The 288,358-nt window shown below is 46.2% G+C and overlaps 2 protein-coding genes, 1 long non-coding RNA gene and 1 pseudogene across 10 annotated transcripts; 2 read left to right on the forward strand and 2 right to left on the reverse strand.

The window, feature by feature from the left end:
• Window positions 1-90,833: 90,833 nt before the first annotated feature.
• On the reverse strand, window positions 90,834-209,776 carry LOC135901827 (uncharacterized). 7 transcript variants are annotated; one of them, XR_011512026.1, is made up of 6 exons: window positions 138,631-139,914; window positions 138,404-138,529; window positions 137,718-137,837; window positions 119,004-119,126; window positions 116,996-117,051; window positions 94,097-97,544 (listed from the first exon to the last, which is right to left on the reverse strand). XR_011512026.1 is itself a non-coding variant. In XM_070533601.1 (5 exons), exons 2-5 carry the CDS (start codon window positions 133,844-133,846, stop codon window positions 97,389-97,391), a joined length of 363 nt encoding a protein of 120 aa, XP_070389702.1. In that variant the 5' UTR covers window positions 133,847-133,916; window positions 209,245-209,770; the 3' UTR covers window positions 94,097-97,388. The 7 variants fall into 7 exon arrangements, 2 of the variants coding, with proteins under 2 accessions (XP_070389701.1, XP_070389702.1); XM_070533601.1 differs by lacking the exons at window positions 137,718-137,837; window positions 138,404-138,529; window positions 138,631-139,914 and adding exons at window positions 133,819-133,916; window positions 209,245-209,770; XR_011512025.1 differs by lacking the exon at window positions 94,097-97,544 and having other exon boundaries at window positions 116,686-117,051.
• Window positions 97,540-101,036, reverse strand: LOC135901826 (uncharacterized; annotated as a pseudogene).
• Window positions 209,777-211,072: 1,296 nt separating the features above from the next.
• On the forward strand, window positions 211,073-214,397 carry LOC135901828 (uncharacterized). Of its 2 annotated transcripts, XR_010564280.2 has the most exons (4): window positions 211,073-211,404; window positions 212,466-212,613; window positions 212,716-212,931; window positions 213,443-214,397. It is a non-coding gene; the product is annotated as an uncharacterized lncRNA (long non-coding RNA). The 2 variants fall into 2 exon arrangements; XR_010564279.2 differs by having other exon boundaries at window positions 211,075-211,404; window positions 212,716-214,397.
• Window positions 214,398-248,686: 34,289 nt separating this feature from the next.
• On the forward strand, window positions 248,687-278,289 carry LOC135901869 (uncharacterized). The gene is made up of 4 exons (XM_065431699.2): window positions 248,687-248,714; window positions 256,505-256,800; window positions 256,936-256,998; window positions 276,510-278,289. Exons 3-4 carry the CDS (start codon window positions 256,955-256,957, stop codon window positions 278,089-278,091), a joined length of 1,626 nt encoding a protein of 541 aa, XP_065287771.1. The 5' UTR covers window positions 248,687-248,714; window positions 256,505-256,800; window positions 256,936-256,954; the 3' UTR covers window positions 278,092-278,289.
• Window positions 278,290-288,358: the final 10,069 nt, after the last annotated feature.

The raw sequence follows: 288,358 nt of genomic DNA on the forward strand, positions 1-288,358 counted from the left end.
GCTCGAGGAGTGGGACATGCATTTGATCGCTAAGCTGCTTCACACGCAGCGAGAAAGGCTGTCTTATGGAGGGACGATTGCTGAAAAGTGTAGCGCACGTCATATCGGTAACAGTATCAAAACATGGATGTTCAGGATTAGAGCGTATTTTAAGGAAATAAGTAAAGCTGATGTATGAACTCTGTAGGTGGAGAGACCATTCATTTGATTCTACATATAGACTTTCTATGGGACTCGTTCTGAATGCGCCAGTGGCCAGTCGGATTCCTAGATGGTGAACTGGGTCTAGCATCTTTAGCGCGCTCGGGGCGGCAGAGTTATACACAACGGCACCATAATCCAATCGAGACCGAATTAGGCTCTTGTATAGGTTCATTAAACACTTCCTGTCACTACCCCATGTAGTCTGGGATAGAAGTTTCATTAAATTCATTGTTTTCAGACACTTTTCTTTAAGATGTTTAATGTGTGGGACGAAAGTGAGTTTATTGTCGAGTATAACACCTAGAAATTTGTGCTCTTTGTTTACAGGTATCTGATGTCCACACATTTCCAAGCAAGGATCCGTGACCAGGCCTCTCTTTCTTGTAAACAGGACACAAGAACTCTTTTGAGGATTGATTTGAAAACCATTTTTCTCTGCCCACCCTGACACCTTGTTCAAACCATGCTGTACCTGTCTCTCGCATACTGCGAGGTTACAGGATTTGAAGCCTATTTGAATGTCATCCACATAGACGGAATACAAAATGGCCGGGGGCAAGGAACCACGAAGCGTTGTCATCTTAACAATAAAAAGCGTGCAACTGAGCACGCCTCCCTGGGGTACACCAGTTTCTTGTGTAAAAGGACGTGACAGCACATTGCCGACTTTCACCCGGAAGGTACGATTGGACAAGTAGCTTTTTATTACGCTGAGCATATTATCATGAATGCCCATTTCGGATAAGTCTCGCAAGATGCCGTATCGCCACGTTGTGTCATACGCCTTTTCCATATCGAGAAATATCGAGAGGAAGAACTGTTTATGTATGAATGCGTCCCGGATATTTCTTTCTATACGTACAAGATGGTCGGTTGTGGAGCGCCCTTCTCGGAAGCCACACTGATAGGGATCAAGCATTTTGTTCTTTTCAAGGAAATGGATCAGACGCCGATTTATCATTTTTTCAAATACCTTACACATGCAACTTGTGAGGGCTATCGGGCGGTAGCTTGCCACTGATGAAGGATCTTTGCCTTGTTTTAGTACAGGGATAACAATGGCTTCTTTCCATGCGGTCGGAAGGTACCCTGCGTCCCAGATAGTGTTGAAAAGTGTGAGTAGTGTCACTTGCGTGTCATTGTGTAGGTTTTTCAGCATTTCGTACATGATCCTATCAGATCCTGGTGCGGAACTCTTGCATGCGCTCAAGGCAGCTCTCATTTCGGCAATACTGAAAGGACGGTTGTAAGGCTCGATCTCTCGACTTTTTCTTGTTAAAGGCTTACGTTCTTCTATTTCTTTATATATGAGAAAAGATTGCGAATAGTTGTTTGAACTTGACACGCTCTGAAAGTGTTCCGCAAGTGAGTCTGCCTGATGTTGCAGCGTATCACCCTGTGTGTTTACCAGAGGGAGTGAATATGTTTGTCTGCCTCTAATTCTATTTACGCGGTTCCAGACTTTCGCCTCCTCTGTAAACGAGTTGATGTTCGATAAAAACTTTTGCCAACTCTCTCTTCTGGCCTGTCGGCGGGTTCGCCTGCCTTGGGATTTTACTTTTTTAAAATTGATAAGATTCTCCGCAGTGGGGGAGGCACGTAGCAACCCCCACGCTTTATTTTGTTTCTTACGAGCGATCCTACAATCATCGTTCCACCAGGGGACACGCCGTTTGCCTGCCAATCCATTTACTTGTGATATACATTTAGTTGCGGCATCTATGATGAAGGCTGTAAAGTACTCCACAGCTGCATCGATTTCTAAAGAAGACATATCAGCCAGCGAGATGTTAGTAAGTGTTCGGAATTTCTCCCAGTCGGCTGTATGTATCTTCCACCTAGGAGCTTGTGGAGGAAATTCATTTTCTTTAGGTGTTCTTAGCAGTACAGGGAAGTGATCGCTCCCGTAAGGATTGCTCGTAACTTCCCATTCGAGTTCGGGCAGTATAGACGCGGAAACTATACTAAGATCTATTGACGAAAATGTTCTGTTTGCAAGAGAGTAATATGTGGGTTCTTTCTTATTGAGAAGGCACGCTCCAGAAGAAAAAAGAAACTGCTCAACGAGACGACCTCGCGCATCAATACGAGAGTCTCCCCACAAGCTGCTGTGTGCATTGAAATCGCCAAGAACAAGATAAGGTTCTGGCAATTGATCTATCAAGGACTGAAATTCATGTTTGTTTAGTTGGTAATGCGGGGGTACGTAAATCGAACAAATAGTGATGAGTTTGTTCAGCAGGACAACTCGAACCGCCACTGCTTCGAGGGCCGTTCGTAGCTGTAAACATTGACACCCTATGCTTTTTTGAATTACAATGGCAACACCGCCAGATGATGCCATAGCATCATCGCGATCTTTGCGGAAAGTAATGTGCTGTCGAAGAAAATTAGTGTGTTTTGGTTTTAAGTGTGTTTCCTGTAGACACAGCACTTTTGGATTGTGTTTTTGAATGAGCTCTTGCACGTCATCAAGGTTTCTTAGAAGACCTCTGACGTTCCATTGAATTATTTGTGTATCCATATTGGGTGATAATATGTGCTGTGTGTACAGAAACAGAAGTAGTGTTTATGGAAATTACTGTGATTAAATTACAGAGCCCTTTCGAGGCCCTGTAACGGGAGTTTTGCCCTTTCTGGAGCGCTCGAGTGAACCTCGCCGCTCCTTAGGCGCTTGGCGCCCCTGGAGGACAGGTGTAGTGTCCATTGCCTCTTGTGAGGCGCCGGACACCTGCTCTTGCGAGCGAGAAGTCACCAGGGAGAGTCTCGCCTTGGAGGGCAAGACCCCTGCGCCCACCAGCCCGGAGGTCGCTGGGGTTCCCTGGGGGATTTGGCTGCGCCGGCCATTGCCAGCGCTGGAAGGGACCTGGGAGGTTGAGGCAGCCTCAGCTGCGCCCACCTTCGGGGTCGATGGCCCCTTTTCCTCGGTTGGCGGAGCAGCGCTAGCTGCAACCACCGTGGGGGCAGATGGCGTAACTGCCGACTCACTGCGTGTGGGTCGGACAGTCGCCGGAGGCCGTTGTGACGCTGCCTCCTGACGCGCCACATCGGCAAAGGTTTTCTTGGGCAGGTATGATACCCGCCTCCGTGCCTCCTTGAAAGTTATGTTTTCCTTTACCTTGATTGTAACGATTTCCTTTTCTTTTTTCCAAGAAGGGCACGACCGCGAGTACGCGGCGTGCTCACCATCACAATTAACACAATGTGGAGTGTTCTGGCACGTTTCAGAGGAATGTTCTTTGTCACTGCACTTGGCACAAGTCAGCCGGCCTCGACAGTTCTGTGAACTGTGGCCGAAACGTTGGCACTTAAAGCATCTGAGAGGGTTGGGAACGTATGGTCGAACCCGAAGTTTGATATAACCGGCCTCGATGGACTCGGGAAGGACACTTGAGCCGAACGTGAGTATCAGGTGTTTCGTGTTGATCTCTTTTCCATCTCGCCTTATCTTAATTCGTTTAACATTTACAACATTCTGGTCATTGAAGCCCTCCAAGAGTTCAGCCTCAGTGAGCTCCATCAAGTCATCATCAGAGACAACACCACGGGTGGTGTTCATGGTGCGGTGCGGGGTTATAATTATTTGGGTTTCCCCAAATGACACTAATGTTGACAATTTTTCATATTGTTTTTGATCGCGGAGCTCCAAGAGGAGATCACCGCTTGCCATCCTCGACGCCTTATATCCAGGACCAAAGACTTCAGTCAATGACTTAGAAACAAGGAAGGGTGAGATAGTTCTTACTGGTTTATCTGGTTTTGCGGAATGGATAACATGGAAACGCGGGAACGATTCTTTTTGGCGGCCGAAAAATTGAAAGACTTCATCGGTGCGCCCTCTTTTCTGAGGGCGATCAAGTAGTGGAGGGAAGGAAGTAGCCATGTGTGGACGTGTAGTTTTCGGCAGCAACGCCAACCACCCACCATGGAGTCCAACAAGGGGACGCTGCAGGGTCTGAAAAACAGGGCCTGCTAACGCCAGCTGTACGTTGCCGCTATAACCCAATATGATATAACCGAGGTTGGCTACTCACACAAGGTTAACCCTTGCTGCCAGGAAGGTCGGAAGTAATAAAGAAATGAGAAGGAGACAGGAAAGGCGGAAAGTAAGGAAAAGACGAAGGTTGTAGGGAGAGAGAGACAGGAAAAGGGAACTACCGATTTCCCCCGGGTGGGTCAGTCCGGGGGTGCCGTCTATGTGAAGCAGAGGCCAAAGGGGTGTGTTGCCTCCGCCGGGGGGCCATAAAGGTCCAATCACCCAGCATCAGCTCAACCCCCAGGATCCCCTTTTCCCCAGACACGGCTAAGCCGCGCACGGCTACACGCGGGAGGGTCCAACCCTCGTGTGCTCGGGTACGTGGTGTCGCAACACACCAAACGCCTGCTGACGCAGGCGCCCCTGCGGGGGTCTCGCCTGAAAACCACATAATGTTGTAAAGGTAAAGGAGGGTTTTTTGTGTTTCGGGGGGGTAGTTGTTTCAACATATATATTATACGGTCTGAACCTGGGGCGTATTTATTACAACAGTTCAGTGCTGCCTGCAGTTCTGCTATGGAGAATGGTTCGTTGTACGCCGCACTTTTAGCACATTTTCTTTGTAACTTTTGCTGTTCTATTCGCGTTTTGTTCTTTAGGAATGTTTCGGTGTAGTGTGAGGAGCTGGATATGTGTTCAAAGTGTGTGCCAAGGAAGTTGGCTTGATCTTCCAGGCTTTCTCCGTGACTATTTACTAAAGGCAGGGAATACGTTTGTTGTCCATTAACCTTTTTCACTCTATTCCATACTTTTGTCTCTTCTGTGTACGAGTTGATGCTTGATATAAACTTCGCCCAACTCTCTCGTCTTGCTTGCCGGCGCGTTCTCCTTGCCTGGGATTTGACGTGTTTAAAGTTTTCCAGGTTTTCAGCTGTAGGAGAATCGCGAAATATCGCCCACGCTTTGTTCTGGTTCCTCCGTGCTTGCCTGCATGCATCGTTCCACCAGGGAACACGCCGCTTGGAACCCACGCCGCTCGTTTGTGTAATACGTTTACAGGCGGCATCCAGTATAAAAGCTGTAAAATATGCAACAGCATCATCTATGGTTATGATGATGTGTGTTGTTTTGTGGCGCAAGGGCCAGGTTTGGCCAAAGAGCGCCATGACTGGTGGTAGTGTTAATGATGTATTATGGAAGATGTGACTTGGCTGTAAAGTGGCCTAAAAATAGTCGCTGTAAATGCGTAAAATCTATGTACTATAAAATTATGGCGATGAATAATGACTAAGACTGTGAAGATTAAAATCCATCGTAAAAGAATGATACATTGTTTAAAATATGCGAGACGTTGAATTTCTTACAGCACTACAGCCTCGCCAGAGCCCTTGAACCACAAGGGCTTAGAGGCATGTGCTTATTCAAAATAATTATCGCAGCAGCATCTTCTGAAGAGAGGAAGTGCTACGAACGTGTGGGGCTAATAACATGAAACACAACATCTTCCAAAAAACCTAAGACGGCGTTGGTGTCAAAGAGTGGTTCTGGACCAAGTAACATAACAGGATGAAGGGGGATGTGGTGCCTGTATGCTAAGAGAAAGTGTTTTTTTCTTTCGGGTTCGGCTTCCCGACACTCCAGTAGGACGTGGAGGACGGTCAGCCTCTCCCCGCATCTACCACAGGTTGGTGGCTCGTTTCCCGTGAGTAAGAAGTTGTGTGTGCCAAAAGTGTGTCCTATTCTTAGACGGCAGAATAGGACATCTGTCCTGCGAGATTTTGTTACAGGAGGCCAGAAACCTAATGGTGGCTTTATTACATGCAGTTTATTATTTATTTCTTTGTCCCACATGCGTTGCCAGTGGTTTCGTAGTTTCCTTCTTAAGAAAGGCTTCAGGTCTGTGACAGGGACCGAAGCAGTAGAGTTAGCTGCATGCGATGAGATTGATGTGGCCATCTGGTCTGCTAGAACGTTTCCCTCCATGCCCCTATGTCCAGGCACCCAGCATATGATCACATGTTGGTTAGATATATATGCTTTGCACAGTGCGGAGTAGAGTTCAACAAATACTGGATTTTTGTGATTACAGAAAGACATCAAGGCCTTCACAACACTGAGGGAGTCCGTATATATAACTGATTTCCGGAGTTGTGATTTGTTTATATGCTTTACGGCCGAGAGCAGTGCGTAGGCCTCAGCCGTAAAGATACTAGTTTCCGGGTGCAGTACGTCGGATTCCGAGAAGGATGGACCGACGGCTGCATAGGACACCCCGTCGTGTGACTTTGATGCGTCGGTGCAGAACTCCGTGCAGGAGTATTTGTGCTGGAGTTCCCGGAAATGCATCTTGATTTCAATCTCTGGAGCATGCTTTGTCACTTCCACGAAAGATATATCACATTGTATGAGCTGCCACTCCCAAGGAGGTAGCAGCTTGGCTGGATGCATTAGGCGAAGCTCAAGGATTGGAACGTGCATTTCTTCACTAAGCTCCCTCACTCGTAGCGAGAAAGGCTTTCTTACAGAGGGGCGATTATGGAAAAGGGTAGTGCAGGTCATATCGTTAACAGTGTTAAAACATGGATGTTGTTGATTGGATTGTATTTTAAGGAAATATGTAAGGTTGATATAAGTTCTCTGTAGATGGAGGGACCATTCATTTGATTCCGCGTATAAGCTTTGAATCGGGCTCGTTCTGAAAGCACCAGTGGCTAACCGGATACCTAGATGGTGAACAGGATCTAGCATCTTTAGCGCGCTCGGGGCGGCAGAGTGATAAATAACGGCGCCATAGTCTAGTCGCGATCGAATGAGGCTTTTATAGAGATTCATTAAGCACTTCCTGTCACTACCCCATGTAGTCTGAGATAGAAGTTTGATTATGTTCATTGATTTCAGACATTTTTCTTTTAGATATTTAATGTGGGGGACGAAAGTGAGTCTGTAGTCAAGTATGACACCTAGGAATTTGTGCTCTTTGCTGATAGGTATTCGTTGTCCACACAGTTCTAAGGAAGGATCCGGAACCAGGCCTCTCTTTCTTGTAAAAAGAACGCAAGAGCTTTTGTTAGGATTGATCTTAAATCCATTCTTGTCTGCCCACACTGAGACTTTATTCAGGCCATGCTGTACCTGTCTCTCGCAGACTGCGAGGTTACAAGATTTGAAAGCTATTTGAATGTCGTCCACGTAGACAGAGTAAAAGATGGCGGGTGGTAATGAAGCACGAAGCGTGTTCATCTTCACTATAAAGAGCGTGCAGCTGAGCACGCCTCCTTGGGGTACACCCGTTTCTTGTGTAAAAGGGCGTGAAAATACATTGCCGACTTTTACTCGGAAGGTACGATTTGACAGATAGCTTTCTATTATATTATGCATATTACCGTGGATGCCCATTTCTGACAAGTCTCTTAAGATTCCGTAACGCCACGTCGTATCGTACGCCTTCTCCATATCGAGGAATATGGATAAGAAGAATTGTTTGTGTACAAATGCGTCCCGGATATTTGCTTCTACACGTACAAGGTGGTCAGTTGTGGAGCGTCCTTCTCGAAAGCCGCACTGATAAGGATCAAGAATTTTGCTCTGGTCAAGGAAAAAGATGAGTCGCCGATTTATCATTTTTTCGAACACCTTACAAATGCAACTTGTGAGGGCTATCGGACGGTAACTTGCCACTGAGGAAGGGTCCTTGCCTTGTTTCAAAACAGGGATCACAATGGCTTCCTTCCATGCAGCTGGAAGGTACCCTGCATCCCAAATGGTGTTGAAAAGTGTGAGTAGTGTAACCTGCGTGTCATTGTGTAAGTGTTTGAGCATTTCATACATGATTCTATCAGATCCTGGTGCGGAGCTGTGGCATGCGCTCAAGGCAGCTCTCAATTCGGCAATACAAAAAGGACGGTTGTAAGGCTCATTCTCTCGACCTTTTCTTGTTAATGGCTTACGTTCTTCTGTTTGATGATGATGATGATGTGTGGTTTTTTGTGGCGCAAGGGCCAGGTTTGGCCAAAGAGCGCCATGACAAGTGTTAATGTTGACGGTGTATTATGAAGATGTGACTTGGCTGTAGAGTGGCCTAAAAATATTCGCTGTAAAGTGCGTAAAATCTACGTACTATAAAATTATGGCGATGACTAATGAATACTATGTACATTAAAATCCATCTTAAAAGAATGATGCAAAATAGAAAATATATAAGATTCTAAAATTCACTAGAGCACCACTGCCTCGTTAGAGCCCTTGAGACACAAGGGCCTAGAGGCATGTGCTACATAAAAGAAATTTTCACAGCGGCATCCTCTGGAAAGGGGAGACGCTATGAGTGTGTGGGGCTTATAACATGTAATACAACATCTTTCAGGAAGCCCAGGACTGCGCTGGAGTCAAACAGCGGTTCTGGGCCTAGTAACATTACTGGATGAAGGGGGATGCGCTGCCGATATGCTAAGGGAAAATGCTTCTTTCTTTCATGTTCGGCTTCCCGACACTCCAGGAGGACGTGGAGGACGGTCAGCCTCTCCCCGCATCTACCACAGGTTGGAGGCTCATTTCCGGTGAGTAAAAAGTTATGTGTGCCAAATGTGTGTCCTATTCTTAGACGACAGAATAGGACATCTGTCCGGCGTGATTTTGTTACTGAAGGCCAGAATCCTAACTGTGGCTTTATCACGTGGAGCTTATTATTTGTTTCCGCGTCCCATAGCCGTTGCCACTGGTTCCGTAGTTTCCTCCGTAAGAAGGGCTTCAGGTCTGTGACAGGAACTGCAGCGGTGGGATTAGCAGAATGCGATGTAACTGACGTGGCCATCTGGTCCGCAAGAACGTTACCTTCGATGCCCCTATGACCTGGCACCCAGCATATGATGACATGCTGATTACCTATATACGCTTTACACAGAGCAGAATAAAGTTCGTTAATTACTGGATTTTTGTGGTTAGAGAAAGCCATCAAGGCCTTCACAACACTAAGGGAATCCGTATATATGACTGCTTTCTGGAGTTTTGATTTCCTTATATGCTTCACAGCCGACAGTAGTGCGTAAGCCTCAGCCGTAAAGATACTAGTTTCCGCATGCAGTACATCGGTTTCCGAGAAGGATGGCCCGACGGCTGCATAGGACACCCCGTCGTGTGACTTCGATGCGTCTGTGTAGAACTCCGTGCAGGAGTGTTTGTGCTGGAGTTCCCGGAAATGCATCTGGATTTCAATCTCTGGAGCGTTTTTTGTAACTTCCATGAAAGATGTATCGCATTGTATCAACTGCCACTCCCAAGGAGGTAGCAGCTTGGCTGGATGCATTAGGCGAAGTTCGAGGATTGGAACATGCATTTCATGACTAAGCTCCCTCACACGCAGCGAGAAAGGCTGTCTTACGGAAGGACGATTACGAAATAGTGTAGCATATGTCATATCATTAATGGTGTTAAAACAGAGATGTTCGGGATTAGAGTGGACTTTCAAAAAATATGTTTGGCTGATGTATGTTCTCTGGATATGAAGTGACCACTCATTCGATTCTGCATATAAACTTTGTACGGGACTCGTTCTGAAAGCTCCTGTGGCTAAACGGATGCCCAGATGGTGAACAGGGTCTAGCATCTTTAGTGCGCTCGGGGCGGCAGAGTGATAAATGACGGCACCGTAGTCTAGTCGTGATCGAATGAGGCTTTTATATAGATTCATTAAACACTTCCTGTCACTACCCCACGTAGTCTGGGAAAGAAGTTTCATTATGTTCATTGTTTTCAGACATTTTTCTTTAAGATGTTTAATGTGGGGGACGAAAGTGAGTCTGTAGTCAAGTATGACACCTAGAAATTTATGTTCTTTGTTTACAGGTATCTGTTGTCCACAGACTTCCAAGCAGGGATCCGGAACTAGGCCTCTCTTCCTTGTGAACAAAACACAAGAACTCTTATGAGGATTGATTTTGAATCCATTTTTCTCTGCCCACCCTGACACCTTGTTCAAACCATGCTGTACCTGTCTCTCGCACACTGCGAGATTACAGGATTTGAAACCGATTTGAATGTCGTCCACATAGACTGAATACAAAATGGCCGGTGGTAAGGAAGCATGAAGTGTTGTCATCTTAACAATAAAGAGTGTGCAACTGAGCACGCCACCCTGGGGTACACCGGTTTCTTGTGCAAAAGGACGTGACAGCACATTGCCTACTTTCACCCGGAAGGTACGATTGGACAAGTAGCTTTTTATTATGTTTAGCATATTACCATGAATGCCCATTTCTGACAAATCTTTCAAGATTCCGTAGCGCCAGGTCGTGTCGTACGCCTTCTCCATATCGAGGAATATCGATAAGAAGAACTGTTTGTGTACAAACGCGTCACGAATATGTCCTTCAATACGTACAAGATGGTCGGTTGTGCAGCGCCCTTCTCGGAAGCCACACTGAAAGGGATCAAGCATTTTGTTTTGTTCAAGGGAATGGATGAGTCGCCGATTTATCATTTTTTCAAATACCTTACACATGCAGCTTGTGAGGGCTATCGGGCGGTAACTTGCCACTGAAGAAGGGTCTTTCCCTTGTTTCAAAACAGGGACCACAACAGCTTCTTTCCATGCTGTTGGAAGGTACCCTGCGTCCCACATAGTGTTGAAAAGTGTAAGTAGTGTTTCTTGCGTGTCATTGTGTAAGTTTTTGAGCATTTCATACATGATTCTATCGGATCCCGGTGAGGAGCTTTTGCATGCGCTCAAGGCAGCTTTCAATTCGGCAATACTAAAAGGGCAATTGTACGGTTGATTCTGTCGGTATTTATTGATGAGGGGCTTGCATTCTTCTATTTGTTTATATTTTAGGAAGGATTGCGAATAATGTTTTGAGCTTGATACACTCTCAAAGTGCTCCCCAAGTGAGTCGGCCTGATCTTTCAGTGTATCGCCCTGTGTATTTACTAGAGGGAGTGAATATGTTTGTCGCCCTCGAATCCTATTAACCCTGTTCCAGGCTTTGGCCTCATCTCTGAACGAGTTAATACTCGATAAAAATTTGTGCCAGCTTTCTCTTCTGGCCTGCCGGCGGGTTCTCCTACCTTGGGATTTTATTTTTTTAAAGTTGATAAGATTCTCAGCGGTGGGAGAAGCTCGCAGCAACCCCCACGCCTTGTTCTGATTCTTACGGGCGGTTCGACACTCGCTGTTCCACCACGGTACACGTGGTTTGCATGCCAAACCACTTACTTCGGGTATGCAATGTGATGCGGCATCTATTATGAATGCTGTAAGATAATCCACAGCAGCATCAATTTCTAAAGAAGATAGGTCAGCCCATGTGATGCTAGAGAGAGTTCGAAATTTCTGCCAGTCGGCTGTGTCTATCTTCCACCTAGGAGCTTGTGGACGATATTCGTTTTCTTTGGATGTTCTTATTAGTATGGGGAAGTGGTCGCTCCCGTAAGGATTTTCCATAACTTCCCATTCGAGTTCAGGCAATATACACGGGGAAACTAGACTGAGGTCAATGGATGAAAATGTTCGGTTGGCGAGAGAATAATATGTGGGTGCCTTCTTATTCAGCAGGCATGTACCAGAAGAGAAGAGGAACTGTGCAACAAGACGACCTCGCGCATCTATACGAGAGTCGCCCCACAGGCTGTTGTGCGCATTGAAATCCCCAAGTACAACGTACGGTTCTGGCAATTCATCTATGAAGGACTGAAATTCATGTTTGCTTAGTTTGTAGTGTGGAGGTATATAAATCGAGCAAATAGTGATAAGTTTGTTTAGCAAAACAATTCGAACCGCCACTGCTTCAAGGGCCGTTCGTAGCTGTAAATGTTGACATGCTATGCTCTTTTGGATTACAATTGCAACACCTCCCGATGATGCGATTGCATCATCGCGATCTTTGCGAAAAGTAACATGCTGTCGGAGAAAGTTTGTGTGTTGTGATTTGAGGTGTGTTTCCTGTAGACACAGCACTTTTGGATTGTGTTTGTGTATAATCTCTTGCACATCATCAAGGTTCCTAAGAAGACCTCTGACGTTCCACTGTATGATTTGTGTATCCATATTTAAAGTAAGTTGGTGCTGTGTGTACGGAAACTGAAAGATGTCTTAGATTACAGAGCTCTTTCGAGGCCCTGTAATCGGGGTTTTGCCCTTTCTGGAGCGTTCGAGGGAGCCTCGCCGCTCCTTAGGCGCTTGGCGCGCCGTGAGGAAAGGTGTAGTGTCCATTGCCTCGTGTGAGGCGCCGGACACGTGCTCTTGCGAGCGAGAAGTTACTAGAGAGGGTCCCGCCTTGGAGGGCAAGACCCCTGCGCCCACCAGCCCGGAGGTCGATGAGGCTCCCTGAGGGATTTGGCTGCGCCGGCTGTTGCCAGCGCAGGAAGGGGCCGGGGAGGCCGGGGCAACCTCGGCTGCGCAAACCTTCGGGGTCGATGATCCCTCATTCAGGGTTGACGGAGCAGCGCTAGCTGCAACCGCCGTGGGGGCAGATGGCGTAGCTGCCGACTCACTGCCTGTGGGTCGGACAGCCGCCGGAGGCCGTTGTGACGCTGCCCCCTGACGCGTCACATCGGCAAAGGCTTTCTTGGGCAGGTACGATACCCGCCTACGTGCCTCTTTGAATGAAATATTCTCTTTGACTTTGATCGTTACGATTTCTTTTTCCTTCTTCCAGGAGGGGCACGACCGCGAGTATGCGGCGTGCTCCCCGTCACAGTTCACACAGTGGAGAGCATTCTCACAAGATTCAGATGTGTGTTCGTGGGCACTACATTTAGCACAAGTTTGGCGGCCTCGGCAGCTCTGCGAGCTGTGGCCAAAGCGCTGGCATTTGAAACAACGGAGTGGGTTGGGCACGTACGGCCTAACACGGAGCTTGATGTACCCGGCCTCAATTGACTCGGGCAGGATACTTGAACCAAAGGTGATTATTAAGTGCTTCGTCTGAATTTCTTTACCATCTCGCCTGATCTTTATTCTTTTAACATTAATAACATTTTGCTCACTGAAGCCCTCCAGGAGTTCCGCTTCAGTCAGCTCAAGCAGATCATCATCGGAAACAACACCGCGGGTGGTGTTCATTGTACGGTGTGGCGTTACTGTTATAGGGGTCTCCCCGAATGACACTAGTTGCGGTAGTTTCTCATATTGTTTTACGTCGCGGAGCTCCAAGAGGAGGTCGCCGCTTGCCATCCTCGACACCTTGTAACCTGGTCCAAAAACATCAGTCAAGGACTTTGAGACAAGGAACGGTGAGATGTTTCGCACTGCTTTGTTTGGCCTTTCAGAGTGAATGACGTGGAACCGGGGAAAATTCTGGATTTGGTGCCCGAAAAACCGAAATACATCTTCGGTGCGCCCTCGTTTCGGAGGGCGATCAGGAAGTTTGGGGAAAGAAGTTTCCATGAGAATATATAAGATTCGGCAACAGCGCCGACCGCCCACCACGGAGCCCAACGAGGGGACGCGGCAGAGCTTGTGTACAAGCCTGCACGACGCCAGCCGTACGCCATCACTATAACCCAATATGGTGTACCCAAGGTAGGATATCCACACAAGGTTAACCCTTGCCGCCGTGGAGAAAGGAAGTAAATAGAAGAGAGAAGAAGACAGGAAAGATGTAAAGTGAGAGATAAAGACAAAGGTTTGAGAAGAGAGAGACAGGAAAAGGCGACTACCGATTTCCCCCGGGTGGGTCAGTCCGGGGGTGCCGTCTACGTGAAGCAGAGGCCAAAGAGGCGTGTTGCCTCCGCCGGGGGGCCTTAAAGGTCCGAGCACCCGGCATCGGCTCAACCCCCAGGATCCCCCTTTCCCCGGACACGGCTAAGCCGCGCACGGCTACACGCGGGAGGGTCCAACCCTCGTGTGCTCGGGTCCGTGGTGTCGCAACACACCAAACGCCTGCTTGCGCAGACGCCCCTGCGGGGGTTCTTCTGTTTGTTTGTATTTGAGGAAGGATTGTGTATAATTTGTTTGACTTGAAACGCTCTCAAAATATTCCCCAAGTGATGATGATGATGTATGTTGTTTTGTGGCGCAAGGGCCAGGTTTGGCCAAAGAGCGCCATGACTGGTGGTAGTGTTAAGGATGTATTATGGAAGATGTGACTTGGCTGTAAAGTGGCCTAAAATAGTCGCAGTAAAGTGCGTAAAATCTATGTACTATAAAATTATGGCGATGACTAATGATGAATACTATGAACATTAAAATCCATCGTAGAAGAATGATGCACAATAAAATATATAGGATGGTAAAATTACTTAAAGCACTGCTGCCTCGCCAGAGCCCTTGAAACACAAGGGCCTAGAGGCATGTGCTATACTAAAGAGCTATCGCGGCGGTATCCTCTGAAGAGAGGACCCGCTACGAACATGTGGGCTAAAAACATGCAAAACAACATCTTTCAGAAAACTTAGGACTGCGTTGGTGTCAAATAAAGGTTCTGGGCCGAGTAACATAACGGGATGAAGGGGGATGCGCTGCTGGTATGCTAAGGGAAAATGTTTCTTTCTTTCGTATTCGGCTTCCCGACACTCCAAGAGGACGTGGAGGACGGTCAGCCTGTCCCCGCATCTACCGCAAGTTGGAGGATCATTTCCAGTGAGTAAAAAGTTATGTGTGCCGAAAGTGTGTCCTATTCTTAGACGGCAGAATAGGACATCTGTCCGGCGGGATTTTGTTACGGGAGGCCAGAAACCTAATTGTGGCTTGATTACATGCAGTTTATTGTTTGTTTCCCTGTCCCACGAGCGTTGCCAGTAGTTCCGCAGTTTTCTGCGCAAGTAGGGCCTCAGATCTGTGACAGGGACTGCTGCGGTAGGATTTACAGAATACGATACAACTGATGTGGCCATCTGGTCCGCCAGAACATTGCCTTCAATGGCCCTATGACCGGGCACCCAGCATATGATGACATGCTGGTTACATATATACGTTTTACATAGGACGGAATAGAGTTCGTTGATGACTGGGTTTTTGTGCTTAGAAAATGACATCAAGGCCTTCACAACACTGAGGGAGTCCGTATATATAACTGATTTCTGGAGTTGTGATTTATTTATATGCTTTACGGCCGACAGCAGTGCGTGTGCCTCAGCCGTAAAGATACTAGTTTCCGGATGCAGTACGTCGGATTCCGAGAAGGATAGACCGACGGCTGCATAGGACACCCCGTCGTGTGACTTCGATGCGTCTGTGTAGAACTCCGTGCAGGAGTATTTGTGCTGGAGTTCCCGGAAATGCATTAGGATTTCAATCTCTGGAGCGTGTTTTGTAACTTGCATGAAAGATATATCACATTGTATGAGCTGCCACTCCCAAGGAGGTAGCAGCTTGGCTGGATGCATTAGGCGAAGCTCGAGGAGTGGAATGTGCATTTCTTCACTAAGCTCCCTCACACGCAGCGAGAAAGGCTGTCTTACGGAGGGACGATTGCGAAAGAGTGTAGCATATGTCATGTCATGAATGGTATTAAAACAGGGATGTTGAGGATTTGCGTGGACTTTCAGAAAATATGTGTGGCTGGTGTATGTTCTCTGGATATGAAGAGACCACTCATTCGATTCTGCATATAAACTTTGTATGGGACTCGTTCTGAATGCGCCAGTGGCCAGACGGATTCCTAGATGGTGGACTGGGTCTAGCATCCTTAGTGCGCTTGGGGCGGCAGAGTGGTAAATCACGGCGCCATAGTCTAGTCGTGATCGAATGAGGCTTTTATAGAGATTCATTAAGCACTTCCTGTCACTACCCCACGTAGTCTGGGATAGAAGTTTGATTATGTTCATTGTTTTTAGACACTTTTCTTTGAGATGTTTAATGTGGGGGACGAAGGTGAGTCTGTAGTCAAGTATGACACCTAGAAATTTGTGTTCTTTGTTTACAGGGATCTGTTGTCCACGCAGTTCTATGCAAGGATCTGGGATAAGTCCTCTCTTTCTTGTAAAAAGAACACAAGAGCTTTTGTTAGGATTGATCTTAAACCCATTCTTGTCTGCCCACATTGACACTTTGTTCAGGCCATGCTGTACCTGTCTCTCGCAGACTGCGAGGTTACAGGATTTGAAAGCTATTTGAATGTCGTCCACGTAGACAGAGTAAAAGATGGCGGGTGGTAGTGAAGCACGAAGCGTATTCATCTTCACGATAAATAGCGTGCAGCTGAGCACGCCTCCTTGGGGTACACCCGTTTCTTGCGTAAAAGGACGTGAGAGTGCATTGCCGACTTTTACCCGGAAGGTACGATTTGACAGATAGCTTTTTATTATATTAAACATATTACCGTGGATGCCCATTTCTGACAAGTCTCTTAAGATTCCGTAACGCCACGTCGTATCGTACGCCTTCTCCATATCAAGGAATATGGATAAGAAGAATTGTTTGTGTACAAATGCGTCCCGGATATTTGCTTCTACACGTACAAGGTGGTCAGTTGTGGAGCGTCCTTCTCGGAAGCCGCACTGATAAGGATCAAGAATTTTGCTCTGTTCAAGGAAAAAGATGAGTCGCCGATTTATCATTTTTTCGAACACCTTACAAAGGCAACTTGTGAGGGCTATCGGGCGGTAACTTGCCACTGAGGAAGGGTCTTTGCCTTGTTTCAAAACAGGGACTACAATGGCTTCCTTCCACGTGGTTGGAAGGTACCCTGCATCCCAGATGGTGTTGAAAAGTGTAAGTAGTGTAAGTTGCGTGTCATTGTGTAAGTTTTTGAGCATTTCATATAAGATTCTATCAGATCCTGGTGCGGAACTCTTGCATGCGCTCAAGGCCGCTTTCAACTCGGCAGCACTAAATGGACAATTATATGGTTCATTCTGTCGGAATTTATTGATGAGTGGCTTGGATTCTTCTATTTCTTTATATTTCAGAAAGGATTGCGAGTAATGGTTGGCACTTGACACGCTCTCAAAGTGCTCCCCAAGTGAGTCCGCCTGATCTTGTAGGGTATCACCTTCTGTGTTTACCAAAGGGAGTGCATGTGCTTGTCGCCCTCTTATCCTATTGACCCTGTTCCAGGCTTTCGCCTCATCTCTGAACGAGTTAATACTTGATAGAAACTTCTGCCAACTTTCTCGTCTGGCCTGTCGGCGGGTTCGCCTGCCTTCGGATTTTACTTTTTTAAAGTTGACTAGATTTTCTGCAGTGGGAGAAGCGCGTAGCAACCCCCACGCCCTGTTCTGTTTTTTACGAGCGATCCTACAATCGTCGTTCCACCATGGGACACGCCGTTTGCAGGCCAAGCCTTTTACTTCTGATATGCATTTATATGCGACATCTATTATGAATGCTGTAAAAAACTCGACTGCAGCGTCAATTTCTAATGAAGACAGGTCAGCCCATGAGATACTAGTTAGAGATCGAAATTTCTCCCAATCAGCTGTCTCAATCTTCCACCTAGGAGCGTATGGTGGATATTCGTTTTCTTTATATGATCTTAGCAGTATAGGGAAGTGATCGCTACCGTAAGGGTTGTCGGTAACTTCCCATTCAAGTTCAGGCAGTACAGACGGGGAGACTATACTGAGATCTATTGACGAAAAGGATCGGTTTGCAAGAGAGTAATATGTGGGCTCTTTTTTATTGAGAAGGCACGCTCCAGAAGAGAAAAGGAACTGTTCAACAAGGCGACCTCGCGCATCTATACGAGAGTCGCCCCACAGAGAGCTGTGCGCATTGAAATCGCCAAGAACAGCATAAGGTTCTGGCAATTGATCGATCAAGGAGTGAAATTCATGTTTGTTCAGTTGGTAATGCGGGGGTATGTAAAGGGAGCAGATGGTGATGAGTTTGTTTAGTAGGACAACTCGAACCGCCACTGCTTCAAGGGGCGTTTGTAGCTGTAAAGGTTGACATGCAATACTTCTATGAGTAAGAATCGCAACACCACCCGATGATGCGACGGCATCATCGCGATCTTTGCGAAACGTCAGATACGTACGGAGAAAGTTTGTGTGTTTAGATTTTAGGTGAGTTTCCTGTAAACACAGCACTTTTGGATTATGTTTGTGGATAAGTTCTTGCAAATCATCAAGGTTTCTAAGGAGACCTCTGATGTTCCATTGGATGATTTGTGTATCCATGTTTAAGGTGAATTGGTGCTGTGTTTACGGAGACGGAGTGGATGCCTTATAGTACAGAGCCCTTTCGAGGCCCTGTAATAGGTGTTTTGTTCTTTCTGAAGCGTTCGAGCGATTCTCGACGCTCCTTAGGCGTTTGGTGCGCCTTGGGGTCAGGTGTAGTGTCCATTGCCTCGTGTGAGGCGCCGGACAAGCGCTCTTGCGAGCGAGAGGTTTTCAGAGGGAGTCCCGCCTTGGAGGGCAAGACCCCTGCGCCCACCAGCCCGGAGGTCGATGGGGTTCCCTGAGGGATTTGGCTGCGCTGGACGTTGCCAGCGCTGGAAGGGGCCTCGGAGGTTGGGGCAGCCTCGGCTGCACCCACCTTTGGGGTGGATGGTCCCTTCTCCTCGGTTGACGGAGCAGCGCTAGCTGCAACCGCCGCGGGGGCAGATGGCGTAACTGCCGACTCACTGCCTGTGGGTCTGACAGCCGCCGGAGGCCGTTGCGACGCTGCCCCCTTACGCGCCACATCGGCAAAGCTGCTCTTAGACAGGTATGACACCCGCCTACGTGCCTCCTTGAAAGATATATTTTCTTTGACTTTGATTGTCACAATCTCTTTTTCTCTTTTCCAGGACGGGCAGGCGCGCGAGTATGCGGCGTGCTCGCCATCACAGTTGACACAATGTGGAGTCTTCTGGCATGTTTCGGAGGAATGTTCAGTGTCACTACACTTGGCACATGTCAGCCGGCCTCGACAGTTCTGTGAACTGTGGCCGAACCTTTGGCACTTAAAACATCTGAGAGGATTTGGCACGTATGGCCTAACACGAAGTTTGATATAACCGGCCTCGATGGACTCGGGGAGGACACTTGAACCGAACGTGAGTATAAGGTGTTTCGTGTTGATCTCTTTACCGTCTCGCCTGATCTTAATTCGCTTAACATTTATTACATTCTGTTCACTGAAGCCCTCCAAGAGTTCAGCTTCAGTGAGCTCTAGCATGTCATCGTCCGAGACAACGCCGCGGGTGGTGTTCATGGTACGGTGCGGAGTTACTGTTATTTGGGTTTCGCCAAACGAGACAAGTTTCGGCAGTTTCTCGTACTGCTTCTTATCGTGGAGCTCCAAGAGAAGATCACCACTTGTCATTCTCGACGCCTTATATCCTGTTCCAAAAACTTCAGTTAAAGACTTCGAAACGAGGAACGGTGAGATGTTACGCACTAGTTTGTCTGGGTTTTCTGAGTGGATCACATGATATTTAGGAAAGTTCTGGACTTGTCGTCCGAAAAACTGAAAGAGATCTTCGGTGCGCCCTCGTTTGTGAGGGCGATCAGGGAGTTTGGGAAAAGCGTTTTCCATAAGTTCAGTAGGGTTTTCGGCCGCGATGCCGACCACCCACCATGGAGCCCAACAGGGGGACGTGACAGGAGTTCCTGCTAGAGAGACCCTGCCAACGCCAGCCGTACATCGCTGCTATAACCAAATACAGCATAACCAAGGCTGGCTAGCTACACAAGGTTAACCCTTGCCGCCGGGAAACTAGGAAGTGAGGAGAAGTAATGAGAAGACAGGAAAGATGAAAAAGACGAGAGAGAAAGACGAAGATTGGAGAGGAGGACAGGAAAAGGCGACTGCCGATTTCCCCCGGGTGGGTCAGTCCGGGGGTGCCGTCTACGTGAAGCCGAGGCCAAAGGGGTGTGTTGCCGCCGCCGAGGGGCCGTAAAGGTCCAAACACCCGGCATTGGCTCAACCCCCAGGATCCCCCTTTCCCCGGACACGGCTAAGCCGCGCACGGCTACACGCGGGAGGGTCCAACCCTCGTGTGCTCGGGTCCGTGGTGTCGCAACACACCAAACGCCTGCTTGCGCAGACGCCCCTGCGGGGTTCCCCAAGTGAGTCTGCCTGGTCTTGCAGTGTATCGCCCTGTGTGTTTACCAGGGGGAGTGAATGTGTTTCCCGCCCTCTAATCCTATTAACTCTGTTCCAGGCTTTGGCCTCATCCCTAAACGAGTTAATACTCGATAGGAACTTGTGCCAGCTTTCTCTTCTGGCCTGTCGGCGGGTTCGCCTGCCTTGGGATTTAGTTTTCTTAAAGTTCATAAGATTCTCTGCAGTGGGAGAAGCGCGTAGCAACCCCCACGCCTTGTTCTGATTCTTACGGGCGATTCTACATTCGCTGTTCCACCACGGTACACGTCGTTTGCATGCCAGACCACTCGCTTCGGATATGCATTTTGATGCGGCATCTATTATGAATAATGTAAGATACTCCACAGCAGCATCAATTTCTAGAGAAGACATGTCGGCCCATGAGATGTTAGTGAGAATTCGAAATTTCTCCCAGTCAGCTGTGTCTATCTTCCACCTAGGAGCTTGCGGAGGATATTCGTTTTCTTTAGATGTTCTTATCAGTATAGGGAAGTGGTCGCTCCCGTAGGGATTGTTCGTGACTTCCCATTCGAGTTCGGGCAGTATGGACGGGGAAACTATGGTAAGATCTATTGAAGAAAAGGTTCTGTTTGCTAGGGAGTAATACGTGGGTTCCTTCTTATTGAGCAAGCAGGCACCTGAAGAAAAAAGGAACTGTTCAACAAGACGACCTCGCGCGTCTGTACGAGAGTCGCCCCACAGGGAGCTGTGCACATTGAAATCGCCAAGAACAACATAGGGTTCTGGCAACTCGTCTATAAATGACTGAAATTCATGTTTGTTTAATTTGTAGTGTGGGGGTACGTAGATCGAGCAAATGGTGACGAGTTTATCCAGAAGAACAGCTCGAACCGCCACTGCTTCAAGGGGCGTTTGTAGCTGTAAACGCTGACAGGAAACACTTTTATGAATCAAAATGGCAACGCCGCCTGATGATACGACAGCATCATCGCGATATTTGCGAAACTTAATATACGGTCGGAGAAAGTTTGTATGTTGTGGTTTTAGGTGTGTTTCCTGTAGACACAGCACTAGTGGATTGTGTTTTTGGATAAGCTCTTGCACATCATCAAGGTTCCTAAGAAGACCTCTGATGTTCCATTGAATTATTTGTGTATCCATATTGGAGGTCAGTAGGTGCTGTGTGTACAGAAGTAGTGATTATCGAGATTACAGAGATTAAATTACAGAGCCCTTTCGAGGCCCTGTAACGGGAGTTTTGCCCTTTCTGGAGCGTTCGAGGGATCCTCGCCGCTCCTTAGGCGCTTGGGGCGCCTTGAGGTTAGGTGTTGTGTCCATTGCCTCTTGTGAGGCGCCGGACACGTGCTCTTGCGAGCGAGAAGTTATCAGGGAGAGTCCCGCCTTGGAGGGCAAGACCGCTGCGCCCACCGGCCCGGAGGTCGATGGGGCTCCCTGGGGAATTTGGCTGCGCCGGCTATTGCCAGCGCTGGAAGGGGCCGGGGTGGTTGGAGCAGCCTCAGCTGCGCCCAACTTCGGGGTAGAAGGTCCCTTCTGCTCGGTTGGCGGAGCAGCGCTAGCTGCAACCACCGTGGGGGCAGATGGCGTAACTGCCGACTCACTGTTTGTGGGTCGGACAGGCGCCGGACGCCGTTGTGACGCTGCCCCCTGACGCGCCACTTCGGCAAAGCTTTTCTTTGGCAGGTATACAACCCGCCTGTGTGCCTCCTTGAATGAGATATTTTCTTTAACTTTGATCGTTACTATTTCTTTTTCTTTCTTCCAGGATGGGCACGACCGTGAGTACGCGGCGTGCTCCCCATCACAGTTTACACACTGGAGAGCGTTCTCACAAGTTTCAGTGGTGTGTTCTGTGGCACTGCATTTAGCACAAGTTTGGCGGCCGCGGCAGCTCTGCGAGCTGTGGCCGAAGCGCTGACATTTGAAACAACGGAGTGGATTGGGCACGTAAGGCCTGACACGGAGCTTTATGTACCCGGCCTCGATTGATTCGGGCAGGACACTTGAATTGAATGTGAGAATTAGGTGTTTGGTCGCAATTTCCTTACCATCGCGCCTCATCTTTATTCTTTTCACATTAACAACATTTTGCTCATTGAAGCCCTCAAAGAGCTCTGCCTCTGTCAACTGAAGCAGGTCATCATCTGAGACAACGCCGCGTGTAGTGTTCATAGTGCGGTGCGGAGTCACTGTCACTTGAAAGTCTCCAAAAGACACTAGATTAGGTAGCTTTTCGTATTGTTTCAGGTCACGGAGCTCCAAAAGGAGATCTCCACTTGCCATCCTTGATGCCTTGTAACCTGGACCAAGAACCTCAGTTAAAGACTTCGAAACTAGAAATGGGGAGATCGTGCGTACTTGTTTATCTGACTTTTCCGAATGAATTACGTGAAATCGTGGGAAGTTGGGTCTTTGTCGTCCAAAAAACTGAAATACGTCTTCGGTGCGCCCTCTTTTCTGAGGGCGATCTGGGAGGGTAGGGAAGGAACTAGCCATAGAATAATTTAATTTTCGGCAATAACGCCAACCACCCACCGTGGAGCCCTACAAGGGGACGTTACAGGGACTGCAAGAACAGGTCCTGCAAACGCCAGTTGTACGTTATCACTATAACCAAATATGAGATAACCTAGGTTGGTTATTCACACAAGGTTAACCCTTGCTGCCTGGAAAATTTGGAAGTAAACGGAAGCTAGGAGAAGACAGGAAAGATAAAAAGTGAGAAAAAGACGAAGACTGGAGGGAGAGAGAGACAGGAAGAGGCAACTACCGATTTCCCCCGGGTAGGTCAGTCCGGGGGTGCCGTCTACGTGAAGCCGAGGCCAAAGGGATGTGTTGCCTCCGCTGAGGCGCCTTAAAGGTCTTGACACTCAGCATCGGCTCAATCCCCAGGATCCCCTTTTCCCCGGACACGGCTAAGCCGCGCACGGCTACACGCGGGAGGGTCCAACCCTCGTGTGTTCGGGTACGTGGTGGCGCAACACACCAAACGCCTGCTTGCGCAGACGCCCCTGCGGGGATCATCTATGGTTATACCAGACATCTCAGTCCACGTCATGTAAGTAAGAGTTCGGTACCATTCCCAATCGGCTGAGTCAATCTTCCACCGAGGGACCAGCGGGGGAAGTTGATCTTGTTTCGGCGTGGTTAGGATTATTGGGAAGTGGTCACTCCCATGCGGGTTGTTAAGCACATTCCATTTAAAATAGGGTAAAAGCATCGGCGATAAAATGCTAAGGTCTATGGCAGAGTATGACTTGTTGGACAGGTTAAAATATGTGGGCTCCTTCGTGTTCAAGAGACATGTTCCAGAGGAAAAAAGCACCTGTTCAATGACGCGACCTCGCGCATCACAGCATGAATCGCCCCACAAAGTACTGTGTGCATTAAAATCACCAAGAATAAAATAGGGGTCCGGGAGCTCATCTATCAATGACTCTAAGTCGCGTCTGTGAAGGTGATGATGTGGTGGTATATACAGAGAACAGATTGTAATGAGTTTATTTAAAAGTATGGCTCGAACGGCCACGGCCTCAAGGGCCGTTTGGAGCTTTAGATGCTGACACGCTACACTTTTGTCAGCAATAATAGCTACACCGCCAGATGCTGCGACAGCATCCTCGCGGTCTTTGCGAAACGTAACGTGCTTTCGGAGAAAGTTTGTGTGTGTAGATTTTAAGTGTGTCTCCTGTAAACACAGCACTTTTGGATTGTGTTTATGGATAAGTTCTTGAACATCATCAAGATTCCTAAGTAGACCTCTGACATTCCATTGAATGATTTGTGTATCCATATTTTCAATTTAATTGGTGCTGTGTTTACGGAAACGGAAGGGATGTCTTAGACTACAGAGCCCTTTCGAGGCCCTGTAACCGGGGTTTTGCTCTTTTTGAAGCGTTCGAGGGAACCTCGCCGCTCCTTAGGCGCCTGGGGCGCCTTGAGGATAGGTGTAGTGTCCATTGCCTCTTGTGAGGCGCCGGACACGTGCTCTTGCGAGCGAGAAGTTACCAGGGAAGGGCCCGCCTTGGAGGGCAAAACCCCTGCGCCCACCAGCCCGGAGGTCGATGGGATTCCCTGGGGGATTTGGCTGCGCCGGCCATTGCCAGCACTGGAAGGGACCTGGGAGGTTGAGGCAGCCTCGGCTGCGCCCACCTTCGGGGTCGATGGCCCCTTTTCCTCGGTTGGCGGAGCAGCACTAACTGCAACCACCGTGGGGGCAGATGGCGTAACTGCCGACTCACTGCGTGTGGGTCGGACAGTCGCCGGAGGCCGTTGTGACGCTGCCCCCTGACGCGCCACTTCGGCAAAGCTTTTCTTTGGCAGGTATGCTACCCGCCTGCGTGCCTCTTTGAACGTTATATTTTCCTTAACTTTAACTGTTACAATTTCATTTTCTATTTTCCAAGAGGGACACGACCGCGAGTACGCGGCGTGATCCCCGTCACAATTTACACAGTGGAGAGCGTTCTCACAAGCTTCAGAGGTGTGTTCTTGATTACTACATTTGGCACAAGTTTGGCGGCCTCGGCAGCTCTGCGAGCTGTGGCCAAAGCGCTGGCATTTGAAATAACGGAGTGGGTTGGGCACGTACGGCCTAACACGGAGCTTGATGTACCCGGCCTCGATTGACTCGGGCAGGACACTTGAACCAAATGTGAATAATAGGTGCTTGGTCTGGATCTCTTTGCCATCTCGCCTTATCTTAATTCTTCTGAAATTGATAGCATTTTGCTCACTGAAGCCCTCCAGGAGTTCCGCTTCAGTCAGTTCAAGCAGATCGTCATCCGACACAACACCGCGGGTGTTGTTCAATGTACGGTGCGGGGTTACTGTTATGTGGGTCTCCCCAAATGACACTAGTTTCGGTAGTTTTTGATATTTTTTCAAATCGCGGAGCTCCAAGAGGAGGTCACCGCTTGCCATCCTGGACACCTTGTAACCTGGACCAAAAACATCAGTCAAGGACTTTGACACAAGGAATGGTGAAATGTTTCGCACTGCTTTGTTTTGCTTTTCGGAGTGAATAACATGGAACCGGAGAAAATTCTGGATTTGGTGTCCAAAAAACTGAAATACATCTTCGGTGCGCCCTCGTTTCTGAGGGCGATCTGGAAGTTTGGGGAAAGAAGTTTCCATGAAAATTTATAAAAATTCGGCAACAGCGCCGACCGCCCACCACGGAGCCCAACGAGGGGACGCGGCAGGGCTTGTGTCCAAGCCTGCACGACGCCAGCCGTACGCCGTCACTATAACCAAATATGGTGTACCCAAGGTAGGATATCCACACAAGGTTAACCCTTGCCGCAGTGGAGAAAGGAAGTAAATGGAAGAGATAAGAAGACAGGAAAGGTAAAAAAGTGAGAAATAAAGACGAAGGTTTGAGGAGAGAGAGATAAGAAGAGGCGACTACCGATTTCCCCCGGGTGGGTCAGTCCGGGGGTGCCGTCTACGTGAAGCAGAAGCCAAAGAGGCGTGTTGCCTCCGCCGGGGGGCCTTAAAGGTCCGAGCACCCGGCATTGGCTCAACCCCCAGGATCCCCCTTTCCCCGGACACGGCTAAGCCGCGCACGGCTACAGGCGGGAGGGTCCAACCCTCGTGTGCTCGGGTCCGTGGTGTCGCCACACACCAAACGCCTGCTGACGCAGACGCCTCTGCGGGGATGGTTACATTGAGGCAGGGTATAACTTTCTGTTACATATACTAGTGCAATGAATGCTTTGCAGAACACTGTTAAGTATACACCTTTATAGCGAGTATGCACACTATGCAAGTTCGTCCTCATTTGCTTAGTATAGTATTTGCAACATTAGAAGGTATACCTGCTGCGCAAACGCACAAGTGTCTACTATTTCACCAGGCAAAACTGCATTAAAGGATCTACTTGTGAGGTGATTCTGTGGCTTAAATGGAAGCTGAAGAGTCTGTCGAATTCAATAAGACGCACATATACGGATGCGGGCATCCTATAAACCATGCAGATGTTGGGTGGGATTTTTCACTTAGGAGTGACGTAATCGCCGGTTAAAACTGCGCTGTCGCTTTCAACCGCCGTCAATTTCCTAATCGCATGTATGTTGTGAAACAGCCTACATGCAGCTACCATAACGCAGTGCAAGTGTAAAGTTCGCATGTGTTTGAAAGACGGCGCACACCAGGACGCTGCGCTCCCCTCACGCACAAAGAGAAACCGGCTGTCTCACGTAGCCGACGGAATTCACCGCCTTTACGGCTCCGGTTACGAGTAGCGTGCAAATGGCACGCTGATGAAGGTCACTGCACGTGCTACAAGAGGCGGAAAACTTCTCCCCCATGTAAACCGTCTGTGTAGATTGCCGACAGCTTTGGGGCAGCGCACAAATGCCGACGATAGCATCCCTGCTTACGTTCCACGAGGAGGCATGCAGGAGCATAACAGTACAGTTGTTTGCCCGGAAACAAACTCACTGGATCGCTGAATACAGCTTTGCAAAAAGTATACTCGCCAAATAACATTTCTAACATGAGGAGATGCTAACACTTCGCTTTCGTTTGCGTCGACAGCACTGCTTGCTACCAGCAACTTTTGCTTCTTGGAGAGGCCGGCTACGTACATGTAGGGAGCAACGCCGAACTCCTCAGCGAAACGCAAGCTCTCGAAATTTACCATTAGCAAACCACAGCGCCAAACCACCTTGCACCGTGCTTCAAGTGTGGCGGCAGCGGTCGGTCCGGACGAACACCATTGGCGACGTCACGAGACGCCCGACCAATCACAGATGGAAACAAGGCACGCGAGCTGCCCCGAGGCTGCTCCTGCATTTTTCGTCGAAAGAAATTCTGTTTGCGCTTTCTTTCGCTCAATCTCAATGCGATATTCGAATTCGGAGGGTTGAAAATCATTACGTTAAATCATTACAGCTCTTCACTCATTTTTTTCTGGATAACTCTGCAGCTTCCATTTAACAAAGCACTGGTTGAAGCAAGTTAGAGCTATATGGTGTTGGGCTCCCAAGCACAAGGTCACGGGATTGAATCTCGGCCATGGCGCCCGCATTTCGATGGGGGTGAAACGCGAAAACACCAGTGTATTTAGATTTAGGTGCACGTTAAAGAACCCTTGGTGGTCCAAATTATTCCAGAGTCCCCCCTCTATGACATGCCACATAATTAAATCATACTCTTGGCACATAAAACCCCATAGTTTTAAGCTAGTTAAAATTTTAACTTCATGGTAGGCTTTCAGTGCATAATCATGCATATATGTTGGCCTGCCTATGTGTCTGTTTTTATTCCTTTGATTTCTGCACTGAATTAGTAGCCATGACCACTATATGTTTCAATAAATTTTGCCATTGGTTGCAGTGGAGGCGACTGCATCAGACAGTGCTGTTTTGCCTAGTGCAGCACACTCAGGGCCACCTCATGCAGATGAGCTGTTTTGTGTTGTCGATGGACAGGCGAGGCCGGATTCTTTCACTTTGTCTGCATAGATGTGCTTTCTAATGAAATTTCAAGTAAAAAAGACATCTTTGTATCAACAATTATGCCACGTGTCGGGAAAGTGACGTTAGTGCACATACATAGTTGAGTGCTAATGTAAACACGCATGAGCCTCAAGAAAAGTCAGCCTTCCTAAACAACCACTGACATGTAGTTTAAATGTCACAACCATACAAAAAATAAAAGGGTGAATATTCTGTAGTGTCATGCCAGGACGACGTGTATGCAAATGTCACGTAGGCCAGTGTCCTGTCCCAGTTGCAGTGATCGGTGGAAAGGTGTATCGACAGCATCTCTACGAGTGTTGGGTTGAGACATTCTGTAAGACCGTTTGTTTGTGGGTGTTAGGTGGTGGACAGCTTGTGCACAAGGCGGAGGAGGTCGTCCACAACTCGAGACAAGAACGAGCGGCCGCGGTCTGTAACTGTCGAGGTGCACCGTGGTGGAGAAAATCAGCGATGTCAGTTGCGCAACTAGTCGGCAACAGCTTTGTTATCGCATAGCATGTCGCATAATGAGTAGCGACGGCCATCCACTTGCTCCCCATTTAGTTGTCATCAGAAAAGGGGCGAGCAGGTCAAGGCCTACGTGAAAGAAGAGGTTCAGAGAGAACTTCAATTGGATGGAGTCGTCCAACAGGTGGCAAGGGAGGTTTCTTCCGGCGCTGACACAATTAGCAAGTTGCGACATAATGACGCACAGAGCGGTGGAGACTCGGCCAGAACCGGCGTCATACGCGGGCGTATGTATGAAAAACTCCAAGGCTTGCAATTTTTGAGGCCACATTGATCGAACTCATTCTTTCACTGTTCTTTGCTTGGCACTGCACCTATTGGAACCAATTTTTGTTGCTTTCTTCGTCGAGTTCTTTATTGCAGGGTTGAACTATAAAATATGACTGCTTGCTCACGCAAGGCGGAAAAATTTTGTTAAGTTAGTAACTTGCATGTATTAGTACCCATTACAGAAAGGTCAATTTCAAAGTGAGATTTGGTTTAACACCATCTTTATAAAACATTTTCGATGTGCAGAACAGAAATTGTTGGGTTTTATCAGAAATGGATGGTTCTCAGCTATGCCATACTGTTTTGCACAAGTGTGCTTTAGTGTTACGAGTACTGGTGAAAAAAATACGTCGTGTCTTGCAGGTACTGGTTGGTGAAAACCTTCATATGCCACAAAATAAGTGGCACTACATCATGAAGTGCCGATCCGATGCAAAATGCGTGCTGGATGTCGCCAGACATCTGTGGACTCCAGCAGAAGCTGGCGAAAGGAGCTTGACTGGTCAAGCTTGCCGGACGATGTCCGAATCATCCGGCAAGCTGGCGGCGACACCAGCGAAAGTGGATGCTGTGAAGAGTATGTGAACAGTCAGCTGATTTAAGAAGCACTGCTGTATATCAAACTTGTACTGTATTTACTCACATAATGATCACACTATTTTGTGAAAAAAATTGACACAAATTCACATGCGCAATCATTACGCGGGTTAAATATCCCATGAAAAGAAACATTTTCTTTTTTTCGTCCCGCATTTACTGCGGGATGAGAATGGGTCAACAAGCAGGCGGCTGCCGCTGTCAGTACAGGACAGGAAAATAAAAATGGTGGCCGGCGGAGCAAGCCGAAAGCGCCGAACATTATTCTTCTTCTCGTGGGTACATTATGCCCATTGAAGCAATTTCTTCCGTATCAGTAATGAATAATATCATTAATATTGGCTAGTTTGCGACAATAATTATAAGGTAGCCGTGTCCACTTTGAGGGGGCAGAAACAGAGATGGGCGCGCTTAGCTGCCAGTGACGTAGAAACACATGGCGGGCATGTTGTGGAAACTGCGACATTTGTCTTCACTGCTATCCTAATGTGGCACGTTTCCACTAAGGGTAGGCGAATATCATAGCTGCGTTACAAGCATCGGCATATAAATAGGGTACACTTCTAACACATCAGTATAAATGTGGCCACTATCTATGTCGCTCACGATTTGTTGCGTGCCCACGAGTGCAGACAAGAAGAATCTAAAGGCGCCCTTATGTTGTTGACCACGACCGTTATGAAGCCTACAAATAATAAAGCTGAGGCAAGTTTGGTTGCAGTTTTCTTTTTTTTCCATGGAAGTGCGGAAATTAATGAAAGGAATGAAATGGGGCATCTGCTTAAGTATGTTGGGCGCGTGCAGACCGCTTGGTATGTCTTCAAGAGTCGTTCACGTAGCATTTTACGGATGGTAAGCGGATCATCATTATCTAGACTCGGCACACGACATTGCTGCGACAAGTTCAGGGTGCAATAATTACACGGCAAAGGCAAAAAAATCGCATTTTGACGAAAAAGTTCAGGGGCGCGATCATTACGTGAGTGCGATCATTATGCGAGTAAATACGGTATGTACGAGTAGTGTTGGTGTACGCACAGCAAAGGGAAATGCCAAAAAAAGGAATGATGCCAGTGTACCTACTGCTTATTATATTACACAAAATTAGATTTCAGCCACCTCATGATCTTTGAAAAAGTGTAATGTAGACTTGTGTGATCATAGCTTTCGATGATGGAGCATTCATTACAGTGTTTTTGAAGAAGTACCTGAAGAATATTAATTGGATTCTGACATAACTTGGCAAATTTTTTCGTCTGAAAAGAAGCTTAAAGGGGTTGAGACACGAAATTTTGAGGCTATAAAAAGCCTGTTGTAGCCTGCTTCTGTATGCGAGGGCACCCACGAGGTATTGGACGTTGCAAATATTTGAAAATAATTTGAATTCAGCTCCAAAATGTCATTAAAAGCTCCCCCTCGTGGTCGAGACCCATCGCTAGCGTGGCTGTTATGCTGTGACAGCGGAGGAACGAAAATATCGATGTCATAGCACACTAGTACAAAAACATGACATATGATGAGTAGCGATGAAATGCCGATAGCCTCCACTATGACTCAGCTAGAGACATATAGAACTCATTTCTCTATGCTACAGGCTTCTAGAACACTAACCGAGCTAACCCTGGCCCCTGGCTAACCGAGACATGCCCAGCGCTGTAGCGGAGGGCTGTTAACGTAGCATCTGAAAGTCGCATAGTTCGGCAGCTCCGAGCGGTCTTGTTCGCTTGGCATTTCTCAACGTGTAAAGGCCCGTCCACATTACCGGCACGGCAAATCGCCGCATGCTGTTTGCTGTTCGCGGGCCGTTTTGCTCGTGTGCGGCGAGATTTCTCTGCCGTAGAGAGGCTGGGACCGGGACCCATTCATGTGGCAGCCATGCGGCGAAGCGGCCAATCAGCGACCGAGTGGTCCCTCTGGCACCGACGGCAGCCTCACCATCGCGGATCATTCGGGGGCGCCGATATCGTCGCTAGGCCTTTTCCGGTTCACATCAAAGCTAACGCTGACGGTGCTTCAGAATGAATCATCGACTCTCACAAGCCGCAATATTTTCTTACCGTTGTTGTCGCTCTAGCAATAATTATAGTAATCGCGGCACGCACTTCGAGTCGCCGGTTGTTTACCTCTGCTGGCAGAGCACGCGTATGCGCGAGCAGACGACGCAGCATAGTTTTACGTCACTATTTTTGGTGACCCACGTGACCAAGCCGTGTTGCGTTTCCTCTCCTACGACGTAATAGCATCACTCGGAGCCCAGAAGCCGAAAAATCGCTCGGTATAGTAATGCTATTATTAAATTATTTATCGGGTATATGTGAATCCCATGGTGTGTATCCTGCTTCCTGAAGCAGTACGCAACGCTTAAATTAAAGAACCCATTTAAACCACTGCCCTTGCTGCTTTCACAGCCTTGGAACTTCTGCAAGATGTGGCCTCTCATCACTTTTGGCTTACTTGCAGTGATCTCATCTTATTTGAGAATAGAAATGAAGGAAGAATTATACACAAAGAAACTCGTACTTAGTGGCATGTACACCATGACATGGATCTTTGAGCTTAATTGTCCTGCCAAATCCACCAAATTTTCATGCCTATTGTCGGTTCCAAAAAAAAAAAAGCAAGGCGCTGGGCATCATGCAGAGTTCCAGCATTTGCTGCCAGCTTGGATTAGAATGGATGACTGTATAGTGTGGCTGTACCTGGCCTTTTTCTTTCTGTACAGCTTCGATTATTTTATGAATTTAAGTGGCGATAGCTCTTCTACTGGTACCAGCAAACAGTCTGCCGCAAAAATATGTTTGTTATGAACAAACCAGCATAACAGATGGCTTTTTTGTTTAAGGTGCTTCCTTAAGCTTCTTTACATTGAAGATGTATTGCAGGTTAGCTGAACTAAAAAGCAAAATATATGGTGTTTAATAGTGGAACACTAAAGTATTAGTTGCTGTCTTTTTTAGCTAAACAGAGCTTGCAAACCAGCCATATGACAGTAGTTATTATGTAACTTTTTTATGCCTTCATGGCTCATGCTAATGCCTTCACTACTGCATCCGCCTTCACTGCCGCACTTAATACAGGGCATGAGCAGCAGGTAACGGTAACAGATTACAGAGTGGACAAACCATGCAGCTCGTCCCTTGCAGCTCTCTTGCATGCATTAGTCAGTGTCGCCGAGTCATGGCTCTCGAAATTCTACAGGAATTCTGGTGGTCGAAGAGCAGACAAATTATATGAAATTGGAAGCCAGAAATCCGCCTCATGAGGCTTCTAGTGCAGCTGCCATGCGACTAAGCTTTGCATTCAAGCCAAGCCAACTCGACGAGAATCCCATATTGCTCAACAAAACAATGTGATGCATGTGTACGTGTTCTCACTGCAACTAAAGCTACTTTGGCATGCACGTGAGGTAGCATGTTCATGCGAAATAAATCGTACTGCATTTTAATATCTGAAACTTTTCGTTGAATCTTGCTTGAAGTGATTGTAGCAGATTTCCTTCATTCACTTATTGCTACAAATTGTAACAAAAATAACTTAGTTCTATATTTATTGCACTCATTTTTTTAGACTGCCTGGAGAAGTATGTTGCTACACATCCATCGGAGCCAGCAGCACCACCTGCGGAACACCGTCTCGCAGCTGTCCGGAAGCACCTGCGCAGCTTTTTCACAAAATCTGGCCGACAAGGAAAAAGAGTTCGGCTACACAAAAAGACCAGAGGCCCTGCCAGGTGCACAATAAAGATATTTATCACATATTATAACAGTATACATATTAATTCCATACGGCATATGAACACGTAGCTGCATATACTTAGTCACATGTAGATACAGGCTGCACACTTCGCAAGATCAAGACTGCATGAATATAGCCCATCAAAAGCTTTTCAAGTGCAATTCCTGCTCATTCAATCCATTGCACACCTTGCTCTTGACCCGCTGTGCCCATCAGTCGCCCAGCACGCCACCCGGCACCCAGCATGCCACCCGTCACCCACCATGCCCAACACCAAGCATACCCAATACCATAATCCACCATTATGATGGATGATGGATTCAGTTATGCCCAGCATCGGGCGAATTTTCAATAGGGTTGAAAAGGGCCTAATATACTGCCCTGAGGAACACCGAGAGAGCTTGATTTATTCGCCGAATCAAAATTATTTATACACACGTATTGTTTCCTCTCGCTGGAATATGAGATATAGAAATGTCTAAGGCGACACCGTGTATACCATATAAATCTAGCTTTCGTAAAAGCAAATGTCTATTCAGAGCGCCGAAAGCTTTACTGAAATCAACGAAGATACCAAGCATTAATTGTTTAGATTCGATGCAACCATTTATTCTTCGCGAACACAGCGTTGCCGCCACCCGCTTTATCATCATGTGTAAAGGTATCTTCATGGTGGCCAGATTTCAAATACCGTTTAGTCATGCAGTTCATGAGGAATGTTAACTTTAGGTAATAAGAAAACGTCAACAAATTCACTAATAATGCCAACGATAGGAAAGCCAGGCCAGCGTTTGTGAATACTTCTAATGTTAACATTGATGGTATCCCATGAGCATTTCTCAAGTGAATAAATTAGACAAAGTACATGTCGTTCATTGCCATGGGAAGCAATGTTGAATCAATCAATTTTATGCGTCCTTTCTTTCTAAGGCGAGAGCCTTAGATATCTACGCTTCAAGGTCCCATTGTGAGGTACTGAAAATATCACGTGACCCAAGGAAGGCCAGAAGCGAACGAGAACATGTCCAGCCATGTATGTATAAGACATAATTAATGATTATCAAATTTATCACTGTGGCACCTGTTTACAACTTCCTGTGAATGATCTCAAAGGTTATTTCAGATGCACCGCTTCATCAGTATCATGATATAGTTTTTTTCTTATGTGAATGCACAACTTGCGGAAAACAGGAATGCAGAATGGACCATTTGTTAAATAATTGGTTTTCTTCAAATGACTATCCATTTATAAGATTTTCATAATAAGCGAAACATTAGACCGAACTCGAAGCCCATGTTGGTGTGCTGCTCATTTATACTAACCTTCTACTGAAACGAAATTTTTTCGCAGAACTCTCTAGAAATGTAGACACGTTGTTTTATAATGGCCCTTGAGAGTGTGCTTTATGCCTGCGAGAGTGAATGTTTCTAGTTTGCATAGGTGCTGAGCGCATAACTGAATCATAGTGCCGGTAATTGCGCGTGTCGATGCTAGTTCTTCATGAGACCTATACCATAAAGAAATTCAACAACAGGGGACACTCAGCGAAAACTGGCAACGGGAAACACGTCACGCCTAGTGTTAACCCCATCCGTTAGTTGACGCGAGTATCGGAAGCAAAAAAGAATGCGAAACGAACTTACAGACGTTTAATTTTTTTAATCTTTCCCGCTAAAACTAAAAAACCTTTTGCGTATAAATGAACTTATACTTTGCGACTTATTTTTCTTACACCACCTAGTAACAAGCTAGCGGCACGCCAGACGTGCCATACCCATGCCTCATCTGCCAGAGATGCCACTGAAGCGAGCGAGGGCGGCTGCGCATGTGAAGCTCGCCTGCTCGGCGACCCGTATCTTTGGGATGTAGCTCGTTTGTTAGGCTCCCGGCGTTTTCTTGCGTTCCTTCTGCATTTCGACACGGCACCACTGCACTACTGGCCTGCAGCAAGGTAAGGACTTTTTTTTTTTTTTACAGTCTGCGACGCATTCCAAGCACGTTTAGGCTTACTGCACATAACCGAACTTATATGGTGACACAGTTAGCGAAGAACAGCTCCGCCGTCCACTCCTTCTTAATTTGAGTTAATTACTCGTACTGGGAGATGTTTGCGACGCTTTCTATGGGCCCCAGGATTATTTTAACTTATGTCGGTCGTTTTTGGGCACGCTCAGAGCACCTGGCTTTGTGACGAAAAGCACCTCGGCCGCGTGACGCAGTTTCGCATGTACTGAATTTTACCGGGACAAGTTCTGGCGCTTTCTCTGACCCCCGACATTATTGTAACTAATTTCGTTACTTCTTGAGGTACTTTTCAAGCACAGTGGCAGCGCCCGGCATTGCGGCGCAGTTAGCGAAAAGCAGCTCGGCCATGTGCCACAGCAAGTTTGGCTCGTACTGAATCTTACCGAGACAAGTTCGCGACGCATTCTCTGACCCACAAAATTGTTTTATTGAATTTTGTTACTTTTCGGGATACTTTCGAAGCACGCTCTCCGCGCCTGGGGTTGTGACGGAGCAAAAAAGTAAGCCAGTCGAGGTGACATTTAGTTTGGCGTGTACTGAATCTTATGCCATCTTCGGCTGGTAGTTTCTGAGCGCTCTGGAGCACTCTCGCGACCGGCGTTGTCTTCGGCTGGTTCTTGATTGCTCTCCTCGAACTTCGAGCGCTCTGAGGCGCTCCAAGCACTGTCGTCGGAGCAGTCGTCGAGATTGAAACGTCATCGCAGCGCTGGGTCGCTGCTGCGATTCCTCCGCCGGCTGCCGAAGTGAACGGACGTGCGTCCGACGAGCTCCGTCGACACAGGGGGACCGAAGCGTACTCGGACCACCGTGTGCGTGAACATCTGGCTGGAATCAAGGAGAAGAAAGGTCCGAACGCGGATTCACCGGAATTAACAAGGTGGGACCGAATTCTCCAGCTTGCTGAGCTCACGAAGCCGCACCGTGCCGCGAGGGCCGCTAGGCCTAACGAGGCCTAGACGCGCTAGGGAGCAGAGATAGAGGCTAGGCCTAACGGCCGTGCCCAGACGACCTCGTGCAACATGGAGGTTGTAGAAGGTACGGAAATTGATCCCGACGAGCTGAAGATTCCGGGACAGTGGTTTTAAGCGAAAAGGAGCGGAAAAATAGCACCAGCGGAGTTGGAAGAAGGCGGCCACGTCGCCGGGAACCGAGGCATACGGGAGCGTGCTGCGGAGCGACGCGAGGGAAGAAGAAAGGCAGAGAAGTCGGTGGAAAGGCAACATACGAGAATTCCGCCCGACTACGAGAAGATAATTATGAGACCTCAAGGGGGACTAGAGAAATTACTCCAACTCGGAGGAGCTTTCGTGGCTGACGCAATCAGCGCGGCGGCCGGGACAAGTGACAGAGGAGTGAACGACATCATCACGTTCAACACGAAGCAACAATCGATCCTCATTGCTACAAAGGACAAAACGACGAGAAATAAGTATGCAGCGATCAGAGAACTGACGATAGGCAAAGAAAAGGTGAACGTGAACGCATACGTGGCGGCGCCAGAGAACAGCGGAAAAGGCGTCATATACGACGTACCTCTATTTTGCACTGAAGGCACAGGCAGGCACAGAGAACTGAACTACAAACACAAAGAACCGAGCTGGTTGCCCTTGCGGAGCGACAGAAAAACTTAGAGGACTCCTTTACCCAAATCCAATATGGCCAGAAACGCAAGAATTAAGTCTATCATTTGGCAATGGAACTGCCGAGGGTTCCAACGCAAGCGAGCGCTACTGCAAAACTACATAGACACACTAGAAGAAAAGCCGCTAGCAATAGCGCTGAAAGAAACCGGGAAATTAGCATCCCTCCCAGGATATCAGGCGTATGGATGGATGGATGTGTGTTGTTTAGTGGCGCAAGGGCCAGGTATGGCCAAAGAGCGCCATGACTGATAATGTTGTGTTAAGCACTGATTTGTGAGTGGCGATGGTGGGATGTAACATGGCTGTAAAGTGGCCTAAAATCGATCAGTGTCATGAAAGCGTAAAATAGTATAAAGCATAAAATTATGGTAGTGATACATGTAGTGGTCTGTGGATATAGTACGCGTGATAAGTGGACATGGAGCTAAAATGCAAGAATATGTAACTAGCACTTATGCCTCCGGTGGGCCTTTGAGCCTAAAGGCTGGGAGGCAGGTGCTTTCTTTATTGCACCTACCGCAGCAGAAACCTCTGTTAGAGGCTGTGCTACGGATTTCCTGGGGCTATAATATGAAAACTATGTACATCTTTTAAAAATCGAAACAGGCATTCATGTTTAAAGAGAGGTTCTATACCTATAATCATTTGAGGATGGAATGGAATTAGCTGCCGATGTGGTAATGGAAAATGCTTTCTCCTATTAGCATCTAATTGAGTGCATTGCAGCAGGATGTGAAGCACGGTTAGTGGCTCACCACATTTATCACACGTGGGTGGATCGCCACCGGACAAGAGGTATGCGTGTGTGCTGTATGTGTGTCCTATCCTGAGTCTGCAAAGTGTTACTTCTGTGTGGCGATTCTTTGATACCGGCGGCCAGTTGCCTAGATACGGCTTGATAACATGTAATTTATTTTCTGTCTCTTTATCCCACAAGCGCTGCCAGAAAGCCCTTAGCATTTTTCTTATTGACGGCTTGAGGTCCATTACAGGGACAGTCGTGCAAGTGTTGGAAGCGTTTGCGTGGATGGATGTGGCTAGCTGGTCAGCCAACACGTTTCCCTCTATCTCTCGGTGCCCCGGCACCCAACATACGACGATATGCTGCTTGGACTCATAGGTTGTGCATAATGCTGTGTAAAGAGATATAATTACAGGGTTTTGATATTTCCTGACAGTTTTCAAAGTATATACGACACTCAAAGAGTCAGTGTATATAACTGCCTTTGGGATATTAAATTCATTAATGTGTTTAACGGCAGCAAATATCGCGTAGGCCTCTGCTGTGAAAATACTTGTGTTAGGGTGCAGAACACCGGCATCTGAAAAGGATGGACCGACCGCTGCGTAGGATACGCCAGAATCACACTTCGATGCGTCTGTAAAGAACTCAGGAGAGGAGTATTTGTGCTGTAACTCGAGGAAGTGCATTCGTATATGCGCGACAGGCGCATGCTTTGTAACAGCTACGAAAGATGTATCACAGTCTATTGGTTGCCACTGCCACGGCGGGGGCCGTATAGCAGGGGACATAAGGTGGTATTCAAGCAGTGGAACCCTTGTTTCTTCAGCCATATCTCTAACACGCATGGAGAAAGGCTGTGCCACTGTGGGTCGGTTGCGGAAAAGTTGACAACTGGACAAATCGTTTATGGTCTAATACGCGGGATGCTGACTGTTTCCGTTCACTCTAAGAAAATACATGAAGGACGAATATGTTCTCTGCAGATGCAGTGACCACTCATCCGATTCAACGTACAGGCTTTCCACTGGGCTTGTTCTAAAGGCGCCTGTGGACAGGCGAATTCCTAAGTGGTGGACAGGGTCTAGCATCTTTAGAGCAGTTGGAGTAGCCGACTGGTAAACTATGGCTCCGTAGTCTAGTCGTGTGCGTATGAGGCTTTTGTATAAGTTCATGAGACATTTTCTATCACTGCCCCAGGTTGTGCGTGAGAGAACCTTTAGGATATTCATTGTTTTCATACATTTGTTTTTAAGATACTTTATGTGCTGTATAAAAGTTAATTTGGCGTCTAAAATTATCCCTAGAAATTTATGTTCCCTGTTTACAGGCAGACGCTCATCATGCAACACAATTTCAGGATCAGGATGTAGGCCTCTTTTTCTAGAGAAAACAACACAGGTGCTTTTTTGTGGGTTCAGTCTGAACCCGTTCTCATCAGCCCATTTGGAGACCTTGTTAAGACCAAGCTGGACCTGTCGCTCACAGATTGCGAGAGAACTTGATTGAAATCCTATCTGGACATCGTCAACATATGTTGAATAAAAGATGTTATGTGGTATGTGTAGACGGAGAGAATTCATTTTTACTATAAAGAGCGTGCAGCTGAGCACCCCGCCCTGCGGCACTCCAGTCTCCTGTACAAATTTCCGTGACAAAACATTGCCAACTCGAACACGGAATGTCCGATTTGACAGATAACTTTCGATAACATTGAACATATTTCCGTGTATACCTAAGTGTGAGAGGTCTCTCAATATCCCGAACCGCCACGTAGTATCATAAGCTTTCTCCATATCAAGGAATACAGATAAGAAAAACTGCTTATGGACAAAAGCTTCACGGATACGTGCCTCTATGCGTATAAGATGGTCACTGGTAGATCGACCCTCCCGAAACCCGCACTGGTATGGATCGAGCGAATTGTTTGATTCGAGGAAGTGTATTAGGCGACAGTTAATCATTTTTTCGAAAACTTTGCAGAGGCAACTTGTTAGTGCTATGGGTCTGTAGCTTGATACAGAGGAAGGATCCTTTCCTTGCTTTAGAATTGGGATTACAATAGCCTCCTTCCAAGCAGAGGGGATCTCGCCGGAAAACCATATAATGTTGTAAAGGCAAAGGAGGGTTTTTTGTGTTTCGGGCGGTAGTTGTTTCAACATCTCATATATTATGCGGTCTGAACCTGGGGCGGATGTATTACAACAGTTCAGTGCTGCCTGCAGTTCTGCTATGGAGAATGGTTCGTTGTACGCCACACCTTTAGCACATTTCCTTTGTAACTTTTTCTGTTCTATTCGCGTTTTGTTCTTTAGGAAGGTTTCGGAGTAGTGCGAGGAGCTCGATATGTATTCAAAATGTGCACCAATGATGATGTGTGGTTTTTTGTGGCGCAAGGGCCAGGTTTGGCCAAAGAGCGCCATGACAAGTTGTAATGTTGACGATGTATTATGGAAGATGTGACTTGGCTGTAAAGTGGCCTAAAAATATTCGCTGTAGAGTGCGTAAAATTAACTTGTTATAAAATTATGGCGATGACAGATGATGATGATGATGATGTGTGGTTTTTTGTGGCGCAAGGGCCAGATTTGGCCAAAGAGCGCCATGACAAGTGGTAGTGTTAACGATGTATTATGGGAGATGTGACTTGGCTGTAAAGTGGCCTAAAAATAGTCGCTGTAAAGTGCTTAAAATCTGAGTGCTATAAAATTATGGTGATGACTAATGACGGATACTATGTACATTAAAATCCATCGTAAAAGAATGATGCAAAATAGAAAATATATAAGATTCTAAAATTCACTAGAGCACCACTGCCTCGTTAGAGCCCTTGAGACACAAGGGCCTAGAGGCATGTGCTACATAAAAGAAATTATCACAGCGGCATCCTCTGGAAAGAGGAGACGCTATGAGTGTGTGGGGCTTATAACATGTAATACAACATCTTTCAGGAAGCCCAGGACTGCGCTGGAGTCAAACAGCGGTTCTGGGCCTAGTAACATTACTGGATGAAGGGGGATGCGCTGCCGATATGCTAAGGGAAAATGCTTCTTTCTTTCATGTTCGGCTTCCCGACACTCCAGGAGGACGTGGAGGACGGTCAGCCTCTCCCCGCATCTACCACAGGTTGGAGGCTCATTTCCGGTGAGTAAAAAGTTATGTGTGCCAAATGTGTGTCCTATTCTTAGACGACAGAATAGGACATCTGTCCGGCGTGATTTTGTTACTGAAGGCCAGAATCCTAACTGTGGCTTTATCACGTGGAGCTTATTATTTGTTTCCGCGTCCCATAGCCGTTGCCACTGGTTCCGTAGTTTCCTCCGTAAGAAGGGCTTCAGGTCTGTGACAGGAACTGCAGCGGTGGGATTAGCAGAATGCGATGTAACTGACGTGGCCATCTGGTCCGCAAGAACGTTACCTTCGATGCCCCTATGACCTGGCACCCAGCATATGATGACATGCTGATTACCTATATACGCTTTACACAGAGCAGAATAAAGTTCGTTAATTACTGGATTTTTGTGGTTAGAGAAAGCCATCAAGGCCTTCACAACACTAAGGGAATCCGTATATATGACTGCTTTCTGGAGTTTTGATTTCCTTATATGCTTCACAGCCGACAGTAGTGCGTAAGCCTCAGCCGTAAAGATACTAGTTTCCGCATGCAGTACATCGGTTTCCGAGAAGGATGGCCCGACGGCTGCATAGGACACCCCGTCGTGTGACTTCGATGCGTCTGTGTAGAACTCCGTGCAGGAGTGTTTGTGCTGGAGTTCCCGGAAATGCATCTGGATTTCAATCTCTGGAGCGTTTTTTGTAACTTCCATGAAAGATGTATCGCATTGTATCAACTGCCACTCCCAAGGAGGTAGCAGCTTGGCTGGATGCATTAGGCGAAGTTCGAGGATTGGAACATGCATTTCATGACTAAGCTCCCTCACACGCAGCGAGAAAGGCTGTCTTACGGAAGGACGATGACGAAATAGTGTAGCATATGTCATATCATTAATTGTGTTAAAACAGAGATGTTCGGGATTAGAGTGGACTTTCAAAAAATATGTTTGGCTGATGTATGTTCTCTGGATATGAAGTGACCACTCATTCGATTCTGCATATAAACTTTGTACGGGACTCGTTCTGAAAGCTCCTGTGGCTAACCGGATGCCCAGATGGTGAACAGGGTCTAGCATCTTTAGTGCGCTCGGGGCGGCAGAGTGATAAATGACGGCACCGTAGTCGAGTCGTGATCGAATGAGGCTTTTATATAGATTCATTAAACACTTCCTGTCACTACCCCACGTAGTCTGGGAAAGAAGTTTCATTATGTTCATTGTTTTCAGACATTTTTCTTTAAGATGTTTAATGTGGGGGACGAAAGTGAGTCTGTAGTCAAGTATGACACCTAGAAATTTATGTTCTTTGTTTACAGGTATCTGTTGTCCACAGACTTCCAAGCAGGGATCCGGAACTAGGCCTCTCTTCCTTGTGAACAAAACACAAGAACTCTTATGAGGATTGATTTTGAATCCATTTTTCTCTGCCCACCCTGACACCTTGTTCAAACCATGCTGTACCTGTCTCTCGCACACTGCGAGATTACAGGATTTGAAACCGATTTGAATGTCGTCCACATAGACTGAATACAAAATGGCCGGTGGTAAGGAAGCATGAAGTGTTGTCATCTTAACAATAAAGAGTGTGCAACTGAGCACGCCACCCTGGGGTACACCGGTTTCTTGTGCAAAAGGACGTGACAGCACATTGCCTACTTTCACCCGGAAGGTACGATTGGACAAGTAGCTTTTTATTATGTTTAGCATATTACCATGAATGCCCATTTCTGACAAATCTTTCAAGATTCCGTAGCGCCAGGTCGTATCGTACGCCTTCTCCATATCGAGGAATATCGATAAGAAGAACTGTTTGTGTACAAACGCGTCACGAATATGTCCTTCAATACGTACAAGATGGTCGGTTGTGCAGCGCCCTTCTCGGAAGCCACACTGAAAGGGATCAAGCATTTTGTTTTGTTCAAGGGAATGGATGAGTCGCCGATTTATCATTTTTCAAATACCTTACACATGCAGCTTGTGAGGGCTATCGGGCGGTAACTTGCCACTGAAGAAGGGTCTTTCCCTTGTTTCAAAACAGGGACCACAACAGCTTCTTTCCATGCTGTTGGAAGGTACCCTGCGTCCCACATAGTGTTGAAAAGTGTAAGTAGTGTTTCTTGCGTGTCATTGTGTAAGTTTTTGAGCATTTCATACATGATTCTATCGGATCCCGGTGAGGAGCTTTTGCATGCGCTCAAGGCAGCTTTCAATTCGGCAATACTAAAAGGGCAATTGTACGGTTGATTCTGTCGGTATTTATTGATGAGGGGCTTGCATTCTTCTATTTGTTTATATTTTAGGAAGGATTGCGAATAATGTTTTGAGCTTGATACACTCTCAAAGTGCTCCCCAACTGAGTCGGCCTGATCTTTCAGTGTATCGCCCTGTGTATTTACTAGAGGGAGTGAATATGTTTGTCGCCCTCGAATCCTATTAACCCTGTTCCAGGCTTTGGCCTCATCTCTGAACGAGTTAATACTCGATAAAAATTTGTGCCAGCTTTCTCTTCTGGCCTGCCGGCGGGTTCTCCTACCTTGGGATTTTATTTTTTTAAAGTTGATAAGATTCTCAGCGGTGGGAGAAGCTCGCAGCAACCCCCACGCCCTGTTCTGATTCTTACGGGCGGTTCGACACTCGCTGTTCCACCACGGTACACGTGGTTTGCATGCCAAACCACTTACTTCGGGTATGCAATGTGATGCGGCATCTATTATGAATGCTGTAAGATAATCCACAGCAGCATCAATTTCTAAAGACAGGTCAGCCCATGTGATGCTAGAGAGAGTTCGAAATTTCTGCCAGTCGGCTGTGTCTATCTTCCACCTAGGAGCTTGTGGAGGATATTCGTTTTCTTTGGATGTTCTTATTAGTATGGGGAAGTGGTCGCTCCCGTAAGGATTTTCCATAACTTCCCATTCGAGTTCAGGCAATATACACGGGGAAACTAGACTGAGGTCAATGGATGAAAATGTTCGGTTGGCGAGAGAATAATATGTGGGTGCCTTCTTATTCAGCAGGCATGTACCAGAAGAGAAGAGGAACTGTTCAACAAGACGACCTCGCGCATCTATACGAGAGTCGCCCCAAAGGCTGTTGTGCGCATTGAAATCCCCAAGTACAACGTACGGTTCTGGCAATTCATCTATGAAGGACTGAAATTCATGTTTGCTTAGTTTGTAGTGTGGAGGTATATAAATCGAGCAAATAGTGATAAGTTTGTTTAGCAAAACAATTCGAACCGCCACTGCTTCAAGGGCCGTTCGTAGCTGTAAATGTTGACATGCTATGCTCTTTTGGATTACAATTGCAACACCTCCCGATGATGCGATTGCATCATCGCGATCTTTGCGAAAAGTAACATGCTGTCGGAGAAAGTTTGTGTGTTGTGATTTGAGGTGTGTTTCCTGTAGACACAGCACTTTTGGATTGTGTTTGTGTATAATCTCTTGCACATCATCAAGGTTCCTAAGAAGACCTCTGACGTTCCACTGTATGATTTGTGTATCCATATTTAAAGTAAGTTGGTGCTGTGTGTACGGAAACTGAAAGATGTCTTAGATTACAGAGCTCTTTCGAGGCCCTGTAATCGGGGTTTTGCCCTTTCTGGAGCGTTCGAGGGAGCCTCGCCGCTCCTTAGGCGCTTGGCGCGCCGTGAGGAAAGGTGTAGTGTCCATTGCCTCGTGTGAGGCGCCGGACACGTGCTCTTGCGAGCGAGAAGTTACTAGAGAGGGTCCCGCCTTGGAGGGCAAGACCCCTGCGCCCACCAGCCCGGAGGTCGATGAGGCTCCCTGAGGGATTTGGCTGCGCCGGCTGTTGCCAGCGCAGGAAGGGGCCGGGGAGGCCGGGGCAACCTCGGCTGCGCCAACCTTCGGGGTCGATGATCCCTCATTCAGGGTTGACGGAGCAGCGCTAGCTGCAACCGCCGTGGGGGCAGATGGCGTAGCTGCCGACTCACTGCCTGTGGGTCGGACAGCCGCCGGAGGCCGTTGTGACGCTGCCCCCTGACGCGCCACTTCGGCAAAGCTTTTCTTTGGCAAGTATGCTACCCGCCTGCGTGCCTCTTTGAATGATATGTTTTCCTTTACTTTGATTGTGACTATGTCTTTCTCTTTTTTCCAGGACGGGCACGACCGCGAGTATGCGGCGTGCTCGCCTTCACAGTTTACACAATGGAGAGTGTTCACGCAAGCTTCAGAAGTATGTTCGTGTGCACTGCACTTCGCACAGGTTTGACGGCCTCGGCAGCTCTGCGAACTGTGACCGAAGCGTTGGCATTTGAAACATCTAAGCGGATTTGGCACATATGGCCTAACACGGAGCTTGATGTACCCGGCCTCTACAGACTCGGGCAGAATACTTGAGCCGAAAGTCAATATAAGGTGTTTGGTCTTGATTTCTTTGCTGTCACGCCTGATCTTAATTCTTTTAACATTGATAACGTTCTGGTCACTGAAGCCCTCCAAGAGTTCATCCTCCGTGAGCTCCAGCAAGTCATCGTCCGAGACAACACCGCGGCTTGTGTTCATGGTACGGTGCGGGGTTACTGTTATTTGGGTCTCGCCAAATGCGACAAGTTTCGGCAGCTTTTCATACTGCTTCTGGTTTTGGAGCTCCAAAAGGAGATCGCCACTTGACATTCTCGACACCTTATATCCTGTACCGAAAACTTCGGTCAAAGACTTGGATACAAGGAACGGTGAAATGGATCGCACTAGTTTGTCTGGCTTTTCTGAGTGAATGACGTGAAATCGAGGAAAGTTGTGGACTTGTCGTCCGAAAAATTGAAAGAGCTCTTCGGTGCGCCCTCGTTTCTGAGGGCGATCAGGAAGTTTGGGAAAAGAGGTTTCCATGAAAATGTATAAAAATTCGGCAACAGCGCCGACCACCCACCACGGAGCCCAACGAGGGGACGCGGCAGAGCTTGCACGCAAGTCTGCACGACGCCAGCCGTACGCCGCCACTATAACCAAATATGGTGTACCCAAGGTTGGATAACCACACAGGGTTAACCCTTGCCGCCGAGGAGAATGAAGTAAATGGAAGAGAGGAGAAGACAGGAAAGGTAAAAAAGTAAGAGATAAAGACAAAGATTCGAGAGGAAGAGATAGGAAGAGGCGACTGCCGATTTCCCCCGGGTGGGTCAGTCCGGGGGTGCCGTCTATGTGAAGCAGAGGCCAAAGGGGTGTGTTGCCTCCGCCGGGGGGCCTTAAAGGTCCAAACACCCGGCATCGGCTCAACCCCCAGGATCCCCTTTTCCCCAGACACGGCTAAGCCGCGCACGGCTACACGCGGGAGGGTCCAACCCTCGTGTGCTCGGGTCCGTGGTGTCGCCACACACCAAACGCCTGCTGACGCAGACGCCCCTGCGGGGGGCGATGACAGATGACGAATACTATGAACACTAAAATCCATCGTGAAAGAATGATGCAGAATAGAAAATATATGAGATGGTAAAAATGCCTGGAGCACTGTTGCCTCGCCAGAGCCCTTCAAACACAAGGGCCTAGAGGCACGTGCTACACGAAAGAACTATCGCAGCGCCATCCTCTGAAGAGAGGAGACGCTACGAACATGTTGGGCTAACAACATGCAACACAACATCTTTCAGATAACTTAGGACTGCGTTAGTGTCGAAGAGCGGTTCTGGGCCGAGTAACATTACAGGATGAAGGGGAATATGCTGCCGGTATGCTAACGGAAAATGTTTCTTTCTGTCAGATTCGGCTTTCCGACACTCCAGGAGGACATGGAGGACGGTCAGCCTCTCCCCGCATCTACCGCAAGTTGGAGGATCATTTTCAGTGAGTAAGAAGTTGTGTGTACCAAATGTGTGTCCTATTCTGAGGCGACAGAATAGGACATCTGTTCGCCGTGATTTTGTTACGGAGGGCCAAGAACCTAACTTTGGCTTAATCACGTGCAGTTTGTTATTTACTTCTACGTCCCACTTACGTTGCCAGTGGTTTCGCAGTTTCCTTCTTAAGAAAGGCTTCAGGTCCGTGACAGGGACCGAAGCAGTAGGACTGACTGTATGCAATGAAATTGATGTGGCCATCTGGTCTGCTAGAACGTTACCCTCGATGCCCCTATGTCCAGGCACCCAGCATATAATGACATGCTGGTTAGACATATACGCTCTACAGAGGACGGAATAGAGCTCAATAATTACGGGGTTTCTGTGTTTACAGTGTGACTTCAAGGCTTTTGATGATGTGTGGTTTTTTTGTGGCGCAAGGGCCAGGTTTGGCCAAAGAGCGCCATGACAAGTTGTAATGTTGACGATGTATTATGGAAGATGTGACTTGGCTGTAAAGTGGCCTAAAAATATTCGCTGTAGAGTGCGTAAAATTAACTTGTTATAAAATTATGGCGATGACAGATGACGAATACTATGAACACTAAAATCCATCGTGAAAGAATGATGCAGAATAGAAAATATATGAGATGGTAAAAATGCCTGGAGCACTGTTGCCTCGCCAGAGCCCTTCAAACACAAGGGCCTAGAGGCACGTGCTACACGAAAGAACTATCGCAGCGCCATCCTCTGAAGAGAGGAGACGCTACGAACATGTTGGGCTAACAACATGCAACACAACATCTTTCAGATAACTTAGGACTGCGTTAGTGTCGAAGAGCGGTTCTGGGCCGAGTAACATTACAGGATGAAGGGGAATATGCTGCCGGTATGCTAACGGAAAATGTTTCTTTCTGTCAGATTCGGCTTTCCGACACTCCAGGAGGACATGGAGGACGGTCAGCCTCTCCCCGCATCTACCGCAGGTTGGAGGATCATTTTCAGTGAGTAAGAAGTTGTGTGTACCAAATGTGTGTCCTATTCTGAGGCGACAGAATAGGACATCTGTTCGCCGTGATTTTGTTACGGAGGGCCAAGAACCTAACTGTGGCTTTATCACGTGCAGTTTGTTATTTACTTCTGCGTCCCACTTACGTTGCCAGTGGTTTCGCAGTTTCCTTCTTAAGAAAGGCTTCAGGTCCGTGACAGGGACCGAAGCAGTAGGACTGACTGTATGCAATGAAATTGATGTGGCCATCTGGTCTGCTAGAACGTTACCCTCGATGCCCCTATGTCCAGGCACCCAGCATATAATGACATGCTGGTTAGACATATACGCTCTACAGAGGACGGAATAGAGCTCAATAATTACGGGGTTTCTGTGTTTACAGTGTGACTTCAAGGCTTTTACCACGCTTAAGGAGTCTGTAAATAAAATTGTTTTTTGAATATTTGATTTTCTGATATGTTTCATAGCCGACAGTAGTGCATGGGCCTCAGCCGTAAATATGCTTGTTTCAGGGTGCAGTACACCGGATTCCGAGAAGGATGGGCCAATGGCTGCGTAGGACACCCCGGCATGCGACTTAGAAGCGTCTGTATAAAACTCTGTGCACGAGTATTTGTACTGGAGCTCCAAGAAGTGCATTTTGATATGTGTCTCTGACGCATGTTTAGTGACCTGTACAAAGGATGTGTCACATTCTATCAGCTGCCACTCCCAGGGTGGTACTAGCTTAGCTGGAGGCATTAGGCGTTGGTCGAGAACTGGGACATCCATTTCCGTGCTAAGTTCTCTTGCACGCAGTGAGAAAGGACGTCTCACAGAGGGTCTGTTATGAAAAAGTGTTTCACATGTCAAGTCGTTAACGGTTGTGAAACACGGATGTTCCTTATTAGAGCGCACTTTCAGAAAATAGTTGAAGCTGATGTAAGTTCTCCGAAAATGGAGTGACCACTCATCGGACTCAACATACAAACTTTCAACAGGGCTTGTCCTAAATGCCCCAGTGGCCAGACGGATTCCCAGATGGTGTACGGGGTCTAACATCTTTAGCGCGCTCGGGGCGGCAGAGTGATACACTGCAGCTCCATAGTCTATTCGCGACCGAACTAGGCTCCTGTAAAGATTCAACAGGCACTTCCTGTCGCTACCCCATGATGTGTGGGATAGGATTTTAAGTAGGTTCATTGTTTTTAGACATTTTTCTTTAAGATGTTTTATGTGAGGAATGAAAGTGAGCCTAGAGTCAAGAATAACACCAAGGAATTTGTGTTCTTTGCTGACAGGAATTTGTTGTCCGCCCAGTTCTACACAAGGATCTGGGAGCAGGCCTCTCTTTCTTGTGAAGAGAACACAAGAACTTTTATGGGGGTTGACCTTAAATCCGTTTTCGTCTGCCCACTTGGAAACCTTGTTCAAGCCCTGCTGTACCTGTCTTTCGCATACTGTGAAGTTGCAGGATTTGAAGCCTATTTGTATATCGTCTACGTATACGGAGTAAAAAATGGCAGGTGGTAGTGAAGCACGTAGCGTGTTCATCTTGACGATAAAGAGAGTGCAGCTGAGCACGCCTCCCTGGGGTACACCAGTTTCCTGCGTAAAGGGACGTGAGAGTTCATTGCCGACTTTTACCCGGAAGGTACGGTTTGACAAATAGCTTTCAATTGTGTTCAGCATATTTCCACGGATGCCAATTTCCGACAGGTCTCGCAAGATCCCGTAACGCCATGCCGTGTCATATGCCTTCTCCATATCGAGGAATATTGATAGAAAAAACTGTTTATGTATATAGGCATCACGGATATTTCCTTCCGTGCGCACAAGATGATCGGTTGTGGACCGCCCTTCTCGGAATCCACACTGATAAGGATCGAGTATATTGTTGAGCTCAAGGAAATGTATAAGTCTGCGATTAATCATTTTTTCAAAAAGCTTACACAGACAATTAGTTAGAGCTATCGGACGGTAACTTGCCGCCAAGGAAGGGTCTTTTCCCTGCTTTAGAACAGGAACCACAATCGCTTCTTTCCATGTGGATGGGAGGTATCCCGAAGCCCAAATAGTATTGTATAGTGTAAGAAGTGTAATTTGTGCGTCTGTATGTAGGTGTCTGATCATGTCATACATGACTCTGTCTGGTCCCGGTGCAGTGCTTTTACATGTGTTCAAGGCAGCTCTCAACTCGGCAATACCGAAAGGCCGATTATACGGTTCATTCTGCCTAGACTTTCGTATGATTGGCTTACGCTCCACTATTTCTTTATGTTTAAGAAAGGATTGGGAATAGTGCGTTGAGCTCGACACTCGCTCAAAGTGCTCCCCAAGTGAGTCTGCCTGGTCTTTTAGTGTATCGCCTTGTGTGTTTACTAGAGGTAGTGAATATGTTTGTCGCCCTCTTATCCTAATTACCTTGTTCCAGACTTTGGCCTCATCTGTATAGGAATTTATACTCGATAAAAACTTCTCCCAACTTTCTCTTCTAGCCTGTCGGCGGGTTCTCCTGCCCTGGGACTTTATTTTCTTAAAGTTAATAAGATTCTCCGCAGTGGGAGACGCTCGTAGCAACCCCCACGCTTTGTTCTGTTTTTTACGAGCGATCCTACAATCGTCGTTCCACCACGGGACACGCCGTTTGTATGCCAAGCCATTTATTTCTGATATGCATTTAGATGCAATATCTATAATGATGATGATGATGTGTGTTGTTTTGTGGCGCAAGGGCCAGGTTTGGCCAAAGAGCGCCATGACTGGTGGTAGTGTTAAGGATGTATTCTGGAAGATGTGACTTGGCTGTAAAGTGGCCTAAAATAGTCGCTGTAAAGTGCGTAAAATCTACGTGCTATAAAATTATGGCGATGACTGATGACGAATACTATGAACTTTAAAATCCATCGTAAAAGAATGATGCAAAATAGAAAATATATAAGATTCTAAAATTCACTAGAGCACCACTGCCTCGTTAGAGCCCTTGAGACACAAGGGCTTAGAGGCATGTGCTACATAAAAAAGATTATCACAGCGGCATCCTCTGGAAAGAGGAGACGCTACGAGTGTGTGGGGCTTATAACATGTAATACAACATCTTTCAGGAAGCCCAGGACTGCGCTGGAGTCAAACAGCGGTTCTGGGCCTAGTAACATTACTGGATGAAGGGGGATGCGCTGCCGGTATGCTAAGGGAAAATGCTTCTTTCTTTCATGTTCGGCTTCCCGACACTCCAGGAGGACGTGGAGGACGGTCAGCCTCTCCCCGCATCTACCACAGGTTGGAGGCTCGTTTCCGGTGAGTAAAAAGTTATGTGTGCCAAATGTGTGTCCTATTCTCAGACGACAGAATAGGACATCTGTCCGGCGTGATTTTGTTACGGAAGGCCAGAATCCTAACTGTGGCTTTATCACGTGGAGCTTATTATTTGTTTCTGCGTCCCATAGCCGTTGCCACTGGTTCCGTAGTTTCCTCCGTAAGAAGGGCTTCAGGTCTGTGACAGGAACTGCAGCGGTGGGATTAGCAGAATGCGATGTAACTGACGTGGCCATCTGGTCCGCAAGAATGTTACCTTCGATGCCCCTATGACCTGGCACCCAGCATATGATGACATGCTGATTACCTATATACGCTTTACACAGAGCAGAATAAAGTTCGTTAATTACTGGATTTTTGTGGTTTGAGAAAGCCATCAAGGCCTTCACAACACTAAGGGAATCCGTATATATGACTGCTTTCTGGAGTTTTGATTTCCTTATATGCTTCACAGCCGACAATAGTGCGTAAGCCTCCGCCGTAAAGATACTAGTTTCCGCATGCAGTACATCGGTTTCTGAGAAGGATGGCCCGACGGCTGCATAGGACACCCCGTCGTGTGACTTCGATGCGTCTGTGTAGAACTCCGTGCAGGAGTGTTTGTGCTGGAGTTCCCGGAAATGCATCTGGATTTCAATCTCTGGAGCGTTTTTTGTAACTTCAATGAAAGATGTATCGCATTGTATCGACTGCCACTCCCAAGGAGGTAGCAGCTTGGCTGGATGCATTAGGCGAAGTTCGAGGATTGGAACATGCATTTCATGACTAAGCTCCCTCACACGCAGCGAGAAAGGCTGTCTTACGGAAGGACGATTACGAAATAGTGTAGCATATGTCATATCATTAATGGTGTTAAAACAGAGATGTTCGGGATTAGAGTGGACTTTCAAAAAATATGTTTGGCTGATGTATGTTCTCTGGATATGTAGTGACCACTCATTCGATTCTGCATATAAACTTTGTACGGGACTCGTTCTGAAAGCTCCTGTGGCTAAACGGATACCCAGATGGTGAACAGGGTCTAGCATCTTTAGTGCGCTCGGGGTGGCAGAGTGATAAATGACGGCACCGTAGTCTAGTCGTGATCGAATGAGGCTTTTATATAGATTCATTAAACACTTCCTGTCACTACCCCACGTAGTCTGGGAAAGAAGTTTCATTATGTTCATTGTTTTCAGACATTTTTCTTTAAGATATTTAATGTGGGGGACGAAAGTGAGTCTGTAGTCAAGTATGACACCTAGAAATTTATGTTCTTTGTTTACAGGTATCTGTTGTCCACACACTTCCAAGCAGGGATCCGGAACTAGGCCTCTCTTCCTTGTGAACAAAACACAAGAACTCTTATGAGGATTGATTTTGAATCCATTTTTCTCTGCCCACCCTGACACCTTGTTCAAACCATGCTGTACCTGTCTTTCGCACACTGCGAGGTTACAGGATTTGAAACCTATTTGAATGTCGTCCACGTAGACAGAGTAAAAGATGGCGGGTGGTACGGAAGCACGAAGTGTTGTCATCTTAACAATAAAGAGTGTGCAACTGAGCACGCCACCCTGGGGTACACCGGTTTCTTGTGCAAAAGGACGTGACAGCACATTGCCTACTTTCACCCGGAAGGTACGATTGGACAGGTAGCTTTTTATTACGTTTAGCATATTACCATGAATTCCCATTTCTGACAAATCTCTCAAGATTCCATAGCGCCAGGTCGTATCGTACGCCTTCTCCATATCGAGGAATATCGATAAGAAGGACTGTTTGTGTACAAACGCGTCACGAATATGTGCTTCAATACGTACAAGATGGTCGGTTGTGCAGCGCCCTTCTCGGAAGCCACACTGAAAGAGATCAAGCATTTTGTTTTGTTCAAGGAAATGGATGAGTCGCCGATTTATCATTTTTTCAAATACCTTACACATGCAGCTTGTGAGGGCTATCGGGCGGTAACTTGCCACTGAAGAAGGGTCTTTCCCTTGTTTCAAAACAGGGACCACAATGGCTTCTTTCCATGCCGTTGGAAGGTACCCTGCGTCCCAGATAGTGTTGAAGAGTGTAAGTAGTGTAACTTGTGTGTCATTGTGTAAGTTTTTGAGCATTGCATACATGATTCTATCGGATCCCGGTGCAGAGGTCTTGCATGCGCTCAAGGCAGCTTTCAACTCGGCAGCACTAAAAGGGCAATTGTACGGTTCATTCTGTCGACATTTATTGATGAGTGGCTTGCATTCTTCTATTTGTTTATATTTTAGGAAGGGTTGTGAATAATGATTTGAGCTTGATACACTCTCAAAGTGTTCCCCCAGTGAGTCGGCTTGATCTTTCAGTGTATCGCCCTGTGTATTTACTAGTGGGAGTGAATATGTTTGCCGCCCTCTAATTCTATTTACGCGGTTCCAGACTTTCGCCTCATCTGTAAACGAGTTTATACTTGATAAAAAGTTCTGCCAACTTTCTCTTCTGGCCTGCCTGCGGGTTCTCCTGCCTTGAGATTTTACTTTCTTAAAGTTGATAAGATTCTCTGCAGTGGGGGAAGCGCGTAGCAACCCCCACGCTTTGTTCTGTTTCTTACGAGCAATCCTACATTCCTCGTTCCACCACGGGACACGCCGTCTGCATCCCAAACCGCTTCCTTCAGATATGCATTTAGATGCGGCATCTATTATGAACGCTGTAAAATACTCCACAGCGGCATCGGTTTCTAGAGAAGACATATCAGCCCATGAGAGTCTAGATAGATTTCGAAATTTCTCCCAGTCGGCTGTATCTATCTTCCACCTAGGAACTTGTGGCGGAAATTCATTTTCTTTAGATGTTCTTAGCAGTACGGGGAAGTGATCGCTCCCGTAAGGATTGCTCGTAACTTCCCATTTGAGTTCAGGCAGTATAGACGCGGAGACTATACTAAGGTCTATTGACGAAAAGGATCTGTTTGCAAGAGAGTAATATGTGGGTTCTTTCGTATTTAGAAGGCATGCTCCAGAAGAAAAAAGGAACTGTTCAACGAGACGACCTCGCGCATCGATGCGAGAGTCTCCCCACAAGGTGCTATGCGCATTGAAATCGCCAAGAACAACATAAGGTTCTGGCAATTCATCTACATAGGATTGAAATTCATGTTTCGTTAATTTGTAATGTGGGGGTATGTATGATGATGTGTGGTGTTTTTTGGCGCAAGGGCCAGGTTTGGCCAAAGAGCGCCATGACAAGTGGTAGTGTTGATGATGATGATGATGTGTGGTTTTTTGTGGCGCAAGGGCCAGGTTTGGCCAAAGAGCGCCATGACAAGTGTTAATGTTGACGGTGTATTATGAAGATGTGACATGGCTGTAGAGTGGCCTAAAAATATTCGCTGTAAAGTGCGTAAAATCTACGTACTATAAAATTATGGCGATGACTAATGAATACTATGAACATTAAAATCCATCGTACAGGAATGATGCAAAATATAAAATGTATAAGATGGTAACATTACTTGGAGCACTGCTGCCTCGCCAGAGCCCTTGAAAACAAGGGTCTAGAGGCATGTGCTATACCAAGGAGCTATCACAGCGGCGTCCTCTGAAGAGAGGACCCGCTATGAACATGTAGGGCTAAAAACATGCAAGACAACATCTTTCAGAAAACTCAGGACTGCGTTGGTGTCAAATAATGGTTCTTGGCCGAGTAACATAACAGGATGAAGGGGGATGCGCTGCCGGTAGGCTAAGGGAAAATGTTTCTTTCTTTCATATTCGGCTTCCCGACACTCCAGGAGGACGTGGAGGACGGTCAGCCTCTCCCCGCATCTACCGCAGGTTGGAGGATCATTTTCAGTGAGTAAATAGTTATGCGTGCCAAATGTGTGTCCTATTCTCAGACGACAGAATAGGACATCTGTTCGGCGTGATTTTGTTACAGAGGGCCAGAATCCTAACTGTGGCTTGATCACGTGGAGCTTATTATTTGTTTCCGCGTCCCATAGGCGTTGCCAGTGGTTGCGTAGTTTCCTCCGTAAGAAGGGCTTCAGATCCGTGACAGGAACTGCAGCGGTGGGATTAGCAGAATGCCATGCAACTGACGTGGCCATGTGGTCCGCCAGAACATTACCTTCGATGGCCCTATGACCTGGCACCCAGCATATAATCACATACTGGTTAGATGCATATGCTTCACATAAGACGGAATAGAGTTCAATTATTACAGGATTTTTGTGCTTGCAGAACGATATCAAAGCCTTCACAACACTTAGGGAGTCCGTATATATAACTGATTTTTTGAGTTTTGATTTCCTTATATGCTTCACGGTCGACAATATTGCGTAGGCCTCAGCCGTGAAGATACTAGTTTCCGGATGCAGTGCGTCGGATTCCGAGAAGGATGGCCCGACGGCTGCATAGGACACCCCGTCATGTGACTTCGATGCGTCTGTGTAGAACTCCGTGCAGGAGTGTTTGTGCTGGAGTTCCCGGAAATGCATTTGGATTTCGATATCTGAAGCGTGCTTTGTAACTTGAACGAAAGATGTGTCGCATTGTATCAGCTGCCACTCCCAAGGAGGTAGCAGCTTGGCTGGATGCATTAGGGGGAGCTCGAGGAGTGGGACATGCATTTGATCACTAAGCTCCCTCACACGCAGCGAGAAAGGCTGTCTTACGGAGGGACGATTGCGAAAGAGTGTAGCATATGTCATGTCATTATTGGTATTAAAACAGGGATGTTGTGGATTTGAGTGGACTTTCAGAAAATATGTTTGGCTAATGTATGTTCTCTGCAGATGAAGTGACCACTCATTTGATTCTACATATAAACTTTGTATGGGACTCGTTCTGAAAGCGCCTGTGGCCAGTCGGATTCCTAGATGGTGGACCGGATCTAGCATCTTTAGCGCGCTCGGGGCTGCAGAATGATAGATCACGGCACCATAGTCTAGTCGTGATCGAATGAGGCTCTTATAGATATTCATTAGACACTTCCTGTCACTACCCCACGTAGTCTGGGATAGAAGTTTCATTAGATTCATTGTTTTCAGACATTTTTGTTTAAGATATTTAATGTGGGGGACGAAAGTGAGTTTGTAGTCAAGTATGACACCCAGAAATTTGTGTTCTTTGTTTACAGGTATCTGCTGTCCACGCAGTTCTATGCAAGGATCTGGGATAAGTCCTCTCTTTCTTGTAAAAAGAACACAAGAGCTTTTGTTAGGATTGATCTTAAACCCATTCTTGTCTGCCCACATTGACACTTTGTTCAGGCCATGCTGTACCTGTCTCTCGCAGACTGCGAGGTTACAAGATTTGAAACCTATTTGAATGTCGTCCACATAGACAGAGTAAAAGACGGCGGGTGGTAGTGAAGCACGAAGCGTGTTCATCTTCACGATAAAGAGCGTGCAGCTGAGCACGCCTCCTTGGGGTACACCCGTTTCTTGCGTAAAAGGACGTGAGAGTGCATTGCCGACTTTTACCCGGAAAATACGATTTGAAAGATAGCTTTTTATTATATTAAACATATTACCGTGGATGCCCATTTCTGACAGGTCTCTTAAGATTCCGTAACGCCACGTTGTGTCATACGCCTTTTCCATATCGAGAAATATCGATAGGAAGAACTGTTTATGTATAAATGCGTCCCGGATATTCCCTTCAACACGCACGAGATGATCGGTTGTGGAGCGCCCTTCTCGGAAGCCGCACTGATAAGGATCAAGCATTTTGCTCTCTTCAAGGAAATGAATAAGTCGCCGATTTATCATTTTTTCGAACACCTTACAAATGCAGCTTGTGAGGGCTATCGGGCGGTAACTTGCCACCGAGGAAGGGTCTTTGCCTTGTTTCAAAACAGGGACTACAATGGCTTCCTTCCACGTGGTTGGAAGGTACCCTGCATCCCAGATGGTGTTGAAAAGTGTAAGTAGTGTAAGTTGCGTGTCATTGTGTAAGTTTTTGAGCATTTCATATAAGATTCTATCAGATCCTGGTGCGGAACTCTTGCATGCGCTCAAGGCCGCTTTCAACTCGGCAGCACTAAATGGGCAATTATAGGGTTCATTCTGTCGGCATTTATTGGTGAGTGGCTTGCATTCTTCTATTTCTTTATATTTCAGGAATGTTTGCGAATAATGGTTGGAGCTTGATACACTCTCGAAGTGCTCCCCAAGTGAGTCTGCTTGTTCAAGCAGGGTATCGCCTTGTGGGTTTACCAGGGGGAGTGAATGTGTTTGCCGCCCTCTAATCCTATTTACTCTGTTCCAGGCTTTGGCCTCATCCCTAAACGAGTTAATACTTGATAAAAACTTTTGCCAGCTTTCTCTTCTGGCCTGCCGGCGGGTTCGCCTGCCTTGTGATTTTACTTTTTTAAAGTTAATAAGATTCTCTGCAGTGGGGGAGGCGCGTAGCAACCCCCACGCTTTGTTCTGGTTTTTACGTGCGATCCTACAATCGTCGTTCCACCACGGGACACGCCGTTTGCAGGACAGACCATTTACTTGTGATATACATTTAGATGCGGCATATATTATGAAGGCTGTAAAATATTCGACAGCAGCGTCAATTTCTAGCGAGGACATGTCATCCCACGAAATACAAGATAGAGTTCGAAATTTTTCCCAGTCGGCAGTGTCAACTTTCCACCTAGGAGCCTGTGGTGGATATTCCTTTTCTTCGGGTGTTCTAAGCAGTATTGGGAAGTGGTCGCTTCCGTAAGGATTGTTGTTAACTTGCCATTCGAGTTCAGACAGTAGTGACGGGGAGACTAGGCTAAGATCTATTGAAGAAAATGTTCTGTTTGCAAGAGAATAGTATGTCGCTTCCTTCTTATTCAGTAGACAAGCACCAGAAGAGAAAAGGAACTGTTCAACAAGACGTCCTCGCGCATCTATACGAGGGTCGCCCCAAAGGTAGTTGTGTGCATTGAAGTCGCCTAGAACCAGATAAGGTTCTGGCAATTCATCTATAAAGGACTGAAATTCATGTTTAGTTAATTTGTAATGTGGGGGTATATAAAGCGAGCAAATAGTGATGAGTTTGTTTAGCAGAACAGCTCGCACCGCCACTGCCTCAAGGGGCGTACGTAGCTGTAAAGATTGACATGCTATACTTTTATGAGTGAGAATCGCCACACCACCCGATGATGCGACGGCATCATCGCGATCTTTGCGAAACGTAACATAGGTACGGAGAAAGTTTGTGTTTTTGGATTTTAAGTGTGTTTCCTGTAAACACAGCACTTTTGGATTGTGTTTATGGATAAGTTCTTGAACATCATCTAGATTCCTAAGTAGACCTCTGACATTCCACTGAATGATTTGTGTATCCATATTTTAAATTTAATTGGTGCTGTGTTTACGGAACCGGAAGGGATGTCTTAGATTACAGAGCCCTTTCGAGGCCCTGTAACCGGGGTTTTGCTCTTTTTGAAGCGTTCGAGGGAACCTCGCCGCTCCTTAGGCGCCTGGGGCGCCTTGGGGATAGTTGTGGTGTCCATTGCCTCTTGTGAGGCGCCGGACACGTGCTCTTGCGAGCGAGAAGTTACCAGGGAAGGGCCCGCCTTGGAGGGCAGGACCCCTGCGCCCACCAGCCCGGAGGTCGGTGGGGTTCCCTGGGGGATTTGGCTGCGCCGGCCATTGCCAGCACTGGAAGGGACCTGGGAGGTTGAGGCAGCCTCGGCTGCGCCCACCTTCGGGGTCGATGGCCCCTTTTCCTCGGTTGGCGGAGCAGCGCTAGCTGCAACCACCGTGGGGGCAGATGGCGTAACTGCCGACTCACTGCGTGTGGGTCGGACAGTCGCCGGAGGCCGTTGTGACGCTGCCCCCTGACGCGCCACTTCGGCAAAGCTGGCCTTAGGAAGGTGTGCAACCCGCCTGCGTGCCTCTTTGAAAGTGATATTTTCCTTGACTTTAATTGTTACTATTTCTTTTTCTTTTTTCCAAGACGGGCATGACCGCGAGTATGCGGCATGCTCGCCATCACAATTGACACAGTGGAAAGCATTCTCACAAGCTTCAGAGGAGTGTTCGTGCGCACTGCATTTCGCACAAGTTTGGCGGCCTCGGCAGCTCTGCGAACTGTGGCCAAAACGCTGGCACTTGAAACATCGGAGGGGATTTGGCACGTATGGTCTTACACGGAGCTTGATGTACCCGGCCTCGATTGACTCGGGCAGGACACTTGAATTGAAGGTGAGTATTAGGTGTTTGGTCGCAAGTTCTTTTCCATCTCGCCTTATCTTAATTCTTTTGACACTTGTAACATTCTGTTCGCTGAAGCCCTCCAAGAGCTCAGCCTCAGTGAGCTCCAGCAAATCATCGTCCGAGACAACGCCGCGGGAGGTATTCATCGTGCGGTGCGGGGTTACTACTACTTGGGTCTCCCCAAATGATACCAGCTGTGGCAGCTTCTCAAATTGCTTCTGGTCGCGGAGCTCCAAGAGGAGGTCACCGCTAGCCATCCTTGACACCTTATATCCTGGGCCAAAAACTTCGGTAAGGGACTTAGATACTAGGAACGGGGAGATTGTTCGTACTTGTTTAGCCGGTTTTTCTGCGTGGATTACATGAAAACGGGGAAAATTGTGGACTTGACGTCCGAAAAACTGAAAAACTTCTTCGGTGCGCCCTCGTTTATGAGGGCGATCAGGTAGTTTAGGAAAAGCATCTTCCATAAGTAATGTTGGGTTTTCGGCCGCGATGCCGACCACCCACCATGGAGCCCAACAGGGGGACGTGACAGGAGCTTCTGCTATAGAAACCCTGCCAACGCCAGCCGTACATCGCTGCTATAACCAAATACAGCATAACCAAGGCTGGCTAGCTACACAAGGTTAACCCTTGCCGCCGGGAAACTAGGAAGTGAGGAGAAGTGATGAGAAGACAGGTAAGATGAAAAAGGCGAGAGAGAAAGACGAAGATTGGAGAGGAGGACAGGAAAAGGCGACTGCCGATTTCCCCCGGGTGGGTCAGTCCGGGGGTGCCGTCTACGTGAAGCCGAGGCCAAAGGGGTGTGTTGCCGCCGCCGAGGGGCCGTAAAGGTCCAAACACCCGGCATTGGCTCAACCCCCAGGATCCCCTTTTCCCCGGACACGGCTAAGCCGCGCACGGCTACACGCGGGAGGGTCCAACCCTCGTGTGCTCGGGTCCGTGGTGTCGCAACACACCAAACGCCTGCTTGCGCAGACGCCCCTGCGGGGAAGTGGTAGTGTTAACGATGTATTATGGAGGATGTGCCTTGGCTGTAAAGTGGCCTAAAAATAGTCGCTATAAAGTGCGTAAAATCCATGTACTATAAAATTATGGCGATGACGAATGACTAATACTATGAACATTAAAATCCATCGTAAAAGGATGATGCAAAATAAAAATATATAGGATGGTAAAATTACTTGGAGCACTGCTGCCTCGCCAGAGCCCTTGAAACACAAGGGCCTAGAGGCATGTGCTACACTAAGGAGCTATCGCAGCGGCATCCTCTGACGAGAGGACCCGCTACGAACATGTAGGGCTAAAAACATGCAAGACAACATCTTTCAGAAAACTTAGGACTGCGCTGGTGTCAAATAAAGGTTCTGGGCCGAGTAACATAACAGGATGAAGGGGGATGCGCTGCCGGTATGCTAAGGGAAAATGTTTCTTTCTTTCATATTCGGCTTCCCGACACTCCAGGAGGACGTGGAGGACGGTCAGCCTCTCCCCGCATCTACCGCAGGTTGGAGGATCATTTTCAGTGAGTAAATAGTTATGCGTGCCAAATGTGTGTCCTATTCTGAGACGACAGAATAGGACATCTGTTCGGCGTGATTTTGTTACAGAGGGCCAGAATCCTAACTGTGGCTTTATGACGTGGAGCTTATTATTTGTTTGCGCGTCCCATAGGCGTTGCCAATGGTTCCGTAGTTTTCTCCGCAAGTAGGGCTTCAGATCTGTGACAGGAACTGCAGCGGTGGGATTAGCAGAATGCCATGCAACTGACGTGGCCATCTGATCCGCCAGAACATTACCTTCGATGGCCCTATGACCTGGCACCCAGCATATAATCACATGTTGGTTAGATACATATGCTTTGCATATGACGGAATAGAGTTCATTTATAACAGGATTTGTGTGCTTACAGAACGATATCAAAGCCTTCACTACACTTAGGGAGTCCGTATATATGACTGATTTTTCGAGTTTTGATTTCTTTATATGCTTCACGGTCGACAATATTGCGTAGGCCTCAGCCGTGAAGATACTAGTTTCCGGATGCAGTACGCCGGATTCCGAGAAGGATGGACCGACGGCTGCATAGGACACCCCATCGTGTGACTTCGATGCGTCTGTGTAGAACTCCGTGCAGGAGTGTTTGTGCTGGAGTTCCCGGAAATGCATTTGGATTTCAATGTCTGAAGCGTGTTTTGTGACTTGCATAAAAGATATATCGCATTGTATGAGCTGCCACTCCCAAGGAGGTAGCAGCTTGGCTGGTTGCATTAGGCGGAGCTCGAGGAGTGGGACATGCATTTGATCACTAAGCTCCCTCACACGCAGCGAGAAAGGCTGTCTAATGGAGGGACGTTTATGAAAGAGTGTAGCATATGTCATGTCATTTATGGTATTAAAACACGGATGTTGAGGGTTAGAGTGGACTTTCAGAAAATATGATTGGCTTATGTATGTTCTCTGCAGATGAAGTGACCACTCATTTGATTCTGCATATAAACTTTCAATGGGACTTGTTCTGAAAGCTCCAGTGGCTAGTCGGATTCCTAGATGGTGGACCGGATCTAGCATCTTTAGCGCGCTCGGGGCTGCAGAATGATAGATCACGGCACCGTAGTCCAACCGTGATCGAATGAGGCTCTTGTAAAGATTCATTAAACATTTCCTGTCGCTGCCCCATGTTGTGTGGGATAACACTTTAAGTAAGTTCATTGTTTTTAAGCATTTAACCTTGAGGTACTTTATGTGTGGAATAAACGTTAATTTCGAATCAAGAATGACGCCTAAAAACTTGTGTTCTTTGTTCACAGGAATTCGCTGGCCGTACATTTCGATACTGGGTTCTGCAGTGAGCTCTCTCTTTCTTGTGAAAAGCACACAAGAACTTTTGTTGGGGTTAACTTTAAATCCGTTTTCTTCTGCCCATTTGGACACTTTGTTCAAGCCCTGTTGAACTTGCCTCTCACATACAGTAAGGTTGCAGGATTTGAAACCCATCTGTATGTCGTCCACGTAAACAGAATAAAGAATGGCTGGCGGTAATGAAGCACGAAGGGTATTCATTTTCACGATGAAGAGCGTGCAGCTAAGTACACCTCCTTGAGGTACACCAGTTTCCTGTATGAAAGGTCGCGACAATACATTGCCGACTTTCACGCGGAATGTACGGTTGGACAAATAGCTTTCTATTAGGATGAGCATATTGCCACGGATGCCAATTCCCGACAAGTCTCTCAAGATACCATAGCGCCACGTAGTGTCGTACGCCTTCTCCATATCGAGGAATACGGATAGGAAATATTGTTTATGTAGAAAGGCGTCGCGAATGTTTCCCTCAATGCGCACAAGGTGATCGGTTGTGGACCTCCCTTCTCTGAAGCCACACTGAAAAGGATCGAGGATATTGTTAAGTTCAAGAAAATGGACAAGTCTGCGGTTAACCATTTTTTCAAAAACCTTACAAAGACAATTTGTAAGAGCTATCGGACGGTAGCTTGCCGCCAGGGAAGGGTCTTTACCCTGCTTAAGAACAGGGACCACAATCGCTTCTTTCCATGCGGATGGGAGGCATCCCGTAGCCCAAATAGCGTTGAAAAGCGTGAGTAGTGTAAGTTTGGTGTCAGTGTGTAAATTTCTGATCATTTCGTACATGACTCTATCAGGTCCCGGTGCAGAGCTTTTGCATGTGGTCAAAGCAGCTCTCAACTCTGCAATACTGAACGGCCGGTTATAAGGTTCATTCTGTCTGGATTTTTGTATTATTGGCTTACATTCTTCTATTCGTTTGTATTTCAAAAATGATTGCGAATAGTGGTTTGAACTCGACACGCTCTCAAACTGTTCTCCTAGTGTGTCTGCCTGATCTTTCAGTGTTTCACCTTGTGTGTTCACCAAAGGAAGTGAATATGTTTGTCGCCCTTTTATCCTATTAACCCTGTTCCAGACTTTGGCCTCATCTGTATAGGAGTTGATACCAGATAAAAACTTCTGCCAACTCTCTCTTCTGGCTTGTCGGCGGGTTCGCCTGCCTTGGGATTTAACTTTTTTAAAATTGATAAGATTCTCCGCAGTGGGGGAGGCGCGTAGCATCCCCCACGCTTTGTTTTGTTTCTTACGAGCGGTCCTACAATCGTCGTTCCACCACGGGACACGCCGTTTGCATGCCAATCCATTTACTTGTGATATACATTTAGTTGCGGCATCTATTATGAAAGCTGTAAAATATTCCACGGCAGCATCAATTCCTAACGAGGACATGTCATCCCATGACATACTAGTTAAGTTTCGGAATTTCTCCCAGTCTGCTGTCTCAGTCTTCCACCTAGGACCCTGTGGTGGATATTCGTCTTCTTTAAGTGTTCTTAACAGTACGGGGAAGTGGTCGCTTCCGTAAGGATCGTTCGTAACTTCCCATTCTAGTTCAGGCAGTATGGACGGAGAAACTATGCTCAGATCAATTGAAGAAAAGGTATTGTTTGCAAGACAGTAATATGTGGGTTTCTTCTTATTCAGAAGGCACGCACCAGAAGAGAAAAGGAACTGTTCAACAAGACGACCTCGCGCATCTATACGAGAGTCGCCCCACAGAGAGCTGTGCGCATTGAAATCGCCAAGAACAACGTAAGGTTCTGGCAATTGGTCAATAAAGGATTGGAATTCATGCTTCGTTAATTTGTAATGTGGGGGTATGTAAAGAGAGCTAATGGTGATGAGTTTGTTTAGGAGTACAGCTCGAACCGCCACTGCTTCGAGAGGTGTTTGTAGCTGTAAAAGTTGACATGCAATGCTCTTATGGATAACAATGGCAACACCGCCCGATGATGCGACAGCACCATCGCGATCTTTGCGAAAAGTTATATACTGTCGGAGAAAGTTTGTGTGTTTGGGTTTTAAGTTTGTTTCTTGTAAACACAGCACTTTGGGATTGTGTTTGTGGATTAGTTCTTGAACATCATCAAGGTTTCTAAGGAGACCTCTGACGTTCCACTGAATTATCTGTGTATCCATATTGGAGGTCAATAAGTGCTGTGTGTACAGAAACAGAAGTAGTGATTATAAAAATTACAGAAATTAAATTACAGAGCCCTTTCGAGGCCCTGTAACGGGAGTTTTGTTCTTTCTGGAGCGTTCGAGGGAGCCTCGCCGCTCCTTAGGCGCTTCGTGCGCCTTGAGGATAGGTGTTGTGTCCATTGCCTCTAGTGAGGCTCCGGACACGTGCTCTTGCGAGCGAGAAGTTTTCAGAGGGAGTCCCGCCTTGGAGGGCAAGACCCCTGCGCCCACCACCCCGGAGGTCGGTGGGGCTCCCTGAGGGATTTGGCTGCGCCGGCTGTTGCCAGCGCTGGAAGGGGCCGGGGAGGTTGGGGCAGCCTCGGCTGCGCCCACCTTCGGGGTCGATGGTCCCTTCTGCTCGGTTGGCGGGGCAGCGCTAGCTGCAACCACCATGGGGGCAGATGGCGTAACTGCCGACTCACTGCGTGTGGGTCGGACAGCCGCCGGAGGCCGTTGTGACGCTGCCCCCTGACGCGCCACTTCAGCAAAGCTTTTCTTTGGCAGGTATGCTACCCGCCTGCGTGCCTCTTTGAACGATATATTTTCCTTAACTTTGATTGTAACTATTTCTTTTTCTTTTTTCCATGATGGACAGGACCGCGAGTACGCGGCGTGTTCCCCATCACAGTTCACGCAGTGTGGAGCATTGTCGCAATTTTCAGATAGGTGTTCTTGGGCACTACATTTCGCGCAAGTCTGGCGGCCTCGGCAGTTCTGTGAACTGTGGCCAAATCTTTGACACTTAAAGCATCGGAGAGGATTTGGGATGTACGGTCTGACTCGGATCTTTATGTAGCCAGCCTCAATGGTCTCAGGTAGCATACTTGATGCAAAAGTAAGTATTAAGTGCTTTGTGTCAATCTCCTTGCCATCGCGCCTGATCTTTATTCTCTTGACATTGGTCACATTCTGATCGCTCCAGCCCTCCAGTAGTTCAGCTTCACTCAGTTCCATGAGATCGGCATCGGAAACGACTCCGCGGGTGGTGTTCATTGTGCGGTGCGGTGTGACCGTCACTGGAAGATTCCCAAAGGATACTAGATTAGAGAGTTTCTCGTACTGTGTCTTATCACGCAGTTCTAAGAGGAGGTCACCACTTGCCAATTTAGAGACTTTATAACCTGGGCCAAAAGCTTCACTAAGTGTCTTTGCAACAAGAAAAGGTGAGATCATTCTCGCTGCCTTTTCTTTTTTCTCTGAATGTACTACATGAAATCTTGGAAAATTCTCATTATTTCGGCCAAAAAACTTGAAAACTTCTTCGGTGCGCCCTCGTTTGTGAGGGCGATCAGGAAGTGTTGGAAAAGAACTTGCCATAGATATGTTTGAAAATTCGGCAGCGCCGCCAGCCACCCACCATGGAGCCCAACAAGGGGACGCTGCAGGACCGTGAAAAGACGGCCTGCATGCGCCAGCTGTACGACACTACTATAACCAAATCTGTTATAACCAAGGTTGGCTATCCCACACAAGGTTAACCCTTGCCGCCGAGGAGAATGAAGTAAATGGAAGAGAGGAGAAGACAGGAAAGGTCAAAAAGTAAGAGATAAAGACGAAGATTCCAGAGGAAGAGATAGGAAAAGGCGACTGCCGATTTCCCCCGGGTGGGTCAGTCCGGGGGTGCCGTCTACGTGAAGCCGAAGCCAAAGGGGTGTGTTGCCGCCGCCGAGGGGCCGTAAAGGTCCAAACACCCGGCATTGGCTCAACCCCCAGGATCCCCTTTTCCCCGGACACGGCTAAGCCGCGCACGGCTACACGCGGGAGGGTCCAACCCTCGTGTGCTCGGGTACGTGGTGTCGCAACACACCAAACGCCTGCTGACGCAGACGCCCCTGCGGGGGTGGGGGTATGTAAAGAGAGCTAATGGTGATGAGTTTGTTTAGGAGAACAGCTCGAACCGCCACTGCTTCGAGAGGCGTTTGAAGCTGTAAACGTTGACACGCAATGCTCTTATGGATAACAATGGCGACACCGCCCGATGATGCGACAGCATCATCGCGATCTTTGCGATAAGTTATGTACTCTCGGAGAAACTTTGTATGTTTGGATTTTAGGTGTGTTTCCTGTAAACACAGCACTTTTGGATTGTGTTTTTGAATGAGTTCCTGCACATCATCTAGGTTTCTAAGAAGACCTCGGACGTTCCATTGAATTATTTGTGTATCCATTTTTAAAGTAAGTTGGTGCTGTGTGTACGGAAACTGAAAGATGTCTTAGATTACAGAGCCCTTTCGAGGCCCTGTAATCGGGGTTTTGCCCTTTCTGGAGCGTTCGAGTGAGCCTCGCCGCTCCTTAGGCGCTTGGCGCGCCGTGAGGACATGTGTAGTGTCCATTGCCTCTTGGGAGGCGCTGGACACATGCTCTTGCGAGCGAGTTTTCTGTGAGGGTCCTGCCTCGGAAGGCAAGATCCCTGCGCCCACCAGCCCGGAGGTCGGTGGGGCTCCCTGAGGGATCTGGCTGCGCCGGTTGTTGCCAGCGCTGGACGGGGCCGGGGAGGTTGGGGTAGCCTCGGCTGCGCCCACCTTCGTGGTCGTTGGCCCCGCCTGCTGTGGTGGCGTAGCAGCGTTAGCTGCAGTCGCCGAGGGGGCGGATGGCGTCACTGCCGCCTCACTGGGTGTGGGACGGACAGCCGCCGGAGGCCGTTGTGGCGCTGCCCCCTGACGCGCCACTTCGGCAAAGGTGTGCTTTGGCAGGAAAGATACCCGCCTGCGTGCTTCTTTGAAACTTATGTTTTCTTTAACTTTAATCGTAACTATTTCCTTTTCTTTCTTCCAAGACGGGCACGACCGCGAGTATGCAGCGTGCTCGCCTTCACAGTTTACGCAGTGGAGAGAGTTTTCACACGATTCAGAAGTGTGCTCATTAGCACTGCATTTAGCGCAGGTTTGGCGGCCTCGGCAGCTCTGCGAGCCGTGACCGAAACGCTGGCATTTGAAGCAACGCAGGGGATTAGGGATGTATGGACGAACACGGAGCTTGATATACCCGGCCTCGATGGACTCGGGCAGGACACTTGAGTTAAAGGTGAGTATTAGGTGTTTGGTCGCAAGTTCCTTACCATCTCGCCTCATCTTGATTCTTTTGACATTTATAACATTTTGTTCACTGAAGCCCTCCAAGAGTTCAGCCTCAGAGAGCTGCAGCAAATCATCGTCTGAGACAACGCCGCGGGAGGTATTCATCGTGCGGTGCGGGGTTACTACTATTTGGGTCTCCCCAAATGATACAAGTTTAGGCAGTTTCTCAAATTGTTTGTGATCGCGGAGCTCCAGGAGGAGGTCACCGCTAGCCATCCTCGACGCCTTATATCCTGGACCAAAAACTTCGGTAAGGGACTTCGATACAAGAAATGGAGAAATTGTTCGCACTGGTTTAGCTGGTGTTTCAGAATGGATAACGTGGAAACGAGGGAAAGATTCTTTTTGCCGACCAAAAAATTTGAATACTTCATCGGTGCGCCCTCTTTTCTGAGGGCGATCAGGGAGTGTAGGGAAGGAGGTAGCCATAAACATATGTGAGATTTCGGCAGTAACGCCAGCCACCCACCGTGGAGTCCTACAAGGGGACGCTGCAGGACCTGTGAAACACGGCCTGCAAACGCCAGCTGTACATTACTACTATAACCAAATATGAAATAACCAAGGTTGGCTATCCACACAGGGTTAACCCTTGCCGCCAGGAAAAAAAGAAGTAAAAAGAAGAGAGCAGGAGATAGGAAAGGTGGAAAGTAAGAGAAAGACGAAGGTAATAGGGAGAGAGAGACAGGAAAAGGCAACTACCGATTTCCCCCGGGTGGGTCAGTCCGGGGGTGCCGTCTATGTGAAGCAGAGGCCAAAGAGGTGTGTTGCCTCCGCCGGGGGGCCTTAAAGGTCCAAGCACCCAGCATCGGCTCAACCCCCAGGATCCCCCTTTCCCCAGACACGGCTAAGCCGCGCACGGCTACACGCGGGAGGGTCCAACCCTCGTGTGCTCGGGTACGTGGTGGCGCAACACACCAAACGCCTGCTTACGCAGACGCCCCTGCGGGGACAGCTATGCGAGCAAAACTGGTGTAGCACATGTGATGACATGGAAAAAGGTATGAGTTTAGCTAAAACATGGAACATCCTAAGACACCTGCTAGACCCAACCCAATCAAAGTCGCAGACAAACATAAGGCTAGCCAAAACACGACATAAATACGACGGAACAGACGAGAGCTTCATGGATGAGATCAAACAAACATACATAGGAAACGTGAGTCGCACCAACCTACCAGAATATGGGGGACCCCTAAATGAGGAGCTAGATGCACCCATAACAGAGGCAGAAGTGATACCGGAAATAATCAGACTTAAAACGAAATCGGCCCGAGGTCCAGATGGGATAACAAACAAAATGCTGCGGAACCTAGACGATGGGTCGACCACAGCTATAACCAAATACATTCTACAGGTATGGGAGAAAGGCGAACTCCCGAAACAATGTAAAGAGGCTAGCATCATACTAATCCCCAAACCGGACAAGCCCTCTAAGCTAGAGAATCTCAGGCCGATCTCCCTTACATCATGCGTAGGGAAATTAATGGAACATGTAATCCAGACAAGGTTAATCCGATTCATGGAGGGAAATGAACTATGGCCGAATGAGATGGTTGGATTCCGACCGGGCTTAAGTACCCAGGACGTGATGCTGCGGCTTCAGCACGACATCATGAACTCAAGATCGAGAGATATAAAAGCAATCGTAGCTCTAGACCTCAAGAAAGCCTTTGACAATGTCAAACATGAGGCAATCCTGACAGAAATGCAAGAAATAGGTGTAGGATGCAGAACCTACAACTATATAAAGAACTTCCTGACAAACAGGACGGCAAAGATTAGATACCAGGATTTGGAATCAGAAGAAATAGAACTGGGAAACAGAGGTACCCCGCAAGGACCTGTACTCTCCCCACTCCTCTTCAATCTGGCTATGAGGGGCCTCCCGGCTAAACTCAGGAAAATAGAAAATTTAAACTTCAGCATGTACGCAGACGATATAAAGTTTGGATAAACAAAGGTAACGACGCGGAAATAGAAAACAAACTGCAAACAGCCGCGGACACAGTCATCGAGTATGCAGCAACTAGGGGGCTTACTTGCTCACCAGAAAAATCGGAACTCTTAATGTACAACCCCAAATCATTAAGGCTGAAAAGAGACAGCGATCTCAACATCACGGTTGGGGGCAAACCAGTACCCAAAGTAGATAACATAAGAATATTAGGACTTTTCATCTAAAGCAATGGATACAACGACGAAACCATAAGGAAACTGGAAGGTTATGCAGCACAAGTCACCGGGATATTCAGAAGAATAGCTTTCAAGGGGAGAGGGCTACGAGAAAGAAGCCTAGTTAAGCTAGTACAAGCGTACGTCATCAGCAGACTTAGCTACGCCACACCACACCTTAACATCCGGGCTTCAGAAAGAGACAAATTTGACTCGATAATCAGAAGATGCTATAAACGAGCACTCGGACTACCCATAAGCACCTCCACTGAGAGACTCCTAACAATGGGAATTCACAATACATGGCAAGAAAACAGCCGAAGCAGTTAAAACCGCCCAACAGGAAAGACTCAGCCAAACATATACAGGCAGAGCTATCCTGAACATGGTGGGGCTGCAGACAGACAGAGGCATGCAAAAGAAACGTGACATCTCAAGAGAAATCAGAGAACAGCTAAGGATAGACCCACTTCCCAAAAAATGGCTGTGGCTTAGCTAAGGTTAAGCCCAGGATGCGAAGCATACTAGCCTTTATTTTAGTTGTTGAACCACTGTTTAGCCTGGTGAACTGCTGTTGCTTGGCTATATTTGTTTCGGCTAGACGAAGAAACAACTCATGCGTTACTCTGCTTCGCCTTCAAGAGCGGAACGCGGCAGCGTTCCCGTCGGCCCACCAAGGGGTGTAAGACAATGGGCTACGGCGCAGCGACTACGCGCCCCGCATTGGACGCGGTGAGCGTCGAGCAACGCAGCGTTCGGCGCGGCAACGAAATGTGCGCCTGAGCAAGCGACGCACGCCTGAGCCTTAGAATCAGCTCGTTTCTAAGGCAACACCGCATTCACTAGAGGCGCTTTTCTACCGCTTTGAAGCATCGTACTCGTGGCTCAGTGGCAGCGTCTCCGTCTCACACTCCGGAGACCCTGGCTCGATTCCCACCCAGCCCATCTTGCAAGAGTTGAGCCAAAGCCACCTAGAAACAGTCTCTGTAGCACGCCGCAACCTTCGCTTCTCATTCCAACGAGCAGCTCTATCTCCAGGAGGCATCTCACCTCGTGAGTGTCTAGCAGAGGAAAACGCAGCTGCTTATATACCGCCGCGACGCCGCGAGCGACGGCGCGAGTTGGAGCCCCGTTTCTCCTCTGTCGTGACGTCACGGTGTCACGTGGTCAGCCTTGAAGGCGACGCCGCGAGCGACGGCGCGAGTTGGAGCCCCGTTTCTTCTCTGTCGTGACGTCACGGTGTCACGTGGTATTGAAGGCGACACCGCCGCGCCTGAGGAGCTGGGTTGAGCTCTAGCAATATGCTTCGCATAAAACATGCACCCCACCTTCAACAAAGAAAGGAGGGAAAAGAGAGCCGAAGCACTGGTCAGACGCTTCAGCGAAATAGATAGGGAGATAGTGGCGTACACGGATGCGGCCAGCGGCAAACTGGGTGCGGCAGTAGCCTCGGTGGTAGATGACCAAGGCGAAGCAGTCTCAGCAGCAACAAAAAATTGGAGGACGCTTAAGCTTCGCCTTCAAGAGTGGAACGCGACAGCGTTCCCGTCGACCCGCCAAGGGGTGTAAGACAATGGGCTACAGGGCAGCCATCACTTACGAGGCGCCCCGCATCGGACGCGGTGAGCATCGAGCCATATGGTCGAGCAACGCAGCGTTAGGCGCAGCAACGAAACGTGCGCCTGAGCAAGCGGAACGAACCAAAGAACTCGGTATCTCGGAGGGGGAAATGATGCACGTCAGCCAAACGTCGTGATCGGCACGGGCAGAGAGATAGACAGATAGTGATATCATACCTCATACACAAGTTTAATTGCCTACACCCGACAGGAATTAATTTGGCACGCGGCAACTTAGAATCTTTAAAAGCTGTAACTTAAATCTGAAACTCTCATATCATCAACCAATACACAAAACACATTAGGCCACCAGCCAACTTTAATTCTTAACCTCACCTACTCTTCCATTTCGAGAGAGAAAAAAGAAAAAAAAAATTCCTGCCTACTACTCAATTTAATGTACTCTTTCAGGTTTTTACATCTATACCAACTGTACGATCCCCTTCTTCCATGTACACTTGCCCCCCCCCCCCCCGCTTCTGCACGCGTCACCCTCCTGTTTGTTATACCGATTTCGGCCCCCCTCCTTCCCCCCCTTTTTTTAAATCTTTTTTCTTTTTTTCTTGAAACCCCCTCGACAACACATTCCGAAGTCAATATGCCTTTTTCGGCGCCTCAACCCAGAATATCGCCTTCTGGAGGCCGCCGTAACGACACCTACGTTAAGCGCGTGGGGCAGTGCCCCTTGAAAGACCATGCCGCTGCCTTTCAGTCACCCCATACATTGCATCGCAGACTTCTCGTCGCCACCTTAACTATTTCAAAATTACTCGACCTATTACTACTATGCTACTCAGGTCACTTTCAACTCATGTTTTTTGTGTGTGTGTGTGTGTGTGTGTGTGGTTTTTCTCCTTCTTTCTTGCCTCTTGTGTTACCCGCGCCTGGCGCACAGACCGCTTGACCGGCCGTTCTAATGCCTCAAAAACATGCCGCCAACGACTCCCCCTGAATACCTCCTAACCTTTCGCATCCCCAACACGCTCCCGAGGCCCCGTACTTCTTAAAGATTTCATTTTTCTCTTTCCTTTTCTTTCAATCCCCCCCCCTTTTTTGTCTTGGTGCCGCGCTGGCTCCCCTCCCTTTTTTCCCTTTTTTGCGCTTTTTTCTGTGTCTATTTTTTTTTCTTTTCTCCCCGCGTGCCCGCTCTCACGCTCTTGTCCGCTCGTCTTGAGAATGAGGCTCACAGACGACGGACGACAGCGCCTGTTCCCTCTTGTAATCTCTCTCTTTAAAACCAGCCGCCAGCGACAACACCCGCACGTGACGTCACTGTACTAACCCTTTAAAACTAACACGCCGAGGATGACGAGGCCGTCTTTGACGAAGATGGGTCCTCCTATCGAAACGTTGGCCAGCCTGTCTGAGGCACTCCATCCCTGTTTAGAAACTTTATATCACAGTGTGCCATTCCATCTGTCAGCCCCTTTCTTGTTTTTGGACTAAAGAAAGGAAGGGCGCTTGATTCTGCAGAGGGAGCAAGGCGAAGCGTTGTCAGGGGAGAGAGTCCGCGCCGCGACCCGCCTCGCACAGCTCCAATGCGCGCGTGGCGCGCCATCTGTCGGGGCAGCGCCGTACATGGAGAGGAGGGGGTCTTCTGTGTTTGCCGCAAGATGGCTCTGCGCGTGCGGAAAGCGCAGAAGAAATGCTGCGGAAACGCACTTCGCTACTCGTGTAATTGCGACTTCTGTAAGTTACATGTTCATAATTACCGATATACACCGCAGTATAACTTTCCACGGCTCGTTTCGAAGGCAACACTGCATTCAATAGAGGCGCGTTTGTACCGCTTGGAAGCATCGAACTCGTGGCTGAGTGGTAGCGTCTCCGTCTCACACTCCGGAGACCCTGGTTCGATTCCCACCCAGCCCATCTTGGAAGCTGCTTTTTATTTATGAACTGCCTGCTGCGATTTATCGCTCACGGTGAACGCCGCGGACGCCGACACCGACGACACCGGCTTTTCTGCGACACGAGCTCCTTAACGCTATCGCGTTAATACGCAGCCGCAATCCGGAAGCAGCGGAAGAAGTAGCAATCGCGCTTGCCTGTGTCGGGACGAAGGCGAGCTACATAATAAGCGACAGCAAAACAGCCATCCACAATTACGGAAAAGGCAGAATCGCACCAGAAGCGATACGAATACTAACAGGAAAGAAAATTGACAGAAAAATCGGCCTCGTATGGGCACCAGCTCACACGTCGGTCCCAGGCAACGAGGCGGCACACTTCCTAGCCCGAGATCTCTACTTCTGGGCAGGAACAGAGCCGCCCGCTTGCAAGGAACTAGACGAGCGACTACAGACCTACACAGAAATAATCGCAAACTATAAGCTTCAGCGTAGAACTGTCCCCCCTCCGGACAAGGAGCTCGGAAATAGAGAGGCGAGAGCCTGGCGCAGACTGCAAGCAGGAAACTACATTAATCCAGTATGGGCGTCACACGTACTGAAAGACGAAGATATAGACGATAAATGTAAGAGATGCGGCGAGAGGGGGACCCTCGACCATATAATCTGGCAATGCGTAGACTTCCCAGGTGTCATGGAAGGAATACATAGAAGAGAAGCCTGGGACACCCTTCTGCAAAGCGCGGAGCCCGCCATGCAGAGGAGAGCCATCCATCTGGCGGCAGAGGCCGCGAAGAGCGAACAACTCTTTGCCTGCATCTAGTCGCGGAGACCCCCACCCCTGTCCCTAGGCCTGCGCACCAGGGGCAGGGAGTAGGGGGTCTCCTTCTCTGATGGAAATAAAAGATTTTGGAACGGAACGGAGCGTCGCTGCTGCTGGCGACAGCCCACCGTAACCTAGGCAACCTAGGCCACTCACTGCATGCTGGCGTCTCGACGAACGCTCGTCCCACCGGCGCGTCCGCCGGAGCTTTGGACAGACGAAATATCAGGCGTTGGCAGTAGTCACGTGGTTTCTAATCTGCTATTTACCCCTCCGAGAGCGAGTCGCACGTTCGGTTTGCGCGCTTGTCCTGTATACCTTCGAGCTCGGGGAACGCCGGATCTGCCCGATTCTGCTTCGGGAGATGGAGGCGACCAGTCGAAGATACCATTAGACAAGTCTGTGACTCTTTCTATGGCCCCGCAACATATAGCTTCTTTCGGTGCTCACGCTTGTCGAAGACGCGACGAGCGACTACCAAGAGTGATAACACGGGAGTGTGTTGCTTGCCCCGGCAGAACGCGCAAAAGATAACGCTGAGTAGCTCCAAAATTAAGAACGCGATAATTCTGCGTTCGCAACGACTGAAAACAGGCTTTACACCAACGCATTTTTCTTGATTGCGAGTAGGCCTTTTGCGAGCGTCTAGCATGGTCTGGTTGAGAGGCTGTGTTGTGGCCACCTCTGTGTATGTAGCGTATAATCGCGTCGGCTGAGGTCAAGTTGCTTTGGAAACGCACATTCGCCCGTGCATTTGTGCTCTTAAACTGCAGGAAATAATGCCCGGGAATGGGGAAATGTTTGGGAATAACATGTGTTCCTCATAATTTTTAGCACGGTTTGGAATGAGTCGGGTATTTTCGACGCCATGCACGTAAAAGCGAAGTGCTTTTAACGCGACAGCGTTAAGAAGCTCGTGTCGCAGAAAAGCCGGCGTCGTCGGCGGCGTTGGCCGTGAGCGATAAATCAAAGCAGGCACTTCATGAATAAAAACGGCTGTGGCTTAGCTAAGGTTAAGCCCAGGATGCGAAGCATACTATCTTTTATTTTAACGCGACAGCGTTAAGGAGCTCGTGTCGCAGAAAACCCGGTGTCGTCGGCGTCGGCTCAGGCGTGCGTCGCTTGCTCAGGCGCACATTTCGTTGTCGTGCCGAACGCTGCGTTGCTCGACGCTCACCGCGTCCGATGCGGGGCGCGCAGTCGCTGCGCCGTAGCCCATTGCATTACACCCCTTGGCGGGTCGACGGGAACGCTGTCGCGTTCCACTCTTGAAGGCGAAGCTTAAGCGTCCGCTTTGCAGCTGTTATGACGTCATATGGTAGCTACGCGGCCGCGCGCGGCGCTGCAAGGAAGAGCGTGGTTGTGCGGCTAGTATGCTTCACATAAAAACAACTTGCAAGATGGGCTGGGTGGGAATCGAACCAGGGTCTCCGGAGTGTGAGACGGAGACGCTACCACTCATCCACGAGTTCTTTTTTTTCTTTATTGCCTGATTTTCGGTACATGACTATTTACAAGAGGAAACAATCACCGTAACAAAAACAAAGTACAACATACATTTGCTGTTGTGCACGTATTCAACCAGTATCGTACTGGCTGAGTCTAATCAAAATTCGCGCAAATTAACCAACGGCTCTACTCTTGGGAGCCACTCGGGTGGTTCCTCTGTCGCCTTATGGAAAGCGACAAACCAGTGCATCTGTTCCCTGAAATACATTCGTGCAGGCCGCGCATCTTTATCAACATGGTATCCCGCCATTCTCGCGCGCCAAATACAGTGGAGGCCCAAGAATAATTTGGTCAAAAGGCACCCCGTCCTCGTTATCTATGCTTAAGTAACGAATGCCGTACGCGTCTAGTGGAAATTCTTTCATTAGTGTCCTCTGCAATACATCCCAGAAGAACACGCCTCCCCAACAGTTTAAAAAAACATGATCTATTGTCTCTGGCTGCTTGCAAATTAATCTGTGTTCCCCACGGTAAATACACTCCCTTTGCCTCCAAAAACTTCTTAAATGGTAATGCTCCCGTGTGTAATTTAAAGAAGAAGGTCTTTGTTCCTGGCGGGACCTGCATTTTCTTTACTCTTTTTAAAACATCGCTGCTTGGGCCTCCACCGTACAAGGACCTGTACAGTGGCACTGGGAAAAGGACGTCGCACAAAGCACAATACAGTTTCTTTTTGTTCACAACGGAAAGGTAATCATTCGAGAAGCGCACTGAAAGAAATCGAACACTCGATACAACTTCTTTGTAAAAACCTCGAATCCCTCCCGAAAACTCTGCGGGTGAAACCACATACTCTGGTATTTGTCTACTCAGCCTTATTTGACATACCGTGCGCAAGAAAGGGTCGGTTGAGTCCCTAAAGAACAAGAACCGGTTTACCAGCTGCCGAACAAAGAGGTGGCCCAATCCCAGCCCCCCGTCTTTTACCCTCTGGAACAAGTTGGTCCGGCTACAGCGCTCCCATCCCGACGCTCAGACAAAGACGGCGAAAATCCTGTGTAGCTTCTGAACGTTGGACCGTGAACAGTGCAATACCTGCATTACGTACCAAAGCTTGCTGATAAAAAAAAGTTTACAAACGGTGGCTCTGGCAAAAATAGAAAGGTTAGTGCCTTTCCACTTCTCAGCTCTCTCCCGTGTGTCTTTGACCTGCCCTTTCCAGCACTGCTCGCTATCACGATAGGCATCGAGGGGGACGCCCAAGTACTTGCCTGGGGTCATCACCCAATGCACGTTGGCAAAATGATCTGGCTTCGTTGGCCATGATTCATGCCAGAGCCCGAGGCACTTCGACCAGTTAACTCCACTACCAGTGACATGGCTAAATTTACGGACACGAGTTCAATCGTTCAAAGCGGGACAAAATCGCCTCTAGTGAATGCGGTGTTGCCTTAGAAACGTGCCGTAGAAAGTTATAGTGCGGTGTATATTGGTAATTGTGACCATGTAAATTACAGAAGTCACAGTTTCACGAGTAGCGAAGTACGTTTCCGCTACATTTCTTCTGCGCTACGCACACACGCAGAGCCATCTTGCGGCAAGCACAGAAGACCCCCCCTCCTCGCAATGTACGGCGCTGCCCCGACACGTGGCGCGCCAATCGCCCCGTGGTCGCGTCCGCCTTCATGGCGCGTCGCGGCCCGGCTGTTTGGCTCGCGTAGATCGCGACGTTTGGCTCGCGTAGATCGTTTAAGTAGGCGGTGCAAAGGGGGTGCGATAACGCTATCGCGTTCCACTCTTGAAGGCGAAGCTTAAGCGTCCTCCAATTTTTAGTTAGGGAAGCGGTGGCTCTTTTGACCGGAATCTTCAGGGAACGGAACGGCTTACCCACCCACCGAGCTAAGCAATCGCTTGCCTTCACAGCCGGAAAATGGCGCAGCCCGTCATTTCAGCTGCTCAGCCAGAGTTTTTGATAAATGTACTTCCTGGGAACCCCAGTTTATCGTTAATTACACAACATCCAGGCAAGTGCCGATGGCGAACGACATCTGAAAGAATGTAGACAATAACATACTTCGTGAGCGGTGTTGGCTCTCCAATAAGCCGGTAGTTAGCGCAGATGAATTTTTTGTTGCTTGAAGTCCGGCACCCAATTAAGGTAATCTCTAACAATGAAAAGAGCGGCTCACATATTTCACAGCGAGCTAAAGGGGAAGATGCAATCTCAATAACAATAAAGCACACCCTTTGTGCAAAGTGCGGTTACCTTAAATACCTGAGATGGGGCACTCCGGGTCCTTCTGCTGCAGTTCTTGCACTAGCTGGTGGTACTCGCCGGCGGTTCGCCGTTCTTCAAAAATTTCACGAGCGTAAGTACATGGAGCGCCTGCACTTCCGTCGCAGATGGTGCACTAATAACGCAAGGACAAGTTTCTGTCGCACAGAATACGTCCAAGCCATGTTTCGTTCGACAGGCGCGAAACTGATCAGACTGCGAAGAAAAAGGCGCCAACGTAACTCCGCTGACGGCTTTTGCGGACGACGCGCGACTTTCTGCGCATGCTCCGAAGATATCAGCCGACGGCGAGCGTGCTGAGGTGTAGAGGGGATGGCATCTCGGCTGGCGCAGCGCAACTAACATAGCGTGACTTACGGCGAACGACGCTCGCCCGCGCGCCGATAACGTCGGACTATAAACGCAACTTAAAGGGAAGCTGAAAGGTTTTCCAGAAAAAATGAGTGAACATCTGTACATAATGGTTTTAAACCCTCCGAATTCGAATATCGTATCGAAATTGAGCGAAAGAAAGCGCAAATATATTTTATTTCGACGAAAAGTGCAGCAGCTGTCACGCCCAGCTCGCGCGTCTCCGCCTGTGATTGGTCGGTGCGCCTCGTGACGTCAACTCTAGTAACCGACCGCTGCCGCTACACGTGAAGCGCGGTGCCAGGTAGTTTGGTGCTATTTTTCTGAGACGGTAATGGAAAATTTAGAGACACTGCGTTTTTCTGAGGAGTTCGGCGTTACTCCCTACAAGTACGAGCCGATTGCGAAGAGCCGGCCTCTCGAAGAAAACGATGCTGGTGCGAGCAGTGCTTTCGACGCGAACGAAAGCAAAGTCTTGGGACCTCCTCGTGTTGGAAATGCTCTTTGGCGAGTATGTTTTTTGCAAAGCGATCTAGTGATCTCGCCGATCTTTCGCCGATCCAGTGAGCTCGTTTCCGGTCAAACAACTGTAGTGTTGTGTTCCTGCATGCCTCCTCGTGGAACGTAAGCGGGGATGCGATCGTCGGCATTTGTGCGCTGTCCAAAGCCGTCGGCAATCTACAAAGACGGTTTAAACGCGTGAAAAGCTTCCCGGTTCATGCAGTACGTGTAGTGACCTTCATCTGTTGACTACCACTCACGTTGACTACCACTCACGTTGACTATCACTCACGTTGATTACCACTCACGTTGACTACCACTCTACATACACGCAGACGCACCAACAAAGGAATGCAGGGTCGATCGAAGCAGATTACGATGGCACGCACGCAGAAACAAGCGCGGTCAGGCACGGTCGCGGACGCTGCGAAGGAACCAAACAGAGTTGACGTCACAACACCGCGGTTTCCGGTCTCCGCTCCGCTCGCTCACTCAACGGGGGGCGGAGCTACAGCGCAATTTCAACCAACGATTACGTCGCTCCTAATTGAAAAAAACCGCCTAATTTTACCTACATGCTTTATAAGGTTCCCGCATCCGTATATGAGCGTCTTATTGAAGTCGACAGACTCTTCAGCTTCCCCTTAAGGCCCAACCACACGCAGCACGGGATACGCGTCTGCGAGCGCGTACGCGGGTGACGAAGGGAAGTGCGACCAGCCACACGATACGCGCACACTAAAGTGAACTAGACCGTTGGGTAGTGAGCTGACTCTCCGGTGGCGGCGTGCGCTCCCGCGTCGCCGGAAATGTGAACATTTTTATGTTTTCCCGGGGACCCGCGCGGAGGCGCTGTCGTCGTCGTTAATGTAAACCTCCGCTGCCTCCGCCGCTGCCTTCCTGGCTTTGCGCGCCGCTGCCTCCGCTGTGCTTTCTTTCATGTGTTCCGAAGTTTACATTACCAATTCTAATGTTTATAAGAAATCATCGTAGGGAAGTATATCGTGCGTCGCTATTGCGTGTGAAATGGCACCACGCCGTTTGAACCACTGTTTTGCGCCCGGCTGTAAAACGGGCTATGTACATGTAAAAGGTGCCCCAAAGCCGTCGTTATTCAGCGTGCCCAAGGATGAAGCACTTCGAAGACTGTGGGAAAAAAACCTCCATCGAGCGGACAAGCCTCTCGAAGACAAGTGCCGTGTGCGAACTACATTTTGATTGAGCCGCGCTACGTAATTCGCGACTATGTACACATCATTGGTGGCAAGGAAGTGCGGATCCCACGTGGTAAGCCACTGCTTAGCAGTGATGCTGTGCCAACCATTCTTCCAAACCTACCCGCGTATTTGACGAAAAAAGCTGTGAAAGTGAGGCCTGCTCGTAAAAGGAAGTCAGAGAGTTGCGCGTCTCCGGCGAAGCGTAGACCGTGCTCGAACAGTGACACGACGGTGTCCTACACAAGCGCTGCAACGATTGCTGAGCAAGGCGCGGCCTCCTCGACGGAAGCAGGCGTGGAGCCGGACGCCGATGCAGAATTTTCATGCCCACTGGGTCAGCAGGAACCCATGCTGTTATTTGACAGTCTTCAGGTACCGTCGGAGCAGTGGACCAAGCACAGGTTTCCTGGACACGACGGTGTCGTGTACTGCACGTCTGTGTTGACATCAAGAAATGAGGTGTGCTCAGAAAAAGTGGTAATGTTCTTTCAGTCACAGACGCACAGTTACTACAAAGTGTTTGTGAGAGGAATTCTGCTAAAAGAAAGCACATTGCAAACAAGCGGGGAAGCAGAAGATGTGCTGAGAGCAACTGATTCCATGAGTGTTTGCACTGGAGTAATGCGACTTGAAGATTATGAAGAAAGGTATTTTACGAAGAACCTTAAATCCCACGTAGTGACCCTCGAGCAAATGTACTTCAGCAGCAATTGCCTGGGTCAGGTCGCTGAAAGAGGTAATTATGCTGTCCATTTTGCCTAATTTGCAACTCGTTTTATGTTGCGTTCATTGATTTTTTGGCTCCGTGGGAACTCAATTCAATGCACTTTTCTTGCAGGTACGCAGTGTGTGTCTTGCCGCTACTTGAAACGAGCACTGCAGATCAGACGAGCGAGGGTCAAAAGAACCGATAAAAAGAGCGGCCGATCTGTCGTGCTTAAACTGCGAGCTGCAGCGAGAAGAAACAAGAGGCTAGTTGTTCGCCTAGGAGATGTGAAAAATGAACTTGCTAAAATGAGAGGGAAAAATGCTGCCATTCAAGCAGAAGCATTAGAAGCACAGATCTCAAAACTGCCCCCCAGACAGCAGGAAGCTGTTCGACAGTGCTTCGCAGCTTCAAAAGTGAAACCTAATGGTCTACGCTACACGAAAATGTGGGTCCTGGACTGCATAATAATGAAGATGAAAAGTCCTCGTCTGTATGAGCATCTTCGCCGTAATAGCATTCTTTCCCTACCGTGCAAATCAACTCTCAAGCGCTATGTATCTGCATATCGCACTGTGTTTGGCTTCAGCGACAAAGTTCTGAGGCAGCTAAAAGTGAAGTCAGCTGAGCTTGATGCCTGGAAAAAACATGGTGGATTAGTTATAGACGAGCTAAAGCTGTCGGAACACTTTGCAGTTAAAACGTCTGGGGTTATTGAGGGTTTTGTAGACCTAGGCCCTTTCACAGCAGCCAAAGACAAAGGTGTCCCATGTGACCATGGCATGGTTATACTATTTGTTCCCTTTCAGGGAAAATGGAGCCAGGTAATTGGCTATTTTGCCACACATGGCAACATGAAGGGGGACATTCTTGCCAAAGTTGTTATTGAGGCAACCGTATTGGCCGAAAATAGTGGCCTTTTTGTTGATTTCATTACATGCGACGGCGCAAGCTGGAATAGAAGGATGTGGAGGATACTTGGGATACAAGCATCAGCTGAGTCTACCACCTGCAAAATTCAGCACCCCAGCGATGCATCACGAAACCTCTTTTTTATATCCGACTTCCCTCATCTTATCAAATGTCTACGCAACTCATTGTTGAAATCTGGATTCAACACTCCAGCTGGCCATGTAAGGCTCTTCTTCATCTTATTGAGGATTTTGTTGTGCTATTACTAACTCTTGAAGCTTAACAGGGTCCTCTCCAATTTCTTTTTAGGTGGATATGCAACACGTAAAGGAAGCCTACAAAATGGATTCCTGCAATGTTACCCTCAAGGTTATGCCAGGGATAACACGATGTCATATTGAGCCAAATGCATTTGAAAAGATGAGAGTCAGTTATGCGTTCCAGCTTTTCGGCACTAAAGTGCTCCAAGCTTTTCACCTGTATAAGGACACGTTAGAAGCCACTCTTGGAAGAATGGATGCAACTCAGGAAGTCTTCAGGTGAAATGCCTATTTTCTCTTCTGCTACTTAATTTTAAAAGTAATGAAACCTTTGCATTATGGTTTTGTTAGCTGGAAATGATGTTTAAGTCTAACTTGGTGCAAGCAACATCTGAAGAGCTTTTTTGTGTATTTCAGCAAAATCCACCAGCTGATATCTGTGATGACCTCATGGTTCCCTGCGGAAGCCCTCCGGCCAGATTCTCGAGCAACAGCTGTGCTGCAGGATTTTTTATCCTATCTTAAAGCATGGGAGGAGCATGTAAAAGGGACAGGTGGCTTTGTGAGTGAGTCCACGGCAACAGGTCTGCGTGTAACCATTTCAAGCACATTAGGCTTGCTAGATTACCTTACAAGAAAAGTAGGTTTTAAGTACCTAATGACCTCCAAAACTAGTCAAGACCCTCTTGAAAACCTTTTTGGGATCGTTCGACAGTCTTCTGGCAGTAATGACCACCCAACACCAAGTCAATTTCTAGTTATCATTAACTGCTTGTCATTTTATGGGCTAGTAAAATGTGCCAGTCAAGGTAACTGTCAGCAGGACGAACTGGGCTCCCTCCTGGAAGTTGACAGCCTGCCAGACACTGCGCAGAATGCAGCAGACTTTCATCTGCCAATGAGTGCTGCTAAGAGCATGCACACAGCTCCATCCTCCCAAGACCATAACCAGCACATTGCCAGCAGTGACTCAAGAATAATTTTTCACATCGCTGGCTATGTTGCAAGAAAATGCGTTTTAAAAACCAATTGCCAAGACTGTCTGACCCTTCTCACTATGCCTGCCCCAGATGAAACTTTCCAGCTTGCGAGGCTGACAAAGTTTCGTGACAATGGAGGGCTCCTCTATCCAACTGGTCGCTTATTTGGTTTCATAAAGAAGCTTGAGGACTTGTTCACAGGCTGCTTCTCCCATGGACAGCTGCACTCTGACAGCATTTTAGATGTGCTGACAGTTGTCAAAGCCAGACTTGGCCAAGAGGGTGGTTGTTCCAGTCATGCTTCCACCCTTTCTCCAAAAATAATCAAATTCTATGTCACTACACGACTTCACTTCTTTGTTAAAAGTATAAATACTGACAAGTCGGGGAAGCGCCAAAAGGCAAAGCACTTGAAGTTGAGCCGCTGCTCTTGAAATGTGCATGCTGTCTGCATTGTCTACTTGTTGCATTGTGCTTGTCAAGATAATAAACTTTTGTTAAAGTTGTTCAACCAACATTTTGTTTGCATTTTTTTTCTCTTTTTCTTTCATAAAATATTTCCTTAAAAATAAGTGTGGCTATACCAACATCACTCTCTGGAAAGGCAGATATAGGAAATTATGCAGTATGTTAGTGTCGGGAGAATTAAATGCGTTTTATGTTGGAATAATGTAGAGCAACGACTGATGTATAGGCGCATGTTTTCTGGCACATATGTGACAAGCTACAGCATGGAAGGTGTTTTAAACGGTTTACCTTTTGTTTCAACATTCATGTGCGATTAAAACTTCATATCTATGCTGCTTAACATTTCATTGATATACCTCTATTTTTCTTCCACAATATGCTCAGCCAGAGTCAAATAGGTGGGTATACAGGAAAGGCATCGTTCCAAAGGTGCCTGAATTGCTGTAAGGACTGCAAATAGGGTAACGCCGAAAACGAATTTCTGCACGCGCGCAACTCGATAACACCGCGACATATGGATCACTTACGTTCTAATCAAAGACAGCAGTAAAACTGCTGTCTTTGACAAGAATGTAAGTGATTCATTTGTTATGTCACGCTATTATTGAGTAAATATACCCAAACTTGCTGTCAATGGAGAGGAACCCCACAGCCTTTTACTCGGCGCAAGACGCGAGTTTTCGATACGAGTGCAAGCTCAGCAAAGCCAGCGTTACAAAAATGTTGATTAAAGAAACTTTTCCCTCATGAAAAGAAAGACGAAGTACTACTGACAAACAAGCATACTGTCCAAGCTCTTTATTTATATGAGAAACGAGCATTCAAGAAATTAGACCGTTTCTACAGCGGCGACCACGTACCTTTCGCACGGCCAAAGCGCGGCCGCTTACATTGAACACAGTGGTGGCGCCATCTAGCAGGCGAGACGTAAACCGCGACAGCGGATGGAGCTCAGTCAGCCCACTACCCAATATTCTAGTACACTTTAGCGCACACATGCGCGTCTCACTGCGCGCAGCACAGGGCTGACAGACCAGCTTCGGCGGAAACGTTTGTGTTTGGGTTTGAGAAAACTTTATCCTAAATTTCATTATGACTAACCTTTCTATTTAATTTATCGATGTTAGAGCTACTATATTGTTTTTAAGTTGAGAAATGTACGCCGTTTTATCTACACATCGTACGGTAAGCAAAGCTACATCAATGATCAACATCACCAGTGCCGATCCGCACGCGCGATAGCGCATGAAAGCGTCAGCTGCTCGCCCGCGAATCCGCGACTTCAGTTGACAATCTGCGCGCGACCCCGCACGACGTTGCAGTCGAGATCCGCCTGCTTCGCCAGCTTCAGGGTTCTCTACCCGCGATGTACGAGATGAGACTGAAGCTTTTGCTCCTTGCACGGAAGCTTTTGCTGCTGCTGCTTTCGCAAAGGCGGCTGGAGCGCAGAAAGCGTCTGCAGCGACGTTGGTGGGTCCGGTCCGTATTTCAACGGCGTAAAGAAGAAGGACTTTACTACACGGCTGTGAGTAACCGCTTTCCTTTCGATTATCTACAGTGGTAGAACAAAATGATGATGTGTGTTGTTTTGTGGCGCAAGGGCCAGGTTTGGCCAAAGAGCGCCATGACAAGTTGTAATGTTGACGATGTATTATGGAAGATGTGACTTGGCTGTAAAGTGGCCTAAAAATATTCGCTGTAGAGTGCGTAAAATTAACTTGTTATAAAATTATGGCGATGACAGATGACGAATACTATGAACACTAAAATCCATCGTGAAAGAATGATGCAGAATAGAAAATATATGAGACGGTAAAAATGCTTGGAGCACTGTTGCCTCGCCAGAGCCCTTCAAACACAAGGGCCTAGAGGCACGTGCTACACGAAAGAACTATCGCAGCGCCATCCTCTGAAGAGAGGAGACGCTACGAACATGTTGGGCTAACAACATGCAACACAACATCTTTCAGATAACTTAGGACTGCGTTAGTGTCGAAGAGCGGTTCTGGGCCGAGTAACATTACAGGATGAAGGGGAATATGCTGCCGGTATGCTAATGGAAAATGTTTCTTTCTGTCAGATTCGGCTTTCCGACACTCCAGGAGGACATGGAGGACGGTCAGCCTCTCCCCGCATCTACCGCAAGTTGGAGGATCATTTTCAGTGAGTAAGAAGTTGTGCGTACCAAATGTGTGTCCTATTCTGAGGCGACAGAATAGGACATCTGTTCGCCGTGATTTTGTTACGGAGGGCCAAGAACCTAACTGTGGTTTTATCACGTGCAGTTTGTTATTTACTTCTACGTCCCACTTACGTTGCCAGTGGTTTCGCAGTTTCCTTCTTAAGAAAGGCTTCAGGTCCGTGACAGGGACCGAAGCAGTAGGACTGACTGTATGCAATGAAATTGATGTGGCGATCTGGTCTGCTAGAACGTTACCCTCGATGCCCCTATGTCCAGGCACCCAGCATATAATGACATGCTGGTTAGACATATACGCTCTACAGAGGACGGAATAGAGCTCAATAATTACGGGGTTTCTGTGTTTACAGTGTGACTTCAAGGCTTTTACCACGCTTAAGGAGTCTGTAAATAAAATTGTTTTTTGAACATTTGATTTTCTGATATGTTTCATTGCCGACAGTAGTGCATAGGCCTCAGCCGTAAATATGCTTGTTTCAGGGTGCAGTACACCGGATTCCGAGAAGGATGGGCCAATGGCTGCGTAGGACACCCCGGCATGCGACTTAGAAGCGTCCGTATAAAACTCTGTGCACGAGTACTTGTACTGGAGCTCCAAGAAGTGCATTTTGATATGTGTCTCTGACGCATGTTTAGTGACCTGTACAAAGGATGTGTCACATTCTATCAGCTGCCACTCCCAGGGTGGTACTAGCTTAGCTGGAGGCATTAGGCGTTGGTCGAGAACTGGGACATCCATTTCCGTGCTAAGTTCTCTTGCACGCAGTGAGAAAGGACGTCTCACAGAGGGTCTGTTATGAAAAAGTGTTTCACATGTCAAGTCGTTAACGGTTGTGAAACACGGATGTTCCTTATTAGAGCGCACTTTCAGAAAATAGTTGAAGCTGATGTAAGTTCTCCGAAAATGGAGTGACCACTCATCGGACTCAACATACAAACTTTCAACAGGGCTTGTTCTAAATGCCCCAGTGGCCAGACGGATTCCCAGATGGTGTACGGGGTCTAACATCTTTAGCGCGCTCGGGGCGGCAGAGTGATACACTGCGGCTCCATAGTCTATTCGCGACCGAACTAGGCTCCTGTAAAGATTCAACAGGCACTTCCTGTCACTACCCCATGTTGTGTATGATAGGATTTTAAGTAGGTTCATTGTTTTTAGACATTTTTCTTTAACATGTTTTATGTGAGGAATGAAAGTGAGCCTAGAGTCAAGAATAACACCAAGGAATTTGTGTTCTTTGCTGACAGGAATTTGGTGTCCGCCCAGTTCTACACAAGGATCTAGGACCAGGCCTCTCTTTCTTGTGAAGAGAACACAAGCACTTTTGTGGGGGTTGACCTTAAATCCGTTTTCGTCTGCCCACTTGGAAACCTTGTTCAAGCCCTGCTGTACCTGTCTTTCGCATACTGTAAGGTTGCAGGATTTGAAGCCTATTTGTATATCATCTACGTATACGGAATAAAAAATGGCAGGTGGTAGTGAAGCACGTAGCGTGTTCATCTTTACGATAAAGAGAGTGCAGCTGAGCACGCCTCCCTGGGGTACACCAGTTTCTTGCGTAAAGGGACGTGAGAGTTCATTGCCGACTTTTACTCGGAAGGTACGATTTGACAAATAGCTTTCAATTGTGTTCAGCATATGTCCACGGATGCCAATTGCCGGCAGGTCTCGTAAGATCCCGTAACGCCATGCCGTGTCATATGCCTTCTCCATATCGAGGAATATCGATAGAAAAAACTGTTTATGTATAAAGGCATCGCGGATATTTCCTTCCATGCGCACAAGATGATCGGTTGTGGACCGCCCTTCTCGGAATCCACACTGATAAGGATCGAGTATATTGTTGAGCTCAAGGAAATGTATAAGTCTGCGATTTATCATTTTTTCAAAAAGCTTACACAGACAATTAGTTAGAGCTATCGGACGGTAACTAGCCGCCAAGGAAGGGTCTTTTCCCTGCTTTAGGACAGGAACCACAATCGCTTCTTTCCATGTGGATGGGAGGTACCCCGAAGCCCAAATAGTATTGTATAGTGTAAGAAGTGTAACTTGTGCGTCAGTATGTAGGTGCCTGATCATGTCATACATGACTCTGTCTGGTCCCGGTGCAGTGCTTTTACATGTGTTCAAGGCAGCTCTCAACTCGGCAATACCGAAAGGCCGATTATACTGTTCATTCTGCCTGGATTTCCGTATGATTGGCTGACGTTCTATTATTTCGTTATGCTTAAGAAAGGACTGGGAATAATTGATTGAGCTTGACACACGCTCAAAGTGCTCCCCTAGTGAATCTGCCTGGTCTTGCAGGGTTTCGCCTTGGGTGTTTACTAAAGGGAGGGAGTATGTTTGTCGCCCTCTTATTCTACTAACCCTGTTCCAGACTTTGGCCTCATCTGTATACGAGTTGATACCTGTTAAAAAGTTCTGCCAGCTCTCTCTTCTGGCCTGTCGGCGGGTTCGCCTGCCTTGGGATTTAAGTTTTTTAAAATTGATAAGATTCTCCGCAGTGGGGGAGGCGCGTAGCAACCCCCACGCTTTATTTTGTTTCTTACGAGCGATCCTACAATCATCGTTCCACCAGGGAACACGCCGTTTGCCTGCCAGTCCATTTACTTGTGATATACATTTAGTTGCGGCATCTATGATGAAGGCTGTAAAGTACTCCACAGCTGCATCGATTTCTAAAGAAGACATATCAGCCAGCGAGATGTTAGTAAGTGTTCGAAATTTCTCCCAGTCAGCTGTGTCTATCTTCCACCTAGGAGCTTGCGGAGGATATTCGTTTTCTTTAGATGTTCTTATCAGTATAGGGAAGTGGTCGCTCCCGTAAGGATTGTTCGTGACTTCCCATTCGAGTTCGGGTAGTATGGACGGGGAAACTATGGTAAGATCTATTGAAGAAAAGGTTCTGTTTGCTAGGGAGTAATACGTGGGTTCCTTCTTATTGAGCAAGCAGGCACCTGAAGAAAAAAGGAACTGTTCAACAAGACGACCTCGCGCGTCTGTACGAGAGTCGCCCCACAGGGAGCTGTGCGCATTGAAATCGCCAAGAACAACATAGGGTTCTGGCAACTCGTCTATAAATGACTGAAATTCATGTTTGTTTAATTTGTAGTGTGGGGGTATGTAGATCGAGCTAATGGTGACGAGTTTATCCAGAAGAACAGCTCGAACCGCCACTGCTTCAAGGGGCGTTTGTAGCTGTAAACGCTGACAGGAAACACTTTTATGAATCAAAATGGCAACGCCGCCTGATGATACAACAGCATCATGGCGATCTTTGCGAAACTTAATATACGGTCGGAGAAAGTTTGTATGTTGTGGTTTTAGGTGTGTTTCCTGTAGACACAGCACTAGTGGATTGTGTTTTTGGATAAGCTCTTGCACATCATCAAGGTTCCTAAGAAGACCTCTGATGTTCCATTGAATTATTTGTGTATCCATATTGGAGGTCAGTAGGTGCTGTGTGTACAGAAGTAGTGATTATCGAGATTACAGAGATTAAATTACAGAGCCCTTTCGAGGCCCTGTAACGGGAGTTTTGCCCTTTCTGGAGCGTTCGAGGGATCCTCGCCGCTCCTTAGGCGCTTGGGGCGCCTTGAGGTTAGGTGTTGTGTCCATTGCCTCGTGTGAGGCGCCGGACACGTGCTCTTGCGAGCGAGAAGTTATCAGGGAGAGTCCCGCCTTGGAGGGCAAGACCGCTGCGCCCACCGGCCCGGAGGTCGATGGGGCTCCCTGGGGAATTTGGCTGCGCCGGCTGTTGCCAGCGCTGGAAGGGGCCGGGGTGGTTGGAGCAGCCTCAGCTGCGCCCAACTTCGGGGTAGAAGGTCCCTTCTGCTCGGTTGGCGGAGCAGCGCTAGCTGCAACCACCGTGGGGGCAGACGGCGTAACTGCCAACTCACTGTTTGTGGGTCGGACAGGCGCCGGACGCCGTTGTGACGCTGCCCCCTGACGCGCCACTTCGGCAAAGCTTTTCTTTGGCAGGTATACAACCCGCCTGCGTGCCTCCTTGAATGAGATATTTTCTTTAACTTTGATCGTTACTATTTCTTTTTCTTTCTTCCAGGATGGGCACGACCGTGAGTACGCGGCGTGCTCCCCATCACAGTTTACACACTGGAGAGCGTTCTCACAAGTTTCAGTGGTGTGTTCTGTGGCACTGCATTTAGCACAAGTTTGGCGGCCGCGGCAGCTCTGCGAGCTGTGACCGAAGCGCTGACATTTGAAACAACGGAGTGGATTGGGCACGTAAGGCCTGACACGGAGCTTTATGTAGCCGGCCTCGATGGATTCGGGCAGGACACTTGAATTGAATGTGAGAATTAGGTGTTTGGTCGCAATTTCCTTACCATCCCGCCTCATCTTTATTCTTCTGACGTTGATCACATTTTGTTCGCTGAAGCCCTCCAGGAGTTCCGCTTCAGTCAGCTCTAGTAAATCATCATCTGACACAACACCACGGGTGGTGTTCATTGTACGGTGTGGGGTTACTGTTATGGGGGTCTCGCCAAATGAAACTAGTTGCGGTAGTTTCTCGTATTGTTTTACATCGCGGAGCTCCAAGAGGAGGTCGCCGCTTGCCATCCTCGACACCTTGTAACCTGGACCAAAAGCATCAGTCAGGGATTTTGAAACAAGGAATGGTGAAACGTTTCGGACTACTTTGTTTGGCTTTTCAGAATGAATAACGTGAAAGCGGGGAAAATTCTGGGTTTGACGTCCAAAAAACTTGAAAACATCTTCGGTGCGCCCTCGTTTCTGAGGGCGATCAGCAAGGGAGGGGAAAGAAGTTTCCATGAATAATTGTATATGTTCGGCAACAGCGCCGACCGCCCACCACGGAGCCCAACGAGGGGACGCGGCAGAGCTTGCATACAAGTCTGCACGACGCCAGTCGTACGCCGTCACTATAACCGAATATGGTGTACCCAAGGTTGGATAGCCACACAGGGTTAACCCTTGCCGCCAGGAGAAAGGAAGTAAAAAGAAGAGAGAAGGAGACAGGAAAGGTAAAAAAGTGAGAGATAAAGACGAAGATTTGAGGAGGGAGAGACAGGAAAAGGCGACTGCCGATGTCCTCCAGGTGGGTCAGTCTGGAGGTGCCGTCTATGTGAAGCAGAGGCCAAAGGGGTGTGTTGCCTCCGCCGGGGGGCCTTAAAGGTCCAAGCACCCAGCATCGGCTCAACCCCCAGGATCCCCCTTTCCCCAGACACGGCTAAGCCGCGCACGGCTACACGCGGGAGGGTCCAACCCTCGTGTGCTCGGGTACGTGGTGGCGCAACACACCAAACGCCTGCTTACGCAGACGCCCCTGCGGGGAGTGGTAGAACAAGGAGCCAACGTTAGGACATGGGGTCTTGTCTTCCTCAGGACAGCAGTTACTTTCCTTACCAGTGTTATTTTTCAATGCGCGCATAGGAGACACAAGTGAAAAGTTATGCGGGGATCGCATACAGCGCGCGAACGCCACCATTTTGAGAACGGCCCCGCGTCGTCGGTACAGGGTTCGTCCAGGTTGACAGCGCAGATGGAAGCGATAACGTAACGTATGCGAACAGAGGGAGCGACAAGAGCATGGCGTATTTCGGAAAGCGCGAAAACATGGGTGAAGGTCGGGCTGATTAGCCGCCGGATGCGCGCAGATCGTATAGATACGCGGTGACGCTACTTTACGCCACTTCAACAGTTCCCTAACCCTTGTAGGCGTAGGAAATGGCACATACCTTCACTAATTCTTCACCTTCAGAGGGGGAGAAGCACTTAATTCTATTCAACAGACAGTCTATTAATAAATGTATTTTCCAGACCTCCATATGCTAGAACTAAGGTGTAGCCAGTGCTGGAATCCTAATTTGGAGCTCCCTTCATTAAGAGTAGACCACACTATATAGGGAGCTTGTATAGCGCCCTCCCATCTTGCACAAAATTTGTAAGGATTAAGTTATGTAAGAAATTTTTTGCTATTCGATATTTTATTCGATATCCACCCTCATTTTTTTCTTCATTTGAATGGATATTCAGTTCTAAAGCTACTATTCGGTATTTGCGCATCCCTACAAAAAAGTTAAGGACTGCTAGTAATATTTGTGCCATTAGTATAGCGCATGAATTCAAGAGCACCAGTTGAAACATTACACGTGTTGGTTAAATATTAAACTTGTGGATGAGATATGATTTCTTATATTCCCTGCCTCTCGGAAGTGTGACTGTAGAATATGAAGTGTAATGTAGTTAAATTGTGACCTGGCAGGTTAAAATGCTATGCCACTGCTTTCGGAAGTTTCTTGGCAATGGCCGCACAATTTTTGTTGATTCTAACATTCACTTGTTGTCCTGTTTGCCGACACACTGTTTGTATATGTAAACAATGCAGGGGGTGAAGTTAGTCATGGCTAGTGGCTATCCATGTGTGTCAGTTAAAAGTGTACAGCTCCTGATACTTCCGCGTGTATGTGGGTAGGGCACGGGCCTTCTGTCAGGTAACAATTCACCTTTTTTTACAGATGCAACGGATGCGTCAGGGTGACCATGAATTTTTGTACAAGTTTTTCCGCATGACGCCGCTGCTCTTCGACAAGCTCTTGACCTTTGTAGCAGAGGACCTCACACGGCAGCACCACATACGAGAACACCTGGAGCCTGGAGAACGACTTGCTACAGCATGGAGGTTTGTAGAGGGGGTTGCCCCTGCAAAAATAATATGCGATTGAAGGAATCCAGAATGTGCAGCCTAAAGAGTAAACATTTCTTTGTCATTTAATCTATGATTTATTTATTTACATAATATTGCCAGCTGCCTTTTGGCAGCCAAAGCAGGGACGGGTTGCAAAACGTTGAAGCAAGACAAAATAAAGAACGAAGCAACTGACAATGCGTGTGAAAAAAGAAATACTTAAAATATATATATATATCTTACAGCGATTAAAAGTGCGCACTTAGTGCATCACCAGTGTAGCAGTTGTGAGCTAACTTTGCCATCAAATGGCATCACACAAAAGCTACCTCAGTGCTTTTGACCTTGCACAACTTGTAAAACATGCAGGTGGAAGTTAACCTGCACAAATTAAATTTGATCGTATGTCACTCAAAGAGTGCCCCCATAAACATGAAAGCCATGTCATCCTAATGTGCAAACAACTGAGAAATCGGTACTCATTTCTTTCCAATTTGCATTCCAGCTACTTGGCATCCGGGGAGGACATAAAAGATGTTGCCCTGGCTTACCGTGTGGGGATTGAGACGGCTAGACTGCATTCATGTGGCCTGTCGAGCAATCTGGGCAAGGTTGAAAGACCACTACATGAACGTAATGTCACACAGCTATGAGGGACATTGCTGGCACACATTTTAAGGTACTGCTGTGCATGTGAACTTGGCGCTTATTTCATCCGTCTTCACAAGTTTCTATTTGTTCCGATAACATGAAAAAATGTAATCTTCACTCTTAATTATGCATATTACATGCACAAACTTTTAAAGGTAGGTGAATACTAACTTTGTTGGATGCGAATCGAATATTGATTAGTCAAATGGAGACTCATATATTTACAACAGCAATATTTGTTTTGATATTACTAGGGGCCACTCCTACTGACTAGTGAAAAAAAAAGACGGCTACCAGGGTTAATTAGGTTCAATTTCAAAAACGATTGTCATTAAAAAAACTGCACAAATAGTCTGAAAATTTTGGGGCCTGGTTGGAAATAAGATTTCTAAGAATGAATGCCTGCGGTATGACTGGCTTTGCACAAGTGCCTAAAAAATATCGGAAGTTGTGAAAAAAAGAAGCTGCTGGGGGGCTTGTGTGCTGTAGACATGTGTAATAGGGCCCTTTCCAAAAAACATCGCTTATTGTAGTGTAAAAGATAGAACTGATGCATAACTATGCTGCCAAAAAAGTCTAAATGACAGTCTACAAGCAAAAATCGCAGGTTGCCACGTAGGCTTCAGCTGCGAAACCAAAAACAAAGCCTGCATTAACCAATTTGTTTCTGCATTGCTTCGAAAACTGTTGTTTCAATTTTGATAATTTGCGACACACTTTGTTTCGCAGACGAAAAACAGTAACGATGATTGCGCCGTGTTGGTTCAGGAAGTCCATGCCATGAATGACGTCTCGTGAGCACTGTCTGAGGACAACGAAGGTGGCAGGGTAACTCCGGTCATGAACAGTAATTCTTGCCGCGCAGATACCAGTCGGCTTTAGGAGGTGTCCTCCCGCGGTAATTTTGCAAAATTTTTATTGAGTTTCGATACTTCAAAATACACACTGAACTATCAATTGTCAAATACGTATAGCTACTGCGTAATTTTTATCATATCTGGAACTTCGAATGTTCGCCAACCTCTACAAATTACTCATTATCCAGAGGCAGCCAGTCTTGACACTCCAATGATAGCAATTACTTCATTGTGAATTATATTGCTCTACTTTTTACAAACTTGGAGTAGCTAAAAGAGACAAATCACACACATTGCACAATCACAACTGAATTTCCACTGTTCCTTTTGACCATTTGTATTAAGAAATCACAGGAGCAGTACTTGTTTGGGGTATTTCCAGGCACCAAGCACGTCTGAATGGGCACAGATTGCCGATGGGTTCACCGCATAGTGGCAGTTCCCAAACTGCTTGGGAGCAGTTGATGGAAAGCATGTTGCCATAGTTGCTTCTCGGAATTGTGGCAGCTTGTACTACAACTACAAGGTAAATTTATGCATGTATAAGGTGTGCGAACACCACTGAAATAATTATGCTAGTGTGATTGGATTTACAGTTGCCGCCAACAACCTGATGGAAATTTTAATGCTTTCATTCGTAGTTTTCTTTATTGAAAGCTTGCATTTATCCAAGCAGTAACACACACATTGTGTTGCTGTTTTACATATTTATACAAACAAATGCAGGCACTTTTGTATTTGCCAACTCTACAATTTGGTTTCAGTACACAAAATGCATGTCGCAAGAGCTTGCGAGGCTGCAATACAACTGCTGCCCCTCAAATATCCTCATCGCATGTAACCTTTGTGTGTAAACCAATGTAGTTGAGGCACCTAATAGTTACAGACATACTCTTTCACTTTGCTTATTAGCTACCTGTCACCCTTGCATTATGATAGGCATACTTGTGCCTCTGGTGTAATTCTTGAATGCCAATTTTCAGGGCACCTTTTCAGTTGTACTCATGGCTGTTGTCAACAGCAACTACAAGTACATACTGATAGATGTTGGAGCAGAAGCCTGCCACAGTGATGGCTGTATCTTCCAGAACTCCACCTTTGGAAGAGCCCTCCTACAAGACCGCCTCTCTGTGCCTGCTTGTGCTAGACTTCCAGGAACAACAGGCACGATTGCGCCTTTCACTTTCATTGGGGAAGAGGCATTCCAGCTGCGCACCGATTTTATGCGCCCGTTTCCGGCAAAGCAGCTCAATGATGCACGAAGAGTGTTCAACTATCGGCTGAGCCGAGCACGGTATAAAACTGAGATAGTAAAGGATCTGCACTCAGCGTTGTTCAATTCTAAAATAAAACATAAATGGATAAAAAAATATGTCGAGTTCACCATAAATTAGCCACTTCCATCTGTGAAAATTGGTACTGAAAACCTATAAAAAGTACACATCTCTTATGACAATTGCTCAAGAAGTCTTTATTGAACTTTGTGTCACGAGTTTGCACGATCAGATCATTTCACTATTAAGTGTCTTGCTGTATAACATGCAATGGGTCCACAAATACAGCTGTGTGTCCAGAAAATTGTTCATGGAAGCTGGTGTTGTCTCGGTACACAGCTGTAATGGACAGTGGCGGTATCCCCATAAAAGGAATCCTTAACTAATAATTCATGGCTCATTAATAGCTGGTGCTCAGTGTGACGGCTTGTGAAATAACCATTCGTTGTTAGTTTACCTTTCACACTTCACATCGATTACTTTTTTCGAATGCTTAGGAACAGGGAAAAAGAAAAAAAATTGGAGATGACTACACAGGAACTAGCATTCGCATTGTCTTATCTTTTTTATCCTACCCCAAGGTATTATGCTGTCCCAAGGCATGCACCAGCAAGAGCTTCCAACCCTTCTGCACTTTTTCTTGTTTAAAGGAAGGCATTGCATTGCATCACTCTAAATAAAAATAAATGATTTGCCAAATTTTTTTTCCAGGAGGTGCGTGGAAAATCTTCGTCTTCGGGATCACGGCAGCCCGGTGGCGCATACTCCTCCGAACCATCTCTTTGAAGCCTGAGAATGTCGACTTCGTCATCAAAGCAGCATGCATCCTGCACAACTTCCTGACCATCCAGAATGCTGATGTGCATCATTTCACAGACAGGGAGGACAGTTTTGGGAATGTTGTACCAGGGCACTGGTGGCAAGGCATGCCAAGGGATGGCTCAGAGCAGAGCTACTTTCCACTTCGTACGACACGTGTCAGAAACGAACCTAAGGCTGCAGATGCCAGGAATCTTCTAATGGCATACTTCTGCAGCAGTGCTGGTGAGGTCCCCTAGTAGTGGCACCAACCTGGTGTGTCAAAGGAAGCAGCTGTGAAGCAGCTCCATGACCTACGGCTACTTCCGCTCCAGTGATGTAAGTCATGCAAGCAACAATGGCAAGCATATATACGTTTACTTCTTTCACTACTATACCAGCAGCAGCACTCGTACTTTTCCTATACATATTGTTACTATGTGTTTTAATGCCGAAACATTGCTTCAGTATTTGGTGGAAAACAATAATTTATTTAGCTTATGAAAGACGATTATTCAAACAGGTAAATACAAACAATAAATGCACAATTACAATGTAAAACGGGATAAACTAGGAACAAAATTCAAACAAAAACATCAATTGCAGCATACGTCAAAACTGTACATTAACAAACTGGTACATGATATTATTTAAGTACTCCCACACCCAGTTTCAGCATTGTAAACAGACAAGGGATGGTAAGTCACATGTTTAAGATTGTGTCTTCAAAGTATTAAACTGCTGCACAGCCCAACAGCAGCAGATATTTCTAACATTTTATTTAAGCTTAAAAACTTTTACAGCTCGCATGCTGTTCACGGCTTCTCTCAGGTAGCCCTGCTTCCTGCCAGAGAAGGGTTATACATACAAACGCTTCATTTGTGCACTGCCATCAATGTCACTGATTACTGAAACAACTTTGGCGAAACATCAAGTGCAGAACATAGACATAGAAAACCAACTCTGGAAGTGAGTCATGTAAAAAAAAGAAAAAAAAAGGATGCAGGGCTTGTGGATGCTAGTAGACCAGTTGCATAAATGCCAGCAACACTGTAAAAAGCTCTGGAGTGTTCAAGCAACACTGTGCAGCGCCGCCATTGGGCATGAAAACATTACAAAAAAAAACGCAGTGCACATGCGGATGCGATAGGGATAGGCAAGTTGGTTTTTGTTCTGTGGCCTTATCTTAACGTGAACAATCGTCTGCGCTGCATTTTGTGTTCCCCGTTTGTGCAATCACTTTCAACGATGTCGCACCATTCAGGGAAGGTAATTTTCCCCATCACTGGATGGAAGAACGACCTTGCCGTGTTACCTCCGCTGTCAGATCGGAGCGTACACGAATTTTATGCAGGACGATCGGGAACGAAACGAAGCTACGAACGAAGCTACAACTTTCACGTGGAATCGTACGTCAACGTATGTGCGCTGAAGACCAATGTCACCCAAAACAGGTAAATATTTGTGCAACTCTATCGCATGTAAACGGGCGATAGTCGCAACCGTTGACTCTCAGTGATAAAAGTGCTTTGCTGTTGTGTGAATGTTAAGAAATCCTCATGAGTTTATTTATGCTTAGGTTTAAGAAAACAAATTATAGATCAGTTGGTGCAATAGTTTATTTTCTTGTCTGAAGTCATAGATGGAGGAGCTTAGCACTCTTTATTTATTTCCAGCGCCGGGCTCATCTTCTTGCAGGCACCATGCTACCGAAGCAAAAAGAACGCGTCCCCGTATTCCGTGATGATAGCATTGGACACGACACGCATCATCGATGGAAGCTGCGACTGCCCGGCAGGAAAGCTCGCCTGCATCCACATGATCGCTGTTTTGAGGACTGCCATGCTCCTACAGTCAAAGGGTTTCTCAGAGGCGCCGGACCAGCTCTCGTGCACGGATTTACCTCAGCAATGGAGGATTCCCCGCAGAAGCACGATCAGAGGATGCCCGCTTCAATTCGTGGACTGGCGCAAAGTGAAAGAAGGCGGGACTAGCGCGCCAAAGTTTGCCTTGCCGAAGGAGCGCTGTGTACGCCGTAGAAATCGGCAGGAGCAAGAAGAGGCGAAGCAAAAGTTTGCTCAAGAACTGCTTTCGTTTGACCCAGATAATGACTTCGCGAAAGCGCTCCTGCTGACCGACGAAGGCGACACCGTGCAGTCCAGGTTTGGGCTGGTGTCCTCATTGGCGCCACAGAGCTACCAACAGTCTCTGCTGCCACACGGTTTCACCGTGCTTCTTTCTGGGTTACAACCAGCAAACGAAGAAAATCCTTGTGAAAGCATCCCGACTGTCACTTTCTTCGAAAGCGGCACAGCCTGGAATCCTCCAGCACACCTTGAGTCAAACAGTGTTATGCAGGTCAGAGGCTGGTCAATGTTTCTTGCAAGGAATTATTATGAACCTCTCGATTGTTGTGTGTTGGTGCCAAATCCTTGTGCGAATTAGGTTTAGCCATGGTTTCGATGCTATAGGCACAGTCATCACATTCAATATTTTAATTGCCTTGGACCCGCGTTTGGTAGCAAATAGATGCGCACTTTCATATAGTTTCCGGTCACTAGGTCGTATCAGACAGATGTAATATTTTCTATTTTTAGCAACCCCACAAATATTAAGACGTACATCTCTGTATCCGTTAGACCAATGTGTGCACTGAGCGTGAGAAACATGCAATGTTTTTAATTTTCATATCTGTCTGACATTTATTTCCTGCATCAGGAGATATGTGTGACACCATTGGCATCTGAAGCGCTTGAAAAGGACAGCCGCCAGCAGGCAAAAAGTGCAACATGGCAGCAGGAACGCCGGCTTCGTGTCACATCCTCCAAGTTTGGTGCGGTCCTGAATAGGAAGGAATGGACTGTTAAGGGCCTGCAGAACCTCACAGCTGCAAGAGACCTTTCTAGAGTTACTGCAGTCAAGTTAGTATTTTCTTTTTATCCTTGTAAACACATGAACAAATTATATATGCCACAGAGTGGCATTAGTGTATCCAAAAATTGTGCTATACATTGTAGCTTAACTAACATTGCACTAAGTTTATTTCTGTTACATTTTTCCAGTTACAGCATCAAGATGGAGTCGCTAGCTGCTCAACGCTACGAGGATGCTCTACGCCGTCTGGGCCATGCTCCTACAGTTAGCACCTGTGGATTGCTGGTTAACCCAGCTTTTCCTTGGTTGGGTGCGTCGCCTGACAGGATTGTGTACGACCCCACAGAACAATCCTATGGTGTAGTGGAGATAAAGTGTCCCTACTCTTTACGTGACTACAAGGCGTCTGCCCTTCTAAACACTGATTTCTGTAGCATAATCAGGGATGGTGTACCAGAGCTGAAGAGGGACCACCAGTATTATCATCAACTGCTTGGGCAGATGGGTGTATCGCAGTTGCGCTGGGGTGACTTTGTGGTCTATGGAGGAGATATTATTTTGATCGAAAGAATAAGATTTAATGAAAATGAATGGAAAAGTGCCAGAGAGGTGCTCGACAACTTTTACTTTGACACACTGCTGCCATACCTGTTGAGCACTGTAATCTGATGTGATACAGAAAACAATGCAAAAATGGCATGTCGAAAAGACAAGTAGGGCTGCAAACATTTTATTGCACACAAGAGGAGGGCAGCACCACGAGGCTGTGAGGATTGACATATGACTAGCAAATGAGTGTCTTTAAGGAACACTGTGGATTCTATCAGTTTGTGTCTTCTTTTAGAAGTGATGGCTGGAAGTTTGTAAGGAAGGCACACACGGCTCACATCTGATTCGCTAAAGGTACAACGGAGATTGGAATCGACCGGTCAAAAATGTGATATCCCTTGATTTTCTTGATCTTCCTCTCCACATGTATCCTGATTGCTGCAATTTCCTGAGTCTCCTCCACTTCGGCGGGAGTAAATTGCCCATGCATGAGGAAGGGTGGAATGTTCAGCATAACTTTCTTGCTTTGTAGCAGGTCTTTTATTTTAAATCCCTTGTCAGCCATGACTGAGTCACCTGTGTCAAACTTCAGGTCTAAAAATCCACTCTTCTCCACACACTCTCTGTCAGACGCCCAGTAAATAGTTCGGAAACAAAAGTCAGTACTCCATGAGGGGATATGCCTATGAGTGCTTTGAACGTATGGGTAGACTTGTACGAGGAATAGACTTGTGATTGCGTCACGAAAGATGTTGGCACATCACATCTAATCTCAGTGGCATCCAAGATGACACGTGTTGATGGTTATTTTTCCTTGAAAGCAGATGGCATGGCAGCATCAATAGCTTGTCGTGATATCCATGTTGTCATTTCTGTTACCTGCAAATAGATATAGTCAAGCACTGTGGAAAAAATTCTTGACACTGTGCTGATGGAGACGTTGAACAAGTGGCCGATGTGTCTGTGAAATAAGCCAACTCAAAGTTTAACAAGCACAAGAAAGAGCTGGTTCTCCATACCAATCTTGTGTCGCCGACCACTATACTCAACATTTCGTAGCCCGCTCCTTGTACGCTTGCGTGCAATGTTTTCACCATTTTCCCCAAAATCAAGGAGATGCATGAGAGCCCAGAAGTGCTTGTAGCTGGGCAGTCCAGTGTAAAACTCAATGTCATCATTGTTGTCCTTGAATCTTTGAATTCCAAATGGAGGCAATTCTTCCAGCTTCTCAATATATTTCTGTGCAGTGACAAGCTCTGTGCGAAGCAGCTTTAATTCATTATTTTGTGCCTTTATTTGCAGCTTCAGGCGCTGATTTTCTGCTTCGGTTGCTTTGCTTGCAGCGAGTTTATTTTCTAGGACAGCAATAGTTTTTCTTAAAGAGCTTACTTGCACCTTCAGGTGATGATTTTCAGCTTCTGTATCTGCTCCGCTTGCTTTGCTTGCAGCCAGCTCCTGCTCTAGGGCAGAAATATTTTCTCTGCATGCACAAATACTTCCAGAGGCTGGTTCTGGTGACTGTTGCGGTTTGTCAGGAAGCAAAGTGGAGCCCGTATCTTCAACATTGAAGACGTCAGTGCCTTCACTGAATGTATTTTTGTTGCATCCATCTGCTGAGTTTTCCTTGTCATCTGCTCGGTTATCGATACAGGTGTCTACCTTTTGTCCTGTAGTGAAAAGCCCTTGAACATTACCGTTACACTTCCTTTTTGATAATGCAACTTTCTGAAGTGGTGCCCGTTGAGCTGGTGGTTTCCTCGATGGCTTTGGCTGCTTGAATAAAAATATGGATGGCACAGCAGACTGGTGTAAGTGTCGGTAACCATTAGCAACAAAGTCACTCTTAAGAAAGTGGAGAGAGCAGACCCTGGTGGCCTTCGAAACTGTGAAGAGTGGGCCTTCATCTTGCCTGATGGCTGCAATCCACTTTTTGTATATGTCCTGGTCTCTTGGGAATCTATGGTATGACACCTGTGAATAAAAGTCAATATTCAGAACACTTTCTGTCTTGATTGGGACATATCTCAACAACGCTCTCTTAAAACAAAGAATTGACGATGCTATGCAAGACAAGGTTTCAAACACTCGACAAATCTGCGCAACCAAGGTCTACGCACATGGCTGCACCGTTACAAATTTATCGATTTCAGGTGCTTATATGCGTAGGGCTTCGTGACAACGTACCAGGATCTGTTTTTTTTTTTTTCGATGAAGGCAGATAAAGTAACTTTATAGCGAAATAAAACGCGAAATGATGTTTTGTATCTGCTCCGCTTGCTCGACTAAAAGTGCGTGTGCACAGTAATGCAGCCGTCAGGCGAAATGCACGGCTATGTCTGACATCGTCGGTCCACACACACTTAGTTGTCTTGCTTGACCATATCACATGGCACAAGTACTGCCTGCGAACATCGCAAACCGGATGTGTTTCGCTACCAACATGAACGGCGCAGACGGTGTTTCGACATAAGCATTCGCAGAGCTGTGCCAAACCACAAATGGCCTCCGCCCTTAAAGAATGGCATGCGCGCACAGCACGATCTCAAAACATTCCTTCTACAGCGTAACACAACGATATAGCCCTTTGCTTAGGGAGACAAGTGGTCAAAACCGTGTGACGGCATCCGGTAAACATCGTGCCGCATCCCACAAACCGCAAAAGGTTTCAGGTTTTTCAAGGCATTTACTTAATAATTTCATCGCTAAACCGTATCGAGATCACTTATAGATGAATCAAGCTACATGTCTAGCGATTAAAATAAGTAAAAACATGCTTAATTACATAAACAAGCTACTGCCTGACAAGCAAATGATGGGGGTGCGACGCAGCAAGAAGGGACTTACCTTTTGTCCAGACTTGTCAAAGCCACCAAACTGCGTGCACAGTGGCACACAGCAGTTAACTGGCATGACTCCAGGTCACAGTCGCCCGACAACAGCACGAAAAGGGACGAGTTCGCCACAAGCGTCGATGCAGTATGCCAAGCCGGTATCACGCGCGTACCGAACGGGCGAAACGCACACGACTATTCATGCACAATGGCGGCCGCTGGCTGCTTCCTGTACGCAAGTACTGATGGCGCTGCAACGAATTTTGTTTTGCAACTCGTCTAGTGGCAGAATGGGAGGCTGTCTATGTTGGCAGTGAGCCTCGCTTGGCAATGGAAAAACATTTCACTTTGTGCTATCTCCTCTAACAATAAAAGAAATTGGAAAATGCTTGCGTTGTTAGAATTTCCTCGATAGAACGCTTCACAACTTGCAGCACATAAATTTCCAATTGGGACTGGTTAAAGGTTCATTACATTCTTTTTTCTTTACAGGCTTGTACAGGCACCCCCGTAGATGCATGAACAAACTCAGGCATGCACAGGTGGTGAACTCAAAAGGTTCTTTGCTGCTAGACAGGTTCAATGAGTATGGACACATCAAAGAGATAAACACTTGTCTTGCAACAACAGACCTTTAGTTGCATGCCAGTGCTACCAACTCTATGAAGTTCTTGAATAATTAGCATGAAAATGCAGATACAACACAATATAAAATGAACAAAAAGAACTGAGGAGCTTTGATATGAAACCAACAGACAAGGGAACATAGTAAAGCATAGAGGAAAATAACTTATTTCATTTGTAATGTTGACGTTGCAAGAAGGGAAATGAAAGTCGACAAAAAGATAACTTGCCACTGGTGGAAGCTAAACACAAAACCAATTGAGCTACAGAGGAGGCCATACCTCCATCAATTTCCTGGGGTTTATGTGTACCAGATAAGGCTCTGTGAGTGTTCTTGTACGAGTAGTGCTGGCTAGCACTGCCAGGGCGAGATCTAGTACATGCACATATCTGCTCAAGAAAGCCATTGCAACAGCACCATATGCAGAGCAACGCAAGCATAATGCGAAGGTTGTGGGTTTGTCTCCCACCAATTGGAAGTAATCTCTTCATCCACTTTCATTCCCCTTTTCCTCCTTACTTCTACATCTCAATGTAAAGCAATTGAATTCCTCTATGATTTCCTTTCTTTCATTGTCTCTTGGATTTATTACACAAAAGGCATACATAAAAAAAACTAATTCTTGAATTTCTTTACTAGTTGCATTACTTCAATCGTCATGTCAAGCTGCTTTGGTAGGTTTGAGGTGTGTCTCTTGAACACACAGCAGCTTCGGATTATGTTTGTGTATTATTTCTCCAATGTCATCGAGGTTATGTAGACGTCCTCGTACATTCCACTGTAGTATTTGTGTTTCCATATTGATAAATGTGTTTGGTGCTGTGTGTTTAAGAAACGGATTAGTTCACGGGCGCTTTGAAGGCTCCGTGACGGGAGGTTTATCTCTTTTGGAGCGGTCGAGAGGCCCTGGTGGCGCCGTCTGGCTGGTGGTTGTGTCCAGCGCCTCGCAAGACGCGCTGGACACGCGCTCTTTCGAGCGCTTTGTTTGGCGTGAAGGCCTCGGCACGTTGGACGAGGCCTTCGCGGTCACCTGCCCGGAGGCAGATGGCCCCGTCTGCTGGGTTGGCGTAGCAGCGCTAGCTGCATCCGCTGGGGGGTGAGTGCATGGCGTCACTGCTGCCTCACTGGGTGTGGGTCGGACAGCCGCCGGAGACCGTTGTGGTGCTGCCCCGACGTGCCACTTCGGCGAATGTGTTTTTGGGCAGGTAAGATACCCGCCTGTGTGCTTCCTTGAAAGTTATGTTTTCGTTTACTTTGATCGTGACTATTTCTTTCTCCTTCTTCCAGGATGGGCACGACCACGAGTATGTGGCATGCTTCCCTTCACAGTTTACACAATGGAGAGTGTTCTCGCAAGTTTCAGAAGTATGTTCGTGGGCACTGCATTTTGCACAGGTTTGACGGCCTCGGCAGCTCTGCGAACTGTGGCCAAAACGTTGGCATTTGAAACATCTGAGGGGATTTGGCACATATGGCCTAACACTGAGCTTGATGTACCCGGCCTCTACAGACTCGGGCAGAATACTTGAGCCGAATGTGAGTCTAAGGTGTTTGGTCTTGATTTCTTTGCTGTCACGCCTGATCTTAATTCCTTTACCATTGATAACATTCTGGCCACTGAAGCCCTCCAAGAGTTCATCTTCAGTGAGCTCCAGCAAGTCATCGTCCGAGAGAACACCGCGGCTGGTGTTCATCGTACGGTGTGGGGTTGCAATTACTTGGGTTTCCCCAAATGACACAAGTTTTGTCAATTTCTCATATTGTTTCTAATCGCGGAGCTCCAAGAGGAGATCACCGCTTGGCATCCTCGACGCCTTATAACCTGGACCAAAGACTTCAGTCAATGTCTTAGAAACAAGGAATGGTGAGATAGTTCGCACTGGTTTAGCTGGCCTTTCAGAGTGGATCACGTGAAAACGAGGGAAAGATTTTTTTTTTTGCCGACCAAAAAACTGGAATACTTCATTGGTGTGCCGTCTTTTCTGAGGGCGATCAGGAAGCGGAGGGAACGAGGTTGCCATAAAGGAATTGAATTTTAGGCAATAACGCCAGCCACCCACCGTGGAGTCCTACAAGGGGACGCTACATGGACTGTAAGAACAGGTCCTGTAAACGCCAGCTGTACGTCATCACTATAACCAAATATGAAAGAACCTAGGTTGGCAATTCACACAAGGCTAACCCTTGCTGCCTGGAAAAATTGGAAGGGAAGCCAGGAGAAGACAGGAAAGGTGGAAAGTGAGAGAAAGGCGAAGGCTAGAGGAAGAGAGAGAGACAGGAAAAGGCAACTACTGATTTCCCCCGGCTGGGTCAGTCCGGCTGGGTCAGTCCGGGGTTGCCGTCTATGTTAAGCAGAGGCCAAAGAGGTGTGTTCGCTCCGCCAGGGGGCCTTAAAGGTCCAAACACCCGGCATCAGCTCAACCTCCAGGATCCCCCTTTCCCCAGACACGGCTAAGCCGCGCATGGCTACAGCGGGAGGGTCCAACCCTCGTGTGCTCGGGTACGTGGTGTCGCAACACACCAAACGCCTGCTGACGCAGACGCCCCTGCGGGGAGGGAGTGAGCTAGCACACACAGCGCGGACTTTGAAGACTATGGAGTGGCTACAGAGGACACTGCCTATGGCGCAAGTGATGAAGACACCCGAAGTGATGAAGACACGGCAAGCAACGTGGGGGACTTGCTAAAATTATTTTCTAATGAACATTTGCCAAACTCCGAGTTAAGTGTCGCCGATGCAATGGTCGTGTTGATGCCGCATTCGGCATCAGCTGGCTTGAATTGGAGTGACAATGGAAATTGTTCACGTGATTAACCTTCTACTAGGAGCTGACGTGCCGCCGTCACCGCAGCATTTGCTGCGAAAGGCCTGGAAGAACTGGCAATGACAGGTGGTTAGGCGCCATTACTTTCTGCACATCGTGCAGTACTCCTGCTGCAAATGCGACTCGGCGAGGCTTCGTTTGCATAAACTGTGGCGCCCAGAATTCAGCACATAATTTCTTTGCAGTATTGAACTTAAAAAACAAATTGAAGTTTTGCTTTCAATGAAGGAATTAGCCGTGACACTGCTGGACACTCTTGGCAGGAAAAATCGAGGCGGGAGCTCATCCCAGAGAAGTTCTGGTGATGCAACTGTATTGACGGACATCACTGATGGCGCCTTGTACCAGAAGCACATGGAAGGCTGCCAGAGGATTGATATATCCCTCACTTTCAACAGTGATGGCGCCAAAGTATTCAACTGCAACAAGACAGCCTTGTGCATAATCAGTAAGCTACCTGTAGCATTGCATTGGACAAATGTTTTTTGGAGGTCTGGTTTGGAAAAGGACACCTGGAGATGAGTAAATTTTAAGAAGTTTTTGTGAAGGAGGTGCTTGAGACAGAATCCATAAAGTGACAATGCAATGAACAAAGCTGGAGTCGGGGCTTAAAGTGATTTCCTGCTGTGCGGATGCCCCAGCACGTGCAGCAGTCGTGAACTCGAAGCAGTTCAATGGCTACTTTGGATGCAGCTTTTGTCTACGCAAAGGTGAAAGACACAAATATAAGTCACTATGACGTTTTTCATCTATATAAACGTTGCTTACACTTTATGCCAGGGCAACTAGCAACGTTTTTCTTCTCTATAAAAGCTGCTAACACTGTATGTCAGAGCAACTAGCAGTGGTTCAGTTTCATTATATTGGTCATTTAGTGCAAGCTCAATTATCTGACTTACGCAGCTAACATCAATTCCCGTAGTATTTGTTGTTACTGAGTAGCCTGTTCTTTTTCGTGTGAATTTTATATACAGAAAATAAGTATAGATTCTCTGGCGCCTTATATATAGCACAACCAGGGGGTGGAGGGGCTTGGTTATTTGGACCGCTTCCCCTACCCGACACATGCAAGCCCTCAGTAGCGAGAGTGCAACAAGCCCCCTCTGCCTCTGAAGGCTACTCTGGATCCACCCCTGCCTTAGCTGTGTGCCGTCAATCCTATATACTGCAATGAAACCAATGTTAAGACTTCGTCATGTTGTGCTGTACTCTGATTGGTATGATTACTTTAACATTTCAGGATCCATGAAGTATCCAGTGCTAGGAAGTCAAGTGCCGGCTGTATGCACTACAAGTCAGGTCAAATCGGACATCCGAGTGGCCCTGTCGACTGGTGAACCTTCGCATGGTGTCAAAGCACCCATACCACTTGCACAGCTTCCAAAATTCGACTTAGTGTGGGGAGTATGCCCTGATTACATGCATGCACTCCTTGAAGGGGCTACCAAACACCTTGTGGAAATTTGGTTGACATGTCCAGTCATCAGCATACATTGGGAGCCGACAAAGTGTCAAAGAGTGCACCTAAGGCCACCTCAATTTTTTACACGACTGCCACGTACACTGGATGACCGCAGCATGTGGAAGGCTAGTGAATGGAAGTGGTGGCTTTTTTTCTATGCAGTTCCATGCCTTTACGGTATACTACAAAAAAACAGTACTATGAGCACCTGTGCCTCCTCGTCAATGGCAGTTTTCTTTTACTAAAGGCCAAAATTTCTAAAAATGACCTCAAAGGAACCATGGATAATCTATCCAAATTCGTTTACAAGGTTGAAGAGCTGTATGGAAAGTCGGCTATGATATTTATTGTCTATCAGCTGCTCCATCTTCCGCAGAGCGTACGGCAGCTCGGGCTTCTATGGTATCATTAAACATTCCTGTTTGAATTTGGAAACGGCACATTGTTGAACTTGATTAGTGATACGAACGAAGTGCCACTGCAGGTTCTCGAAAGTTTTGCAATTCGCCTAGAACTTTCGCAGCTGCTGCAATCCATGGCTTTTTCTGAGAAGGCACGGGCATTGTGCAAAAGAATGACTGCTGCCTGTGTTTTAGAGGGCCCGCCAGACAAGCCACTAGGCAAGGGCTTGTTTTTAACAAAAATCTCAAGTGAAGAGACCATTTTGATTGACAAATTGGGCTACTGTCCAAATGATGATGATGTGTGGTGTTTTTTGGCGCAAGGGCCAGGTTTGGCCAAAGAGCGCCATGACAAGTGGTAGTGTTAACGATGTATTATGGAGGATGTGACTTGGCTGTAAAGTGGCCTAAAAATAGTCGCTATAAAGTGCGTAAAATCCATGTACTATAAAATTATGGCGATGACGAATGACTAATACTATGAACATTAAAATCCATCGTAAAAGGATGATGCAAAATAAAAATATATAGGATGGTAAAATTACTTGGAGCACTGCTGCCTCGCCAGAGCCCTTGAAACACAAGGGCCTAGAGGCATGTGCTACACTAAGGAGCTATCGCAGCGGCATCCTCTGACGAGAGGACCCGCTACGAACATGTAGGGCTAAAAACATGCAAGACAACATCTTTCAGAAAACTTAGGACTGCGCTGGTGTCAAATAAAGGTTCTGGGCCGAGTAACATAACAGGATGAAGGGGGATGCGCTGCCGGTATGCTAAGGGAAAATGTTTCTTTCTTTCATATTCGGCTTCCCGACACTCCAGGAGGACGTGGAGGACGGTCAGCCTCTCCCCGCATCTACCGCAGGTTGGAGGATCATTTTCAGTGAGTAAATAGTTATGCGTGCCAAATGTGTGTCCTATTCTGAGACGACAGAATAGGACATCTGTTCGGCGTGATTTTGTTACAGAGGGCCAGAATCCTAACTGTGGCTTTATGACGTGGAGCTTATTATTTGTTTGCGCGTCCCATAGGCGTTGCCAATGGTTCCGTAGTTTTCTCCGCAAGTAGGGCTTCAGATCTGTGACAGGAACTGCAGCGGTGGGATTAGCAGAATGCCATGCAACTGACGTGGCCATCTGATCCGCCAGAACATTACCTTCGATGGCCCTATGACCTGGCACCCAGCATATAATCACATGTTGGTTAGATACATATGCTTTGCATATGACGGAATAGAGTTCATTTATAACAGGATTTGTGTGCTTACAGAACGATATCAAAGCCTTCACTACACTTAGGGAGTCCGTATATATGACTGATTTTTCGAGTTTTGATTTCTTTATATGCTTCACGGTCGACAATATTGCGTAGGCCTCAGCCGTGAAGATACTAGTTTCCGGATGCAGTACGCCGGATTCCGAGAAGGATGGACCGACGGCTGCATAGGACACCCCATCGTGTGACTTCGATGCGTCTGTGTAGAACTCCGTGCAGGAGTGTTTGTGCTGGAGTTCCCGGAAATGCATTTGGATTTCAATGTCTGAAGCGTGTTTTGTGACTTGCATAAAAGATATATCGCATTGTATGAGCTGCCACTCCCAAGGAGGTAGCAGCTTGGCTGGTTGCATTAGGCGGAGCTCGAGGAGTGGGACATGCATTTGATCACTAAGCTCCCTCACACGCAGCGAGAAAGGCTGTCTAATGGAGGGACGTTTATGAAAGAGTGTAGCATATGTCATGTCATTTATGGTATTAAAACACGGATGTTGAGGGTTAGAGTGGACTTTCAGAAAATATGATTGGCTTATGTATGTTCTCTGCAGATGAAGTGACCACTCATTTGATTCTGCATATAAACTTTCAATGGGACTTGTTCTGAAAGCTCCAGTGGCTAGTCGGATTCCTAGATGGTGGACCGGATCTAGCATCTTTAGCGCGCTCGGGGCTGCAGAATGATAGATCACGGCACCGTAGTCCAACCGTGATCGAATGAGGCTCTTGTAAAGATTCATTAAACATTTCCTGTCGCTGCCCCATGTTGTGTGGGATAACACTTTAAGTAAGTTCATTGTTTTTAAGCATTTAACCTTGAGGTACTTTATGTGTGGAATAAACGTTAATTTCGAATCAAGAATGACGCCTAAAAACTTGTGTTCTTTGTTCACAGGAATTCGCTGGCCGTACATTTCGATACTGGGTTCTGCAGTGAGCTCTCTCTTTCTTGTGAAAAGCACACAAGAACTTTTGTTGGGGTTAACTTTAAATCCGTTTTCTTCTGCCCATTTGGACACTTTGTTCAAGCCCTGTTGAACTTGCCTCTCACATACAGTAAGGTTGCAGGATTTGAAACCCATCTGTATGTCGTCCACGTAAACAGAATAAAGAATGGCTGGCGGTAATGAAGCACGAAGGGTATTCATTTTCACGATGAAGAGCGTGCAGCTAAGTACACCTCCTTGAGGTACACCAGTTTCCTGTATGAAAGGTCGCGACAATACATTGCCGACTTTCACGCGGAATGTACGGTTGGACAAATAGCTTTCTATTAGGATGAGCATATTGCCACGGATGCCAATTCCCGACAAGTCTCTCAAGATACCATAGCGCCACGTAGTGTCGTACGCCTTCTCCATATCGAGGAATACGGATAGGAAATATTGTTTATGTAGAAAGGCGTCGCGAATGTTTCCCTCAATGCGCACAAGGTGATCGGTTGTGGACCTCCCTTCTCTGAAGCCACACTGAAAAGGATCGAGGATATTGTTAAGTTCAAGAAAATGGACAAGTCTGCGGTTAACCATTTTTTCAAAAACCTTACAAAGACAATTTGTAAGAGCTATCGGACGGTAGCTTGCCGCCAGGGAAGGGTCTTTACCCTGCTTAAGAACAGGGACCACAATCGCTTCTTTCCATGCGGATGGGAGGCATCCCGTAGCCCAAATAGCGTTGAAAAGCGTGAGTAGTGTAAGTTTGGTGTCAGTGTGTAAATTTCTGATCATTTCGTACATGACTCTATCAGGTCCCGGTGCAGAGCTTTTGCATGTGGTCAAAGCAGCTCTCAACTCTGCAATACTGAACGGCCGGTTATAAGGTTCATTCTGTCTGGATTTTTGTATTATTGGCTTACATTCTTCTATTCGTTTGTATTTCAAAAATGATTGCGAATAGTGGTTTGAACTCGACACGCTCTCAAACTGTTCTCCTAGTGTGTCTGCCTGATCTTTCAGTGTTTCACCTTGTGTGTTCACCAAAGGAAGTGAATATGTTTGTCGCCCTTTTATCCTATTAACCCTGTTCCAGACTTTGGCCTCATCTGTATAGGAGTTGATACCAGATAAAAACTTCTGCCAACTCTCTCTTCTGGCTTGTCGGCGGGTTCGCCTGCCTTGGGATTTAACTTTTTTAAAATTGATAAGATTCTCCGCAGTGGGGGAGGCGCGTAGCATCCCCCACGCTTTGTTTTGTTTCTTACGAGCGGTCCTACAATCGTCGTTCCACCACGGGACACGCCGTTTGCATGCCAATCCATTTACTTGTGATATACATTTAGTTGCGGCATCTATTATGAAAGCTGTAAAATATTCCACGGCAGCATCAATTCCTAACGAGGACATGTCATCCCATGACATACTAGTTAAGTTTCGGAATTTCTCCCAGTCTGCTGTCTCAGTCTTCCACCTAGGACCCTGTGGTGGATATTCGTCTTCTTTAAGTGTTCTTAACAGTACGGGGAAGTGGTCGCTTCCGTAAGGATCGTTCGTAACTTCCCATTCTAGTTCAGGCAGTATGGACGGAGAAACTATGCTCAGATCAATTGAAGAAAAGGTATTGTTTGCAAGACAGTAATATGTGGGTTTCTTCTTATTCAGAAGGCACGCACCAGAAGAGAAAAGGAACTGTTCAACAAGACGACCTCGCGCATCTATACGAGAGTCGCCCCACAGAGAGCTGTGCGCATTGAAATCGCCAAGAACAACGTAAGGTTCTGGCAATTGGTCAATAAAGGATTGGAATTCATGCTTCGTTAATTTGTAATGTGGGGGTATGTAAAGAGAGCTAATGGTGATGAGTTTGTTTAGGAGTACAGCTCGAACCGCCACTGCTTCGAGAGGTGTTTGTAGCTGTAAAAGTTGACATGCAATGCTCTTATGGATAACAATGGCAACACCGCCCGATGATGCGACAGCACCATCGCGATCTTTGCGAAAAGTTATATACTGTCGGAGAAAGTTTGTGTGTTTGGGTTTTAAGTTTGTTTCTTGTAAACACAGCACTTTGGGATTGTGTTTGTGGATTAGTTCTTGAACATCATCAAGGTTTCTAAGGAGACCTCTGACGTTCCACTGAATTATCTGTGTATCCATATTGGAGGTCAATAAGTGCTGTGTGTACAGAAACAGAAGTAGTGATTATAAAAATTACAGAAATTAAATTACAGAGCCCTTTCGAGGCCCTGTAACGGGAGTTTTGTTCTTTCTGGAGCGTTCGAGGGAGCCTCGCCGCTCCTTAGGCGCTTCGTGCGCCTTGAGGATAGGTGTTGTGTCCATTGCCTCTAGTGAGGCTCCGGACACGTGCTCTTGCGAGCGAGAAGTTTTCAGAGGGAGTCCCGCCTTGGAGGGCAAGACCCCTGCGCCCACCACCCCGGAGGTCGGTGGGGCTCCCTGAGGGATTTGGCTGCGCCGGCTGTTGCCAGCGCTGGAAGGGGCCGGGGAGGTTGGGGCAGCCTGGGCTGCGCCCACCTTCGGGGTCGATGGTCCCTTCTGCTCGGTTGGCGGGGCAGCGCTAGCTGCAACCACCATGGGGGCAGATGGCGTAACTGCCGACTCACTGCGTGTGGGTCGGACAGCCGCCGGAGGCCGTTGTGACGCTGCCCCCTGACGCGCCACTTCAGCAAAGCTTTTCTTTGGCAGGTATGCTACCCGCCTGCGTGCCTCTTTGAACGATATATTTTCCTTAACTTTGATTGTAACTATTTCTTTTTCTTTTTTCCATGATGGACAGGACCGCGAGTACGCGGCGTGTTCCCCATCACAGTTCACGCAGTGTGGAGCATTGTCGCAATTTTCAGATAGGTGTTCTTGGGCACTACATTTCGCGCAAGTCTGGCGGCCTCGGCAGTTCTGTGAACTGTGGCCAAATCTTTGACACTTAAAGCATCGGAGAGGATTTGGGATGTACGGTCTGACTCGGATCTTTATGTAGCCAGCCTCAATGGTCTCAGGTAGCATACTTGATGCAAAAGTAAGTATTAAGTGCTTTGTGTCAATCTCCTTGCCATCGCGCCTGATCTTTATTCTCTTGACATTGGTCACATTCTGATCGCTCCAGCCCTCCAGTAGTTCAGCTTCACTCAGTTCCATGAGATCGGCATCGGAAACGACTCCGCGGGTGGTGTTCATTGTGCGGTGCGGTGTGACCGTCACTGGAAGATTCCCAAAGGATACTAGATTAGAGAGTTTCTCGTACTGTGTCTTATCACGCAGTTCTAAGAGGAGGTCACCACTTGCCAATTTAGAGACTTTATAACCTGGGCCAAAAGCTTCACTAAGTGTCTTTGCAACAAGAAAAGGTGAGATCATTCTCGCTGCCTTTTCTTTTTTCTCTGAATGTACTACATGAAATCTTGGAAAATTCTCATTATTTCGGCCAAAAAACTTGAAAACTTCTTCGGTGCGCCCTCGTTTGTGAGGGCGATCAGGAAGTGTTGGAAAAGAACTTGCCATAGATATGTTTGAAAATTCGGCAGCGCCGCCAGCCACCCACCATGGAGCCCAACAAGGGGACGCTGCAGGACCGTGAAAAGACGGCCTGCATGCGCCAGCTGTACGACACTACTATAACCAAATCTGTTATAACCAAGGTTGGCTATCCCACACAAGGTTAACCCTTGCCGCCGAGGAGAATGAAGTAAATGGAAGAGAGGAGAAGACAGGAAAGGTCAAAAAGTAAGAGATAAAGACGAAGATTCGAGAGGAAGAGATAGGAAAAGGCGACTGCCGATTTCCCCCGGGTGGGTCAGTCCGGGGGTGCCGTCTACGTGAAGCCGAGGCCAAAGGGGTGTGTTGCCGCCGCCGAGGGGCCGTAAAGGTCCAAACACCCGGCATTGGCTCAACCCCCAGGATCCCCTTTTCCCCGGACACGGCTAAGCCGCGCACGGCTACACGCGGGAGGGTCCAACCCTCGTGTGCTCGGGTACGTGGTGGCGCAACACACCAAACGCCTGCTGACGCAGACGCCCCTGCGGGGGCTACTGTCCAAAGAATGTTAAATTAAATTATGGGGTTTCACGTGCCAAAACCACTTTCTGAGCATGAGGCACGTCGTAGTGGAGGACTCCGGAAATTCCGACCACCTGGGGTTCTTTAGCGTGCACCTAAATCTAAGTACACGGGTGTTTTTGCATTTCGCCCCCATCGAAAAGCGGCCGCCGTGGCCGGAATTCGATCCCACGACCTTGTGCTCAGCAGCCTAACACCATAGCCACTGAGCAACCACGGCGGGTTCCAAAGAATGTTGTGGAGCACAAAAGGGTACGCCTGAACGGACAAGTTTTCCACATGCATACCTACAAAAGGACGAAAAGAACATGCAATTCGTATTTGAAATCTAAAAATGGTGAGCACCACATACTGAGCAATGTTTTAGTACTGGAAGATGGTATGTGTCCTGCGTCGGAAGCGTATATTTCGGAAACACAAGATGGTGAACCACATGCACATTTGTATTGATGTTGGGGATGAAGTGCTTTTGTATGGCGCCGAAGTGGACCGAGTTTGTGTCGCGATGAAAGTTGGAAAAACACTTTACATTGCTGACATCCCTGAGATGCACGAACGGGATTAGGTGCAACAGTCTCAGAAATAGCAGCATATCTGTTTTTACAGCAGTACTTTTTATGGGCTCACTACCCTAGACATTTTCCCATCTGCCAGCGTTTGCCGCTGCAATTCCAGAAGGCACTGCCAGAATTTTATAAAGATATTATAAAATATGCGGATCCCACGCATAGTACAATAATAAAGATGTTATAGCAAAAATTTGGTTTCTTTTTGAACACCTTGTATTTTTGTGTGCGTACCATGATACAAGTTATGTGCTCCCTGCATGTGTAACATGCTTGCTGCTAAAATGTCTTATTTGAATATATGCAAGGAACTAAAAGTAACTTGTTCACATTTAGTTATTCCGGTGTATAAATGCTGTTTTTCTCTTTTGGTTCTCTTCTTGGTATCTGCAACATATATTGGAAATGATGTGTCCTATCAATCCATAACCGTAACCATTTACTGTGCAAGTGACATTAGCATCTCTCTGAATGTGCATTAGTGCCCATATATTCCAGCTATCTGTGTAGTTTGATTGTCGTACCTGTCATTGCCATCATTTCCTGCCAACCTTCGGGTAGAATGTAGCACTAGCTTGCCTGTGTCTGCATGATGCAGTTGTTTTTGGGATACAGTTTAGACAATATGCACTTGTAACTAGGATGCATCACGTAGTGATGAACAAGAATGTGTCCATTCCAGCCAGTATTGTTGCAACAAGCAGCTACCATCTGCTGGGCCATTTTGAGTTCTTATTTGTCCTATAACAGCTACTACCCTAGCAAAAATTCTGATTGGAGAAACAAATAAAAATCATATTTGTTTCTCTGTATTGCATAATGAAACGATAAGACCTATACACTGATACAGATTCTATTGGTCAATGTATAGGTATACAGGTTGCATTATTGTATAGGTACTATAGCCGACGCCTCACCCAGCTGCCCCGGCACGGAGCCACAAAGCCTGGTTAACCGACGGCGGGAGCTTCCCCCAAGCATTGATTCACCTTTGGCAACCGGGCGCCTGGCGGGGAATCGCTTGTACCCGTTTTACCAGTGGGTGTCCGGCGGTGGGGTTTGAACCCAGCGCCTCCCACAGCTGGGCCGGGCGCCCTAACCATTTGACCACGGCTGTGGCGTCCATCCATTCCTAGAATTTTAAAAAAATCGCAAATACCTATCGTCGGTATCAGACATTTAGCACTTGAATATATGTTGAAAGAAAGCGACTCCTCGGTGTGTGTGTACAGACAGATCGATCTCGTCGTATGCGTCTTTCATAGTGCCTGCGCATCAAATCATTCAACGGTTTCGCCTGTATAATAAGACGACTACAACATCTACAGAACTAGTAACAATCAGAGAGGCCGTTCGACATATTTTGCGACAGCTTCCTTAAATATGGACAGTCTTCAGCGACGCAAAATCGGCTCTACTACTTGGAGTGGTGTTAAAACAAAGCGCTTACAGAGTGTTGGCTCTTCAAACTGCTGAGCTCTACACTTTAGCACAAGAAAACGGCCACCACATTACATTTCAGTGGATTCCCAGTCACTGTGGCATACACGGCAACGAACTGGCCGACGCGAAGAAAGCACTCGAAGAACGACAGTCGCTGCTTTCAATTCCTTTTTTAAGAGCGGGCGCCAACTGTCTCCCATCCAGTGTCATCCAAAAATTGACAGCAAAGCACTGGGACAATCCGGATAATCGCCACAGACGACTCCAGGGATTGAACCCTACCATGAATTTTAGGCTACCACCGAAAATTCAACGCAGCTGTGCCAGTCTTCTGCATAGACTAAGGCTGGGGGTAGCGTTTATGCACAGATACGTGCACCTTATGCGACGCACCGAGTCTCCACACTGTGAGGTGTGCAATGTGACTGAGACTATAGGTCCTGTGCTTTGTGACTGCCCTAAGTACGTGGAAGAGCGTCAAAAGATGGACAACGACCATACGCATCTCGACAGCCGACCATTGTCGGAGGACGTTATTTTAGGCTCTTGGCCAGACGCTTAATCAAATTTCAAGGCCACTCAAGCGTTACTGAACTTTTAAAAAATTACGGGTCTGGATTGTAGGCTTCGAGGATGCCAAACTGCTTGCCATATGTTCTACATCTTCCTTCTATCGTCATCATCACCCTTCATATGCCTCCTTCTTCCCTCTTCCCCTTCCCCAAACGCCGAGTAGCTGGCTAGAGGAATATACTTCAGGCCGACCTCTCTGCATTTCGTACCATTAAACTTCTCTTTTTCTAGGTCCTATATATGGTGCGTGTGTGTGTGTGTGTGTGTGTGTGTGTGTATATATATATACATATATATATATATATATCCCATTATCTGCATATATTAGGCATGCATGTATGGAAAGCACATTCTATATATTGTGAGTGTGTAGTTCTCAGAACGTTAAAAACGCACACAGCTGCGTATTATATGATGATGTATTTAAAAAATTTAACGTAAGCTACATATTTCCAAAGGCAGGATGAAAACTTTGTCAAGATTTTCACAATATCACAGCAATATTTAGCTCACACAGAGCCACAGCTGACACCAAAAAGCAGCACAGCTTGGCGGTAGCCTCATAAGAGGTACAAAAATGTCACAGCACAGATTACACATTTCTGAAAAAGCTCCACGGAATTAAATCAGTCATTTTATACACTGTAGTAATTGTAGCATGATGAAAATTAGACCTTGAAATTGCTCTTCACATATTTACCAATATCAGAGCAAATTTTAGCTGGCACAGAACTGCAGTTAACACCAAACAGTACATTTAGCACAGCTTGGTTTGATGGCTCTAACCAGCTATAAAAATACCACAGAATGAGGAAAATTTTGTTTGAAAAAAATTGCTAATATAACATTTATGAAATAAAAACTAAACCTCAAGGCGCATATCAGACTGAGAAAGATAATGCTTAATGGCTAAGACAGAGGCGGATAAGCAAGAACAGGAGATGCAGCATATGATACAAAAGAACTGAAAGATAACTAAGGCAGTGACCTGAAATTAAGAGTCTGAAATGACCGCAGCCAAATGTATTGAAATTAAGAACCAAAAAAGTAAGAACAAGTAGTCCACATAGACCTACACTGCTTGCTGCAGGGTGATGAAAGGTGGCACGAGATAAGTATGCATAAATAAAAACAAAAGGTAAGGCAATGAGTTGAACAAAGAGTGCTGCCGACCACTTCAAAATTAAAAAAGGTAGACAGTCCAGTTAGAACTACACTTGAGCAATGAGCACACCATATACAGACGAAGCACACAGTGGCAATGTACATGTCTAATGGTGGAAAGGTAAAAGGAAAGAACTGAATGGACTGCTACCCATCAATGTAAATATAAAAACGATGTAAACAATCTAGTAAGAGCCACAACTGAGCAATGAACACCCCTTAGAACGACAGAAAGCTGAGATAGTAAGTATTCATTATGCAAAATAGAAGTGAGGTCTGCAGACAGGACACAAGAGAAGTGGACAACACGAACGTCGGCGTTCGTGTTGGCCACTTCTCTATTCTTGTGTCCTGTCTGCCCGCCTCACTTCCATTTTGCATAATGAATACCTCATTGGTTAAGCAGACAGTGGCAAAAGGCATGAACTGGGAAAAGTTAAGGTAATGCCTAGAAAAGGCATCACAAATAGATGTATCAACCATTTTAAAAATCTAGATAGCATCTGAACATTGTTAACAAAGGATGACATGATGCTAGGCAAACTGGCACAAGCTACATGTATGCAATACAAAATCGGCACAAAAATGTGACTTTCACGAAAGCAAAATGGGTGGAAAAAAAAAACTACTTAGGGGGAGCAACATTGGCCAGTTTTGATGCAAGATGCCGTCCAAACAACTTCACTCTTTCTTTCACCTCAACTTCACTCCTGGCTGCCAGTGCTCCAAACTTGATAAAGTGAAGGAAGAAATCTGAAAAGACGGCCAGAAATGATTGTATTACAATGCGCAAATAAGATGCTTTGTTTCTTTTTCCTAATGGCAAACCTTGACCTTGTGGCATTAAAAACTATGCCCTACCAGCCTTGCACTCCAGTCAGTAACAAGCCGACCCAAGCAGTCCCATGTGGGGAGGTATTTTAACAAGAAATAAACTTAGCCAAAACTGCAACCACCCGAGGCCTAAAACTGAAAAAAAATCATGTTTCTCATAATAATTGAATATAAGCAGTAGTATATGGTGCTGTGCCTTATTCTCTACCAAATCTGCAGCTCCAGTTGTAATTTTTATTCATCACCGTCATCAGCCCGACTACGCCCACTGCAAGGCAAAGTCCTCTACCATGTCTCACGTACCTTTCAAATTTCAAGTTTTTCCTTGTCCAAACCTAGCTTTGGTGGGCCCTTTGTGCTGTTTGATGCCTTTCTTGTCACACTTCTGTTTACAAGACCAGCAGACGAAAAAATGCTAGTTGCTGCCTCCCGGATATCTACAGAATCATTCTGTGTCTTTATAATTGTGTGGAAGTCGCAAGACAAGTGCACCCGCTGACTTACGTATACCTAGAATAAAAAAAAAACCTAAGGGGTGCTCAGATTGGCCTTGTTGTACTTTGCATCTGAGCAGGTTAACTAATTAGAGGAAAAAGTAAAAGCTAAGCAGCAGATATCTGTCCATCATTTTCTTCAAAAAGGGTATGTTGGGGAGACACCTGGCTTGAATCCATTGCTTGATGAGGTTCAGGGCATGCTGCACCAAAAATTTTTTTAAAGGAAGATGATTGGAGCAAGTTATAATCTGCCCAATCATGTGCGCACAGAAATTCTGCGCATAAGATGCTCTCTTAAACAACTATTTGCCTTTACTCCCTCATGAAATCACACACTGGACACCACATTTAACATTTGAATTAGGGTCAGGGTACTTGAAGGCCTGAAAAGCAGAATGAGAGATGCCGTGTATTTATCTGGCATGTGACCAATGCAAGAAACCCTATTTTACACTAGTTTCACACTGCACAAGAGTTTGACATTGCTCAAATTCCCATTAAAAGGTTTCAGTGCAGCACGTACCATTTAATGCACCATAATGTTTTTTTTTTCAGTTATGGAAGGTCACAAATCTGCTTTCCTCCCCTTCTTGCTAGCCTAATAATGAGCCAAATGAAAAAGAGACTGGGCTGGGTCATGATCGATAGGGGCCAGAAAAAGAAGGCAGGCAAGCGCTTCAGTAACCAGTGAGTGGCATGCCTCACTGTTAGTGTAATGTTAGGTCTTGCTTTCTGAAAACAAAAAAGAAGGCGATTGGTCCCATAAGCTAATACCATGCCAACCCAACCCCTTGAAATAATACTTTAGAATTACTGGGCTGCTTGCAATAAATTTGGTGCAATTGTTCACTGGCCTTCATGTATGTAAAAGGAATATTTAATAGACAGCTTGAATGGTTTGAGACGGGTTTATAATGTTTATTGCTTCTTCAATCACCTAAAACTGTCATCATTATGCAGCATGTTTTGCAAGTAGCTTGGAGAAATTGTGTCGTGTTGTCCCCAAGCATTGCAAATGAAGAAACACACTGGAAGGCTAGTAAGCACTTATAAATTGTCTTTTGCTATGACTGAAAAACTATTCACTTATAAGCGTACACAGTGATAAGGGAATAATTACTCATCTGCATTCACCCAAGTGCAGCCATGCAACTACAAAGGAAAGCTACACAGCTTCCAAAGAAACTTCGTATTGAAAGAAAAATTTGTCCTAGACCAGGGTTCAAACCCGGGACCACCGCTACACCGGAGCAGTCACTCTACCAGCTGAGCTAACCAAGACGGCTAGCATATGGTAGGGCGAGAGCGAATTGATCCATAACTCGATGTGGGAACAGCGTTGGTCAGATGTTAGAATTCAATGAGTTATCCTACCTGGCACAGTGCAAGAGGCACCCTCTTCATCCAAAGGTTGCACCACCTGAGGAGGGGAATGCAATTCATGGCATTCTCTGTGCTGCGACGGCTGGGAACGTTGGGCTGACAATGTGTGGCGTTCTGGGAGAAAATGTAAAGATGAATTAGCACAATGAATCAATTAACACTTGATTCACGGTTCTATTTGACTGGAAAGTATTCTTGCAGTGGTTGCCAAGTGGTTGAGAATCCGCATCGCATGTAGGAGGTGCGAGGATCAATCCCCAGTGCTGCCAGGTACCCACCTATATTACAGAGGGTACAATCTTTCCCCTGGCCTGGTGCTCAGCTCACCACGTGTGGAATGCTTGGAAAATCGGTCTTTGACCCTACCTTGACTAGACAAAAACATCTTGTCATGGCGTTATTTCACCAGAGATGGCCTTGCACCATAAAATTTCACCATCATCATCACCAGAAGGTATACTATGGCCCACTTAACTATCCAAATGAGTTCCCAATAAAATCTGAATTTATTGCACTTAAAAGTTTTATGCATATCAATCTGCTCTTTTGTATCCCAATACAAATTACACTTTGCTAGCCCTACAACATGATTACGAATTGTGGCATATTCTGCCTTTACTGCATGTGTGCAAAAGGCACAAATGAAAGTAAGCGATTACTTGGTTCAACGTGTCATAACTTCAACCACAGCTAGAATTGAATTATGGGGTTTTACGTGCCAAAACCACTTTCTGATTATGAGGCACGCCGTAGTGGAGGACTCCGGAAATTTTGACCACCTGGGGTTCTTTAACGTGCACCTAAATCTAAGTACACGGGTGTTTTCGCATTTCGCCCCCATCGAAATGCGGCCGCCGTAGCCGGGATTCGATCCCGCGACCTCGTGCTCAGCAGCCTAACACCATAGCCACTGAGCAACCACGGCGGGTAACCACAGCTAGCACATATATCATATACACATGCAGCTACACCCACTACTGTCCGAGAAGGTTCAAAAGTGCACACACAAGCAAACTTATTTGCTCCTACAAGGTGACTCTCAAAAGAGCAATGCTGAATGGGCTTGGGCACACTCATTATGAGCAGAATCATGCATTAAAGTGAAACACACAAAGAGCACGTCCATAACTATGGCATGCCTATCAATGTCATGCCGTGATTAGAAAGGATAAACTTTTCATATGGTGCATCGAATTCTGTTCTCACACAGCCGTTTCTCATAAGGTTCCCATTTATCTCTTTATTTATTATGAAATCGCCTAAAAGCATTGTTGTTGGGGAATGTTACCGAGGGAAGCAAGCTGCCGGGCCCTGCCTACAGCAGACCGGTAAATTTTTCGGAGCCCGCAATATGCGAAGCACCAAGCAGCGCTATGCAATCGATTAAGGCGGCAGCCGTATGAAGAAATAGTCACAGCACTTTTCGATTCGAGGCTGTGGCGTTCCCTGACTGCGGAGAAGTTTTGTTACTGTTTCAAAGAAAGCTATATCATTCCGAGATACACATGCTTGGAAAAGTTTTGTGGTCAATGTTAATTATACACGATTAAATCAGGATTCTGTTATGCCTCATAGTTGCACGTCCCATTGGATTGTAGCGCAAGTGCGCGGTGCAGCTACGCAGTGTATGTTCGGGTTCGTAGCAGACGACATGCATTGATGTCTCGGCCACGGCTCTTCGTATTTCGTTTTCTAAATACATAAATAGATGGATAGAGAAATTAATTATAGATTGACGGTTAAAAAGAAAAGCTATGCATTTAAGTAGCACCTTGCGATTAAAGTGGTCTAGAGCATTAGAAAAACAATTCTTCAAGAACTCGTTTCGTCTGCTTCAAGCAATCGATGACAAAACATTTGAAACAGACGCGGCCAGCTTCGACGCTTCCTGCTTGTTGGCGGCTGAAATTTAACTTACACTGCGCTTTTATTTTCTTTTTTTTTATTCCAGGCAAGTACACCCGCTGTTAAGATCTTAGATAACGAAAGGTGATGCTTGTCTCTGCTATGCGCATGTCTGACAATCTGAGGAAAAGTTTCTTTTGAAGTGATGTATAAAAAAAACATCACAAGTAACTGAGCACTTGCCCTGTGTTCTCCCCCATCCCTGTCAAATTTTGTGCTCATTATCACCTTCTAGATAACGAAAAAGTTTACACAGCTGAGCAGGCAAATGCCACTGCGCACCGTCTGCTGCGGATAATGTCTCCGCGATGCACAGATAACGAACTACAGAGGCGCTGCGAGCACCACTCGTGTAACGTCAGGGCAGGGACTTGCGCCTGTCTGCTGCATTTGGGCTACAGTGTACTAGAATATAATGGTTCGGCGGTGTCGGGGAGCCTGCTGCAGTGTTTTCGATCGTTCGCTCACGTTCCGTCTGCTTGTATACTTATCGCGGCTGTAAAATATATTTTTGCGACGTTGTCGTTCGCAAAAATTTATTTGAAGAGCTTATTTCTTAGACAACAATGAAGTTCTCAAAGGCAACGCTACAGCGCCAGCGGAAGGAGCGCAGACTAGCCCATCACGGGTTTTTCATGAGCGCGTCGACAACCACAAAAACAGCATATAACAATCCAGTTATGATACCAAACCTGTCGTAGTGCAACAAGTATATCACAAACGCTAGCTATATATGACTTCTACAGCAGTGACCTTGATTTTAATCCGCTAAAACCGGTTCGCTCACAATGAGTAGTTCATGGTATTATATCGAATTTTTGCATTTCTTCACAAAAACGCTCGGCATTAAAAGGACTTAACACTGCAGTTTAGATTCTACTAGCACCACTTGCTTCTTTAACTGCTTCTCAAAACTAGGTCGTTCTTCACGTGTTTAAGTGGCTGTAATTTCAAGTAAACCTAATCGAGGCTTGCAGCTGTTTGCAGAATACGACAAGGAATGTACCAACATATATTCCTTTTTCCGTGCTACACGTTCGACTCACTTGAGCAATTTACTGGTGTTTGTTGCCTGAGGAATATACATTACAAATCTGTCTGACAAACTGACACAGGCTGCTTGGCCCAAATTTTTTAGTGCAATATGCTTTTGGAACTGCATGGCTGCAGCCAGAAAGAGGCCGAAGCGGCGTTTGAAGGAACTGTCGTTCAGGCATGGCGGCAGAAAGAAGCCGACATATGCATCAATAAGTACGGCTCAAGCCCAGTGGCGTAGCTAGGTCGTCTTGCACCCGGGGCCCATAGGTCTTCGGTCACCCCCCCCCCCCTCGGGTGCAGCCGGCGGAAAGAGGGGTGTCTTCAGATGTATATGACACCTCCCCTCCCTACTGGCCCCTTGCACCCGGGGCCCACGGCCCCCCGGCCCCCCCCTGTTGCTACGCCACTGCTCAAGCCACCGATACCCCAAGCATACACGAATGGAACGAGAGCGCGCGAGTGGAGCAACAGCGAGCGGCGTCATGGCCGTGACGCCACTCGCGGGAGGGCGCCACTCCAAGTTCCCGCCACTAATTGGGAAACAAAGGAACGCCACTGTGACTTTAGCCACGGTGCTAAACCTGCAAAATTTCCCAAAGATGAGTAAAAATTGGCACATATATGCATAATAAATTTAGACTATTATTAAAACAAATATTCTACATGCGATGTGTGTGTCTGCCGTGAGAGGGGGTTCCATTGCGAAGGTTGACTGCTCGACGTCATGGTTCCACCTTTTCACTGATGGTATATATGTAGGTGTCGCACAAGGACATCTTCCTGCTTTGCCTGAAGATGGATGCTTTTAGCAACTTTTCAGAGCGACATGTCGATACAGCCGGAGACTTCTCAAATCTCACAAGCTTGGAATAACGATGTCATAGAGGATTTAATTTTGCTCGTTCAGTCGCAGCCTCAATTGTACGACATGATGCATGTTGATTATAAGACCAGCTGAAGCGCACACTCACTTGTAACGCGATTGGAAAACGCCTTGGCTTCACAGGTAAGCATCGAAATCTGACCACTTATTAAGTGCAGTGTTATAACGAAGACATGTGCGTGCCTTTTATCAAGCTCATTTACTACTGCGATTTAACTATGTTAAGCACGCATTCGTGAGGGCATTGCATGCAGCGAGGCCATGTGCACGTGTAATTGTGATGCACGTGCAGCCAGGGTACACGTGTGTGAAGGCCTGACGTTTAGGCCTGACATTACAAAAAACGAAACTCAGATAAATATATAACAGAGGAATGTTTCCATGAATGAATATTAATATACTGGCACTCGGAATGCGCTTGCTTGAAAAGTGGTACGTCGTGCAGAATTTGTTTTCGCAGCGGGCGACGTAACTGTGTGCGGCGTGGATGATTCGGTTGTCGTAATAAGTTTCTCTGACAGCAGGCAATAGTAACAAAGAGGCAGCTTTTAAACGTCACGGGCATGTCCGCGCCTGGCACAAATCTGATACTTCGAAGTTCGCGCTCTTTCTTACGCGTCACTAGCTGTTGTGTATGATCGTAGCGTCACATCCATGCCACACCATCGCGGCCAAAGCTGGAGTACAAAATAACACTTATTTACATATATAAGAACAGAATAACCGGGGACCATGAGCGAAACTGTGTAGAAGGGTGAAATCCTGTATGAAAGTGCACCTACGAGCCCTCCAACCAAGGCGGCCATGCAGTGGCACAGTTCCATACATAATTTGATTGCCACTGGGGCTTCCGTATTAATGGGCAGCCCGAGTGAAATATCACAGCATTGTATGCTGTTGCCATGTGGGCAACTCGAACCGTCATCGACACGCAGAATGTTCATGCACTCGTGTACACGCGTGATTATTGCCATGTGATACAGTGATCGAGGAAACTGCACCCTTTGCATGTGACCGTGCAGCGGCACGTTTATTTTTGGCGTATTTCCTCTCGGGCAGACATTGCACAACACTTACGTCATTTCTACATGACCTGAAACTCTTGTTGCATAGGCTGTGATATGCTCTTATCCTCTGATCATTTCCCACCTTATTTCTCTCCTTGAAGGTGCCGAATGAAAACAAAAAATGGCAGTACTTGAGAGATAAGTTCCACAAGGAACTGAACAAGATGGAAAAGACTAATAGTAGTTCCGCAGTGACGAAGACAAGGCTGTGGCTTTTTTATGACGTATTGCCATTTCTGTGTTGCTATGTGTCGGGTCGCAGGTAAGTCCATCGCCATGTGCATATATGCATTTCATTTTCTGGGCCTTCTGAAATTAAGAACATAAGAGCACGAAAAACGTAACACCAACTGAAACGATTACACAGAAAAGACAGGACTTAGTATAATTGTCTCTGTTTGCACATGAAATACGGCTGTCAAAGCAACCTTTCAGTTGCCGTGACGTCACGAATGTTGAGGGCGTCTGCTAGGACCCATCGTTACTGCTTTATTGTTAAAGATTGACCACACTGTGTTTCTAAGGGGCCAAACACTACATGTGGCAAGTTTCATGATATTTTACTGAGTCAGTGCCAGCCAAATACGATTGCTTCGGAAGCCATGACGTCACAGCAACGGTGTTCGGTTTTCAGCGTGAAATTTTTAAAAGAAAGATTAGGTGACCTCCATTTTCTTTTGGAATAACCGACATACTTTATGAGTGGCTTGTTGGACTCATTGGAAACGTGGTATTGCGCAAATCTATTATTGCGAGATTAACGACAACCCACTTTTTGTAAAATACTTTGTCACTCCTAGCTGATGTGGTGTTTCTCTTTATAGCGTTGCTTCAAGAGTACTTTGAGGTTCATGTAATGTTAATTGTGAGCCACTATGGATGTAGAAATAAGATTGCCAGTTCTTATGGCCTATTCGTTGTCTTAAATATTTTGCTCACTTGGCACATAATTTGGCATCTCCCGCAGGAGGGCTCAATATGACTGCAGGCCTGCTGCTGCTCTCATCTCATGAGCGCCAGAAAAAGACAGCTCAGTGGAGGCCATGGTGGCCCACAAGGGTGCCCCCTCATGTTCATTCTGCCAAGTCATAAGCAAATAACGTGCATTAAACTGACTTGGGCCTGCAAAGTATGTCCATTACATGTTTTTCCGGTGCACTTTCATCTGCCAGTATGCTTACTGCTACCTATCATTCATGGGTGTAGGATGCTGGACGCTATAAGTGGCTATCTCACTGATCTTTATTTTGTGCAGGCCACGGTTCCACTCGTTAATTGAACTCATTTTCAGCTGCACTGCCAGACTATGGAAAGGGGGGTCTCGCCTCTTGTGGGACACGAGGCGCGTGTGGGCGGTGACGAACGCTCTTCACCTCGGCTCCGCCAGTGATCGTCTCTAATTGCGTTCATTCAACCCGGATCTCTCAAATTTTGTACCATCGTCTCCGTGAAGTTCAGTGGCACAAGTGGACACCGCTTTCATCAAGGTGGGCCCATTTTTGACGAATTTCTGAGTGCTCGAAGATTTCGCCGACTGCCGCGCCGCTAGGCCTAACGGCAGTGCGGCGTTCGCCAGCCCAGGCCATAGATTGCCCGGCAATGGCGGCTCCGAAGACTGACTGGCTACAATCCTGCTTCTATGCGAGTCGTATGCATGGATACTGCTCAACTCGAGGACCTTCCACCATTTGAAGAATATTTGAACGACATGGTCCGCATATGGCGACGCAAGCAGAAGCCTCACGTTCCCAGTCACCGGTGCCGCCAAGCAGCAACAGACGCTGGCTCGGCCCGTGCATGCTGCGCATGGGGACGCGGCTAGTGCGACTTTGAAAGACTGAGCCCACAAATGCCGTGCTCTGGGCGCTACGAACGCATTGCGGTGCTCAAGCCATGCACAACATTGGATCTGAAGGTGACCTTCATTCCAGGCCAAGCCGGAGTTGCGGTGCACAACCTAAGAAGTGACTGTGGAGAGGTGGACCTCTCTATAGCCTGTGTGGGATCAAAATGTGTTAGTGTGTGGACTGAACTCAGTGCCCGCCGCCGAGAAGCTCTTCGGGGATGTCATGCTGGTGATCGGGGACTGCCAGCTCCCATTCTGTGGACACGCCAAAGCCTCGGGCGACGTCTGGAAGGGGGTCAGTCATGGCAATGATCGTGATTCGTTGTTGGAGCATACCAGTGAGGGCTGCGCGGATTTAACGACTTCCTCTTCTCAAATGGTAAGCCCGTTTTTACAAATATACGTAATTTACTTATGGTTTCATCCCATATGAATATGTACTTATTCAAGTAATTATCTGCAAACAATTCGCCTACAGGTCAGCACACAACGCTCGCATCTCACGAGCGCCAGAAAAAGACAGCTCAGTGGGGGCCATGGTGCCCCACAAGGGCCCAGCAGGAGACGGCGGCACACGGAACTGCCTGCCAACAAGGCCGACGTCCTGCTGGCAGTGTGCGCAACACAGCTGACCCAGAGGATATCACAGTGCCCTCATAGACATGTCCATCAGCTCTCCAGGAGTGAATCTCAACTCCCCAGTTTCGGTCACCTGTTTGATAACATACCAAGAGAGAGGCACAGTTCCACAATAGCTAAAGTAGCGAACATTTTGGCTAAGCCGGCAGAAATAGAATGACTTGCAGCAGCCCGCAGTTAAAATGTTAGCTCGGCAATGCTGTGTGGCATTTAAGAACTTCAGTGTCATCCCTCGTTATGGTAGCAGCTAAGCGTTAGGATGCAATAGCTGCCACCAGCCATTGCTCGGACTGATTACTCCTCTGATTCTCAATGTTGTCTTTGTTCTGCCGCCTCTCACTGGGTCACTGCCTGTGCCAGCCTCCATGTATCCACAGGCTCATTGCATGTGGATGCATAGGTGTTGGTACAGCCCAGTTACAAACATTTGATTCCCTGGCAATGCTGCTGAGCCACACCACTGCAATGTGAATATGTGTCTCTCTCGGGTGTGTGTTCTGGTTGGGAACTCCAGAGGCATCCCCTATGGTGGCAGCACGGCACTAGGGTGTGATAGCTGCTGTCCCCCATAGCTCGGTTTCCTCGCTCCTCGAATTCCTAACAGTGTCTGTGTTCTGCAGCCTCTCACCGGGCCACTGCCTGCACCAGCATCTGTGTATCCACAGGCGTTGGTACACCCTAGTCGCAAACATTTCAGGCCCCGACAAAGCAGTCGAGCCACACCACTGCTGTGTAAATAGCTCGTCCCACTCAGTGTGTGTTCTGGTCAGGAACTCGAGAGGCTTCCCTCGTTATGGTGGCAGCATGGCACTAGGATGCAATAGCTGCCGTCACCCATAGCTCGGGTTCCTCGCTCCTCGAATTCACAACAGTGTATGCGTGCTGCAGCCTCTCACCGGGCCACTGCCTGCGCCAGTATCCGTGTATCCACAAGCTCATTGCATGCAGTTGCACAGGTGCTAGTACAGCCCAGTCTCAGATATTTTATTTTAGGTCAGGTTGCCGAATCATTTCATGCTGCAAAAGAAAAGTTCCTCCATTGCCTGACCGTTGCACGAATGTTTCATGTGTATTCGTAATTCTTTGTTGTGTGTTTGTTCTTTGCCTGCTTGTTTGTGTTTTGCTTTCTTTATGGTGGACAGTGGTAAAGAGGTATGTCTTGGCGACCTACACAGCTATATTCCGCGACAGATGCACGTGTAGCCAGTATTCTTGCAAGGTGGCTCTAGCACTACAGAAGCCTTGCCGAACACGGGGATTTTGGACGAATCACCTCCGGCCACACTATCACTTTCGCATGACGTAGAAAGCAGCACGTTGGATAACTCGAGAGGTTTCGTTTAACCAGCCAAGGTAGCGCACTGAAAGTAATCGTCCGAGAATATGTCACATGCTGCGACGTGATGAGATTGCAATACATCTGTAAAAGGTGGCGCAGATAAGACGACTGTGCAGTGTTTCGAAGAAGGACGGTGCCAATGCAGCACATGTGGCTGCAGAACAGAATGTGGCAGCCTTGAGTCGCATTTTCACTGGGACGCGGAAACTTGAAATCACCTCTGAAAAAATATGCCAGTGTCGTCTGCTGTCAAAGGTAGTTGCCAATCTTGAAAACCTTTGCTCCGCCGAATGGTTGCCAGCTGTCAACAGGCCGCGCCGCCCAATAGGAGTGCGTGTGCGATCCGCTCGTACGGATTGAGCGTGCACTGAATTTTGCGACACCACCCGCCTTTTGGCCGTGCGGACGAGGGCGGAACGGACGGACCATGTTTGGGCCCTTAACCCATTCGCGTCAAAAGACGGCGATTCACCGTGCAGTGGAAAAACGGCCGAAGTGGCAAAAGACGGCGAAACGCCGTCCGACTGAAAACCGTTAGTTATCGCAATAAATAAGAGATGGCGCCACATGAAAGTGTTTCCTGGTTTTGTTTACTACTTTTTACACCAGGTGGAGATAGTTGTCTGCAAGATTCTCAAATATTTGCAAGGAGAAAAGTATTTTCCAAGCCCACGTTTCTGAGTCAAACATGGCGACGCAAGCCTCTCGCATAGGCAGAGAATGAATCGGTTCTATTTGCAAGTGATGATGATGACAGCGACGACACTGTAGTTGTAGATGACCTGCAAAGCAGTGATTCTGAAAGTGACTCGTCCGATGAGGATGTAGGCTCTGACGCCAAGTCAAACTCATCAGATGTGGATCGCGCGCCGCCTGCGAAGCACCGAAGTTAGAAGACTGTAAGTGGAATCCGACTGATAGCAACAAGAAAGTGGAAAAGTGTTTGTTCAGTGGGAATTCAGGAATGAAGAGAACTGTTCAGTTAGCCCTCTCTGCAAATCTGACAGCTTTGATGTCGTTCAGCTGCTTGATCGGCGAAGACTTATGAAACGAACGCATTTGCTGTTCTGAAACAGGCTTCAGTACCCGATCGGTCTTGGTTTCCCACAACGCCAGGTGAGATGAAGGTTTTCTTCGCCGTATGTGTGCTTATAGGCCAAGTCAAGAAAAACACAATTCAGTCATATTGGGCACACAGATCGGTAATTAGCACACCGTTCTTCCCATCCGATGCCAAGGCAGCGTTATCAAGCCCTTTGTAGATACCTGCATTTGTGAAGGAAAATCCGTCTCGAAGATGTGTGGTCTGCAAAGCACAGGGGAAGAGAAGTGAAAGCCGTTGGGAGTGTGAAAAATGTAATGTCGCACTTCACATGCCAGAGTGCTTTAAGATTTATCATACACAAAAGAATTTCCAATTCTGGAAATGTGTGCGTGCTTTGAGAGCAAAATAAAACCATTTTTTTACGCTATGGCTTTTCTAGCGCAAGTTATCGCGGTTTGTTTGCAGCGACATCGGTCGCGCCGCACGCTCAAAAAATGTCGCGGATGGCAGCGCACGGAACGCGGAAGAAGCGAATGGGTTAACTCATCACAACTTTGGCATAGACTCACGACTCCAGAAACAGTGCGAGGATTCCTGGCTAGGAGCATCTGCAATGCGCCGTCATTTACGCCTTTCAGTATACATGGGTTGCATCAATGTCACATCCGCAAGCCAGGAAACCGGAAACCGCCATGTTTAACACTTGCTGCAGAGATCGTGCTGGGTCGTGCACTCTGCAGTAGTAGAAGACCGACAATTCCGGCTTCACGATGACAATTTGTGCCATTTTTGGCTGCAGAACAAGAAGTGAATCTTCTGCTACCAAAGACGAGGCACAGCCACACATCGGACTGTTGACTTTGCCCGCAGTTATTGAGAACCAATGTGAACAAGGCTCGTCTGAACAGCGCCGGAGCGTTTGGCAGGCAAGGATAAATAGAAATGACTTGAAGGATGAGAAGTATGTCCGTGTTTGCAGTCTTCCCTTTGTCAAAAGTAAAGTAATTTTCAGATCGCGCCTTTTTATAACATTAACTCGCCTAGCCGCTTCTCTTTCCTGCTGTCGAGATTGCTTGTTTACTCGTGGCGTTCACTTTTTCTGAAAGCGCTAGTCAAAGCATTGTAGATTGCTAACTGTACACAGGCTGTGTGCTGTGTGGCTGGGCTTCGTCACAGGTAGGATCGTTTTCAGATTACGCCGTTTTATAGCTAACTTGCCTAGCCGCTTCTCTTTCCTGCTACTGATTTTTACAGGCAGCGTTCAGACGAGCTTTTTCTGAAAGCGCTAGTCAAAGCTCTGTAGGTTGCCAACTGTGCGCTTTACATTGCAATTAGTACACAGCATGTGTGCAGTTAATGCATTTGCATGTGTGTTCTTTAAAAGGGAAGCCTGCCAATTCGATGGATGATGGAAATCCAGACTGGGCGCCGAGTCTGCGGCTGGGCCATGGCCGTTATGACCGTACTACTGTGGTTGCATCCACGCGTTACATGTGGTGTGAACGGCGACAGCAGAATAAGCCACATGCTGCTGCAGTGTACAAGCAGTCCACGAGGCCTGCAACACTACCTGAGGACGCCACAGGCTCGGAACTAGAGCCTGATGAACCCATTCCAATGGGCCCCATTCTGGAGTCTACTACAACGACATGTTCGTGTGCATACGATTACCAAGCTTGTTAGTCTAAACGTTTTTCAATTTTATTGTGTCCCGAGTTTCACACTGACAGGCAGTTCTGTTGATCTGTTTCTTTTTCCAGAGGCAGAAGTCCAAACTGAGCTCACGTGCTGAGACCTTCAATTGCTAGAGAAAGATTACGGCAAACTAGTCGTTGAGCTGGCCACGGTGAAAAAGCAAGAAGAGGAAATGGAAATGTTTGAATCCTTGCGTGAAGACCTCAACAAAGTGTAATTCTACACAGGTCTTCCATATTTTGTAGTTCTAATGGCTGTGTTCAACCTCCTAGAGACATTTGTTAAGCATTCTAATGGCTGTGTTCAACCTCCTAGAGACATTTGTTAAGCACACACCACAAAACTCATTGGGAAAGTTCCAAGAATTTTTAGTGTTCGTAATGAAGCTGAAGTTAAACCTGCCATACCAGGACCTCGCTTACCGCCTTAACATATCAGAATCAACCATATGTCGGATATTTGATAAATGGCTACATGTTGCATTTTGCAGACTGAAGCCTCTCATGTCATGGCCCTGAAGGCATGCAATAGGGAGGACAATGCCTCAAGCCTTTTTCGACTCATTCGAAGAGAAGGCAGCGGTCATAGTCGACTGCTTTGAGATGAAGCTTGAACGGCCGTCATCCCTGCAACCAAGATGTCAGACTTGGTCCCAGTACAAATCTAGCAAATACAGTGAAACCTCGTTAAACCGTAGTCGGCCGGAGCTCGGAAAAAGTACGTACTAAACGGTAGTACTGTTTAAGCGAAATAGCATGAGATCGCCCACTTATCTGTCGAAAACGGAACTCAGAGAGAGTGCGATGAAAGGGGAAAAACATGCAGTATTTATTCACTTCGCGGGACGTAAATGTTATTTTCGTTTGATATCGCGGCGGCCTAGCACGACGACAGCGGCTTCAAACTTACTGAAGCTGCGTGCCAGCTTCTCAGCCAGACCCCTCCTCTCGGCAAACACTCGTACGGCAGATTCCTCGTTGGCGTTACGTATTCTCCGTGCACGCGCGCGGTAGTGCTGCATAAGTCCCGGGGCGCCTTTTTCATTGCCGGGTGCCGGAGTTCGGAAAACTTTTCGTTTGGAATAGTTACGTTATCGCGCCCCTGTTCTCCTTGCGACGATCGCATTCATGAGGCTGACGTAACGCGCAGCTTCTGCCACTGTCGGGCCTGAATAGCCCGTGCTGTCGCTTTCCGTGTCGTCCTCATCACTGTCGCTAGTTGACACTTCGGAAACAACAGCGGCAACGATGGTGAAAAGTCGAACCTCGTAGCCGACATCTCTTCGCGGTCGCAGCAGCGCTGCCGAGCAACTTCGCATTCCAAATGCCACACACTATAGTCAACAGCAGATCCATATCGCGGGCCAGCGCCGACTTCTTCGTGTCACGTTCGGTAGCACGGACGATGTCTAATTTTTCTTCTATGCTGAGCACCCGGCGTCTTTTTTTATCCTAGCTTCGGCATGACCCGAGTCCTCGCTTGCACGATGCCACAACGCTCTCCGGCATGGCGTCCATGCGGCGTCGAAATGATGTTGATGTTGATGCGGCTTCACGTGCAAACGCACAGGGCGCTTGGAGGCCGTTGTACCGATCTCTGAGGCTTGTTGTTCTGCCGGGCCGCCCGATGGAGACGACGCACCGCCGTGTTCGCGCGACGAAAAGTGGAAACACTACGTTTTAACCGATGCGTACGCAATAAGCTGGTACGGTTTATGCGGATACAAAATACATTATGTTCAATGGCCGCTGAGTCGGGGAATTGACTTTACTACTTTTAAACCGAAACTACTGTTTAAGCGGGTACGGTTTAACGAGGTTTTACTGTACAGCCAAGTACCTCATAGGAATATGTCCCCAGGGAGTGATCACCTTTATTACCGATGTTTGAGGAGGGAGGACCTCTGACAAACATATTACATTTTCATGGAGACAGAAAGCAACGAAACAGAGTCTGCACTGTGAACATTACTCTTCAGCAGGTCCTCGCAATATGTGCTGTTACATAGAAGCATAAAACGCATGCGTATTTTCCGGAAGAAGTGCAGGCCATTACAGGAGCTCAAATAATCTGCAAACCTGCATGGATAACAAAGAAGCACTGAACGAGCTAATCTTGTGATTTATCTTCCTTTGCAATTATGCGCTTCACGAGCTCAGCTCGTCTTCCCGCCTTAAAGGATAAATGGACTCGTATGTCAACAGAACCAAATAACTGCACTGAACTTGCACTGAGTTCAATGTATTGTGGCTTCAGTGCGTATTTTCATCACTGCATGGCACACATTTGGAAAATTCCACTGAAAGATCTTATTTCTCAAGTTGCCCTATGTAATTTTGCATTGCTTTAATAAAGCAACAGTACATGTCCACTTCAAGCAAACAATATTCTACAAAGCTGTGAGGAATATTTGAAGGTCAAAAGTGTTTCGCGTGCTTTTTTGGTGAATGACACATAACACAGAGCACCAGTCGTGCATTGACAAAGCGCAAGCACGGAAAGCAGCATGGAGGTCGTCGAGCCAAGCCAGCTGGAGGATCCCACTTATGATGCAAGTTCCGTGGATGAGCTTTCTGGAGCAGGATTGTCGCTACATTGCGTTACACTTGCAGTCATCGAACCAGATTGGTGAAAGTAGTCTTTTTAAGAGTGCCGACCTGAAAATCTCCGAAAATAAGCTTGACTTCATTCTTTTGTTTAGGTTCAGTGCAATCTATATGTGGTAACAGCATTTTCTTCTGCTGGTCAAGGTACAGTGGGGATACAGACCAAGAGACAGCATTTCATGCTGAAAGGCAAGTAGTTGCATTAGGATCACTTAAGAAGTCCGCATGCATGCGTGCTATTCTATCCACAGATATTATGTGAATTTGTAGCACAGCGTGCGATTGACAATGTAAATTTAAATTTTCTCCTGTGGGTGAACAGGCCACGTAAGATCCCCAGACTGTCATCCACTGATTCCAGGTAAGATAAGGGCACACACAGTGTGAGGATTATGTTGCTCAAGTATACACCATTTTCTTTCTTTTTTTTTTCAGATCTGCACAATCAGTGTCACATGTCGACATTGCCTCAGAGTGTCTACAGCAACTGCGTGCAGTAAAAGCATCACAGTCATCGAAAGAAGCACACGACCTACCATACTTCTTCAGTATGACAATTGCCCAACAGCTGCGTCTACTTAATACGCATCAGCAAATAGATGCAATAACGGCGCTACAAAAGGTTATGCATGACAAAGTGATGGAAGCGAAGCAGGAAAGGGACATATGTCAAAATTAGCTTCGTTGCTGAATTTCGCCTAATACAAGGACCCTCCTCAGTATCCAATAAACTTTTTACTCACCACTGTACAGTGTTCTGTCCATGATCATGGACTCTTGCCAAGGGCCATCTTTCAGTGACGAAGTACTTGGCAAGGGCGTCCCGCATTTATAGGCAGCTCTTAAGAAAGAAGTATCGCACAATTATGCATATGCAGGAGTAGCAGTAGCAGGCAGTGGACTACCCAAAGGCATAATTTTGCATGCTTCCTGGGAAGTTCTCCATAATTATGTATTTTGCTGATGCAGTATTCAATAGGTTGCCTATGTGAAAATAATGCTATTGATATTGACCCTTGAAGAAAACCACCGAGTGTGAACTTTGAATGACCACACTGTAGCATAACCACTCTGTACACTTCCACGTGAAGCGTGGCTTCTTGCAGACAGGACAACAGACATAGCGAAAGTTTCTATTTATTTGCAACACGTGTGCAATGATTACACGACGAACTGTGTTGTCGGGCAATTTGGCAGTGTTGATTGGAGCGAGAATTTCACTAAGCGTGTCTGATGATGTGCTTAGACAAGCCTCACAGATGATAGTCACAGATTATATAAGCAGACCACATGTAACAAAATTATTGTCATATTAACATTTAAAACAGGTGCATACTTATCACAAGAACAATTATTATTCGCATTTCTATTGCTAATCATTAAAAAAGGATGCATGCGTCGCTTTTATTACATGACTTTTGAGTAATGCTAGCACCCAGTTTATATGTTTAGGGATACTTAATTCCATTTAACGTGCCGCATGAAAACTTCATTACCTGGTTGAGTGACAGCCTGTGCTACACAGAGGTGGCAGTGCATTGTTGCTGCTGTCCTCAGCCCTCCAGCTGCCTTCACTGATGTTTCCCTGCCAGTCTACACAGTCAGCTATTCGAGGAGAGCAGTATGTAGATTGAGAAGTGGGGGACTCCTTGAGCAGGAAGTTGTGCAGAACTACGCAAAAAGAGATAATCCTTCTCCCATTGTCGTCCTTAGCTTTGAACGGGCAGCGCAGGATGCACCACCTCTGTGCCATTATGCCGAAGTCATTTTCTACGACCTGACGGACTCTGCTGAGATGGTAGTTGAAGATCCTTTTTTTATGGGTCTTGACGAAGTGGCTTCTTGAATCGCCTTCTAATGGCTACTCCTCTGTGCTAGCAGGCAAAAAGCGGTTAATACCTGCATGAGAAGCTATGCACATATTGAGCTGCAAAAACAAAATTTTTCGTAACAGCAGTGACAATGTCCAAGCAACAAACAAGGCGGAAGAGCAGTATGTGCATCGTTATTTGCTTTTGTACTACTGTATTAGTTATGTATCAAGAAAATGCTTTCTCAGGAAAGGAGGAAAAACCATAGAAATGGCCTTCGAAACAAAAGTGTATAAATATGTCAATGAAGTAGTTCAGGCACCTCTATTGGAAAAAAATTACAATAATGCTAACTTGCACTTTTGTATATTGTATATTTACAGCCTGATATGCACACATCCAGGGAAAACCGTGTCCACTAAGGAGTAACACTGTTGCAGCAAGACAAATATGCTGAGCAAATTGCATCTTCAAGAATTATGTGATCATCTGAAGCTCAATTCTTTTTTTGAAGTACCCACGTTCAATAAGCACTGTCGGTGAACGTATTCATTCAAGTGTTCGACGAGGAATGCAATCACAATGTGTTCTGAGCTGTTCATTCTTCTGTGAATTAGGAAAATAAACAGCTTCAAGTACGCATAGTTAAAACAATGCTGCCGAGCATGCAAAGTAATGAAAAGGTTAAACTTGCTTTTCCTGGGATACGCCCGCATCATGTATGTCTTAAGGGAAAACGCTTCATCTCCCACCAGGTAGAAGGGAATATTGCCAACGTTGCCCAGTGGTACATCATGGTGCTTGTTTGAAAGAATGGCCTCTTGTAGCATACTTAGGCTGAACACACCACCATCTGAGTCGCTGCCATGGTGACCTATTTCTACGTACAGAAATTTGAAGCAGATAACAAAAACACTCCTCTTTAAAAACTAATTTTTGAACCTGTTAGGTTGTCTACAAAGTAGAGGCTAAGGAAAAGAAGCTATGTAGCACAAAAGCAAGGATACAACTTTGCAGCCTACATTAAGTAAGATGTCCTTTTCTATTTTTAAACAGATGCACACTTTTTGCAATAATTGCACATACAGTCGCCAACTGTTTATTCAGACCTCATGGGGACTGCGGAAATGTCCGAAAAAACAGGTGTCCGAAAAAGCAGATTAAGAAAAAAAGTCCTTTATTTCCACGCACTTATTCGGGCTTGGCAGTAGGCGTGAAGAAATCGTGAATGCGCCGTTGCACGCTGTTCTGTTAACGCGCAATCAAATAAGCCTGAACCTCGCAGAGGGTCGTACGGTCACTATAGGCGGCTGAAAGCAGTCACTGCTTGTACATGCTCCGCATACGACGGCAGCGTAGCACATGGTGCGTCATCTTCCGGCTCGGAGTCATCGTCCTGCGGCGCAGCAGAAACCTGACGAATGATCTCGCCATCGTCGAGTTCTGCGCATGTCAGTACAGCAGTATCAGCACCTGTGAAACTGTCAAATGAGACGGTGTCCGGAATCGCAATGCAACCACAGCGCTGGTCTCGGCAGAACATTTTCAGCGTCAGTAGAATGCACATCGGAAGGCGACAAATCCTAGGCCTCCCCGCACCCGCTTGCCGGCATTCCCCAGCGCAGTATGCGCGGGCACTGTCGGCGCCATTAGACACTTGACGTGATGTTTCCGTATGCCGTGTTGCATCACTGCAACCTAGACACAGCACACAAAGCAAACATCACCACGCCGTCACGCCGACATCAGTTGCACAAACGAAAAACCTGGCCTACTCGCAGCGTCGTGCACAAAGAAACAAACAAATCAGCTGCTGGATTGTCTTGACATGGCATACTAAGCTGAGACTGGAACTGCTGTAGCTACAAACCAGGCAAAAACGATGACGATGAGCAGGGATTTGCAGTAGCGCCACTTCGTGGGGCAGCAAGGAGGCTCCGTTCAAAACAAAAATGGTGTTCAGCAAGTCGAACCATGCAACGGTCAGAGTCGGTGCATGGTGCTCTCCATCGAGTTGGCTCAAGGAGTGTCCGAAAAACCAGACGAGAGGTTGCAAGGCGTCCGAACTTTCGGAAGTTGTTATACATTATGGTTTATGGGGAGAATGGCGCCGCTGCGAAGCAGACCGGATAATCGAGCATGTACGAATTTTTGGAGTCCGGAAAATCAGTCGGCGACCGCACACACGTAAACAAACTTACTACCTTATACTGAAATATGATTTCTGGGGTTTTGCATGTAAACACTTGAATATCATTACAAGGCGCGCCGTGGTCAATGACCGCGGATTAACTTTGATCAGCCGGGGCTCTTTACTATCCACCTAAACCTAAGCACACACCTTTTACTCAAAAGAAATCCTCAGTATGCTGCTGAACTCTACGCCACAATGAGCATAATTGTACCAGGTTGTGCTGACCATGATTAATTTTAGTACCAGCAACGCATCAATTATGTGCAAGTACCTGTAGCAGGCGTTGCTGATGGCAAGCAGAGATTTACTGAAAAAAATTTTTGTAGTTGCGGTCCTCACTTCCAGATTTGGAAGGACATTCGATGGCAACATGTTTTCCATCAATTGCACCCACGCAGTGGGGCATGTTCCACCGCTCCTTGAAATCACTTGCAATCTGAAGGATGTAGGTACATGAGATGAGAATGCCTAACCCTATTCTGTGAGTGAGAGCCACATCAATGAAAGCAACCATTGCAGAGATGACATTTCAGTTATGTATGTGCTATCACAATTAAAGTACATGCACTGAAGACCATGCAATAACATGGCGTTTACCCGTAGCCACTCATCTGCACTTGATGGACAGGCAACGTACAAAGGGCCAAGGACGTCCCACAGCACCTGGCACACCGAAGACACAATGCCACAGGCTGTCGAGCGTCCGCTTAGGAAGCTGAAACAAGGTGACCGGAGCCTTTCCCCTGCAGCCAAGAATCTGAATAAAAATATAAACAAATTCAGGGAGTGTGCACAATTCCGTATGGGTGCAAGGGTATCTAACTGGGAAAATCTGCATGTTCAAGGGAAGCCACTGACATCTTTACAAGTACATTGTATTGCACATTGCCTAGCCTGTTCTGTGGTTATGACATCGGTTGCATTTTGCTCAAAGCCAAATAAATCAAATGTGATGCGGCTGGACGTACGAATATATAATTTATTGCGATATTTAGGACAACTTTTTTAACGTTACAATTAATACTAACGTGGCGAGATAAACATTTATTCTCAGGCACCATGAAACAACAGAAGTGGCGCCCATGCTAAGGAAATGCTGCTTATGACAAGCATGCTTTTGACAATATCTGCTCAAAATATTCACATACCTAAAGCCGTTCACAGCACCAAATGAATCGTATTTAGTTAACGCAATTCCAAGCAGACACTGAGGCATGTTGATTGAAAGCACTCGAAAAATCTAGAATGCATGTTTTCCGTTACACAATTCTCAGTGAGCCAAAACGTCAACAGTTGCATGTACATGTGTTTTTGACATCTTACCTGACAGTTTGCGCAACCTGGTGCTCGGGACTGATTGCTTTTCGGAAATTCGTATCTTTCTTCTGAACGTGGGGTCCGACGAGCTGCACGAGCATGTCAAAAGTACGTGGAGGCATCCTTAGGTACCTAGGAATACAAAAACACATTGCGTATAGCACTACACGACATCAAGTATTCAACTGCACGTGATTGAATGTTGTCACGAATAACAATACATCTCAACTTACTCTCTGTAGTATTGCATGTTACGATCTCGCAGGAGGGGTAGCAGTTTTGTGGCATGACCAAACTGTTCATGCTCTTGCAGAGCTGGACAAAGCCACCAACGCCACTGCCGCTGTCTTTTCGGCGAATGCTTCTGCGCATCATGCATCGAAAGAAAGGTGCTTGCCAACAGGCCTAGCAATACTGCCTCCTTTTGCTCAGGGTTCATCATTGCTTTTCCAAGCAATGGTGGAGACGCGCAAAATTAACACACACTCGATGCGAGCGGAGACATGCACAATTTCGAGCCGCGCGAACATATGGGATATCCCGCACTTGCTTAGAGGTGAGCACTTTATGGGGCACATGGCGCTGTATGTCGTTCCTGCGGCACGGTGCGCAAGCAGTGTGAATTACGCGATTTTCGGCGGCAGGAGAATTCCATTCGTTGTAGACGCCGGATTCCTCAGTGTGAACGTGCCATTAAGATGTTGGTAGAAAATTGTGTTGCACAAAGATGTGCTGCATTGGAAGGCATGTTTCTCACTCATTGTGTCTGTCTATTATCTGGTCTCTATGTTTCTTTCAATGGTATTCACCATGCACACATACTAAGGAACTAGCGGTCAGATAGAGAGTGAAAGCGCTCTTTCCCTCTCTGTCTCTTGCTTACTTCCTTGGCGTCTGTTCACTGTGAGGACCATTAAAATGATAAACCGTCACTAACCTGCCGAAGCTTCAACTCTTGTGCTTGGAGTTTTTTATCTAGAAAATACACCTATGCAAGCTCTAGCACTGGTGACTTTTGCATGTATTAAAAAGGCGTATTCAATTCCAGAACAATTTCATTTGTTCTACATGTGGTAGAAAACTTGCCAGTGTTTATTTTAAAAGCTGAATTGGGAAGGAAGCTATTGTGGTATTCTTTATGGAGGCCTGGTGCATTAAGCTTGTGCAGATGCTTAAAGCTTGTACTATGCTGATGAAAATTGGGCTGAAGCTATAGATGGATGGTTGCCAAATTGTAATGATGGCCTCCTGGTAGACATGCTGAGTTGTGCTTCTGGGGACAATTATTGGTTTACCTGATAGGGTAATGCTATTAGGCTTGTGGGTGCTGTAGTGTTGCAGTGCCTGCAGGATGGCCAGCATTAAAGAACACATTAAAACCATTCTAAGACTGCATGTCGTCCAATGGTATCAGGATCAACCCATTAAGTGGCAACCTTTTCTTACACTATATTTTGGATCAGTCCAGTTTACTCCGCCAGACAGTCATCTATGTATGCATGAGGGGGAGAGGGAGGCAAAAAAAGAGGCTTTCGATAATTATTTTTCACTTAGATAGCTCATATCCATCTTTCTTACTTTGCATGCTTTGCTGTTCAAAGTGGAGTTATCTATGAGCGCAATATCTGCATTTTATGCCTATTTATGGCTAATGAAGGTTGCTTCCTTCAGTGCCACTTTTTATATTGTTTCTTTTATGACACTCAACTCACTTGTTTTGATGCTGCCATAGGTATGACCAGGCCTGGAGAGAAAGTGAAAGCAGACCGTGCCGATCTCCACATCTGAGTTGGTGCAACAACCTTTAGGCACCACTGGTAACAGATAATATATGGAGAGCTTGCACCTCAACAGCGGAATTGAAAAATACGTTAAGCTTGTTTGGTGCCAAGACAGAACTGTAGGAAAAGCCTATGCGAGGCTACTTTTCTTGGCACAGAGCAAGCTTAGTTTGTTGGTTTGGGTTCGTTGGTTCGATAGGCTCTGCAGCCCATATGGGATCCTTACTCACACTAAGGCAGACAAGCTTATGGGCTGTGCTTCTGCAATATGTACAGCCTAATGACAGTGCAAGTGCGGGCGTCATGTTTGGAAGGAAGCTGACTGACGACGCCTTCCATAGCACAGATGACTCGTATTGGGCAAGGCACCAGTGTTGCTTGTTCCCTCATGCAAAACAGCACATTTAGGTTCAGTGCAGTTGTAGGAAGACAAATTAAACATAAGTCCCACGGTTTGAATGGGCACATTTGTCTTGGGGCATCAAGCTTTTTTTTTCTTGCAACTGTCTGCACCGGCACTTCCCTAGCAATGGCATGAACTTGTCATAAAATTGTGCATCCAGGAACTCCTTATCAATGACCAACAGTAGTTGGTAATTTGCAAAGAATGCATCGCTTACCAAGCCCTTGATTTTCTGTTGGCATACTTGTACTCATGCTGTCAGTAATTTGTCTGTCCAATTATGTTGAGGCCCCACACTGACACTACCAATCTCTTGCAAGCTTGGTTGAAGGAAAGGTGGCACTTACAGGTGGCTATTCTGGATGCTAGCAAGACAAACCAGTGAGCCGTGGTTAGACCGCCTGTAGATTTTGCCAAAGGTTTGATGAAAATTCAACTAGTCAGGTAACATGATAATGAAGGTGTAGTCCCTGACGAAGTGACTAGCATCATATTACCAACAATCCATTTTATAACCCTTGACTCCTACAGAACTACAGACAGAACAATCAAGATGCCTAAAATAACTAGCTGTAAGTGCCACCTTTTCAACCAAAGTTGCAAACCTTATCCTGAAAAGTGCGCACTCGAACACATCTGTAGCTTCTGTGTGGGGCCTTAGGATAATTCAGCCAGCTGTAAAAAATTACTAGACGCACAGGTTCAAGAACGCTGACAGGAAATCAAGGACTTAGAAACTGACGTTTTCTTCAAAGGTGCTGACTAGAGCTGGCCATTGTTAATGTCTTCCGGGTCGTACAGCTCCATATCAACCTCATGGTGACGCTCACAGTATTCGGTGACAGTAACCGATTGTGATTGTGTGTCTATGCTCCTTCCTTTCCTTATCTCTACTTTGCTACCACTTTACCTCCCCCTCTCTCTCTCCCCAGCGTAGGGTAGCCAACCGGATTTTTTTCTCTGGTTAACCTCCCTGCCTTTCCCCTTTCCCCTCTCTCATGGTGACGCTAAGGGACCACCTGTTCAGACACTCACGAGAAAGCTTAACATAATTAAAACCAAAAGAGCTCACACAAACACAGAAGTTATCTTCAGCTTGTATTTCTGCAAGCCTAGTAAACCTGAAACTGCCATTCCGTGCAAAGGACTGTACTTCCAACACTGCAGGCTGCTTCACCCAATCCTCGTGAGAGTGATCTGTGTCGTGGAACATGCCTTCAGTCAGCTCGTTCTGAAGTAAAAGAAAGTCCCATGAGCTTACCTACCATGGTGCAACCCAGGAATCTGTCTCTGCTCCAGAACTTGAGCTTCTTTTTGCCTTGACTTGGTCAGTGACCACAATTTCATCAATATGAAACAGAATGCATTAAAAGTTGCAAACGCAGGTTAATATCTTTAGCTACATAATATTGTGGCCAAAAGTGATGAAAGGGGCCCCCATGCGACTAGTGAACTGGCCCAGTAATATGTGACATCAAGAACTTTGAAAACCATTCGCATAGGCTAACAATCACATGGAAAACTTGCGCAATTGATTGAAATACGACGCACCTTTTACTTCAAGGAATTGTGCCAATTTCTTTACATGTAGTCAGCAGCATGGCTGACTACATGTAAGTAGGTACACTGCACATATAATTTTTTTGGTTTGGAGTAAAGAAGGTAAAGCAGACTAGAACATTCAAAAATAATGACAATAATCTTGGCATTAGTAGATATAACCATGTGACTTCTTATGGAAAGAAGTATGACATTTTTGTAAATGTAGCTGCTGTCAACTTATCTATATTAGCATTTGGCCTGATGCATGTACTATTTGCTTTAAAAAGACTAAATTCTTGGGTTTTACATGCTAGAACTACATAACCATATGATTACGAGGCAAGCTGCAGTAGAGGATGCTGGATTATACAGTAAAGCCTTGTTAACTCACTCTCATATCTGGATATTTTTTCCTGGCTTGGTGTCAACTCTATGTACTGTATTATTTCACCTCTTACGTCAAAATGCTTCTGCGCTGTGCAACGGATGTTTCAAAATTCTGACTGCAAAAATGTCGGGAAAGGTAATCACCCAAAGATTTCCATACTTTTTGTGCAACTCCCATATCACGAAAAAGTAAGGGTGTGCAAAGAGCAGCGATTTTTGAGACCGAATCGAATACAAATCAAATAGTACCAGACACGAATTGAATAGCTGTTATCACAGTAATTATGAAATGTTCACATCCTAGCAAGTTTCAGTCATTACATAATACATTATCAATCTTGTTTATTAAAAAACTCTACAGAAATTTAGAGCATTTTCTACGAATGTGTAAGCATTCTTTGGCTTGTAGCTTGGCTTTTACTTTTTGTTTCCCAAATTTCAGTTGGTCCATCACCAACTTCCAATGTAACCCACCTGTAAATTTCAAGTTGGCCCACCTCAAATGTAAGTTGGACAGCCCCCAAAAGCTTTGCCCATGCCCGAATTTTAAGTTGGGCCACACCCAAGTTGGCCTACATCGAAATTTCAAGTTGGTCCAGCCCCACATTACAGTTGGCCACCCTCAAACTTTAGTTGGCCTACCCCTACTATAGGTATAGGTTTCTCCATGCATTTTCCATGGAGTCCTATGTATCCCCATGGGTAACGTGTCACACTGTTCAAGCTATCTTTCATTTCACATGTTTCAAGTTCTCTCTGATCAGTTTTTGAAACATAAGCTGTTATGGGCTCATTCGAACAGCCATTCCGGGTGGTGATGGTGTCTGCCACTGCTGCCGCCGGTGTCCGTAGCAGCTATCACCAGGAATGAGAGACACAGTTCCCACCGGGTTTGAATCCGGGCCCACTGCATTGGAATCAGCTACTCTACCCCTGAGCCACGCCAGCACTTGCTAGCATGCAGCAGAAAAATACCGTATAAACGGCACGTGAGGAGACACGCGATATACATGCGTGCCGCGTAGTGTCGATACATGCACATATTGCATCGCACTTGCATACTGTTACACCAGGTAGAACGCCATGTAGCATGGGCACATGTAGCCGTATAAGGCAGTTAAAGAAGGTCTGAAGAAGGAAAAGAAGTTTGAGGAGATGTATACAAGAATGCTAGAAAAAAATATACATTGTGTACCTGATAAAATCAAGCTGGCTAGGCGACTATGTCACCGCTGCATTTCAAAGGGGATGCCAAGAAATCATGATCGTTAGCATTGTATCGTGCCACTTGCCTTGCAATGAGGTTTGCACCACGTAGCGTCTGCACATGCACCCTTTGCATTGCAGTTGCATATTATTACACCAGGTGGCAGGCCAAGTAGCAGCTGCATAGGTAGCAATATAAGGTAGATAGAGTAGTCTTGAGAAAGGAAAATTATGGAGATGTATAAGTATTGATGTAATTAAAAACATGAATGACATATCCTGTTAATTCAAGCAGGCTAGGTGACTTTTCACTATCCGGTTGGAAAGGCAATGCCATTAAATGATGATCATCATCATTTAATGATGATCATCATCATTAAATGAGTCTACTGTGTTTTGCCACACGCCGGAGTCGTCTGGATCGATGTGCGGCTGAAGCCTGCTGGTCATGCCCTGGGCCTGGTATCCGCTCCCGATGTCGTGAGAGGCGGCAATTTTTCTTTCTTTTTTTTCGTATTAAAGTTATGGGTTAAATAAGTTTAATTAATTCCTTTAAGACCGGCTGTTTTTCTTTTTTCAGCCGTGTCGTTTGTTCAAGGTTTTCAAATAGATTAAACAAATAATTTTAATTCAAGGCAACACACATCCCGTCAGAATGCTCAGGCATTTGCTTTCTGTGGTTCGTGGCAGCTTTAATTTTACAGGATTCAGGATCTAAGTCCAGTTGCGCTGAGCGCATAAAATGCATGCAACTGCATTAAGTAAACACAGCACTGGCGGCTCGGTGGCGGGCATTCATGGGTTCATCTGTTCTTGAACGTTTTCTGCCCAGTCGCCATGTTGCTGTGTAACTTTTTTTTTTCCGTCTGCTTCACGCTTCCTCGTAATTTGCAATTTGACTATTAGTGTGTAGAGAGCGCTACCTGGTGTCTGAAGGACGCCAAAGCCACACCAGAAGGTGTCGTAGTGCTCGTTTAAGGCGAGACGTGGCGCTACTTTCTCACTTTAAAGGTCCGAATTCCAACCATGCAACACTGTTTACTGCAAAGTATGGCTTGCGACCCCTCGCGCTTTCTGTTTTTTTTTGTTTATTTTTTTCCTTAAGGCGCTGATCACTTGGTTAAATTGGTTCTGCTGCCACTGCTATTAGAGCAAAAAAAAAAAAGAACCATAGGGGGGGATAATAGGATTTAAACAGTCATGCACTGTTGGCTCTTACACGTAGCCTAAAATCATTTCTTTTCTTTCATGTCATTTATCGTTCCTATTTGGCTACGTTTAAACAGGCCCGCTTTCCTCAAACCGCCACGCAATGGCTACACTGCATAAAATAATTGCAGCTTAATCTTGCCCTTATCTGCTTTTTTTTTTTTTAAAGATATAAGGGCATAGAATTTTGCGTCCACTCACGCGTCGTGGGGCGGAGCTAGGGGGTATGCATAAGCCAGGCATTTGCGGTGGCAGCCTCAGTCTACTGTGTTTTGCCACACGCCGGAGTCGTCTGGACCGATGTGCGGCTGAAGCCTGCTGGTCATGCCCTGGGCCTGGTATCCGCTCCCGATGTCGTGAGAGGCGGCAATTTTTCTTTCTTTTTTTTTTCGTATTAAAGTTATGGGTTAAATAAGTTTAATTAATTCCTTTAAGACCGGCTGTTTTTTTTTTTCAGCCATGTCGTTTGTTCAAGGTTTTCAAATAGATTAAACAAATAATTTTAATTCAAGGCAACACACATCCCGTCAGAATGCTCAGGCATTTGCATTCTATGGTTCGTGGCAGCTTTAATTTTACAGGATTCAGGATCTAAGTTCAGTTGCGCTGAGCGCATAAAATGCATGCAACTGCATTAAGTAAACACAGTACTGGCGGCTCGGTGGCGGGCATTCATGGGTTCATCTGTTCTTGAACGTTTTCTGCCGAGTTGCCATGTTGCTGTGTAACTTTTTTTTTTTTCGTCTGCTTCACGCTTCCTCGTAATTTGCAATTTGACTATTAGTGTGTAGAGAGCGCTACCTGGTGTCTGAAGGACACGAAAGCCACACCAGAAGGTGTCGTAGTGCTCGCTTAAGGCGAGACGCGGCGCTACTTTCTCACTTTAATGGTCCGGATTCCAACCATGCAACACTGTTTGCTGCAAAGTATGGCTTCCGGACATTCCAGACAACCTGACGTTCGCAGTTTCGTTTGAAACGTCCCCAGATAAAAGAAAAAACAATTTGAAGGTGCTGCCGACGTATTGCTTTAACTAACTAGGCTACCATTTCCCCGTTACACCTTGAGTTTACAGGTTCGACCCCCACTTACAAAAAAAAAAAACCTTTTTTTTTTGCTCACTTGTCCTGTCCCTTCTTTTTTTTCCCCAGTAATGAATATTTCTTCTTCTCCGCCTCTACGTTTAACTTATAACCCACTAATTGGGGGGCGGATATTGAGCGCTGAGCTTACCTTTGTTTTCACTTTCCTACTTTAACAGTTAAAATGGCCTCTAACGTCCACATACTAATAATATGCCCCCTCTCCCATTTGGACTGCCACCTATGCAACTTTAACGAGCGCAGAATGGCACCACTGGAGAGGCACTATACAGTAATCATGGATTAATCATTAAATGGCAATGCAGCCTATGTGCTTTCCAGGGTTCATCACGTTCAGTTGCTGCTCATTATAGTTATTGCTCTCAGAATAAAGAATCTTCCCTAACCGATACAAGTTCAAGTGCGGAAAGTATGGTAAGCCAGTGCAAATAGCAAGTCGATTCGGCAGAGATGAAGGATGTTTCTTCACAGGCTAAAGCCCAAAATAAGGAACTTACATTTAGTTATCCACCTTCCCGCAATGTTTGTCCTAAGTGCTTTGCACAATTTTCCTCAAGAATTAAAGTTGAGCAGCATGTCTTCATCAAGCACGGGCTATCTATAATTTGGCAATGCAGCAGTTGCAATACATTCAGCTACAAAACCTCACAGTCGGCATCCGCCCACTTTACCAAATGTCGTAAAAAAAATTCTTCTTCGCAGCCCTCGTCTGGGGGAAACCACAGCGTTAGTAGATTATCTCAGAATAAAGACACTTCGTCAAACTCCGGGCACATGGCTTCAGGAAGCTCGAGAGACAGGGGCAGCGGGGCTCAAAACGTCGGTCGCCAAAATAAACCTAGGGATAATTTGGGGAGAGGGACTCCGGTAGGGGGAGATCAGTCGGCCTGGACTGAGCGGGAGATGCGTGTTGTCGTCGCCTCTAGGGAACAGATGGGTTCGCTTGCCAGCGCCTACCAATTAAGTTTAAACCTACTGGCTCGTTCGGCAGCGGACGTGGCATGCTTGACTCGGTCGACTGAATTTTTGCAATTCGAATCCAGCATTCCAGAATCAGACAGAATTAAAATCCCTTTGTGTGGCGAGCCGGGGAGGCGGGGCTACAATCTATCAGTAGGAGCAATTGCACTTAAGAAGTCAGACATCCCTGTGGACTTGTCCATTTCACTATCCTCCACCTCTAGTGGGGACATGTCGTCGTCTGCCCATGGGCCAAGTGGAGACAATGTCCCACAACCATTGCCCCCTGCCGGCGATGCCGGTGTGCCCCCAGGGTGCACAGACAATGAAGAGGCTCACGACCTAGAGTTCGCTGGAGCGGCCCAGGGGGTTCTGGCAGAGTATTCCTCCGAAATACCGCAAAGCCATGAAGACGACGAACGGGCGTGCCAGCTAGCCGGGGACAGCGCTGCTGGGTATCTCTCGCCCACTCTGGCCGGAGGGGGGCTCGATGAGCACCCGGCTCAGCTGAGTACGCCCGCTCCCCACCCTCTGACCTCATTAGCCGGCCGAAACGATGGTCTTAGGAATGGGGATAGAGACACCTCATTCCACGAACATGGCCTAGGGCCAGTATCTGCTTCTAGCCCCAACGACGCGCTCTCCTCCCAGGATGGATGCGGCCCTGCGTTACCGGCTCCAACTACCTCTAAAGCAAGTAATCCTTCTAGTTTGAATAGTGATAACTCATCTCATAACTTAAATCTAACTCAGTCGCCCGGGTCAGTTGCAGGTACGCCTTTGAATCCGGGCTCGGACGGGCAGGGTAGGGCAAGGTCAGCAGCGGTACCGGCTGCAAGCTCCTATTGCAGGTGGACGACACCGCAGGTCCTTATTCTGGCCAGGGCCGAGCTGTCCCTTCCCCCCGGTGGGAAATATGTAAATCAACAGTTAGCTGCGATCTATCCATATAGATCCCTGGACGCAATTAAGGGTCTCCACAAGAGCAACCGCTATCGAGAGATTCTGGCCAGAGAGTCTGAGCTGTGCCAGAATCGCGACGACAATGAGCCTAGCCCCTTGCCCCTCGAGGAGAACCATGATGATGAAATGCCCCCCACGGTAGACTCATTGAATGTAGAGGACGTCACTCAGATCCTGTTAGACTATAACATTAATTTTCCAGGATTGGCAGAAAACATATGTAACACTCCCATAACAATGCCGGATCTAGCCATTATTTATAATCATTTTGGAATAAAATCACGCAAATCGAAGCAGGCGAAGCACGCCAAAATCCGCTTGACTCAACGTAAAAACGAAAAGGCTAGAGATTTCAAACGGCGACAGTATAAAGAGCATCAGCGCTTATACAGCCTTGGACCGAAAGTTCTTTTAGAGGAATTAATATGTCAGCAGGGGGAGTTGGGGGTAATTGAACTGAGTGACGTCCACAGCGTCTTTGACGACATCCTGAGAACAGAGTCTATTCCTGTAGATGAAGTTGGTATAGCAGAGCATTCCTTGCCTCATGAGGCCAACCTCTTTTCAGAGGACGAAATCCAGACAGTACTTAAGAACATGGCCGCAGGCACGGCACCAGGATCGGATGGCCTAACCGTCTGGGAAATGAAAAAAATTCCGAACGCCATTAGGACAATCATTTTTGATAATTTTCTGTGCTTCCGACGTCTGCCGGATGATTTCTGTCTATCTCGAACAATTTTCATTCCTAAAACTTGTGATGCAGCCTCTGCGGCTGAGCTTCGTCCGATAACCATTTCTTCGGTAATTGTTCGGACTTTCTCCAGACTGATTCTCTTAAGATTGCAGGATTTCTACAACTTCAATAAACTGGAAAGTGGTTTTTCACCAGACAGGGCTGCACAATCTAATCTTCTCCTCTTACAGGGCGTGATGAAGCATGCGAAGAAATTTCACAGGCCCCTCTTTGCTGCTTCTCTCGATCTTCGAAAGGCATTCGATTCAATCAGTCACCACGCACTCTTTGCGGCTCTGGAAGAAGGCGGCTGCCATACTGCATACTTGGACAGTATCAGGGACATGTATACCTCTCAGGCTACCACATTCGCCTACAGAGGAACAAGCGACAATATTAGGCTGTACGTCCAAAGGGGAATTAAACAGGGGGACCCTTTGTCTCCATTTCTTTTCAATTTAACACTGGACCCTCTATTAAACCAGCTAAACTCCTCGGCTTTTGGCTATGCCATCAACGGTCAGACGATCGCTGCGATGGCCTATGCGGATGACTTACTATTTGTAGCCTCATCATACGAAGAACTGAAGAGAAACCTGGAGGTTGCAGAAAGTCACTTCAAAAAAATCGGATTGGCCTTAAACCCACTAAAAACCCAATATTTTGGTTGGCGGTTCGACTCCCACAGACTAAAATGGTTCGACTATGGCATTCCTGACCTAACAGTTGGGGATGCCGTGATCGTCCCAAAGGTTCGCAACGAACCCATTCGATACCTGGGAGTCGACCTTTTTGTAAACAAACACCCGACGACTTCAATTGACACTATTCGACGTGATCTTAATCTGATTAATTTGGCCCAGTTGAAGCCATTTCAAAAACTTAACTGTATCTCAACCTTATTGGTTCCGTAATTGATGTACGCAGCCTCCAGCTCTCTCACAGTTATACCGTTAACCAGAAGACTAGACCGTGACATACGTCAGGAGATCAAAAGCATCCTACATCTCCCGGCGTCCTTTCCCGACATTGTCATTCATACTCCTCATCGAGCAGGAGGCCTTGGCGTACTGGAGCTTTCACGAGTGGCGGCCGAATGCCAGGTGAAAGCATTCGCTCGGCTCCAACGTCTAGGGTCTCCAATCGTGGATGCGGTGTTAGAAGGACCGCTACGTGGAGACCGGGAGGCAATCGAGGAGAAGATGGGTTGCAACCGGCCTCGTAGAGCCTAAATCTCTACAAAAAGCTCTACAGCAGGCACGTAAAACACACTTGGAGGACTGCAAGAAAAATTATACAAACAAAAGCCTATTTGCTTTTGAGAGCGATCCAGTTGAAAATGGGTGGCTTCGGCCAGACACCAGGTACATGAGAGATGGCGATCGCATCCGCTCCCTGCGCCTGCGTAGTAGCCTATTCCAACAAGGACGCTCTCCAATCGGCACTCAACTAATGATTCAGCCAAGCTTTGTAGAAGGTGCCATCAGGCACAGGAAACCACATACCACATCCTCCAGGTGTGTTCATCCGTCCACGAGCCGCGTTGCTCACGGCATAACTTCATTTCTCAAGCCATAAATACTAAACTGCGGGAAAAGCACAAGTATGCTGAGATTTCGAGCGAGCGCCTCCTGGTGACCGAGGACAACATAAGGCTTAGGCCCGACATCGTCCTCGAGCTCAAAGAAAAAGCATTCATTTTGGATGTGGCGATCGCTTGGGATGCCAGAACAGAAACATTGGAAGGCATGTGTGCTGCTAAGCGCCAAAAGTACCAGGCCTTGGTGCCGGTACTTCAGGCCAAGTGCCCTGGAAAGGAGGTGAAGGTCTTAGGGCTGGCGTTTGGCGCACGCGGTCTCCTTTGTCCCAGCACCAAGAAAGCTGCCAAAGAAATTGGCTTAAAAGAGTGGGAACTAGCCTGGCTTGCGGCACGTACACTGGTTGGCAGCCTTATCTGCCTCAACCGTTTTTCTAAAAAAGTGATCGCTTGATCCGGGGAAACAGCGGACCTCTTGATGCCATCCTTGTAGCTCAGCCCGCATATCACATTTTTCTTATTATTACTTATTTTTTACATACTTTTTCGTCTTTTCTTTTTTTATTCTTTTATTTATTTATTGTTTTTTTTGTAATCACCTAATACTTAACCTTTTTTTCCTTTCTTTTTTCCGCATTCCTCCAGTAACTCACTAAAATCAATTCAACTCCTGTACGTAAACGTAATGATAAATATAAGATAAAAGCATAAGGTAATAGGTGTCACACATTTGTTTGGGTAATGTAATAGGTTAAATATGCATCCGCAATTAATAAGCTTAGAGGGTACCTATAATACATCCCTTCGGGTCTTATATCCTGGACTTAGGAATATCGAGGCTTCATAGCAAGGGTTCTTAATACCCTCAACTTCAGCATAGAAAAACTTTTACCTTTCTTTTTTTCGGTGTGTTTAGGGGTACTTAATAAACATGTACACTTCATGTCACTTTTACATTCCTACTTTTTTCCAACTGCTGCATTGTTTTCATGGTTAAATACCATAAATATTTTTCTGGCCACTCAGCTGGTCCCATCGGGAAACGACCGTGCACAATTGCCTCTCCGGTGCTCTGCTAATTGTGCGAGAGCATCGCCCCGATGCATAGTCTCTTCGGCATGTCCCTTAACACTACTATCTTTTTTTTATATAGTAATCCGAGGAAGACTTTTTTTGAAGCCTGTTGGAGCCAACAGCGGACCAAACGCAACAACCAATCCCTACCACAAAGGCGAACTGGAACCCCACGAAGCCTTCAAACACCGACCAACTTCGGACGTCCTTCGGTTCCCGGCTCCAGCACGGCTACCCCTGCCCACCAAAGGGGAAGGAAATAAAGAGTTTATAGCAACATAAGGTAGATAGAGTAGTCTTGAGAAAGGAAAATTATGGAGATGTATAAGTATTGATGTAATTAAAAAAATGAATGACATATTCTGTTAATTCAAGCAGGCTAGGTGACTGTTTTCACTATCCGGTTGGAAAGGCAATGCCATTAAATGATGGTCATCATCATCATTGCCATCGTAATGTGCCATTTCACTGCGCGCCGCATAGCATCAATACGTACGAACTTTGGATTGCAGCTCTATTATATTCCACAAGGTGTCCCGATATGTAGCAGTTGCATGCTGCGTGGATGTAGCAGGCTAGGTGACTATTTGTCGCCATCATCAACAGCAATGTACCATGCCATGGGTCAAGGGATGTGACATGGGTGCCACGTAGTCTGGGTACCTGTGTTTACTTTTCGGTACATGTTATGGCGCCTCCTCGCAAGGGACAAACATGGAGAAGCGATTCGTAGAGCTACGCGTGGCTGCAACCAGGAAGGCTATTCTGCAAGAGTTCACTTAGTGGACCGTCCATTTTGGCCGCCGCTGACTGGCTGGCTGGAGGCCTACGAATGACGATGATGACGGGCGCACCTAGCTTCCAGTTCCTTTCTGAAACATCAGATTGACGTCAATGGTGTTGCACTTGCTCTTCACATTTCGTGTGATAACTGAACATGCTTCGGTGCGTACACGTGATTCAAACAGCCACAGCGCATCAACAGATTTTTCTGTGATTCCTGTGTTTTGAGTAGACTGCAGCACAACCATGGATGCGAGTCTGCTTTTCGTGATTTTCGAAAGCAAAGGAGAGAGGCGTCTTCAAGAACAACGGGACCTGTTCGCCATGTCAGACGAGTCTTTTCAGAGGCACTTTCGCCTTTTTGAAAGCAACGGCAATGTGACTATGCGAGCAGTCATCCGACGATCTGGCGCACGAGAGAGAAGGGCTCACTGTTCAAGATCACGTCACTTGCGCCCTTCAGTTTTATGCTACGAGTGGCTTCTGAACGGCTATCGGTAGCGAAGCCACCATATCGCTTTCCCAGCTGTCTGTCAGCCGCTGCGTTCGCGCCGTATCGGAAGCAATAGTCCGGGTCAGTACCGAACAGCGCTGGGTATCGTTTCCATGTACAAGATCGGAGATAGCACTCATCGAACAAGGCTTCTTGTGGAGCAGCAACATCTCCGACTTTGTCGCCTGCGTGGGCGGCACCTACATCGCGATAACTGGCCCGGACCTGCCCCCAGCCGAGAAGCAGACCTACTGGTGCCGGAAGGGATACAACGCACTGAACACCATGGTGGTAAGCACGCTATACCTATTATACTCATGATATACATATATATAAAATTCCAAGTCGCGATCGCAACTTAATTTACTGATGTAGTACAATTGACAGGCGTGCGACTCTAACATGCGAGTGCTGGCCATCGACCCTCGCTCCGCGGGCTTACATCATGACGCATACGTGTGGCGTGGCTCAGCCCTGTGGAGCAGTTTTGCCAACAACCACATCGTCCGCAGAAGAGTTTTTCCTTGGCGAGTACAGAAATGCATACAAATGCCCTTATGACCCACAGCCAATGTCTGTAATGAATTTGGCACAATTCCTGCACTACGCTTATTCTGCAGGCGACAGTGCATACCTACTGGAGCCTTGGTTCATCACGCGGGCTCCAGAGGGCCGTTTCAACCAGGCTCACGCATCGATGAGGTCTGTGGTGGAGCGCTGCATCGGCCTTATGAAGAGCCGGTCCCGCTGCTTGCAGCATTATCATGCGCTGCAGTATTGCCCCGCTGTAGCTGAAAAGATTGTCGCAGCCTGTGCAGTGCTGCATAACGTATGTCTCGCTGCCAGCGAGCTGCTTCTTGATGACGACGACCAGGAAGACATCTTGCCAAGTGATGACGGCAGAACGCTGTACACAAGGGGAAAGGCTACTTGGGACAGGCAAATCGCACTTTATGGCATCAATCGCAATGCACATTTGCTACACATTCAGCGAGCTTGCCGTCGCGCGCAACGTTACGCACTGGACAACTAAAAAGTTCTGCACAACGAGCGTACTTCCGGCATGGTGTGGCATCTGCATCACTGTGCTCCATGTGGCGGGACTACAGTTACAGTTTTGCTCGTTTGCTATGCTTGGGCTGCAGCTAGCAGTTTATTGCCTCTGAAACGCAACACCTGTGTGGTCGTGTGTCGTGCAGTGCAGATATGTGTAACTGTAGTGTTCTCGTTTTCTGTTGGCAGTAGATGAATGTAATGCTCCATGCCTCTTGCATGAATAGTGAGAAAAGAAGAGCAGTAAAAATGGTTTCACATCATTACAACATTCCAGCATCATAGCATGATGACATTATAGCATGGCGTTGTGATGATGTCATTACTTCATCCCCCTAATGTCATTGCAATTTCTTTGTCATTTCATCCTCTTTGTGTCATTTTCAGTATCACTCTCACTGCCTTGCCATCACATATCTTGCTGTTGTCCGTGCCGTTGTCGTCATACCATGAAATCAGCCGTCATTATTTCATCAGTCATGCCGTTGCACTTTGTGCCAGCATGTCAGAGTCAGAATTGCACAATTCCATCTCCATCATTGGCTTCGATGTCATAACACCATTGTCATCCTGATTTTGTCAGCATACCGGGTTCATGATTCCATCATCATCATGTCTCGCTGTGTGTGTTATGCCATTGTCATCATATTATTGCTTACATAGCATCGTCATCTCATGATCGGCTTGCAGTAGTCGTAATGCCATCATCAGCAGACCATCATGTACAGCCCACGGTTTCTTTGTTGTCATTAATGCTTCATTCAATAGTTGCAGTGCTCTCGGCATTGTGACATTACAATAGTATCATAGCGGTGATGTTGTGGTAGTGATTCCTGTGTCACATTTCCCTTGACAGCGTCTTCTCAACTTCGAATCAACTTTGTTGCACCACTGTAGAGCAAGGTAGTCTTCATCGCAAGTGTTCATATGAGTCATTTAGTGTGCAATTGCTAATTTTCGAGGAGCAACAGCTTTCTTCAGAAACAGAGGAAAGGTTTGTGTGAAGCAATTTTAACAATGCATGAGACCGAAAGAACAATTTTTGCTTAATGAAAGTGGGACTCATACATTCACCGTGTAGAAGTGTTATTCTTTTACGGATTTAATCTCACATTATTGTTTCTTTCTAACACAAAAGTGTTACTTCAAGCTGAATATGCAACATTTTCCTAACCTTCAACATTGCAGAGCTTTCAGAACATGTGAGCCTGTTACATACTTCCTTTTCTTTAAATACTTGAGCGTTTTGTAGCCTCTAGCACATACCTCACGGCCAACTGAAAACTGTCAATGAAAGGTCAACTTCAGCAATTTTTCGATGTCCACTGACCTTGAATTTGCAATTTCAAGTATACATTTTTTTTTGCACTCTGATTGTTCATGCCAATGATGTGACTTGACATAAATTAGTTTTCCTTAACACAAATTTCAAAGATTGGTTGCATGCTCCCGAGCCATGCCCACGGATGTACGACTTCATACTGGCCACCCCATGTTTGTGACGTCATACACTACAACACCACTTTGGCCACAAACGATGAAGCTAGGTCCGTCTTGCATGAGTCGATGGCCAGCAAGCATCATTTTGAGACGTCACAACCGGTGCTTCTCTTCGTCTACCTGCAGCACACTGCATTGAGCTTGGGCATGTCAGCTGCCTTGCACAGCGGCAAAAAAAAAAAGACAACCCTGCAGTGTGACGATCATCTAGTGCGGACTTTTCATTGGGAGCTTGTCAGCCTGCACAGCTTGACAAGGCTCAAACACGCAGCGAGAACATGACAAGCTAAAAGTCCAAACACAGTTACCTGAATAAGGCATTTTATTAATACAATTTTTTCCACTTTAATGCTGCCTGTTATTTCATTCACAGGACAAGGATGTTTGCTCCCAGAGCCATAGTCACCTTGACCCAGATAAAAGTGCAAGTTTACTTCCACTCATTGCAAGCCCAATTATGTTGCATGACAGCTGTTTGCTTATATGTTCTCTTCACTGTGTCATGACACAGCGGAATGTTGTGTCCAGCCGTATGTAAAGTGTTTTTACCTGTCTCATGCAGGAAAAATGTGAGCCTGCTGTGCACAGCCTTAATCAGGAGCAGTCTGTCTACCAAGTAGCTCCACCAAGTGAAAATGTGAGTTTAAAGATCTTCTGTTTGCACATTGCTATAGTTCAGGTGCAGCAAAATTTTTTGTTATTGCTTTTGTTCTTGTGCTTTTTAGTACATCGCTGGTCAACAGAGCCATGGCGTTGAAACATATCCTGAGCCATTGGGCCCGACAACTGGGCAACCGTGCCAAATTGACCCACCAACCATACCTTCTGTAACTTTGCTGTTGCAGAGATGTCAGACCATGCTTCATTGCGCTGTAGGACAGGATACAAGCTCTTGCTTCTTTGGCGGCTATGACACACTTTCCCTCAGACCTGGGGCAATATCAGATTTTTGTGGGGTTGATGAGAAGGTGTTCTCCCTCCTGTTAAGGCATGCTGCCTCAGGTGAGAGATAAAGCGAGTAGCGTCAGTCTCCCAAAAAAGCTTGTGACCTCCCTTGTTAAAATAAAACATGGTATGCCATTTAGTGCCATATCCGCATTGTTCACAATTCACGAAACAACCGCGTCAAGAATTTTTCAGTGTCTTGGGCACTCACTCCGTCACATGCCACAAGAAAGCGGATATACAAGCCACATTTGCGTGTGATTCGTGAAAGAGTGGCAGAGTGCTTCAAGCTTAATTACCCAGAATGCACTCTCATTGTGGACTGCACAGAGCTACGAACAGAAACTCCATCAGAAGTGATGCAACAGCATGTTTTGTACTTATCTTACAAGAGTGGCTTTACACTAAAATTTTTAGTAGCCATTGCTCCCTCTGGCCTCATTGTATACAAATCACAGTCTTTCGGAGGACGCTGCTCTGATGCACACGTAGTGCCAGACTCTGACTTCCTAGATATAATTGAAGAGGGCGATGTGATCTTCGCAGACAAAGGCTTTCCAGGCATACGAGCAGGCATGGCAGGGAAAAGCGCAATGCTGATCATGCCAATTTGCAACACCGCATCCCAATTAGCTTGATCCCTGCCATGAGCAGAATATTTCGCGTGTTTTGTGTTCGTGAATTTGCAGAGTCCCATCATACAACATAATGGAAAATGAAAAACTACATCATAAATCAGCTCAAAAAGCCTGCACGCCATTTATCATGTATTTGTGATGAAATAAGTTGCATATATAATCAAGCACTTCATCATCATCAGCCTATTTTTATGTCCACTGCAGGACGAAGGACCCTCCCTGCAATCTCTAATCTTGCGCTAGCTGATTCCAAGTTGCGCTTGCGAATTTCCTAACTTCATCTAGCACTTGAGTCCATAAATGTGAGCCTTTGAAATAAAGCCTACCTTGTAGTATTGCTTGATGTCTGTGTTGGCTTTTTGTTTTGTTGTACCAATGACAAGCACATAAAGCATGCACCCTTTGTGAAAGGCAATACATGAGTGCACAACATCAATGTTGTTGCAAACACACGTTCAAAACTAGTATTTACTATCAGTCATTAAAACGCAATATGACAATACCAGTAAAAGCAGGATGACTAGTCCTCATGTAAGCAGGCTTAGAAGGAGCTTATAATACACCCCTATCCCTGAACATCTGCAATACAACGTCCCCTCTGTTCGAAAATGAAATCCTAGTTAAATAAAACACCTATTAAAAAAACTTCCAGTAATGACGAGATGGTATATTGAACACATACATTTTGCATAGCAGCTGCCTACTTTCGATGCAGACTAAGAATGCTGAGTGCACACTCAATAGAACAATCTTGCTACGTAAAATCATCTGCATTGCAACATCAAAAGAGCACTATGCTGCTTAGTGTGCCAGCAGCTTTATGCAATACTTGTGATAAAACCACTGAAGCCGTGGAATGCTCTCGGCAAGAAAGGCTTCATCCCTTTCAACTAAAATAATGAGGTCCTGCTTGCTGCTGTACACAAAAAAGAAAAACTCTAGAGTTCGTGACGTACATTGCCACTTGCACTTGACAGTAGTATGGGTACTTGTGAGCTAGTTCAAGGCAGCTGTTCTCATACACAACATAGCTAATGAAGCTCTGGCACAGGCTGGGGTCAATGATTAAATCGTCTTTCTTGGAGAAAGGGCACTTGATTTCTAGCAAAGTTATCCCCTTGCTGGTGTGGAACAGTCCATCTGGCCTTGCACAGAGCCAAAGCTGTCGTGGATGAAAGACGAGGCCAGGCTGCACAGATAATTAGTCGTCTAAATAAGCAAATAATTTCCTTTCAGGGATCTGCTCATCCATTATTATTTGAAAAATTCTGCATAGCACCTCTGAGTGAAGCAGCAAAGAGAGTGAAATATTATTCTGGAGCACATTACCATGAATAAAAAATTCCCAGTTACGATCCACCTATTTGCATGCAAAGTCCTGCTTTATTTATTATACTGCGGTAGCTGGTTCGAGGAATGAAACGGCATATGCATCTAGCACAAATGAATGCAGCGCGAATTATTCGGATGCGCCGTGTTCGCACTAAGAGTGGACAACCCTGTACTTTGAAGGTATTTTTACTGGGATTATTATTCTTAAAACCTAGCTCACATGACGCTGAAAATGCTGCAAGTATGATGACTGCTACACTAGTCTAAAACAATCTAGAACAAAAGAATGCCATAAGCTAGGCATACCCAAAGTTCTTGTATAATAAAAGGTATATATGTGTTACAGCTAGTTGGACATGCTTTTTTTTTACACTTCCTTAGAAAATGTCTTCACAGTGAATGCATCAACGGGAAATTTTTACTATCGCTTTTCTAGGCAGGCCACCTCTAATTTGCACTAAAGATATGTTTTTAATTTCAACAAACTACAGTAGACTAGAGATGTAAATGTCAAAGTAGTGATACATTAGGGTCAGAGAGCAATTTCTTAACAGTTAGGATAAATGTGTAATTAAGCTTCAATGTTCTAACAACTGGTTAGTAAACTGTGCATAGAAAATTTATCTGCTCTTACTGTGTCACTAAAAGAGAAAGACATATTACTAACGCTATAAATACATATATAAACTATGAAGTGGTACACGCCCTATGCATTGCTATGGATTTAATCTGCACAATTATTCTATAAACGAAGTGAGACAGCATTTGAACGCATGGTTGCCAAGAGAACACAAAGGAGGATCACGACAAACACAATGTAACAAAAATTTGAGTCTCATTTTTGAATTTATAAAGAACATAAATATACCTTGTATATGAAATGTCTGAAAATGTGAAAGCCTGGTTGATGAACTACTATTACAATTAAATAATTCTCTTGCGTATATTCTGCGACAGCAACTGCCTGCACAATTTTCAAATCTTTTCGCACAGCAACAGCTTTTAGCACTGATAACACACAAGAAGCCACACACATCTTATTAAACTAGTTATAACTGAATATGCCAACTTATTGCTAGTAAATTTTAATGTTACTGGTTGCAATAACTGGCCTGCATCACTGTGGTGCAGGCTTTTCTTTCGAAGACCTTCCGAGCGACTGGTTCCATTGCAATACCTGGTAATTTTGAAAACAAAGAGGCTAGCAAAACTGTGCACGTGAGACGCAAACAGGTCTTTATCTTCTGCGAATCGGTTTGCATGAGGGTTGAGATTTAACATTAATGAGAGGCGGTGTCCAAATCCACGGCCCAGCGATGTCCTCATCTAGGTAGCAAATACCGATCTTGAAGGCCATGCTGTTGCTTGCAGCAAGCGGCTCAAGCGGTTGCGGGAGTCAGAAACATGTCATAGACGTCAGACTGTACACACAACTTACAGTTCTTTTCTACAGTTTCAACGGCGCTGATGATCCTCAAAAAGGTAATATCCAGATAAGATCACACTGTAATTAAATGGCTACTTAAGTACATTGCAAATAGGTAGTACTGAATCCACGGCACATCGACAATTTCAATTGGTACCAGAAGCAGATCTCAAAGGTTATGCTTTTGCGGCATGCAGTCGACAAAACTGACCGCAAAATAATACATCATGGTCTCCATGTGTTAAAGATTGTGCATAAACGTTTTAAAAACTTTTCTTTTCTCCGCTGCCATTTGGCAATACAGAGCATGCACATTCAGCACCTCCATAAATGCGTATAAGGTGCCAGCAGTCTATGCTTGTCTACTACAAGCCATACGAAACTATAAAAGCGTGTGTACGTCTTAGTGTAAAGCCCTGCTACCCTAGCCCTGCTATCGTCGTTACTTCCCTCGTCATATTTGTCCATATGCCAAGTTTTTTCTTTCTTATATATTCCTATTCCCATAGATTCATATTTCCTTTTTCTATATCTTCTACATATATATCTATATATAGCTTAATTTGAGTGTAGTGTCGTGGTTAATTTTTATTTCCAGTTTTTTTCTATAAGTGCTTATATTTATTTGTAGATGTGTATTTAGTGTATAGTGTAGTTAACTTGCTTCATCTTTATTTATATAGTTGTGCTACTTTTTTATTAGTTTCTTTCACACTTTTGTAGTTATCGTATTTATTTATTTCTGCAGTGAGTGTAGTTTGTATATTTGTGCTTTGAAATGGCAGCGCCGACGTACGCGTATGTCGAATATGAGGACAGAGGTAAGGCGATTGTCTCCGTAAGCCTGATAAAAAATTACTGTCCCAATGATGTGAACGACTTGGCCTGCAATGAGCGAGTTTATTGGTGACAAAATGGAAAAGGCTACAAAGGCGAGGAAGGCTACTACTCTGGCAAAGTCATGGTGTTGGAATGTGAGTATATACCAACTCTCAACACTTTCTTTGCTTCATACGGAGGTCGATCGCAGGGCAAGGTTCTGACTGGTGCTCCAGGTGTCACGGGAGGCTTTTCTCATAGCAGGGTGCTTTTTTTGTTGAGACAATATACTGAATTTTTCACAAGCACTTCTCCAGGAAGGCACATGTAACTAGCAAATGGAGGCCTCGGGAAAGCACCTGAGATTATAACACTGTGCCAATCGCGGTGCTTTGGCTGCATTTCATGCAGCCTCGATGTCGCTAAATGAAAAATGCATTTGTATGCTGTGTGTGCGCATTCTTTTATTGGGCCCAGTTATTGCAACAAGTCCTTCTGATCGTTGAGATTAGTTCTGCGATTTTATCGCGATGATTTTGCCGACGTTATTCCTTCTCGCTGCATCCATGGTCATAGTGACCGACCGCGCTGTCAATGTGTTCAGGGCTGTGAACGGTGGATGATAGAGTGGCATAGAATCGAGCGTAAGGGATTGTCATACATTGTAAGGCATGTTACAACGTAGGTGGTTTCTATGCCATTGATAAAGGAAATGGGAAAATAACTGCAAGAAAAATCTAATCTTGCATGCGCTGGCCACGCGTTACTTCGCCTGAAATTCAACCTCGTTTCCCACTTTGCTGAAAAGTTTAGCTCAACAGATCCTCTGTTTCTCATTTGACACGTGCAACATGTGTTCAAAAGAACAGAAACTTGCTGTATCAAGACTTTACCTGTGTTAATTAACACACGTTGACATGTTCCTTAAGGAACATGTTAACAGATGTGTGGTGTGAAGCAACAAAATGCCCATGCTGGGGTGTGCTTGTTTTGGGACAGTTACTGCCTCTGCTTGTTACTTTTCCTTTTCTGTATGTCTTGTGGAGTTCCTCAGTTATATTTAGCGCCTAATGTTTCTACATGTGTCATTATTATTGCTTTTTAATCGGTAACTGCGATGACCATCACAAATGCCATATTTTTTTGTAATCAGCATTTTGTTTACATTATCCTTCAGGCAGCAAAGCTGATCTTATTTCTAGAATGTCTAAGCAGCACAAGCCTGTGCCCATGGATGTTTTTGAATGTACAAGTGAGAGATATCACCACAGGCAGAAGCCAGCCCTCAAGGTAATAATATTGATGATAATGCTTTAACAATTGCAAAGTATGTCGAAACAAATATCACGCAACTTCATTTTCCTCTTGCCATTTGCATTATTACTAGGATGCACCAACAAAAGAAAAGAGGTGCCGAATTGAAAATGCCAGAAAATCGAGGATGCAAAAGATCTTTCAGAAAAAATCTGGAGGAGATTCGGATTCCAGCAGTGAAGACGAGTTGGTGCCCCGGAAGATGCTTAAGAAAGCCGAAAATGAAATTGCAGGGCTCAAAAACAAATTAAGAATATCCGAGCAGCAGCGGATTGAAGAGCGGCAGCAAAACCAGAAACTGCACAGCTTACTTGAGGAGAGGATGAGTGAGCAATAATTTATTTTTAAATTACTGTGTCACTTTGTTTAGAAATTTATTTTTGCAGTATTCTGTGTTGCCTCAGAAGTGTGCTGTCAGTCCTTGCACATGAATGGTGTAGTAAGATGCCTCAGCATGCAAGCTAAGGTTTTAGATTAATGCTAGTCAGTAGAAATTGATTGTGCTATGTGTGGGCATTTATGTGACAATTATGATTGCGCTTATGTGAATGTGCACCATGCAGATTCCTTGGAGGCCTCCATAATTCAGGCAGTAAAAACAGAACTTTGTGAGGCAAGGCTGCCTTCACCGGTATGTAATGCGATGTTGATATTTTATGGGGAGAAAAATTTCATGATTTTGAAACATCAAATCAAGTCAGGCACTGCTTCCCATGAACAGACTTAAAATTTGGTAACTTGACAATCTAGTTTAACCTTTGACTGCCGCAATCTCACTGCTATCATGACATCTATCAACATTTCTTTGGTAGCTGACATGATTTGCAGCAATAGTACTTGATTTAACCCTTTGTGGTCCATTGTCAAACAGGGCCCGACAAAGCAACACAGCCGTAGCCGTCGACTGTCGGACACCGCCCGACAAATGTGTTCGGGCGTTAAATTTCATGGTTTTTCTCCCTGCGATTCGCATGCATTCTTTGTATACATGATGCACGATCTCTTGAGGAATAAGTGAACTTTGTTTGTTGAAGTTTACTTGTTTTTGCACTAGGGTGCAGCACAAATGGCTTCTGGATCCCAGGGCGTTCTCACTTGCATGCGGAACCACACGTACACGTGGTTCGCTGAGAAGCACGGCCACTTTTTCACCGCATGCATTTCACAGTGGTGCATTTAGTGAAAACAATGATGACTTCAGTGATGAAGAGAATTATGTGCCTCCATCAGATAGTGATGACAGTGTTTCGACACAAGCGAGTGCAAAGATGACTGCGGTGGAGACAGCTCCTCTGTTGACACACAAAGGAACAGTGTGCCACCATGTGGTGAAAGCTTTTCTTTCTGGCTTCTAGAGGTTTCCATTGTCAATAGTTTTATTTTGAGGCACAAACAGCTGCAGAATCATGACGAGAAAGAACAGTGAAACCTGCAGTACTGCATCAACCTCATCCAACAGCTAGTGGGTGACGTGAGGGCTAGGCCCAAAAAGCCGGGCCAGTCTGCACGAAAAGAGTGCGAGAAAAGGCTAGATGGGAGGAGCAATTTCATCTACAAGCTCTCAGGCCGAAGCAGCTAGGACTGTGCTGTTTGTAGCCACCGAAAAACAAAAGGAGGCAGGAGGGAACCTGTTTTCTGCAGAACCTGCAGTAAGAATCCTGGCCTGCACCCAGGAGAAGGGTTCGCGCAATATCACACGCTGCTCAAATATCGGTAAAGGAGTGTCCTGCAGAATTTAAGAGAAAAAATAAATATCCTGTGAGTGTTTCTTCCACAGTTTGCGTTTTTATTCATGGTGCCAGAAACTGGCAAAAGACTTTCGGACCAGAACAGCCGGAATGTGGGTAAAAGTTTTGGATCGCAAGGGGTTAAAAATGGTATGCATAGGAAGATACTGTGCACTTCTATAGTGGTGTGCCAAGGCACTGATTCAGGCTAGTTGGTCTCATACTGGGAGGCTCAATATCGCTTAAAAGGCAGGGGACAGATAAGAAATGACTAGATATGATTGTAACTTCCAACTGCTTATTTTGGAAAGAAACATGTCCTTTTATGGACTCTCTACATATGTTCACAATGGCGTGACATCATGTAAATGACAGCACACATACGTGACTTTTTAACTAAGCAAGTTCTTTATGGGATGGTGACAGGGGCGTATTGCTGACGCACCCGTCTGCTAAGTACCGAGTATGAACAGCTTCTATTACCTCACATGTCAGCTGTTGTCCGGCTCTGCCCACGATACTGCACTGTTCAAACAAACGTGCAACTACACTTCCTACAATATCAGGCCAGTGACTCACTGCCAAATTTCTTCACTCCCATAGCCAATCATTCAGGCATCATCCTGTTTGTCCTACAAAGGATCTAAAGCATTACAGGTGTAAGTGGCAGATGATGCAGTAGTGTTTGGCAGCAGCATTTGGGTTATTCATCTGGCATAGCCTTGCTAGCTTGTTAGGTGCGGAGAATACTAGTTGTACATTCGATCGTTGGGTAATCCTTTTTGGGTTGTACAATAACTTATGTATTTAATAAAGGAAAAATCGGACATCCACCCGTTCGTAGCAATTGCTACAAAGGAAACCCCATACGAATGAAAACCTTCGCACTTGAAGAAAAATTTGTCCTGGTCCGGGACTCGAACCCGAGACCACCGCCCTTCCGGGGCAGCCGCTCTCATCTGAGCTAACCAGGGAGCTAGCAGATGGAAGGGTGAAATCGAATTTGTCAACTTGAAGCAAAAGTAAGAGTTTGACGTAATAGTAGGGTGGATGTCTCATTTCCCCTTATTTAACCCTTTCGGTCTTGGTGGTGTCAATTGGCACCACACGGGAAATGGTACCGCCATGCAAAAAAAATGAAACAAGAACTTGCAATTTTTCGCCCGAAGTGAAGTCCGGGCCCACTTACTGCCATGGACATCAGCATCATCGCATTTTTTCGAACGCTGAATTCACGACGAAGAAGCAGCGGCGACATCATGGCGAACGGGGAGCCAGGTGGGTTCCAACTTTCTGCAACTGTAGCTTCGTAATTCCCTTCGATTATGTGCCCATTTTTTTGTATGTTGTGCCTTAGTAGTACATTAGTGAGAAGGTGTTTGAGTTATTTTGTTTGCATGTGCAGCTTTCTCACAGTGGCATGGTTTTGCCATGTATGATTTTGACACCGTCAGGGCTCAACGGTTGCAAAAGTCGATTGTGGCGCATTTTAGAGGCGCAATCTGAATGAATGCTGACGCGGTATGTCAATCACCGTTTTTCTTTGCTCACAGGTGCCGGGGTACCTGTGACCTCGTTTTACCTGTGCCATCGAACCGCTCCACACGGCTACAAACAACAGACGCGCTGTTCGAGGAGCTCGACAACGGCAACTCGTCCGACGCAGACAGCGAATTTGATGACTCAGACAACGAGGATGTGCAGCACCGTGCTTCTGATGAAGCTCAAATGGAGAGCGAAAGTGAAAGCTCTGATGACGAGAGTGCACTGGACACATCTGGCGACTGGAGACAAAAATGGTTCAAGGCACCGGACTCTACACAGGTGATGTCCACAAAGCATCGGAACTCAGAGAGTTGCTGTCGAAGGGTATGTGTCCAATAGTATATTTCTGGAGCTGGCTGAAAAAACAAGCCAGTACTCGGTGCTTCACAAAGGCAGTTCCGTCAACACCAACGAGGCAGGGATAAGGCATCTAGTCGCACTACATCTCACAATGGGTGTTCTCCACTACCCGAGGCTCAGACTTTATTGGAAGCCGAACATGAAGTGTGATCTCATGGCGTCTGCAGGAATGTAGCACAGCCGTTTCAAAAAGTTGCGCAATAACCTACACATTGTAGACGTAAACCACCCTGACTCTACCGACCGTCTCTGGAAAGTGAGACCACTGCTTGATGTTTTACAAAGCAAGTGTAAATCACTCGTAGCAGAGGAGTGCCTCAGCATAGATGAGCACATGGTGCTCTTCAGAGGAAGCCTTGACATAAAACAGGAAAGCCGCACCCATGGGGCATCAAAATATTTATGCTCTGCAGCGAATCTAGCCTTGTATATGACTTTCTACCCTATCAGGGGTCCACAACAAAGATCGAAGACCACGTCAAACAGCACTATGGTGTTACAAGTGCAATAGTTTCGCATTTAGCTGACAGAATTCCATCTGGTGCGGGACACAAGCTTTTTTTTTTCTACAACTATGTCACGCCCCCGCCACTGCTCCATAAAATGTGTAAAAAAATATTTCCTGCCGGCACTGTAAGATCGAACAGGTGTAAAAAGTGCCCTTTGACGACTGAGAAGGTGCCGAAAAAAAGTGGCCGCGCTTCTTCAGAGTGCGTTGTTGTGAGCACTGATGGAAATATAGTGATAACAAGGTGGATGGACAATAGGATTGTGATCCTTGCATACAATTTTGTTGCTATTGAGGAGGAAGATAGCGTTTGCCGTTGGAACAAGACGGAAAAGCGTTTTGTAGACGTGAAGTGACCAGCTGTCATTAACGCATACAACCGCAGCATGGGTGGGGTCGATAAAGCAGACTTCCTGATTTCCCTTTATTTTACCATTACCCTTTACTCCCTTTATTACTCCTTTTACCATTTAGCCCTGATGTACGGTTTTTACACCATGCTTGTAACTCTGTAAGTACCGATGTTACGAAGTTGAATTTTTTTGGCACTGCTATTTATGTCCTAAGCAAGAAAAAATAGTGTATTAAAAAATCTGCAAAGAAAAAAAAATGAGGGCCGAAAGGGTTAAACACCGAGCATGACCGTGGCACCAAAGTCAAGTTGGTTGTAAGGTAGATGAAAAGTCATGAAGAAATCCCGAGTCCAGAAGGGTATAAGTGGATTTCTGAAAATCATGCCACTGTACAGAGCTTGGAAAGCACTGGAACGTCTACAAATGGAAGGCATGGCAATGATGAGGCTTACTTCAAACTTGCCTTTAGAGGTAACAGAAAAAGGTTTTCTAGATTTAAAAGAATGCTGCGGGAAGGAGCCCTCAAATTAGAGCCGAGCCCCACTATAAGATCTCTGTCAAATTTTGCGTCAGTTTTAAAGAGAAAAAAGATGCCTGCACAAACACCTTCACCTGAAAGTGAAAGATGTCACCAGCCTTCTTGTGAAGCATTTTGGAATTTTATGGGAAGACAATAAAGAATTTGCCTATTTCATTTCTGCTTCCATCATACTCAAGAGAAAAAGCTTGCAAATCATTGTGAAGAAGACTGCTTATGCTGCAAAGGCACTCAACCAGTTATCCATGTATAATTAGGATAGCTGATGAATACCAGTGCGTCTGATTGTGAATGTTGTAATACTTTTCGTGCTGAAATAACAGCATCACCATTCTAAAGGGTCATGTTCATTTACGAGCTCCACTATACAGCAATACTAATGAAGTTTCTGGAACAAAACCGAGTCAAACAATGTTTCAATTCAATATGAACCAAATCCCATGTTTACATCCTGGCATTGGCCAAATATGTAAATAATTTCATTATCTTAACTGTAAGATTACTCTAGCTTGCATGTAAAGCAAAATACAATAACTTGGATGCATTCTTTTATTTTGGGTAACTAATTTTTTTTCTTTCTCCATTCCTCTTCTGGTGGATTAGGCTCATTTCTTAAAAAAAAGGAAAAAAAAGCTCTCCACATGTTTTATGGGGCAGTAATTTTTCAATGAGGAAGGTGACCTTCCCAGCAAGCAGACACTCCCTGTTGGTTCAGTCAGCAACTGCAAGTGGCACACCTCTCCTATGTTCTGCCACATCACAGCTAAGGACCCACTTCCTTTTCTGTCACAGTGCTGCCCAACATTCTTTCGTCTTCTGCCGAACACGTGTTGCAAGTAACAGCTGAAAAAGTAGAATGGTGGTATCTCTAACAGGCTATTTAAAAAAAAATTGCTGTATTTGTGATGTGGCTACTTGTGTTAGTTTGAGAGTTGTTTTGCAAAGTGTTATGAAATGCTTATGCTTTACACTTTCTTGTTTATAGAAACAATCTATTATGCATTCTGTATTTATTGCCATTCATTTGCTGGTGTTTGTTTCCTGCCCCCCAATGCATATCTCTCATGGTTGACGTTATTTCTTTATGCTTATTATATCAGTGTCATGCTTTTAACAAACTTCTTGCATTGTGAATGGTGGACCATTTGTGACCGGACGCCTCTGTGCTGTCTGTATTTTGCTCCGCTTACTTTACATGATAAATAAATTATTGTGCTTGCATGTTGTTTTTGCACCAACACGTTCTATTTCTTTTTTTAATCGAATTATAAAGTTTTTAACATATTGTAAATAGTTGTGCATTAAGAACCAAAATATCTAGTCTCGTCGTGTCTACGTCGAAACCACGAGCAGCGCGAACAAGTGCTGGGCTTACTGACACTTCTATACGACTGCTTGCTAAGGCAATTGCCTAATTACAACATAGCTAGTTTCAGCTTCGCAGGTCCTAACACTTCACGTTCGCCTCAATCCGTTGCTAAAAGCCGCACAGAAGACATTTAGTAGCGAAGTTTGTCTTGCATTAATCCTACTTAAATCTCATTCAGAAATGGCATCGCTTTGCAGAGAAATCTTAAGCGCCCGGAGCAGCTCAATTTCCGTTTCTTTGTAATTAAGTATTCTACAGTAGTAGCCCTTCGCAATAACAATTTGATTCTTTTGATCTTATAAAATACTGCCCATGATTAGAGTCCTTCTCTGCCACAGTTTAACAGAGAGTTAACAGCTGTGCTCGGCGAACAATCTGACACTATGCACAACGGAGAGTTGGCGCTTACTTACTGGTAAGCGGGGGTGACAGCCCATATGTTTGCATATGGTGATAAGTGGTACCACTGGCGCTTTTTTGCGAATGCGCGGTGTTTAATTTCAGGCAAATATTAAAAAGCGGAGCCCACTGAAGTGTTGAGGAGAACGGCGATGATGTAGAAATCTGGACTGAGACCACCCGGCCGTGTACAGCGGACGCATTTCAACAGGGGCGAAATGCAAAACACATTTATTTAAATTTAGGTGCATTTTAAAGACATCTAATAGCGAAGTTTGTCTTGCATTAATCCTACCTAAATCTCATTCAGGAATGGCATCGCATTGCAGACCTTTAGGTGCATTTAAAGACATTTAGTAGCGAAGTTTGTCTTGCATTATTCCTACCTAAATCTCATTCAGACATTTATTTACGTTTATTTAAATTTAGGTGCATTTTAAAGGATCCCAGGTGGTCAAAATTAACCACGAGTCCCCCACTACGGCGTGTCTTATAATCGTACCGCGGTTCTGGCTCTTAAAATCCCCCCCCCCCCTTTTTTTTTGTCTGAGACCGCCGCAAGCTCCATGTTATGTGCGGCTTTTTTTTTCGTCCCGGGCACTCATATCAGGCAGAAGACGCGCTCAGGCAGTAATTTAAGCATATTCAATGTTGAAAATAGTTACGTGAAACTAAAGCGACGGTTGAGGAAGTTGAGAAAGCTAGAATACTCAGCCTGCCCCACACACAACCACAGCGGTAGCGGCGTTCGCATGCCCTCTCATGCACGGTTGCGCCTCTAGCAGCGGGCGCTGGCTCTATATGAAACTGAAGCGGCAGTTTCGTGACCAGAAAAAAAATGGAAGGACTCTGCAATTACTAAACCTGGGGGGGGGGGGGTATTCAACGTTCCCAAGAAAATGTTACTATACAAGAATCAGCCCTATATATCTAAAAATGTGCAATATATGTAATTCCATTTTTCTAATGCTGGGAAATTAATTCATATGTGAAGTACAGTCATTTAATAAACTATGGTTGCAGCTTGGCTGTGGTTCATTTGTTAATAAGACTTGTATGTGAGCATGTGCATATGAGAGGTCTCTTGTGCAAACAATTTCTTATTCTGTGAAGAAATCTGCATTTCCTCTTTTTCCCATTCCTTAAGTCATGGTGTTGCAGGTCTACACTGTGAAGTCATGTAGTTGTAGGTGGCAAGGCATCCCTCAAGCTGCTTTACTTCTTGTCTCCTATAAACTTGAAAAATGAGCTTCGAACTCTGATGACATGCTTCATGTGAATTCGAAAATTGTCTATTTTTCTAAATGTTGTCTGTTATATAAATTTCGTATAGCAGGAAGAAATTTAAAACAGTAAAGCAACTTCTCTAAGAAAAAAAAAAACCTCATGAACCACAAAGAGCACCGTGGGAGACCCCATCCTAGAGTGGAAGCATGACGGTGCCGTTTCTGGGTTCATGGGTAAAGAGAAACAAACATACATGTGGATATACTAGACCAAGAGATGTAAATGATCAACACTTTCGCCCGGTTTGTATGACTTCTGGGTCTTCGTCATGATGCCTGTTGTTCAGGTCAACCTCTTCAGTTTTTCGTAGTCTTAGGGTTAGGTATGTGGATTAGTTTCTGAATATTGTCATAAAGTTACACATGAAGATGTGCACAGCATCGGCAAGACAGCTGGGCAAGATGGTGTTATCCTCTAAAGCCTTCGTCGTCAGTCCAAACTTCTTTCTCAGCACCTGCATCTTCCCCAGTGCGCTTCCCTATCTTAACTTCTTTCTTAGTGCTGGCTCATGACACTTAGTGACACTATTTCCCCGCCAAAACAAAAGCATCATCCGAATGCTTGCTAATATATAAAGCACAAAAGAACATAGCAGTGCACTTGCAGTAAGCACTGGACAACACAGAAGCATTCTGCGAAATGAAACTGGCAAAGTTGTGTGAATGGGGATCGCAATGCGTTAACATGTGAAATAGAGTTTCAGGCCAACGCTGTGGAGTATCTCCAAGTGGTGCTTTGGATGCCAAGGCGACGCAGAAATGTCTGGATTAACTTCTGAGTTCACTTCACCAATGTGGTGTAGCACTTTGTAAGGCCTGAAGTACTGACACAGCTTCCCACATAACCCCTGGTGATGGATCGAAGTCTACACCTAGATTTGGTCGCCTGGTTGGTGTTCAACTTGCAGATGCCAAAAGTTGCAGCACTGCGAGTCCGAACACTGCTGCATCATGATGTGTATGCTCATGAGTTGACGAGCTTCCTCTGAGTATTGAATAAGTTGATCAGCGTCAGAAGCAATTCAAGCGTCAATGTTGTGTAGAATCATGGTGTGAAACACGATCTCAACTGCACGCCCACAGACAAGATGGAACGGCATAAATCATATGGTTTCCTGAACAGAGGTTTTGTACGCAAGTGTAACCTATGACCGGATCTGATCCCATGTTCTATGCTGAACATCAATGTTGATCCACCGCATGTTAGTGATAGTTTGTTCAAATGTTCCGTCAAGTCTGTTGGTCCGTGAATTATATGCAGTCGCCATGTGATGCTGCGTGCAGCTCAGCTTAAACATGTCCTCCTCCACCTGGTCTATAAAAGCAGTTCCTCTGTCGGTGATGACATGATGGGGACCATGTCTGAGGACTATGCGATCCATAAAAAGCTGAGCAACTTTGTAGGCTGGTACAGCTTTTGTCTTGACGTAGCGTGCTAGGCAGTCTGTGGCAACTATAATCTGCTTGTTGCAGGCGACTGACAAGGGAGAAGGTCCCAGTCGATCCATGCCAATTTGATCAAACAGCATGTTACACGGTACGATGGGTTGGAGTAACCCCCATGTTTTATAGAGGGTGATTTTCTATGTTGACATTCAGGGCAGCTTTGCATCTAACGCTTCGAAGTGGTAGAAACTCTGGGCCAGTAGCATGTCTGGCGTACTTTGGCAAGGGTATGTGAAAAACCAAGTGTCCAGATGTGGGCTCATCGTGGCAAGCAAGGAGAATGTCATTACAGAGGTCGGCAGGTACAACCAGCAAAAACGCTTTGTCATTGGCACTCGGGTTTTGCTTCTACAGGGCATCATTTCAAAGGCAAAAGGTCAAGAGACTGCGAGAAAGGTGCTGTGGCATGGTAACATTCTTTCCTTCTACGCGATTGATGAGAGGGCAAATTTTGGTGTCCTCGTGCTGCCATAAGATTAGGTGAGATGCAGTGAGGGTTTCAAATATTCTGCCATTTTTGTCCATGTCCTTTTTCCAATGTTTGACAGGCGTCTGATAATGAGTCACAACGAGTCGGCATCATCATGTTTGCAGCACGATTTGTAGGCAATGCTATCAAACTCCTGCAGAAAAAGATGCCAACGTGGGAGTCACCTGGACAAGTATTCTAAATTCACCAACCAACACAAAGAATGGTGGTTCTCACCACCTTGAAAGGGCAACGATAGAGATAAGGCCGAAATTTCATGATGGCTCACTCAACTCTAACACTCTTTCCTGGAGGTGGAGCAGGCGATTTCAGTGCACGAAAGAGTGCAGTTAGCGTAAGCGATAACTCACTCAGTATATTCCTAGTGCTGAACAAGTACAGTGCCGAGACTGATGTTGCTTGCTTTGGTAAGCATCTCGGTGTCAGCATCCTCATCGAAGTGAGCAAGGATGGGTAGATCCTGCAGGCATTGTTGTAACTATGTGAAAACTGCATCTTGATGATCAGCCCAAATGAAGGGTGCGTCATCTTGCGTGGGGCTAATGAGTGGTTTGCAATCTGAGAAAAAATCAGGGACAATGCGGTGTTACTATGCACACAGGCAGAGAAAGCAATGTACTGCTTTCTTGTCATGCGGAACTGAAAAAGCAGCCACAGCAGAAGTTTCGTCGAGGTCAGCCCAAAAGCCGTCGTTGCTCCCCACATGCCGGATAAACTTGTGCTCTTTGTTACCGAAGGGGCACTTTTCCGACTTTAGAGCGAGATTAGTGGAGCAGAGCACCTCAAGTACCATCTTTAGATGTTTCAGATGTTCTTCGAACGTTGCCATAAACATGACGACACCATCTGGGCCCTAAATTGAGCCAATTCAGACTGGTGAGAACAGTGTCCATCATTCTCTGGAATGTGGCTGGTATAGAACACAGGCTGAATAAGAGCACTTTAAATTCATACAGTCTATCTGGGATAACAAAGGCAGTTCTTTCGCAATCTCATTCGTCAAATTTTATATGGCAACATCCACTTCTCAGATCTATGGGTGAAAAATACTTGGTTCACTGCAGTCAATCTAAGGAATCAATGATTCATGGAAGCGGATAAAAGGTTTTTTTTTTTGTGATGTGATTCAGCTCGCTGTAGTCCAAATGGAACAGAAGCGTTCTGTCTTTCTTTTTGTCAAGGACCACTGGTGATCACCCAGGACTTTGGCATGGTTGTATGATGTTGTTGTCAAGTATCTCCAACTTGTGCACTAATCACGTTGTGCTGTTTTGGCCAAACATGGTAAGGCAGTTGTCATATAGGACGAGAATCATCATACGTGATTATTCAGCGTGCCGTGATGGGAGTCTGGCACACCTTAGAAGATGCGAAGCACCTATTTTCCGTGTATTTTCCGAAGCACCGTATTTTCCGGTGTATAAGTTGCTTTCTTTTTCTGAAATTTTCTTTGATGTGTCTTACACACAGGTGCAACTTATATACAGCTGCTTCTTCGGTTTGGATGACATGGCCATGCGGAACGTGCTGGGTTGACTTTCTCTGGCAGTTGCTACAGGTTGCGTGTGCGCTATGGAGGTGCTAGGTACTTCTCGTGATCGAGTTGCAGAAGACAGTGCGAGGACAGAGCAGCAACGAAAGCGGTGGTAAGCCGCGAGTCGACCAACTCCTAAGTCGTCACATCTGCAAATTGCTTTCAAGATACAGCGCACACCGCTGTGCGAACTATGCAGCTGCTACCAGAGTACAAGCCATCCTTCCTCCCTCCCATGCTGCCTTCCCGCTTTCCACCCTTGTGCGTGTTTTGGCTCGGTTGCCAGCTTTCACTCGCACATAGAGCATAAACGGCGTGCGAGGCGATGGTATTGCCCCTGGACTTTAGATGGTACATTGCGGTGACCATGATGGCAGAAATGCGCCTGGAGTGTCCTATCACTGCTTGTGTGTGACCCTCGTTCCCGAAGTGAAACGTCACTGTCTATATTTTTTTTAAATCGCTTACCAAATCAACAGGTTCGTCTTGTACACCGGTGCTATTTATATACGCTTTTTCTCTGAAAAACTGCTGTTTTGAGGGGGGTGCAACTAATACAAAGGTGTGAGTTATACACCGGAAAATATGGTAGATAATGCCAAGTGGTGGGGCTGGGTTGTCCATTTTCATAGACGTAAAACCTTTAATAACAGAGAGGTTTAGCTTGTCCGGAAAGCCGCCCCGTTAGCGTTGGGGCGTTTTACTGGGTGCGAACTGCGCATGCGCATGACTTTACCGGATACCGTATTGCGTGACCGGATTGCCGGATCCCGGTACCATCCGCTCCGATCCAGGTGGCCAGATTACCGCGTCTACACCGACGACCAAATAAGCCAAGAGTCAAGATAAGTCAAGACAAGCCAAAAAAAAAACCAAAGAACTACAAAATGGCTGTTCCTCCTGTCGTTCCTTCGCGCAGGCGTTTCATGCCGAGCGACGACATCATTATATTAGAAGAAGTCCTCGCTACAAATCCATTCAACGATCCCGCAATGTGGGGGAAAATAACCGAGAAGCTTTGTGTCCTCACACAAGTGGCTCGTAATGTTCGCAGCGTGAGGGAACGTCTGGACCTCCTCCTGGCGCAGTTCTTGCGGGATGACATAAAAAACAGGAAAAAGTAAGTGTTCCATACGTTTATTACTCGTCGATATCCTAAGCTAACACGTTTCGGCCAAATTTTCTAAACGCGCCTGTTTGCTTTACTAGGTCAGGGACGGAGGAAGGTTATGAGGTGGTGCACAGGCTGCTACAGCAGGTAGCAGACCTGGCACGTGAGTGCAGCTACCGCCCGCCAAGGTCAGCGGTGCGGAGCCACCACGGCACTAAGGCCAGGCCTGTCTGCGCTGCTGCGAGCGCCGCACGAGCAAAGCAGCGCCAGCCCAGCATCCGCAAGACAGCTGCCTTGGAGAGCTTCACTGCCTCTTCTACCGATTGTGGTAGGAGACTTGTTACTTCACTTTTTTTTTATTCTTCTTTGGGGGGAGGGGGGGTGGTGACATGCATGAGTTGAGATGTTAGCACTTAACTTGATTGCTAAATAGAATGCTTCATGCCCTTGTGCCATACCATATGTATTGCTATCTTTATTCATTTCACGCCTAAGATTGGTCGCTATATGGCTTCCTGAAAGATTGCATTCAAGTATGCACACCATGTTCATTTTATTTAGCCGTGTAGCTGCAGTTTTGAATCATGAGAGCCAAGTAATTACTGTAATTACCATAATAATAATGCCTCAAGCCTGCTATTTTTTATGGGACTGCATTTTAAAATGTGTAAATCATGTATAACTGTGCTGCTGCTTCCTCTTGAAAGTGCAGTTTTCTCCCACAAATTCTTTAGGCAAACATTTCACCACACGCGCCTCCCTACGATTGAACTGTTAGGAACCAGTACAAGGAACCTGCCCTAAGTGTTAGCAAAGCTACTGGTTTTGTTTTAAATTTCATGAAATTTTATGCTCTTTTCTATCTGTAGGGGAGAACAGCGACGTGCACGTGTTCGAATCGGAGCCGGAAGAGGAGCCTGACGACCCAGGCAGGTGGGCCTCAAGTGGATGGCCTGCGTCGCCTGACCCATGTTGTCGTATGTAAAAGTACCTTATTCTCAGTGCATATGATAAAAGCTCAGTAAAATAGTACCGCTTGTACTCTATTCTTCAAGTAATGTGTTACCTGTTGTCTTGAGGAAGACATTGCTAATGTGCTCATATAATGGGTGCCACTTCGTGGGTTTTCGCAGAACTCATTTACTCTATCAGTATCCTGGTGCTTTGAATTGTCAATTAATTCTTCCTCATCGTGTCTTCTGGTTAGCTTAGTCGGTGGAGGAACTCTCCTGGAAAGGCATTAGTCGAAGATTCAATCCCAAGGCCAGGATGAATTTTCTTGGAACTGTGCAGCTTTCTTTACAGAAAAAAAGGGGGGGGGGGGTTCCTAGTAGCTGTAGGCTACATTCAGATGGATAACACAATTCTTTCCTTTCATGCAACTTCCCCCACATTGCTGATTTCCACAGAACAGTGCATTTGCTCATACTGTGTACTCATCAAACTGTTCAGTAGTGGTAGTTCACCAGCCAGTGCATTGAATGGGCTGGATGGACAGCATTTGACCATTGTGAATTCTTTTTAGGTAGTTTGTGCTATTTCTGGCTGTAAGGTTCTTTTGCTATCACGCAAACTTTTCAGGTGCTTCAGTGCCTACATGTAGAAAGCTGCATTGATTGTTTGACCTTAATATAATAATTCACGGTGCACCATTACATGGCAATCTGGAAACGCAATCAGGGTGCTATTTGATGCGGCCTCTATAACTTCACGAGAAAGACTTGTTGGAGCCAGCAGAGCACTGTCTGGATCAGAAACTAAACGAACAAGCACAGATCGCAGAACACTGCGGAAGGCAAACTCAACGAGCAGCATGGCTAAACTACAGCATGGTAGCAAACTCAAGTTCAACAAACGGCTACAGAGGGCGAACGAAATCGACTGTGCACTGCTGCTAACAAAACAAGCTTAATAAAGCCACTTGAAGGATGCCTGCGTAAGTTCAATATCTCTTGCTAGAGGCGCCATAGTAAGCGCAATGTTATCTTACAAACTTTTTCCTACATTTATCGAAGCATTTTTATTACATGAAAAAGAGTACAAAATTATCATTGCTAATTAGATACTGTACTTTTTATTAGTAACTGTTGTCTTTTTTGCCATTACAAACGCAAATAGCGTTCGGCATCATTGATCTTCCACGTGACCTATGGCGTGGATTTACAATTTTTACCGGTACTTTCGAGTGCAGGGCGGCATCGACTCATTCGTTTGTATACTTAGAGTGGTTGCTTCTTTTGTGCTAAAAACCAGTTTATTACGCTTTGATGTCTCGCACTACTTAACTTCGGGTGACGTGACGTGTTTGCGAGCGGACATGTAAGCCCGAAAACTAGGGTTCTGTCGTGACCTGTGCGTCTGCATCGATACGGGAACTGTAGTCTTCTGCGAGTGAGGACAGCAGTACCGGTGAGTCATTTAATATCACTGCATGAATCCTTATGTGATATTGGTCTCGTTAACTTTCAGGCAGAGACAAGTTAACAAACTATATCCTGCATTAAATATCAGCTGTCAGGACCTTCCGCTGCTGTTTCCAAAATAAACCTTTAGTTGCGAGCAGTCGTGAGTTAGTGGCGACTTCTAATTCTTGTCTTCCTTTGTTGTGCTGTTTGGTCAAGTTAAGGAGACTTTGTAAGACAGCTGGTGATAAACACCGCACACTCGCAGCAGGCCGTCATTATACACACAAAATCATGAAAAAAATAGAGATATCGGAACCTGTATCACATTTTTCATCTTGTAGCCGTGGCTATGCATGAATTTGTGGTTTATTTTCGTGCCCGCCGGCAACTTCTTCCTTTGGTAAATTGAAATGGAAGTACTCAACTGAATGTATTAAACAGTTGCACGCATGATAAATCAACCATATCTCATTCTTGTTCACTCCAAACTGTATTGGTGCATAGTTTGGTTTATGTTAGGGTATCTTTTTTGCAGTAGTAAAGTGGTACACGAAGTTCGTGGAGAAAAAAAATGTCAGTCCTAATAACTTCATGTCTCACACATTTGCTTGTGGAACTACTACTGTGATCACTCCTAGTGTATAAATGGGCCCATAAATGTTCTCATTTGTAATCCTACTAATACTTAAGCTGTTAACACACATTGTAGTTTGGCACACATCAATGTTATGAACAGTAGAAATATTCATTTAGCCCCATGAAGCCCAACATACCATTTTTGATATGCTGGATTTGATTTAGCCCCATGAAGCCCAACATACCATTTTTGATATGCTGGATTGTATGCCTGAAAAGTCTGATCTTGTGCTATAAACCCAATGTACAGCCATACTAGCCTCTTTGATATTCTGGAGGGAGCGTTCAGTTGCAGAACATTAATTACTAATAAGTAATACCATACTAATTAATTCTACTCAATAATAATTGTACTCTTTTATTCACACCGATATACTCTCTGTTACCAGAAATGCATATGAGCACTTTTTTTTTAATTTCTGTGACGTGAAACGGTGTTCGAGCTTTGTGGAGTTAACATGCTGCTTAAGCACCCTAGAACAAACAGTGTACATTTCCACGTGTTCTGCAGTCACAAACGATTCCAATGTCAGTTTTTTTTTTTTGCATTTCACGTAGCGAAATTGCGGTTTTTTACAATTTCTGATGGAGTCAAAACTTCTTTTCCAGACATGCAGTAAGAAAGATGGCACCAGTGTAAAGCAAGGCACTTCAAAACATTGACCTTTTCCCTACCAAGTTGTTTGGCCAAAGATATTATAAAAATGCCGATTTTTTAAAATTGCCTAAATAATTCTATGTATTTTGAAACAACCAAAAAAAATATCCTTAAAAGCACTTTATCTGTAAGATACTGCAAAATATTCTTTCTAAGCATGCAGAGAGGATTGGCTTCACTGCACTGCACAGCGGAGTGTCGCCATCTTTTTGTTGTCCTCATGGCAAAAAAGGTCTCTGGAAATTCAGAACAATACTGTGACAAGCGGAGCTCATAGTTGTGGCAAGGGGTGTCAGATTCCTAAATTGGAGAGTTGATGTGGTACATTTCAAAGCACAGAATAGCGTAGGCTGCTACTCCACGTTCCTCGCACCAGGTACCTCTGGCGGTTGATTTTGCGGGGAATGAAATCTGTTAGTTCATTCACTAGAAACAATTCAAAATACCGCACACAGTTCCCGTCCTCTGTCGCAAGTACCTTTATGCCAGGTGCGGCCATGAAAACAAACCTTGGAGGCGCCGGTGGTGGGTTCTTTACATCTATCAGTGTCCACCGCCGATGCATTGAGATACTGTTGTCATCCAAATTCAAGGACTCCGAGAAGATATGCTGCTCAGTATCATCGCTGCCACTCTGTGGAAAAACGAACTTCTTCACTGTCCGAGTCCGACAAAACTTCCGCAAACGAACATATCTTTTTTCTTTTTTCTGGAGCGGAGCCATTGCGGAAAGTGCACGCAATGAGGGGGATGCCATTTTTACAGCCAGCTGCCAGCATCGAAATGTTTCTCGACTAAAATGCAAGCTTTGAATACGTTTTTTTTTTGTACTGCACCATCTGTTGAAACCAAAAAGAACAAAACAAAATTAATCGGGGTAACTTGACTGTAGCAGTGCACAAGCGCTTGTTTCAGTGTACACAAGCCCGGCTCGTCTTCTGCTGGAGCAATACAAACAGTGTGGACAAGCTCAGCTCGTCTACAGTAGGGAAAGGGTTAAAAAGAAGCTACTGTCAGCTACAACCAGGCCATTGTGTGGACTTTGGCTGCTACTACAAGGTAAACAACACTGGGTTCAGAAACAATATCCTTCCTGATGCTTACACAAGCTGTTTAACTACTGACCTTGCCTGTGTTCTCTTATTTAACGTGTTACTGTTCTGCCCCAATAGAGCCTGTCCCAAGGACTTCTCGCGAGGTCCTCCAGCAGCAAGCTTTTGCTCGAGCTGCGTTCAGACCTGGTGTACAGCTAATGGCTGATCTTGCCTGTGTTCTCTTTCATCTGATATGTTACTGTTCAGCCCCAATAGAGCCTGTCCCAAGCACATCTCAACCCAGTCTGAATGACCCAGCCAGTCACTGCTCGAGGTGCATTCAGAGCTGGTCCACAGCTAATGACTGACCTTCTTGCCTGTGTTCTTGTGTTTGATGTGTTACTGTTCTGCCCCAACAGAGCCTGTCCCAAGCACTTTTCGTGGCGTCCTTCAGCAGCAAGCCGTCGCTACAGGTGCATTCAAAGCTGGTGTACAGCTAATGACTCACCTTCATGCCTGTGTTCTTGCATCTGATGTGTTACTGTTCTGCCCCAACAGAGCCTGTATCAAGCACTTCTCGCGGGGTCCTTTAGAAGCAAGCCATCACTAGAGATGCGTTCAGAGCTGCTGTACAGCTAGTGGCTGACCTTCTTGCCTGTGTTCTAGCATGTGATGTGTTACTTTCCTGCCCCAACAAAGCCTGTCCCAAGCACATCTTGACCCAGACAGCTGACCCAGTTGCACGACCCAATCAGCAAGCCCCAGCCAGTTGTCGCTCAAGATGCGTTCACAGCTAGTGTGTGGCAAATTGCTGGCTTTCATGCCTGTGCTGTATCTTACGTGTTGCTGTTCTGCCCAATTGTCTGTGCCAAGCACATCTTGGTCTTCATTGCAGGAACTGCCATGAACAGCAACAGGAAGGGGCTGGAGTCGAATTCGCAAGGCTTTTACACCACGAACAAAGAAATGGATGCAGAAATATTTGGATGAGATAGCAAGTTACAGAGGACTTTCTCAAGATTGAAAAGAGCCTCAGCCACGATTCCATCAGCACGGATATTGGCTGAGTCATCGAGGTAACTCAACAAAGACTTTTTATAAATTCTTCGTGTCCAGACATACCTGCAACCCCTGAACAAGCATGGACGAAGCTGGCCAAAAAGTTTCACCAGTTTGTTCTTAAGGGGAGACACGAGTCTGGGAGGCCAAAAAATTTATGAAAAATTGATTTTCTGAAGTTATATATATTTTTTTCACAATCAATAAGGTCGAAAGAAACTGTCCCTAAAATACTATAGCGATGTAATGTGCATTTGTTGAGCTATTCAGTCTCAAAGTCAGTTTCACGGCCGTTTTCGCTTGCGAAACCGCCTCAAAAACGATCATGTTCAACGCTGCAGCGCCTGAGAACCACGGCAAGTAGCATGGCCACTTTGGTCTCATTTGAAAGATGCATTCTTCTATTCTCAGTTCCTAGCGGAAGAGCGCTTTCAGTCTGGCAACAACACAGCTATCGTGCATAAAAAAAAAAAACTGTATACTTGCACATTATTGGTGAGTTTCAATCACGTGGGGCAGTTCCCGATTCCCTATTGGATGTCAATGGATTCGTCTGCTAGGCAGTTGCACGCGGTTCACCATTTTGCTAAGAGGCCTAAGCAACGGCTGAGCGATCGGTGCGATGGTAGGCAGTCATCGGAAGTCCCCGACTGTTCTTTCCAACACAATGTTGGGGGTCCTCCAGGCAAAAAAGTTGCCATATACAACTTGAGGGGACCTGGGGACAATACAGACAGCAGGCAAAGTGATACATTCCCAAATGAACAATTTGAAAGAGAAAGTAAGAAGAGCCTCATCGAGGTTTCCATACTTGGCGCCACGAGCCTGCTTTGCTTTCAAGCCGAAGAGTGCGGCATTCCCCTCTACCTCGGCACGCTTCGAGATGATGCTGTTAAGCGTCGAGGGTGGGAGACCAAGGTCCTTGGCGATGTCGACTCTCTTCTGCACTGGCTGCCTGTCGACTGCATTTAATGTGTCCAGCTTTTCCTCAAGCGAAAGCGCCTTCCGCTTGCGTGATGCCATCTAAGCACAAGTTCGACGTCAACTTCGAAGGCAGCATCTTGCATGAGAAGGCGTTGGACATAGCTGACAAACTGGGCATCACCGACTTTGCGGCGTCCAATGACTGGATCGAACGTTTCCGAAAGAGGCACGGCATTACTTATAAGACGGTAAGCGGAGAAGCAGCGAGTGTCAACATGGAAGCAGTGGATGATTGGAAGGCCACCCTATCTGGAATAATCAAGGGGTATGAGCCTCGTGACAATTACAATGCCGACGAAACGGGCCTCTTTTTTCGGGTGCAGCCATCTAAGTCATTAAGCCTGAAGGGCGAAGCATGCCACGGAGGCAAATGTAGCAAAGAACGACTGTGCTCCTTTGCTGCAACATGGATGGCTCGGACAAGCTCAAGCCATGGGTAATTGTCAAATATCGAAACCCACAGTGCTTGAAAAACTCGCCTGCTGCCATGTCACTACCGAAGCAACAGTCGTGCATGGATGACATGTTCTTTGTTCGAAGAATTTCTTCGGTACTTTGGCAACAAGATGGGTGGGTGCCCAGTGCAGGAGTGTCATCCTATTTCTGGACAATTGTGCTGCCCAGCCGAGAGACCCGCCGTTTCTTCGGAATGTAAAGCTTGTGTTTTTACCACCAAATACGACAAGCTATTTACAGCCGTTGGATGCCGGCGTCATAAAAAACTTGAAGCATTCTTACAGAAAGTGCATTGTCAAGCGTTGGCTCGCGCATATTGATCGCGGACAGCAGCCTGCGACCATTTCGGTGCTTGATGCTATGCACTACGTCGCTTCAGCGTGGACTGCAGTGAGTGCGTCAACTGCGCAGCACTGCTTCGCGTGGTGTGGCTTTCGCATGGACAGCGAGATGGAAGCTGCCACGGACGCTGAAGAGTTGCAAACTGCCTCTTGTGAAGAGCTAGCTGAGGCAATGAATGCGCTGGGTGCCATGGGAGTCACATACGACATCCATGTCGCTGTGGATGCTGCCATAATGACGTCAGAGTGTCAGAGCATCGCCAAGATTGTCGAGAACTCGGTCACGAGTGAAGCCGCGGACTGCGATGACAATGAGGAGCACGAGCCGCATGATGCCGGGGTGTTGCCAAATCCTAGCTTTGGAGAAGCCGTCACGGCTCTGGACTTCCTCTGCAGGTACTTCGCATCTCACAGCGATGCTGACAGCAATGTGGCCTTCCAGGCTATTGAGAAACATGCGGTGATTTCTACCGAGCAAAAGAAACGGCAAGCCACCATTCCGGACTTTTTGAAGTCCTAAGCGCACTCTGTGGAAATAAATTGTCTATAGTTGAAGCTGCACTTTTTTCATTCATGTTCGGTGCTTTCCTCACTGTTGCGTTTTCGCGGCTGTCACGTTTTTTTCTCACGGTCCGGTGAAAAACGTATGAACGGGACTCCACTGTATACTGTAGTAATGAGCGACCACAATGCATAGGGAAAAAGCAGGCTGGTGGACAAGCAATTGGCAAATACGGTGTCGATCCTAGGAATGCTTGAGGAGAGAGGCTGGTAGAATTCGCAGAAAAGAATAAGCTGAGAATAATGAACACCTTTTTGAGGAAACGTAGCAACAGAAAGTAGACGTGGTAAAGCCCTAATGGTGAAACATGAAATGATTGATTCATACTTTCTGCCAATCTCAGCCAAGTGCAGGATGAAGAAGTGATAGGCAGGGTAAAGTTCAGTCATCATAGGTTAGTAAGGGCTAGGATTTGAACAGACTAAAATTGGTGAAAAAAAAAAAAAAAACAGGTCAACTCAGAGGCAGTAAGGGTCATCATCATCATCATCGGCCTGTTTACACCCACTGCGCGGCAGAGGCCTCTCCCATACTTCAACTACCCCGGTCCTGTGCTAATTGTGGCCATGTTGTTCCTGCAAAATTCTTAATCTCATTCACCCACCTAACTTTCTGCCGCCCTCTGCTACGCTTCCCTTCCCTTGGAATCCAGTCCGTAACCCTTAATGACCATTGGTTATCTTCCCTCATCGCATGTCCTGCCCATGTCCATTTTTTTTTCTTCATTTCAACTAAGATGTCATTTAATGTCAACTCGCGTTTGTTCCCTCACCCATTCTGCTCTTTTCTTATCCCTTAATGTTACACATATCATACTTCTTTCCATAGCTCGTTGTGTCGTCCTATATTTAAGTAGAGCCCTTTTCGTAAGCCTTCATATTTCTGCCCCGTACGTGAGTACTGATAAGAAACAGCTGTTATACACTTTTCTCTTAAGGGATAATGGCAACCTGATGTTCATGATCCAAGAATGTCTGCCAAATGCACCCCAGCCCATTCTTATTCTTCTGATTATTTCAGTCTCACGATCCGGATCTGCGGTCACTACCTGTCCTAAGTAAATGTATTCCCTTACCACTTCCAGTGCCTCGCTACCTATCGTAAACTGCTGTTCTCTTCCTAGCCAGTTAAACATTAGTTTTATGGAGATTAATTTTTTAGACCCACCCTTCTGCTTCGCCTCTCCAGGTCAGTGAGCATGCATTGCAATTGGTCCCCCGAGTTACTAAGCATGGCAATATCATCAGCAAATTGCAAGTTACTAAGGTACTCTCCATAAACTTTTATCCCCAATTCTTCCCAATCCAGGTCTCTGAATACCTCCTGTATAAACACGCTGTGAATAGCATTGGAGAGATTGTATCACCCTGCCCGAGGCCTTTCTTTATTGCGATATTGTTGCTTTCTTTATGGAGGACTACGGTGGCTGTGGAGCCGCTATAAATACCTTTCAGTACTTTTACGTACGGCTCATCTACACCGTGATTCTGTAATGCCTCCATGACGGCCGAGGTTTTGACTGAATCAAACGCTTTCTCGTAATCAATGAAAGCTATATATAAGCATTGGTTATATTCCGCACATTTCTCTATCACCTGATTGATAGTGTGAATAAGGTCTATTGTTGAGTAGCCTTTACGAAATCCTACATGGTCCTTTGGTTGACAGAAGTCTAAGGTGTTATTGATTCTATTTGCGATTACCTTAGTAAATACTTTGTAGGCAACGGACAGTAAGCTGATCGGTCTATAATTTTTCAAGTCTTTGGCGTCCCGTTTCTTATGGATTAGGATCATGTTAGCGTTCTTCTAAGATTCCAGTACGCTCGAGGTCGCGAGGCATTGCGTATACAGGGTGGCCAGTTTTTCTCGGACAATTTGCCCACAACAAATCTGTTACCTGATCCTCCCCAGCTGCCTTCCTCCTTTCCATAGTTCCCAAGGCTTTCTTTACTTCTTCCAGCGTTACTTGTGGGATTCCAAATTCCTTTACACTATTCTCTCTTCCATTATCGTCGTGGGTGCCACTGCTACTGTATAAATCTCTATAGAACTCCTCAGCCACTTGGACTATCTGATCCATATTAGCAATGATATTGCCGGTTTGTCTCTTAACGCATGCATCTGATTCTTGCGTATTCCTAGTTTCTTTTTCACTGCTTTTAGGTTTCCTCCGTTCCTGAGAGCATGTTCAATTCTATCCATATTGTTGCGGGAAGAAAGCAGGCCCACGAGTGTAAAATAACTTATATTTACAAATGATGGATATGGCGTTCAGGCAACCGCCAGACTTCGTCTTTTTCTAGTCCAATTCAACGTCTTCCTTCACTTCACCGTAACATCACCCTCCAGGTGGGGGAGCTCCGTCCCGGTGCAAGTTAAACAGCCTCACTTATTGGGGGGACATAGGGCTTGAGCCTGGTGACGTGAACAACATCACTGGTTAAGTTGGGAGGCACGGAAGGCTGACCGAGTGGGGCGATCTCGTAGGTCACGTCGGACAGTTGGCGTAAGATCTGGTACGGACCAGAAAAACGGGACAGTAATTTTTCCGACAAGCCGACACGACGTGAAGGCGTCCAGAGAAGGACAAGGGAACCAGGTGAAAAATGGTGGTCTCGGTGCCGAAGGTCGTAGCGTCGCTTTTGAGAAGCTTGCGAGACTGTGAGGCGATGACGGGCGACATCTCGGGCCTGGGCGGCTAAGTCAATAGCATCGCGAGCGTAAGCAGTGCTGGGTGACTGTACTGCGGAAGGTAGCAACGTGTCAAAAGGCAAGGTGGGGTCGCGGCCGTACAAAAGGAAAAATGGTGAAAATCCGGCAGTGTCGTGACGGGACGAGTTGTATGCGAAAGTGACGTATGGCAAAGCGACGTCCCAGTCGCGGTGATCGTTGGAAACGTACATGGCGAGCATTTCAGTGAGTGTGCGGTTGAGTCGCTCGGTGAGGCCGTTCGTTTGAGGGTGGTACGCGGTAGCAATCCGATGTTCTGTAGAACAGGAGCGGAGCAGATCATCAACGACCTTCGATAGAAAGTAGCGGCCGCGATCCGTCAGCAACTGGCGAGGGGCGCCGTGGTGCAGGATGACGTCTTTTAGTAAGAAGTCGGCGACATCTGTAGCGCAGCTGGTTGGCAGGGCTCGTGCGATGGCATATCTAGTGGCATAATCGGTTGCTACAGCAATCCATTTGTTTCCTTTGATGGAAATTGGAAACGGACCAAGGAGGTCGAGGCCCACACGGAAGAAGGGCTCTGTAGGTATATCAATGGGTTGAAGCAAACCAGCGGGAGGCATAGCAGGCGTCTTCCGGCGCTGACACAGGTCGCAAGAAGCGACATAACGGCGCACAGAGCGATAAATGCCAGGCCAGAAGAAGCGGCGCCGCAGGTGGTCGTAAGTACGAGTGACGCCCAGATGTCCAGCAGTAGGAGCGTCATGAAGTTGCTGGAGCACGGTGAGTCGAAGGTGCTTGGGGACGACTAGGAGGAGCTCCGGGCCGTCAGGACGAACGCTACGACGGTATAAAGTTCCATCGCGCAAGGTGAACATCCGAAGGGACGGGTGATTGGGCGAGGAGCTTAGGCGTTCCATAAGTGTTCGAAGAACAGGATCCTTGCGCTGCTCGTCGCCAATGTGGAGGAAGCCGGAGAGGGACAGAATACTGATGTCCGAGTCTGCATCGGTATCGTCCGGTTGATCCACGGGATTGCGGGACAGGCAGTCAGCGTCTTTATGCAGGCGTCCTGACTTATATATAATAGAAAATGTATATTCTTGTAGGCGCAATGCCCAACGTGCAAGTCGTCCAGTTGGGTCCTTCAAAGAGGAGAGCCAGCAGAGGGCGTGATGGTCGGTGACAACGCAGAAGCTCCGACCGAAAAGGTACGGGCGAAATTTCGCGACCGCCCATACGAGCGCGAGACATTCTCTCTCAGTAATGGAGTAATTTCGCTCGGGCGTGGAAAGGCGGCGGCTAGCGTAAGCGATGACACGGTCTTGGCCCTGTTGACGCTGAGCGAGGACAGCGCCGATGCCATGACCACTCGCGTCAGTTCGTACTTCAGTGGGCGCAGAAGGGTCAAAGTGGGAGAGAATCGGGGAAGTGGTAAGCCGCTCAATCAGGGTAGAGAAGGCTTTCTCCTGTAGCGGTCCCCAAGAGAAAGAGGCGTCTTTCTTAAGAAGGTCAGTGAGAGGGTGAGCGATGTCCGCAAAATTTTTCACAAATCGCCGAAAATAAGAGCATAAGCCCAGAAAACTACGGACATCGTTCGTTGAACAAGGTACAGGAAAATTTCGCACGGCGTGAACTTTCTGTGGATCAGGTTGGATTCCGGCGGCGTTGACGAGATGACCAAGCATGTTAATTTTACGGCGACCGAAATGGCACTTGGAGGAGTTTAGCTGAAGGCCAGCCCTGCGAAACACGGAGAGTATGGTTGTGAGGCGCCGCAGGTGGCTCTCAAAGTTCGGCGAAAACACAATCACATCGTCGAGGTAACACAGGCATGTAGACCACTTCAAGCCGCGCAAGAGAGAGTCCATCATGCGCTCGAATGTAGCTGGCGCATTGCATAATCCAAAGGGCATGACTTTAAATTGGTACAGACCGTCCGGTGTGACAAAGGCGGTTTTCTCGCGGTCCATCTCATCGACGCTAATCTGCCAATAGCCGGAGCGGAGGTCAATTGATGAAAAGTATTGGGATCCGTGAAGGCAGTCAAGAGCGTCATCAATGCGAGGCAAGGGATAAACATCCTTCTTTGTTATCCGGTTGAGGTGACGGTAGTCAACGCAGAAGCGCCACGAGTTATCTTTTTTCTTTACTAAGACAACCGGTGATGCCCACGGGCTACTGGAGGGTTCAATGATGTCCTTGTCGATCATCCTGTCTACTTCTTTCTGTATGATGGCCCTTTCTGTTGCCGAGACACGATATGGCCGCCTATGAATGGGGCTGGCGTCACCGGTGTTGATGCGATGCGTGACAACAGATGTCTGGCCAAGTGGACGGTCGTCCAAATCAAAGATGTCCCGATAGGATGACAGGAGATGACGAAGAGCTGTTGTTTGCTCGGAAGGAAGGTCGGGGGCGATCATCTTAGAAACATCGTCCGCAGGCGTCGAGTACGAAGGAGTGGATGACAAAGGTCCGTTCGTACTGAGGAAGGATTCAGAGGTCAAAAAAGAAATCTGAAATTCTTCCAAAGGAGTGATATGCGCTATGGCGATACCGTGTGGCAAAACATGTGACGAGAACCCAAAATTGAGGATGGGCACGCGAGCGCAGTTTTCGCGGATCCGAATTAAGGTGCTCGGTAGGGCAATATTACGCGACAAAACCACGTCAGTAAGCGGCGACAGGACGTACTCGCCATCAGGTACGGGAGGACAGGGCGTCAGCAGGACATTTGTAGCAGCCTGTGGAGACAGCCTTGCAAATTCAGCAGCACATAAGCGGTGTGGAGCACAAGTGGTTGCGTCGGCAGGAAGCGGCAGGTCCAACTGTACAACACCTGCGGAGCAGTCAATTTGGGCAGAGTGTTTCGAAAGGAAGTCGAGGCCGAGAATTAGGTCGTGTGGGCAGTGTTCAAGGACGATAAATAGAACAACGGTATAATGGCCCCCAATGGTCACACGTGCTGTGCACATTCCAAGGACAGGTGACGTACTCCCATCGGCGACTCGCACGGTGCATGGTACGGCGGGGGTCAGAACCTTTTTGAGCCGGCGGCGGAGAGCAGCGCTCATAACTGAAAGCTGCGCTCCTGTATCAACGAGAGATCTAACAGGAACGCCATCGACTTCAATGTCCAGCAGGTTTCCACATGTAGGCAGGGTCAATAGAGGATTTGTGGGCCGGGTCGGAGTTGCAGCTTCACCTCCGGGAGCTGCACCGCCTAGTTTCCCGAAGCGAAGCGACCGGTTGCAGAAGGGGACGAAGAGCGGTGAACGAGAGGCGAACGGGACCTACGACCTTGCGGAGACGGGGATCGGCTGGATCTTGGTGGAGCACTGTCGGCGTTGATGTTCCTAGTCGGCGTATAGGGCGAGAAAGTGCGATTGTCGGGTACTTGGCTGTAGTGACTCGGAGACGACCACCGAGGAGGCGACGACCAGTGGTTGCGGCAATGACGGGCGATGTGTCCAATACCGGAACAATTAAAACAGATGGGTTTATCATCCGCTGTGCGCCATTCAGCTGGGTTGCGACGGAGTGGTGGAAAGCTTTGCGTCCGGGAGCGAGCGGTCGGAGAAATTTGGTAGGTGTTGGTATGGCGGACTGAGCAGAGAGATGGAATGTCCAAACTTGCTATTTCCTCCCGAACGACCGCTTGTATAAGGGAGATAGCGGGTACGCTTTCCCGACAGTCTGAACGAACGGGAGCCGGGGCCATGGCCTCAAGCTCACGGCGAACGATGCGCGTTATTTCTTCCGGTCCTGCGGGCTGAACGAACCGCGGCGGGTCTTCGCAAGAAGATGTCGCGGCGGTATTGGGCAACCGGTCGAAAGTTTGAGTGACGCGGCGGCCCTTCGCTTGTTCGAAGCGCCGGCACTCCTTAATAATTGCATCCACAGTGGCACAATCCTTACACATCAAGAGATTGAAGGCATCGTCTGCAATACCTTTCAATATATGGCCAATCTTGTCTGCCTCGGTCATGTTGTCATCAGCCTTGCGACAGAGGGCCAGCACATCCTGTATGTACACGACATAGGATTCTGTGGACGTCTGAGCGCGGCATGCAAGTTCTTTTTTAGCTGCCAGCTGACGACCGACAGGTCTGCCGAACAGGTCTCGCATTTTTTCTTTGCAAACATCCCAGCTCGTTAGGTCAGCTTCATGTGTGTCATACCATTGCTTCGCAGTTCCCTTCAGATAAAATATTACGTTTGCAAGCATCATTGTAGGATCCCACCTGTTGTTGTCGCACACTCGCTCGTACATCGTAAGCCAGTCCTCGACGTCGACGTTGTCCATGCCACAAAATGTTCCCGGGTCCCGTGGGTGAGTGAGGATGACCGTGGGCACGGGCTGCCGAGGCGTTGTCGCTTGTGTCGGTTGATTTGCCATTGTGGCAGCAGGTAGATGACGTCCGCTGCGAAGTTCCGTGGTGGTACCCCGCACCTTCCACCAAAATGTTGCGGGAAGAAAGCAGGCCCACGAGTGTAAAATAACTTATATTTACAAATGATGGATATGGCGTTCAGGCAACCGCCAGACTTCGTCTTTTTCTAGTCCAATTCAACGTCTTCCTTCACTTCACCGTAACAATATTATACTTCCTTATGTCAGCGGTCTTACACTTGTTGATTAACTTGGAGAGTTCTGCCAGTTCTATTCAAGCTGTAGGGTTAGATGCTTTCATACATTGGCGTTGCTTGATCAGATCTTTCGTCTCCTGCGTCAGCTTACTGGCATCCTGTCTAACGGAGTTAGCACCGACTTCTATTGCATACTCCATAATGATGCCCATAAGATTGCCGTTCATATCTTCTACACTAAGGTCCTCTTCCTGAGTTAAAGCCGAATACCTGTTCTGTAGCTTGATCCGGAATTCCTCTATTTTCCCTCTTACCACTAATTCATTGATCGGCTTCTTATGTACCAGTTTCTTCCGTTCTCTCAAGTCTAGGCTAATTCGAGTTCTTACCATCCTATGGTCACTGAAGCGCACTTTGCCGAGCACGTCCACATCTTTTATGATGCCAGGGTTACCACAGAGTATAAGGTCTATTTCATTTCTAGTCTCGCCATTCGGGATCCTCTACGTCCACTTTCGGCTATCCCGCTTGCGGAAGGTATTCATTATCCGCATATTATTCTGTTCTGCAAACTCTACTAATAACTCTCCCCTGCTCTTCCTGGAGCCTATGCCATATTGGTCACTGACTTTGGGCAATAAGGGTAAAAGCAGACAAATTTAGACTGGTACTTACAAAAAAATATGCAGCCTTAGAACAGAGAGATTATGATGATGATATAGAGGTAATGAATGAAGCCATAACAAGGTTGGCTTCAGAGGCAGCAACAGAAGTGGGAGGCAAGGCACCAAGGCAACCAGTAGGCAAGCTCTCCCAAGTAACAAAGGACCTAATAAAGAAACGAGAAAGAATGAAAGTGTCCAACTCAAGAGATAAGATAGAATTTATGGAACTGTAAAAGCTGATCAACAAAGCGAAAATAAGTGATATTTGAAATTATAACGTGAGAAAGACTGAAGAAGCCGTAAAAAATGGACACAGCCTGAAATAAGTGAGAAGGAAACTTGGCATAGGACCACGGTGTAAGAATATACCATACTGAGGTGTTGACACTTTCCCCTCGCCACGCGCGAGAACGCCGCCCGCTCAGGGCCACCATATGTTCGGGTGGGGGGTCCTTGGAAACTGGTCCGACCGGTCGCTAATTTAGAGGGCGCTGCGAAAGGTGGGCCCACGCTAGGCGGCTTGGTCCGGAGTGGCGCGGCACTGCGCACGTGTTTTTGCCACGTTTTGGAGTATGCAGCTGCTTGCTGTGCTGTTTTAAACAAGTTCCTTTATTTTCGACCAAGACCTTGTGTTTGGCAATCGTCCGCACAGTAGCCCACAGCTAGTGAATGCTGCGCTGAGTGCTGCGCAATGGGACGAAAGTGCTTCGTGCCAAACTGCAATTCAGGCTACCGGACTTGTGCAGAGCGTGTGACATTATTCAAAGCTCCGTCCGACAATGTTCGTTTGGAGAAGTGGCGCCGCGCGATTCCTAGGGCAGACCGGACGTCAATGCCCACTGACCATGTCTGTGCCAAGCATTTTGCAGAGGATGCAATATCCCGGGCATATTACACGGAGCTCGATGGAAGAGAGCTGCTTGACGCGGAAAAGAGGACCATGCTTTCCAGAGAGGCAGTCCCTACGTTGTTTCCGAACTGTCCCAAGTATCTAACGCAGCCAGAGACATAGAAAGCCACCTCGGAAGAGGAAACCTCCTGTGCAAGCATCTAAGCGATGTTGGCTAAAAGTCAATGACAGCAGCGCGATGCAGCCTCTCCAAGCTTCCTTGCCTGCTGTGATGATGCCTGCAGATCCGGAAACAGCCTTGGAGCCAGAGATTAAGCGACATCTTGACTCGGACTCTGCCACTCTGATGCCATGTATGGCACTTGATGGTGTAACAAATACACCGCCTCGTGATGCTCAACCAAGTGAAATGCAGGTAAGCTACTCGCTTTATGTGCGCATGGTTGCTTTGTTTAAATAGCTTCAAACATTCTATACACAATTATGGTTCATGCAGATTGACAGCACGATTCAGGACTGCGCTGCAGTTGGCACTGTCGCTGCTAGTTCATCTCACTCGCACATTTCTATGAACCCAGAAGAATACCTGAAAGAAGGGAACCCGATTGAACTGCATCACATTAGTTTGCTTTGCTCAGGAAAACGAAGAATGCCAGGTAAACTAGCTTGGGCTACTGCAATGACTTCGTGCTTATTCGCCCGACAGAAAACTGTACTTAGCATTATTTTTCTTGCCATCCTGCCATATTTCAATTGATGCATCACTTGCATCATTATGAAATGAGCTTTTCCAGCAACCTGCATTATTAGTGTTGCAACTGAAATTTTTTTCCAGTGCAGTTGTCAGGGCTATTTAGCCCAGATTGTTGCTGCAAGTTGCTTGCTTATCTCGATATTCTAGCTTTGCTTGTTATATAATCATTACCTTTAACCTTCCTGCACACTTTTGTCGTCTAGATTGGCAGCCCAGAAGGCGACGGCATAGCAGCCAGTTCCTCTGAACGCAGCAGCATGAACAGGATTCCTGTTGAACCCAAAGGAAACTCGCAACATAGCAAGGCAAGACACAGCACAACACCACACCTTCGTACACCCTGGGCAGAGAAGAGCCAGTGTCATTTTCACTGCTTTGCAAACATGCGTCAAGTATTCAACTCCCCAGCAAAGCATGGGCCGTACAAGTAGTCGAGAACTTTGGACTGCATGCTGTGATTTTTTTTGAAGCAGCTTTGCCAAACACTCTAGACTGTAACCACCCAGCTTATCTCCGCAAAACAGTACAGGTAACACCTTCCACTGACGACTCTCTTTCGGTGAGGACATTTGTTCATGGCCGCTCTATAAATGTCGAGAGTGTGAGCAGTGACAGAAGTATGCATTCAGTAAGTACAGTAGAATGTGCTCTTCCATCATGCATGTGTGCACCTGTGGCCCCTCTAAAGAAAAGTTTAATAACATCCATCCGGAGTGTGCGTATGTTGATATCTGTGGAATGTGGCGGCACAACAAATGCACTTTGCTTACTGGTGGAACAATCTGCAAGGCTTTTGAACAACTGAAAGATCTGCTCCGTTTCCATCATGCCAGGCAAAAGAAGAAAGGCAAAGTGAGGCATGTTCGGCTCATAGCAAGTCCATCAAAAAAAGGCCAGAGTTGAGACGATACGCAAAGCGAGAAATGCCTGTTTTAAATCTAAGGTACAGCTTCTTAGCAGGAAAAAAAAAAGTTGAAGCAGAACTTGCTATGTGCCAAGAAAAGCTAGAACATCAAATGAGGAAACTATTGAACGTCTCCTTAAGGAGGCAAACCTTCCTGAGGCTCAGCAGCTCGTTTTTAAAGAGTGTGTGGCAGCCGGAAAGGTTGATTCAAAGAAGGGCCGAAGGTATTCAGACAGCTGGGTACTGCTCTGTCTGCTGCTACATATTCGGTCACTTGCAGGATACAAATTTCTAATGGAAAATGAATTTGTAGCATTGTCATCAATCAGAACAATACGTTGTTACATGGCGACGGTCGGCTTCAAGCCTGGCTTCAAGCAGTTTTCTGCTGCTCTAAAGAAGTTGGTGAAGGACTGTTTTCAACAACACGGTATGATAGTGTTTGACGAAATGCAAGTCCGCAAGAGTAAACGTGTCAGTTCAAGTACAATGACATATGCAGGATTGACTTCAGAGACAGCAGACTCAGGCGAGCTTGCTGACCATGCTCTCGTTTTTATGTTTTGCCCTTTTGGTGACAACTATGCCCAACCAATTGGAGTCTTCGCTGCCAAAGGTGCAACAAAAGGCACTGTTCTTGCACAGTTGCTCCTTCAAGCACTTGCGCTCATGGAAGAAGCTGGTGCCAAAATTCATGGCTTTGTTTATAATGGGGCATAGACGAATGGAAGTACGCGGAGCACACTGGGTATAAGCGGGAGCCTTTGAGACTTGCAACTCTTTCACCCACCCAAGTGACCCTACAAGAAAGGTGTTCGCCTTTACGGATGTGCCACACTTATTTAAATGTATTAGGAATCGCCACAGGCTGCAGAGGTACCTGAAGAGGGAGGGCAAATGGATTAGATTGGAAGATTATAGTGGAGTTTATGAGGAGACCAGGACAAAGCTGGAGGCCAACGCATGTGTCCAAAGATAACACACAGTCACATATATCCAACTACGTGTGAAAAAATGCGTGTGAAATTGGCAACGCAAGTGTTCAACCACTCTATGGCATCGGGCATTAAATTCTACAGAGAACAAGGTGTGCGCCGTCTTAGCGACAATGAAACAACTGAGGAATTTATTTCTGAGTGACCTTTTCGATGCACTAAACCGACGTTTTCTGGCAGAAGGCATTACAATGCAGAATTCAGACCTTGGGGTTATTAGCCGTGGCATTCAATGGCTTGACAGCTGGGAGATAGAACTTGAGTGCCGCTTGATAACAAAAGACCTATTTCTCACTAAGAGTGCCTTTGAGGGCCTTCCGGTTATACTAAAATCCACAAGAGACCTTTGTAATGTTCTATTGCAGGATTTGAATTTCAAATATGTTTTAACAAGCAAGATGAACCAAGATCCAATTGAACGCTTCTTTGCAAAGATAAGACTGGCTGGAAGACAAAATGACCACCCCTCAACGCCTACTTTTATTTATTTATTTATTTATTTATTTATTTACAGATACTGCGATCTGAAATCAGATCATAGCAGAGTGGGTATACATAGAAATATACAAGCATGTAAACACATACAAAATTCATCACATATGCAGGCACTTTCAGACATTGGTGAAGAATACATAACATACAAGAAAGAAACATACAAGCAGCTAACGCACATGAATTCATAACATTTGCAAGCATTTTTCAAACATTGATAAGGAATTCTGGGTAACAATATCAGAATTAAGATTATTCCAGTCTGTTATTGTACTAGGAAAAAAAGAATATTTGAAACAGTTATTTCGTGCGTTGATGGGGGTTATCGATAAAGCATGCCTTCGTCTCGTGTTATAATCTGATGACGAAGTAAAGAACTTCGAAGTGTTAACCTTATAATAACCGTTTACTAGTTGAAAGAGGAACTTTAATCGATAGATACGGTTGCGCACAGTCACTGGGGGTAATCCACTGCATCTTACGAGCTCACTAACAGACGCGCGGCTGTATGAATTAAAAACAAACTCAACTACCTTATGCTGTACATGTTCAAGTTTTTTAATATTGGTGAAAGTGAATGGGTCCCAAATAATTACAGCATATTCCAACAACGGACGAATATAGGAATTGTACGCCAGTGAACGAACACAAGACGTAGGTGATTTCAGTGAGCGCCTCAAGAAAAACAGTTTACGCAAAGAATTTGCAACAACAGTATCTATGTGCTTCGTCCACGAAAGCTCAGTGGTTATCACTTTCTTGCAGCTGTATCAGACATTGTCTATTTACACCCTTCTAAAGCCTCCTAAATTTGGCAACTGCAGAGTAGTTGAAGGAGAAAAGCCACTCCTAGATGTATCAGATATTAGGGTACTGATAAGCCCAAACAATGTCAAAGCGTCATCAGCTGAGTTTGTAGATGACGTGAAGCAGAAACTAGAGAGCGTTATCTGCGTAGATGACTGGGTATGTGATGACATCAGCCAAACGAAAGGAGGAGCAGAAACTGCAGTTGAAGACTGCATTGTCTTTTATTTAGCAGGATTCATGAGCAGAAAAATGAAAAAATTCACCAACTGTCCTACATGCAAATCAGCGTTCAGTTCAGAAAAGAGCAGTACCACTGAGGCAGCACTCACAAATGCAAAGGACAGAGGAGGACATGCATCCAAATATGCATCTTTATCACCTACTGAAACAAACTGAACATTTGTTTGCAGCATATGCAGCCACCCAGACTGCCTACTGGGACACAATTTATGGTGTTCTTGACACCTACACCATTACTTTTCCATGTGATGAGCACAAGGAAGAAACAGTGGCTCAGTTGCTGCTATGTTAGCCTGCAGATGAGGCAGCACTGCAGGCATGTTGACATGAGCATGAAAAAGGAGACAAGAAAAAAATTAACTGGCTAAGCTTTGTTCCTCTTAGCCGCAATTTTCATCAATATATTGCTATATGCTACAGTTTTTGCAACTTTTGCTGTTTAGGTTACATGGAAAACTGCTGTTAAGTATAAACCCCATGCAAGCGATCTTGCACGCGACAGCGACAAGCGACGCGATGGAGATGGCTGTCGCGTTCGCTCGTCACCTACAAGTTGCACCCCATGCGAGCGATGACTTCGAGCGACGTCTCCCCAGTGTTGCCGGTATGCGGGCAGCAATATAGGCGCCGAAACTAGCGTGACGCGTGCTTTATTAACTTAAGTTGATGTATTTTACTGTAAAAAGCAGCATAAAATATTTCCGAAAGTCTTGCAGTAGGTTCTTATCCTTGCACGTATAAAAATTCAATCGTTTGCTCGTTCCGTGTGAAAATCGGAAGTACTGGAGTTATGTACATCCAGTTCCAGCCTTGCGCTATTGGCTAGTCGCTCATAGAACTTCCGGGCGACGAGCGACCAATTCTAGATTTGCAAAACCGAGCGATCGCGCGACAAGACCGAGCGATCTGTTCAAGCGACGGCCCGATCCATCGCGCGAACCCGTCGCTCGTCACTGTCACGCACAAAATCGCGCTAATGGTGTTTCGCCTTTACCGCAAAGTGACACTGTGTATATATTGAATATTTCACCCAGTTACTGCATTTTTTGTTTGCACTGGGCATGTGGTGTGCAATAAAGTTCTGAAATTTCTCATTTCGTTTTTTAATTATGGGAGTACATGACAGTGTAAACTTGTGAGATGGTGAGTTTCTTATATTTTTTCATCTCATTGTGAATTTCGAAAGCGTACTTGGCTGAATGCTGACCCCTGCATACTTCAGTCCAAGAGCCATTTAGCCTCCAGTGGAAAGGAGCTTATTGAAAATTATGCCAGTTTTATGATAATATGCATCGGAATAAAAATACCGTTTTCTCAAGCTTTCTTGTTGGGTTATGTTCCATGATCCGACGCACCCTTTCATCCTGTCCGATACATTTTGGCGTAAGAATGTTTTTACCTAATACGTAGCCTCTTCACAACTTGAGTTGTAAGTAGCCGTGCTGTACTAGTGCGCTGCATCTTGAAAATTAGCGCATTCAGCAAAACAATGTTTGAATGATCTTCATATAGGGTGAAGAAGCAACGATATGCGTGGAGCGAAAACTTTCTGATGCCATAATTTTCTGCCCTTGTGAAAGGAAAAGGGAATGATGAACCCAACTTATATTTATTATGCTTAGACCTATGATTAAATTGAATGAAACATGAAGTGAACGAGGAAGCGAAACGTGAATGAGCTTCGAGTGCTGCTCAACCAAGTTCACATCATTAACTGCTTTACACAAGTTAATTTAATGCAAAGAAAATTTTGAGACTGGCACACTACTGATTTTAATTCCAAGCTATGAATTTCCTTAGCGTTTTCAATTTAATTCAGGCCACGAAAGCAAAAATCGAGCTTTGACAGCGAAATCTCAAGGCGCCAGCACCGCTCAACTGGATGGATGGATGGATGGATGTTATGAGCGTCCCCTTTGGAACGGGGCAGTGGGTTGCGCCACCAAGCTCTTGCTACTATGCTGCCTAATATCCTACATAGGTTAACCAATGAAAAAAAGAAAAGAAAAAAAAAACGCTATGAACTACCACGTCCAAATTTTCTGATCCCCTATTGCGAACTGTATTTTTGTACGTCTCCGTCTTTTGTCGTTTCCCTACTTTTCTTCCACCAATCCTCCAAACTCCTCTTACTAATGTCTATTGCGGACCTGTTTGCTTTACCACTGCTCCCGCTGAACCCAAGGGCTTCAAGGAGGCCAGTGGTGCCGTAATCGACCGCTGGGTAGACGTCGTCCCATTCTAATAAAATATGCTCCGTCGTTTCCCTAGCTTTACCGCAGCAAGCACATGCTTCTTCCTTCTTATATCTCGCTTTATAGGTGCGTGTTCTAAGGCATCCCGATCTCGCTTCGAAAAGTATTGAGCTTCCCTTTGAGTTATCATAAATGGTTTCTTTCCCGATTTCGTTTTTTCCTCTTAAGTAGTTACTCATGGTAGGTTTCTTTTCCACTACCGCCACCCATGAGATTAATTCAGCCTCTCTGACTTTCCACTTGACCTTCTTTGTTGCTGTGTTGCCCACCCCACAGGCCGCATACTTGCTGGTAAGCTTCCTAGTTCTTTTCCTACACTGTGAATCAATGTTTTGCCTGTACAGATACCTGAACACTCTCCCAGCCCATTTACTTTCTTCCATATTCCTCAGGCGTTCTTCATACTCAATTTTACTCCGGGCTTCCCTCACTTGAAAACTAGTCTAGCCCATATCCCCCTGCACAGCTTCATTTGTAGTCTTCCTGTGGGCGCCCAATGCGGGGCGGCCCACTGACCTTTGGTTCCCATCGAGCCCTGATTGTACCCCTGATTTAAAGCAAACAACTGCATTTCCAAAAGTGAGTCCTGGAACCATTACCCCTTTCCACATACCTCGGAGGACCTTGTACCTATTGTATCCCCATAGCGCTCTGTGCTTCATTATGGCTGCATTTCTCTTCCCCTTGACTGTTATGTTTTTTTTCCTGTGTTTCCATATATCCATTGCCTTCGTTTATCCATATACCAAGGTATTTATATTCTGTTACCCGAGATATTTCTTGGCCCTGTATCTCCACTGTCTGTTCACTGTTTTCATTGAATACCATAACACCCGATTTTCTAACACTAAATTTCAAACCTAAATTGTTGCCTTCCTGTCCACAGATATTAGCCAGACATTGCAAATAACTTTGCTTCTTAGCGAGCAACACAATGTCGTCCGCATAAAATAAACTTGGGAGTTGCTGCTCTATTACTGTACCTGCCTGTTTGTATGAGAGATTAAACCCGATATTACTTCCTTCTAGTGCCCTCTCTATCACCATGTACATCATAAACAGCAGCGGGGATAAAGGGCACCTCTGCCTCAGTCCCTTGTTGATTTGAACTTTCTCAACGCTTCTCATCCCTTCCCATTCAACGCATACGGTATTTTCTAGGTAAATCTCTCTCAAAAGCTGTAGACAATCGTTACCTAAGCCTTCCCCTTCCAGAATATCCCACAAAATGTTGCGGTCTACGTTGTCGTATGCTCCTGTAATGTCCAAAAAGGACACATATAATGGTCTGCTTTCTGCGTTTGATATTTCGATACACTGAGTAAGAACAAACAAGTTATCATCCAAACGCCTACCTATTCTAAAGCCATTCTGAAGCTCTCCCAAAATGCCATTATTCTCTGCCCATGCTTGAAGCTTTAATTTGATTGCCTGCATTGCTAGTCGGTATATGTATTACCGATGTAATGGTCAACGGTCTATATGAGTGAATTCTGTCTTTCTCCCCCTTACCTTTATAAATTAAATTCATTCTACTTTGTCGCCAACTGTCTGGTATTCGTCCATCTTTTAAAGTTTTTTCCACTGCTTTCACCAGAGCTTCCTTGCTTTTTGGTCCCAGTTCATTTATCAGCCTAACGGGAACCTCGTCTAGCCCTGTGGCTGTGTGCTTAGGAATTTTCTCTTCCGCTTTCTTCCAGTTTAAATTTGTCAGCACCAGCTCCTTTTCCACTTGGGTCTCTTTCATGCTCTTTTTTTCATCAAGTACAACCTCGTCATTGCCTTGGAAGGATTCGGCTGTTGCGTTTCGGATGTAATTTATTGCCGCTTCTCCTTCCAGTCTGTTTTCATCTTCGTCTAGGATATGTTGTTGTATTGTTGTTGACTTCCTGCCTAATAATTTTGTGTGATTCCAAAATTCTAAGTGCGGCCTTCTTTTTCTCACGCATTTCTAACAACCAACGTTCACTTTCACCTTTTAATTTTGCTTGCACCAGTATTTGAACCATAGAGTTTTTCTCCCAGTATATTTCCCATTTACTGGTTACTTCATCCTGTGGCAACTGCGCCTTCTTTGCCTGCCTGTGCTCTCGAGATGCTTTCTGTCGTTCGGCGATCGCTTCTCGTATCTCCTTGTTCCACCAGCTTTTCGGTTTCTTTTTTCCTTTCCAACGAACATGTTGTTTCTCTTTCCTTATTTCTGTCGTTATTACTTAGAAGCTCACCATATTCCCACTCCTTACTTGGCCACTTGCCAAGTTCTTCAACTCTAGTGACTATATTTGCTATTTGTTCAGCGTTCAAATTTGGACTGACCATGGTGCTTTCCTTGCTCTCTTTCCCATCCCATTTTCAAGATGATGCGTTTATGGTCACTCCCTATGCTGCTAAACCCTTCCTCATCGATGACCATTTCTCTCAACTTGTTATGAATTCCTTCTGTCATCAGACAGTAATCAATGGTCGATTGCCGGTTTCCCACTTCCCACGTGATCTGTCCTTCACACTTAGGCCCTGAATTCACGATCACGAGGTTATGTTGCTCGCAAAGGTCTAGCATTGACTTCCCGTTATTGTCGGTATAGCCATCTAAATCCTGTATGTGGGCATTCATGTCACCTAACAGGACAATCTCAGCACCATTCCCGAAACCCTTAATATCAGCGCTTATGCATTCCGCTAACTCTTTATTCTTCTCTGTGCAATTTTTTCCAGTCCACAAATACGTAACTCCCAGCCAAGTTTCTTTCCCACTCATTGTACCTGATAACCAAAGATGCTCTTGACATTGTGAATTTACTCTTTTCCATTTGGCTCCCTGATGGATGAGCATTCCGACTGCCCCTCCCTTTTTTTTCCGACTTAGTTCTGTTGCACCCTTCCCATACATAATTCTCCATAAATGGCGGCTCTTCTGAGTCTCTAAGGTGCATTTCTGTAACCGCATACACCCCTATTTGTTCTCTATGCAACTGCTCCTCAATCTCTGCCCACTTTTCCTTTCTTCTGCCGCCCTGCATGTTTATGTAGCCTATTGCATGGCGAGCTCTTTTTCTTGCTTTCCTCCTTTTTCTGTTATCGACGGCAATGCTCTTCTGATGTTCCCCTAGGGGACCTTCTTCATTACTACCTGCTTTGACCTCCTGAGCACCTGCGGGCCCCCTAAAAAAGCAACAGCGCGACCCCCAAGTCGCCAGCCCACTTCTCGTGCTAGCCAGTAATTGAAGTGGATCCCATCTCATTTAAAACTACCACAACTTCTCACTTCCCTGTTTACTTTGACTACCTCGAAGCCCTTCTCTCGGCTCATTTTCCATATTGCCTCATTGGCAGCCACTACGGCTCTTTGTACGTGACTGTCACGCACAGGCACCTCTGGCACCATGCACACCACGATCTGCACCTGAGGGGACAGCTCACGCAAGTCGTCCACCCCCTTCGCCAAGCGCTGGGCTAGTCCTGGCCCTTTCCTGTTTAGGACGTCATTTAGCCCACCTGCTACTACGACAAGGTTGCGCACGTGGGCATTTTCCGTGAGCTTTTCTTTTGCTCGCTCCATGACAGAACTCAGTGTCCGCCCTGGAAATGTGCCTACCGCCGCTTTTTTGTTGCCTTTCACCCTCTCCACAATTGCTTTTGAGCACCCAGCCATGTTTGAGTCACCAGCGATAATCACCCTTTCACTCTCTCCTACCTCTCCCTGCTTCCCAGTGTCCTTTGTGCCACGGTTGTGAATAGGTGGGTGGTGCCACTCTGTGGTTGCCGTTCCAGCTTAAGGCTTTCGAGTGTTTACGTCTGAGTAGTCTTATCGTTATCACTGTCCTTGAGTAGCTCACGCCACGTCGGTATCAGCGAACGGTTGGGACGGTCGTAACGGTCGGTCGGTAGGAGCTCGTTTATATATAAGATAGAGGACAACGACACCTATAATAAATGGAGACCGACTGGGAAACGGACGGTTTAAACGAAGCGTTAGCGTCTCTATGCAACGCATTAGAGAAACGTAATAACGAACGACTAGATTTTGTTTCTCTAACACCAGAGGAATATCAAAATTGGAACGAAGATTTTAATACTCCTGTGGAAAGAAATGGATTACTTACTTCCGACACCGAAAGACAGCTGGTGGATGACAGCCAATCAAGGGAATCATTGGATGCAGCAGCAACTTCTCAACGACGAAGCTGTGAGTCTGACCGATTTTCAACTTTGCAAAGATCCCTTGACGTCGCTATGGAACTTCCTAGCAAAATGGCCAGACGAGATGTTGAAGTACAACAAGATTCCAGTCAAAGCTCTTGTATCCTTCTTGACAGTCCTCCGAAAAGGAAGCGACGGGGAATTCTGGAAGACGTTACTAATGAAAACGAGCCTGTTCATAAAAAAGATTGTAAAAAGGAAGTTTCACCGCAAAAAGAAAATGTGGGCGGAAATGCTGAAAATAGTTTATTACTGTCTTCACGAACTACTGGAATGCACTGGCGCAATGGAATCTGGAATGGAAGAAGCTTACGAGAGTTGTACAGCCACTGTAACTCAATCGTTAGTGGCACACAACATCTTATTCCTGACATACTGCCAGACCCGGATGGTCGAAGAATTAATATGCTTTTGGACCACCTCGCAAATACAAGAAAGCCAAACGGACTGTGGCTCATTACCCTTCATAGACGCGGTGGTCCTGCTCACGAGTTGGAGTTACCTGGCACATTACCCAGCAGATCTGAAGCTATCGAGACGGCAAGGATTATTAGCGAAGAGTATGGATGCAGTCCAGACCGACATGCTCACATCGTGCACATCTGCCCTTGGGCCAGCAATTCCTGTAGATGTAAACCATTGCAAGGAGTGGGAATCATGAGACGAAACAGACCCTCAAGAGCTTGGAGAGTGTTGTCAGAACAACACTTCAAAAACATCATTGAATATTTGCTGCGTAGTCCCCGGCAGCTGTGTTTATTTGAAATCGCCTGTGCTCCAGTCGACATCACATTACCTAGAGGTAAGTTCTATATATATATTAATAGTTTCTTTGGAGCTAAATATATATATGTATTGCAGGTGAAAATGTGGGACTCTCAATCGACAACACCTGGGAACCAGTATGGCCAGCTGCTTCTCAAGTACTTTGTGGAGATTGGAAGCAAGACGGACCTACAAGCCTTGCAAGCGCTACTGCAAGCTTTGAACAAAGTGACAATGAACCAGATATCTTAGATCAACCAAAGAAAAGGTCGCAAGACAGTACTGTAAATAGTATTTATAAGTTCTTGAAAATTATTTGTGTATCACCACCAAAGAGCAGTTGTCGTGTTCTTGAATGGGTTCAAAGCCCTGTAGCTGGATATTCTGCCGTCGATGCAGAATATAATCTTGCTGTTAGGCGCTGGAAAACTGAGTTATGCTATTGGACTTTTGATGATTTCTGTCATCACTTAGAGATTCCACAGCCACCTTAATTCTACACAAGAAAAGTAGAAAGATACCTATCATGAAAGGGATCAGACGAGGAGGCACAATCTCTTCAATGCTGTTCACTGCATGCTTGGAAGAAGCATTCAAGCTATTAAACTGAGAAGGTTTAGGAGTAAGGATCGATGACGAATACCTCAGCAACCTTCGGTTTGCCGATGACATTGTTCTATTCAGCAACACTGCGAAGGAGTTGCAACAAATGATTGAGGACCTTAACAGAGAGAGTAGAGTGGGGCTAAAGATTAATATGCAGAAGACAAAGATAATCATAAATAACCGGGAAAGGGAACAAGAGTTCAAGATTGTAAGTCAGTCTTTAGAATCTGTGAAGGGGTACATTTACCTAGGTAAACTAATCACAGGGAACCCTAACCATGAGAAGGAAATTCGGAGAATAAAAATGGGTTGGATCGCATACGGCAGACATCGTGAGCTCCTGACTGGGAGCTTACTGCTATCATTGAAGAGGAAAGTATACAATAGTGCATTTTACCGGTGCCGATTTATGGGGCATAGACTTGGAGACTGACAAAGAAACTTGAGAACACGTTAAGGACCGCATAAAGAGCGATGGAACAAAGAAGACTAGGCATAACTTTAAGAGACAGAAAGAGAGCAGTTTGGATCAGAGAGCAAATAGGTATAGACAATATTCTACTAGACATCAAGAGAGAAAAATGGCGCTGGGCAGGACATTTAATGCGCAGATTAGATAACCGTTGGACCATTAGGGTGACAGAATGGGATTTAAGAGAAAGGAAGTGCAGTGGAGGATGGCAGAGGACTAGGTGGTGCGACAAAATTAGGAAATTTGCAGGTGCTAATTGGAATCGGTTGGCGCAGGACAGAGGTAATTGGAGATCGCAGGGAGAGGCCTTCATCCTGCAGTGGACATAAATAGGCTGATGATGACGGTGATGACGGAGCTCCATAGTGCGTGCAATCAGTGTGGAGAGAGCCGTACTATTACAAAACACACACATGGAAGCTCCCTGACCTTGAAAGCCACATGCGCTTTAAGTCATCAGAAAGCTTTAAGTCATCAGAGAGCTAGAGCCAGCCCACTCCTGATGGCAGTGGGTAAAATGCTGCTCGCAAGGGCCATTTTGTTGGAAGGGAACAAAGGAAGACATGGAAGAGAAATATGGGAAAGCTGAAGAAAAAGTGTTGCAGTTGTCGTGCGCTCCAGCAACGGAGAGGAAATGCGACTTTGTGGGCGATGGCATGGACAACGCGGCTCAGCCGCATGATGGGATTACGTCCATGATTGCAGATTTATATGCAGTGAACACTTTATTGTCGCTCGCCAAATGCAACGCTGTACTTTCAGTTCGCAAAGACAAACGGAAGTGCGGACTCGTTGCATTTGATGTGTGGGAACTGTGGACAGACATTGCCGACGTAGAGCTTGCTACGGGTACGTAGTGATGAAAGAATGAGCCTCTTCAATGTGAATGTTCTGGCTGTGTGTGCCATGCAGGCAACCGGGAATAGGCAAATGGCCCTGAATGTCGTATTTTCATTGATGGGCATTAGTCAACGTGGTCTCCACGCGAAAATGTGGCAACACTATATAAAGACAAAGTTGACGCCTGTGGGTCATCGCGCGATGCGTAACATGGCGATCGACTTCGCGCAATTGGTTTGCGAACTTTACGCCGAGCTGCACTATGGATGGGCTCTGAACATAAACAAAGGAGATGTGGATGCCACGCAGAGGGCAGTGATGGCCACTTATCACCACATTACGCCTAATGACAATGTGGCTAACCACACCCTCTGCCCAACAGGCCCCGACTCTTGGTGCAAGCAAAATGCCGCAAAGGCCAACGGTGAGCCTGCTAGCAAACACCGTTGAAAGCTGCCTCCACATGTCCGTGAGACCTTGCTTTCCATATATGAGTGCATCTCGGAATAAAACATGCTTCAATGATACCAGCGTGGGAAAACACAAAACAACAATGAAAGCCTGCATTTAATGATATGGGGTCTGGCACCAAAGGAGGACCATGCTTCACTGTTCACAGTTGAGGCTGCTGTGGCAGAAGCAGTAGTGATGTTCAATGTGGCTAATGTAAGGGCTTCAGAAGACATTCTGAGAGAACCGAGTCTCAATCCAAGCAGGCCAAGTCATAGCTGCATGATTGAAAAGGATTGGCGTCGAACAGTAGCGTCAGCCAAGAAATGCGAGGTAACAGAGAATCTGCACCAGTTCCTGATGAAGCGGCACAAAGGTGCTAAGAGTCAACACGACTATATGCCTGGTGCACACTAAGCTGTACCAGCTGTAAATACATAAAGTAGACCTGCTTGTTTTTTCCCGTTTTCTCAGAACATGTCTTTTGGTCACTTTTTATTTTGTCAGAGGGATATGTCATGATCCTAGAAAAGCTAGAGCTACAATTCTTCTTTTAACATAAAGCCTAATCTTCCAATCCAATCTGTACATCCCAATCTGTACACGTCCAATCTGTACATTAGATAATGCTGGGAGCAGAATTTTAATTTCCTGCACATATATTTTTAAATTCTGCATTTTTTTCCTTTGTGGTAGCCACAGCACAAACACAGCACTTTAATCCTCTATAGAATGACTAATTATGAATTTATTTAAACACTGCTTCCAGCACTGCGCTTAATGCATGTTTTAGTATCCAGCTATGTAATATCTGCATTCTGCTGAGCAGTCTTTTTTTTCTATGGTCTTCAGAAACAACACAGTGGCTGCTTTGTCTATCTCCTGAACTAATTGACCTACAATAAAAAATTATTGCATCTTTGGAATCAGCATAACAACCTAAGCAAGTATGAGCATTTTCGTCATGTTTGGCCATGACCTACGGAAAATACATCAACAAGCAACGACCCCCTTTAAAAGAATTGTGCAGGCGTTCAAAATGGAAGGTGGCTTGATGAACCAGCCCGAGGATATCGACCGAAAAACAAACTCCAATGACGAGCGCATTATGGCAGCCACAAGGCGGGACCTGAAGCTGACTGCAAAAGCAATCCGCAATGACCTGAGGCTCGTGGCCAGCACGTGACACGTGAGTGCCTCCACTCTCGAGGCCTTCGAAGCCGTGTGGCAGCACGGAAGCCGCTGCTGTCTTCCCAGAATAGAAGCAGAAGGCTGCTGTTCACATAACAGCACCAGACTTGGACGGTGGAAGAGTGACGCAGCATCATTTTTACAGAGGTATTGACTTTCACAACGCGATGGGACCAAGAGCGGCATGCCTGGAAAACGAGCAACACTAGGTAGGTCGTTCACTTTTCGATACCTTCATATTCATGTTGCATATGATAGACAGGCAAGCGAATGCATAGCATGGTTATTTCTTTTTGTAAGAAAAATGTGAGCAAGCGTACCCGCAATTCACTACAAGAATGTTGACCTGTGCCAGTGCGTAGTGTACGAGGAAACGGTGCATGCCTGATTACGGTTTCACGAGCATTTTTTGCACTCATCTTGACATTAGTGCAACTCCGATTGAGTGAAAAGGAAAAATAAAGCAAAGATGACAGGAGGGGCAGTACCTTCCAACTCCTTATTTCGTGACACCTATGGCCACGTTTTCTACCCAGCGAACACTGGTAATAAACTACTTTTTTTAAGATACTCAGGCAGGACGAGAACTTCAATTCTTTGCCAGACAAAGGTAAGAGGTTTCGCTGATATATGTATCGCCAAATGATTTAATTATTAGCATGTCAGCTGATTGTGACTGCGACATACGATGACGCTATTGCTAAATACTGATGTGCAGCCAAGCATTGTACTGTACCAATGACTGTGGTTTTGTTCACATTGTTGCTACACTCACACAATCTATCACACCGACCAATGTGTCCGACCTACTACTTGCTAGATGACACGCAGGCTCGCGCGTACCGTTGTCGCAGTAATCTCTTGCCTTCATGAGTTGCTGTACTCTAAAATTCTATTGTGTTGTGCTCTGCCTGCTTTACCCAGGTTCAATGCCTCTATCTCCAGCGTACTGCCAGCAGCAGCCGATCTGGAGTGAGTGTGTGGTGTGTCGTCTCCAAAGAAGGCTTATGTTGAATTCCAATGGTAGATCGCGAGCGCGTCGCTCTGACTGAGATCGCTCATCTGCTCACACCATATCTGCGAAGGGAATGCGTGCGCTCCTGCGGGGGCACTTAGTACAGGAAAATCAAGTGAGAGGGCGCTAGAATAGAGAGAGGAACAAGCGCTTGGAACCGCAACCCACCACCTCATTTCACTGTGCGTGTCAGAAGAATCATCACTCGACTTGGAAATTGTACTGTCCAAGTCGGAGCTGTCTTGGAGCGCGAACAAAATCGCATGGCGCGAAGCGTCGTCCACGTTTCTCATGTCCGCGACCGGAAACAGGCGACCGTGACAGGAAGCAGAGGCGGGTGAAGGAAATACGTCACGAGGACTTCCGGTCAAATCTGCCGATTTCGGCGGAGAAAATATTTTTGCTCCACGGAGCAATCCGGGATCAGCGGCTGGTCCCAATCTGCCATTGGAACACACAGCTCACGCTCCCATTCTGCCATTGGAATACGATTGCTCCATACAGAGCAGAAAAACTTGATCCGGATCTGCCATTGGAATTCAACATTAGGTCCACTTGTACGTCTGGATGGCCAGTTCACCGCTGCAGCTTACACAGACCTGCTAGACGCTGTCCTAGTACCGTATGCACTCAACAGCCTATTTCACGACGGCTTGTTTTTTAACAAGCCCAACCACAGCCCCATCCACACTGTTGCATCCGTTATTCGCCTCTGGGAAGACAGGTGTCTGATGGTGCTAGACTGGCGCCTGCAAGGTGCGGACAAGAACGTTATCTAAAACATCTTGGCGGAGATAAAGAAAGCCCTTTCATGTCAGCCGCTACAACAGTGTTCCGTGGACCACATGCAGGCGGCGGTACGCGGAGAATGGCAGAGATTGGCAGCATGCTCTACCTTTGCCACTAGCCGGCACAACAGTTAGCCATGCAGAATGGCTGCCATTGTGGCTGCGAGAGGAGAGTCGACAAAATACTCCCTACTTTATGCGAACATGTCCACAACAAGCGAGTCTTATTTTTCTTTTTCTCTTGAAGTTTACATTCTGAAATCAATTATGCTATTCCTTTGTACAGATGTTCATTTTATTCAGATGAATGTAATGGTGCATTATTCACATAGCATGTGTGACGCATCAGAGGCACACGTGTAACAAGTGTTCGCGAGCAGTTAAAAGAATGTCGCGAAATTGGCAGCACGCACTGCCGTGTGTACACAGGCACAGTTCAGCACGTCATACCTGCAGCGCCCCGCTGGTGCTGCAGGGAACCACAGCTCCACTCATTGGCAACCGCTAGCAGTAAGCCTATGCTCAAAACACTCTCTCGCGGTACACCACAATGCAACACCTTGCTTCCATGGACGGCGCTGCATGTATCAGTAGCCATGCACTCACAGTGTTGCATTTCAATCTGTAAATCACCGAAAAGATCCAAACAGAAGCACTTGTCCTGTCATTCTCACTGGGGTCGATTTTTTGACCAACATGTGACAGGACAAGTGCTTCCGTTTGGACATTTTTGGCAATTTTGGTGTGCTTGCACCATGATGTACTTTGCTGTTTATAGTTGGTATCAGGGGGTTCAAAAACGGTACCTGTCCCTGTCACGTTCCTTTTTGTCGTATTTTTGCGCCCTGCTAAGGATGCACACACACAAGCTCGCCTGAATTTCAGTTATTGTAAGCTTAATGGTAGATGCTTAATGAAAAACTTAAGTGCTGCTCTTTATTGACCCAACAAGACTACTGTGGGCTCACACATTTGAGGACCTCCATTATGATTGCGTTATGCTTACTACATCCTATTTTACCGTTTCACAACGTTCCATCCAAAGACTCCGAACTGAGGCAGTCTGAATAAGCAACTGACGAACCTTCGTCTAAATAACCATCCGGATTGAAATATGTGCTAATGACAGCTGGAACAAAGTCGACAATTATCTCGGAAAACTCAAGAATGCCCAATTGTCATTCGCTTGATCTGGAAAGTCACCGCTTGCCACAGTGCCGGTAACTTGCGTTTTTCGCGTGCCCTGCCAATTCAAAATTTACAATAAAAAAGCTCTAGCACTTACCCAGTGTCGCCGACTACCTTGTGTACAAAGCCGAAAATGGCGTTGCCACTGGGCGCTTTCCTCCGCACGTGCTACACGGCATCACGTCTCGCGGACTGACTCACAAGTGGCTATGCACCGCTGCTGTGGTCGACCGCCGCTGTGAGTCGACCGACACCAGCGGCTCTCCACAACCAGGCACACACGAACATTTTACGCCACAAGACAGGAACGCTGGCAGTGAAGAAACTGTCAGTACTCGCAGCCTTTGGCACATTGCATTATTTGTTGACTGTAAGCTAAAGGTACTCATTATACTGTTTTGAACTGGGCGACCGCACCAGAGAGCAAACACATCATGCGCAAACAACCCCTTAGCGCCAACTTATCTTTTCTCCATGGCGCCAATTGACCATGTGCGTTGCCATCACTGTTGCCAAATGGCGGCGAGCCCAGAAAACAAATAAGAAAACATAAAAAAATTATAAGAAAACAAATATTAAAAAAAGTTGCCTTTATGGAGGAATGAAAACATTTCCTTCCTCCATGGTCGCCTTTTTCAGGAATAGAGCTCCAAGTTCCAAATTCATGGCATGGTTCCAGGAGCGGGCAACACGGGTAGCCCTCCGTGAAGCGCTGCTTTCTGTGGCTGACGGCAGGCGGCGAAACAAGTTTATGTTATCGGTGTTGCGGCGGCAGCTCGCATGCATAGGCGAAGGCAAATTTGCACTTTCTTTTTCTCAAAAACCAGACAGTTAACTGTTCCAAGTGTTATGCTAAACAAAGTCGACGCCAAAATGCGATCATTCTGCAAAACTTAAGCAAGCACAGTGCACCGGTATTCAATATTTCTTTTTTGTTGCGCTTGAAGAAACTTCGTGTGACCTCGAAGAATTATTCACTAAAGCTACGGCTTTATATGAGAATTTACAAGACTTTCATAGTAGGAGACAGCTCAATTTCACAGCCGGAGTCATCTCCCACCACCAAGAGTCTGGCGTCTCTCGTTGGTGTAATCTTCCTTCGTGTAACTGTCGTATTCTTCGCTATCATTAATACTGCTTCGCCTTAGCGGCGAAACTGCAGCCTATCTCTTTTTTTTTTTGTGAGTCTTGCGCATGCTTGCTGTTGATTCTGATTTCGAGTGAATCCGGCTTGGCCTCATTTCGGTTACTGAGCGAATCATACGGAATGCCCCAACTATCATGCACCAAGAGTTAAAAAAGAGCAGTTACGTTACTCCAAGAAAACCTAGTGCATATTGTTACCACTTCAGTGGAGTATCCACCACTAATTATTTCGTTCCTGAAACTTAATTAGACAATTGCAATTAATTCTCTAATTAGTAAGTATTATCCTAATTATCATTTGTAGGCACCCATAGGAACCCCCCAATGACATCTAACTTGTGTTTTCAGCGACGTACTAATTAATTTGCGTTACATTTTTTCCGACCGGCAAACAAACCTGATGAAATATGAACAACACCACGTGACTGCGCTCCCACCCGTATCCTAAAGCAGCGCTCTCAAATAAGCTGCTTGAAAGTAAATGCATTGCCTGTCGCAAACCCGAATAGGCAGCGCATCATCTTGATAATCGTACGGAAGCAGCACCAACAGCAGGTTTCGCGGCTTTGCAGCTATGCCTTTTCTACGTCACACTTATTATCCGTCTCTCAACGCTGACTTAATCACATTGATAACAAAAGCCCTTTGATAACGTGGCGGAAGCGCCACCCTAACCACGCACGAAACGCGAAAAGCAATGCAATTGTCATGTCTCAAAATCCTGGCTTTCCTCGCACCACATAGCCACATATACAGAGTGCGCGCGCAGCTATTCGCAACTCCAGCAATTCATGCGACACCTAGCGGCAGTAGGGAGAAACGAAATACAGAGGTCCAGTCGCCGTGTGTGCCGTGGAGGCTGCTGTCGCGGACGGAAGAATGAAGCTGCTAGCAAAGAAAAAGCGAACGGCCAAGCAGTTCTGCTGTGTTCCTCGGTGCGTGCCAGCGAGATGGAAGGACCGCGATATTTCCGTTCACGCACTTCCCTCCGAGTGGAAAGGCTGAAGCCGCAGAACCAGGTGGATCGCTAACCTCCGCATCGGCAAGGCTGTGACGCTTACAGTGACTGTTTGCTCACGGCATTTTGCACGGGATAATTTCTCCTTACCAGGTGAGACACTATTGTGAACTTGTGAACTCGACCCTAATGCATGACCATTGTGCGTGGCCATTATACATGTCACTGTGTCACCTTATGTAAACACGTTTCGCATTGCGGGCACTGGCGATTGGGATATGCATTATTTGCTGCATATGTTAGCCGCAACGCGAAATTCGAGCACAGGTTCGAGACCTGTCACAGCGGTTTCTCCGAGGAACGTCTCTTCTACACTCGTTAACCACATTGGCTGTAATTAGAGCTCATGTTCGACGCTTCACAGCGGTTTCTGCGAGCAACGTCACCTCTGCGCTCGTTGGCTACACCCGGCTGTAACTCGGGAGGCTTTTGATGCCCAGCACGTCTCGCGCAACTTATACGGGCGTCGGAGATTCAAATGTTTACGAATGATGTACTAGCAAGTTCGGGAAGTGTTGAGTGTAAACGTGCCACGTATGTGGCATGCTAAAGCGGAATAAATATCATGCGTGGTGCGGATGAACTTGCAGCACAGGCGCACTGCACGCGGGCACTTCCCAGCGCGACTGATTACGAATTTGCCACTTGCACTTGAGAATCTCCGACGTGCTCAAGAGTGGCCATATGACACTGGTATTTCGCACCGACGGCGAGCCTATCGCGTTCATTGCAGAAGTTTGCCACTTACGCGGCAGCCACATGTCAATTTTACACGCGTTTGCTAGTTTCGAGGAAAATTTACGGCGTCCGCCGTCTACTGACGTGTCGCATATGTATGTGCAGTATTAGTACCTAAGCTAGCTTTATCTGTGTTATTAAATCATCCCCAACTCAGTGGCATAACTACTCCGGTCATGTGGTGGTGTTTGCACCTGTGTACTTTGTGTTATGAGCAGCTTTCAACTACGTTTTGCAGATGCTACATTCGGTGTACATCGTTGCATAGCCTTGCACACTCAAACCGTGCTTCATTTCCTTGCAAATGCTTTTTTATAAATATTGTAGCTTTGTTTCTGAGGTAAAAAGAAAAAAAATTCTGGCTGCAGCCCATATTGAGGCACAACAAAGCATAAACAATTCATTTATTTTTTCAGATGTAGCATGTCAAAGACAGCGGCTGAAAAAAATGCAATACCAACTGAAAACCTGCCAAGGACGTCATGTTATGATGAGAACAAGGATGCTCATATGAAAGAGCTTTCACTGGCAAGACTTCGCCGACGTGTGTATCGGTCAGCCAGAGTAAGTTAATTTGACTACATGGTGCAGCACTTATATGCTTATGGTACATACACCATGTGTACAAGCATGCAATAGATGTCAACACCTTTTAATGCATTACAGAATGAATCAAGCAAAGAAACTGTTGCCTCCCCATTAGAAGCAAAGGTGTTGCCCCATGCACCTGTCAGCACGACCACCATGGTAAATTGGCTGCCTGCAACTTGTGCACACATTGCTTCACCACTAATTCCTTGGGATTAAACTCTGACATTGCAGGACGATCTCCCATCCCCTGACCGCAACAGCATGGACCAAATAAGTGACAAAGGAAATATGGTAATTTCTTTTTGTATATGTATGTGTTGTGGTAGCTGTCTTTACCTAGACGGTGGCATGCTTTCTGGATTTACATCGTAAAAGCATTGTAGCACGTGGTGTGTGATGGGTGCACATTAATTGCAACTTGTGCACACATTGCTTAACCACTGGTTTCTTGAACTGAACTCTATCTGACATTGCAGGACGATTTCCCATCCCCTAACAGCATTGACCAAAGCCTTGCAAACACCATAAGGGACAAGGACATAGCAAATATGGCAATTTATTTTTTCTATATATTTGTGATGTGGTAGCTGTCTTTACCTAGCCGGCAGCATGTTTTCTGGATTAATTCGTGAAAGGATTGTGGTGTGTGATGGGTGCAAATTAACTGATGCAAAAAGCTTGGCTTTCCTACTTCCAACATTGAATTTAATACACTGACGTGCATTATTGGAATGACAAAAAGAAGCTGCATTTCGCGTCAGATATGTCAGACATTACAACTCTTGCTTTTGTTTTGTGACAGGAATGTGCTTGCCAACCTGGCCTCCAGACATTAATGGCAGAGTACTCAAGAGAAGAAAAAGACGTGGCAAATTTCCTACTAGAAATGGCTTCACGGACAAGGCTTACAGAAAGCAAGGCTGCCCAAGTGACATCGGGTACTTTTCCACAGAAGTTTGTGAACACGATAAATAGTAGCGACGTAAACACATTCACAGGCCTGCCATCATTCGATGTTCTGAATGTTCGTGTGACGTGCTACACAAAAATTCATCCACTTTCAGGACGGCACCAGTTATGTGTAAAAACAATTGCATTGACATTGGTGAAATTGAAGCATATTTCCACTGCATTCTTGAGTCACCTTTTTAACTGTTCTCTAACTACATGTAGCAACATAATTGCAGAGACTGCTCAGTTGATGTGTGAAATTTTAAAAGTAACTGTGGCTGTGCCACCAAAAGATGAATTCCAGTGGCGCGTTTGCATATTCGGCATTAGGTGATTCACCTGAAGTCGTGCCATGGCTGGCGATATTGCAAGTAGCCTGTATTGCATAGAGGCATTTGTGCGTGTGACCTTGGCTCCATCAAAGCGTGGCGGCCTTGAGAGTAAGTGCAGTCTTCTGTTTGGAAATCCAGCATTTTTTATGCCACTCAGCCACTTCATACTTTTCAGACACGGTCGTTGCCATGTGATCTACATGCTGCACTTGTTTGCATTGGCCAAACCTGCAGACTTCAACTTCAACACACTTTTTGTAAATTAGCAATGCACATTCTTTTGCAACTTGTATTCTTCATTGAAGTGCTGATTTACACTACGCATTCTGATGCAAGTTTTCATCTTATGGTATTCCGAGATATTTGCAGTTCACTTATGATCTGTGTGCATAGAGTTGTGGTTATTCTTCAATGGCGGTTTGTTGTCCCTTTCCTTACTTGTATTTTTTCACAAAATAAACCACATGCACTCAATATTTTGTTCACTGTACTTGCCTCATACGTTTTACTCAAGCCCATTTTTGTTGCACTTTTTAGCATATGAGGGTATATCTGGCCAAACAGAACATGAGAAGTAACATGGAACAGTGTCAAACCTGCATACGATGAGTATTTAAAAAGTTTGGCCACCAGAGTTGAGTACTCTGAAAGAATGGTTTGATTCAAATGACCCCAGCTGGTATATGTACCATAATTTATGCTTCTTCCCAGTTTGTTGAATACAGTGCAAATGGCTGTCCTGGGAAGCATAACTAAACCACTGGTAATACAACATGGGGAGACACTTGTGCAGACTTAACATCAGTGAATGATAATTATTGACCTCCAGAGAGCATATAGAGCTGTCCTTACTATCAACATATCAATAAATGGAAAGTAAGTGACATAAAAGTTTAACATGCACTTAAAGCACTTAACAAACACTTAAAGGGGCACTGAAACACTTCCAACTGATCATAGTTACCTCACTACAAAAGGACACCGCCTGCTGCAAAAATTTTTCGAATCATTGAACTGTAAGCGGAATTAGTAGTTATTGCACTGATGCATTGCTTTCTCCTTTCGCCTCAGCTAGTGTGCTGGAAGCTACACGGTGCATGGCAAGGTAGCAAGGTCCTGGTCAAGTTTTTTTTTTTACACATTGCTACTTGTGGTTCAGGCATGTGTGGCACTCTCTAAACGCGAGATGGACGCCTGGAGCTACATCACTTACTGAGACCAATAAATACACACGGCTGTCTGATCGTCCTGCGAACAGAGCTTGTGGTGGTCGTGGTATCTATATCATGCGGCATGCCAGTTTCAGGGCCCCTTTAAGAAGGGCACTAACAAAGACAACAAAAGTTGGTTTCATGAGTTCTGCCTGAGTCGCCACTGATATCACGCAGTTGCTCGAGCACAAATTGTGAAACAATAGCGTATGAGCCATAGGAAACGAACAGTCATGTCGGCAAAAAAAAGAAAAAGAAAAAAGCAGGATATGTATTGTGATAGGTAACCCCAAGCGCCACAGCACAAGGTGAAGCTAAGTTGCAGTTCGGCACATAATAGGATCTCTTCTGCTTACAACGGTGCACGCACATGAACATTCCACTTTACTACGATCTTTGCACTATGAACAGCATTGAAACGCAATGTAGAGACGAAACGTTAAAGGGACTGACAACTACACCAAATGTTCCAGGATAAGGTGCCAGGAGAAACAGCCGAGATGTGCTTGCACTTTTGCGACAATCCAGCAGTGCACGAACACTTTGCCTCCACGATCGATGGGTCCCGGAATGCGTCGGCGATTCTCACCACAATCTCGTGCGGGTCCGCTGTCACGCCGTAGGTTTGCACACACGCGCGACCACTTCTACTTAATTACTCTTTGTACCACTGGTGCCGACTAAAATGAGGTGCTCGACGTCCACTACCCGTTCTCCCCCCACAAAACAGCGCGAATTAACATCGCAGTGCAACAAACTTAATGTTTTCACCAAGGAAAGCGTACGCGGGGACCTCCGTAAAGCCGCCATACTGCACAGTGTAGCCAGACCGGGTCAGGCTCCGCAGCGCCCCCTAATGTTGATTTGAGTTGCCAATATGTCGCGCCAGAAACTTCCTTCGATTCAAAGCCAAATTATAGTGTAGTTTTTAATTTTCATGAAAGCGTATATGTGCTTCAAAAACAGGTTCATCGCATAAAATAAAAGCGAAATAAATAGACCGGGAAGTGATCCACGTGTTGAGAGGAGGTAAAACCGAGGTTAAACAGCGCGAAAAAGACGAGGCCCCACGGAAGCAAGAACCACAGGCAAGCGCTGTGGTTCCTTGTGTCCTCGTCTTTTTCGCGCTTTTAACCTCAGTTATCAGTACGAACCAACTAGCCCTCATCAAGATCTTACTAGGAAAAACTGATGCGTTCAAGTAAGTAAATAATCGCTTAAATGAGCTGAATTGACAAACGTGGCGCCTGCACAAAAACAAGCAAAAAATAAATCAGAATTCACTGTGCCCTTATTATCTGTGAATTCGTAAGCGCCGTTGAACACCAGCTGCTGCCTAGAGGACGCGTTCGAATAGGTGTGCTGCAGTAACGCAGTACTCAGTCCACTTTATCATCAGTGGCTTCCTGGATGACCGACGCTCGAATTCTACGGCAGACATCTGTTATCCTTCTCTTGAGCGAATCTGACGTCCGTATCGATCATGTAAGCACGATCTTTGAGATAACCCCAAAGAAATAAACCGAGTACAGAAAGGTCAGGTGAGCTAGCCGGCTAATTTACAGGCCCGTGCCTTCCAATATATTGCGCATGAAAAAAATGGCTGTGGCTTAGGTAAGGTTAAGCCCAGGATGCGAAGCATACTAGCCTTTATTTTAGTTGTTGAACCACTGTTTAGCCTGGTGAACTGCTGTTGCTTGGCTATATTTGGTTCGGCTAGACGAAGAAACAACTCATGCATTACTGCTTCGCCTTCAAGAGTGGAACGCGACAGCGTTCCCGTCGACCCGCCAGGGGGTGTAAGACAATGGGCTACAGGGCAGCGACTACGCGCCTCGCATTGGACGCGGTGAGTGTCGAGCAAAGCAGCGTTCGGCGTGGCAACGAAATGTGCGCCTGAGCAAGAGACGCACGCCTTAGAAACAGCTCGTTTCTAAGGCAACACCGCATTCACTAGAGGCGCTTTTGTACCGCTTTGAAGCATCGTACTCGTGGCTCAGTGGTAGCGTCTCCGTCCCACACTCCGGAGACCCTGGTTCGATTCCCACCCAGCCCGTCTTGCAAGAGTTGAGCCAAAGCCACTTCTCCTCTGTCGTGACGTCACGGTGTCACGTGATTTCATGGCGACACCGCCGCGCCTGAGGAGCTGGGTTGAGCTCTCGTAATATGCTTCGCATAAAATCGCATCCAGCCAGTTTCGTGTTCGGCTGCTGCTGTGTGCTGGCGTCCCATGTTTCTGATACTACAGAAGTAGAAGACGTGACAGTGGGACTTCGCTGAGAAATCACCAACCACTCCTTCAAGGATTTCGTCCACGTAACGCTGTTGAGTCAGTGTGCGATCGAAGATGGCACCGATTATAGCACCGTCGTAAATTCCGGGCCAGACATTGGATGACTGCTGGTACTGGTGCCGACTGCGCTTTACCTATTACCCCGAGAACGAACACAAGCGGCGCTGCGAGCGCCGCTCGCGTGACGTCAGGGCACGGACTCGCGCCTGTCGTCTGCTACAGTTCGGGCGTTGTCCGGGCGCTTTCTGCGGTGTTTTCGTTTGTTCGCCCTCGTTCTCTCTGCTTGTATACTTATGGTGGTCGTCTCAAATATATTTTTACGACGTCTTCCTTTGCGAACATTTATTCAAAGAGCTAATTTCTTAGACAACAATGCAGCTCTCGAAGGCAACGCTACAGTGCCAGCCGAAGCGACGCAGACCAGCCCATTGCGGGTTTTTCATACGCGGATCGACAATCGCAAAAGCATAGCCTATAGGAATCCAGTTATGATACCATACCTGCCGCGGTGCAACAAGTATTTCACAAAGCTGGCTATATATGACTTCTAGAGCAGTTACGTTAATTTTATTCCGCTAAAACAGGTTTGCTCACGACGAGTAGTTCATGGCATAATATCGAATTTTTGCATTTCCTCACAGAAACGCTCGGCAGTAGCACGGGGACTTAACTAATACTGGAGCTTAGATTCTACACGCCTCACTTGCTTCTTTAACTGCTTGTCAACATTAGGCGGTTCTTCACGTGTTCATTTTTTTTAAGCGGCGGAAACTTGAAGTAAAGTTAATGAAGGCTTACAGCTATTTACAGAGTACAAATAGGAATGTACCAATATATATTCCCTTTTCCGTGCTACACGTTCAACTCACCTCTTTAGAGCGCGTTTGTTAATGATTAATAATGTATGTTATGTTCCTCTTTTTTTGTCTATGTTACCTAGTGTATATCATTTATTTATTTCAATGCCGCAGTGTGTTTTGCATTGTTATTGTGGAAATATTTCACTGTTCTTTCATATACAGTATAACTGCAATGTTTTATGGCCACTATATAAATGTAATTTATATGGCGCTTGATGTGTTACCCCATGCAGCCATATTGTACCTAAGGGGGTGAGGTTACCTCAAGCCGCGTCTGTGCGACTTTTTTCCCTCATCCACCTCCACTTACCACTCCTCTGTACATGTGTGTGTGTAAATGGAAATTATTAAATCAAATCAAACTCACTTGAGAAATTTGCTGGTGCTTGCTGCTTGAGGAATATACATGACGAATCTGTTTGGCGAACTGACACAGGCTGCTCGGCCCAATTTTTTTAGTGAAGTATACCTGCTGGACCGCATCGCTGCAGCCAGAAAGAAGTCGAAGCGTCAATGATTAGTAGTATGGGACATATTGAAGATATCGAAATTCCCCGCTGGAGGGTCAGAAATCAAGTGAAAATATATGCAAGGTTTGTGGTGCTTTCTTTATGAATGTTTGCGATTGGATTGGAGCAAACTTTATTTAGCCTGCAGTTGGGCAAGGTTCTCTTTTATGTACCGACGAAGCGAATAGTCTTCCGTTTGTATAATTAAAGAACGCTGGATCGAGACATGGTGAGACAGAAGGTGCTTGAATTTTCCTTTTCTAGGCAATCTAAGCTGCGCTGTAGTAGCTCGAGAATACCTTAGCCATTCCAGTTGGCGCTGTAAAAAGTGCTTTATGGTTTTAATTCGAAGTTGTAGTGAACTGATGGGTTTCGCGAACATAGCGTGACTCGCCATACGGACAGTCGATTGCTACTGTTACGTGATCAGGGGTGTGCCATATTGTCAATAAAGGCTACTGAGGGCCACTATGAAACATTTCATCACTTTCAATTGAGTGGCTCTCGATCTTAACAACGAAACTTTTCTCTCAGGTGATTGCTACTATGGTGTTTGTGAATTAACTATGTAAATACTCTACATGACGCGCCGTCGTGTTAGCAGCCATGAGCAATTCGTTTTTTTGGAGGCCTGTTTCAGAGGGGGATGAAAGTAGCAGCAAACTTTTTCATAAGAAATGCGCGCCTAACTATTTTTTACGCATTAATGAATGGCCATATTTGAATAGAACAACACACCAGAGTAATAGGAATCATGATGAGAGCTTCGCTGGGCAGTGTCTTTCTAAAATCAGATAACATGTTGACGCCAATTGCCAAATTTTTCTTCCACGTAAAATGCAATGCCTCTCATAGCTAAATACTAAAGGAATGTTAAATGTTTAGCGAAGCATCATACACAACTTCGCGCGTTGAATTTGCAGATATTCTTTTTTTAGTCAAAATTTACCGATAGACACGGCGCATATATGCATTGCAAAACCTAGTAGACCCCTTTAACGCTACTTAGCTTGCGATATCCATGCCGCAAGGTTTCTCGACTCACACGCTTTTGAAGAAGAAACTGTGGTTAAGGTATGGCAGCTGAAAGAAGCCCACGTTTTCTTCAATACGTACGGCTCGAGCCACCCATACCCCAAGCATACACGAAGGGAACGAGCGCGCGCGGCAGCCGAGCGAGCCGGAGCGAGCGGCGTCCTGGCCGTGACGTCACTCGCGAGAGGGCGCCACTCCTAATTCTCGGGGCTAATAGTGTGGAATGGAGTCACTCCAATAGTGGGCATTATGCAAATTTACCTGGGCGTTTCTGCGAATTGGCTTCATCTGTGCACATGATGTTCCTCAAAAAGTCTGGTAACGTATCGGCTTTTGTAAGGACCCAATCAGAGAAATCTAGACGATTTTACAGCTCCCAATATCTTCTAAGCATTGGTGCTGGCCAAGGCGGTGTGGGTGAAAGGCCGTCATTTAGAATCCTCCAAATTGATGACTTGAAAATTGGTACCTGAGTAATTGGTCCCGCACGGTAGCATGAGAGTTTGAGGCCATAAATGGTAGAACATCCGTGTGTAGGCTAGGACTCAAAGATGGAATGCCTAACCACTCTTTCGTAAAGCTTCCGGTTTGTCTCAGGTTGTCATAATTTATGATGATTGTCGATGCGTTTGGTCTACCAAGTACACTTCCATAACTGATATATATTTGAGGCCTTCCTCCTGTTGCCATTTGAAGCTCCCAAGGCAACGGTCATGTTTTCCTTCTGCTCATTAGAGAAAGACAGGGGGACTTGGAGAAAACATTTTTAAGGCTTGTAGGGCAGCAAAGAATGAGCAAAAAGGAAGGTGGATTGAGTAATGAAAAGGAACGGAGAACTCGCTCGATCACGATGTTTTTTTTTTCTTTGCTAAATCTCACGCACGGCGTGGACGTAGAACCGACAGCAACGCGGATCGTCTGACACACCACGCCGGCTTCCTCGTATGGATAGCGTAATAATTTCAAATAAGAAAACCGCTTCGGGAAAAGTTTCGAAGTCTCGCGTTTTCACTGAAGCGACGCTAAACAAACCGTGCCAAGAATAATTATTAAGGGGAAAGCCTTAGTTGTATATGTTGGTGGTGACCTTCGCGAAACTTCGTCGTGACGGAATACCGGAATACGAAGTCAGCATGTGCAGAAAACGCAAGTGTGAAAAACGCAGTGGAAGATCACTCCTTGTACGTGAACATGTAAAATGTCCAGAAATTTTAAAATGAGAAATGCAAACTACAAAGAAAAATCTTTTTCTTTGCAAAATTCAGAAATATTGTGAATAAAACTCTATAGAATGGTGGTAAACCAACAAATATATTCAAAGCATAAGTTTACCATTACGGTATTTTCCTACGCTTTTTTCACCGTTTCAAGTTTCAATCTGTCATAGATAACCATAGGTTAGAGGTCAGGTGTCTTTACTTAGCGACGATTGTCTCAAGCTTAAGAAAAAAAAAATAAGTGTGTGATTGTTGCCTGAGTGCGTTCCTTTTTTTGTAACTTATATAGTTCTTTCATGTGTTGAATGCAGAATACTGAGTACTATTTCGAACTTTAGTTGAATATTTGTGTTTTGAACGACGGAAAAGGACGAACTGCGTGCTACTTTGTAGTCTAAGCATGTGTTTCCGAATGTAACTTTCCTTCATATACTCTTTTGGCATGGATCAAGAAGTGCCCTGCTGATACAATAACAGCTGAATCAGGGGATTTCGTAGCAACTCCCTGCAGGTTGCCAGATGAGCCCTTGTTGTGCTCAACTTTAAGGTTACGATATTCCCCCCGATCGTAGGTGCGTGAAAAAAAAAGAAGTTTCGACATAAAGGGTAATTATTTTCAAGCTTGATAGACGTCACTCCAAGGTGCATGATGGCGTAATAACAGCGTGCTTCAGCCTGCGGTATGGGACGTTATTTATGGAGATTGTGTTACGACGTTTGCTATCATTCTGACTACAGTATACGATGTTCGTCACTGAGAGAGCTTCCGTTGATTAGTGCGAGTGGCTACTGAAATGTACATCAAATGTGTGAACGATGCATTCACTGAGTTCCTTCTTCGCGCGCATGAAGCAATCGATGAGGCAGGTGTTGTTGGACAGCTCGTGGGCGCGAGGCGAAGCCGATGCGTCATGCCGCACATGACGCGTTTACGCAAGAAATAACATCGTGCAAAATAACTCCACGTATACTCATCTGTTAATCATAATGAAATTCAAGCTCGCGTAAGTCATGAGGTGCAGTGTTTGCACGATCAGGAACATATCGTAATATAGACAGGAGCGCCGACTCGCCTGATGAGGTGTTCCAACGTGGCTCTCGGCGAGAACGGCCTCCGAAATTGTTCAGAGCACTTCCTCAGATCTCGGAGGCCGTGCGGCGAGCCAGCTTGCCGTTATACTTGTAGCGCAGGCAGAATGACAGGCACACACAAATGCACATTGGACAATACACAGCGCTACCCCTTCCAACAAGAAATTGACTTCCATTTTTACAGCAGTATTTATGCCCCTCGAAACTTCATAGAACACATGTACATTGCTCGAAACAAGTAGAAGATACTGAGAGTAGGACAGGTAATGCCAACAAATCCATATTGGTTCCCTCATAAGGTGTTTTCTTATGCTCAGTTCATATATGGCTCGAGAACTTGTTACAAATTAAACAGGAGCTTTGTTACTATTAGTGTCACGACCTCGGGCAGACCAGTTACAGTAACGTCGGTGATATATAGAATAGCAATTTAAGCGTAGCAATGCAAGTGTAGTCGAAGTGTGTTGATATTTTGATATATTGGGGAACTTCAGAATGGGTTCAACCAGGCAGACGATTGCTACCTGGTCGATTGGACAGTAATCGTTTAATGAGGGAAAGGCGAATAGAGAATAATATTTTTGTACTAACTCAGTGTACGTTTATTTCAATAGCTTGGAATAGACCTTTATGAATAGCAGTTCTAGATATGACGGAACCCTAAGAAAACGTAGACAGGGAATCGCTATTGGATAGCACGAGGACATAGATGACTACTTCGTGCGGTTGCAGAGGGAAATATGTCGGGATAACCGAGTACAAGCTGTACGAGGAAGCCAAAAATGCAATGAAATGCTGGAAATTCACTCAGCAAAGGAGCGAGGAAAAGCTATGTCTGCATTGTTCAGACTTTATGTTAAGGGTATAGAAAGACCGGAAATAGGTTTTTTATTTATCTTACATCCATAATGAAGCAGAAGGTCCAACAGAAGACCCCTTGGCTGATATGCGGACGACATAGTGCTACTAGCGAACAATGCAAGAGATCCACAGAGATCCCTTGCATTTCAGAGGCTGAAAGGCGTCAGCAGGAGACCTGGGCTCTCGAAGAGAGAGAGAGAGAGAAAAAAAGATAACATGTTTTACAATATACAGCCACAAGATATCCCACGACCTGAACAAAGTTGCAGACTGGCACGGTGTGCCAGTGGTCTTTTGTGCTCCAAACAAGCTCTCGAGGCTCTGTGCCCGCATTTCACTCCCCGAACTGCTAAGCCATGTGTTCGAAAAAAGAACGCCAGTCCTTTCCTGCGATTCACCGTAAGCGCAGACTGTGAGATAGATCTGAGCCGTGGCAGAGTGTACATTGGACAAACAGGACGCTGCATAATTACCGTTTAAGGGAACGTAATTCATCGACTAAGAAAGGAACACGGTCACACCGGCGCTTGCACTCTACCTCGTGGGGGTGCGTGGCGCAGTTTAATAACACGCTGCCGCTATAAAATAGCCCGGGATGCGTAGGCTCGAGAATTGCTGGAAGCCTCTCGCATAAAGAAAATGGGGATTCCTGTAGTAGCGTTCTGTCGGTTTCACTTCAGAAAAGCGAATTTGAAATTTTAGATTCGATTTGCTCATAGTTTCTCTGGCTTGTGATAGCTACCTTGCATGCTGAGCTATTCTGTGAGAATTCGTGCACGTGCGCAGAATGTAACGGCTGTTGCGCACGTATCCACTGTGCCTATATATTAACGCGATAGCGTTAAGGAGCTCGTGTCGCAGAAAAGCCGGTGTCGTCGGCGTCGGTGTCGGCGTTTGCGGCGTTGACCGTGAGCGATAAATCACGGCAGGCGCTTCATAAATAAAAAGCAACTTCCAAGATTGGCCCGGTGGGAATCGAACCAGGGGCTCCGGAGTGTGAGACGGAGACGCTACCACTCAGCCACGAGTTCGATGCTTCCAAGCGGTGCAAACGCGCCTCTAGTGAATGCGGTGTTGCCTTCGAAACGAGCCGTGTAAAGTTATACTGCGGTGTATATCGGTAATTATGAACATGTAACGTACAGAAGTCACAATTACACGAGTTGCGAAGTGCGTTTCCGCTGCATTTCTTCTGCGCTTTCCGCACACGCAGAGCCATCTTGCGGCAAACACAGAAGACCCCCTCCTCTCAATGTACGGCGCTGCCCCGACAGGAGGCGCGCCGCGCGCGCATTGGGACCGCTGCCAGGCGCGTCGCGGGACTCCCTCTCCCCTGACGACGCTTCGCCGTGCTCCCGGTTTAGATTACTATCTATCTCTCTGCCCGTGCCGATCACGACGTTTGGCTGGCGTAGATCGTTTCCCCTCCGAGACACCGAGTTCTTTGGTTCGTTCCGTTCGCTCAGGCGCACGTTTCGTTGCCGCGCCGAACGCTGCGTTGCTCGACGCTCACCGCGTGATAGGTGGGCGCTAAGTCCGATGCGGGGCGCATCGTAAGTGATCGCTGTGCCGTAGCGCATTGTCTTATACCCCTTGGCGGGTTTACGGGAACGCTGTCGCGTCCCACTCTTGAAGGCGAAGCTTAAGCGTCCTCCAATTTTTTGGTACTTCTTCGAATAAGGTTAGCTGCGAGTTTGGCGCTCTTTCTGTCTTCTCTTTTTTTCTTTCTTACATTGACCTTAACCTTGTGCCACACATCCGTCTTAATCCTCGGAGTCTTGCGAATACATGTGGCATGCTTGCACAGCGCAAAAGACGATGACTGAAGGAAGAGCACAACACAGGCGCTGCATGTGGCAATACAACGACAACTCAAGGCCCCAAGTTAAGCACAGAGAAATCGGGAATTATGAGCTTTATTGAAGAGACAAGTAATTACGTGGTGTGAATTCAACGGTAAGTCATACCAATGGTGAAGCAATAAAAATAGCCGGCTATATACGTCAGCGAAAGAAAGACCAACGCAAACATTCACTATGATAATGTAAAAATAAAGGGGAAGTGGAATGCAACAATGACGAAACATATTTATTTATTTATTTATTTATTTATTTACACATACTGCAGCCCCTGCTGGGGCTATAGCAGGAGTGGATAATACAATACATGAAATAAATACAATAGGCAACAAAGAAAGTTTAGGCGCAGTGTTGAGGGAGTACAGACAAGAATTCATTTAATGGGAGAGAACGGTTGGTTCCTGGTAGCGAGTTCCAGGCTTCAATTGTTTTAGGGAAAAAGCTATACTTAAAAGTATTAGTTCGTGCAAAAATGGTGTAATGTTAAGCGCGTGATGTCTCCTACTAGAGGAGATTTTTGCAAAGGTGATATATTCATTACTGGAGAGGCGACAAGAAGAGTGAATAATGCCATCAAAAAAATTTAAGGAATGAACGTGTCGCTGTTCGGCGAGAGATGTCAGGTTGAGTGAAGACATGACTGACGATGGTGAGAACTGGTGGTCATAACGTCGGTAGACAAATCTGATCGCTTTCCTTTGTATGGCCTCAACTCTATTTCGTACTGCTTGTAGGGATTCCAAACGATACTACCATACTCAAGTATAGGGCGAACAATAGTTTTATATAACAGTAATTTAGTGTCGCGCGGAGAATTAGACAGAGTACGACGTAAATAACCGAGTTTTTGTAGAGCTTTAGTCGTAATGGAATCAATGTGCTTTGACCAGGACAGGTTAGTGGTGAACGTGAGACCAAGATATTTATATTCAGAAACGCGTTGAATTAAATTATCATTAAATCCGTAGCTGAATAGGAACGGGTTAGCTTTATTAGAGAAGGACATAACGACAGTCTTAGGGAAGTTAACATTCATTTGCTATGTTTCACACCATTTAGCAAATCTGAGGAATGATTCACTAAGGCGAACATGCTCAGAGGGAGATGAAATGATGTCATACAATACGCAGTCATCTGCATACATTCGAAGTTTAAATGATATCTCGTGTGGCAAATCATTAATATATAGTAAGAAAAGTAGAGGTCCTAGGACCGAGCCTTGAGGGACGCCCGATGACACATCCACCACCGAAGAATTGATGGAGTTAAAGCTTACGAATTGAGTGCGGTGAGACAAAAAACTTTCTATCCAGTTCACTAATTGAGGGTTGTTAAGAATGGCATTTAGTTTGTACAGTAGTTTTGAGTGAAGTACGGTATCGAAATCTTTGGAAAAATCTATGAATATAGCGTCAATTGGAAATCCCTTATCCAGGTTAGAAGCTATGTCATGCGTGAACTCGACAAGTTGTGTTATGGTGCTAAAACCGCGTCTGAATCCATGTTGCACATTAGAGAGAATGTTATTTGATTCAAGGAATTCCATAATGTGTTTGTAGATTATATTCTCTAGTATTTTGCATGAATATGGTGTTAATGATATTGGCCGGTAGTTAGAAAGATGCTGCTTACTACCTGACTTATGTAACGGAAGCACCTTAGCCATCTTCCATGATGAAGGTACTATGCCGGAAGTTAGGGATTTATTGAAGATAAGAGTAAGGTATCGTGAAGTCCATAAGGCATACCGAACGAGAAACAAATTCGGGATTCCATCAGGCCCTTCACTTTTCTTTGTATTAAGATTTAGTATGAGGTTTAAGACACCTTCTGCGCTAACTAAGACATCATTAATGGGGCAAGTCGGATGAATGTTTGGAAAAGGAGGAACAATATGATTATCGCAAGTAAAAACGGACCTAAAGTATGCGTTGAAGGCGTTCGAGATTAATAGTGAATCACTAGTCATCTCGTTCTTCACACATAAGGATGTACAAGAGCTGTCACGAGGAAGAATGGATCCCCAGAATTTACGCGGGTTACTTTTCAACAGAAGCGGTAGCTGCACGCTATAAAAAAAATCTTTGGCTGATTTGGTTTTTGTACATAGATCCTCCTTCGCCTTAGCTAACCTAGCAGTGTGTACGGGGCTATGGGAGTCCTTCAAGCGTCTAAGCCTGCGAACACGACGTGAAAGATGTAGTATATCTCTGTTCATCCAAGGGATTTTAGAATTTTCTTTTTTGTTTTGATGACAATGAAGTGTTCGATACATGAAATGACAATATTTTCATAATATGTCACGAGAACATTCACGTCACTTGATATGCTGAGTGTTTCAAAAGTGTTGAAGGCATCAGCCAATGTATCTAAAATAGAGGTGTCGTCAGCGTGATTGAAATCGCGAAATGTAGTAAGAACGAAGGATGGTTTAGGAACAATGCACGGAAGGGAAACAAAAACAGCCTTATGATAAGAAATGCCTTGTACCACTTCACAAGTGTAATCATACGCGGTGAGGTTCGAGCTAAGAAAGACCAAGTCCAAAAGAGCATTCTGTCTGGTAGGCTCGCAAACGATCTGAGTAAGCCCCAAATTCAGGCTAAAATTTAAAAGTTCTTTATCGAAAGAGCCATCATGACCGCATGTCGATAGAGAGGGCCAATGAATGCCCGGTGCATTGAAATCGCCCAGACAAATAAAGTTGAAAGGACATAGGTTGTGCATGTGCATGAACGTTTCGATTGCTTGAAGCGAGTCCACCATTGTTCCCGGGGGGCGATAGAAAGCGCCGATTACAAAATGGGTTTTTTCCAAGCAAAGTTTGCACCAGGCCGACTCCGTATCTAGAGGAGCTGGAAGAATGGAAAACCTGAGATCAGACCGAAGCAAAAGGGCGACGCCGCCCCCCTTACTGTTCTGTCTGTCCGTCCGAATTGCGATATAGTCCGGTGGAGTGAATTCCGAGTCAAAAATCCCATTGTGTAGCCACGTTTCCGTGATAGCAACAACGTGAGGACAGTATGAGTGAATAAGAGATAAGAAGCCAGGAAATTTACTGGTGATACTTCGTGCATTAAGATTGAGTAAACGAAGGCAATCAGGCGATGTGGGAGCTGGTCAAAGATGCGATGACGGTGATGCCGTATGGCTGCTGGCATCGGCACCGTTGCTAACTAAAAGCACAGATGAGGAGCGAAAGGAATTACTGGAAGATTTCACCATTGAGTTAGACAAGTGATCCCAGTGATAGCGAATCTTGTTAATAAAGACATGATCATAGCGCATTTTTACAACAAAACCTTTGTCGCGAAATGAACCAGAGGCCTCCCAGAGCTTTTTGCGAACAGATCTCACGTTTGAAGACAGGTCATCGGTGAAGCGCAGATCGGAATTTACGAGTTTAGTGGCATTTTTGAAGATCTGAAGCTTTTCCTGGAAACTCAAGCTCTTCATTATTACGGGGCGCCGGTGGCCTTCCCGTGGCCGACCAATCCTGTGACACCGTTCAATGGACGGACATTGCATCATTAATGTCTCAGAAAATAGCCGTGAAACATTAGCTAATAACGTTTCGCGAGATTCGCCAGCCGGTTCATCAAGACCGTGTAGAATTATATTGTTGCGACGGGACCTGTTTTCTAGTTCATCATTCTTCGAAAGTAGCCGTGTCGCAGTTGTCGAAAGCAAAGTCACCTCTGCCTGTAGTTTGGTGCACAGGTCGCTGATCGCAGGGGCGTTAACTGCTGTGGTCATGCGATTGTCTAAGTCCTCGAGACGTGAAGAAACAGCCTTGAGGTTGTTTTGACTGAGACATGCTTCCAATTCATCATTCTGCGTGACAAGCCTGTTCACTGTGGCTGTTAATGCCAGAATTTTATTTTGCACGTCATTAGACACAGAGCCAGAGGCCGAGAATGAAGATTCAAGTGAAGCTAGACGGCTTTCAAAGGCTTTGAAACGGGAGTCAGCGGAAGTTTTAAGGTTAGCAATATCTTGCGCAATTTGGTTCTGGCCAGCGTGGAGCTGAGCAAACATATCACCAACGTTGTGAGTGTCAGCAACCGCTGCTGGCGACCTATCGACGGTAGGGGCGCATCCGGATTGAGAGTTTAGCTCTGTGTTGGCTTGAGGGTTCCTTCTAGGAGGCCCTGGGTTCGTCTCAACATCACCACTCAACAAAAGGCTATTAACAAGATGCACAAGCTCTTTCGAAATGTACGCAAAACAGGAATTGCAGCATCGTGGGCAAGGCAGCAGCAACAAAAAGGGGTCGTCAGATCGAATGCAGTAAGCATTATTGAAATGACATACCTGCACAAAGAGCAGAATTCGTCTAAGCATGGTTGCGGCGTTGCTGTCACCTTGCCCACTGAAGAAAGCGGCCAGCGGTGCTGCTCTTATAGTCGCAGGCACTGACGTCACAGCGTTGGCTACCAGTAGGATTGGACAGTCCATGATTACGTAGTCGAACGGAGATAAGTTGAAATCGGCGGTGGTCGGGCCCAGGCTATCTTCACCAAAGAAGACAGGGCAGGCCAGGTACGGGCGAGATGAATCCTGTATGCGTTGTTCCGGAATCGACGACGCATCCTGGACCGCCGGAGGGGGGCCCGCAGTAGCAAGGAACCCGAAGAGAAACTGCACAAAGAGCAGAACTCGTCTAAGCATGGTTGCGGCGTTGCTGTCACCTTGCCCACAATGACCTTTTTGGGGCTACAAAAAATATAAGTTTGTGCGAAGGATTTAATATAATATGGACATCATGTCGAGGCGGGAAGTTAACCAAAGTGATTAGGAAGGTTGGCTTTGAGGGCTTACTGTAAAACAAAAATTAGGCAGTGCAGGTTGTCATTGGTTAGGCTTCCTTTGAAGTCAGAGAAGCGCAGAGCAAAATGAGTTTTTAAGAAAGACTCAGGAAGATGTATGAAAATAAATGGGCGGCTGAAGCGCACAAATATTTGTATCACAAAAGCGTGGACACATAATGGAGGAAGAGGTCAAGAAAGTTGGCAAGGAAGTATGGGGTTATTGTAAATGATTGTAATTCCGGTGCGCTTAGTTAACTCAGCGCCGGAACGACAGTGATGGGCAGAGCCGGCGTATGTTCAAGGCGAAGATTTACTTCAAGAAGCTCTTATCTAAATGCGTTGGAATAGAAAATCTTCTTGCATGACATCGCCGCCATCAATTTCCATAAGGTTTGTCGCATTTAAAAGTGTAAATTTACGCACTGTAGGGAGTACATTTTTATGTAGGCCATCTTTTTTTTACAGAAATTTCTGAAGATCCCCCAAAAGAACATGAAGGATAGAGTTTACAACGGAACAATACATTACATCCTATTTTTGTTAACAGCCACTGCGGATACATCTAAAGAAGATAAAATTGATGTTTTCTTGAAATCAGTTTTCTTGAAACTAAAGCGTTATCGTACATTATATACTCTTAAAGACAACGTGCAAGGTTTGCTTCCTCCGTTAAGAATCACAATTGAGGGTATCAGAACATGTCTACACTCCTTGGCTGATTCCAAACCAACTGGTCGAGATCAGATATACCCGAAAGCACTAAAACCTTGCTTGGATATTGTGTCTCAGTACCTGTACATAATTTATGGTAAATCGCTTGAAACTGCAATTGTTCCCGAATAATTGGAGACGACTTTGGTTGCAACCATTCACAAAATGGGCCGCAGTCTATAGTTGCCATCCATAGGTCGATTTCCTTGTGCCACATATCTTGAAAGATACTTGAAGATATTGCATATTCCAAAATCAAGAAATGGGCTGACACATGGAATAGTACACTGTAGTATAAATCTCCCTTTGCAACCAGCCGCCACCGACAACAATCGCACGTGACGTCACTGCACTAACCCTTTAAAACTAGCATGCCGAGGATGACGAGGCCGCCTTTGACGAAGATAGGTCCTCCTATCGAAACGTCGGCCAGCCTTTCTGAGGCACCTTATCCCTGTTCATAACCTTTATACCACAGTAATGTGATGAAACATTTAGAAGCTACTAATTTTTTTCCTTACAGAGCCAACACGCGTTTTACGCTGGTGTTTTATGTACCGCTCCCACCAGTGGCGTAGCCAGAAATTTTGTTCGGGTGGGGGGGGGGGGCTACGCCAACGGCCCAATATATATATATATATATATATATATATATATATATATATATATATATATATATATATATATATGTAGAAGGGGAATTCGTTTTTCCCTGCAACCACTTCAACAAATTTGAGGAGGTTTATTGCATTTAAAAGAAACAGTTTGATTCTATAGTGACTACTGGCTTCGAATTTTTCATTTAGGTGGTCAATTATTTATTAAAAATTGGCCAAAACTGAAAATTTTCAGAAAACGAAACTATCAAGTTTAAAACCCCGTGACTCAACAATGAAAAATGATATCACAATTCTGTGAATTGCATCTAATAGTACATCTACAGCGGACAAAATAGATATGTTACACATGAATCTCAAAAAAATTTAGTATTGTGAAAATACGGCTTTTGCAGAACTCTTGTACACAACGTAACCAATTCACGTAAGATACAAATTGACATAGCAAACTTGTCCGCTTTGACTGTTATAATAAATGCCGTTTACAGAACCACAATATCTGTTCTTCATGCATAGCTATTAGTTTGTAAACGTCGTGCTTCTATTTTTTCAAACTTTCAAATTTTCCAAAATATTTTAAACAAAATTAAGGCCCCAAATCGAAGTTCTGTTTCCAACAGACACTAGGATTTAACTTTCTCTCTCAAATGCAACCAATTTCAATAAAAGCGATTAGCAGGATTATCTCAGAAAAGCGTTTCTCCGTTTTACAAGTATTTGAATAGGCCGCGTCGGATTGGGCCCGAGCTAAAGCTTCCTCTTAAACAATTTATCGAGGGATCAAAAACATGAATAATAACTGCATTGTCATTGCCAAAGATGCTGCAAACGAATTCTTGAATGCTACGCACTGTAAATACAAGTAAAATATGTATTTTTTCATAAAATATTATACTCGTATGTGCCAAAAATTGTGCCCAACATAACTGACGTCAATGCTTCCATGTTTTTTGTCTATTTATTAAGTAAAGAAAATATCACATGAACTTTAGAACTATACCAGTTCGAAACCAGGAAAGCAGTGCATGCCGCTGATATGAAAAATTAAAAGGCAGTGAACTGAACAAGTTGAAGACAAATGTGTTAATGAAGATTTGTCATTCAAGAACCGTGCTTACATTCTTGTATATATGCAATGGCCAGTGAAAAATCTCAATGACGCTGTCGTTTGTGCCAATGTATTACGCAGGAGTAGCTGTCCCTTGTCGTGTATCGTGAGTAATTGCACCGAAGTTATAGTCGCGACAGAGAGGACGTATAAAAAGCAGGAGTTCTGCAAGATATATGAGGGCAAGTCAAATGAATGAGCCAACAACGGGGTACTTTATTTAAAAGCAGTCTTCATGAGAATTTAGACATTTGTCCCATTGACTAACGAGTCGCGTGATTCCCGTCTTATAAAGCTCCTTGGGTTGCTGCTTCAAAAAGTCTGTATCTGGTTCCCTTGAGCTGTTTTTTCGGTTGCCCCAAAATGTAAAAGTCGTAAGGTGACAGGTCTGAGCTGTATGGCGGATGTTGCAGCATTTCCCACTTGAACTTTGCCAGTTTTGTATTAACCACATAAGCGACGTGGCGACATGCATTGTCGTGGAACAAGATGACCCCATTCGTCAATTTTCCACGTTGTTCGTTCTTGATTGCGACACGCTGCCGTTCTGGCGTTTCAGAATATCGGAAACAATTGATAGCCTCTCAAGATTTAACAAATTCTATCAGTAATGGACCCTGTCGATCGAAAAAAAAAAGTCAACAACACCATTCCAGCGGAAATGATGGCCTTTACGTTCTTTTGGCGTGGTAAATTCGAATGTTTCCACTGTAAGCTTTGCCATCGCGTTTCAGGCTCGTAGTAGTGGCACCAAGGTTCGTCCCAAATCACAGTTGCAAACAAGAAGTCGTCATGCTCATTGTGATACCCGATCAGATGAGTCAAGGCAGCGCGAAACTTCTCCGTCTTCTCGCGATGGATAAAAATCTTGGGGATCCATTGCGCACCAAAAAGCCGATAACCGAGAAGCTCATGAATTATGGCGTGAACCGAAGCGTGGCTGATGTTCAGACGGTCTGCCAGTTCATCGATGCTTATCCTCCGTTCTTGTTTCAGCAGATCATGAACCTTTAAAATTATGTGGGGGGTGATTGCACGATGGTTTTGGCCCGGTCTTGGAATGTCTTTGCAACGTCCTTTGAACCGTTTGCTCCAACGCTTCACAGTGGTCAATGAAATGCAGTGTTCAACGTACACGGCAGTCATATGGGGATTAATTTCTGTTTTGGAAACACCTTCAGCTGTCAAAAACTTCGCGACACCGAGTTGTTGAACTTTTGAAGTGTCCATTATGTGACGCAACCGTATTCAACCCAGCGTATGAGAGCATTAAAGAACATTTATCTTCACACCTGCGTGTCACTTTTGTAAATGAGACATGCCGTTCTCCTACGCGCATGCCTCGCAGATAATGAACCGAACCATTATTGCGCGGTTAGGGTAGGCTCACTTCCATTTGACTCGCCCTCGTACATTAGAAATGCAAAGATACAATGGGATATGCAAATGCGAAAATACGGCTTGATAAAGGACAAAAAAGTGTCACTGGAAACAAAGTTCACTGCATGTATACACAAAACCTCGCAACAAGATATTTAAGTATACGCATAAGTCTCCAATGAGACTATGTATGTAAGAAGTCACTGTATATAATGCGTCAAACAAGGCAAATAAACATGTTGCACAATCATAGATTCACAGAATCCTAGATTCCGCCCCCATTCCATCCACTCCCTCCGATGTATTGCGCGCGACGGAAGGCGGCGCGCTTGCTCCCCGCTTTTCTCCTTTGCACACACAAGACTGAGCCACCATCGTCGGCTCACCTATTCAGCCTCCCCTCCTACGCTTTCACTCACACATACAGCATGCAGCGCGTGGTCACGATGTTATCACCTTTGGACTTCATACGAAACATGAGGGCGATGGCAGGAATGCGCCTGGAGTGTCCATATAATTGCTTTCGCAATAATATAATAAACGTATCCGGCAAATGAAGCGTCCCGTCGCCCATTACTTTCCGCAAAAGAATTATCAAAATCGAACTTTCACCATGCGACAATTCGCTACGCCGCAACAATGTATTTTTTTCCTGTGAGGCGGAGGCACCGAAATGAAAAAAAAAACGCATAGGAAATTATGTTGGCCAGAATCTAATGCCTACTTCTGGCACCTAATGGGGCTACGGAAGGAATACCGAAGTAAACATGAGATGCTTCGTCCACTGAGAACCATACGCATACTGCTCAGTATTCTACAGCGGAGAAACAAAACTATCCGGAAAGGTTCTGCTCAAGGAATGCGGTGCAATTCTTCGAGTCCCCACAGAGATGGCGGCGAGCGACCATTGTTTTTTTTTTCTCGTCTGCTAGCAAGAAAGCGTCCAAAACTCTGTCCGGTGAAAATCCACTCGGCCAGAGCAAACCGAACGCGCACCGAAGTGCACCGCACGGTGGTCGGGGCCATACGAGAAAAACGTATGCGCTCTGGCTGACTGGCAGCCCGCGGGTAGGGTAGCGAGAATAAAAAAAAAATATATATATATATATATTGAAGAGGCTCAATGTGTCCTCGCGAATAAAAGTCAAAGTAGAAAAAATAAACAAGAACGTAGTTACTTTGACTGGCTTTAGTGTCTTGACATGGATGTTCTTGCGTAGATAAAAAAAAATTTGATGTTTTTTTATGTGACATGACGGCACAAATTAACCACCACAACGCTTCGTCTCATTGGACTTCGCTGCCTGCTTTGTCAACTTGTCTGCTAGTATGTTGATTTGGCTTGTCTCGTTGCATGTTCCGATGTAAAACTTTAGAAAAATCAATATACCTTTGGCGTCAAATGTTTATAACAACATTAAACCCACAAAGTTCCGCAATTGAAAATCTAAAGCACAACTTTGGTCAATGCACCTTTCACATCAAGAGCTTATGAGATTTATACCCATAAAGTTTCGCAATTGATATCCATGCGCTCCATAGATTCCGTGGCCTCAGTGAGATGCCGCGGCGAGCCCACTCACCATCAAAGCGCCCTTGAAACTTTGTGCTTGGATGGGACTGCTTGGCGTTATGTGACTCCCGGTGTATGGGCGTTGCCACGAAATCCAGCCCGAGTTTGCAATCTTCACGGTAAATGTCTTTTCGAGCGTCAAAAAGACATTCTAGACAAAATCCAGAGTGATTTCCGGGGCCGGGGATCGCTTTGGTCGGCGGTGCATGGACAGCACGAAAAATTTCGGGGGGGGGGGCTGAAGCCCCATAAGCCCCCCCCCCCTGGCTACGCCTCTGGCTCCCATAATAGAGCTTTTTCATGGCCTTGCCACTGCGGCTCACAGTAGATTGCGGACTGACGCAATATTCATACACTTTAGAAAAGCATTTAGTTCTGTTTTGCGTGAATTATTAAAGCACAAACTATGCTCTCAGCACTGAGCAAAATATTTTGAAATGGTCTTGGGATTACCTTAATAAAAAACAATACGTCGTACTGGGGGGCAAACAATCTGAATTTCTGGAAGTAACATCGGGTGTGTCACAAGGCTCGGTATTGGGGCCATTATTATTCTTAATTTTCATCAATGACATCGCGTCTAATATTTCTTCCACTGTCACATTATACGCGTATCAGTGCGTAATATACAGGACAATCAGTACAGATAGTGACATGCAATGAATTGAACTAGGTGTAAACGTAGATAAGAGCACCACGTAACATTTAGCAAAGGAAAGCGCATACTGAACACAAGGTACCCAGTCGCTAATAAAGTACTCTGAAAAGTCCTCGAAGTCAAATATTTCGGTGTGCTTCTTTCGGGAGATGTTTCATTTAAACAGCATATTAATAACACCGTAAAAGAAATCTGCCAGCATGCTTAGAGCCTCGTTATTCGGAATCTTCGTGGCGCACCTCAGATACTCAACAGGGCGGCATAGGCAGGTTGCGAACGTAGTTCCCGCGCCTACTAGGGCGCCCCTCGCGGCTGCGAGCGCGGAACCGGCAGGATACGACCGGCCCGCTTGCGTTCGGAAAGCCTGTATGTGGACTGTTTCGCGCGGAGCTGTTGCCTTTTCTGAGCAATGCCGAAGTGCAACCCGAGCTGTTGAGTAGTGGGCTGCAACAGCACGTACACCAACTCACGAGGAACAAAGTTTTACAGGCTTCCAAGCCGATAGTATGAAGCAGAACGGCGTCAACACTGGATAGCGCTCGTCAGACGGCATAAGCTGTTTTATGTTCCGGCGTTATGTCAAGTGCGTTATAACACTGAATTCTTTGCTTTTACAGCAATGATGGCAGCAACGGGACACCTGCAGTCAGTGGCGTAGCTAGGTCGTCTGGCACCCGGGACCCATAGGTCTTCTGTCCCCTCCCCCCCTCCCCCGGGTTTATTCGAGGAAGGTGAGGTTATCAACAATTTCCGTGTGTCTCCAGACGTATATGACACCCCCACACAGGCCCCTTGGACCCGGGGCCCACGCTCACCCCCCCCCCCCCGCCCCCCCGTTGCTACGCCACTGCCTGCAGTGCGTACCAGGATATGCAGCAAACAAAGTAGTTTGTTCCCACACTGTACTGCAGTAAAGCTGTGGAACTCTTTCCCAATCCTCTCCCATTCAAACAGCGCTAGGGCTTGCTGAGAGATTTGAGGAGGGGTTGCAGCCGGCTGAGCTGGCATACGCCCTTCTGCGCCCAGCATATTATCAACGAAGGGGCAGTTGAGATAACCAAAATTTTTGACAACGTGGTTTATTGGAACTTCCTTTGCACGCACTGAAAAAATCGCAACATAAGAGTATCGCACTTTCAGTAACTTGGGCGAAAATATTTTTCCAGCGTAGTCTAACACAACTGGTAAGTTCATCCCCTTTTTTCTGTGTTTGGGGAGAGCAACGTTAGAATACCTCTGGTAGGTCTTACGAGTCGTTCGTACGCTCCACGTTACTGGATGAGATGTTTTGGATTCGTATTTGCCGTCCTGTATGTATACAGGGAAACTACCGCGGCGTCCTTGCACTTCCCTGCGATGCCAGCACGGCAATCGCAGCTCCCCGCTAGGATTTGTCTGCTGTCGCCGATCTTCAAGAATCAATGTCGCCTATAATTTCATGCGTCCACACCGTAGATAACGAAGTAACTTACGCTGAGCTTCACGCATCTCGCTGGTGCATTATTTTTCGTTTGCGGAATAAACCTAGCAGTCATTTCCGATTAGTGCGAGTTCAACACTTCCCTCACGTCGTAGACGTGCCCCACTTCAAATAGACGACTTCCTTTCTCTAAATTCTTTTCACGAAAAAAGCTATGAAGATTTTGTAATTCCCGAAACCCGGTTAAAATTAATATCGGCACGCTGTTTAGCGCCATCGCTACCGTTTGGCAGGACGCCAAACACGCAGCGCGGGCTGCTGACGCCGTGAGTAATCCTACCACATTCGCGCAACTATTCGTCAGATGGCGCTAGGGGTCGGAAAGACAGGGCGCCGCCTATGCACTTGCAACCTGCCCATACCCATCACTAGTAAGACCGCGCTTAGAATACGCGTCCACTTTGTGAGACCTCATCAAAAACGCCTGATTGATAAAATTGAAGGCATACAGAACCGTGCGGTGAAGTTCATATTAAAACAATATTCCCAGGGAGTTAGTGCCACGCGAATCAAGGCTAGCATTGCAGTCAAACCTCTTGAGAGAAGGCGCAAGGAAAATCTACTGGAACTAATACACGCAATTTATAATAACTCAACTCGTATGGACAAATTTAAATATATCTAGCCGCGCCACTACATCTCAAGCACGAGTGATCACAGTTGTAAAGTTAGAGAAATTCAATGTTGCAAAATTACCTGACATTTTCGTTGTTTGCAAAAACGATATCTGAATGGAACACACCAGCGGAGGCGGTCACAGCTGACGGAGCCCACTTCGTTCAAATGATCAATATTTCGTAATTAATAGAGTCATTGTTGCACTGTGCTGTTCTTACGTCTTGTATAGCATATTCTGAAATTGCGAATACCTGGTTTTTCTTCTTCTCTTCAACTGTTTGTCTGTCTGCTTATTTGTATTGTTTTTATTATTTGTACTCACTCTCGTGCTGTAATGCTTCAGCGCTGCAGCATTTTTTCAACTATACCACTAATTTGCGAGTCCAAAAACAAGAAAGGGGCTGGCAGATGGAATGGCACACTGTGGTATAAACTTTTTTAAACAGGGTTGAAGTACCTCAGACAGGCTGGCCAACGTTTCGATAGGTGGACCTATCTTCGTCAAAGGCGGCCTCGTCATCCTCGGCGTGTTAGTTTTAAAGGGTTAGTGCAGTGACGTCACGTGCGGGTGTTGTCGCTGGCGGCTGGTTTTAAAGAGAGAGATTACAAGAGGGAACAGGCGCTGTCGTCCGACGTCTGTGAGCCTCATTCTCAAGACGAAGGGACAAGAGCGTGAGAGTGGGCACGCGGGGAGGAAAGAAAAGAAATAGAAGCAGAAAAAAGGGGAAAAGAAGGAAAAAAAAAAGCAGGGGGTGCCAGGGCCGTACCAAGACACAACAAAGGGGGGGGGGGTGAAAGAAAAAGAAAGAGAAAAATGAAATCTTTAAGAAATACGGGGGCTTGGGAGCGTGTTGGGTATGCGAAAGGTTAGGAGGTAATCCGGGGGAGTCGTTGGCGGCATGTTTTTGAGGCATTAGAACGGCCGGTCAAGCAATAGGTCGAGTAATGCCTCAAAACATGCCGCCAACGACTCCCCCGGATTACCTCCTAACCTTTCGCATACCCAACACGCTCCCAAGCTCCCGTATTTCTTGAAGATTTCATTTTTCTCTTTCTTTCTCTTTCACCCCCCCCCCTTTGTTGTGTCTTGGTACGGCCCTGGCACCCCCTGCTTTTTTTTTCCTTCTTTTCCCCTTTTTTCTGCTTCTATTTCTTTTCTTTCCTCCCCGCGTGCCCACTCTCACGCTCTTGTCCCTTCGTCTTGAGAATGAGGCTCACAGACGTCGGACGACAGCGCCTGTTCCCTCTTGTAATCTCTCTCTTTAAAACCAGCCGCCAGCGACAACACCCGCACGTGACGTCACTGCACTAACCCTTTAAAACTAACACGCCGAGGATGACGAGGCCGCCTTTGACGAAGATAGGTCCACCTATCGAAACGTTGGCCAGCCTGTCTGAGGTACTTCAACCCTGTTTAAAAAAGTTTATACCATAATTTGCGAGTAGGACTTTTGCACAACCTTTGGGAGCATTGTAATAATTTCACATAAGTTGCATATTTATATATGGCATTTGACCATCTAATCTGCTATAATACATGCAGGTTAGGAAAATACGACGCCTGTGCATGGCGCAAAGTTAAATATTTGTAAATAGTGCGCTTCAACTTTTTAGCAGCTTCCGGCAATATTTGTACCATCATCAAGAACCGAAATGCAAGTTTTGCTAACGGGAGTCGGTAAAAATTATATTTACTTCTCAAATGTAACAAATTTATTTGAAATATGTCGTGCGTTTTTCATGCTGGAGTCAACACTATAAAACTGACTAGATTGAACTCGTTTAGGACACAGGAAGGCATAAGTATGTCAACGTCAATGTATTAAAGAAAGCGTTCCGCATAAGAAAATGCCAGGTATATTGGCGAGCCTGCCATTACACACAGGAATGTATATTGAGTGTGACGGTAGGTGACGCAGAAAACTGCGGAATACTAGAGAGGTTTAGCTTGTCCGGTATTGTCCGGTACAAGAACAGCTAATATTGCAGTAACCAAGTGTATTTTACTTTGGTGCGGGTGTAAATTTTTGACAGCAACACGATTACGCCAGTGCCGAAAATTTACACGAGCAGCCAAGTAGAATACGCTTGATTAAGGCAATATTAGCTGTTTTTGGTCTGTTTGAGCTCTGCGCCGCCAGGTGGTTGCACCATGCAGGCCGTTTCCGTTTACGCCTCCACCCCAATGCCCCGTCGGCCTGCGTTTACCCGAATGTCGGACAAGGGAAACCTCTCTGTCGTCAAAGTAAAGGGAATGAAGGGGGGGGGGAGGCTTGGTAGTTAAACATTTCCGGTGTTGCAACCTATCTCTCCCTTCCTACTAGTTTTGTTGTTGCTTCAAGCACTGCCTCCTTTACAACCACCGTTACAGTTCTTTTACATTGTGTTTTCTACTGCTTTGCTAATAATAAGCCTTTATTAGCTGCGGTTTTCAAGCTGTAATTGAGCTATATGTAGTCAAATGTTTATTTCCCTATCTAATATATACAATTATGCACTCTTCGCAGCATCGTCCCTTTTGAAGTCCAAGCCGGTCCCGCTTTGGATCTGCTTATCGAAAATCTCGTCAAAGATGCAGCAGGTGGCCAACAGGAAGCGCCTGTAAACCCACCGGCAGTACCTCCGAACCCGCCAGATATCCTTGTGAACCCACCAGGAGCACCACCAAACCCACCAGAAGTTCCTGCAAATTTACCTGAAACGCCTCGCATAAACAAATCAGCTACTGCGCTCCTGCACCAGCTAAAGGAATGCCGCGCGATTAAATATGGGTTGGTTTGCGGTACGATCTGCGCTCTCTTTTCTGTTACCGTCTACGGCATACTGGGACCTCGAGCATCCCGCCCATGCTACTTATGCAGCCGTGCATACCCTGGATAATGCGTCCGCACGACTCCCAAGCCCCTCGAATCATGGTGTGGACCGGCGGACCTTCCGAGTCGTCGGCAGCTCCACCAGTTGTGAATGCTGCGTCCGTCCTCGCGGTGCCAAAACCCTCCAGCTATAATGAGAAGTGGATTACGTGCTCTTTCGTCGGCTAAAGTGGTGATGATATGCGGGCGCAGAGAAGGTGCACAGTAACGTACGATCGGCGCCTCGTGATGGAAAGCGACGCCATCGTATTCCCTGCCGACAGCGTGAACGTGCACGATCTTCCCGGTCGGCGTGCAATTCCCCAGTCGTGGGTGTTGTGGGCGCGCACAGCTCCAGCGCTTGACGTCAGTGGTGTGGCTACATTCAACCTCTTTCGGCCATGGAAATCACGCTCGAGTATTTCTGATGAGCTGCTCGCACTTTTCAACTGGACAATGAGCAGTCGACAAGGCGCCCACATCAATAGTACGTACAAGACTTTTCGTCCTCGCTCCCCGTCCGTCGAACACCCTTGGTCCACCGCTGCTTCCAGGAGGCAACGGCCCTCTGGAAGCCTCCATTCTAGTGAGAAGTCCACTATGCTTAGGAGAAGAGCGGACGCTGCCTGGATTGCTGCCGACTGCGAACAGCGCGTGTTCGAGGAGGAAATACGGACTTGGAGCGCATCCAAAGACCAGATGAACGACTGTGTCGCGAAGGTTGTCAATCTGCACGTCATGCCGAACTATGGTGTCGGCTTGTGCGAGTCTATGGCGGACTGCGTCGCGTATGTCGCAAGGTACTTCAACTTCATTGTAGTCACGCAGACGCCAGCCTGCTTCCCTAGTCTCTACGAACTCGTTTATGAAGCGTTTAGGCACGACTTGGTTCCTGTCGTCCTGCTGTCGTCGCGGAATGTCCCACTCAATCTCCCTCCCAAATCTACTGTGAGCGTGCAGAAAATCTTAGAGCCCATGTTCCTAGAAGAGTACATTCGTTACCTGCTTGACCATCCCGCCGCCTACGAGGTATACTTCGACTGGAAACAAAAATTTACCGTCACCACACTCGAGGAGGAGTTGTGCCCGCTGTGCGTTGCTCAGCACGGCATCTACAAGTGGAAGTGTCCGGCAGCCCGGGACGTCCGTGAGTGGTGGCATCTTCGCGCTACGTGCAGTAGTGGTCCTTTGTTCAGATAGCACTGACGCTGTCCAGGTCGGTTGGCCATGATCTCCTGCGGTAGGCCAGCGGTGAACTTTTTTTCGGACTGCTTTTTTCTCGAGTGATATCTTTTTATACAGGCTTTCCGATTTTTTTCGAACTCTCAAGCCTGCACCGAACTTTCCAGGGTGCAGAATGAGCTATGCTGTCGCTGTTTTCCTAGCCATGTCCACTATGCCGCGACTAACGCGGTAGATTTCGAAAGAAGATCCAACCGGATGGATCCAACCGGATCCAACCGCGCGATTCAGCACTGACAATAATGTTGCCCACTTCCGCTGTATTCGTGCGCCATTCTTGTTTTGCGTGCAATCCATACGTGTACACATATACACGACTTCAAACCGCAATGCCGGTACACCTAGAGACAAACGTATACAAAACGAGCAGAGAAACTTCTCCGTGGCACCTAGGCAAAGTCAGGCATTCAAGGAGCAAAAGCCCCCAAAATTTTCTCGCTCGCTACCGGCTGGCAATTTCTGAAATCAGACACTCGTCTTTCCTCTCTGCCACACTCCTGCCATCTTCCATGACTGGAGAAAACATGCTCCGGGGAAATGAGCGCTAAACCATTGAATTTTGCGTTGCTCATAATATTACTACTTACTATTACAAACACAAAATGCATCCAAGTTTTTCATGAGTAGTCCCTTGGCATCAGCCGCAACTCCTTTCCAAAATGAATGCTCACATCATGCATACACCTGTCTAAACGCCGAAGACATTTTAAGGCAGTAAAGTGTGCCTGCGTTTGTGTCCATAGGCGCCGAGTCGTTAGTCTGCCGGTGTGCGGATGCGAGAACGGCTGAGGCCCGATTCGCGCCTTCTCTTTTTTCATTAGTACTCCCCGTCCCCCTACCGTGTGAAAGCTCTTTGGCAAGAGATGTACTGAGGCGGAGAGGCCATATATGTAAACAGCAGTTAATTTCTTTCTAAGCTCTAGCAAATATACTACAAATGTCCGCATAGTTGTTAAGGTACTAAATAAATAAGTGAAAAAGGAAACTGATAAACACGTAAACACTTGGCAGGCATTCATGAGGCCCTTAGTCGAAGTTAGAGAAAACACTGGGCAGCACGAGCATTTCCTCAACATGTCAAAATTAAAATATTACAACTGACTACAAACACATTGCTCGTAAGAATCACTGGACAATACAGACCTTTCCACAATACGCCAATTCGAAAACTAAAAAGGGATTTTAAACTCCTCGTGTATAGGAAACACTGGCCAGTACAATAAGCTAACAATATAAAATCTAAAGACCGGTCATAAGCTCGTCTCCTTTCAAGAATGTAAACAAGCTACCGAACTTGATACGAAACAGAAAGACAAGAACAATACCTAAAGGGCAAGGTTCTAACAACTAAGCCGTACAATGTAGATTTTATTGGAAGGGATAAATTAAGGTAAGGGGCTTTGACACCTTGAATAAAGCTGGCGCATTATACTTTCATGAAGTTCACTGTTATCTTATACAAAGGCTACCGCACGATCGAGAATCTGTTTCTTTGAACACTTGATCTCTGAAGAAAACCTTCCGCGATGTCACAGATTTATTTTGCGGGCTAGACTTTTTCGACACTTGTTCCTTGGCAGATATGTCCGCTGTGTCATTCATGATCACGCCATAGTGCCCCGCTTCAGGAACATAATTTGTGAGTGACTGAAGAACATCATGATTCAATTTTTCCAACATTTCGTTTACTATGTCGTAGGAGAACCAGCACGGCCAGATTAAGAAAAATGGGGGCCCTGGGCTAATGTGCATGCCGGCCCCCTCTCCCTATACTGACCCCCGCCCCCCTGTCGCCTGCTACGCTACTATAAATATGCCATGTTTCATTTTAATTCTTCCAAATTAAATAGAACGAAGTGCGATCAACGGGATTATTATTATTGTTATTATTATAAGGAAAACAACAAAACTTGCTTGAAACGCGTGCTGCTGTAAACACCAATACATATGTTCAATTTGCGATTATTCTGCATTCTGTTTTCAGCAAAAGCTAGGCTTTAAGGAAAAGTTTAGTGCACTCAAGACGAACAAGAACGTAGAAAAGACAACACAGCTCAGATGTCGATCCGTCTGAAGCTAGGCTTTGTTTGCATCACTAAGTTTAATCCCATGAGGAGACGCACAGTTGTATCTAAAACATTGTTTATTAAAATTCAAGCATCAGACTGCAGTAATCGTTCTACACGTCACTCTCTAAATATGCAATATATATATATATATATATATATATATATATATATATATATATATATATATATATATATATATATATATATATATGTATATATATATATATATATATATATATATATATATATATATATATATATGTATGTATATATATACAATACTTAAGGCAATACAAACACCTACAAATGCACTATAATACAGATGAAAATTACCAACTGTAATTACAAAACATTATTTGAAAATATTTTTGTTAAAGGTAAGACAAGCCAAGACGACACCAAATATACGTGGCACTATCAAAAACAACAGAAATACAGTTCTTTATAAGCACTGTAAATATCACAAGAACAAACAAAACACGAACAACGAAAATTTGCATATTTTGAATTACACTGCTCAGCGTTTCATTGGCAACGTGGAGGCTGGGAAGTGACACAACGAACTCATTGGAACTATTCATTTATAGCGCGAACAGTCTTCTCTTAAAATGGCATCTTTCGCATCTTCGCTTTGGCGAAATCAGATATAGTCTGTTCGAAGGATTGATCGCGGAGGAGGTCACTTTCAATGGACATGATAGCAAGCGAGTTCGCCTTGTCGTCAAGGAGGCTCGAACGAAGGCGACTTTTTATCAGCGACAACTTGGAAAGCGATCGTTCGGTCTCACAGTTTGCCACGGGTATCTGAATCTGAAATCTGAAACATTCGCAAAGCAATAGAAAGGTTCGGAAACACATTAATAAGCTTTCTTTCGTGCAGCCACTTCACTATTCCCAGGGGCTTGTGTCCTGGACACAGAGTTGTGCAGAAAGTTCGCAGACTGAACGATTTCAGCGGAAAATGCTGACTCCAAATCATTTTTGTAGGTTTTCACCAACTTCTTAGCCTGCTGTGCCAGAGAGGCCTCGCTCGAAACTTCTGTCTGCAATTTTAAGAATCCAAACCTTTCTCAGAGTTCAGTGTAGGCAGCCTTTCGCACTCGCAAAGCAGAGCCTGGACTGTCAAGTACAATATTGTAGGTCTCTACGATAAACTTGTTTTTCTACCTTGTAGCGCACTATCGCTTTTCCGTCCCGGTGCTTTCTCAAAGCGATGCGTTTGCCGTCATCTTGATAACATTGATTGTTACTTAGCTTGACTGCGCTCTCTTCGAATGTATCAAAGAGAGGTCGCAAAGAATTAACAAAGCCTTCTAGAGAGCTCAGCAGATCTACAGCAGTCGAAATGTCTAGGCCTCGTTTCTGAAGTACTACGCTCGTTTTGTCAAAGCGCTCCAAGATTTCACTCCAGAAAATCGCCATGAATGCAGTCTCTAGTTTTGTCATTTTCTTGAGAGAGTGTGCTTTGTTCCCAGTGTCACCGTTTTCTTCCTCGTTCTTTGATATAGCTTCAAGGCAACACAAGACTGCATTGAAAATTTTCAGAATGGCCTTACATGATTCAGGGTGTCTTGACCACCTGGTCTCAGAGAGACTTTTCAAAACAAGCTGCCGGCCAGTTCCGCCCATGCTGTCCAAAAGATACCTCCATCGCTTAGGTGAGGCAGGAAAGAACACATACAGTCTATGAATTACAGTGAAAGATTTGACTGCCTCAAGGTAACTGTCAACGCTACACGCGCCAACTAAGTTCAGTGAATGACCAGCACACGGGACGTAGACTGTCAATTCGTTCAAATGTTTGATTGGAGCTTGCAGTCCTTTGTATTTTCCTGACATATTACTCGCATTATGATAAGCTTGGCCCCTACAATCATCAATTGAGATGCCATTAGTCGTCGAGAGTGACATCATGGTATCGAAAAGATGCAAGCCGGTATGCGATTTAAATGGAGCAAATCCAAGAAAGCGTTCGTACACTTTCCCATTTAAATAGTATCGTAAAACTGACAGCTGACCAACGTGAGTAAGGTCTGCAGTCGAATAAACAATTAAAGAGAAGTATTGATTAAAGAGACGTTCCTTGACAGCCTTTGCCATATGCTCGATAAATTCCTCACAAATCGTCTTTGACAGGTACGATGGGTGACCTTTTCCTTTGTTCCCATAGCGTTTGATGTGCTCCTCTGGAAAGGGAGGGAGGAGGAAAGAGATAAGGAGAAGGCAGGGAGGTTAACCAGAATAACGTCCGGTTTGCTACCCTACACCGGGGGAATGGGAAAGGGGATAACAAAGATAACAGGGAAAGACAGGAGGGAAAGAAAGAAGGAAATTGCGGTGAGTTCGCTGACGTGTGTGGGCTTACAGAAATTTCATTAATAGTCACAGATGGTCGCACCATCTGTGACTATTCTGTGACTCCTCTGGAAAGGGGTCAAACTTGGCAATGTCCTCAGGCACTCCCATATAATTGCCATTTCTCGGTGTACTAAAAATCTCCTCACTGCCCCTAAACGCTAGGTTGCGCTCAGCTAGAAGCTTAACTACAACGACTACGCGCTTCAACACCTCTGTCCAGTAAGCGGTCTCAGTGACAACATGCTTAACCAGCACCTTGTCAATTGTGCTGCTCGAGTTAGAGCGGGCGAGCCATGCTGCCACGTAGTTCCGGTGCTCGATGCTATTTTCATGTGCGCAAACCTTTTCTTCTGCTCTTTTCCAGTCAGAAAAGCCGTGTGTGGTAAAAGCACTGGGCACGTTGCTTGAAATGGAAAATAGTTTGCACATGAAAGAGTAAACGGAACCTTTGGACTCCGAGTACATTAACCAGTGTCGCTCGTACGCCTCTCCATTTACAGCCTTTCGCACGAAAAGATGAGGTGACATATTGTCACGTGGTGGTGACGTTGAAGAACATAGTAGCAAATACTGTGAAAGACAAAACTAACTTTTATTGGGTGAACCTGTGCCCACAAAGGCAGGCTACACTTATAGCACAACGATAGAGGCGAACAGTCGGCGATCGTCGAAAATCTGATCAGCGGGTCAAGCGCGTCGGCTTTTATATAGCAGTCGTCGAATGTTCCAGACTAATCGTTCGGGCCCGCGTGCCTTCCACAAAGTTCTACACCATTCGCGTCACGCGATGAAATCAGATAACACAAGGTTCGGCGACAACAGACAGCCGGGTAGAAGCATCGATACCTTTCCAGAAACTTCGGATACATGCAGGCACGTCCCGCGCTGTGCGATTACGGTTGTTAAGCGGCGAAACGTGGTCGCCCGATAAAGATAAGTACACGTGTCAATACCCCCCTCTTAAAAAGCATCGACCCGATGCTGCAAACAAACGAAAGTAATAAGCAAAAGCCCTTGTAGCACAGAAAACACACACAAAAAAAGATAAGGAAGTTCGCCAGCGTCCGTAAAAGGGTTTAAGGCACACCACGTGGACCACTTCAGATCGTGCGCGGCGCCGCTGTGAATGCGAAATGCCGTCTGGCACGACCTCATAGTCCAGAGCGCCAATACGTCGGATGACCTTGTAGGGTCCGAAACAGCGTCGCAGTAGTTTCTCACTGAGTCCTAGTCGGCGTATCGGGGTCCATACCCAAACACGGTTGCCGGGCTGGTACTCGACGAAGCGTCGTTGGAGGTTGTAGTGTCGGCTCTCGGTCCTCTGCTGGTTCTTGATCCGTAGGCGGGCGAGCTGTCGGGCTTCTTCGGCGCGCTGGAGATAGCTAGCAACGTCAATGTTCTCTTCGTCAGTGACGTGGGGCAGCATGGCGTCGAGCGTCGTCGTCGGGTTCCTGCCGTAAACTAGCTTAAACGGCGTGACCTGTGTTGTTTCTTGCCCCGCCGTGTTGTAAGCGAAGGTTACATACGGCAGGACCGCGGCCCACGTCTTGTGCTCGACGTCGACGTACATCGCTAGCATGTCGGCAAGGGTCGTATTCAGCCCCTCCGTAAGACCATTCGTCTGCGGGTGGTAGGCCGTTGTCCTCCTGTGCCTTGTCTGACTGTATTTCAGAATGGCTTGGGTGCGCTCCGCTGTAAAGGCCGTTCCTCCGCCGGTGATGAGGACTTCTGGGGCGCCATGTCGCAGCAGGATGTTTTCGACAAAGAATTTAGTGACTTCGGCTGCGCTACCTTTCGGCAGTGCTTTTGTTTCAGCGAAGCGGGTGAGGTAGTCCGTCGCCACGACGATCCACTTATTTCCGGTTATTGACGTCAGAAAGGGTCCTAGCAAGTCTATCCCGATCTGCTGGAATGGTCGGCAAGGAGGCTCGATTGGCTGTAGTAATCTGGCTGGCCTTGTCGGCGGTGTCTTGCGTCGCTGACAGTCTCGGCATGTTCTGACACAACGGGCGACGTCGGCGGTCAGGCGCGGCCAATAATACTTTTCTTGTATCCTCGATAGTGTCCGGGAAAATCCGAGGGGTCCAGCGGTCGGATCGTCATGTAGGGCGTGCAATACTTCTGGACGAAGTCCTGACGGGACAACAAGAAGGTAATTGGCGCGGACTGGTGAGTTCTTCTTCACGAGTAGATTGTTTTGAAGCATGAAGGAAGATAATCCGCGCTTAAATGCCCTGGGGACAACGTCGGTGTGCCCTTCCAAATATTCGACGAGGCCTTTTAGCTCCGGGTCTGCCCGTTGCTGTTCAGCGAAGTCTTCCGCGCTTATCATCATTCCAAGGAAGGCGTCATCATTCTCGTCATCTTGCGGCGGCGGGTAAGTGGGTGCACGTGATAGGGAATCGGTACCGGAGTGTTTTCGTCCGGACTCGTAGGTTACAGTGATGTCGTATTCTTGTAGTCTGAGGCTCCACCCCGCCAGTCGTCCTGAAGGATCCTATATATTCGCTAGCCAACACAACGCGTGATGGTCACTGACGACTTTGAATGGCCTGCCATAAATATAAGGGCGAAATTTAGCTGTAGCCCAAACGATGGCGAGGCATTCCTTTTCGGTCGTAGGATAGTTGCCTTCCGCTTTTGACAACGACCGGCTAGCGAAAGATATCACCTGTTCGACTCCGTTTTTCCTCTGGACTAGAACGGCACCGAGGCCTAGGCTACTGGCGTCAGTACGGCTTTCTGTATCGGCGTACTCGTCGAAGGGCGCAAGTACCGGCGGCGACTGCATGCGTCGTTTGAGTTCTTCAAATGCGTCGGCCTGCGGCGTTTCCCACTTGAACTCAACATCACATTTAGTTAGACGTGTCAACGGCTCGGCGATGCGTGAAAAGTCCTTGACAAAGCGCCTGTAGTAGGCACACATGCCAAGGAATCTACGCACTGCCTTCTTGTCGGTGGGCTGCGGGAACTTTGCGATGGCAGCTGTTTTCTGGGGGTCGGGGCGTACTCCGGATTTACTGATGACGTGGCCTAGGAACAGAAGTTCGTCGTAAGCAAAGCGGCATTTTTCTGGCTTCAGAGTGAGCCCTGATGACTTGATGGCCTCTAGTACTGTCGCAAGCCGCTCGAGGTGATCGTCTTAATTTCCGGCGAAGACGACGACGTCATCCAAATAAAAGAGACAGGTCTGCCACTTCAATCCTGCTAACACCGTGTCCATGACGCGCTGGAACGTTGCAGGCGCCCTTCAACTTGAAGTATTTGAAAGAAAAATGCTAATCTCAGATGAAGTGCTACAGGTCTCGCAGAGGAAGCAGACGTTGATGGTGCCTTGCCGGGGGGATCACGTGTCCTTTCGTCATCATCTTTGGAAAGTCTGTTCTTCTTGATGAAGTACCTTCGAAATTTTTTCATCCACTTTAATTTCCATTAATTTATCGTTTCTTTGTGTCATTTATTAAGCAGAAGCAATCTCCCCTATGTTGTCCTTGGCGGCAGTGTTTGTTGGCTTCGTATGATATGACTATATATATATATATATATATATATATATATATATAGTAGAAAGTGTCGCAAGTTCACCTGAAAGGCGATGTATCGATTGCGTTATCAAATTAGTAGACTAGCTAAATTAACAAGCATGATGTCAGCGCGCCAATGACCGCGGCCAGTCGCTGTAAAAACTGGCGTGAGAAAGTGCGGCAGCAGCAGCGAGTAAAGTCACCTTCGTGCTGTCTGTCGCTTCAACGCAAACTGAGCGGCGAGAACACGGCACAGGCGAAGCTACGAGCCGTCGGCCCACCTAGACTGCGCGCGCAACGGAAGACAGCACGCTTCCTCCCCGATTTCGTCTTGCGGGCACGCGAGATTGAGCGACGATCGTCGGCTCACAATCGCGCGATTTCACTCGCACGTACAGCATGCTGGTATGGCGACGGTGTTATCGACCTTGGATTTTATGCGCAACACAATAGCGACGACGACGGAAAAAAATGCGCCTGGAATGTCAACATATTTGCTATAGCAAGCATAAGTGAAAGAGCCTTGAAATGCTTCTGCAAGTTACGTTTACATTTAACAGACATAGACCTATTTATCAGTCGCACGTGGTGAACTATAGTGGCCCGAAAAATTGGTTGAATTTGCATTTATTTTAATTACCATTATTAATGATTTTGCAAATTTCCCGCGCGCGGTAATTTTGCCTGTTTCGCGGGCTTCTTTCACGCTCGGAAAAACACTTTTATGTAGCACGTTTTGAGCAACAGAAAGCTGCATCGGGAGTTTTTCATGTAGCTCTACCATTTTCTCATCGACACTTTTCATTTAATGATAATATTTAGGAAAGTTTATTAACTCAGTAAGGATAATTGGAAATTCGAAAAATGCAAAGAATACTCGAAGTTTCTCCAAGCCACAGCAAACAACATGACCTTGGTTCCTTGCGGCTACGTGTCATTTACGTATATTTCAATCTTGGTGAATGATAGTTAGGACACTCTAACACTTCAAAAACAGTACAGTAACACACACACGCACACGCACACGCGCACACACACACACACACACACACACACACACACACACACACGCACACACACACACACACACACACACACACACACACACACACACACACACACACACACACACACACACACACACACACACACACACACAGCAGCAGCAGCAGCAGCCTGGTTGCGCCCATGGCAGGGCAAACGCCTCTCCCATACTCTAACTGCCCCGTTCATGTACTAATTATGGCCATGTTGTCCCTGCAAACTTCCTAATCTCATCCGCCCACCTAAGTTTCTACCACCCTCTGCTACGCTTCCCTTCCCTTGGAATCCAGTCCGTAACGCTTAATGACCATCGGTTATCTTCCCTTCTCATTACATGTCCTGCCCATGCCCATTTATTTTTCTTAATTTCAATTAAGATATCATTAACTCGTGTTCGTTCCCTCACCCAATCTGCTCTTTTCTTATCCCTTAACGTTACACCTATCATTCTTCTTTCCATAGCTCGTTGCGTCGTTCTCAATTTCAGTAGGACCCTTTTCGTAAGCCTCCAGGTTTCTGCCCCGTACGTGAGTACCGGTAAGACACAGCTGTTATATACTTTTCTCTTGAGGGATAATGGCAACCTGCTGTTCATGATCTGAAAATGCCTGCCAAATGCACCCCAGCCCATTCTTATTCTTCTGATTATTTCGGTCTCATGATCCGGATCCGCAGTCACTACCTGTCCTAAGTAGATGTATTCCCTTACCACTTCCAGTGCCTCGCTACCTATCGTAAACTGCTGTTCTGTTCCGAGACTGTTAAACACTACTTTAGTTTTCTGAAGATTAATTTTTAGACCCAGCCTTCGGCTTTGCCTCTCCAGGTCAGTGAGCATGCATTGCAGTTGGTCTCCTGAGTTACTAAGCAAGGCAATATCATCAGCGAATGGCAAGTTACTAAGGTATTCCTCCATTCACTCTTATCCCAAATTCTTCCCAATCCAGGTCTCTGAATACCTCCTGTAAACATGCTGTGAATAGCATTGGAGAGATCGTATCTCGCTGCCTGACGCCCTTCTTTAATGGGATTTTCTTGCTTTCTTTGTGGAGGACCACGGTGGCTGTGGAGCCGCTATATATATCTTTCAGTATTTTTACATACGGCTCGTCTACACCCTGATTTCGCAATGCCTCCATGACTGCTGAGGTTTCGACTGAATCAAACGCTTTCTCGTAATCAATGAAAGCTATATATAAGGGTTGGTTATATTCCGCACATTTCTCTATCACCTGATAGATAGTGTGAATATGGTCTATTGTTGAGTAGCCCTTACGGAATCCTGCGTGGTCCTTTGGATGACAGAAGTCTAAGGTATTTCTGATTCTATTTGCGATTACCTTAGTAAGTACTTAGTAGGCAACGGACACTAAGCTGATCGGTCTATAATTTTTCAAGTCTCTGGTGTCCCCTTTCTTATGGATTAGGATTATGTGAGCGTTCTTCCAAGATTCCGGTACGTTCGAGGTCATGAGGCATTGTGTATATAGGGTGGCCAGTCTTTCTAGGACAGTGTTCCCACCATCCTTCAACAAATCTGATGTCACACGATTCTCCCCAGCTGCCTTCGCCCTTTGCGTAGCTCCCAAGGCGTTCTTTACCTCTTCCGGCGTTACTTGTGGGATTTCAAGTTCATCTAGACTATTCTCTCTCACATTATCGTTGTGGGTGTTGCTGGTACTGTATAAATCTCTATAGAACTCCTCAGCCTCTTGAACTATCTCATCCATATCAGTAACGACATCGCCGGCTTGGTCTCTTAACGCATACATCTGATTCTTACCTATTCCTAGTTTCTTCTTCACTGCTTTTAGGCTTCCTCTGTTCCTGAGAGCATGTTCAATTCTATCCATATTATAGTTCCTTATGTCAGCTGTCTTACGCTTGTTGATTAACTTAGAATGTTCTGCCAGTTCTATTCTAGCTGTAGGGTTAGATGCTTTCATAAATTGGCGTTTCTTGATCAGGTCTTTCGTCTCCTGCGATAGCTTACTGGTCTCCTGTCTAACGGCGTTACCACCGACTTCTATTGCGCAATCCCTGATGATGCCCATAAGATTGTCTTTCATTGCTTCAACACTAAGGTCCTCTTCCTGAGTTAAAGCCGAATACCTGTTCTGTAGCTTGATCCGGTATTCCTCTATTTTCCCTCTTACCGCTAACTCATTGATTGGCTTCTTATGCACCAGTTTCTTCCGTTCCCTTCTCAGGTCTAGGCTAATTCGAGTTCTTACCATCCTGTGGTCACTGCAGCGCACCTTGCCGAGCACTTCTACATCTTGTATGATGCCAGGGTTCGCGCAGAGTATGAGGTCGATTACATTTCTAGTCTCACCATTCGGGCTCCTCCACGTCCACTTTCGTCTAACCCGCTTGCGGAAAAAGGTACCACTGCCTTGTCCCCAGCCTGCTTCTTGCCTACCTTGGCATTGAAGTCGCCCATCACACACACACACAAACACACACACACACACACACACACACACACACACACACACACACACGCACGCACGCACGCACGCACGCACACACACACACACACACACACACACCACACACACACACACACATGCCCACAAATCCCGAACACAATTTCACATGAACAAAGATGAAAATAACTTCTTCACTCGTATTTCTGTCCATACATAATATATTGTTACAAAGAAAACGATCAAATGACCACTGATTGTGAATGAACTATTACGGTTATTAATTCTTTAGTAGTTTTGCTGAACTATCATCAACCGAAACCACAACCCAACATATCCAAAAGGCTTGTAGGGGTTTCTTCATTTAGCTTCCAGAGCTTCAATCAAATATTTTAGGCATCAAATTGAGCGTTCAAAAATAATTAGTTGGGCTTTGTGGAGGAACATATAAATATTTATCATAAGAAGCCAACAACTAGGACACCTTGGACAACACAGGGTAAATTACTTGTTCTGACTTATTGAAATAAAGAAATTTTAAATTAATGGAATGGAAAGGGGCTGAAAGAACAACTTGCCGCAGGCGGGGAACGATGCCACGTCTTCGCATTAAGCGTGCGATGCTTTACCGATTGCTACTCGTGACGCCCGCAGCAGAAAGGATGTTCTGCATCCGCCACCAAGGTTTGTGAGTGGTGGCGCTGGCTAACACTTCGAGGGTCAGTTTTAGTAGTAACACAAATAAATACCCCACAAAGTTGATGGGAAGACGGCGCCGCGTTAACTGAATTGGTAGGGCGTCGCACGCGTAATGGGAAGACATGGGATCGTTATCCACCTGCGGCAAGTTGTTTTATCATCTACTTTCGATTCCGTTAATGTATAGTTTCGTTATTTCAGTTAGTCATTACAAGTAATTTCCTCTGTGTTGTTCACGAGGTTTTTGTTTGTTTGGTGGCTTCTTATGACATAATTTTAAAAAATCGGGCCCCTTACTTAACCCTGTTTCTTCTCCTTCTTCCTCTCCACTTTTAGACTTAAGGCAGCTTCTGACTGCGTGACACCACTGCGCTCTATTGTGTTCGATTTAATGGCCTTTAGTCTAGCATTATTAACAATAAAAGAATGCAGTAACGTTTTCTTTAACGTTGGAGAAAAAATGACGCGTAGAAGGCTGGAAGAGCGAGCGAAAATTCGTAATTTTAAAACGACGACGCAAAAGAATGTACACGGAGGAGGCGAAAACGCGCCGCGGTAGCTTAGTGGCTATGGCATTGCGCTCCAAGGCTCCAGGTATGGGTTCGATCTCGCTCACAGTGGCAGCGTTTCGTTGGGGGCAAAATGCAAAATTGGTCGTGTGCTTAGGTTTAGCCGCAAATAAAAGAACCCCCGGTGGTCAAAATTACTGTGGACTCTCCCAGCATACGGCGTGCCTAATAATCAGATCATGGTTTTCGCGCGTAAAGCCACGAAACTTAATTTAAATAATTAGGAAGGACGAACACGACAACAGGGTGTCTGTGTTGTACTGCTCTATTATGCGCGTGTGTTTCACGTATGCCTGGTAAAATCTAGTCTTCGAAGAAAACGCCTGCTCGCCACGGAAGTACTTTCACCAGTGACTGAAGTTACAATTTACGCGAATTATGTTTCTTTTGTATGATCTTGTCCATGGTCATGCAAAACACATTTAGGAGTGGAAGCTTCTTCGCTAATTGTGCGAGTTATCTAGTTGCTAAGAAAGCCAATCGCGAAGCAGGGCGCTGTCTCTCCTAGCTCCGAATGCCCCTACCTTATTTTGAATGAATGCCCTCATAGGCTGCTCCAAATACGACCACTGCATTTGTGAGAGCACGCCACTATCGGTTTAGGCAAACTTGAGATCGGTCATGCCGCTCTTTACAACCAAGTGTTCCATATCGCAAGGGCGATAAACTTGGGATGTAGACAACGAATGAAAGTTCACATATTTCAACCAAGAAGTAGGCTATGCAGTGCTTATAACCTTGCAGACATTTAGGAAGGAAGGGAGTACTTGTAGGTGATATGTCTGCTCAACAGAAAGGGTTTGGTTAAAGCAAGGAGGTTTAAAAAAGAAACATTCTGGAGTGTCATTGAGGTTCCGAATGTAAAGCCGGACCGCTACAACTTTAGAAGGGGAACCATAAAGCAAATAGCAAAGTAAAACAAGTGCTGTCCTCACATTGCCCGCGAGTTTCAGGTGGCTAACTTTGCCCTAGAGATACTGGGCGACGTCTGTCTTTGAGTTTATGCCTGCTGGATGAAGTCGGAAAGTCAAGATAAACTTTTATTGGAGATGAAATCATTAATACAATGTAATATGAATGTAATATTTTTGTGGGGAACAACCATGGGGGGAGCTCGTTTTTTCTAATTACCTTAAAAGTTTTTGATCGGCGAGTGATCTGCAGTGGGATAGGCTCCATCTCAGAGGTGAAGCAAGCAGTGGCTTCACCTGTGCTGGTGAAAAGCAGTAGGAGCTTGCAATGCCGATGTTGTTTTCCTTTTTATTTACAACTCTCCTTTGGTTGAATCATCCTTTCACCGACAATCGGTGGAATGAAACGCCCAATGCTAGCATACGCGGGAAAATTAAACATACCGAGTTCACTCTGTTATGCGCAAGTGACAGGTATTAGCAGCTGTGAAGCTGCCCTCCTTTTCCCCCGAAACTGTACTGTTTAAGGGAGCGTTTGTTGTTGTCTTGTTATTGTGATGTGTTCTACCAGCTATTACTTTTTGTTTTTGTTTGATGGAACACATTTTTTTTCTAGAGTTCGTTAGCGACGGATAGCACTTTCCCGCCCTTTCAAGGACACTTTTGCAAGCGATAGAAATTACCGACATGAAAAAGCGCATTGTTGAGATGGTCAATTCAGAAGACACAAATTAACTTTTCCATTTGTTCAATTTTGGGTGCATGTTGCCCTAACGGGTGTCTTAGACGAAATGCTCTGTGCCTCTGCGTGCGTGCCTTGCGATGTTTTCAACGCGTCTTCTTCGTCTTCCCACACATGCCGACTTTGGCTGTGCAGACGCGTCGGCGCTGGTGAATACGAGGCTCGCTCGCGGTCGCCGTAACTACTGCTTTTGGGGCGGCCCGGAGCCCTCGCAGCGTGTCTTTCGCTTTGGATTATTTTCACACACAGGACAGCCCCACTGGTTCCCTTCCTTTGTTGGGCGCCGGATGAACGGGGGAGCGGCCATAACAGTGGGGAGAGCCACGAGTCGCCCTCTGGAGCTCACGCGAGGCTTCGGGGAATCGGCTTCCTTCGTACTCCCCACCGCCACCCTCACCCATTTCCCTCACCCGAGTTCGTGGACGGGCAAACAACGTACGTTGCGGGTGATTGTGTGGGTGGGGGTGTTATTCAGTCTTGTCTCGGTGACACGACAGCTCGTGCGTAGCGTCGGTGGGACGACGTATGCGGCATCTCTAACGCAGGTTTGTATCATTCACATGCCGCACTGTAATATATTCTATAATATAAATGCACTGCCATGTCGTGCGTTGGAGTACCGCCTGCTATTTCAAAAAGTATCTGCGCCTTGCTTTCTCCTGATCGGTCAACCTCGCCAGAGCTCGCCTGACGACAGCGATGGGCCCTTGTCCAGCCGTCAGAGAAGCGCCGATTAAATCAATGTAAGTACACGCTTTCGCATGCGTAGCTGCGTCATTGTTTAGGAAGAGCCTTGTTTTATTCTGCTCACGCGTAACGCTCAACTGTAGCAAAAAAAGGAAAATAGCTGAGTAGGTCTAATCGCATTCAGCGTGAATGTAGATCAACGCAGGAGCATGGAGCGCTTCAGTATCATTGGCCGAAGCGCTCAATATAATACGAACGCTTCAAGCCCAAGTGGCATGGTGAATACAACTGCCGCCATTGATGATGTACGTTGTGTCAGAGATTTCTTCAGAAATAGTTTGTAGATAATGAACTGTACGAGTCACTGAACAAAAAGCGTTCGTAGTACGCGTGCTTGCGGCGGTGTTCAATAGTCCGGACGAAGCACAAGGCAAGCCCGCGTTCCCACATGGAAAGTCGGGAGCTGTGCAAAACGTGCGTTCTAGAAATGCATAGCGTAGTAGGAGCTGGCATGCAACAATTTCTTTTTTACCAGCTGCGGTAGCGTAGCGGCTTCGGCGTTGCATTGCTAAGTCCGAGGTAGCGGGATGAAATCCCGTCCACGGCGGCCGCGTTTCGGAAGGGGGCGAAATGCAAGAACGCTCGTGTACCGTGCATTAAGTGCCCATTAAGGAACCCCGGATGGTCAGAATTAACCCGGAGTGCCCCACTACGGCGTGGCTCATAATCGTATCGTGGTTTCGGAACGTAAAGCCCAAGAATCTAATAAAGGTGTTAAAACGATTGTTATCCAGATTTTTTGACTTTGTGGTTCTGCTGTGAGAATGTTTGAATAGCGATACTTTGGAAATCGTTTTGTGGTGTTTGGATAGTACAGAAGGATACTGTGTAGGGTGACGCGGCGATAGCCGACGTAACTTGCCACCCTCTGTACGTTTATTGCGGAACGCGATAGAGGAAGCGAAGCGGCCGCTGCCGCATCGCGCGCGGCCAGGCATCTTATGTGTACTTTGGTACGAAATCAACCAAGGCCCGTATTCCAGCACAAATGGTCTCGTTTCTGCGTGGTACTGCTAGAGAGTGGCCGGTGAACGGTACATTTTACACGGTGTGATTTCACTTGCTACTACGTGCTTACATGCGACGTCGAAACTTCGGCGAGCGTGCCGTCGGACCATTTCGTGCTTGTAATTTTTCGACGTTTCTAGGTGCCGGACTTTCTTGCGAAATGGGACGCTTGGCGTGAACGCAGATCTTCAGACACGGCTCAGTGTGCTTTTTCGTATTGATACCGTAATAACTTCAAATAGGAAAACTGTTTCGCGAAAAGAGTTTTGCTTTGTTTTCACTGAAGCGGCGCTAAATAAACAACGGCAAGAATAATTCAGTCTTCCCTTTGGTACTGACAAATGCGACAGCAGCCTTCGACGCGATGCGTGCTTGCGAAATTGGAATTCGAAGTCAGTATGGGCAGAATTCGCAGGTGTGATAAACATAATGCAGAATCGCTCCTTGCGCATAGATATGTAAGATTTCCAGGAATTTCGAAACGAAGAAAAAGAGGCACAAAAAGCGACCTTTTCTGAAAATTTAAAAATATTAACAATAAATCTCCGCATAAGTAATGGTAAATATAAAGAGACGTCCTTGAATAATAAGTTTTTGATAGGTGCACTCGGTAGTACGACATGAACACTTTAACTTTCCTTCTAATGAAGTATCGAAGTTTCTGAATGTTCACGGTATTTTTCAATGCTTTTTGCACCATTACAAGTTATCACGTTTCGACAATGGTATTGGTTTGGTGGTCAGGGCTGTCTGAATTAAGTTAGGATAGCGATTTTGACGAATTGGCGTAGTTGCTGGCGGGAATGCAGCGTAAAGGATCGATGGACGGGTATATACAGATGGGCGCTCAGCAGAAGGAGGTAATTTTTCAGCAATATGGAATGGAACGCCAAAAGGCATTCAAACGACCGTAATGCCTAAACACACGTGCCTTTCATAAAACTGTTCAATGAGGCTGAATGCGCACAAGGAGTACTAATTGTAATGTATCAAGTGCGTACATTTGAGCCCACGCATCACGAAATATCGTTGTCTAAGAAAGAAATCTGCTTCTTATTGTATTGCGACTACACAGAACAAACGCTGACTACCACCAAGTGATTTTTTATTGGACAAAGAACACACACACACACACATGTGTGTGTGTGTGTGTGTGTGTGTGTGTGTGTGTGTGTGTGTGTGTGCGTGCGTGCGTGTGTGTTTACGAAATTTGCTATCGGAAATTCATTCCTAAAGCTACGTGAGTGGCACGCGCATTTGGCCCCGTTCCATTATTCAAAGCGCAAAATTCAGCTAACAAATTTTTGCATACAAATGTGTTAAAACATTGCTGCTGTTTCTAGTACTGGTCGATTAGGCATGTGTCTACGACACCTTGTTGAACAAACTTCGCGCGCGCACACAAACACACACACACACACACACACACACACACACACACACACACACACACACACACACACACACACACACACACACACACACACACACACAGGCGTTGGAATCGGCCACCGTTTCAAAGTAGGCCATGGTGGTATGCCTCGCAAAGTGCTTGTATTCGCCACTGAAGTTGGTAACTAGAATCGTGGTTTGCCTATGTTGGAGCTCTACGAGACCTCGTGCGACGCCGACTTCGCGATCCAGCAATATGGCGAGGTTACCTTCGGCAATGCCTATTCCTAGTTGTTCTTGGGGGCATTCAACGAGGACGAAGATGCTACTTCGAGGCGGTAACGTCACGCAGTCATCGACCACGCGTAAAGCCGCGCGGTGATGTTCATCCTCCACACTCGAATCCGAAGAAACGTAGTTAGAAAAAGTCACGAACAAGTCACGAAGGTTAATGATCGCCCCATACTCCTGGAGAAAATCCATGCCCAGTATAACTGGTCGAGAACACTTGGGCAGCACAAGGAAAGACGCTACGAAAGTCGAAGTAGAAATTGCAAGTCGGGCGGTGCATCGTCTAATGGGTGACACGAGGTGTCCTCCGGCCGTAATCAGATGTGGGCCGTCCCACGCTGTCAGCACCTTGCGTAGCCGAGTGGCCAGTGAGGCACTCATAACCGAGTAGTCAGCTCCCGTATCGACAAGTGCAGTTACCGGATAACCGTCGATTGAAGCAGTAATAACAGCAGAAGTTCTTTTTGCAGTTTCGAATGAAGGCGTCAGCGGTACGTCGCGAGGGGATGGCGTCGGCGGAGGATATTTGACGGTTCGCATGACAGCGGCCTCACCCCCGGAGGTCGCCGTTTTCAGTTTCCCCGGCGCGGGCTTCCACCGTTGACTCCAGCGGAATCAAAGGCGGGTCGAGCACGGTTTGGTGACGCGTACCGACGAGGTGAAGGCGACCGTGACTGTCTTCGCTGTTGGGCAGGAGGAAGCCGGTTACTTTCTAGGTATTGCTCGATGTCGTGCGGGCGTTCGCCATAGCGCGGGCAACGGGCGTCCGGATGGTATCCCCGCAGACCAATCCGTCGGTACTGGCAGTCGCAATACATGTGACCAGCCTCCCCGCAGTGATAGCACAACGGACTGTTGTCGGGGGCGCGCCATACTGTAGATTTGCGCGGACCAGGATGAAAAGGTGCTTGCGGGTTCGTGCGGTGGATCGGACTTGGGGAGCGTCGGGAAATCCCAGCAGGCGGCTGCGAAAAACGGCCCGTCGACGGCGCGGAAGCCCGAAGAGCATCCGCGTACGAGAACGTGGGAGGTTCGGGTCGTGTTGGTGGCGAGGGATGAACCACTTTGCCGATTTCTTCCCGAATGACATCCGTAAGAACCGCGGCACTGGGAGGTGCCGGAGCTGATGCATAGGACTTCTGCAGTTCTTCTCGAACGATTTGTCGTATTAGCTCGGTAAGGGACTCCCTGTCATCATTTGCAGGTACGAGAGAGCATGCAGCAGTCATGGTGGTCTGGCGTTCATACTGCGAGAGCCGCTGCCGAAGCATACGTTCCATGACTGTTGCCTCACGAACGAACTGAGAGACTGTTCTAGGAGGATTGCGCACGAGGCCCGCGAAAAGCTGTTCTTTTACGCCTCGCATTAACAGACGCACCTTCTTGTCTTCTGGCATTAGTGGATCGGCCCGACGGAACAATCGCGTCATGTCTTCGACGAACATGGCGACGGTTTCGTTTGGCATTTGGAACCTCGAAGACAGTGCCTGTTCGGCTCTTTCTTTCCTTTCGGGAGTGCTGAAGGCTTCGCAAAGCAGTCGGTAAAACTCCTGCCAGCTGGTAAACGAGGCTTCGTGGTTTTCGTACCATACTCTCGCCGCGTCTAAAAGGGAAAAGTAGACGTTCTTCAACTTACGGCGATCGTCCCAGTCGTTAAAGGCGGCGACCCGGTTGAAATGGTCCAACCAGTCTTCAACGTCCTCAAAGGCGTCACCATGGAACGGGTTAGGCGTGCGAGGCGCGTTGAGAATGCATGGTACGGCAGCATTTGGCATCCCCTCGGTTTGGCTTGCGGTAGTTGTTGACATCTTCCTCACGGAGCTTGCCAGGGGGCTGTATTGCGGTGGAAGACCTTGGAGGCGACGGCTGCTTCGATAGATTTCTGCCGTCCCCGAGGTACTGGCGTCGGTAGCTTCTGGTTGAGGACCCGTAGGCATACGATGGATGCGTACCCAGCACCTCCACCAGTTTGTCACGAGAGGAAAAGCCAGTCAGACAGTTCTAAGCGAACGGCCGTTTACAGTTCGTTTTTGCAGCAGCTACCACGCACACTTCTTCCTCGACAGCTCGCGTAACTAGCGCGTGCCATTATATATATATCGGCGGAATCGAACCAGTGTCATATAAAGTCAAAAACATTTCTCTGAATGTGTCTTGGCACAAGCGGCCACTCATTGACTTCGCGGCGCCGTCGTTGAATGATCCAGCGTGTCCAGAGGGTAGGGCAAGAGAGGAGTCAGGCGGCATTCACGCCTCATACATCACGTGTCTTCCTGCTCGCAATACGATGTGTCCTCTACTTTGCTTCACTGCTAGTCGTATTCGCGTCAGCATTCATCGTGAGATAGGTTCTGCCACAATCTTTTCACAATTCATTTTTAATGCGTTAGTATTCTTAGGGTCCTTGAGGGACTTTCTGGGGGGCTAGCTTTCTACCTATGTGTGTATGTCTCTAACCATTTGCGCGCCCACCGGGGTCACTGGGCAGTCCATTCTCGAATGGGTAGTGCATCGGGCTGCCGTGCGGAGGGATCAGAGTTGGAAACCAACCGTCGGACCCACTTGGATGACTGAGTATGTGACAGTGTGCACGTATGTGCCACTCTTCAACGAAACTCTTACGCTGAAATGGGTCACTATAGATGCGGGACCGGGTAGGTGCGGCTCTTCAATTAAACTTTTTGACGCCAACTTTCGTCAGTGGGTATGGACCAGCAGGAGCTTGCCGCTCTTCGACGAACGTCTTTGATGATGAATTAGGTAACTATGTTTGTGCCATTGGCAATTTGCCACTTTAGAATGACGAAAAAAAAAGATCTTTTAAACTTCTCCGAAGCTGGGTGGAGTCGAAGCCACGTCGCGAGGGTTCCTCAAGGACAGTATAGCCCAACGCTTTAGCATGCTGCGCCACAAGTGCACTGGGTGCGCACCGCATTTCCATGGGTGCGTCTCACACCAATGCTCTGACAAGTTGTGCCACGAATGCACTGGGCATGCGCCGCTCTGCAATGCACGTCTCGACAACTTGGGTCACTGAGCATGTGCCACTGGCTCTGCGGCCAAGCGAGGCAACAATTCTCATTGTTCTCAGGCACCAGCGCGCCGCGCTCCTGGTCTCGGAGGCGACGCGTAGACTTCTTGGCAGTGTTAATAGATGGCACAGCGTGTCTATAAATAGAGCAAGAGAAGATCCCGTCTGCTGCACGATGCGTTTCTGAGCGTTCGCACTCACCGGCACGCCATGCATTTCGGTGGCTACGCGCAGGCTTCGCGGCTGCGTTGCTATAGATGGCGCCCGAGTGTTCTTAGGGAAGTGCGAAAGAGGAGTCAAGCTGCAGTACATGCCTCATACATAAGTAGTTTCCATGGTGGTAATACGTCGTGTCGCTACATGTATCCGATGCTAAAAGCATTGCCGTCGACAGTCATCATGAACGGAACTATGCCGCAAATTTTTGTTATTTGCTCCCGTGAGTGGCATTGCTCAGCAGCGTCAGTAACGCCGCTTGGGCCAGGTTGGGGTCTATAGCCAGAAGGTAACAAGATGCATGAAGAAGAATAGTAGTGAACTAGAAGAGGTGAATTGCACATGCGGATAGATGGCAGCACACGACTGCACAACCTAACATACGCAAGGCCTCTACCGATCCCCGCTTCAAAATCTCCATTGACGTCATGTTCAGAACACGCACAAGGCATGCACATGGCGCGCGCGGGATCACGAGTGAAAAAATGCCATGTGTTGACGTAACTCCATGACTTCGTGGCCAACACGTGTACTGGGCTTGTATGTGGGGTATGCCGGGGATCATTTTTCTAATATATCGAGCAGTTCAAATAGTTGAACTGGTTGGTGGTACTTGAGTGGATGCTGTATTAACATCAAATAGATGGGGAGGCCCGACATAATCAATAATAAATGTACACTGCGCACTCATCAGGCAAAATATTGTATACTCAGCTGCAGCCCTTCATGACCTTTCACGCAGTTCTAAAATAACCATTCGAGGACTCTTAGGGAGAAAATTTCTGGTTGTGTCAAGGTGTTCCTCAGGCGTACGCTAGCTCAGTAGTTATTGGCGAGTGCCGCCAGCCGTTTTTTCATGCACAGAACAAATAGGCAGCATACAAATGGTCTGAATCCGCCGTGTTGGTGCACTGGCTACGGCGTTGCGCTGGTATAGGCCTTAGGGCGCGGGCTCGAATCCCAGCCGCGGTGACTGCGTCTCGATGGAGGCGAAATGCAGAAAAGTTCCGTGTACCGCAGATTGGGTGCATGTTAAATAACCCCAAATGGTCAAAATTATTCCGCAGTCACACACTACGGCGCGTCTCATATTCGTATCGTAGTTTTGGTACGTGAAAACTCACAAATTAAATTAATTAACAAATTGTCTCCCAGTACTCCATCACCTACTGCCGTACTTTACACAATTCTCTCTCCAGTGAAATTTATATGTTCACAAAGACAACTCCGACAACGGGCACTGCTAAGCAATAATCAAACACCACTAATCTCAATAAGAAACAAAAGCTTTTTCTCAGCGAATGATGCTTAAAATACATGCGATGCAAAAGGCGTAGACTATTGGCAAAGACGGACTGCATATTATAGTACGCCAGTGGGTACCTAGTGATTGTGTAATTGCGGTGAACGATGATTGGCGCTATTAACAAAATCTGCGCCCTAAATACAATAGAAACTTGGCTTAGTAAGAGAACGCAATGTTCCACAATATTCAGGACATATTAACTTAATAAGTTCACCATAGCGGTCAAGGTCAGTATAGCGCCACAGAAACAATATTACATAGATTACGGCTCAGTACAGCCTACACGAAGTGCTTGTACAGGATCAGAAAAGCTAGCTGGGAAGAATCCGAGGAAGATATAGAGCACCTTCTTTTACACTGTAACAAATACTCAGGCTGCCGCCAAGTGTTGTCACTGAAATGATAGATTCTTGATAGAAGACCGCTGCCGCTGGAGACGCCTTTGCAAGCGTAGCCAACAGCCTGAAACAAATGAAACGCAGGCAGTACGTGCATATGTAGAAGTTCTTGATGGAAGGAGAGTCACCGAAAATTAATTGACATTTAAAACAGGTTGGAAGATGTCGGACTTGTGAAGAGTAATAGATACAATATATTCACTCATGCGGGCATCGACGTTTGCGACACTTGTGGGGACATAAATCCCAGAGATGCAAGCTTGTATGTTCATTGTTTATTGCGGGTTCTTATACGGATTTTCGTATTTATATTTTTGTGGATTCTGTTTTCCTCATTTATAAATTTTTATTTCTTTTTCTTCACACGGTTTGAATTGCACTTGTGTTCTAGCTTGTGAATTTGAGTCACTAACTAGCAGTTTTTATGCCACAACTTGTGAAATACCCGCGGGAACTCATTTTTGAATACATTTGTATCGCGATGGCTTTGTTATCACAGGAGTGTTCATATTTCTGTTGCACGTCGAAGCAGAGGAACAGCCAGCGCCTCTTCGGGGCGCCACCATCTCCTTAGATACACAGAAAGGGGAAAAAAAAACTTCACAAGAACATAATTTGTTTAACAGGTCAGCTGAGGACTTTCCTTACAAAGAAATGCCAGTATTGAACTTTCCTGCAAGGACAAGGCAGCATCTATTCAACGACGTGTATTCCGACATGGCATAAATAAAGTTTAAAAACTGCGCGATATTTCGCAATGGAGAACGATAAACTAGACAGAAAAATTGTATAGGCTGTATCAGGGACGCAGCCGCAGTGGGGTGTACGTGAAACGTTTTGTGCGTACTGCAGATGGTGTACAGGCATAAGGCACAGAAATGATGTAAACAAATGCGCAAGTAACCGTTATTCGCACGTTAGAAAGCTTAGAAAGCATTAGAAAGAGGGCGCCTTACGGTCAACTTTTGCAGTCATGCTCACTCCCTATTCGCAGTGGTCCCATTTGTCGTGCATATGGTGTTTGTTTTTTATTCATATACAATACTGCAGGCCCAAATGGGGGCCCAAGCACGAGGGGCAGAATACGCAAATATTTACCTATACACGTATAAATATACATACACTCAAGAAAAGGAAATACAAATAAGCCCTCAACTTGCGGCGCCCGAGACTGCCCTGTGCCGATGAAGCCCGATGCCCTGCCAGATATATCTGGGGCTCCTGCGCTTGTCTCGATCTCCTGCGCTTGCGTTTCCAGTGGAGGCGGACATGCTCCACCGTGGCCAGGTGGGTTGAGTATTCCTTTGTCATGCTGCTCGAGTCTCTTCAAGCCATTTATGGACCTACCTGTCGAAGTCAACGGTGGCATAGACGAGTTAGCGCGAAATTTTTTGCGACAAATTGCACACTCGTAGGCCTTACAACTCCTGATGAGCACCAGTATGAGTTTGGTAATCTGTATCTACTACGGTAGTAAACTCTCTCAAACGCGAGCATCCCTGCTCGAATGGGCAAGCGAACTGCCGAGCTACGACTTTGTGAACGGCACTTGAAGCTAAACGTAGCTCCATTTGCGTTATGCGTGGCGCGACAAATGCGCCATCTGTGCCCGCGACAGAGGAATGATAGAGTAATCGTTTTTATTCACTACCCAACGATAGACACGTAAGGCAGGCGGGTATGCAAAGGTATAAGCGATAATGCTACAACATGCTTTCGTTACATGCGGGTTTAACAAGCAGCCACCTCTGAGAAATTCTCGACGCGTTTGGCCTCGTGAGCTCAGCGCCTCAGAGCTTGGTGCTAGGCGGTGAATTCATTCCGTGTCGTGCACTTCCATGCGTTCTGCACATACATGACCGCTCCCTTGCCATTCCAATACGTTCTGCTAATTAAATATCACCTGTAGTCATTTATTAATGTGCGGTTAAGTACAACGGTTAAGTACGTTGCACCACGTTTCAGTCGACATATTTACATTGAATCTAAAACGAAAGTTGTCAATGAGCGAGGTGAATTCCTTATGTTTCTTGGATAGCGAACGTATACGTTCAAGTGCACAACAGCAAAAGTATTCTGCCCTTTCTCATTGCAGAGCTTCCCACACTCAGGCCACGGTGGAAGATAGGCTAGGTGAGAGAACGGAGCGCTGTCAGCGCTCTGTGGGAAGGCGCGGGCGGCGTTCTGGTGACTCGGCGAGACGAGAGAGGGCGCGCGAGACTAGTGCACGCTAGAGTTACTGTATATGCTACCACAGGTACCTGCGGTAGCATATACAGTAACTCTAGTGCACGCTTTGCTTCCCGCTGGTGTCCGCACGCCTGCCAGTGGGATAGACAAAATTCCAATCAAGTTAATGAACTTGTCCCAAGAAGCAAGGAAACGCTGATAAAAGCATCGGAGGCAGTCACAACAAATGAGCTAAGTCCGCACAGCTGGAGATGGAGTAAAATGAATTTGATTTATAAAGCGAAAGGTGATAAGAAGAACATAAAATCATTCCGACCAATTATGATAACATCAGTTATATATAGGCTGGCGATGCAGGCGGTGAAATAAAAAATTCACTCATGGGTAGAAAGTAATAGAATACTCAGATAACTTCAGAACGGTTTCAGAAGTCGCAGGCGCTTAGATATGATAGCCTGTTCGTGCTTACCCAGTGCATAGAAATAGCTTAGGCGGAAAATAGACCTGTGTATTTAGCCTTCCTGGACATAAGCGGTGCATACGACAACGTGAACAGGGAACTCCTGTGGAACATATAAAAAGATGAAGGTATTGGTCATGAGGTAGTTGATTTTCTACAGGAAATATATCGAGCAAATAAAGTTGAAATAACATGGGAAGGAATTAAGAGTACGACAACTGCCGAGGTACACAAAGGATTAAGGCAAGGTTGTCCTCTATCACCGCTGCTGTTCATGCTTTATATGATAAGTATGGAAAGAAGGTTACAACGCCCCGCAGGGGCGTCTGCGCAAGCAGGCGTTTGGTGTGTTGCGACACCACGGACCCGAGCACACGAGGGTTGGACCCTCCCGCGTGTAGCCGTGCGCGGCTTAGCCGTGTCCGGGGAAAGGGGGATCCTGGAGGTTGAGCCGATGCTGGGTGATCGGACCTTTAAGGCCCCCCGGCGGAGGCAACACACCTCTTTGGCCTCTGCTTCACGTAGACGGCACCCCCGGACTGACCCACCCGGGGGAAATCGGCAGTCGCCTTTTCCTGTCCTCCTCGCCAATCTTCGTCTTTCTCTCCCACTTTTACATCTTTCCTGTCTTCTCTTCACTTCTTATTACTTCCGTATTTCCTGGCGGCAAGGGTTAACCGTGTGTAATATATCCTGCCTTGGGTATATATATATTAGGTTATAGCGGCGATGCATGGCTGGCGTCTGCAGGTAATCTTCCAACCTTGTAGCGTCCCCTTGTTGGGCTCGGTGGTGGGTGGCCACCATCGCCGCCGAATTTCCCAGCTCTATATGGCAAATAACTTTCCTCCGCTACCTGATCGCTCCCTGAAGAGGGGGCGCACCGATGAAACATTCACTTTCTTCATGCAGCCAAAACAATCTTTCCCAAAGTACCACGTTGTACATAGTCAGCACGATAAGAAAACCATCAGAATGATCTCACCTTTTGTTGTAGCGAAATCTCTCACTGAAGCAATTGGCCCAGGCTATAAAGTAACGAAGATGGGAAGTGGCGATCTTCTTCTCGAACTCCGCGACAAAGTGCAGTATGACAAACTGTCGAAAGTTGTAGCATTTGGGGAAATTCCCGTCTCAGTGGGCCCACACAGATCAATGAACACAGTGCGCGGGGTCGTCTCAGAAGATGACCTCCTCGAACTGAGCGAAAGCGAACTGCTTGAAGGATGGCAAGACCAAAACGTAGTCAAAGTTCAAAGAATAACATTGAGGCGAGATGACAAGCAAATACCTACCAAACACATAATCATTACTTTCGGAACCTGCAACCTACCTGAAACAATAGAAACCGGTTACTGTAAGCTTCGCGTGAGACCGTATATCCCAAATCCTCGTCGATGTTTCAAGTGTCAGCGCTTTGGGCATGGGTCACAGAACTGCAGAGGACGTGCTACTTGTGCCAAGTGTAGTTCTTCTGAACACGCTTCGGACATCTGTACATCAACAAACCACTGTGCCAACTGTGAAGGAGACCACCCTGCCTACTCTCGATCATGCCCTACATGGAAAAAAGAGAAACAAATCATAGAACTGAAAGTAAAACTGAACCTGTCATTTCCAGAGGCACGTAAGCGTTTCGCACTCCAAAATCAGTCCAGTCCTTCCTACACCGATGTGGCGCGCCGGGGGGCAGCGCTACATCTTCAGGCGGCCGCGCAAGTCACACGGAATGTGACGGCGGTTACGCCATCAGCCCCCCAGGCGGGAGCAGCCACGGCTCTTCCGCCCCCTACGACGAAGGGCCAGCAGACCTCCGAGCCTGCCGGTCCCAGGGCCACTGCTCGCGCAGACAGGCCTGAAAAACCCCCGCGCGTGCCCGCTGAGCGGGCGTCATCCAGCGCCTCTGACGAGGCGATGGATGTAACGAAAACTTCTCCGGCGTCTCAGACGCCGAAGGCACGGCGTTGCTCCCTGGAGCGCGCCAACAAAAAAGAAATACCCCGCATCAAGGGGCCTGAAAAGGTCCCTTGAACCAACCTAAGTGATATCTCTTGACACACAGCACATAAACACAAACAAGATGGATACACAAATATTACACTGGAACGTGAGAGGCCTGATCCACAACCTCGATGATGTCAAAGAACTCTTACACAAATACAACCCAAAGGTGCTGTGTGTTCAGGAGACACATCTTAAATCGACACAAACAAACTTTCTTAGGCAATACGTTATTTTCCGTAAAGACCGAGATGATGTTGTTACATCGTCCGGTGGTGTCGCAATAATAGTCGAGAGAGGCGTTGCTTGTCGGCAACTGCAACTCCAAACTCCTCTTGAGGCAGTGGCTATCGAAGCAGTTCTATTCAATAAACTAGTTACCATCACGTCTGTATATATCCCCCCAAGTTATCAACTCTCTAGCGCAACATTTCAAAGCTTTATTGATGAGCTTCGTCACCCTTACATTGTCGTCGGTGACCTAAACGCGCATAGCACACTGTGGGGGGATTCGCGCTGTGATGCGAGAGGACGGCTTATAGAAAACATCCTATTCACTTCAAGTGCCTGCTTGCTTAACAAGAAAAAGCCAACATTTTACAGCCCTACACATAGAACATTTTCTTCGATAGACCTAAGCATAGCGTCTAGTACAATTGTGCCATATCTCCAGTGGGATGTCATTAATAATCCTTATGGCAGTGATCACTTCCCCATCGTACTAAACCTTAAAAAACAAGGTGATTGTCATGCACATCTTCCTCGATGGAAAGTCGACTCAGCCGACTGGACAAAGTTTCGCGAACTAACGCAGCTGCCCTGGAATGATATCTCTGAACTTAGCTTAGACGACGCAGTAGCGTACATAACAGCATGCATTATTGAGGCTGCATCGGTATGCATTCCCCAAACAAATGGTTCGCCCTCGAAACGACGTATCCCATGGTGGAATGAGGAGTGTAGGGAAGCCAGGAAAAAGCAAAACAAGGCTTGGAACCTCCTCCGTAACTCACCAACCACAGAGAATCTGATTAATTTCAAGGCGATCAAGTCGCAAGGTAGAAGAACGCGCCGCCGCGCTAAACGCGAAAGTTGGAAAAACTACATAAACAGCATTAACTCGTATACAGACGAACGAAAAGCCTGGAGCAGGGTTAACAAAATAAAAGGCCGCGAAACTCACCCCTTACCTTTATTGAATACACGAGGAGAGACTCTGGAGGATCAGGCAGATTGTCTAGGAGCACATTTCGAGCACATTTCTAGTGCAGCCCATTACACAGAAACATTCCTAAAATACCAGCGACTAGCAGAACAGCTGCATTTGGGTCGGAAAAGCACATCAAATGAACCATACAATCGTCCATTTAGTATGGCTGAGTTCCAGGCCTCACTGAACTGTTGCAACAAGTCCGCTCCAGGAAGTGACAGAATAGTGTATGAGATGATCAGACACTTACACCCTGAAACCCAAGAAACACTACTGTCACTCTTCAATTCCATGTTCTCTGCCGGCTACATTCCTTCTGCCTGGAAAGAAGCAATCGTGATTCCTATCCTCAAAGAGGGCAAGGACCCTTCCTCATGCAACAGTTACAGGCCTATAGCTCTGACTAGTTGTCTATGCAAACTGTTTGAGAAAATGATTAACCGTCGCCTCATCCATTTTCTTGAGAGCAACAAGATACTCGATCCATTTCAGTTCGGTTTTCGGGAGGGTAGATCCACAACAGATCACCTTGTCCGCATCGAGACAAATATTCGAGATGCCTTTGTCCACAAACAATTTTTTCTATCAGTATTTTTAGATATGGAAAAGGCATACGACACAACCTGGCGCTATGGAATCCTCCGTGACCTGTCTGAAATGGGAATTCGAGGCAACTTGCTGAACGTGATTCAGAGTTACCTCTCCAATCGCACGTTCCGTGTTAGAGTTGGTAACGTTCTCTCTCGTCCATTTACGCAAGAGGCTGGTGTTCCGCAAGGTGGTGTGCTGAGCTGCACTCTTTTTATTGTCAAAATGAACTCGATCCAGACTGCCATACCACGTACTATGTTTTATTCTGTATATGTGGATGACATCCAGATCGGTTTCAAATCATGTAACCTAAGTATCTGCGAGCGGCAAGTACAGCTTTGCATAAATAAATTATGTATGTGGGCGGACAAAAACGGTTTCAAGCTAAACCCACAAAAAAGTACATGCGTCCTGTTTTCTAACAAGAGAGGTATACTTGCGGACCCCGCAATAGATCTAAATGGAGAGCGGCTATCTGTGAGCCATGAACACAAATTTCTAGGAATCCTTTTAGACAGTAAGCTGACTTTTGTGCCACACTTGAAGTATCTGAAATCAAAGTGCCTCAAGACTATGAATCTGCTGAAGCTCTTGTCACGCACATCTTGGGGAAGCGACAGGCGGTGCCTTTTAAAACTTTACAAAAGTCTAATATTAACACGGCTTGACTATGGAGCAATAGTTTATAATTCTGCTGCACCTAGCGCTTTGAAAATGCTAGATCCTATTCACCACTTAGGCATCCGCCTTGCTACAGGTGCCTTTAGGACTAGCCCTGTGCAAAGCCTCTACGTCGAATCAAACGTATGGTCATTGCACTACCAAAGGACATATTTAACTTTCTCCTACGCCCTGAAAGTTAGCTCAGATGTTAAACATCCTTGCCATTCCACTATCTGCGACTTGTCCACTGCTAGGCTGTTTCGTAACCGCCCGGCCACTAGGCCTCCTCTGTCCCTCCGGTTGGAAGCACTCTCAGAAAACACAGGGGTCCCTCTTTTACACAATGTCCTAATGCCTCCTACAAGGCTTCCACCGCCTTGGGAGTGGCAGACTATAAGATGTGACATCTCCTTCTTAGAAATATCGAAACAAGCACCTGAGGCTCACATACAATCGCATTTTCTAGAACTTAAAGAGAAGTATTCCTGTGACGAATATTACACTGATGCTTCAAAGTCTCCTGCTGGTGTTGCTTACGCAGCTCTCGGACCCTCATTTTCAACATCTGGGCCACTAAACCCACACACCAGTATTTTTACGGCAGAAGCATATGGTATACTTTCGGCGATTAAACACATAAGGCGCAGAAATGTCGCTAAGGCTGTTGTCTTTACAGACTCACTAAGTGTCGTGAGAGCCCTGATTAGCTTACGAAAGCATAAGAATCCCGTTTTGAAAGAGCTGTATAGTTTGTTGTGCTCCGCATATATCTGCAACCAAGTGATTATCCTATGCTGGGTACCTGGTCACAAAGGTATAAAAGGCAACGTAGCTGCTGACGAAAACGCTACGTCAGTGAGTTTTAGCGACACAGATGGGAACATCCCCATTCCTGCCACAGACCTCAAGCCCTTTCTGCGCCATAAATTGAGGAAACATTGGCAAGCAGAGTGGGATACACAAACATTGAATAAGTTACATATTATAAAACCAAGATTGCGGAATTGGATAAGTGAAAAAACAGCACGGTACAAAGAAGTACTTCTTTGCCGATTAAGAATAGGACACACTTACAGTACTCACTCCTACCTCTTGACTGGCGGGAACCCTCCTACTTGTAGTAGGTGCGGCGATGGCCTGACAGTCATCCATGTTCTTATCCAGTGCCCTGCAATAGAAACGGAGAGGAAAAAGTATTTCCCTTCTGCATATCGCGAAAATATACCTCTCCACCCTGCTTTTTTTCTTAGTGACGAACCGTTTTTCAAACTGCAAGCAGTCTTAGATTTTTTAGACGAAACTGACATCCTGAAAATCATTTGGCCAGGTAATTTTTAGCACGTGACTAACAGCCCTGCATTCAAGGGCTCTCTTAAAACTCTGGTGTCAGTGTTGTTTTATTGCACAATGTTTTAACGACCACCCATTGCCATAGCCCACATCACTGCCTAGTCACCGTCATTATTTTAGCAACTATATATTCTACGCCACTTACAGCTACAAATTTTAGGCCCTTTTACAGCCGTATCACATCTACCATGATGAGTTCATTGTGCATGTCATCCACAATACATCGTCAAAATTACCACCTGTCATGGCGCTCTTTGGCCAAACCTGGCCCTTGCGCCATAAAACACCACACATCATCATCATCAAGAAGGTTACAACGAAGCAATCTAGGGTATAATCTGTTGTAGAGATTAGGCGGAAAGGTTGTTGAGCAACGACTACCGGGTTTAATATATGCTGACAATATTGTACTGTTAGCAGATAGCCAGGAAGATTTGCAAACTCTGGTTACTTACTGTGGAGACGAAGGAGGCAGTTTAGGTTTCAGTTTTCGTGCAGCTAAGTCCGGTGGGATGTTTTTCAACGATACAACTGATCAGGAGCTTACAATACAAGGCCATGAAATACCCCGAGTGGCCGAATACAAATATCTCGGGGTATGGATAAACAAAGCGCAGATGTACATGGAAAAGCACGAACCGTCCCTCATAGCAAAAGGGCGAAGAGATGCCGGGATAATGAAACATAGGGCATTGTGGGGGTACAACAGGTATGAGGTACTGAGAGGTATTTGGAAAGGAGTAATGGTGCCGGGGCTTACTTTCAGGGATGGGGACCTGTGTTTAAGGGCAGAGGTTTAGTGGAGACTAGAAGTAAATCAGAGAGCTGTGGGAAGATTATCACTAGGTGACCACGGGAAAACCACAAACGAAGCACTACAGGGGGATATGGGCTGGGCATCGTTCGAAGCACCCGAAGCTCAGAGTAAAATCCTATACGAAAAACGTCTGAGGAAATTGGACGATAACAGGTGGGCAACTAAGGTATTTAAATACGTATACAGAAAGAGCGTTGACTCACAATGGCGGAAAAGAACTAGGAAGCTAACCAGTAAGTATGCCAGACACGAGGACGAAGAAAGACAGAGCATTAAACGACAGGGAACTATGTAGTGCAGCGGCTAAAGAGTAAAGCTTAAGCTGTTTTAGCGAAGTCATCCTGAGAATACATTTCAAACAGCATTAGCTTCGTCAGCTTTCTATGCGAATATTGGACTGTTCTATGGCCATACAAATTGCCACTTGAGTGGGCGCTTTCATGGAACAACGGCAGACAGCAGGCGCTTCAAGTTGAGACACAGGTGCACTGTGGAAACATTGGACTTTATCTGTAGACTGGCCTTGACTGCTAGAACCATTGTGCGCAGCTTCAGCAACACGGTCAGGTTCAACATATGCATTTCTTTGCCTCTTGAAGCACGCGGTCCCACTTTTGACGACTCGTGACCAGAATAAACACGTTGTTCTGGCTTTCCTTTCATGTGGGCAAAGAGAGGCATGCCTCAATATCTTAGCGCCATGTAGGCTCTATCAAAGTGTGTCTCAAACTATAGAAGGGTGCAACAACGCCCTAATTTTTTGTGTCACCCTTCAATTCCTCGGTAGCATCGGCGCGAGTATTAATCACATTAGGTTAGTCTGTTGTCAATATATCTGAAGGAATTTGCGGGCTTCCCGTTTCAACTCTGTTTTCATAGAGGACAGCCTGAAGGTCACGCCTGAATTGTTCGAATTGCCGGTTTAAAAACCGTACTTGATCTTTTCTTTCGCGTATTGCGGCACGAAAGTCGCAATTTTCTCTACGGCTATCGCTTTGAGTTTCCCCATGGTTTTTGACGTAGTATAAAGTCGGCACACCAATAATAATAATAATAATAATAATAATAATAATAATAATAATAATAATAATAATAATAATAATAATAATAATAATAATAATAATAATAAAGAAAACGAAGCAATAAATGCATCTTTGCTTGCTTACGGGGCTATGAGCCACTCCTGATGATGATATTTTTTGTCTCACTGGACTAGACGCCGCTTTTTTCGGGTATGTACTATTGAAACGGGCCCCTTAAGGATTTCGCCTTAGTAAAATGCAATTATAAATGTACTTTTTTCGGAACGCAGACGTTAGCCGCCCACAATAGTCTTTCATTACATTGCAAACATTAGGGCGGCTGTACTCCAACCTGAAAACTCAAAAGGAAAGCAGTACGGGCACATTCATGCTGAGGCCGAGCTTCCTTATAGGATCCTTTAGAAACCATTTTCTTATGGAGGAAGATCGCCCGTAAGCGAGCAGAAAGTGGTATGTTGCACCCGGTTCACATCACTCTATACAACAAGGAGACACTGCCAGGGTAAACTTGTGTAGACAGATTTTGTTTTATTTTCTCTTCTATTATTTTATTGCAGCGCGGCGCCCTTCCTGTAGCGATATTGCTGGTCTGCGCGGTAATTTCCATATCTTCCTTGCTGCTGCATGTTAGAAAAATATTACAGTAGAACCCATCTCATGGTGACTGTCAACGGTAAAGCGATTAGCATTAGAACAATGTGTAGCAATACAGTGTATTTCTGAAGTAGCGTTTGTTTAATATCTCTAATTGTCTTTCTGAGACTTACGTCTCTTCGGCTATATGCTACATACTCGGGTATCGTCCCACTTTGCTATGACACTTGTTTGCTAAGGTTGCTCACGAGCACGATGGCATGTCGGCAGCTGTATCTCAGTGACGACGATGGAATGTCGAGGAAGGAATGGCGTCGATGGAAGGACAAAGATGGTATGACCAGTGTGACGACAAAAGGAAGCAATTGAAAAAGTGTAGTTTCTCTACGCGCAAAACACGACTGGCCGTTGGCTGAAGAATGCCAGAACAACAAGTAACCGACAGCAGAAGTATATTACTTTTTTGCTTCGGCGCGAAGGAAAATGGACATTCGTATTGTCGGCGTTATTCTTTTTCAAAATAATGCACTAAAACCTTGCAGAAGTAACTTCTGCAACAATGAATGAAGTGCCATTGCAGTTCACATCGTCCCGAGCCGTGGTGTAGTAGCTTTTAGGAAACAATGCAATACAATGACAATATATTTATATATTTCGTGGCACATTTTTAAGACGCCTATATCGAGTGACGGTGGTAAAACATTTACAACTCGTGTTGTCACCCACATTTTCCTTCCTACTAAGTGTTTTCTTCTTGCTTCAAGCGCTGCCTTTGTTGTTATCACTGCACAGTTGCTCTCTTCCATCTTGTTTCTCTCATTTGATCTCATAGTACTCCTTTGCAAACTAACCGTCTACTATCTCTGGTTTGCGAGGTGTGCTTGATGCCTATTTTGACAAATTTTCCTTCCTGTATCTAATATAAACAACTATGCACTCTTCGCAGCATCGCTTTTGATGTGGTCGAAGCCGGTCCCCCTGTGAATGACTTTGGTCAAGATGATCTCGCTGAAGATGCAGCAGGTGACCATCAGGAAGCACCTGTAAACCCACCGGCAGTACCCCCAAACCCACCAGATGTCCCTGTGAACCCACCAGGAGCACTACCAAACCCACCAGACGTTCCTGCAAATTTACCGGAAGCGCCTCCTATAAACAAATCAGCTACTGTGCTTCAGTACCAGCAAACAAAATGTCAAGCGGTTATATATGGGGCGGTTTGCTGTACAATCTGTGGTCTCTTTTCCCTTACCTTCCTCGGCACACCGGGACCTCGAGCAACAGCTCCTACCCCGACCATCCTTCTTCAGCAACCGTGGAATCCCTGGCCTGTTCGTGTTGACGATCTCTTAGTCCCTCGAATCATGGTGTGGATCGGCCGATCTTCTGAGCCGGCGGCAGATCCACGCGTCGTCAAGCCAGCGACCGTTATGGCGGGGCCGAGAGCCTCCATTTCTAACCAGAAAAGGATCGCGTGCCGTTTAATCGACCACAGGGATGACGACCTGCTGGAGCATGAGTGCACAGTGACGTACGACCAGCGCCTCGTGATGGAAAGCGACGCCATCGTATTTCCTGCCGACAGCGTGAACATTAATTTTCTTCCCACTCAGCGTGCCATTCCCCAGTTGTGGGTATTGTGGGCGCGCAAGGCTCCTGCGCTTGACATCGGTGCTTTGGCCGAAGGTCACTTTGGGAAACGGGAATCATCCTCGAGTAATTCTGATGAGTCACTCGCACTTTTCAACTGGACTATGGGCAGTCGAGAAGACGCCCACGTCAACGTTAAATACAAGTCTTTTCGTCCTCGCTCCCCGGCCGCCCACCACTCGCCGTTGCCCCCTGGAAGACTCAATGCTAGCGAGAGGTCGGCTATGCTTAAGACAAGAGGGGACGCTGCCTGGATCGCTGCCGACTGTGAACAGGAAATGTTCGAGGAAGAACGGCAGAAGTGGATGGTGTCAGTGAACGACTGTAGTGTACACAATTGCGTATTCACGTATGTCGCGAGGTCCCTCGAAATGCACGTGATGCCAAGCTGCGGTGCCAGTTATTGCGAGTCGCTGGCGGACTGCGTCGCGTACGTTGCCAGGCACTTCAATTTCATCATAGTCACGGAGACGCCAGCCTGCTTCCAGAGCGCCGACGAGCTCATATATGAGGCATTCAAGCACGACTTAGTTCCCATCATGATAAAGCCGTTGCCTTCATACTTACACATGCTCAGGCGAGGTCGTGCGCCTGTATCGCAGGAGTTGAGGCGCCAGTTGCCACCCCATTCTGTGGTGAGCGGGGCGGAAATGCGTCCCGGCCACCTAAGCGATTATCTTCGCTACCTGCTGAACCATCCTGCCGCCTACGAGGAATACTTCGCTTGGAAACGCAACTTTACCGTGACCACACTCGACGATGACCTGTGCCCAATGTGCGTTGCTCTGCACGACCTTCACAAGGGGAAAGTTCCGACAGGCCGGGACGTTCGTGAGTGGTGGCGCCTTCGCGCTAAGTGCGGTGATGGTAGTTTGTAGGATGACAACGAGTACCAGCTCAAGTGGCCATGAACTCCTGTGGTAGGCCAGTTCTTCCGACTGCAATTTATTGTGTGATATCCTCGCAGGCGTTCTCATTTGGAACTCTGTATGGAAGTACTCTGCTCAATTACATGGTGATTCGTGTTCAACATATTCAAGACCAACCCAGAGCTAAGTAAGTTAGGATTTTGTGGACATTCCTGTATGCAAAGTTCGAAATTCGGCAGCAGCGCATTGAAGTGTGCACACGCTAAAGACAATTCTGCATCCTTTGCAGCCATCTCAAGAAGCAGCCGGGATAATCAGCGCTACAGGCAAGATCTGCGACCGTCAAGGCTCTACCACGTGACGAAGATAGCTGGGGGCGTCGCTGTACCTTCCCGACGGCGGACGGCTTAAATACGGTCCCACTGAGCCCAGGCGTCCAGTTCGGCAGCAGCGCATTGAAGTGTGCACACGCTAAAGACAATTCTGCATCCTTTGCAGCCATCTCAAGAAGCAGCCGGGATAATCAGCGCTACAGGCAAGATCTGCGACCGTCAAGGCTCTACCACGTGACGAAGATAGCTGGGGGCGTCGCTGTACCTTCCCGACGGCGGACGGCTTAAATACGGTCCCACTGAGCCCAGGCGTCCAGTTCGGCAGCAGCGCATTGAAGTGTGCACACGCTAAAGACAATTCTGCATCCTTTGCAGGTGAGGAATCAGTGTCGATTTGCTTCGAAATCGTCTTTGCTACTCTGCGCTGCTGCCGAACACACCTGTTGTCGTTGTCTTTTTTTGTATGAAAGCGATTAAGTTGATACCTGTGCTATCGTACAATGACGCCGGGGAAAGGGAAAGAGGGGGAAAGTGATGTAGCAGCCTTGATTGCAGAATTTAAGCGGGAAATGCGTGCTGAACTCAGGGAACTGAGAAAGTCTGTTCAGCACTGCAGTGACACGTGTGACGATGTCAAAGACGTGACCCGGGATCTAAAGGCGCTAAGAGATGAATTAAAAAGCTTGGTATCTGAGAATCAACAACTTAAAACTGAAAACAAACAGTTAACTCTGAAATTACAAGAGTTGGAACAATATCAAAGAAGTAACAACCTTGAGATAAAGGGTGTTCCGGACGAGTGCGACTCTTTAGTAGCCGTTCGAAAAATCTGTGAAATAGTCAGAGAGGCAGTTGACGAGAGGGACATTGATATATGCCATAGAGTTCCAACTGCGAACTCAACAACCAAGAACATTGTTGTTCGTTTTGTCAGGCGTGCTAAGAGAGACTCGATATTAGCCAAGGCTAAGAAAATGAGAATTGCCGCAAAAGACGTTGGCCTGGCTGGTGTTAACAGTGCGATTTTTGTCAATGAACATTTGACACGCCACAACAAGCAGCTGCTTGGAGCAACAGTGGCAAAGAAGAAAGAGCTCAAATGGAAGTTTGTGTGGACAGCAGGTGGCAAGATCCTAGCAAGGAAAAACGAAGATAGTCCTGTCCTGCGAATCACTTCTTCCGATGACCTTGCCAAAATGAACTAAAGATTGTATCCGCTAATTATAAACTTGCTTTCTTTTTACTATAGATGAGCACGTGTGATGTCTACACAGCAGAAGTATTTAACACCGCATTTAAGACCAAGCAAAGTAACTTCTCTCTGATTCATTTCAACACCAGAAGCATAAAAAACAAGCTTGACAGCCTACAAATTTTCTTTGAGTCTCTCGTTCTGAGATTTGACGTAATTGTTCTTACGGAGACTTGGCTGACGATTACCGATGATACACCCGACATTAATAATTACACCTGCATACGCTTGGACCGCGTAGGGAAAAGAGGAGGGGGCGTGGCGGTATATATCAGTCATAGCTATGCTTACACCATTATTGAGGAATACACAATTACAAATGCAAATGTTGAATGCTTAGTTATAAAAACATCTCAATTTCAGCTTGCTGCCATATATAGGCAACCAGCTGGTTCTAAACGCGAGTTCTTAGATTTTCTTGAGCAATTGATGCAGGTTTTTCAGACAAACAAGTTACCTTTTTTTGTTGTTGGTGATATAAATATAAACACAGCTAGTAATGACCAGTACGCGATGAATTACAAGAGCCTGATTATGTCATACGGATGTGAAAATTTGATTTCGGTTCCCACACGCATTGGCCCTAAAACAGCTACAGCCATAGACATCTGTGTTACGAATATCAGTGTATCAGAATTAATAGGTGGAGTGATAGTTTGCGATATAAGTGATCATCTACCCGTGTTCTGCGTTACTGATCAGTTCACACGCAGACATCTCGAAGTAAGCAAATATCGAGTGATAAACGACAAATCGCTTGAAAAATTTTTTTCGTTAGTGGAGGCCATAAATTGGTCTAGCGTGTATGACTGCAGTGATCCTAATGATGCTTACAAGGAATTCTACAAGAAGTTAAAAGTAAGCTATGATGACGCGTTTCCTTTACAATGTGGCCGAAAGAATAAAAAAGCAATAAGAAAACCTTGGATTAACCTTGCACTATACAGAAGAATAAGAGAAAAAACGCGATGTATCACACTTTTATTAGTACGCGCGATGTAAACCAATTTAAGGAGTTCAAGAAGCTTCGAAATAAGCTAACTTCAGATCTAAAGAAAGCAAAAGAAAATTATTATGAAAGTTTGTTTCTTCGCCATCAAACTAATGTAAAAAAGATATGGGAAACAGTAAACGGATTGACAAGCAGAAAGAATGCCATAACCAGCGTACAAGAGATTGAGATCAATGGAAATGCGATAACAGGCCAGTGTTTGGCTAACACATTCAATGAGTACTTTATACAGTCAGGAAAGGCAGATACCGCAATTTTAGGTAGTCAACAACCAACAAGACACATCAGTTCTTTACCAAATTCGTTTGTTTTGTATCACGTCTCCCCGCAAGAGACTGAAGAGTTAATTAATAGAATAAAGAATGTCGCCGCTGGTTATGACGAATTTAGGGCTGAGCCAGTGAAGTATGTTTCCAAGTTGCTAAAAAACGTTCTCACCTATATTATTAACCTAATGTTCGATACTGGTATCTTCCCTGACCAACTGAAAATAGCAAGGGTTGTTCCGATACACAAATCCGGAGACAAAAACGCCCTTACAAATTATCGGCCAATATCGGTATTACCTGTTTTATCAAAAGTCTTTGAGTGGGCAATTAATGATCGCGTAACAAAGTTCTTAGAGAAATATAATATCATATCTAGTTCGCAATTCGGATTTCAAAAACACAAGTCAACTGAACAGGCACTACTTCGTGCAAAGGAGAAAATTATTCAAGGTATTGAAAATAAGGATTTTACTTTAGGTCTCTTTCTAGATTTGCGGAAAGCATTTGATTCGGTGAATCATGATATTCTACTTTTAAAACTGCAGTGTTATGGAATACGTGCCATGTCATTGAAATTAATAACCAGCTACCTTGAGAAACGCTTCCAATTTACAGATGTTAATAATTATTCCTCGACGTCGTTAAATGTAACAAATGGAGTACCCCAAGGATCAGTATTAGGTCCTACCCTGTTTTTGTTATACATTAATGACATAACTCAGATTGACATCACCCTTGATATAGTAATGTTTGCGGACGATACTAACGTATTTTTTACTTCACGGACAAAACGTGAACTTCAAGAAAAGACTAATCATTATCTACAAAACCTATCCAAATGGCTAAATGATAATTGTCTACAATTAAATGCCTCTAAAACTAAATACATCGTTTTTTCCACTCCAAATAAACGCGACCAACATGACATGCATATTACGTATAGAACCGAGATTATTCAGCAAACACCTGAGCAAAAATTCCTAGGTGTTTGGTTCCAAGAGTCTTTGGTATGGTCATGTCACGTCGACCATTTGGTAGTCGATATAGCTCGATCAATAGGATGTATTAGAAAGATTTCTACATTAATACCTCTTCGGCTAAAAAAAAACTCTTTATTACACTCTAGTATATTCTAAGATTGCCTACTGTTCGCTAGTATGGGGCACCACCACTCAGCGCAACTATAATAGATTAACGGTACTACAAAAGCGCGTGCTACGTATATTTGAAAATTATGCAGGAGATATGCGTGACTTACCTACCAGGGAGTTATTTCTGAAACACAACATGCTTATGGCCAATCAAATTTATCTCTATAAATTAGTGCAACATATGCACACAACAAACATATACAAAGACTGTGATATGGTAGTTGAACATAAGTACGGGTTTAGGCAGCATAGGAGGACGCTTCCGAAGATTAGGACAAATTACGGGAAACAATCGGTAACGTATCAAGCTATACAGATTCTAAATAAACAGAAAGACATAATAAATTGGGCAGACAGCCGTGGTAAACTTAAAAGAATGTACAAAACGTTCCTTGTCAGAACAGGATGTGTATTGTAGACTGTTTTGCATTACTTTCTACTATGACCATGACATTCCTGATTTTCTTTTTTTTTCTGTTTTGTCAGCACAATGTACTGGTGTATATAGTCGTTATCTACATATCTGTAACAGGATAAAGGGTCTCCTAGCTATATAACACATGAATCCTGTGTGACCTTTTCTATATGTATATCTATCTGCGTGATCTATGTACACATGTATGCATTTCATACTTCTTATCTGATATATTAGAAGTCACTTTCTTTCCTTCATCGGCTGTACATTGAGTGCAACTGTAATTTTAATATAATGTGCACGTTACTGTATATGTTATTGTACGCGTAAACGCTGTATGAACTGAACGGGGGCAGGGGCCCAGTCAGGCTATTTCAGCCTTTAGTCTCTGTCTCCGCAGGAAATACCCTGAAATAAAGCGATTTTGATTTGATTTGATTTGATTTGAAATGCCATGCTCAGTTTTGTGAGCTTTCGCAAACTCATACTCCTTCCTCATAGGAACGGCTGACTCTCGCAGATGCGACCGCTGTAACTGTGAGGTGTGAGGAGAGTATCGAGGGTACCCTCTGCTGCCACTGCACCGTTTTCACTTCCAACGCCTGTTTTTTCGGAGCGCACTCAGCGAAATGAGTGGTCAACCCTTTAAGAGGCAAATATTATGGGGACCTTTTGGCCTCATCAATCACAAACCCATAATGGTACGCTTCCTCATGTGTCTCTTCTAAAATCAGCGGGCCTGAAAAGACGTTCCTGAAGACTGAACGCCTACTACTGTGCGAGTGAACTATCTCTCTCCTTCGCCTCTTCTCTTTCAAAAGCAATGCTTTTCGTTGCGAACCTCACCGAGTTTCGTGACCGTGGTTGCGGCCTGGCTGTTGTTCTCTTGCCCGATAGGCCAACCTATCACTGCGGAGCATGTGCGCCGCTGGGTTCTTTGCACCATCACCAGATGACGCTCACCTCCGCGCATTCGTGGCAGCAGCGGCACCGATTGTGCGGAGGAAAGAAAAAAAAGAACGAGAAAGGTGTATATTTTAATTTTATTCCCTCTCACCCGTGCAGGGTAGCAATCCGCACGTCCATGTGGTCAACCTCCTTGCCTTTCTTTCCTTTTCTTCTATCTCTATTTTTGAACTCTCAAAATATACTGCGGCTAGCGCTGAAGGCAGCGCGTGAACTGAAATTTTCGTAAGGCAGGTGGCTACTTTCATTGCCCAGTGCAACCAATATTGGATAAGGAAGCAGTATGTTTTATTTTCCGCTTACACTCGTCTTCTTTGTCATAAAAGCTACAAAGTACGAAGCTCAGGTAGAGTAAATACTGGCAATGCGCATGTGACGCTAGAATGGTTTGTCTCTTGCAACAGGCCAACGAGCCCGTACCAAGTATTTTTTTATGGAAGTTACGATAACGCCGTGTGGAGTCCGCACAATCCGCACTGCAGGAGTCGGCAAGCGCGCCAGCATTCGTGGGAATTGAAGAATCTATCTATCTATCTATCTATCTATCTATCTATCTATCTATCTATCTATCTATCTATCTATCTATCTATCTATCTATCTATCTATCTATCTATCTATCTATCTATCTATCTATCTATCTATCTATCTATCTATCTATCTATCTATCTATCTATCTATCTATCTATCTATCTATCTATCTATCTATCTATCTATCTATCTATCTATCTATCTATCTATCTATCTATCTATCTATCTATCTATCTATCTATCTATCTATCTATCTATCTATCTATCTATCTATCTATCTATCTATCTATCTATCTATCTATCTATCTATCTATCTATCTATCTATCTATCTATCTATCTATCTATCTATCTATCTATCTATCTATCTATCTATCTATCTATCTATCTATCTATCTATCTATCTATCTATCTATCTATCTATCTATCTATCTATCTATCTATCTATCTATCTATCTATCTATCTATCTATCTATCTATCTATCTATCTATCTATCTATCTATCTATCTATCTATCTATCTATCTATCTATCTATCTATCTATCTATCTATCTATCTATCTATCTTGAAATTTGCAGTCTTAATGGCTTTAGGTGCAATCGGTAAAAGAAGGTGACAGCACAATTCAATGCCTGAAGTGTAATCGCACAGTCGTCGGACTCAGCAGCACGAAAGAACAGTAAATGACTTATGGTTGGTGATGTTTCTGCCTTCTTTGTTGTTGTTTTGTGTTCAATTGGAGGGAAGACATTGATTACTAGTTGTGAAAGTGAAAGCTGAACTTAAATGACCTGAGATTTGAGTCCTCACTGTAGCGCCGGCACGTAGATCTAAGCTAGCAAGTTAATTTTTTTGCTGGCCCGTTCTGGTGCGGCAAAATATATAATAGGATGGTCATCATAATAGCCCCTCCACGTGAGCGGCAAGCGCGTCGGCTTCCGAAACTGCTGAACGTCTGCCACGCAAGAGCTGATCAAACTGCACGCATTGTTTTGCCAGTGCGGCCATCACGTGACACGATCAATTCTTGCAGCATGAACGTGATCCAATGAGACTTCCCGCTCTTTTCTCATCACCCCGCGCGTCTGCTGGACACTTCACCAAATTCCGTTCGGCCAGCGCTGCTATGCATGGTACCGGCGACGACAGAGTTGGCATTTCAACTATATGTTGAATGCCATCATTCAGGCGTGTTCCCTGCTACAGTCTGGCATCGGCGCACTCAAAAGGCATGGCTGCGAAGGTTTTGAGTGCGACCAAGCTGGAACTATAGAAGCATAGAGGGACAAGCAAGTGCACTTAGGTCTGGGCTTCGCGCCGAGGATGAAGCCTATATTGAGAGCAAGTGGCGAAGTTTTCTTCGCGTTTGTGCTAGGCTTCGTTTAAAAAATGAAACGACCGGTTCGATCAAAGCGAATATTTATGAGGATGCCACCGAACACCTTCGACACATTGCTCGCATTGGGCAGACCTTCCGCTGAATGCCAAGGTACACCATTTCAAGACCCGATTTTACCGCATGATTGGCTTGCTATGACGGTCAGGTAAAGCTTGACAGTTCTTCTTCCTTAATTTGCTGCGAAAGTACCGTTGTGAAAGAATTTGCTCTGCCACTTGCCTGCATTGCTAGAATGCTTTTTGCCAGGTGTGCATATCGCATTGTTGTTTGTTTTACATTGTCTCAGGAATGCTATTTATCAATTGGTATATTATCCTATTAGATATGCTTGCTTTTTAAGTTCCTGCACAATCTATTTTATTTCACAATACCCCTAAATACCCCCGAAGGAGTATTACATAGGGGGAACGGATATATAAAAAAATGCGAGCTTTGCGCGTTACGCCGTCGGAGCTTGTCATATAATTTTTTTCACAAGCCGGTCAACTGCAGCGCTGATTGCGAAAGAAGCAACAGGAACACTGTGGAATGTGCTGCACGCTAATTACGCCAGGTTCCCCAAACCAGCAACAAATGGAAGAATGCAAAAATTCATGAATTTGAAATTGCCATTTCTTTGCATGCTATGTAGCCAAAATTAAGTAAATTTATTATCATGCATTTATCAGGCTACATATCTGCAGAGAGCAGTGTTCCAGCGTTCTTCTATACTTCAACAATACTACACAGACCTTGCTTTACGTCCAAGCAGGAAGGGCAGCAGATAGAATAATCAAAATCAATACAAAGGCAGGTAAACATCATTAGAAAAAAATACATAAAATGATGTTTGCACGATGCACCGCACAGAAATTCTCAGAATTGTCTACCAATGCATAAGCATTGTTTGGCTCGGTTGTGATTTCGCTTTTGCTTAGTTTTGCTTACTTGCACTTCTCAGCTTATGCGCATCTACCCATGGTCTTTCCGGTGGCAAAGATCGCTTAGGCTTTAGCAGGCAATTGTCAGATTCCCTCGCCGCATACGGCTCCTTCAAAGCGATCGCACGGATTCGGCCGCAACGCCCGGCACGAGCGCACCTCGACGGAGCAGAGTGGGCGAAGGAGAGCACCAGCTGCCGCAGTAGCGCATGAGGCGTTGTGTGAGGGCAGAGTGCATCGGTCGCGATGTGATTTCGCTCTCGCTGTCGCTCTCACAAGCTAAGCGCGCATTCACTGACCGCGCAAGCTCTCGCCTGCGTTCTAACTGCGCCTCGGTAAGGCCCAATGAAACCGCGCCAAGTGTCTCGACGCGCTCGCTTGGTCGGGAGGAGTTCATAACTCGAACGACGCTCAGCAGCGTTTTCATGGACATTGCGCCACCCCAACATTTCAAGTTGACCCACAACCAAATTTCCAGTTGGCCCATCGCTAAATTTAAGTAGGTCCACCCCCAAATTTCTTGTTGCCGTACCCAGAGGTCGAGGTTGGCCCATCCCGAAACTTCAGCTTTGCCACCCCCAGCCAAAACTTCGAATTGACCCACCTCTAACATCAATTGTCCCACATGCATAGTTGAAGTTGTCCCAACCCCACATTTCAAGTTTGCCCACAGCAAAATTTAAGTTGCCCGCCCCCCATTCCATATTTCAAGTTGGCCCACTTGCGAATTCCAAGTTGGCCCACGCTTAAATTTTGGTCTGCCCACCCCCGAATTTCAAGTTGGCACACCTCCAATGCAAGTTTACCTATGTCGAAATTTCAAGTTAGCCCATCCCCAAATTTAAGCTGGACCACCCCCAAATATATGTGAACCCACCCCAAATATGAGTTCTACACGCCCCCCCCCCCCTCATCCATATTTCAGGCAGGCCCACCCCCAAATTTCAAGTTGAGCCACTCTTACTATAAGCTTCCCCACGCATTTTCTATGGAGCCTACGTATATTTGTGGGTATTTTATTTTTAATTGTTCTTTTGTTTAGATTGTTCCTTATCACTTATAAAGCTACCAATATTCTACATTTACACTATTATAACGATGAAATGTCTTAACTTAATTATCAAAGTAAGAATATTTTTTACGCTATTACGCGTGACGAGGCTGGGGTACTCGACAAATAATGAGTACGCAATATTACACTATCTAAAATATATCATGGAGTGCCTGTTAGAAGCCATCCGCCGATAGCACGCCCACAGGTAAAACATTCCACTCGGTGATAGCTTTCGGGAAAAATGAAAACCTAAAAGCGTTAGTATGCGCGTTAGTTAGTATGGGTTAAGCTATGATCGTGGTGATGACAAGTCCTACGTGCTTGTGAAAACTGTAGTTAAGGGGTGGGAGGAATGCCTAGTTTGCCTTTAGTTAGCTGATACACAGCACAGTCCACAACACTGAACTGGTATTTATAACCACTTATTTCACTTTATTAAGCTGCTCAATACAGCTGAATTTTGTGGCTGCACAATGTGAAACAGCAAGCAAGTTGACGAGGAAAATAATGAACATTTTAAACGGCATGCAGTGGAATGAAATATTTGACAGCTGTTCATTTCACATCTATCTAAATTTTTTCTCACTGGGGAAACAACATTTTGCAAAGCTGCGCAGTTGCAGATTGACATGTAGCATGTTGCCCAATGTACTTATGCTCATGTCCCTTTTTTTGAGTGGTGGTAAAATGGAACACAAGTGGAACTTTCCAAATTGTGTGGAGCATTGATGGGAATCATGTCCACATTGAATGTCCCAGTAACTCTTGCTTTACCGACCTTAACTACAAGAAGACATTCAGTGTCGTTCACATGGCTGCTTGTGGTGCGAGCTACAGCTTTACATTACTTTGTACTACAGAGCAGGAAGTGCAAGTATAGATGGGGACATGGTTAGATACTTATTCAGTATAGACCGCGTCTAGTGCATAAGCCTACAATTTTTAAAAACTTATGAAACTATGCTTCATGAATCGACGTT

The sequence above is a fragment of the Dermacentor albipictus genome, chromosome 2, assembly GCF_038994185.2.
Source record: "Dermacentor albipictus isolate Rhodes 1998 colony chromosome 2, USDA_Dalb.pri_finalv2, whole genome shotgun sequence".
Lineage (NCBI taxonomy): Eukaryota > Metazoa > Arthropoda > Arachnida > Ixodida > Ixodidae > Dermacentor > Dermacentor albipictus.

Excerpts from the sequence above, each read along its gene's own strand:
- LOC135901827 (XM_070533600.1), bottom strand. The coding sequence starts at position 138,839 with ATGATGAACCCTGAGCAAAAGGAGGCAGTATTGCTAGGCCTGTTGGCA. Across the intron at positions 137,838-138,403 it reads CAGGTTGCGCAAACTGTCAG|ATTCTTGGCTGCAGGGGAAA; the intron begins GTAAGATGTCAA and ends ATTTTTATTCAG. Across the intron at positions 91,138-137,717 it reads TGGGACGTCCTTGGCCCTTT|GGGCAACCCCCTCTACAAAC; the intron begins GTACGTTGCCTG and ends TTATTTTTGCAG.
- LOC135901869 (XM_065431699.2), top strand. The coding sequence starts at position 256,955 with ATGGGCCCTTGTCCAGCCGTCAGAGAAGCGCCGATTAAATCAAT. Across the intron at positions 256,999-276,509 it reads GAAGCGCCGATTAAATCAAT|CATCGCTTTTGATGTGGTCG; the intron begins GTAAGTACACGC and ends CACTCTTCGCAG.